Genomic DNA, 245,799 nt, shown 5'->3' on the forward strand with positions numbered 1-245,799 from the left:
GAAACGTGAGTCAGGGAACGAATGTGCCTTTACACTGACTCACGAACCTGCTGTGCAAGAGGAGCTAAAAAGCAGTGCAGAACACCCTGGCACTTGGCTCCCTTGGCCCCATCCAAACACATTTGAGGATGGCTGCTGGGGCACCCACCTGTGCAGGCTCTGCTGGATGCTACCGCAGGTTCTCAAATGACCTCTGAGCAGGGCACTCATCCCTCAGACTTTGTAAAGCCTCTTTTAGATTGCCTCTTTTCTGTTCTGTTTTGTGGCGCAAAACACGCTATTCAATTTCCTAACCAAACATGTGACCACATTTTAACATTGTCAATATAATATGAAGAGTACGAGCAAGATGGTCCTTTACGTTGTAACCACTCAAGAGCATTCCTAGAATGCTTGAAATTTTCGCTTTTCCATCAGCAGTAACCTTTGCCTAAAAAAACTTGATTTATATAAGAAAATAACGCAGGACAAAGAAACAGAGCAAACAGATACATCCAAAACTAAGATTAATTATCAATGCCTTGTAGAATAGATGTGCGTGTATGGTCATGGAGGTTGGTCTTCAGCTCCTGCAAGCTTCCTGGAGATCTCAATTGTTTATGTAATTTTATCCCTTTTAGTGAAATGACAATAAGGTCCTCCTCATCTTTTGTCTTGCCTATTTCAACTGTGAACTCTTTGGACCCAATGCCTCTTATTTCATGCAAGTACAGTAGGACTCCAATGCTCACTGATGTTTTTTGAACTTCTATAGCTTTATCATTTTCTAGCTTTTACCATAGATCCTTATTCAACGTGAACCTTAGCTCATACATAAACCCATCGTTCTTCAAGTGCTTCCTAAAAATACTGAACACCGCTTTTAAAATTTTTTAAGACTGTGAATTTTGTACAGGTATTTAATTTTCTGAAGGTCATAAAAGAACCAAATGTGGTCTAAAACATCAGCATAAATTGGCCTGGATCTGCATTTCCTTGAACTGTGTGTTTTGAGCAGAGCTAAGTAAATGTGATCATTTAACATTCAGGGTATTTGTTTTTTTCATCACCGTTGCTTTAGCTCATATCTGGGAAGGAAATAATAAGAGATGGGTTACAGCAAGTGAAATTGTGGAAACATAATGATAAAAAACCTGTTGACAATAAAATTCAAGTTAGAAAAAGGCTCTTTCAAAGAAAGGATGTCTACTTGCAGATACTTTCAGACGTTTAAACTGTACTTTCTCCAGTCCCTGACTCACTTTCAAATAGTTTTAAAAAAATTCTCGAAGGAAGCTAAGATGTGTTTTTCATGGAATTTGACATTGTATGTCCAGTACGTGGTAAAGGAAAAATGTCTGCTATCTACGTGAACCTTTTTCCTGCCATGTCAGTCTGATGAGAAAAACTGCATCTTGAAGACAAAAAGAATAGGGAGTTAAGAACAACACAAGAGATTGATTAACCCTGTGTTGTTATCTAGCAAGTGTCAATAACAAAATGCTACTGGGCTCCTGCATTGTTTCCTTCTAAATTTCCAGTCTCACACCTGTCACATCTCAAGATAACTATCCATCACGGAGTCAAAGTGGCAAACAACTGTGTGGTCCCTTGATAAGGAATAGTGACACAATTTGTCTCCTTCTCCTCCCACAGATTGCAACTAATGGGCTAACAGCAGGTTACAATAGCACAAGATGGATTTGAATGACTGTCAGTGGTAGAAAGCAAGCACAGCTGCAGAATAGCCTAAAGAAACGCTTCAGTTTAGATGAAAATCTGAAGCAACGTACAAAATTGAAACCTAATCAATCCGCTTTAAAAGGATTTAATGGTAGTCTTAAAAGTTAATTATTGCACATATTGGAGGGTTATTTATGACATGCTCTACCCTGTTAATGACAAACTATTGCAGAAGCCAAGACACAGCTCCTGCACAGCAAATAATATTACAGTGGAAGCAAACACAATAAGATAGAGAGTATTAAAGACTACAAAATGCCTGTCTGGGATCACATGGCATTTTCCAAATGGATTCCATGGCAAGACATTTAGAAATGTTGAGTCTGTAACATGAAAATATGAAATCAAGTGTACAAATAACAAAGCCAGGAACTTGGAACAAATTCAGCTCTGATTCAACAAAGTTTCATCGGAGCTCATTTTATTTAACATTAGAACATACATTTTTACAACAACTTCTTGAAATTTATTCAAGCCCTCCTCTTTCCCGCACTCCCTCTGCTAAAAATCTATGCATATAAATCTATATTCATCATGGGGAGTGGTGTTTCAGTCAGACAGGCCCAAATAACAGCATTAAAGGGGATTGAGAGGTAAAGCACATAGCAGTGATTTAAAAGGAAAACAGCTGTTATGATAGTTATCCACAAGCCAGAAATTACAGATACAGTAAATTCAGCCTCATGGTTATTCTGAAAAGAAAGCCTAGTACGTTAAGATATGATAAATACAGACTATAACTCACCACCATAGCAGACCATGAGAAAAACCCTAAAACCCAGTCTACCTTCACATGACTTTTTTCTTCAAGCTTGCTCCAGGATCTGGAGAAGGAGCTGGAGCAACTGTCCTGGTTTTCAGGTCCTGAGCTGAAGCAAGCTGCCTCAGCTCCATTAACACCAGCACATCCATGACTTTGCTCAAGCAAGGATGTGCACCTCTGTAAAGGAGGCGGGAAGGGGTTAACTTTGAGGAAGAAAGCATGACCTCTGTTAATATGGGAACCTGGTGCTGCTGCTGGATCTGCCTCTGATCCTTCTGTTCTCCGTTGCCAGAGTCCTGTTCACCTCTCTTTTCAGCCTGACTTCAATTTAACACCTTCCATTTCAGACGAGGGCCACGTTGAACAGAAGCCAACAACATCTGGATTGCATGATACTGACATCCATGTAGGAAGGTAGGAGGCTTTAAAAAAAAAATCCCCAGGATGGCTTCACACCTGAAAATGATTGTCCTCCATTTACTAGTCACTCTCTTGCTCGGATGCCTTTTGTTCTCAAACTACCAAAAACTGCAAATGAAAAAGGGTTTCCTCGGGGAAAACAATGTAGTACAGTTCCCAGAAGTATTCTGCTCATGGAGCATGGACTGAGGCAGAATATTACCAGGCTGCAGTGAGCTATAAGATAAGCAGATGATTTGGGCAGAGCGTTCAACAGCTTGTAACCTGTTGTGAGGAAAAAAACACAGCCCTGCTTATTTTAACAGTAAGTAGTGCAGTAAACCAGCACTTTTGCAATGCATCATTGCAGAGAAGGAACTGGATGACCTTGAGGAGGGAAGATAGAGAGATGTGATGAAATTTAATAGTACGAAGTGCAACAGCATGAACTTGGGGGCTAATAGCAGGAATGCCTGCTATCAGCTGGAGTTCATCAGCTGGAAATAATACAGGAGGAGAAAGACTTTGGTATACTAATTACGCATTGTAGGATTATCAGTTAGCAATACTGCAGCCATAAAAAATGCTGGAGTGAGATATGCCTGTAGAAATGCAGAAGTATTCATTCCGTCGTGCAAAGCACCTGTGAAACTACATTTGGACTGTTGTGCACAGCTATGACCAGCCAGGTAAAAGGTTCAGTGGGACTGGCACATGAAGAGGGACAGCCTGCTAAGAGAGACAGGGTAGCCAAGAGCCTGGCTCATGAGCAGGAATGAAAAGGGTCTGGCTTCTTTTAGTGTGCAAAATCGGGACTGGGGAGGGATATGACTACAGTCTATAAATACATTAGTAGTAAAGAACAACTGCTAGTGAAGGACAGTGTTGGCACAAGAACAAATGTGTATAAACTGCAGTGTGTATGCTTGTAATCAGAGGACTATTCCCAACCATTAGAGGATTCTGCAAACTCTTTCAGTACGAGTAGAGAAGTCTGCAAACCGAACTGCTTTCCAGACAGATATTTTTACCCGTTTCCTAAAGTGACTGCATGACCTAACCATATAATTAGGTCTAGGACAGCAGGTCCTAGACCTGATGGTCCGGGAAGTACTTTTCCAGGGATAAATCCAGTAACCCCATGAATGGGGGACTGAACCGTTACCCCTCCTGCGATCACAAACCTGAGGATCACACCTTTGCCAAGTCACATACTGGGAGCATACGGTCACCAATCAAGTTGCATCCAGCTATGTTTCACTGGGCAGCCAAGGCTGAAGCTGCCCTCCAGGAAGCTTACGAGTTGAGCTGGTAAGGGAAGTAAAGACAACATATTGGTTTCCTTTTTCCAGCAAATCCCTTCCCATTTTCCAGCCGTATTGACCCTATTCTAAGTTTATTGGACTTCCCTATAGTCTGGAATTACAGCTAAAATCTAAGCTCAATTCAGCTTTAACCAAGTCAAAAACAAAATTCTGGGAGATGATAAATTTTTTTTTCTTTTCCTCTGTCTCACTTACTACATTACTACCTCAATTCACTTAAGGGTGCTTTATTTAAGATTTCCTCGGTACTTGCACTCAAAAGTAACAGTAAATTCAAGCTCTTGCTTTCCTTTCTACACCTACTCAAGGAAGGACAAAAATGTGACCCTGACAAAACAGGAGAGGAAGAAGTGCCTTGTTGAATTAACACAAATCTACAGCCCTGACATAAAATTAACAATCACTTTTCTGTGAACCCTTGCAGCACTATGCAGAACAAGATTCTACTTTGTCTGGGTAATGTGATAATATAAGCAGATTGTGTAAAAGCAACCAACCCTTGCTGGGACAAATGAAATAAACAGTAACTATGATTTAACTCTCAAAACCAGTATTAATGCTTTGTGTAAACTGTGATGATATCTTTCTGATAAATGGCAGAACCATGTGATTAAAAAAATGCATCACATAATTTTGGCCAATTTGACCACCTGACTTTGTTGGAATTATTTTTACCATTCCTGATCACAGAGCCACTTCAGACAGACACCACTTTTAGATTATATGCAGAAGTCATAAACATCTTTTTCCCCCTTTCAAATGTCCATTTTTTTTCCCCAAAGCTGGCAATAATTATTAACTGGCACTGAAAAACTACCTGTTTTGAAATCTGATTTATCTTAACTTTGCATAGTTCAAAAAGGTATTTTACATCACTAAGGAAGAGAAACATGGTGTCCTCCTATAAATCAGTCTTGACTTACATCTTTTGAGGGACCCAGGACACAAGACCTTAAAATTATATTTTCTGTTGTATTTGAGCTATTCTGTTGGAGTTTCTCAGGGAAGCAAAAATTTTAAGGTGCTGTTTCCAAGGCAGAAATCCCTGTCAAAGAGGAGAATTCATGTTTTATTCTATGTCCCAGACTCTCAGCTGAGACAGGAGGAAGGACATAAAACATACGAGGCCTGTGCAAAATACATAGTATGAATGTGTAAAGATAACCTGCATAAGTCAATTATATCTTTGCTATGCATGACTAATGTGGCTATCTATCATACCTTCTTTCTGACAAACCTTCACATTGCACCCGCTATCATTTTCTTTATTTTCAGATATTTATGCCTGTAGTGATAAGCCAGGTGAACAGCACAGTACAACAATTACAGATACATGAGTTATGTTTTGCACTTTGTTTGATCAACTACCTGTTTTATAGACAGGATTAGAAAATTTATATTACGGTCTTAGGATCCCATTTTATGTTCCACTTCTCTGGACAGATGTTGAAAAACCATAAAAAGGGTTTTTTTTTTTTAAGTGTTATTACCAGTAAGCTATTGCAGTGTTAACATCGTCTGTATTGTAGCAACGGAAACTCCAGGAAAGCATCTTCTCTTTCTGTCTCTTTCTCTCTTTAAATTTTATTTATAGCCTTCCAAAACACTTGCATCCACATAACCCGCCCTTGCCGACTTGCCAGAAGATTAATGATATCATGGTGTTCTTGAGAACAGAAATGTGTCTACCACCCTGGTGAATAATCTCTCCTTTCGCACGTTAAAAGTGAGATGGGAACCGTGCTGGAGAGAAAGGACGGCGTGCCGCCCAGAATTGGCACGCGAGCAGCTGTCCCCCCGCTTGTTAATTGCGACACGCCGGTCCTACGATGTTAATCAGCACTTCCACTTTTGTGCCTCCCTGATTGTTTGGGACAGAGTCTGGCTCCCCGTCGGCAGCAGGGAGGATACTAAACAAATCCTCCCCTGCATCGTGCAGGGGAGGATGCACCAGCAAGAAAAGGCCCCGAAGGGACAACCACCCTGAAAATAAGTTTGGTGCTAGCAGCGTGCCCACCGAGCAAAATCTGAGATTGGGTCCCTGCATGGTTTTTTTTCCCCGGGGGTCATGTTGTCTAATCCTTTCCTACAACTTCCCTGTAATAATATACCTGAAAAGTGAATTTTAAGTTGATTTTTTTAAATTTTTTTAATCCCTTGTAGCCTTTGCAGTAATGTGATTGGTAGGGGCTGTAGCTTTTGCTTGTCTGAGAATGGAAGGAGAATATTCTTGTCTCTTTTCCATGTTCTTGTCCCTTTTCCATGTTCTTGTCCCTTTTCCATGCTCTTGTCCCTTTTCCATGTTAATAGTCCCTACTTTTTGCTTGTGGGTGATTTCATTTTTAAAAAAAAAAGACCTTTTTCCTGTCCTTTTCTTTGTTGTGAACCTGGTTCCAGTTTCTGTCTATCTCTCTCTCTCACTTCCTTTGACCTTTCCCTCTCTGTTTCTCTCTCTCTTCTTTGTCCACGTTGGCAATAGTCTTCAGCTTATGCTCTTTTATGAACCTTATGCTTCTTCTCATTTCAACTCTCTGGACCTGATTTGCAGCTGCTGTGTTCTTCCTACAGTCGTTTACACATGTGTGACACAGGTGTAAAATACTACCATTTTCATTTATGCTGCTTGTAAATGTCAGCAGAAGAGAAAGGAGAACCTGTCCTTCCCAGAGTGAATCAGCAGACTTTCAGGAGTGTCAGATACATATGAGCAAAATCTGTGTGAGTCACCAATCACTCCTAATCCATGCCTGATCTCTCACAAACCATCTCATGCTATTGCTTAACCTTCCAGCTCTCCATTGTTCCCAAGGGCTCCTTTAATCCAGATTTTTCTTTAAATGAGAGGATGTTTCACTTTGATTGTGGGGAATCTTTTTTTTTCTTTTTTTTTCTTTTTTTTTTTTTTACAGCTTCCAGACCCCGGGAGAACTGAGCTAAAAATACACACATGGAGTCAGGTATCCACGTGTCGTGTTTACCCTCTCGAGCAGCAAGCAGTGCACGAGCGACTGGAGATGGAAAGAGAAAACTTACACGTATATTTCCATTTAACAAAAGAAGCTACATCACATTTTGCTTACTCTAGAGATTCTCTGAATTCATTGAAACACCAGATGACCTCACACGATCAGTGGTTTTGGTGAAATTCTGACTACTTTGAGGTCAGACGCACTCTGAGAAACCTCCCACTTTTTTTAGGCTAAGTTCAGAAATCACTTTTAAAAAAATAAATAAATGCAGGAGGAAGGAGGTGACCTGTTGAGTGATGAAAATCCAGCATCAGATTGCCTCGAGTGCTGGTACCAGCCCTACTCTTGCTCATGGTGTGCCACAGACACAGCAGGAAAGCAAGATAATTGGGGGGGTTCAAGTAAAAACACTCTGTCCTCTGCTCCAGGTCTGGGGACTAAACAGGGGTGCAGAGCTCTGTAAATAAACCCAACAGCCCACAGGAGAAGGTTACCTACCATACAAGCCCTTGTTATTAACTCTTTTTGCCACCGTTTTGTTGTCAAGCTACAGCATCCCTTTAGATATTTAGCTGTTGCACGTTTCACCACAGGCTGCTTTGCTAAGCTGCTTAGCCCTGTATGTGCCCCTGTGATAAATTTTATCAGTGCTCAGCTGGAGGGTTTTCCACGAGGCAACTGCACAGTGGCTTTTTATCTGTCGTGGCACCTCCCAACCAAAACGCATCAATTTTTTTATTTTTTTTTTTTAAACTTAATTTATGTTGTGGCGTTTCTGTCTGTAGATGTGGAGTCAGCAGTTTGTGCTCCCGGAGGAAGCTTACGTGGAAACAGGGAGCCTAGCCACAAAGTAAAATATGACTGGGATAAAAGCAAAACAAATCATAATTAAAAATTATTAGCGGCTGTCTGCTTCTGAACAGCAAAGATTTGATATCTGCTTTCTCACTTGTGTCACCAGTTGCACTCATGGTATATACATCTGTCTTAAGTGGCAATTGGATCATTTTCTCTACATTTTAATTCATTCATTTTATGTAAAAACTGCTCTATAACAACTTCATTTAAAAGGACTTCTGACCAGAGATGGTGTGGAAACTCAAAACTTAAAGGCATTTTGCCTGTGACCAGTGATGGCTTAATAACTATCTTCCTGTCCTATATTTACCATTTTTTAAAATCTTTATTTGAATTTGATTTTTAATGCTATTCTAGAAGCTCTCCCTCAATGGCACTTGTCAGAACATTTATTTAGTGTTTATTTCTTTAATCATTCTGGGTTTTTAAATTAAAATATCTTTCTGCAAAGTTCCTTTTGCAGGTTTTTCTGGCAGCATAGGTATGTTAAATGGGATGAATAATATAGTAAGTTGAGAATTTTAAAGATTATCTGCAGGATTAATTTCACTTTTTTGAGCTACTTCAGTTTTCTTCTAAACGGAAAAATTTTACTTACAAGTGATTTTTTTCAAGTTTCCTTTCTTAAACTTTATCATCCAAGAAAGTATATGGCAAGTAAAATTTTGCCAGCCATTTATCTGTTCTCTGGATTTTAAGACAATGGCTATATAATATGCTCATTACAAAGGAAACAGCTGTTTAAATAACACCAATTTATTTCTATATGCATCATCCAAATGAACAACAGTCGGTAATGTTATTTTGAGATTCCATCAAATTTATGAGGCCTTATATCACTGAACTGAGAAAATATTACCATCCATGTACTGAAACTCTGTAATTTTATATAAATTTTTTGTTATGATTTACTCAATATTGATTTTTAAATTGGATTCCTTCAACTGCCAAATTTGTACACCTAAGAGTTGTTATGGCTCTGAGGTAATATACCAAATTATATATTCTTCAGGTACCAATATGTATGTGTGTGTATACATAAATATATTTAACTCAATAAATATTCCTCTAAAATACCTCAATATTTAGCCTATCCTGGATATGTATTTACCCAGTCTACCTCCCATGTTTACCTAAGTGATTAGAAAAGTCTCTCGGGCAAAGAGTGTAGGTTTTATAACCTTCCATGGAAGTTTTTGTAAATTTGCTTTTTGAAGAAAAAGATCACTTTGGCTTCTCACTCTGTTAATTTCCTTTATTTTTTTTCATATATAAAATTTTCCTCCTTGTCCTTCAAGGGAAACTGGATAAATAAATGTAAAAGTATTCCCAGTGTCCGGATGGCTTTGGACCAGGACTCAACAAGGGATTTAAACTTTAAAAAACTGGCCCCACTGGCTGCACGGGGAATTACCATGTGCTCAGAGGAGGGCTTGTACTTCAATTCCTTGCTGAAACAGAAGTGGCAGTGATCTCTTTTGCTGGTGGACAGCAAATAACTTAAAAGCATTATATTAATAGCAATGGAAGAAAATTAAAAGTTAGGAACATTGCTGGAAAGTACAAAAAGGATGCCCTTATTTAAGATTCCCCTTGTTTAGGGATAGATGTTTTAAACACAGAGCCTTAGCTGATTTGGTCAACCTTTGATGCACGACATCCTGGAGCCATCCTTACTTTCCTATCTAGTGAAAGTAAGGCCATACCCCATGGGGAAGAACGAAACCTAAACAAAACAAAATGTCTCTAAACTAACACCAGATTGAACAAATGAAACATGGGGGCTTGCTGTTCAAAATATGTTTAAGCAGGAATTGTGGGGAAATGTGAACATATATAGTAATGAACTCACGGTACAAAAGCGGGGCTTACCGCAATTCAGTCTCCAAACAATAGCATTTTTTGTGGGCTTGATCCTCAGAACTGCTGGGCACTTTAAACGATTTCCATTGACTTCTAGGGGAGAAGAAAACAGTCAGTACTTCACAGGACTGAGCCACATGTTCAGAGTCGAGTACGCGAGAGCCAGCCAGGAGCTCCAGCCAGAAACGCTGCCTGCATCTTGTTAGCTGCAGCAAGAGCTTGGATATTAGACCTTGAGTGCCGGTCTATTGTGAGTGTGGAAAAGTTACAGCATTTGTGGAAATCAGCCTGGAAACCTTCCCTGAGTTCACCTTCAAGCCCTACCAGCTTAGATTATGCAAGTCCTTTAAGATACTTGGAATAATTATGGACAATTAAGGGATATGAGCCAAATCTGAAACCTTTGCTTATTCCTTTCATCAATAAAATGCTCAACATGGCTCAGATGGAAAACAACAGGGGGGAATCTGCATCTTACAACAGCCTTGTTTGTTAGTACCCCTTGGCAATGGATTTTTTAATAAGCTTGAGCCTATCAACCTCTGCAAGTTGTAGCAGAAAAGGATTAAATGTCCCTGAAAACTGACCTTAGGGGATAAAACAAAATTTTGAAAGACGTAATTTGTAGAGGCCTTGAAGTAGGTACTAAGAACTGGGTTCTTTTTTTCGTATTCAGCACCTACAAGGTGCAGTACCTATGAGTAGTGAAGAAGCAGTTTGTGAATTCAGGAACCCATGGCCAAACCTCTCCCTCAGTTATGCTCTCTCTCCTCTAGAAATCAATAGGAACTCTGCAACTCCTGAAATCAGATCATGGCCTTGTGAATAGTATCATTATTATTATAATTTTTGTGAAGCTAATCCATAATCTTGTTGAGGAAAGGCAACAAGATTTTTTCTTTTAGTCAACGATGAAATCCATAAAATATGAAAAACACATATAGTTCCAAGCAGAACCTTCCACCTGAGAGCAGAAAGGTCCACTAGTAACCCTGCTAAGATAATTATGTTTAACTCAGAAAACAGTAGGATAATGGGAATGGTAAGAAACTTATGAACTGTAGAAATAAACGTCAGGCACGTACAAGTCATATTTTCAGAAATGTTTTGAGACTTAGCCCACTGATGTTTGTAAAGCATTTGTGTGATCCTTGAACATCAGAGATAAAAGAATGCAAAATATTGCAGTTAAATGTCAGATACGGCTGAAATGCAGAACAAACAAAACACAGAAGATTTGCCCTATACTTGCCCCTCAATAAGCAGTCATCTATTTGTGGAATATTTATATTATTCTTATTAATATACATGTGGAAGCTTTCTTCTAGAGTGGTTATTTGCAAACCATCTACAGGCTATGATTTCTAATGCTTAGAAAAGCGTAAGAGAGCAAAATTGCAATACATTGAATTCATGGCTTTTGATAAAATTCTTCTAGCTATGCAGCACAAGGTCTTCAAGTACATACAGTATCTCAGATGCATCCTCTTAAAAAATAGCAGTATATTATAAACAAATGCAGCTGTGTTTGGAGCCCCTTCTGAGCTGCATATGAAGTCTATAAAGCAACCATCTTTCACTTCTTGAAAATTACAATGCTAATTAAAAACTGCCTTGTTGATTCCTGGTTATATTAATAAATGAGGAAGACTTTATTCCACTGAAATGGTTTTCTGAGAGATGGCATATATGTTTTTGCACAACAGGATCCAGATAGAAGACTCTGAAGTTATTGTCTGTCTTTCCAATACTTCTTTGTTGTTACTTCCAAGATTTTCTTTCCAGTTCAGGACCTTGCAACTTCTAAAACTTTTCAGCAGCATTTTAAAGATAAACAGATTGATTCCAGATTGTCTGCCAGTCATGCTATATCCTGTGTTAAAACTGATGATATATGGATGAGAAGAGATTCAGGTAGGACCTAAAGCACATATGGTCAACATATCTTGTATTCAAAGGAAATAAGAATTCAAAATTCAGTAAAACACTTTTGTCTTTTGAATCTTTTGGCTTAAACTGCACACTCTCCCTCCTTGAAGTATATAACATAATTCTTTTTACCTGTAACTTTCTATCTTTGCAAACACTGAAAAAGAAAAACCATTTTAAATGACCGAACTTGGGAACCGATGCTTGGCGGTATTATTGTTGCAAGTATTTATTAGGTGTCTCATCGCTCAGTCCTAACCAGACAGATCCAATCCTCAGAAAGTTACCTGCAATCATCAGCACTGCCTATTGGACATGGGATGTTACAGTTTTGCCAAAGCATCTGATCTTGTGACCTCGGTCCTGGAAACAGCCATCACAGGTCTTCTCCGTTAGCGCTGACTGCTGTCCATTCAGTTTGCAGCATCCCCAACTCTGTCATGTAAACCCTGTAATTGCTTTTCATAAACTGGTGTATATTTTTAAATGACTGCTGGTATACTAGTTATAAGGTAATTCTGAATTTTTAAAATAGTCTTTTACCCAAAGCTGCAGTATTTGAAAGAATACATTTCGAATAACTCCTCTGGTTTTGAGCACTCTGAAAAACACAGCAAGTAGCAGTGGTAATATGTTTACTCATCTTTCACTGATACATAGGAATAATGGAGTACGGGTATAAGGAAATCTAACTTTTGTACAAAAAGCAGCTGCGGAGCAACTATTTTCCCCTATTAAAGTACCAATACATCTTCTGCCTGATACTTGGGGCCACAATCATACTTTTTGAAGTAAAAATCATCCACTGTGACCATCTGAGCTCATCTTTGAGAATCTAAACCGTGACCACACATGTGTAAACCACCATCAGGCTGATGGTGTAGGTAACAAATATTATGACTGTAATGTCTGCAATAATTGATATTTAGGGGGGATAAAGAAAAACTTTGTTTCTAAGCAAGAGTTCACAAAGTTCACTCCAGAAAATGTGTATAACACTAAACTGCTTCATCACGTGGAAAAGGTTCACTCATATTTTGCACATATGTTTGCACATTTGTTTTGTTAAAACAAATGATGATATCATTCACCTATAGCAAGATGAAGCTCTGCTGTATGACAAACAGCTGCTTTTGTGTTAAATCATCCCCGGCCTCTCTGAATTTATTCCTCTTGTTTCAAGGCTGTTCTCTCTTCAGAGCCATAGCTGCAGTGTTTCATTCATGAATTTAACCTCTCCAGTACAGCGACAAGGCTGGATTTCATTCTCCTTGCCTTAACTTACACGAAAGGAGTTTATGGTGTTTCAAATAGATGTGCATTTCTACGTCCACAGCACTTGCTGAGGCGATGGAGCCTCCACTCAGACCTCATGGGGTCTTTCCAGTTGTTGCACATCACATCTTAGCCCAGGAGAATTTAAACAATCCCAAAGCAAAAAGCCTCATCACCACCATAACTAGGTAGGTACGTATGTACCTCCAAACATACTAATTAGGAGGGACAGTTCTTCAGCTACCAGACACCAGGCTGGCTTCTCCAAAGTGACAGCAGAAGGGGTATTTTCAGTGTATCTTGGGATGGCTGGTTGCAACTCACAGAAGAGCTCAGCCTGTCCACTTTAGGACTGAAGGAGTGCAGATGAGGAATAGAGCTCTGGAAAACAGAGTGAATACTTAGAGTGGCATACAGATGACAGACAGCTCATAGGTGATAACTGAAACTTTATAACAATAATATTTTTCCTGTGTTTGTAGCAAGCACGCTAAGAATTTTGGTGATAATTTCCTTCTTTCAGTTTTTACAGAGAGCTAATACAGCTCTCTGTACAGAAATCCTTGGCTGCAAGGATTTTGTCAGCAAAGGTTTTGAGTGCCACAGTTCAAAATAACCACTGTCTCCCTAAGAAGGCTGGAGGTACATAGCAAAACCACATGGAAAATGTTTTTGGAGCTAACTCTTGCCTTTTCATTAAACTCATACCTGTATATGGTAAAGGCAGTCACACAGACAATGCGTTTCTGGTGATGTTTTCTCATAGGGTTGTTTAGGATTTCAGGTCCCTGCTGTGATCACTACATTTGCCTACCACTGGCTAATGAGAAGATTTTTGCCAGTCAGTTCACTTCAACCTGAAGAACACTCTTTTGGGTTGTTGATTTTTTTTTTTTCCTTCTGTTTCAAAGGGAGCTAAAGTTAACATGGCCACCTTTGTTTAACTGCTTCTGTTTGCCAAGGGAAGATATTTCAGCGCACCAAATTCCCAGTACTTTCATATCAGAATCTGTGAATACATCACTGAAACTGTGAGGGTAGCATTAAAAAACTGGATATCACTGCAAAAACATGGATTTCACCAGTCATGTTTTTTATAGGTCTTACACAATGACATATTTTTATAAATATGGTTGAATAACAATGAAATTGTTATTCAAGTATTTTGTTATTTAGACTGTCAGAGACTTCCCATAACATTACTAAAAGTAGACCAAGATGTAGGCCTTCTCACTACTGAGTAATATTTCCAGGATTCCCACTACTACTGTGCACCGACTGTGTATCATTGCAATATTCATTTTCATTTTCCAAGGCTGAAAATTGAATACAGAGTTCCCAAATGCCAACTTTTTGAACTCTGAACTGTATGACCCAAGCAAAATATCTGACACACAGAGCCAAGACAACATTTCTTTTTTCCTTTTCTCTTAATTGTCAATCATTCTGTTCACCAGAAATTTCCAAATATAGAATTATTTTGTCTAGTACCCACCACCTTTTGGCCAGCAAGACAAATTCCTGTCCCTGTAGCAACATTAATGAAAAATGCAATCTTGGCATTGATGTCAACTCCCTACCTCATTCTTATTCTCTTTTAAGTTACCCTCCATACACACTCCAGTATTCAACTAAGTCATTGATAGAGCAATTAAAACCTTTTCAGATAGGCTGAAAGATATCCCATATGGGTGAATGCTTGAAAACACATGCTCTTTGGTGCAGTACCTCTGCCTGATGTTTGCTCTCTGCAAGCATATGTATGAAATGAAGCCAAATTCTTCTACACTTACTAATCATCTCAAGGGCTCCAGTTTTCAGATGCCCAACTTGAGGCAATTAAAGGTGAGCAATTCCTTGGTCTAAGAAAGCAAATATCTTGAGCTCATCTCCTGGAAAATAAGACCACTAATGTCATTTTAGTTCCTTGCAACTACTGAGCGCTTGGTTGTACCTGATGTGGAACTTTGGGGACCCTTCTACAGAGAGAAAAAATGGAAAAGAGGGAAATATCTCTCTTTTTAAGAAACGAAAGATTAAGCATGTATCCATTCCCTTTAATGTCACTACTATGCCTCCCTGTTTCTCTTAACATGCTGTTTTCATCCACAAGCTGCATGTCTCCCATCTATCACAGGATGCCAAGAGAGCTTTCCTCTCTACCCAGGCTATGAAGAGAGGTGAGGTTCTTCAACAGCATCTTTAACAGAGCCCTTCTGTGTCTTTCTCACCCCTTACCTTCTGCTGAGGCTTAGAGTGTCTTCCACTCCCCACAAACTTACACAGAAGCACCAAGGAAGGGAGGTTATACAGGGAATATTTAATTTTTATTGCAGGTATCTAAATGAAAAATTACTTTGGCAATTAGTTGTGTATTTAAAACCAAAAGAAAATGTAATGTTTGGGCTGATCCATTTTAATTTGTTATTTAATGATCTTTGTAGCTGTCCTTTAACAATGACAACTGTAGTACAATAGAGAAAAATGACATGTTTTGTTGAAGTATAAAAATATCAGAGAAAACAAAATTGTCTTAAGCCAACTACTCACTTCAAAAAGATATGAACTAGTGTAACAGTTTGGGGGGAAAAAAAATAAAACCCAGGCTTTTTTTCTAGTGTGATCACTTTTGTCAGCAAGTCTAGACTGGGTATTTCCTCCATCCCCTTTTCCTGGCAGGGTTAAGCTCTAGTAAAATATGATTCTCCTGTACCTCAGTAGAGAAGATTCAGTTATTGGTCTTGCCATGCTCTAAGAGATTCTCTGAGGCCAGAAAAAAAAAAAAAAAAAAAAAAAAGTGTGGGTTTTTTTTTTAAATCATATCATTGCACGGACCTAATTTGGAGCACAGGCGCTGAAACAGCCAAATCAGCACAACCTCTTCTAGAAGGGGTGGGTAGAGAGCCCTTATGAGTAGTGGTGGGTTTGTGAGAGACTCCTCATCCTCCAGCAAATATCTGCCCCAGCGTCAACTTACCACCCAAGTTGTTGCTTCTGTGCTTTAAGGTCAGGAAGGATTTTTAATTCAAAGGTTTATAACAACAATGCAAGTTGTTATAAAGTAACAGAAAAACCGAATTGATAAGGAAGAAGGAAACTGAGGAGAAGGACCAGGGTATCAGAGGTGTGCCAGGCTGCTAGTAGCAATGAAACACCAATATTTCAGACCAGAAGCTTTAGGTCTCTTGCACAGCCATTTTCACTCTCCACTACAGTGGCTAATGTGCTATTCCTGACATTATAAGATGTTTAACAAAAAAAAAAAGAAAAAGATCCAATATTCTTTGAAAGTTAAGTGTTGCTGGTTATTCTTTATCATTGAAAATAATCCTGGCTGGTAAATGGCTTGACAATTTTTGGCTGTTTCTGCTACAGGTCACTGCTAATGGATCGTGCTGGTGGGAAGAGCACTTTTCTTAAATGTCAGATTTCTTGACAGTGACGCTTTTGGTTATGAAAATCTCTTCCTTGCCCAGAAATTTGCATACTACTGGAAAATAAAATAGAGAGAAGACTTGGAGCAACTTTGCTTTGTTAACTGCCATGAAAGTTGGCAAGTAGTACAGATTCTAATATAAGAGAACATAAGAAGAGTTTTAAATATGTCCTTTAAAAAAACAAAGAAAACCTTAAGTGTGAAAATGACAAATACGTGTCTTGAAGCCTATCCAGTGAGTTCAAAACTTTATCTTTTTTCTAGAAAGGTGGTTACTGGACTCTCATACTCAAGAGAAGTCCCAAAGGGCCTTTCTACAAATAAGTTACTTTTGCATTAACAATTTATTGAGTCAAGACCTTTCCATCACAAACAAGTGTCTATTTGCTGTACCTGTTGGAATCCGAAAGAATAATGCGGGTGATGCCTTTGAAACTGAAATGTGCTTATTAACACTGTCTCACAAAGCCAGTGAGTGTTGTTAGTAAGAAATGACAGTGTATGGCTCAACGGCACATACTCCACCGCTGTCAAATTACTCAGTATAAATATATCAGGTAAAATGGGCACCCAGCTAAGTGAATTCTTTGCAGATAGGAGTTTCACTGCCTGTTATTTCTGTATTTTTTGCAACATGATTCAAAGCTCATTAAAATCAGCAGAAATGCACCCCTCGATTTCCATCCAACCTCAAGAGCCAATAAAAATGGAGGGCATCAAATGCATATATAGGATCAGGTCCTGACAGCAGTAAAGCAAATTATACTAATTAATCTTTTCAATCACTTACCTAATATGGCAAGAAGCGTGTGATTCATTACTATTTGCTTTTAAGATTAAATCTCCAGTGCAAATGGTCGGCATCTTTTTCGTTGATCCTTTTCTGAGGAAAAAAAAATGTTATACCTTTTCACAACTACAATTACTCAAAAATCCGGGCACTTGCAAATTGTTCCAGCTTGGAGAAGAATAACTGTGCTTCTTTGCAAACAATGCACATGAGGGAGTCCTCCTAGATTAAAGGAAGCGAAACAAGAGACAAGGACGTTGCTCAAAAGCATAAGCTCCATCTTAAGGCAGAAGATAGCCCAAAACCTTGCTCTGCACCTGGAATGATACAATACTGCCATAACCAGGACACAGAATAACTTTTTGGTAGTTCTTAGTGTTTCAGTAGTCATGATGTTGAGGATCAACCAAAGTAGACCATTTTCCCCACCAGGTTCAGAGAATTAAATCATAACCTCACAAATCCGTCAATTTTGAAACTCAAAAAATTATGTTTACTCTGGCAAAAATGTCCTTACAGTAGCTTCTTGGGTCTGATGGGCCATTCTGGAGCTGTGAAGTTTCTTCATTCATTCTCTTTGTCTCATTGAAATGATTTGCTTTGCTTTCATACAAAATAAAAGAAACTCCACACCTGGAAATATTGACATTTTTGCACAACGTACATCTTATTCTCTGTCAAGCCCCTGTTCTCTGTCACTCTATACCCAAATCAGTGATATTGCCTCTAAGTAAAGGAAACTGGAATAAGGTCTTTTAGAACCATATACTGAATAATATTCTAGTCTTAAAGAACTTTTGATAAGACTGCATTGGCTACCACCTTGTTGAAGAACAGAGCAGAAAAAGCTTTAAAGAACAATAAAAGAACAATTTGTAGGTGTTGTTTTGAAACATGTAAATAGTGCTGTCAGTCGGTGAGGGTTTTTTTTTTTTTTCATTTTGTACATTTACATTTTCCAACTGCAGTTTTAGAACATTTCACTGCATGCTGCTATCAATCATCCTTAGCCTAGAAATGTACTGTACATTAGTAATGCTTAATTGGCATATTTAAAGTAAATAGCTACTTAGTTTTGCTGCAAAATCTTTGGGAACAATTTTATGATACCACACAGCATTGTTTGTTCCAAGAGTAAATATTCAAGTCTTGAATGTTAACTCTGATAGGAGACAATTAGAAGTATTGAAATACTCAGCTTGCCAGGCTACCATACAACTAAATATAGGTCATTGGGATATTGCCTGCCAATGAAATGAACGGGTCTTGTACTCCATGCCTGAAAATTATTTGGGATGTAAGAGGGAAAGGTTAGATGTAAAAGAAAAATAATAATTGATCAATCTTTGACATGACCGGTGAAAATGTAAAATAAACATTTATAAAAAATCAGGAAAAAAAAAAGGGGAAAAAAAAAAAAAAGCTGAAAAGAGAGGCTTTGAGAACAGCAAGCTGGAGAGCAGGAGGAGGAGAACAATGGCACAAGGCCAGATCCTGCTCTCAGTTACACCCAGGCAACATCGCAGCCTGAAACTGCATGGGTGTAACTGAGAGCAGAATGTGCTTCCCGGTCTGCTGCTTGTTTATACCAACTCCCAAGGATCTATTTTCACATCAGGTATAAACATCATTCTCTCCACATGCAATTTCTACATTTTCTTCTGCGTAACTGTAGAGGAGGGAGTTTGCTATAAACAAGCAATGTGGAATGAATTTTTGGGAGCGTATAGCCAGTCCACCATCTTTTACTAGACAGATCTTGGCCTGATTCTCCCGTAAGATGTCTTGTAACCGTGCCACGGACTTTCTCTCTCCCTAACAGATTTCCCCGCCACTCTCATACGTGCTCTCAGATAAAGGAGTAGACGTGCGGCACATGCTGCGATGTGCACTGGCAGTCAGACCGCTGCACGACTGGCAAAACGCGGATGGCACTCTCCGTACTAAGTGGTATGTGATGTTTCATTTATATTTGCCAGCTGGCTAATAGTAGCCAAATGTTTGTTGCAAAGAGCGAGTGAGAGAGAAAAATAGCCATATCCTTTGGCACACAGAATAATAATAATCCTCCTCCAGAACAGGCTGGCAGTGCTCGAGCCAGAGCCATCTTTCCGACTCTGAGACACTATTAGATTCTCCACCCTTCTCTTCTAAATTCTGCAGCAGATTGTTTGGGCTGGAGAGAGATGGAGACAAGAGGTCCCATCTGGTACCAGTTCCTTATTTCTTTGTAGCTCTATAATAGCTCCAGGTCTTTTCACAGTTCATTCAGGAGAGGAGGGGAAGAGGTGGGTGAGGGGAGGCTGTGGCCCTGGGTATTCTACAGGCCAATCATCTTTTTATTTTTCTTTTGTATTTCCTTTCTTCTCTTCCCCTCCAGATTGACAGGAGTTAACAGGCATCTGCTCTCCTGCATTCACGGCTCTATAATGCAGACCTGTCAATAGTTTCCACACTTGATGAGATTATTTTATGGGTAAGACATTATACAGGGCTAGACAGAGCTAGTGTGAAAAATAACTTTTACATTACTTTTTTTCCACACACCCCCCTATGACTATGTGCCTTATTTTTTCACAAGACCTGGAACAAAAGTTTTGCTCTTTTATATTTTTCAGCCTGCCTTTTCCAACAACTTTCCCCCACAGAGGACTAACTGCATGTCTCCACCACCTTAATTTCAGACCCAGGTTCTGCCAAATGACAGTTTCTCCTGCTTTGTTGCAGAAGAATGATTTTTGTTCTGTAGGTCTCTGTTTTAATATTAAGTATTACCCCGCAGGCAGAGATGATGGAGTAGACTCACAAGGTGTCCATGTAAATACTCAGCAGCTTTTTCATCCCTCTGTGTTCAAGCGCTGATATTCATCAATCCTGGGTGAATCCGGAGTTTCAGTAACACAGAATCCTGTCACCGCAATAAGACAAGAAATGTCAGCAAAGGAAAAAACCCTTCCTGAGAAATACTCCAGTTATGACAGAAAGATGTGGGCTTCCAGGTTGTGCTGGAAAGGCGAGAGCCAAGCACCACTGCCATCCTGCACAGAGCAGACACATTGGTGAGAAAATCTCAGATTTCTGTCTCAGCTTTCACAGATGAACCTACGGACACTGTTAGATACAGACCAGTTTCTAGGCTCAGCACTCTTTTCTTTCATTTTCCCCATTTCAGTGAGATAAGGTGGCTTTGCTGTTCAGAGGAAAAGGCTAGGCATAAACAGGGAATTAACAAAATTGAATGACAGATGACTTGTTGGGCTAGAGATGTTGTTATCCTGCGTGTGGTACCCTCTTCAGACCAGAGAGCAGAAAGGGAGAAAGGCTGGACTGTTCCTTAATCTCCTTCTTCATTTTTGTTTCTGTTCAAAATTGCTTTGTGTGGTGGGAAAAAAAAAAAAAAAATGGTCAGAACCTATTTAATGCAGCAGTATTTAATTACAGCAAGGGGTAGTTTCAGTATGATTTCTTTGTCAGTTAATATTGTGCACTAATTATTCATAAAGGACCTGAGACATCACTTAGATACATTTAAATTAAAAGATGAAAGGCTGAGAACATGTTTTATGAACAGGAAATCTAAAACTTTATCCTTCTCTCACAATTTTATCCTTGAGAAGTAGAGGTTCAATTATGTATAAGCTCTATAACAAATATTTTGAAGAACAAACCACTGCTGCAGTAAGAAAGGAAACAGAAGCAAAATAAACACAATTACGTTACAATTCAAGGAACTAATCTGAAAGATGCTGGGTGCATTCTGAGTAAAACCGAATGTCCTAAGGATTTATCGGATTGGGCAGACCTTGAATTTATTTACCACACTGAAAGTTCAAACTCCAAAAACATACTAAACCAATTTGGTTTTTTAACCTGAATTGGCAAAACTTTTACATTGAACCCATGATAGTTTCCCTTTAATCAAGTGTTCAGCTGCATGTACGATTGCCTGAAAGGGGGAGTTCAAAAGTTACTCAGAATTCTGATTTTTAAGTCCATGTTTCACTGTGTTCTTGACTATTAAAGATATGGAGAAAAAACAGGCCTTTTATTGTGGTCTTAACGTGCAACATGCAACTGATTATACCTTATTGAGATGTTGGAGGGAGGTGCAAGAAACAACAGATCTACTGACAAGATTTAGGACATGCGTATGCCTTTTGATTCACATCCAGCTTTGCCCTGTTTAGTGACTAGCATTGATTAGCACGTGGTTTAAGTGCTGATATTTAATTTCAAACTTAAACTTCAATTAAACAATCACTGACAATCCACTAGTGATATTTTGGTTATTAAATTGAAATATATTGTGAGTAATAAGAAACTAGGAACATAAATATCATATATAGTATGTAAGAGAAAGGAATGAATCTACATTTGTCCTCCAAGCCAGTTGCTCTCTGATTTGTAGGCACTTTTCCAATATGCCTAATATTGCATCAAACATATCCAATCTAATACAGCTGAGAATATTTTTGAAGTGAGAAGACTAGCTATTGATTATTAAGTCTGCTGTAATGCTGTAACCCACTGAGACAAAACATTGCTGGGAAACAATAAGAGCTGGAGGGCACCTGGCTTGTGCAGGGAAGGGAGGAGAAGCACGCCTTCTGCTGCTATCTGATTTAGATTGACCGCTTAAAAGCAGTGTTTTGAATGTGCTTTTTTGGGAGGAAGTGTGAAAGAGCTCTGGGGAGAGTAGGGAAGGCGGAAAGCAAGAATAAATGTCTCTAATGCTCAAAGAGACTGAATGTGTTGTAACTGGTGTAGTAAATATAAATAATTCGAAAGTATTTCATTATATCTGAGGGACGAGCTTCTATAAATATATACAGGATCAGATAAAACTACACTAAAATGTCACACTCCAAATAAAACTTAATAATAAGAAGCTTGTTGGAGAAAATAATTCTTGTTTTGAACAAACCAAATTCATACATCCCTTCTGATGCTCCCTACAACTGGGAAAGAGTAGAAATTATTCTTTCTTTATATGCAATATATTTTATTCTGGAAAGATGCATGTTTGTATAAATTGACATAAAATACTGATGCCAAAGCAAATAGTTAAAAATGAGTGTTTTCATGCAGCTTTTAGAAATTTTCAATATCTATTCAGATCAAAATAAGCTTTTTTTCTGCCCCAGAAGTTTGTTACCATGGAGCTGATGTTTTTAATAATATTTAAAATCTACAGTCTTTTTTTTTTTCCTTTTCACTGCTCACCCTGGACAGTACATGTTCAATGCCCTGAAATTCCCACCGATGTGAAGTGTGACAGAGTAGGCTAAATGGCAGAAAAGGACACTCACAGGAGGGGCAGAAGACGGGAGTACAATTGTCTAAACTGCTCCTAATTGCTCAGCAGATAGAGCGGAGCTATCTTTCAGTGCACACAAACACATTTTAGCTCTAGCACATCTGATCTCTTCTTGCCTCTAGCCTCTGTCAGGGAGATTTGCTAACTATATCCCATGGGAGAAGTCACATGAGTTTGACTCAACTCCAGCTCTGACAACTGGGATTCCCTGCAGTAGCAATTGCTGTCGCTCAAGTCCAGCGCTCTGTCTGCCCTGAAGAAAAGATTCACATCTTGCAGGAGAAGTATGAAAATTGCTGACTGATTAAGTCCGAACCTTAAATGGTATCCAGAGAGCCAGTTAGCAATGCAAAGTGAGTGATAATGCACACATCAAATGCATGTGCATTTAGCCTTTTATTTCAGATGGACAACTAAAGGTAGAATGGAAAAACAGGTTTCCAACAATGGAGAATCAGCGCCTCCAAATTTTAATTGCCTTTTCTAGACAACATTTTATTTAGGTCCTTGTTTAGAATAGCTAATAATACAGTTGTGCTGGTGAAACACCATAGAGATCTGCTGGACTAAGCTAAGCCTAAAAGTTGTCACTCATTGTGTAATGATGCATTGAAAAATGAAAGTTAACAATTGAAATTAAAAGAAAAGTTTGTGTTGTACTTTGGGTCCATGAAGTAGGTTTCAGAAAGATAATCTCTGCCTTTCTATGAATTTCCCTCTATTTCTCTGAAATACTATGTTTTGTTCAGACACAGTAGTCACCAGGAGCTCCCTAACCAGCAGTTCACAGATTTAATATTTTCCTTACTTATTTTTTTGTACAGCACGTCTTTTAATCCTTTTCAAGTAACCAGGTAACCGTACGTTCCTTTTCTAGAACCAACAAGATTATGGTGTGTTTTGGGGGGGGTTTAAAACTGAATAATAGTAGTGTGCTCAGAATTTTGCTGCAGCTGTAACCAGGTACTTCTATTAACTGTGTGTTTCAGAGCCTTATTTGTATAACGTATAGGTTTTCAGATCTTTCCAGATTTCAGTTGTGTAACATCAGACCTTAAGTGACTCTACAGTAGTGTCTGGTGCAGCTGTTAGGATCACTGGGATTTCAAATATCTTTCCATATTAAAGTAAGGAAAAGATTTAAAGGGAAAAAAAATCTTGGCCTAATTAAGAAGAGTGAACTAGATTTAACGATGAACAATTTATTGGCAGTTAATAGAGCTCATACATGGTAGCCAGGAGCTAGATAATTTATCATTAAAAAGAATCTCCATTACATGTAAAATCCCTTTTCTCTTGATACAGTTAGTAACTGCACTTCACAATTACCATTTTTATAAGCCTGATTCACTGGCAAATGAAGCTGTATTTCAGAGAGCAGCAGCAAAACTTGTAGGTGCTGTGAATATTTAAATATGCAGGATCCAAGTTCTTTGTCAAGCAGTTTATGTACTCCTCTTCAGTCGACACTTCTGTGCAATCATGACCTTGATTCTCAAGGCTTCATAGTTCAGCCTCCAGTAACTTCGTTATCCATCTGGAAAGCTCCTTAAAATGCTTCTGGTTAATGCAGTCAATAAAGTACATGGTAGGAAAGCACTCTGTGAACACCCAAGTATGCCCCAGATGCTTCAGCATCCTGCGCTTGCACAAGAGGCAAACTGCTGTTCCCATGATCGAAGTGGCAACCTCCAGCAAGCCACTGGGAACTGTGCTTGTGTGATTCAGGGTGGTTATGACAAGAATTAATTTGGCTTCTTGTTTTGCCTTTGTGATTCAGAAGTGGAGAATTTTGCGCCCTACAAGTTGGTTGTCAAGATGTACGAGTGCAGATGTGTCAATGTCACCAAGTCCGAAACTGTGAGGCTGCCTGTTGGTAACCATGCAGATCCAGACCTGAGCCTTTCTTTTTGGCAAGCAGGAGCTGGAAATGTGATTTCCAACTACCACAGAGGACAGAATCACAAAGACTTTTTGGTGATTCATCAGATGGCACATTTCCCAGTAAGTTGTACTCAGCTAATGCCCCAGCATGGTGTTTTGACTTGAATTCCAGTTTGAACAGTTGTATTCATTTTCACGTATCACAGCCTAGCATTCCCCATGCTTTTCTTCCATCCCAGAAGTGGCTGCATTTCAGTTGTCAAAAGTTTTGGATGAGCTTCTCAAAACATCTTTGGATCTTTCAGTATCAGAGAAATTACATACGTAAGGGCATGGAGGAAATTTCCCACTGAAATATCTGCTCTTGCAGAACTGACACCTTCCTGACACCCAAAGGAGCAGAACTACTCCCCTGGCTGTAGCTTATGGCTTTATTTTCATAAAGTGAAGACTGTTGAAACTGGAAAACCGAAGCATTAGCTCACTGTACCATCTACTGTCCTCATGAATGGATAACATAAGCATAAACAGGGTGGTTTCTCTGGGGAAGGGAAAGATGAAGAGAAATCGCTCTCTTGGCCCTTCTTCAGATGAGCAGAAGAAAACTGGAGTAATTCCTAGTTTTCCTAGTTGGGAAATCTAAAAAATCTTTGGGATTTCTGGAGGCAGGGATATACCTCTTCACAGAAACTTGCAACTCCAACACATTTTCCAGCATGGTTTCTCCAGACATCGTCCTCCTCCAGTTAAGGAAGAAGGTAATTTCACTCTGCAGTAAGGTAACCTATGTAAAGCAGTGCTGAAAGCAGCAACTTTGTCTTATCTGGACATTTGGAGCCAATGCTGAGGACAGCAGCATAACCTGTGAGCTTGATGAATAGAGGTCTTCTCTGCTCACAGAGAACAGAAGATGGGCTACCTTCCAGAAAACTGCATCTGCTGATAAACACATTACTTCCTTTTGGACGTTGCTTCATCATTTCTTGAAGGGGATTTGAGGAACCTTGCAGTCCATTCAGCTGGAGGGTCCTGGTGATCAAGACACATGAGTCCTATTGTCTGACTCTTTCTGTGCTTCTTTTCTTTCAAGCAGATCTTTGAGGTCTCTAAGTGTGAATGTGCAATGCCACTGTTCAGCACTATTATCCAGTGGTGAGAAAGCTATGAAAGCTAGGATCAGAGCAAAGCAGTGGGTGGCTTGAGACATTTTTTAAGAGCGAGGTCCAAAATCGTAAAAAGGCTTTCATAAGATCATTTAAAAGCAATCCTGCTGCTAGCTGGCTTCTCGCTTGCCTAGAGAAGGCCACGGTCCAGCAACTTCAGCAAAGGTAACGTGGTGCCACCATAGGACAATGAGAACATTTGCAGAACTACTGGTTCTGCTTGCTGACAGAAGGTGGGAAGAAAGTCCCATGCAGAGAGAAACAGCCAGATAAAGGCAGCTTTTTAATCCCATCTGATGGAAAGAGTGAAACGTGTGCCCGCTGCTGGTTTTTGGTCCTCAATATGAATGGAGGGGCATGGATGCAACAAGGTTTTTCTTTGTGGAGATCTCCAGGTTCAGGACACCTGCACTAGCACCCTTTTTTTACAGAGTGCAAGACAAGGGCAAGAGCAGAAGCTCCTTGGGCCATCTGAGTGCACAAGGCACCAACACCAAGTGGCACATTTCACAATTTGTACGAACTCGGGTTAGCATCCCCATAAAGAAACTGTTCACTGTCAAAGATCAGGATGACTCAGTCTCTGGTGGGACATATCTTTGACCTACAGTCCTGTGACAATTCTCTGAGTATGGCGAGAGGTGTGAACCGTGCTGTTACTTTTACAAAATCCCCTTTTAGACACATTAGATTCATTTGATTTACTGCTTGCTAGCTGCTGTGGTACAGCATGGTGGATATGGGCCTGCCGTACAGTACAAAATGGGGTCCTTCAGGCTGTCTTTGTGGTCAGCTCCAGAGCTTTTCTGGCTCATAACCCCTGTCACAGCTGCAGTACAAAAAATAGACTTCTGGGAGGAGAGCTTAGGTGTTCAGACTCCTAAGCATCCAAAATGTCACATTTCTATCAGCTGTTTGGTATTTATAAGGATGTTTGCAAGATTAAATTATATTTTAAACACATTTTCCATCACAATACTTAACTGAGGGGAAAAAAAATGTTCTTCAAATAAAAAAATTACTATTTTTCTTCATTTAAGTCTTACCTTTAAAAAATGAGTATCTGTCAACAGGCTGCAAGGTTGTTTTCAAAGGGTAACAATTCTAACTTTCTTGTTATACAATACTGGCAGAATACGTATTTTAGAGGTCTAACATAATCAGAGATAATTAATATCATCAAGGTAATATGAGACAAACAGCTGCATCAATCTACGCAGAGATGACTGATGCAACAAATGAGGTGAACACAGGTCAGCCACAAAAACAGTCACTGGCAACAGTGGCCCATGGAAATTCAGATCTTGAAAGACTATCTGAATCTAAATTTCCAACCAGACTGCATTTTCCCCTTTGCTCTGCATTTAAAGATCTCACTCTTTTAATATATAATTTTACAATAATTTATGAAAATGGAAAGCAATGTAGAATGCAATCAATCATTCATACTTCTGAATGAAAACCCAGAAATAGCAATGCTGTTCTGCAACTCTGTCAAGAACTGCTGCTGACATCATATTCGTCCTGCCATCCTGATGAACTTTTTGCCTCATCAGCAACTAAAATAAGCTTTTACTTCACAAAAGCTTTACATTTAATTGTGGGTTTCAGACATTTATAGGAAGGGAGGGAGGAAATATGATTTGTAAACATATTACAAGTCTGTGTTAATTCTTTCCTTTGATCCAGCTCAACATTGCTTTCCATGGTAATGGGACAAGGAAAAAGATTATAATATTAATAATAATAACAGAAAAAAAATGTAAATGCTCAAAAATTCAGAATTCCTTGTCAAAAATGAGAGATTAGAGTTTCAAAGAAAGTCATTTCAGCATTTTCCCAACCTAGAGTTATTGTTTTGGAAAAGTCCAGCATGTTCTGTTCTGACATTCTTAAACTGGAATGTTTCACTGTGACTTCAAAAAAGGCTAAGGAGAATTACTGCACATTAAACTATTAAACATTAGAACAAACAACTCATGAGGGTACCCCATAAATTAAAATTTTCTCTGAAATAAAACAAAATCCCTCATTTTGTTTTCACTCAGTTCTTGAGTTTTTTCCTAGTTCTGTTACCAGCCAGAAATTATTTACCCAGTTTCATAGTTAATGGAGCAGCATAGATGCTTTAATCCTACTAAGCTCCCCAGCACAAGGAGAAGATGCCATGGTGAATCCCTAAGTGAGCAAAATCTACAGGAAGCGTAGGACAAGCTATGGCCCTGCCAAGTGTGAGACAGGAACATCACCTGGACAGCATCAGGTAGATAAGACAATCCAGGATATTTCCTGATCTGTCATGCCAAGGAGGGGTATAATTTGCAGACAGCCTGTACTAGGGTTCCTTTTAAGTGCTTTTAAGGAGATTTTAGTTAAGCAAGAGATACCGTCTATCCAGTGTGAATGCATGGACCAAGTCTCAAAATAAAGCAAACTTTTTAAACAATAGTGCTCTCTCCTTTAGCGTATCCTGTGAGTCTGAAGCTAATAAAGATTTTCCACTGGCAGGGAGGTGTTTTGAATCAGGCCCTGCATGTGAGACAAAATCAGAGCCTGAGCAGTTCAGGAAAAAGCAGTCTGCCTGAAAAGTAGTGCACTCACATATTGAGAAGCACTTTAATCCTTTCACAGTTTCCTTGGACTCACTCCATTTCATTTCACTTAAGAAAATCTACCATTGGATAGATGGTGCTCATATAAACAAAAGTTTTTTTGTTTTGTTTTCCTTCATATTACTATTGATCCTTTTCATTCACAATTTTCAAATCCTTTTAGTTGAGTAAATTGCTTTCAACAGTCTAAATTTTCCTGATATTTCTTCTACTCTACAGAGATTTGGCAGATCAATTCTTCATAAGATCAGTGTCTTGCCCTAACTGATTTCCAACTCTATATATTAGGTTAGTGAACGCCAAAAAAAGAAACATTCACAGAACTGCTTTGTTGATGCTCTCGGTTCAGGAAGTTGATAGAATGAAGATGTGATACAAGCCTCCAGTCTTACTCTATCAAAGTAAGCAAATGTATCTGCTTTTGATGAACAGTTTGACAATGCGATTGCAAAGCAAATGTCATTATTTTCAGATAATTCTTACATAAACGAAGCCCTGTCTCCCTGGGAAAGGAGAAAATGATGGGAATCTTATTTTAAAAAAAACATTAAATATTAGCTAGCTATAACTTTAAATACTAAGCCTAGGTATATAAATAGAACTAGCAGAAAATTTTCCATTAAATATATCAACTTCCTTCTAAAATTGTTCAGTTTGCAAAGCCTTGGTCAAAAATTCTTAAGTTATCTAAACATATGTGAAGTCAAGGAGAGAGCAAAGAAGTAAGCGATCGTATTTATAGCAGGATCACTGGAAAATTATAGAAAGAAAAAGAAAATATGTTTTGCCAGATTTTGAAAGGAAATTTTCTATCTTCTCCCATTTTCCAAAGGAGAAAAAAATAACCCTCTGACCAACTGTAATTACTGTAATATCTCCACTGTAAGGAATCCTCATAAGATCGGGAAGAAGTGTAATGATTTGGAGGCAAAAGAGTATAATCAGTCTTTTAAAAAAAAAAAAAAAACTGTAAAAGAAAAGTTCTTTGCCACAGAGCAGAGCAACTGAAGGTGGGGTCTGGGCACTATGACTTGCTAGGCACTGTTTCTTCTCTAACACTATCATTAGACGTGTGACACACATGTGACATACTGGCCCTGGAGAAAATACATTTTGCAACACTCCATGATGACAGAGAAAATCAGACTGCAAGATGGAAAAAGCCATGAAGTGAATAGCCACGCACGAAGTTTGAATATTCACCCCCAGAAGAGCTATATATTGGAAGCAGGGAGATACTGTCATATCCGAATGAGCATCTGGTCTGCTTCCTCCATCCTCTTTGTGAGAGTCTGGAAATCAAACATGCTGAGACAATAAAACCTCTCATTCTATCAGCTTCTGTATAGGAAAGCTGAAACCTTTCAGCATGAAGGAGAATAATGAGCAGATCAAAGGGTGACCTGTTATGAACAGGATGGAAATACAAGACACGTATCACACAGATGAAGTCTTGCTATGTAAACTTTCACTGTACTTCGCTGTCATGAACTGGCCTGCTGCATAGCACGGGTTCCAGGGAAATCTTTTGATGTGAATCATTTCTCTGAGACTTGTACACAGTGGCCATCTGCTGAAAAAAAAAAAAAAAAAAAAAAAAAAGGAATTATATTCGTTTATGCATGTGCATCGAGGATCTGCAAAGCTCAGGCTTGGCAAGCACCTATTGCTGAATTCACCCAAATGTCGGTGAGTGGATCTGCAGAGAGCTGTGCATTCCCTGTTAACGGTGAATTAATGCTTCAAGCTAATGCCTTTTGGACAGTGTCTTGCACAGTAAACAGCCAGGGATGAAACAGATATCTGTGCCTGTGTAGGGTCATAATAAAGGGAAAAGCAAGCAACTGTGGTTATCACAGAGTAATTGGAGCATTTACCAAGGATGATGCATCGTGCCACTCAGTTTTATTCTCAGACTTTTCAGCAGCAACTCATGGTCAGTAGCATGAAAGACTGAACGTAAAAGAAATATTATGTCTTACTCCATGGCCAAAATGATAAGTCAGCAGAATGAGCCCAGTCCTGCACTCCAGCCTGTGCATAAATGAATGTGGATATTGCAAAGGACATCTGTCAAAACTTCTTCAGTCTTCTTTTGAAAAAACAGCTCAAAATAAGTGGCACCTGGAAGCTTCAAGAGATCATTTCTTGTGCAGGCCACTAGTAATCACTTTCCTTATGGAAGCCATTCTATGCTGACATGATATTTTAATGCCAGAAGGAGTCAGTAATGATGCCAGTGTTTGCTCTATGGATGGAACCAGGAGACAGCGATTCCTGACTCCATCAGTCTTCAAGGGGTCTGTAGACAACACTGGCTAAAGCTCCTGCTGAGAAACTGGTCACCAGCAGAAACGTCTCGGCTACCACAGAGGTGCAATTCCAGACTGTCATTCTCTATGTATATCAGAAACACAAGGAAAACAACATACTTAATTATATTAGCTTTGTTTATTGCCTGTTTGTCTACCTGTTACTCCAGCTGGAGAAAACTGATGTATAAGGAACCTCCTTTTATGACTGACTAGCAGTTAGTTTTGTATGTGCCTTCTTGGGAGCATCACTGAACTGCATTTCAACTTCTTTCAGCTCTCCACCCGAGTCAGCTGTAACAGCTGCAAAAACCAGCTTTTTGTGCTTTCCAAATACTGACCTTGGATTATTGACACTGCTGAAAACTTTTGCCAGTTTTCTGTAGATCTTGGGGTTCTTTCACCTTATGTTCATTCAAATTGTAAATAACACAGATACAATATCTTGCTTTGAATACTGTGGATGCTCAAGATGTTCAGGTCATGACTGACTGAGATTATACAGCTTCTTCAGTATAGCTCAGTAAGCCTTCCAACGGAGACCAAACATAGCCATGACTCCTCAGTACAGCCTGATAGTCTTGCAGCTGCATTCTGTTTCTCAGTTTTAATACACATTGTGCACCAGAAAAATGAAAACAATTATGCAGCTAATTCCCAAACTAGCCAATTTCTTGGTCTGCTGTTTGGGCGTCTAATGCCTGGCTCTTTTACTCCTTCTGAAGTTATCTGTAAAAACATGCAAAATAATCCTAACTCTGACACTACCATCCACATCTGCTTCCACTAGAATGAAAACCTCTCTAGGAATCAATGAGGCGCACACAGAGGGTCTAATTAAACCCCTATGCCATTTCCTTTGAAACTGTCAAACTGCAGTTCTTATCTTGTATTCATTCACCCCCAGTGGTGGTGCGGTAATTTTAGCAGGGGTGTACTTAAGCAATAAGACAGGGCAGCATGACAGTCATGCTGAGATTGCACCATACGTTGAATTGTTAGATTGAAAACTGAAGACCAGGGACCCCAGACACTCAAGAAGTTCTCATGCATGTATAAGAAATACTGGTGTGCCTGAAGGATGTTGTAAACTAGTCCTGTGTGTCTGGGAAGAAGTCGTGGAGAAAAATGAAATCGAATAACATGGGGTTAATATATTTTATACCAACATAAGCACTTCAGACTACAAGAGTGGCCACCCTGGCTCAGAAGAGAGGTGCGTCCAGCCTGTTACCTGCTGTCACTGGTGGTGGGAAATTGGTGTCTGCTGGTGGTGGTTCAGAGATAATGTCCTTGTCATTAGTAACCCTGATCCTAAAATCCCTTACAATGCATGAATGTAATAGAAATGCTCTTAAACAATCATTTGAGGTTAAGAAATCACCAATTTAAGATGATTCAGGTTTTATTTTACTATTTATCTAGAAAAGGGGCATAGAACCACATGCCCACTTCTTCATTTGAGCTTTTGAGGAACTTCTCTGTGCTGACTGGGCTCAATGAGTTTACCACTAATGTATACTCATGCCACCACAACCACATTACTTCTTTAATTAATGTTACAGTGACAGAAGTATTCACTTCATTTTTTTTTTCCTTTTCAGGATTGTTTATCATTTTCCTGTGTGATATAAACACTGACAATGTGTCTTTTACTATCTTCCCCCAGTAAGCAGATGTGGACAGTCGACTTCTGTAACATCAGAAGCATATCTGTGGCTATTCTTTTATCTGTTTCTCATGAATCCAGGTGCCTCTTGAGGACAACCTGCTTCTGTTGATTGCCTTGCTTTGCATTACTTCTTTTACAGTTGTTACTGTGAACTTTCACGGGGATCTATACACAGCTGTGAACTGCTTTCTTACAACATCAAGAGTCCATGAATTGAAATGTATTAAATACCATTCATAAGCTGCTGTCACCTGGTTTGAATGCTCTTAGGACACCAAATAAAGTAACCAATAAATTATCTAACCATATGCATAACCTGTAAAGCAAATACCATGTGTTAAGGACTCAGAGATTTATTTCTGTGTACTTTACTGTGAAGGCCAAAAACTAGGAAATCAGTTTTAGAGAAACAACCTATGCTACAAAATTCCTAGGATCAGCAAGCTTGAAATTTTCTATTTTGCAATGCTTTTTCAAATCATTTCATAATTTTTGCCTCAGTTTCCTGCTGTGTAAAATGAAGTTATTATTTTCTACCAAACTTACAAAAATGATGTATGGATTCTTTATTGTATGTATGGTGCTTTGAAAACCTAATTTAAGACTATTTAGATATTATATGGATGTGGCTAAATAGATTTTCCTCAGAAAACATTAGTAGACATCCGTGGAAATTCTGACAGAGTGAAGGAAAAGGATTAAAAAAAAAAAAAATCCCTACTATTTCAGCAGCGAAAAACATTTTATTTGTGTATACAGGGACTTTCTAGAAGCACTAGACCACAACTGTTTAAAGTTTTGAGTCTTGCTCTGCTTCCAGTAAAGTCGATGACTGATTCCAGTGTGAACATATTGCTGAGGATTTTTGAGTATTCAGCTTTGAAAAATAGAAACTAATTGAAATCCTTATAAGGAGAAAATAATAACTCTGCAGTTGTGCAGCCATCTCACATAAGGATCGGTTATTACAGTTCGCGGCATCGTGTGGAATCCCACTGCAAGGAGACATTTGTCAACAGACTCTACTGCACATTGGCCATATCCGAGGTATTTTACATCAATATTCATGGATAACTATGGAGTCCAACTCACTGCCGCCACTATGCAACAGCCTGACTGTACCCAGCTGAATTTGGCGAACAGAGTATCTGTAATGTCTTAAAAACAAATGAGCTTACTAGGATGTAAGCTGGTTAATGATTAAAAATAATTGGTTATGCAATTAGTCTGTGTTTGCATGAAATGCATGCAAAATATATGCAGATCTCAAGATAACACCTGAATTACCTAGAGAGAGACAAAATAATGCAAAACTTGTTAAGAGCTCTGTTCTTTTAATAAGAATGCTGTTGAGTACTGAAATATTCTTGGTGTGTTATTCTACTTCTGGCAGAAAAACACAGTTTCTTGGCTGAATTCCCAAATATTAAGTTAGAAAACACTTGACATTGTGTGTGACTGGACTCAATTTCAGCACAGTATAAAAGTATTCAAGTACTTATTTTTAGGTTTGCCATATTAATAAAGTAATAAGATTTTTCAGCATGGACAGCAAATACCTGGGGCATCTGGAAGGACTTCTGTATCAGTATCTAGACTGCATAGGGAAGGTACGGTCTGATAAATTGACAGTTTTAATAAATAAATTGGGTAATTATTAATTAATCTATTTGACACTGTTTCAAAAGGTCAAATACTGACTGAGCTATGAGCTTTCAAGAGCAGAGTTTAATCTTCAGAATAATTATAAGGATTCCCAATATCCATTCTGTTAAAAATGAATTAAAGAAATATTCTACAAAAAGACAATAAGAGCCCACAACAATTACTGTGATAACTTTGTTCCAGTTGATATCTCATTCCTTCAGTAACCCACTACCCTCAGACACTGAATAGTTTTACAAAGAAGGGTCAAACCAACAGCCATTTCAGAGGTACTGCGAGGTGCAAAGCAAACAGTAGGGAAAGCTGGGTCAGCTAAAAGCTCTAAGTTTAATTCCAGGTGCTGGGGAAGTTTATTGTCCTTCTTTACACCCTCATTCTGGTATCCTAAGGGACTGAAAATGGTGTGGCAACGTCCGCTTAGGACCTGGAAGTTAGAGTTTCATGATATTCAACAGCAAACTCTGGGGACAACTGAACAACATTATGCTTAGCTGCCCCTCACTGAGGAGATGTGGGGTGAGTGTAGGAGCATGAGGAAAGCAGGTTAAAGTTAGGAAAGGATGTGGAATTTTCCTATCTCTGTAGGGCTCAATGTCAATGAGCCACAAGGCACACTCAGTTCCTAGAGATGTTGCTAAAAGCCAGAAGTGCGCAGCACCTCCCAGGGAAGCTTAACACCACAGATTTTATCTTTTCAAGTCAGTTGTAGGTTGTTTCACTGTGCGTTGATTTAAAGTATAAATATCTATGAGCTCTAACTCCTAATCATGTAAATGAATCAATGTCCTGGGGAATACAGGCTTCCTTCTTTCCACTTACGTTGTTTTTTTACTGCTGTACATCTATTATCTGTCTTTAAATGCATATAATGATAATAGGGGCAAAGCATGAAGTATTGAGCCACGGCCACTCAAACAAAAGGTATATCTTCTCTCACAGGATAAGAAATATTTACCTCAGCTATTTTACAACACACCTCTCTGCTTTATTCAATCACTTTGAAATAATTCCTTTCAAACAAAATCAATTTCTAATCTCTGCTGTTGCCTACTAGCTGGCTCCAGGTCTAAGAGGCCTTGGGATGCTGACATTCTACAGGCACTTCTCTGTTTTCACTTTAGATAGTAACAGCACTTCGAAAGTACTACATGCCCTGTTCCTAAAAAAATAAGATATGTATGCAGCCCTGATGGGTAGAGTATTTTTTTTACTTTCAAGTTTCTGTAGCCCCACAGAATTCTTCTAATGGTAATATAATGACTAAAAAAAAAAAAACAAAACCAACCACCAAACCCCCGACACATGCACATTTCTTTCAGTGGGAAAAAAGTGTGTGTTTTTCCATTTACAAGGAACACCCAGGAATGAAGACGCTGATGAGCCAGTTACATCTACCCATGTCAGGTACCCTTCAAACATAAAGTCTGAGTCCTACAGCTTTGCACATTCATGTGCAAGGATTTATGGACATGTCCTATTGTTTCCTGTGTTTCAGAGAAACTCTGGAAGAACAATGATGCTGGCTCTCAGATGTTTGGAGGAAACACTGCATGCATGGCATCTGAGTCCCCCAGGGATCTGACGCACATTTGTTTTAATGTTGCTAGTGTGTTCCCCATTATTTCAGACACTCCGCACTGAAAGGAAAAACTCGGTCCACATCTTTCAGGGAACACATAAATCTTGTGTCTCCACAGAACATCATCAGCTGAGAAGATTAACTCGAAGGGAGGAGGGAAGAGCAGAAGGGGTAGTATGGTGGGGAAGCAAACATACCCAGATGGAGACAGACTCCAGCGGGTCCCCTTCACCCATGGAGCTGCAGGGAGACACAAACCCACAGCCTTGAAAAGGCAGAAGGAAAGAGCATCCATCCTCCCTTTTTCCTCCTCTAACAATATTCAAACTTTAATTCTGAAATTGTTGAGGTGTTTATCCACTGGGGGGAAAGCGTAAAAAAATAATGCAAAAAAAAGGAAAACCAGCAGAGTCTCCAGCTCGCTGTCGGCCGTCCTTGGCTGGAGGCCTGGAGCTTCGCTGCGAGCCGGCGCGTGATGCTCTGTGCAGAGCACAGCAGCCGCCACTGCGTATAGCAACAGCTGGGCTGTAACATCCGCCTCTCATTGTAGTAACACTTCATTAAAAAACATAGAAAATGCTCAAAATATTTCCATGCCTCACAGCCTGTATCTGGTAAACTGATTAGAAAATTAAATGATCTGTTTTCTTCAGGTTTTCTGGATTAAATATCCATCATAAAGTGTGCAAGAACCACTTGAGTGACATTCAGATCCCAAATTCAACGCATGAAGCATAATTAAGTGTGATAGTTATGAGCAGTGATAACGCTGCATGTTACAGCCTGCGTTTGAACAGATAGGAAATAAAAAGAAAAATGTGGCTCGTGTCTTCATTTTTTAAAGATATGTACAACATCAGATTACACACCAGGCAGCAATGGGAACCGTGCAAGGGCACGAAATCCCAATCACGGCTTCACTCCACAGGATAAATTATGCCTCCTAATGAGCTGCTACTTAACTCACCACCAGCTGAGACTATAGGGTTAAATATCAACATACGGATATTTCATCCTGACTCAAATCCTAACCTGGAGCTGGTGGCAAAGTCCTCTCTGGCATTCACGGAGCTTGCTGTGGACAAGGGGCCTCCGCCCCAATTTGTCCCAAAACAGCTGTTTCTTAGAGCCATTTAAAACATTATCTTGCAATGCAGCAGGTTGGACTCCTAAATGAACTCATTCACTTAATATTCCCCAACCACTTGAAAAATAGTTTAGAAGAACTTGTGGAAATATTTTTATTTGGTACTTTAGCTAAATAAGATATAAAAACCAAGTGCATCTTCAACTCACTGTCAAGGGCTAAAGAAAACTGTGATAGGGACAGATCGCTTAAAATGACTAAATCAAAAGTGACTTTAATATGCAGTTCAGCTTGCCAAACAGACTGTAGCTGATCTTTCCAATTTAAATCAGAAAGTCTTTTCTTGGTTATTGCTGAGATCTGCACATAAAAGATGTGCCGTTTTCTGAGGGAATAGAGATGCATGTACCTAAAGGTTGAAATAATGGCAGACTTGAAAACTAAAATCTCCTGTTTCTAATGGCAGAGTTACAATATTAGCTCATGATGGCCCCGTTACTTGGTCAGTATCCACCTTTATGGTTAACATAATACAATGCCTACGCAAAATCAGCCCAGTGGCTGGCGTTGAGCAGGGTGAGATAGATTACTACTGAGTGCAGAGTCCTCTTGCTCACAAACCAGATATGGAAAGTCACTGCAATTTGAATCACTTCAATTTCTGTATCTCTGACATTTGTTTAATTGTCCGCATTTCAGTCAGTGATATAAAGTTGACTTAATATTACACTAGCTGTTTGAGCAAGAGTTATATAAATTAAAACAGACTACCCAATACTTTTTTTTTCCCCTCCCTAAATGTGATATCCAATTTGAAGAGGAAATCAGCATCACAAGATTTTGCAGCAGATTATCTGGCCCCCATTTTGGTGTGGCCATGGACCTCATCTGTCCATCTATTCTCAAGCATAATAGAGGCAGCAGAGTCTGGTCTTGCACCACTGTATGCTCCAGCAGAGACGGTGTCATTGGATGGATGGGGACAAGGGGAAATGGGTGCAGCTCTCCCCATACAGTTGTGGTGCTTTCGTGGCAGAGGCATCTCCTGACTCTGGACCCTTATCTAGCTACTTGGCAGCCTGTTCCCCCTGAGAATCTGAGCCTGATTATTTTGGGGTACGTATCTGACATTTTGCATTCAAGGGGTTTCACATGCAGAGCATTAACATATCTCATTAACTATAAAATGCCCTGGAAGACTGAATAATTTTTGGATATTTACATTTTTGACCCTCAGATCTTTATAGGTAGAGCCCATAAAGTCTACATTGCAATAACAGCTCCTTCTAGCACTAGCAGTGCCTTATATTTAAGTACCATAAACAGACTATGACTGGGACACACTGGGACTGAGTCCAGTCTCCCTCGAAAAAGTCATATGCTATCGAGGTGTTGCAGGGTTAAATGAGAGCAGGATGGATCCCATACCCTACATTCTATTTATGATATATCTGCGTTGAATACAAATTGGCACAAGTATGAGGAAATATGAATATCTCAGCATCCTTCAGTGCCAAATACAGACATGATGCAACATAGTCATTTTCTCAATTCAACGTAACATACAATATGCCACTCTCCATTATGCTACAGCAACTGAAATGTGCTGCAGGCCAATGGAAAATATCCCTAAAAATAGCTATGCTGTTTCTGGGCAAAAGGAGAAGTATTCGACATTTCCTTGAAAATGTTCCCACCTGGATTTGCTGGAACAGCAACATGATCGTTCAGTGACAGGAAGCTCGTTGGTAAGGAGCTTTCTCCTCAATATTACCCTGCTTTCCCGAAAGCACTGCAAACATGGCTTGTAGCAGTTCTTTAAAATACTGTACATGAAAGCTGCACTAAACTGTTTAAGTGCTCCATTGTGAAGCACTGTATTAGGGGCTTTCTGCTGCTCAAGCAACTTCAGATTGTAATATATTATAATAGTGTGCTATTCTCATAGAGATCGTTTTACAAATACAACACAAAAGATTGTCACATGAGAATCTTCTAAATCATATCAAGGAAAATAAACACCCACTGTGGAGGGACTTGCTTATTTTGCTAAGACATTTTACAGCATATTAGCATAAAAATACTACTTCTGCCTTTCAGGTTCACCCACAGCACTGCTTAAGAGCATTAGATGTGTTACAAATACAAATTATTTTGGCAGCATGATAATTTGTTAATGCATATTTGCAAACTTTATATGCCCCTATTCAGCCCTGACATACAACCTGTGTAAATTACAGAATTTTGCATAACTGAAAGAGGGGGGAGGGAAGGTCCCATTGGTTCTTCCACTCGCCATGCATGACACTGGCACCCAGGCTCCAGTCAATAATAGCAAAGCATACCCGGACAGGTCTTGGCTCCTCAGAAGCTGCTGGAGGTCCTGAAGAAGCATATCCAGGAGATGCCTAGTTTTTCTGATGGATCTGTGCAGGACTTGAGGGTTGATCATGTCTACCCTCCCTGGGAACCCTGTTATCTGGTATGGGGTAGACTTATCCCACACCTCCTTCCTTCTTTTGTTTTGGGAATGCCCTTGTTGTTGTTCTTTCTGGGGCTACTCTTTCCCATTATGTGGTCAACCACCTGCAACACAGAGTAAAAGATATGCCCAGGGCTTCGCCAGAAACCAGCAGTCGGAGAGGAACTACAACCCAGATTGCCCGAATTTTAAACTGTTGCCTTTATCTATTGAGCCATTCTTGCCCTCATCCTCCTTGGTGCCTCTAACCCTCTGTCCTTTTCCTTCAATACAGAGCCACCCTGTCATGAAAGCTTCTGCAGGCTTTTTGATAGGTCCTCAGATGGAGCAAGGTCTCTTCACAAAGACCCTTTCATGAATGGGACCCACAAGTACAGCCTGGGTGGATGAGAGGAGCTACAAATAACTGCAAAGATCCTCGATTTTCAGTCAGAGTCTCTTTCAGGTTCAGATAGCTTCACTACAGAATGCAAAAGCCTTACATGAGATTAACGCTAAAAATTTCCATTTTTATGGTATTTTTAGATTATATTTCATTTTCCAGGCTGCAGTTGGCTTGAACCGGAGCCACAACGCTTGTGACGCTCCAAACACAAAAAGGAATTACAAAATGTGACAATTCTTAAAATGTGTTTCTTGTTGTATAACAAATTCCCAGTGTTGTAGATTAAACTAGAGAGAACAGGAGCCATAACATGGGGATTATACAGAATTTCACTTTGTTCTGTGGCAAAAAGTTAATGCCTGCCTTGTTCTAGTAGGTAAGTAGAAAAGATACTTTACAATGGCATAACACACAGCTTAGCTGATTGGGAACTGCAGACATATGTAAATCAAAGATTTTCCTGCACAGTTTAGTGAAAACTATTTACAGAAAAGTGTGAGGTACTCCTGACCCTTATCTGCACTGGAGAATTTAGGGCAGAACTACCGGCACAATTCCTTGTAATTTTATCAACTTTTCTACCCAGTGTCCCTCCTGATGGCTCATCCTAAGAAACCTGCCTGCACACCTCAAACACACACAAATGAATATCTTGGTTATTAGCACATTTCTTGTGCTGGTTCCTTAAAACCACACCTTGTCCAAGTTCCTACATGTGTCTTATAGTCAAAATTCTGTTAACAAGAAATTGGATCAAGAGCTGGAAATCACACTTTTTCTTATTACAAACCCAGTCATTTCTGTTTAGCAGACAGAAGCATAAGTAGGTAGGAAAGCTGAAAATGAAGGGAAATAGACCAGGTACATTTAGCTTGGGCTTTTGGGTTTTTTACTGGAATTCTCTTTAAAGCACAGACCGAAGTTGGCAATAGCTGAAAATCTAAAACAGGAGTTGAACCCAAACCTTGCCATGGAATCCTTCAACCTCCTTCATCCATATTTACACATGGATAGATTAGTCTGCCCACTGAGACTCTCACCAGCTGTCCTTTGGTTGCCTGCTTAAGACAGTCTTCAGAGCCTAAACTGAATGAATCAAACAATCGATGCTAACATTTGTATTAAATCAACATGGGTGCATTGTCTATTGTCTCAGACTGCAGGATCTTTGGGGCTGGGGCAGTGCTTTTTCTGTTTAACCATCATTTTGGTTCAAGGGGATCTCTAGCTTGTGAGTGTGTGCATTCATAAGAAATATAATAGAGCTCACCACCTGCCAAAAGTACCTGGATCCTCAGTCAAACACCAGTAATATGAAATGAAGAACAAACAGTTTTTTAACTGCAGGAAGCAAACCTCAAAAAGTAATGTCTTGGCAGCTGAATGGGTTGGGACTGAGTTACCAGAACCCCACCTGAGCTAGTTTACATAGGAAAATAAACTGTTATGATCTTTTTTTTTAATTTTTTTCTCCTTAAGTCTAGGAAAATTCAGGGTGATGTGAAATGAGGCGGAAGACCAATTCTCATTTCCCCGCAAGTATACAATCAACAATGTAGGTCTGATTTGCTTTTTTTTCTTTAAGTCTTTCATTAGGTGGCACACGTGTGCGTTTTCTCTAGGAGACTGGCTTCCCCGTCCCTCTTTAAAGGCAATCCCTGTGGAGGAAATTCCTTGGGCAGAAATATCTGGCTTCTTGGTGAATGCCAGAGGACAGCATGAGCAACGTTGGAGTTGGTCTGACCTGTGGTTAGGCTGTTGATGGACTGTCTGGGATAAAGCTGGCCACCCATCTAGTTGTGGATCCAAATGCTAGTTTTGTGGGTGCCTTACTGCCCTTGTGTTTTTGAAGGTTTGTTTGATTTCCACTGCCCTCCTATCGTGCTGATCTCTGAAGTTAAAAGGCAGCTCCACCTCGCATGTGCAGCGTGTGGTGATAGAAAAGCAAATCAAGTCGTGGGAGGGAAGGGAAAGGGGTTTAGCCTTTGAGGTGTCAGCGTAAACTGGCCTACAGAAAAAACGGAATTATACAGAGAAGCCTCACTAGGACAGAGAAAACACAAAACCTCCAAGGTAGGCAGTCACAGTCAGTGATACTTGGCCTTCTAAGAAGCTGCATTTAAGTGTTTGTTTTTGCAAAGGTCACTCAAGTATTTCTTCCACATGCAGAGTGGCGGTGTCTTTTACTGTAGGCAGGATGGGTCTTTGTAGCCTCCACAGAATAAAGAGGCTTTGATGGCTTTATTCTGCGGGATCATCTCAAAGCTGTGTTCTTTAAGTAGAGTCAGTCACTTATTCAATATATAATTTTAATAATACAGACTATGATGCAATTCATTACATCTCCCTAATATTCATAAAGGGTACGAAGTAGTTGCTATTTGATAGAAATATTTAGGCACATATTTATGTTACTATTATTCCTCTTGAAAGTCCATCTACTCTCTTATTTTCTAATACTAAAAAAGCCCAAAGACCAGATCTGAAGGCTGCATTTTTGAAAACAGTTAAGGAACTTAACTCCAGCTGTTAGAAGTTATTGAGTTACCTCAGATGTGTCTACACATATTTAAAAGGTGGACGTGTAGGTTTGATGTCTGCCAACAGCAGTAAGAGTCAGTCTATGGTTGCTGCATTATGCCATCCAAGTTTCCTTGACTCTGATTTCATTCACTATCCCCAAATCTAAGAAATATGTATGTTTTTCAAGGATTTCTGGATGCTGGGATTTCTGGATGTCTGGCAGCCCGGTTGGAGCAGAGCTGTAGCAATAGCTCCAGCAGGATTACTGGACATGGACATGCAGAAATTGTAAGCAAATGGGCAAAGTGCAGAGGCACACAATTTATGCTGTATCTGTGGAGCAAACCATCGTCCCAGGAGTGGATTTGCTACACCTGCACAGAGACAAGATAGAATTAAATTAGTGCTACACAGTTGTAGGATGACACAGATGATGCTATTCCTATGGGCATGTATGCGTAGCTTGTTTTAGGAGTGACCTTTAAGAGTTTCATAGGAAAGTTTCCAAAATGCTCTTCCAAAATAAGGGTAACAATGTACAAAACTTTGAACAGAAATTGTTATGCATGTATGCTTATTACAATCTGGTCAAAATAGAGGTTACTTTGTGTATTGCATAATGAGAGGTTATTTCTTCAGGAGAAGGCCCAGTTCTTGTTGTACATTAGCAGGTTTTCCATTGAAGAACAGTCAGAGTGTTCCTACAGCTAAACAATTTCCTGTACATTGCAAGATTTTTGTACTTACTGTACATGTAAAAGTATTGGACAACAGAATATGTTACTTTGCATATAGTAAAGCATTAACCAAGAACTTGCTGACACCATCTTGTGATCTATATGGCACTCCCAGCCTTTAGCTGATTTACGAAGTTCAACCAACAACAAAAAATTACCCTTGCTCAGACAACCAACATGCTACATAAACTGACCACTGTGGCTGTCAAGGCTACGTAAAGAACTTGGCTATGGGAATTGAGTTTACCAAAACAAAGCAAGTGAAAACACAATCAAACCAAAGCTAAATACTCTTCCTTGTGTCTTGCCCTGAAGGCCTTCAGACATCAACATCGATGAGCTCCAATGAAGGAGCTTTGTACTATTTATGGCTGACAGTGTTCCTGGAGAAGTCTGTCCCAAAAAACACTCCTGTTGACAATTGCCCTTAACATGTCAATAACATTGTCAAAGGAGCCTTTACAACACATTTGATGATTAGCTTCTAAAAACCCGAACCTCTCTAGTCAGACATTTGCTAAAGGAGTTTGGAGAACTCCTTAAGAGATGTGATACCATTAATTAGCTATTATTTCTTACCTGGAACTACTGAAAAAGACAAAATTCAGTCCCTTTGCTTTTAATCAGGTATGTCAGGATGTGATCAAGGTCTTATTGAAATCAAGAGATTTCAAGAGCTGCAAAAGTTAAGGAGTCATTGAGTTAGATAATGAATCTCAGTGGATGAGCTGTGTCCAATACAGAATCACTTCACGTCTCACACATATCACTGTTTTTCTCCATGAGATCATCAGTCTGCCAGTCTCTCCTAGGTCTTAGAGACTGCTTTTGTTCTTTAAAGCAAATGACATGGTGTACTGACATGGCAGACTAATATCAATGGTCACTATTTGTCCAAATATTTGTGGGACCTGTCCTGTTTATCATCTTTATCAGTGTCCTGGAGGAGTTGCTGGAGTGCTCTACCAACAAGTTTGCAGATGACACTGAATGGGGGTGACCGCTAGGCCCAGGGGCCCCTTAAGGAGATGGAGACGGGTTCTTCACAATCACACATGATGGGAAGACAAGAGATAATGGGAGACATTCGTGCTGGGTACAGGTAGAGACTCTTTTCCCGTGAGGACACCGGACAGTGGGGTAGGTAGCCCAAGGAGGCTGTCTGGTATCCAGTCTCAGAGGTTTGCAAGATGAGGCTGGAAAAAGCCCTGAACACCTCCCTCTGCTCTCCAAGCTGGCCCTGCTTTGAGGAGGTGGGACAGGAGACCTTCTGAGGTCCCTTCAAACATGACTTACGCTGTGACTGTATGCTCAGTATTTTAAAACTCCCAGACAATTCTGATGAATCTTCTGCTGATAGTTTGTTTTGATGTTGCATTTCATATGTCTTTATGAGATATAAGTTGGTTTCATTCTACTGCAAAGTACACTAAGAGCTTTGGGATGCAGAGAATAACAGGTCTGACTGATCTTGACAGTTGTTGAACCTGTTGTTACCCTTAGTCCTGGCTATGTGCTTGGTATCTCTGATGTACATAGAGAACATCACTGGATCTTACTCATCGCAGTAAGTCGTACTCTTCACGGACAAAACCTATTTTCAGCAGTTTTCCAGTTTTTGAAGATTGAACACAAAAATATTACTATTTCCAGTAGCAGATTAATGTGAAAATATCACAAAAATAAAAGTTCATGTTACACATGGATCCCACCATTGGAGACAGCCATTTATTTCTACCTTCAAATGGCCCAAAACCCTTTCTCATTTGAGAAAATGAAACTCCTTAGAATAGTGATCTGCCTTGTGAAAATCTTAACACCCACACAGCTTTTGAAAAACCTTTGCTCCTCACAAAGTTATTTCTTACCACCCATCTCCGGGACCCAGCGGCTGCACTGGGAAGACAGTGACTTCTGTGTGGTCCTGTCCCACCTCTCCCGCGGTATCTGGACGTTGCTCAGAGAGGCAGCTGTCCACGATTACAGATCTCCCTCATGTCATGGGTCACATCACTGGGAAATTGGGAAGGTTCAGGATGACAAACTGAAAGTAATCTGTCACTGTCAACTCCATGGGATCAAAGGAAAACAAACTGTATCTGTTTTGGCAAATGGTGAAGGGAAGAGGAAAAGCACAGGCTGTTAGGTTAACGTAGACAGACAGGACTGACCTCTGCTATCTAGATTAGTTTATTTTGCTGCAGTATTTTGCATGCTGAAATGACTTTTGTCAGAGAACCTCTAAGCACTTTGCAGAAGATGTAATTAAGAGCTGTGACACCTCTGTGAGATATGATTGCGGTCCTCCCTCAATGGGGTGACCCTCAGAGAGATGCCAAGTCACTCAGGTGAATACTTGAGAAGTAGCCAAAGTGTTGTAGTTTCAGTAACCACCAGATGTAAGGGTGACAATGATATGGACAGCGTAGTGGCATGGTGAAAGCACTGTTGATGGAAAGGGCCTGAGATCCCATCTCTGGGCTGTGAGCACACAAGTCAGAACTGGGAAGAAGAAAGTTCAATATTGGCAATAAGTCTGGAGGACAATGATCTCAGTCCAAGGGTGGAAAGGAGCTTCGGTTAAGGCAAGGAACTCCTGGCATCCGTTTTCAAGCAACTGACAGACTTTTAAAGTGGTGTTTGTGGTATTCTTAAAATATCAAATAGAAAACTGAAATAAATGTTTTCTTTTTGTCTCTTCTAACCTGCATGAGTAGTACACGAGCTACATCTGCTTCAGCAATCTCATGCATGCGATCACCATTGCCCAGCATTAACCAAGACCAGTGAATTCAGCTTCCACAATACAATCAGTTCTTGTTCTCAACTTCTGAGAGTTCATAATTCAGTCTTACTGTCATTTCTTTCCTCTTCCATGTTCTTTCATGAAAGGTAAGCCTGCACAGAAAGAAACCAGAGTCATTAACTGTTGGAAACTTTAATGTGCTACAAAACCAGAATTAGAAGTGATAATGAAATTTCCACTGCTGAAAGCAGACTTTGCTAACTGATGTATGTAGTGAGAAAGGTGGCCATATAACCAATAAAAATAAGAACTGTGTTCATTTTTAATATGCCTCATTCATCTTTGCTTGCATTGGCAGAACACCAAATTAGAGTTTAAGTTAAGATGTTCCTTTTAATTTTCAGTAATTAAAATAGATCTATGTTTAACTATTTCCGTTAGACTCTATTAAATCGAGTATATTTGACAACATATCTTTTAGAACAATGTCTACCAAACTGAATGCACTTTGGAGTGAATAAAATGAATTAGTCCTAAAAACTCGGGTTCTATTCTGCAAAAGCAGCTCACCACTAAATTACTTTCACTTCCATGGATAGACACTGCTGTTACTAAATGAGATTTTTTTTTCCCATAGGAGATAAGTAACGATGAGCAGCAATGACTTAAACCAGGAAGGCTGATAAGATTAGCATCCCTGACTAACTGTCCCATTCCCACTCCACAATCAGCTGGACTGGGAATCAAGTAGCTCCAAGCTTCACAAAGCAGCCTCAATTTGCAGGCCAGCAGCACAGGTTCTTGCAGCTATGAACTCTTGCAGTTTATAAAAAGCTTGTAAGTCCAGTATTGAAAACTGTTTTCCAGGTCCTATGCCATGGACCCAACACTGCTCCTTTTCAATCAATGAGAGGTCAATAGCTGAGTTCAGAGGAAAAAGCAGTGAGCCCAGAAAAACTATTTCCACAGAGGTCTTCAACATAACACTAAGTAGTTGTGTCATAACTTATCTACCGTCAAAACAGCAAATTCTTTCTTTTGGTCCAAAATTCCTTTTTCAGTGACCAAAAACTTTGAACTGAAAATATATGTTTCATTGCATTGAGACTGAAAGATATTGTTGCCACTTACAGTTCCATCAAAAACTCAGGCAGTGTTCTCTAGACCAGTAGCAAGTTGAGAAGGCAGTCTTGATTTCAACATGGATTCCAAAATGTCTAATGAAATCAAATGTTGGAATTTGTTACGGAAACACAAAAGTAAATAGCAATAATTGCACCAAGAACAGAATTATTAATAACAGTAAAAGGCAAAAAAGCCAGGAGAAAAGAAAAAACAAAAAAAAAACAAAAAAAAAAAAAAAAAAAGAAAGAGATTCACTTGGAGGAGGACAGCTTCCCCAAAAGCAGCATTAGAAGCAAGGAGTGACAGAGTTAAGGGGGAAAAAACGGAAATTGGTAAAGAGATAGACAGAAAAGATGGACAAAGCAGCAGAGGTGGGTTATACAGAGTCTCGTCCTGAGGAATGGACACTGAGGAAGCAAGGTAGCCAAACTGTACAGAAAAGAGGGCATTTAATAGTCAAGTAGATGAAGTATCTTGAAAAGGAAAAGGAACTGGCAACTGAGACAAAAGCTAGCAGATAAACATAAATAGTGCTATGAAATCAAAGAAAATGAGGCATACACACACAATACTAAGAGAAGAGAGAAAGCCAAACCACAGAGCTCTGCCAAGGGATCAAACCCTGGAAGATTCATCTCGCCAAGAATTGTGAGGGCTTGTTTTATTTTTGCTTTCTTATTCCTGCCAGAAGATATAAACTATATCTATTTACTTAGGGGGAAAAAAATTGCATTGCAATACAGCCAATTTCTCTTGGGGAAAAAAGGATGCTGTAACAAAAATGCCTGAACAGTTTTTCACAGTATATCCAGGGATGCTGGAAGTGCTTGGTAAAGCTAAAAGTGTACAAGGTCTCTCTACAAGGCTGATCTACAGAAAAAGGGTGGAATCATCATGGGCCAGATTAAGATATGCTTGTGAAGGCTGAATAGCCTGTCAGACTCAATTCCACTGAAATCATTGACACTATTCCCAATAATCAATTTTAATCAGGAAATCAGGGTCTGGTCCCAAGAAGGGCTGTGTGATTGATAATATAGCTCTTGCTTTTTAATAACAGTCTTAAGTTATCTTTGCAAATGTGGACCTTTTACAGACCCTCACAAAAGGTAAAGCAAGGAAAATGAATATCCCATTTTGGGGAAAGAAAACAGTTGGTTGCTGATTGTCAGGATCTAAGCGAGCATCTGTTTGCAGATCTGCTAGCTTTAACAAAATACTGGAGAAATTCATTTACCTCTATAATTTAAAAAAATAAATAAATAAAAGAAAAGAAAACCCACCCCCCATCATCTGCACGCTGCTCCTGTGCAAACACCGGCTGTACATGATCTGAGCTTTGAGCGCACACAGAGGTTGGCAAGTTCAGCTGACGGCTGTGCAGAATTTAGGCCAAACGGCACACAGAGTACAGCTCCTCTCTCAGCTTCAACCCTTCTGCGAGATTTTATCTGACAATGTTTTCTCTTGCCCGCACCTTCCTTCATGTCCTCAAAGTGCAAGAGGAAGCAGGAGGCATTGCACCAAATCTCATACAGCCTAAGCAAAACGCTGGCAGGCCACGAGAGCTGCTTGTCAGGGCTTGGAGCTCTGCTGAAGTTTTTTAAGCAGTCTCTTTCTCTTCCTTTTCTGCCCTTCTCATTCGCTTTTTAAGCGTTGACTGATCTTTGACTGGTCACAAGACCTTTGAAACTGGCACCGAGGCTTTTCCTTATGCTTTATTTTGACTACCCAGATTTGTGAACCCATTTAATCTATATTTATCACAAACTAACTCCATTGACATAACTAAACCCTTCAGTTGAGGTAGCTGTAGATTTTCCAAAAGCAAGTGACACCACACTTTTTCCCCATTGTAGCCCTCTCTTTTGTAACCTGCTCTCTTTTCCTATGACCACACAACACAGGTGTGAATTTTAGCTTCACGTCATGCCATACAACATTGCCACAGTGCACAGAGGTATTTTCTGCACAGAACTGTGCTTTAATCCAGCTATCCTTTTCCAGCTACCTATTAAACTACATCATTATTGTGTTACTGACTGATCTTGAATAAAGTGATGCTGAAGTATCTAGAAATACAGGTAAGGTACGCACTGCCTTTAGGCAGAGTCTCCAGAAGAAGTGAAAGCAAATCCAACTATTCTCAAATTGCTTTTGCAAGCAAATCACCACAAAGAAATCACAGCATTTTAATGAAATACTTCCTTAATATACTTTAAAGAGATGGAAGCCCAAAGGAGATTGACCATGACAGAAAACCGACAGCTGAGAGGAGGAGGGCATTCCTGAACACAAGCTGGCACTTAACCTTTGCATACTCTTCCTTGTATAGTGGAAGAGCTCGTCTTAGGGTAAGGACAGGATCAGCTGGAAGTGAAGTCTGAGCAGGAGCAGTACAAGGTACCATATCTCAAATTGTGCCTGTAGTTATCATAGATATGTGCTGCCTGTTGCTTCCTGTAAGTGCACATAGAGAGCAGCACAATTTTATGGACCTGCAAATGCAAAACCCTGACACACTGCTTGATTTCCTGACGTCTCAGAGACAAATATCTGCATTAAAACCTTTGCTACTTTTAGGTTTTTATTAGCCCTACTCCAAAACTTGAAGTCAAACATGACACTATAATTGTACGGGCATGTGGACAAAGGACAGCTCTGAAATTTGGCTGCATCTCATGGCCATAGATGTGGTATATATGTCAGAGCCAATGTACAGGATACAGGAGGGGTATATACTCAGATGTAGAAGAGGGAAGTAGAGAACAGTCTGTTACTTTCTCAGACCAGTGAAACCTGCTCCCAAGAGAAATTTAAATTTGTGCAAAGTGAAGCTCTGCCAACATATGTTGGCATATCAGGAATCAAGGGCTGGGAACTGCTTGCACTGCCGTTGCTTTGGGGCAGGGGGAGGGGACGGAGGCTTAGGAGGTATGCAGTTGTTGTGTGCACAGGGACAGATATCTGAGAGCTGCGAGCTCAATCTTTTTCCATGACCTAAGCAATGGTTAAAGATTTCCATTCCTGCTGGATTCAAGTCTCACCCTAAGGCTAGCCTTCCTTGGGTCAGTGGCTTCGGGTACACCCCAGTACTCCTCAAATCCCTGTAATTTTAAGGGAGATGTAGATGAGGTTATCCATGCGAGGTGGGAGTGGAGAAGTCCCCTCATTTATCAGAGCAGGACTGATTTCCATTGGTGTAGTACATCTCCCCTTTTAACCTAGATAATAAATTAAATATATTAACTACTGACTAATAAATTAAGTAGTATTAAACTATATAACAGCAACTAGGTTTTTGCCTCACAACAGCAAATTATAGACTCAGGAAGGGAACAGCAGAGTATTACATTACACAGCACGTGTTTCTGTGGAATTCTTATGGGAAAAGAGAGCCACATCACCTGCCAGGAGATCTGCTGGGGGCCAGCAGACACATGCAGCACCCAAGTCACCCAGACTGTATTAACTAAGGACTGCACAAATTTTGATTAATGCATGTTTGCAGCCCAAGTAACATGCATCTTTTTTCATATAAAAAGCAATGGCAATCAGTGAAGAGGTACATAGTGATACATACTGGTCTGTTACAGTAGACTTACGATGGGGACTCGCAATACGCTAAAGGCTTGCAATATCCTCATTTAATACCCTCATCAGTGAGGGAATGAGGGAATGCCTCACCTGCTGACGGCAATTTTGGGAGCTCGCATGCCGGGGAGGGACAGGGTCTCTGGTAGAAGGTGGCAGTCAGTTCCAGCACACGGCCTGTGACCGAAAGCCATGAAGGCTGAACAGGTCTAACCACCAAACAAAGGACTGTTCTCACCGTTGTCCTGCCTAGCCTGCCAGGAACAAGCCAAGCTCAGGCCATCAACCTCTGAGCAGAGGAGGGGGGCTCAAATCCCAAACCTGCAGGAATACTGCGGCAGCCGCATGCAGCAACCAGCAGTGTATTGGAAGATAAGGTACTTGCAGGCATGATAAACAAAGCCCTGACTCTCCCAGCTCTGCCTGGGGCAGAGTTAAATTGCTTTAGGGATCATGTTATTCCAGCACAGCTTTTTCAGAACCAGGGTAATATCACCTATGGTGGTTTAGCCAGGTTGTATGTGTATGGTCTGAGATGAAAGCAAGATTCTGTGTTAAGACATCATTGAGCTGCATTAGTCTCAGAAAGGATAAGGCTTAATGAACGGGGAGCCTCCCTGAGAGATGAGCAGAGACCTGGAGATGCTCTGAAAGGAGAACAGAGGAGGCAGCACTCCAGGAGCACATCCGCTTGTTTAAAGAATGCAAGCTGACTCTTGTTTTTCCTCTAAATTAAGCTATAGTTAATTTTAAGGTAAAACTAAGTCTAAGATACTTGTTTTACAGAGACCTACTGTCATGTAGTAGCACCAGTCACTCTTTCTCAAAGGACTGAAGGCAAAAGGGCAGCTTATGAGGTACAGAAGAAATGTTTAGGGGTATTACACTCCAAGCCTGATCACAATATGGGAGATCTGTAAAATTCTTCCCCAAGAGACCTAATGCCACTCATTCAGGGACAGCAGCGTTTTTTAACCTTAGGAAGGTCTGTGCGTTGTGTTTGTCCTGTCAAGCAGATGAAATCTGCTAATGACAGATATCTCTGGTATTCCTTTCTGGGGGTTCACTGTACTGATATCAGCCACCTTGTTAACAATGTAAGAGCAGTGTGAGGGATAAACCTGGCTCCTTCTCTTTCAAAATGCATGAAGAGAAAAATTGTAAGAGGATTTTTCCTCCCTAAATTGGTTGACTGCTTCTGTGCACCCCTTACATAGCCTCTGCTCAGGCTCACATATCCCTGCCAGTGCCAGAGTCACCAAGCAAGCCCTAACAAAAAACAACAAAGCATACTTCTTCATACTGACTCCAAGACTCCCCCAATTCGGGTTGGCACTGCATGAAAGAGGAACCCCATCACACCTCATGACAAAACGATGAGGAAACATGCCTATCCTCTTCGCAGCAGTCCTCAGAAATGCCCAAAGACTCATTTCTCCCAGCATGATGAAATGCAGATGAAACACCAGTGAAAATGGACTGTGCATCAGTGCTAAAGTATTCACACCTCATTGGAGAGCTAAATGGGGAGAGTAAGCTAATCGTTGTGACACTGTATAACTCAGTTCATGGGGGAACCCAACAAAAAAAATAGAAATACACCATGTGAAGCTTCATTTGCAGCCCATGGCAGGCTTCATGCTTGTCTTCTGGACATATGTGTTTACAGAGATTTCTTTTTGCTTGTGATGTTCAGTATTGCTACAGCTCAACACCTTTATTTAGAAGGGATTTGGTAGGTATTATTCCCTAGCCATTTATACCAGCCTTGTTCTGTGAGGAGGCATGTGCTGCTCAGTCATATTGTCTCGCCACGTAACACTGAATTCTCCTGCTTCTTCCAAAAGGACATAGTTGACCTTATACAACCATACATGTTGGTGTGTCCTTCTGTGTGACTAGTGATTCATTTTCTGCCAAGCCCACAACGATTACCAAGAAGTGGCAAATGACACATTTTCCACTGCCCAAGGAGGTGAGATCTAGCTCACAACTGGCTTCAGAGTAGACATCCCACCCAAACACCTGCCTGCAGATGAGAACATAACCAATCCACAGCGGTGCAAGAGCCCCAAGGTGATTCCATGGTTTTGAGCCACTCCAGCCGGCAGTGTCCAGCTTGAGAAGAATTCTTCTAAAACTAGACAGTAAGAGCCAGTGCCTGGTTAAAGGTGCTTCAGCCCCAGGTGAAACATGCTGCCCTCACTTGATCCTGTCCAGCTTGTACTTCTGCACAGGGTCGCCTGCTTCAAAAGCTTTTTGTGATGGGCCATAACCCGCTATCGCCTCATTTTCATGTAATGATGGAGCTGCACAACTTTCTATTGTGTAGGCTTGGAATATGAAGATAGCCATTTCTTTTCAAGGCTTTTAAAAGTGTGGGATGAGTTGTCAAAGTGGCAAGTTTCCCTTTCCTTTGGCACTAATGTTTCTAACCAAGAAAATGGCTGGAAATTTTCCTTTTTTTCCATCTTGTATGGTTGCCACTCCCTCAGACTCAAATGACTCAAACCATTTCTCTGTCTGCTGAACAATGATGATTTTGTGGTGAAAGTGCTGACATCGTCCTGCCCCTGGTAAGTTTTTGCTGCCCAGAAATTACTAATTCCCTGTGTATGATGCTGGAAAATTGCACGGGGTACTTAGTTGTATGTACTGAAGATGTGTCTCAAAATAACATTACTGTCTGAGCTCACATGAGGTATTACAACAACACCTTTATTTGTGTCAAGGACTAAAAATGGAATTAAGAGCAAAGAATTGTGACTTTGGGCAATTCCACATCTTGCTATTATTTCTTTTTCCTCATTTAATTTGTTTCACAGTATTTTCTGCACTGAATTATGGTAAAGTTCTGAATTTCTTATTAAAACAACTTGAGTGTTGTGAGATCTCCAGATGAGAGGGACTGCAAAATTATATCCTGAAAAATCATATTTAATAATTGGAAAATATCACTGTTGTGTCAATTAGAGGCCAGTCTTGAGCTGCTGGTAAAACTGTTGTTATGCATTAGGCTTTTTACTTAATTATGTCAGTATCTCACCAGATATAGCTTATATCTTCAAGTGTAGTACAGAAATGTTAAGTATTAATAGACCTTTCTTTATAGGAGGTTATATGGAGACTAAGTTACAAGAAGGTTTAAAATGCAGATCTTACTCTTCACTGCTCCAACCAACATAAAATAGTGTTAAAATAAAATTGTGTGTGGCATCTATAACTTCCCTTTAATGTAATTTCCTAGATTCTAAATTTTGTATACACTCATTTTAAAACCCTTGCAGTCATTTTAAAGGTTTTCTCATCTTTCAGAATATCTCTCCACCCCTTCAAGGGGACTGAGTAACCTGTCTTTTCTAACTCTCTTCACTTATGCTTCCTTCTTGCCTCACAAAAGCACCTTTCTGCTTCCTCCTGCCTCTCCCATCCTCCTTGCACACACACCCCACATACCCTCACCTTTACTCAAATCCCTCCACAGAAGCCAATATTTCCTGCAGTCCTTCAGGGGATAATCATCTCGACATTATTCTTCAATTCCTAAAACAATGAATTAGACAAAATGCACTTCACATTGATTTTATAATCATCTTCTACTTCTTTGTTTTATCAGTCTTTCACTTGACCGCAGATTCAGTAGAGCAAGGACCATTGACTCTGCAGGGGGCCGAGCACCTCCCAGGCACAAGCACCCTGAAACACGTACAGCACCCTTGGGTTTAGGCACCATGCTGCTAAAAACAGTTAATGTATCCACAACCCAAACCTCCTTCAATCTGCAGCCACCAGGTATGTAGGGTTTTACCATAACACTGGATACCAGCTTGTCCTTGGCATCGTTATTTCACTTGCACAACTATTCCACAGAGCTTGGATGAGTTAGTGGAGTATTTTGTACGAGCAGGTGTGGCAGAGGGCATAGTTAGGCACAGTGCCATTTTCTCTAACAACAAAGCCAGACTTAGAGACTCCTGTCCCAAAACCCTGTACCCTGTGCTCCATCTCCCTGGAGTTGTGTTGATATCTGTTTTTGAAGCTTGCTATACACTGGAAATCTTATTTCTTTATGCCAGATTTAGGTAAATTTCAGGAAAGATAATATCTGCTTTGGCAGAAATGTAGAGTACTTTGGCAGGTGATACTTAGGCTTGCAAAGTTAACCTGTAAACAGTTTTTGGACAAACGTGAGCAGGTTTGTGCTCTGTGATGCCTCAGAGCCAGCTCTCACAGCTCCCCAGCTATCCCGCCAAGCTGTGGCCTGGGGCCAGAGCAGGCACGTGGATTTCACACGCAGGGATACAAAGGACTCTGCTGTTCTCCCCCTGAAGACAGTTGTACTTCCAGAAACAATTGCACCAGGATTTCAGCGAGCTGGCTGCCCGCAGCTGGAAAGCAGCACTCTCCATGCATCCCAAGGCAGTGGTGCCCATCTTAGCAGGGCTTCTCCCAGCTCCAGACACCACAGCTTCAAGCTCTTTATTAAGCAGAGTTCATCAAGAAGACCATATCTCATTCTCCCTTCAGCCAAAACAGTGCTAAAAAGTGAATCAAAGATAAATTTGGAGAAAGTGAGATCAGTGACAACCATCCCTTTCCTTCTTTCTGCAGATCTGACGTCAGAAGTGCTGACACCACCACTGAAATTGTGTCCTGGATATGGGATGTGCACACAGGCTGAGATGTGTTACTGAGCACCTACCCCCCAGACAACTTGGAGGTTGGCAGGCCTTTTCTGGCCATCATTCTGGACTAAGTGTACACGGCAGGATGAAAGGCCACATCTTAAAGTCACAAAAGATGGCGAGTGAATGTTTTCTTTTCATAAAACATTTCTTTTTTTTTTTTTTGTCCGTCACAATCGCACTCGGGGGTAGCAGCACCCAGAAATGCTATTCGGTGTGAGCTGTTTCCTAAAGGAAAAATGTGTGTGAGAATTCAGATTATTTTGTGTAGTAGAGCTGCTGCTTGTACTGCAAAAGGAGAGCTGCAGCTGACAACAAGGTAGTATGGAGCATGACACCACCAAGCCGGTCTGTGGCACACAATATGTTTCTTAATTGTTGACAGTTTGTAATAAGGACAACCTAAGCCTCGTTTAATGAATGCAAGAAGTTAAAAGCTCAGGTAGCCTTTATTGGTGTTGGAGCAGGAGGCATCAGCCATGCAAAATGGAGTCTCTCCTTGGTAGACTGTGGGGCTAGAGCTACAGCTGGACTTCTGCTCAGCATGCTGCCTTCATCACCATAACCTTCAGGCTTTTTGGGGAGAGGTAAATGATATTCTGATTCACCCCTCAACACAGATTCGAGGCTACAAGTAAAATGCACATCAGACAGACATGTTTGAACTATAAATGATTTGCAAAGATGTCATCAATATCTTCATTACTTTGACCTTCTCATAGTCTACTTTGTAAATACTAGTAGCTCAGTAGCTTAAATACTTATGTACCTTAAATACTTGCATAATTCAGAGTGAATTACTTCAGCCCCAGCTTTACAAAAGCTTTCGAAGGAATGAAAATCTGTTAACATTTTCAACCCAAAAGTATTTGTTTACAGCACAACAAAGAAGAAAAGAGGTGAAAAAGATTACACAGGGAATAAAGATCTCCCTATTTATTCATCACATACTTTCTAGGGCTTTTTGCTCTTTAAATTTGTTCTAATATTATCAGAATTGATTTTTAGTCTCTCTGATCCCAGAGGAAATGTCTTCAGTGAAGCTCTCGGTGGATAACTGTAATGAAGAATCAGCTTGCAGAGCTGTTACTATGGTGCTCTTAAGTGTAGAGCTTCTAAAAAATTAACTGATAAGAAAATTCCAATGCACTATATATAGAAGTATTTCATTTCCTAGCTTTTGACATAAAATAATTTAACAATTGAAAGTCTACATGGAAATTGTTTATTTTTTATTGCAGCATGGTATCTTTTAAAATGTGTTTTTGTTGGCTTTTAAATAAACCCTGAATTTAGTAAAAAGCTTGCTTACAAAATTCTCCAAAAATAAAATTGGAAGCAAGAATTATACAGTTCATTTCTCTGGGTTTTGTTTCGGTTTGTTTTTGGTGTTTTTCTTTGTCATTCTGAGACCCAAATCCCTTATACTCTACTAGAAAATATTTATGTACAAAGAGGTCTACTTGAATGTTTACCTTTACTTTATACTCTAGAAAGGCATTTTAACAGGGGTACTACTTTCTGACTCTCTTGGAAAAAGCCCAGGTCTATTTTTAGATGCCAGCGTCCTAAATTGTGTACTATATCACACAGGGCAATGCAAGCAAAAACGGCAAATTCAGCTTCCTATTATTTTTGAGCATGAGCCAACAGTGGCCCATTTCTGTAGGACAGCCCAGCTTAAAGCCCTCTATAGTCACCACTGAAATCATTATGAGGAATACGGGATTATTACAGGCAAAACTGTATTTCACATACACAGTTTATACCACCTGAAGAAGAGTGCAAAATAACTGAAAATAACACCAAATTGCACGTACATATTTGCAGAAATCCCTGTATTGCTATTACAAACTAGTTTACACTAACACCTTCATTTGAATCATTCCTATTTAAAGAGAAAAAAAAGAAAAAAAAGGAAAAAAACACCCCTCTCCACACTGCTTATAACAAATTGCCTGCTAAGGCACAATTAATTTCCTGCAAACCAGCTCGGCAGTGCCCTCCCCACCTCGTGGCCATAAGGGCTGAGGGATTCATTGCCGTAATGGCTTTCTTGTACCACTTATAAATGAGGCAAAATGCTTGACAATGACACTTTTCCGGTGTTGACCACCTGCACTTGTCTGCAACCACTTGAAACTCCACTCACAGCTCTGGCAATCGGATTCCACCCCACTGATGTTTCATAAATGGCTCACACAGCATCGCAGGCACGGCCTTGATGAAGCGCAAGGAAACAAATAGGAATGTAGCTACTTTTAATAATTAGACAGATAAAGGTAATTTGAAAAAAAAATGCTACCATCCAAATTACACTCTGCATCATCTTTGCATCTTTGCATTCTTGCACTTTTGCATCTTTGCAATACGTCTGGCAACAAATTTACCTTTGGTGGTGTCACAGAAAGAGGAGGGCTCGTTGTAAATGATGATGAACTAATAGCAGCGAGGTTTTGCGCTTCTGTAAAGGCTTTGTATTCTCAAAGTCGTGTGGAAACAAAAATTAACTGCATGACTTTGTAACACCCAAGCGAGGTAAGCACTAGCTCTGAGACAGGAACATCGGGTAAATAGCTCCTGAAAGGCATCTGATTATGTGGTTAGGATCATACTGCCTTCCTCCTCTGCAGAGACCTCGAAAACAACTAATGAAAAGTCCTATATAGATAAATTATCAATTGATTATATTACCACCATTAGTATTATAATATTATGAATTATTTCATGATGTTTTCCCATTACTAACGTTTCAATAAGAGAACTGTACTGACATTTGTAATTATGTAATCATATTCACCTATTCTCCCCACTGCCTACCCGGAAAGAGATGCCATTGTTGGGGTGCATCGGGGCAATAAGTCATGACTGCATCTATACACATGCACGCTGCCTGCCGCAGCGCCGAGCAGGTCGCTGGGGACCCTACTTCAGCCCTCTCCATAATCTCAGTCTGGATAAAGCAATATTCCTGTGTTACAGAGCATCTTGCAAGGCTCAGAAACACTGTGTGACCACCCCACTCAAGAACCTATGCTTTAAAGATCATACTGCATTTTCCAAGCTCACTCCCCATTTCTACTCGCTAGCCTAAAATATCGGGCCCTTTGAAAAGACAGCTTTGACTATCCATATTTTTTTGTGTCCAGTTTCTATCACTTTACATAAAGAGAAGATATCAAGGACAGTTATTTGAATGTGGAAAATATAGTGGAGTTATAGACTGGAGATTATTGTGAGGTTTAAAGTCTAACACTCTTTTATACATATACATGCATATATATGTTGGCATGCACGTATTAATTTTCTATCACTTTTTATTAATTTATTTAAATATTTCTTCACATTTAGTACCAGGGAAGAGAGACAAGAGGTTGACATGGCTTCTTCCGACTTTCACTCAAGTTTTAAACTGTTCTCACACTACAAATAATCCAATTTACACAGAACTGCTTGTAGTAAATATCATTAAGAGTGTAAGCTTTTTAAATGCTAGAGCCTTAGAAGTTACAGCTTGGGATGGAGAGTCAAGAGTGCTGAAAACCACTGTCGATTTCCTCACTGAATTCCTGAGTAAAGAGTGGTTATGTCATTTCACCTGTTTCCCTGTTATTTCACAGGGATGTTGTAAAAACTGAAGTTTTAATTTTGGAATCTCAGGAGAAAGAGCGGGATATGAGTTTGCCAAGTGATTTTATGGTTGTTGCTGTAACTTACAAGAAGCCTGAAAAACCACATCCTTAACAAGTATTTTTCCTTCATTATTTTTTCACATTGTTTAATTATTGCAAGGAGTGCTGAGATGTATACACCAGTGGCTTTCTAAACTAAAGCTTTGAGATACTGCTTTTGCAAGGGGGAAGACAAAAGAAATTAGGCTTATAAAAAAGTTGAACCAAACCTTTTAGGCCAAGTTTTGCCTTCATTAAATGTAACTTTTGTTCCTGTAGACATAAAGTATTCTGTGTGCCCCACACGTATTGCCATTCATTCTTCTGCTAGCCATGGACAACCGGAGCACCAAGAGCAAATGTTCCGCTCATAATATCCATTTTTATGAAGATTTTTTTCTATTTATTGACCAAATAATGCTTCCCCCTGCCCTACAACAAGCCTGAAAGCTCTTAGTGAAAAGTGGAAGATGGTTTTCTCCTGCTGGTTTTCAAGAAAGATTTTTTGAAAGCCATTTTTGGATTAACCCTGTTTTCAATGGCTGAACAAGAACCATTTTCTCTTTTTTTTTGTGCACCACATTTGTTCACTTCATTTCTCTCTGAGGTCAACACCAGATCTGAGCCTACCCACAGGCAGTGGAGTATCCCATCAGATCCGCCTCTGTCATGGCAGCACAGTGATCCATGATTCAAAATCTACTTTACCTCAGCAGCCTGTTGGTTTTATGTTAAGCCTGAAAACTGCACGTGATCTCGATGGCTTTTGATCAAGCACAATTGTATAAACACAGTTGCATACACTCTGCTTCACGGGGCCGACTCCCTCATCAGCAGCATGCACAGCTCCCATCACATCCAGACAGAGAATAGACTCCCAAGTGTATAAGTTCATTGTCTGCTTCCTCCTCTTTGAAATATTACATTTTTAGAACCTTGGTTTTAAACATGCACTATAAATCTGACAGCAAGTGTTACTGAAGTCCCAACTCTAAATAAATAGTTTAAAATAAAAGTTGTATAAATACCCATCTGTGCCAACAATACAGTTTGAAAGGGAGCGCTGTAAACACTAAGTAAATTAAATGGGATCCACTTTTGTGGGGTGGATGGCTACTTAAACCAGTTATTATAGAGAAGATTTTGTTGTGTGGTGCGACAGCACGTACCCATGTGGCTAACCAAGAGCTGGTTGAAGAAACAAACCCCACCCATACCTAGGAGCAGTGCCACGACCAGACCACAATTCCTGCGAGGCATAAATTTAATTTGCTGAAAATGAAGCACAGGCACTGTCGCAGCTCATTAGCCAGCAACAGACATATTGCAAGAGAAGAAAGTGGAATTTGGTGGATGGTCCAACTTCTACATGTGCTGTGAATAAAACAGACTATTGTTTTTTGATAAAGGAGTATTGTTTTGAATGTGCCGGGTAACTAAGTAAAGCCAGCAGAATTTTTTGGCCAAATATAGTCTCTTGCTCACTGCTAAAAATCCTAGCTTTTAAATTAGGAGCTGAAGTCATTGAAAAAAAAGTTTACATTCCTGCAGCCGGCTGCAGCAAAGCCAAACAAATGTTTGGCTTAATATTCATCTCTTTCATGAACCTTTCTTAAACATCTAAGTCAGAAAATACTATTTCTATTATTTAGTAATTTGATGCTTAAAGCATTGGTTTTCTTCCCTTCTTTTTCCCCCCTCTTATTTCTTTTTTAACTTGTTCAGAAAAGACCCAGTAGGGTCACTGCTGTGGTATTGGTATTAGGCTATGTGAAGCATTTCATAACTTAAAGAAATCATGGTTTCAGCTTCTGGCACCAGCTCCAGTTGTAGGTCACAGTTACTAGCAGTATGTTTTTTGTTAGGTTTTTGTTTGGGGGGGGGGGGGGGGCACGGTGTCATATCCCAAACCACTGGAAAAGAGGAAAAGAAGGTGTTGTTTTTCACAGTAGCTAGCTGCAGTTGTGATATGGGTCTAGAAAACTAGCAGGGCTTAGGAGACCTGACTGTAAAAAACAGTGAGAACTGCTACATTTCTTTAGGGCAATGCTGTGCGAACGACACGCCGTGAAATTATTAAAATGAGTAGGGTAACTGCTGGAAGTCTGAATTGTCTTCCACATCCTTTGATATATTTGGTGCTCGCTGCTTTGAGCCGTTCCATCAGATTTTTTCAGTTCCAGGATCTGGGTCTGAATCAGCCAGCCCTACTCCTGCCCCAGCAGCAATGCCAGGACCGAGAGGGAAGGATGCAGCCCATGCATCGTGCCTTCAGGAGACATCGGGAGCACTTGGCCCCATAAGGTGTTTGGCCACTGGTTCAGAGCTGCCACAACTGCGGCCCCTCGTTTCTCCCTCTTTCCCACCCACGGGTCAAGGGTATCACCCAGGAAAGTGATCCCCCTAACAAGCTAGGGTTTGGGTACATTTCTATCCAAGTAAACAAAAATCAATTTCTCTAATCACTATTTCATCTACATTCTCTATTTGTTATTTCACATCTCTATCTCCTTAATAGCTATTTCTTCTGCCACTGTTTCTCCAGAAACAAGCTGTTCTGGGGACATTCAGGATCCACCCAATGAGGATCATCAGTGCAAGCACAAAGGCAAAACTGAGGCTATGGCAGGGTCCCTCCGCTGGGGTGCTGAGTGCAGCTCCCCTAAACTGCCAGAAGTATGACTGCCATGTGGAGGAAGAGATTAGTTAAAAGTAACCAACTTTTCTCCTTTTCACACTTCTTGGAACCTGTATTAAGACAATATTCAGACCAACATGTCAGTCCTCTCTAATATAATGGGATAAAGAGTGTGTATTTGATTGGTGTCTGTTCTTTGCCTCTTTCTTAACCATACCAGGACGATATGATTTTCAGGTAATGGATATCTCTGAGCACAGAGCGATGGCGTGGAAAGGGAAGAGAGAAGGTGGGCGTATATGACCTAGCCCACTGGTAGGGTCCAGTTTAGTAGGGCACACAGGGATTGCCCTGGGAGATTAACCGAGCCATGGCAGCAGGCAGACTAGTTTTCTAAGAATTAACAGGCACATGCAATCAGAGAATTGTCTTTTTGCAACTTTTTTTGGCTTTTTCTGCACACCAGTGTGGCCATAAACACACCATACTTCAAAAGGGTGGACTCTAAGCAAAGCCCCCAGGACCCCATCTCACCACCCCTTGCCCACTGTGAGATGGGATAAATTTTCTTCTCATGCCTGTCGATTAATTTGTCTGGGTTACTGATTAAGATGCACAAGTATGATAGACTCTAACAATGCTCATTATCATGTTAATAACACAGGAATTATTTTCATTTTTATTTTCCCACGTATTTGCTAGGAGGTGCCTTAGCTACGTGTGTATTGTGAGAAGGGAAACTACTTCAGCAGGGAAACCTACTACCTGAAGAGTGCAAAGTTAGGATATCATTTTATTTACATAAATTTCAAAAAAGTGTACCTTTGACTTACCTTTGTTCCCTTTCCTCCCAGTTTACTTCCCTTTTCAAGATGTAGGAAGTACAAAAAGATATGTTTGAAAATATTGTTTAAAAATCCCACATTGTAGGCTAATGTCTTCTAAAGCACCTTTTACCCCAGACTTGGCATGTGTTCTTGAGATTTTGAACCTCTCAGGTTTTGAAGATGACCCTCAACATACTAAAGTTTAGATAATTTAAATGGAATTACTTTAGGATATAAAGACAAGCATCTGCATAAAACATTTCAAAATTACAATTTTTAATAGATATCACATAAGAGTTACCACACACACTGAATAGTTTAATTTTATTCTGCTGTAGGTAATACAATTTTTTTTTTCTGCCTGCTTCATTTCATCTTGTAACACTTGGTATTTCCCCCTCTTCAACGCTTGAATGATTCAAGAAGTTGCTAATCACAGCTTTGGCTGAGAACCACATTGAGGCTAAAAAATTTTCCTTCCAATCATGTACAATACTAATCAAAGAAAACAAAATACTTGATTTATTGATTTAACTGAGCTAATATAATAATAAGCTATCCTAATCAGTATTGCCAGCACTTGCAATTTTATCACCAGTCACAGGATATTTGGTGGTTTCCATAAAATCCTCACTCTTTTTCTCAGGCAATTAGATCCTGTATTTTCAAGTCTCTGTCCCTTATAACTCCTGAAAAAATCATGAGTTCTAAAAAGTGAAAAACCAGAAGACAAATGAAAAAATGATGAATGGATGGAATGAAACACTGGCAATTCTGGGTTTGACTTGCACGTGATAGGGTTTCTCTCTTTTTTTGTTTGGTCGTTGTTCTTTTATTCTGAAGTCAACCTCACTTTTGAGAATCTGGTTCATGATTTCTGGGGACTGCTGATTTAATAACATTTCACTGGGTTCAGGTCTCCTTTTCTTTCTCTTCTTTTATTTTCCCCCTTTTTCCCTTCTCTCCCCCACTGCCTGTCCCATGTCCAGGACCAGCATTGGAGCTTCCCCGTTATTCCTGGAATGTCTGACCAAAGCCCCAGTGAAAGGCACCAACGTCTTAAAAGCTCAAGTCTTCTCAGATTACAAGTAACACTGGGGTAACACCAAATGCAGGCTGTGCCACCCACGGCCACTGTCATCCATGTCAAACTTTCACTGACAACAGCTGATCTCTGACAGACAATGGAAAATCTGGAGGATGTAAAAAAAAAAAAAAAAAAAACAAACAGAAAACAAAAAACCACCCAACCTAAAAAAACCCAACACAGTGTTAAAAAGAGCAAACAAATTGATAACAACATGGATCACTCCTGTTGACTTAATAGATTGCCCTAGTTCTTCAGCATGGATGACTTTATGGCCGCTGCTATCCCAGCATAACTATGGCTGGTCATGCTGCTGTGCACTTTAAGAAAAGTAGGACTTCAGAAGGAAGTGTGGTGGAAATTTCCAAAATATAGATGGTCTGTTTGGATAAAGACAGGCTTTTTATACTTAATTGCTAGGCCCAGGAAACTTGGCTGCCCTGACCACTGGCTCTGTCTGGGTACACTCAGATGGATTCACACTGGTGGGATCCCCCGTGAATAGGGGCGTAACCTTCCCCTAACATCACTTGCTTCTTTCTTCAGGCTGTACGAGGCAGACTATTGAAAGGGAAAAATATTTCCATCAGCTTTATTGCAAACACTTCTGGTTTTCCTAATTCTGGCTGAGGAATGATTTTGCTGTGTTTTGAGGCAGCGGGGACAAAAGAGGATCAGCAAAATCAACACATCTCCCATCAGTTAAAAAATGAGCTATATTAAATATTTAGGTACTCTTCAAGTGTTGTCTGAAAAAATAATTTCTGTGGCATAAACAGGGCTTGTCTTAAAGCTTCTGCAGAGAGAAAGGACCTTCATCCATCAGCAATTAGATACGACAGTAGACACACTCCTGAAGGCTGTGGCATATTTGCATGTAAAGAAGGCTTCCAAACTGTATTAAAATTAATCATGTATTTTGAAACATGCTTGAGCTTTTTCATGAAGACACCAGAGTAGGTAACACAGTTGCAAGGTTTCAATGTATAACAGCTCTGGGTTATCTAAAAATAGACCGTCATATTCTATTTTTAGCAACAGTGATATAAATCTGAAGAAACCTCACTAACTTCAGAGTAGTTGCCTTGTATTTACATGTGAATTAAAGATGTCAAATCAGTCTCTATTTTATTGCTGCACACTACTAAATGCAAATCTCTGATTCTGCAAACAAAAGCCGTACTAATGCATACGACTGGAAATGTCCACATTAATTCTGTGTGACAGCCATTGAATGAGAGTTAATATTCTCAGGTAGAAAAAGTCTGTGAGTGTTTTTTTTTACTGCAGGTCTGTTTTAATACCAGCTTGTGGATTGGGACAGCTGAAACAGCAATTGCTCAGAAAGTTTTTTAAGCCACAATTTTTTGGTTACCTCACTTATCACCATGTCAGAATATTTTCTTCAGCAAATTAGAAACTGACTTTTTCCTTACGTACTTTTCAAGTATTCCAAAGATTCATTCCCAATGCCAAACTGCATAAAATCCAGTGTAATGTAAATCACTCTCTGATACTGCTTTTTCTTTCTCTTTCTGGATAAAGTTAACAATGCAATGAAAAATAAATGATTTTGAATGGCATCAGTGGAGAAATTGGTATCATGGATGGAGTTTAAAAGTCAGATCATCTTGCTAATAGTTAAATAATGTATTTCCTAAGTTGGATTTTGGCTACACAAGTTTGAATGTTCAAACATTTTTTATTTTAATAAGGAGAACATTTTAAAGTGCTGAAACCGGGGATAAGGTAACATTATCCTCTTGGCACATTTAATAATATGTACTAATGCAGCCCATATTTCCAACCCCTCTTCCCTGTCTAGCATTAATGCTGCAAATTGATGTATTTTTCTGAACAGCAAACCCAAGCAGTAATGTGGTCATGGGAAACTGGAACAAATGACCACTTGCTCTGGAAAGCAGCACACTGTGAGTTTGAAGTCCTTCATGTTTACATAGTGGCTTGACTCTCAGCAACAGGTCATAGCCGCAGAAACAAGAGCTGCCTGAAATATCATGTAGGGCCTGTAAACCCAGGAATGTGCTGTGAGCTGCCAGCAGTGCCCTATAGGATCTCTAGCAGCCTGTCTTCCCGAGGCCTGGGAGGACTGCAGACGTTTCTGACCAGACCTGTCGGGTTAAGGTGACTTTGACAGAAGTCAGCTCATTCAGCTAACAGTGAAGCTTGTCTTCCAGTCCTTCAACTGCTAAATATTGTAACTCCAAGACAAAGACGTTGCTTACAACAGAGAACGCCACTAAGTGCGTTTCCGAGGTAAAAATTAATTAAAAATTAATGCTTTTTGCTTTGATATCTTTTTTGGAAAGGAAAAAAAATAAAAATCCAAACCTCAGCTAAGTTGGTCCTTAAATAAAACACGATACCAGTCTGTGTTTCCTCTCCAAATGGAAAGACAAAAATCCACCAAGTTTTATTCAGTGAGCTATGTTATGCATAGCTGATTCAAAGACAGTAGTCTTTTCTCGGTCTCTTACACCATGGGAATGAGTACTTTGAGGGGGGTGTTATATGGAGTCTCTGAATTAAGATTCTCCTTTTCCAGACTTCCCATGCACCTTTCTTTCCTGTTTAGAAAGCAAAAGGATGACAGGCAATTCGATACTGTCATGGAGAGCGATTCCCTTACAATAAGTGGGCCCCCAACACAGCATCACTGCAGGGCTGGTTTTCCTGCAGATTTAGCCAACCAGCTCATCCATCCCTATGGCTGCTCCCCAAAAGGCCCACCACAAACCTTGTCAATGGCCTCAAAACCAGGTCTTGGCAGATTTGCAAAACATGCTTTCTAGTTTCATGGTTCCTTCTAGGCATCTCAGCAGATCCATTTTACTTTACATAGATGTTTCTACCTTCTAAACTCACACATAACTCTGACTTGTTATGGTTAGCTATCAATTGGCATTTCCAAAAGCACCCATCTCCACCCACCCATCAAGTAGTCCAGGATAGCAGGGTACCTATTACACAAGCCAAACCAGTCAATCTGTTCAAGGGTGTGAAATTCTGAGCTGGCACTGACTAGTAGCAAAGAATTATTCAGAAGCACCACAGTGTACACATTTTAAAATACATTTAACTTCTCAGTTCTTAGACTGCCTGTAAACTTTTTGAGTTGCAGAGGCTACACTGGGATGTAATTAAATAACAAGGCTGCTGTCTATAATTATAATGACTCTTTTAAAGGTCTTCATTTACAGGCATAAGTGTGGTGGCCTTAAAACAACTGGCAATAGTGTGCATGGCTTAATTTCAAATTTCTATACTTACACAAGCAGAGATCAGGAGAAACAAGGAATCTTGCCACTTTTTTGTGCCAGATGAAGACCGTCCAATCTAATTTCCATAATAAAATCAAAAAGGCTCAATAAATTGTTTTTCATACTTGGGATTGCAAGAACAAGCTAAATGCCAAGGGCCAGTCCTGAACATGCCTATCTTCTCCAGTAATGTAATTGAAGGAAGCAGTGCTCCTGATCCACTGGAACTACTTGTGCTGCCACACGTGTTTGAAGAACTAGGCCATTAGGGTTTAGTTCTTGGTGCCTGATCCTTTCAGAAAAAATGCTTTAACAAAGTACTTTCAAATGGTTGATGCCACCCCAGTTTTCTGTCAAACAGCTGATTATCTTACATGAAAATAAACAGCATTGCCATGCAAAAAAATGCAGGTTTTGCTGTTGTTACAGAATCCTTTTTCCTCTATTGAGTGCTACCTACCACAGTTCAAGGTATACTTTTTAGATTTAACAGACAGGCTAAATTGCATTCTCATTAACAAAATGCATTAGGCTGCAGACTAATAAAAACACCTTACTTTGGGCCAGCAAAACTTCCATTAAAATTAAAGGATATTTGTGTTGCAGAGCCATAAAATATGCTCTTTGCACAGGATTCTTTCAAACCACAGTCTAGTGAAATGCATGGATATACTTCCATTGGCTTTAGCAACTTTTACATCAGGCACTAAGACAGTGCATGCATTACATCTTCTTAATGGAGATTCACAGGGGAAGAAAAAGACAGATTTATTATAAATGGAGATGTCCTGAAAGGTTTTTTTACCTATGCTAAAAAATTAGTGAGTGGAAAGTAGGTTCAGTATGACGTGTGATTCTTTATCTTACCCAAATCAGCAGTGTTAAGTCTGATTCTCCACAGTTTTGTCAAAGTCGCCCGAAGATTTGAAATCTTAAGTGAGGGCACAAGGTCTTGAATTGCCAACAAAGACAAATTTGTAGCATGCCATTTTTAACAAAGAAAAAAGTCATTATCAAACCTTTCAGACAATTGAAATAAAAAATCATTTCCATTTCAATTAGTAGTATTTCAGTTCTTTGTAAGGCAAGTCTTTGAAGGCAGATAATGCTAAGTTTCCCTATCAAAACTGGGTGCACTGGGACCCACCACTTCACGTCATGTTCTGCGTACAGGTCGTGACAATGGAATGTAACAGCAGCATTCAAGACAAAGCACATCATCAGCGCACACTGATCCCCAGCTGCAAAATGAATACAACAGGGTAAAAGCCTAGACAGGGCTTGAAGCCTCAGAAAATGTCTGTTCCAACTTGTTACACTAGGGGAAAAAAGGGAGTTAAAAAAAAATATATATATGTATAATACCCCTTTCTGAAGTTGCAGGCAGATGATTAAAGTTTGGTCTCCCACCATGATCCTTCCAGTACTTTTTACCCATTCATCTATTAACTTATAAAAACCGCTCATGTTGTTGATGTTACTTCAGGCATCTCTAAGGCACTTTGCTGTTTGCCGCTGAAGAATGATTTACATAGATCAGGAAAGTTCCAAATAACTGCATGAAAGGCAAAACACATGCTCTGTGATATTGACCCCCGTCAGCTCTGTTGCCTGCAGAGGAGGCCAGTATCAGATGTAGCGACAAGACAAGAGATGCAGCAAAGGTCAAGAGACTCAATACGGCACTTCCCTTAATCTCCCATCATCTGGAAGTCAGCTAAATGACTTGTCTCTGGTCCTAAAATGGTCTGAATTCTGGCTTGGGTGTAGTTTCCTGAAACCACGCACCAGAGCCAAGACAGTGTCACTGAAATTATCCTCTACACCATCATTATTGGTCCCATTCCTGGGGCTGAAGTGTTTTTCCCTGACAAAGCTGATACTGCAGGGCATAAGTGGATAGATGGTCTGGAAAACAGCCCAAGGCGATGAGGTGGTGGCTGGGCTGGCGAGGCACACAGCAGCCTTTTTGCCACCACCAGTCCCCAGTCAGAGGGGAGTCGCAGCATCCGTGCTGTCACCGCTCGGGGATCAGCTGTGCCAAAGAGGGACAGCCAGGCAGGAGTACAGCGGCTACCTCTCCTCCTTTCACATCAGCCAGCAAAACTGGGGTACATGCACACTTCTTTCCCAAGAATTCATATATCGCACACCCCCACCATTAAACAGATGAGCTTGGACGTGCCGGTACGGAGCCTGGAGTTTCTCTGATGAACACCATCATCACGGAGCAGAATGCTCCACAGCTCTGCCCCCAAAACCCTCCTCCAAGCATCCCTGCACGGCTGGACGCCCCCCGTGTCCCACAAACACAGACCTTCCCTCACAGTCTGAGGCACAGAGGTGTTTTTACCACCTCTCAGGAGATGTGCTGCAGGTTAAATCACCACCAGCTTCAGCTCAGGCGCTCTCTCCAATTGCAGCCAAGGGGTATCGCCTTTTTTTGTGTACCATCGAGATATTTAGAGGACCTGGCACCAGCACAGCCTACCCATTCTACTAGGCTGTGTAAAAGGTCTGCAGTCGCTCTATAAATCTGGAGAGCAGCATGCAAAAATGAAGATACTTGAGGAAGAAATCTTTGGAAGATGTTCTTGTGAATAAGCTCCCATTTCAAGTACAATTAGATTTCTGAGGCACCAGAGACCAAATTAATTATGCAACTATCTAAATACAGATAAAACAAATATATCAAATGCACACGCATGCACAAAAGTCATGTTTTCTCTGCAAAACATATATTTTAGTATTTGGTTTCTAATTCATATATTTTGGCTTGATCACAGACACAGTTCTTCAGGTGGAGGGCAGATATATATTCTTCAAGGAATGAGACACTGCTTTCCATTATAAATAATTTTCAGATATGGATCACAACTGTGTTATTTCAACATTTAAATTAATCAAGCAAGAGAAGGAAAATCTTGAAACTTTGCCTAAAACTTGATACTTTCAAGCTTCTAAAGAATTTGGAAAAACAAGCCTCACATCCAGCTTCTTCTTAAAAATATAAAGGAATTTTCAGCAATTACCTTGTTATTTTCACTGCCAGCACATAAACACAAACTCCTGATATTGTTCTGAAAAGACCATTTTCTTATACCCTACCAAACAATACATTCCTTGATCCTGAAAGCCTACTGCATTTTCCCTGATCACTTTGGGAAAGATGAGAAGTCCAGGGCTCTCAAAATCCATACAGTAGTAAATCAATATATGACATGTCTGCAAGACATTGATTTAGTGGTCACATAATTCATTGATTTTTGACACTAAACCCGAATCTAGTTTATCAGTGTTTTAAATATTCCTTGAATGTGTGCAAAAATTTTCCGCAATGTCCAAAAGAACATCCTCAGATCCTCCTTTTTTCCACGTTGGACAACCCAATTAGCAGCTGCTAAGTCTGAAAAATTCCACCTTTCCCAATCATTTTGTAAATAATCATTATTAAGTCTATATTGTTGAAATATATATTTACAGGGAGTTCTGGTCCACAGGAGGTGTTTAGTCCGGCCTCATTTTTCTTGGGTGGATACCACTGAGTGGAAACAACATGTTCTGGAAACAGATTTACAAAGATGTCTTGAATAAATCATGTAGTATATCTGATGGACAGTCCATATCTGATATAAGCTCAGAGGTTGGCTGTCCTATACATTTGTAATTGGTAAGACAGTCATGCTGCAGGAATTCAGGTTGTCTTTAACCCTGCATTAGTTGTTTGCACGTGTTTGTTTGTGTGCAGGGTAGGAAGAAGGGGCACACGATTAGTTGACTGATTTCATTTACTGTGCGTGCATTGCACCATCTGCATGAAAAAAAAACCTAAAATGTAGTTCAAAATATGTCATGCATTTTCTATACTTATGATTAAGTCTTAAAGTAAGAGCAGCACTGATGGAAAAGTGTAGTGGGTGTAGAAATGCATGGTAGGCTTAATTACAGAAGTCCTAAAGCACTCAAGCATTGTAAAGGGGAGGTAACGGAGAGCATCTATATGGCACACCCAGGCAGACACACTCAGCAGTGGCATGTTACTCCTAAAATTCAGATGCTATTTCTCCTCAGCTCCTGAAGGCTGAGGAGGGAGAATGACCTGAGGCTGCTCACTTAATGGATGGTCCATCACTGGAAGTGTCCAAGGCCAGGTTGGACGGGGCTTTGAGCAACACGATCTAGTGAAAGATGTCCCTGCCCATGGCAGGGGGGTTGGACTACATGCTCTTCAGAGGTCCCTTCCAGCCCAAAACTTTCTATGATTCTGTGAACTGACAGCAGCAAGAAATAATACTGGCTAGTGCTTAGATCCTTTTCATCTGGTTCCTGCCTGGTGGCACACTGTACACTTCAAGACATGAAGCAAGCTCTCTGGATTTGCTGCACAGTCATAGGACTGGTGGGCACCAGCAGGGTAGAGGGTTCATCAGTTCTAAACAGGAATTGTGACGAGATGTCCACCTCTTGCCTCTGACTATGAAAGGAACTTAAATGACAATCTTGGACCCAAAACTTCATCTGGTGAGAAGAATCCCACCCATTGGGCTCAAAATGCCAGCAGTGGCCTGGCTCCTTTTCCACTATCCCTGTGGCTTCTGCAGTGGAAATGAACCATAGAGGTGCAACATCTAAGCAAGCCTTATGCAGATATCCCGAGGGACTTCTCTCCTTCACTCTGTATTGCAGGGTACATGTTCATCCAAAACAGGTTAAAAGATTTGTCCTGAAGCTTGTGAAACCTAGCTTATTCAGTGATAAGCAGGTAATCAGAGGGAAGTTTGGCTCTTTCAGTTATCAGTCATGGCTAGAAATTTTTGAATGTTTTGGTTTTCACTACTTTCAGATATGGCTAGGAAAGAAATATTTCCTTTTTTTCTTTGCACACTATTTCTCCATTATCGAGTGCTATCAATGTTATGTCTGCTAGCCACTTGCCCTTGAGTATTGCAGAAGTTAAGTCCATGATAATACTGAAATTGAAGACAAAAAAATGTAGGCTGACTGTGATAGAGCAGAGATCTGGAGGGGAGCTGAAATGACAAGGCCGCTTACAGGATCAGGGCCTTACTTATCGTAACGTACGTTTGTATCTACAGTTGCTGTGTGTCAATCTTCAGTCCTCATCTTCCTGGTAGTATCTAGGCACAATGTTCTGAGTGAGAACAAAACGAGGTTGTGAGCCAAAGTTCACTCATATTGCTGGAAAGGGGACAGTGGCACAGGTGGACTTCATGTCATGTCACTTAAAGCTATTTTTTTCCTTCATCTTGTTGAGAGAAGAAGGCAAAAAAAAAAATTTTGTGTAAAACTTCAGTTCTTTAAAATGTTTAATTGACAATCAAAAGCAAACAATGCATTTAAAGGTTATTGTAATTACATCTACTTACATTTTTGTTCCATAAACAACGTTTTGTTAACTTTCCAAATTACGTGGTGTTGCTTTGACCTATTTTTTTAGATGCTTGAAAGGATAATAAAGGATCTGAAAGGCAGTAATTTTGGACTTAAAGTTTGAACCTTGAAAGCATTTATTTTTAGTGTATAACATAAAGGATGCTTAAAGAAGGGGAAAAAAGTAAACCTAGGTCAGGAATGAAAAAGTGCTGTTTTGAGAAAGGTAACAAGCTCTTTTGTTTTAGTTTATTGCTCATCTTTTATTTTTTCAAGGTGCATTATTGCTTTTTCAAATGAATCACCATGCAATATCATTTACAGTCTGACCAACAAAAGCTGTTATTAGTGCTAGAATTAGCGGGATTTCATAGTCTCTTCAGATCTTGTGACTGCTCTGATTGTAATAATGAAAGCACACGTGTATTAAAGACACCAAGCTAATGTAAAATGAAATAATTACTTTAAAATTCTTTTTCAGAGCCATCTGGCTTTCTTCTCAAAGCTTGTATCACCAGGCTGAAGATTATCTGGATATTCTTTTGCTAGCCACTTGAGAAATATTTGGGATTCAGGAGACGATTCAGGAGACAGAAGACATGCTGAAGTTCTTGGAAACTATGTGTCAGCGTCGGTGGCTCCAAATGGAAAAAAGGACTGCAGAGAAATCCGACCAACACCAAGCATCTGTTCTGAAGAATGTGGCTTAAGGTTTTCAATGTGGAGTCAGCCTGCTAATGCATGCAGCTGTAGTAGAGGAACACACAAAAGCAGAGAGTAGATGGGTACAGGGACAAGCACTCCCGTTTCATCAATTCTGCATGAAAGATTTTCCTTCATGATATGTCCGGATTGAAATGTTCTTCACTCTAATTGACCTTAAAGAATAACCACGGATAGAAAGATTTACTAGCAGATAATTACAGACCTTCATTTATGAGATTTAGGTTTTCAACCAGAGAGCCTGAGAACGAAATATGAGTCAAACTGCTACTCTCTGAGTCCAGAGAACTGGGGTACAAGACTTTATCTGACACTGTGGGAGGAAAAAAGTGTATTGTCTCCTTGAACCTCACAAGGTGACATAAAAATGAACACATCTTCCTGCAATATAGCTTTTATTGTAGCACCTAATTTTACCCTAATGACGCAAAATGCTCAACTAATATTGGTTTCTGTTAAGAGCAAGGCCCTGTTTGTTACGCTTGCTGTAACTTTTATTTTAAACCCGGTAATTATAGGAGGCACAGGTGGTGGTGCCCATAGCTAAGGCTGCCCATGATTTCCTGTAATAAGAATCTTTTTTATATAGATGTTTACATTATAGCATCAAGTCTTAAAATACAGAGAAATACCAGGATTTAGGTGAGGAGTGCATCTTTAAAATATCTCCTTCCCCCCCTGGGTTGCATGTATTATGTCATGCTCTTCGAACACCTTATCATAAACTTCTTTTTCTATCAGACTCCGGCCTCATTTAGTGCAGAGAGTGTACTATTTTCTGGGCTTGAATTGGGCTTGTTTAATGAAGAAGACTTTTGTCTGAGTCATTTGTTTCTGAATTTGGTTGGAGAACAGGGAACGTGTCAGTGGGTTGCAAGATGGTTTCATAACTAAAGACTATCGAATGCTGCTCTTTAGTACCACACTCTCACCGTACAAGCTTGTCAGAAAAAGCCATTGATAGATAGTGTCAAATCACAGATTTTCCCATAACATCTCATAGAGGCATAGTCCCATCTATGATATTCCAAGATGTGCAGAGCATCCCGCTGAATGTTTGGAGAAACACACAGCTGGTCACCCTGAGTCAATCTGAAATCCGCGCCCTCCTCCCCCTTAGGCTCTTGTCAGAAACCCAGGCTTTTCAAATGAGTTTTTAGTAGATACAAAGTGGAAATCTGAGTATGTTTAGACTAACAAAGTCTACACTAATTTATATGAGAAAATCCCCATGGGTTTGTTATAAGATTATGTTGTTGAAATTGGCTTCTTCCCACTATTTCCACACCCAGACATGACAACAAATCTGCTGAGTCCCATGGCTTTGATTTCTTACATAAAGAATTCAGGGTCAATAGGATGGAAGATATGACTGTGTTAACTCAGGCCTGTTTCCCTTGACAAAATTTTGGCTAGAGACCTGAGTTTTCCATTCCTTTCATCTAGTTGATAGTGAGGAAAAAAAAAAAAAAATGAAAAGATGACTGATGTTCTAGGTAGGGTATATGCATTGATTTTCATACATAAAAATGAAATATTCTCAGAACAGAAGACAATATAGATTATTTGTCCGAATTAAATTCAACATAAGGTGGACATATAATGCAGTGGTAAGTGGCACTGGAGGAATGGTGATAATTCACTACTGCACCACTTTACAAAAGTATATCATGTTTTAGACTGCTGTCTAGACAAATCTCTTCTTACAAAGATACTTCAGTAATCTCCTTGGAAGTGCAGCGTCTAAACCAAGTAATATCAATTTGAGTTACAAATACGAGCTGTTCTTATCTAGAACTTAAGGTCAGTAGCAGATGTTACAAATTCCTATAGACGCATGCCCAAAGACAAGGTTTTTTGTTTTTTTTAATGGCAGAAATCTGCTAGCTATTCTTGCCTTATCTGCAACAGCTGAGCAATCTTTCAGTGCCATGAGGAGATTGAAAACTTGGCTCATATCTAGCATGGACAAGCTTGCCTTAATCACATTGCTCTTTTACATGTGCACAAGGACATCAACATTGACAGTGCTACAGTAAAGCAGCCATTTGCTGAAAACAACTGTCAACATTGTCAAGTTTTTTGGAACCTTTTATAATGTGATTTGTGTGACAAAGCTTGTATAATTCTGTTTATCAGCTGCAGTTACAAATTTCCGTGAGGGGGATATACGGAGAAACATACTGGAGCTGGATTTTCTATCACCAGCTCCTACCTGACACTCTAAAGCGAGTGGATTAGAAAACATTGCAAGACAAATGAACAGCAGCCGCCAGAGCTTCCAGTCCCGTTTAAACCAATTTTGAGAGTTTTCACAAAAAGTTGCAAAAATTGAAGTAAAAAGATTTTGTCCTTCATTTAAAAGTCAGGCTTTTTCTAAATTCTTCATGCATTTTTCCTTCTGTACTAATCTTGACATTGAACCTGTAAAGATATGCTTGAAAAAAGAATCATAATTAAGTTATATGTGGTGCTAGTTGATACCTGGGATTTTTTAAAACCCAACATGAAAGGCTCAGAATAGGCAGAAAATAGGTAAATACTACAAAGCACATGGTAAAATGTTGCAAATGAGACAGAAACCTTATTTAGAATTAGACTAATTTAGACTCGGGACTGGTGCCTAACCTGTGCCTACACCAGCTATTGGCAATTCTCAGCTCTTCCAGCACATCTCAAGACCAGTCTCTTAGCATCTGCCACTCTTCAAGTTACTGGACCACCAACACAAATCTGCAAATGGCTCTTGGCATCCTTGGCACCACAACACTTCCAGCTCATTTTATTCTGCTCTCATATTTTCCTAGGTATAAGTATTTTAAAAAATCACAAAAATCTAACAGTATTAAACAGTTGGCATTTTGTTACTAGCAATCTGAAAGTATATGAATTTATCCCCAACCAAATTTCATCCCACCGACTTAGTGCTGCTTCTGATTACCTGAAGTCCTAATTCCTCCAGCTTGCTTTACAGAAGCGGTTTTTCTCCCTTTCAATCAACTATTCTTCCTATTGATCCATAAAAAAGCTTGTAAAGAAGAATCGGGCACATTTGCCCAAAGAGATCCCGTCTCCCATCCCAGATACATTGTGAGGAGCACTTCGCGTTTACTCCTGCGGTTCTCTTCAGACTGTGCATTAACGCTGTGGGAGCTACCGGCCCCGAACTCCTGCACTGTCCCCGTGGAATGCTAATGAGTGCTCTAAACTGAGCCGTTAACAACAAACTTTCTCTGTATCACCTTAATCACAATTTCTAAAGATGCGTTTTATGTATGTATCAGCTGTAGCCCTGTTGATGCTCTGAGCAGTTTCAATTGATTTTTCTAACACATACTTGCAATGCCTGGGAGATATCTCAGCACAAGCTGTACAATTACTGGTATTTATCTTGAATTAAAGAGGAGGGTGGGGGGGAGGAGAGAAGGGAGAGGAGCGATTGTGGGCACAGTACACATTAGGCCCAGAGAGTTTCATAACTCCCAAGAGAATCTAGTGCACACTGTCAAAGTGAATGGTGTCTCACAGTTAATTTGGTTGGTGGCCAGGGGCTACAAATAATTCTCTTGCCCATAGCCAAGGTTACTCAGCTGTATAATAAGGATGAAAGCCCTGACTTCTGCAAAGACTCAGAATCATGGACGTGGTTTTGCCATGCAGGGGAAGCGTTAAGTTATACAGAATTGTATAGATGTTTCTCTGAGCTTACAGTGTAACACATTTCTAATTGTTCCTAAAGTTTAGGAAGAATAAAACAGTTAATCTTCATGATGACAAAAGGAAGCAGGAAAATAAAGTGACACACTTGAATGAACTGTGAGGAAATAAAGTGCACAACATGTGATAATGCCATGACTCTATGTTACTGTGCATTTCTGGGCTGAAAAGATATGGCTTGATGGGTAATTTGTCATGCTGTGCAATAGAGAGCAACAGTAAAGAGACTTCAGACAGAAGAAAATTACACAAATAGTAGGGTGGAAAGGTATAATTGAAGATGGCAAAAGACTGAAAGAAAGACATTTAAAATTACTGTACTGACCTACTAAATGCACTTGGGCGTGGAATCCTGGCCCCACAAGAAGAGGCATTAAATGACTGCAGGCTGTGTCACTACTACAGGATAATGCCAATTTAATGGAGCTCTTAATGGATAAAAAAACATCCAGTGTTAGCTGAAAAAAGTCAGACCTTTGTTTTTTGCATGCATGCACAGCCTGAACAAATAGTGAATTTACAACAAGGGAAAAGCTACCTATGGCCAAGCTGGTACCTGGTATCTGGACCCATGGAACCAAGACGTCGCTTTCTTCTTGTAAACTGCACGAGGACATGTGGTGCACTGTGTCTGTAGACAGCCCTAGCAAGCTAAGTGAGTATCTGCTGCTACTTTAGCTGATTTGTCCTCTTGCCACTGAAGAGAGAAATTGTACCCAGAGATACTGTGCTCACTTCAGAGAAGCTAGCAGAGACAAAGGTCATCATACATGTCAGCATGTCCACTGTTGCTCAAACTCTTGGTTCCTTAGCAAAAGTTCTTGCAAGGAGTTTGAGTCTCTCCCTAGGACATGGAATCTTGTGCTATAGAGAGAAAATGAGGTGCCTTCCAATAAGTTATCTACAAATAACCTTTCTTTCATCCTTCTTCCTGCTCTTCTTCCCATACTCTCCTAGCACATCAGTGAAAGTGCACTAATGGAAGCAGAGGGAGGCCTTATTTTTCCTTTTGATTTATTACATATTAATTACTAGTCTCAGAAAGATGTTGTGAGTGCACATGAAAAATATCTGAGCCCTTCATAACCACTAGGATGAGGGCTACCAAAGATAAGGTCTATTACTGACTGCCCCAAGTCGCCATGAATGTGAAAAGTTCGTATTACTAGCTAACTTCCGACATTCACTGATGCACTTCTGTATAACACAAAGAGGAATATCACCAGCACGTTAATAGCTTTGTCTTTTCTTTGCTTTAGGAGCCTTTTGAATTCTACCTCCATATATGTGTGCTCTTTTATTCAAGAGAAATCAGAATGCATCTCTTTCTCCCCTCAGGGCTACCTGAAATACCAGAAAATCATACTGAAATGAGCTTCCTGAGGTTTTCTGATTGTGGGTACAGTATACTGGCACAACAGGGAAAGCATTGCTGATTTAACAGTTTGCCAGGTTCCTGAAGCACCCACTCTGTGTGAAGCCTGAACTAAAGAAAGCCAGAGCAGCTGCAGAATGAGGACTACCCCATTGCAGAGATACACTAAACCATTTTGCTACTGTACAAATATTTTGACCATAAAAATAAATTATCTAAATTGTGAAACTGTAGCTAGCCTGCTGTCAAGTTAGATAAACAATGAAGCAATCCAGAGACTCCAATAGCAATTGTTGTTCCATGACCTATGCTTTTCAAAAGGCCACTTCTAGTGTCTTTAAGTACTAAATGAAGAGAATACTTTAGTAAAATAAGTTTCTGTGTTTGTTTATCACACACCATTTGGTAATAGTCAGGGCCTTGTGTGATTCTGTGGCAATTAAATTTGCCAGGGAATCCACCCACTGCTGCAGACACACACTGCAGGATGCAGACTGTCATTTTTAAAACTAAAATAGGGAATTTTTTTTGCCTTTAGTGGTAAAGAAAATCTTCCAGATGTTAACTGAAAATAAAGTCATGCAGAGATCCATGCCCAAGTTTGCAGACAGCCTAACACAATAGTTCTAACAGGCATGAATTACCCCTTGATTTTTTTAGTTAAGCCAGAAAAGTTGATAACCATTATTTAAATGGTCAGTGATCCTAAGTATTTCACAGCTACTTGTTATCCTAATCTCTGCTTCCCAGACCATCTTCATATTCTTGCCAAATTTGATAAATTTCAACTTCCCCACATCTACTCCCCAAACCTTCTGTTTATTGTGCTGACAACTCTTGGTCTCAATATTGCAGTCTACAGCTCACTTAAAAATGAAAAATTAAGTCTGGCATAAAATCAATAGGATGCAATATAAGATTAAATGCCATACAATGCTGAATTCATCGGATCATTCTGGTAAAGACTTCCATTTTTTTTAATTTACTTGCAGCAGTGCCTAAAATCTCAATCTTTTGCTAGAGAAAACTGCAGCAGAATTTAGGTCAAGTGAGCTGCAGCATAAGATAGGGTCATAAAGAAAGCGTATCACAGTATGCCAGCCATAAGTAACAGTTCCGATTCAAGTCCCTATGTAAAAAAGTTATGGTGCGCTCATGTATCTTATCCATCTCAAAACCTGCGTGCCTTATTGACGTTTCCCAGACTATAGGATATGAATATAAAAGTAACATAAGATCCAGGACCTCAGCTGGTGTAAATTAGTGTCTGTTCAGTGGGAGTGATGCCAGTTGTGTTGGCTGAGGACTGGTGCATGGAAAATGACTGGGAAAATATAGATGGAATTGTGTATAATGTTTCCTATTAGTAATCTTATGTTCAAGCTTTCCCAAAGAGATCAGAGGCTGTCTCCTTGTCCTCACAAAAAAAAAAAAAAAAAAAAAAAAAAAAGAAAAAAAAGAAAAAATCCACCTTTCCTTGAGGTTTACTTCTCAGTCAGCTACAAAAATCACGGTTGATCAGCCAGGGGCATTGCTCCATTTTCTGCTCTTAGGACACAAATTATTACTCACCAACCTTGAGAAAGAAGTTAGGAATGAGAGAGTGAGTTGATCCTTGCCAGGGTGCAATCCTTCCCTTGGCAAGGTGAAGTTCCTGCGCTGTTCCCCTGGCACAGCTGTGTAAACAGGTATGCTTCTGGCCTGATTTATGCAGCCGTAGCTTTAGGAAGAAGTCATGGCATGAAACCTTGGACAACTCTCAAAAGAAAAACTTCAGCTTAAAAAATTGTTCTTAGCGTTTAAGACTGAATAATTTATTCACTGCAAAGTAGTCCTTCATGCTGGCTTTAATACCAGAAAACAAATTCATGTAATTGACAAAAGTGGTAAGAACACATTAGTGTTCATAGAACAGCTCTGCTTTGCTTCCTTATGGAGATTTTGGCTTTTCTGTTATTCGGGGCTTTTATACATAGTGAGTAAAAACTCATTCAAGGCAACCTAGAGAAAATACAGGACCTGAGCTCATTTCACACTATTTTGACTATACTTATGGGCTAAACAGTGGTATTATACCCCTACCAGAATGGTGGAATTTTCAAGACTATTAGTTTTCATTTGAAAATGGACAAGAGCTATCCCTCACTAGAGGGTCATAAATTGATCTCATGGATTTATACTATAAGTAAGCTGGCTTAATTTGGCAGAATCACCCAGCAAAATAATTGCATTAACCTGCAAATTCTTCCTCAAAAACCAACATTTACAAAGCATATTCTGTAGCCTGAGGTTTTAGCCTCATCTTTTATTTTCCCAACAGCATTCCAACTCCCTTTCTCAAGCAGCTACACCCATAGCCTGTGCCCAGAACATTTACAGGAGGAAGCTAAGCTGGAGTTATTTCTTTCCTGAAAAGGATTTCCTATTATATTTCATAACCTGTGATTTCAAGGATAGAGAATGGAGCCCTGAGGCTCTCATAACTATGCTTACATATCTTTGGTAGCTCTAGGCTTGCATTTGCTGGACCAAGTGGGTCAAATCCATCACCCTATCCTCCCTAATTCATTTGTGACAGAAGCGAATATGTCCAAGCCATACTTCAGCAGATCTAATTTGTACTTCATAGTTTTCCTCTCACCCCACTGCCTGTCACTGTTCTATAGTAGGAATCAAGTGATTGGCTTGGCCAAGATACAGCAGTTGTGACTGTTTTCCCACCTACCATGCTGAGGAGTAAGACGACCAGGAGCAGAAGGTCCACTTCAGGCATAGCTGTCTACTCCTGTCACTGTAGGCTAGAAGCCTGCCAGCCACACAGCAGACTACATGTTTTATCCAGGTCACGAAATACCTGGATTTCCGTGACAACGGAATTACACCACTCTCCACATGGATGAACATCTGCAGGTACAGAAGCTTCCAATGTGGGCAATCACATTTTCATCCTCTGTCCTGGGAGGTGTCACCCTCTTTCCACCATCACTGAAGTTAGAAACACACATCCACTGTTTTTCTTCTTCTTTTTGTCATGCAACTGTTGTTTTATCTATGCTATGACCAAAAAATTTTCCACCTGCACTCATGTGCTGGGAGAGGATGAAGTGGCTAGTGCTGGCTGTCCTCTGCATGGTTCCCAGTTTTTCATTCTGACAACACCTTCACCTTGTTGAAGAAAACTCCCTCTGGCTCAATGAAGCTGTGCAGCTATGACATCAACGCACATCTACTTTTCTCCTAATTTGTTGATGATGGTTGCAGTCATGCTTGAAACAAGATGAACTGAGGACTCCATCAAACGCGCATCATTCCTCCCCCAAAAATACAAAGCCAGTGCATTCTTCCCGAGAGCCTGTACGTATACTCTGTACTGCATTTCTACGAACACACCTGCAAGACAAGGACATGTTTTCCACTCCCTTTCCACAATCTCAACCTGACCTCATCCAAAACACATTGATTAGGACCATCATGAAGAAAGACGACCTAGGCAGATGCATTTTGTGAACCCTATGACCGCAAGCATTGATAAGGGAAAGAGAAAAGAAGAAGCTGTCAAGGCTCGGGTTGCCCTAACAGGCTGTCATGGCCCTGATAAGCCTTCCCCAGGGCCTCTCCTCCCCCACACCCATGCCCCCAGACCCAGGAGCTCCAGTTAAGCTCAGCCCAGGGCCTTAATTAGCCAGAGTTATGTTTTAGGTGTAGTAGTCTGTGGATGGACACTGGACCTTTGCTGTGGGTAGCTGTCTCCTGGTAGGCCCTTCCTTTGTCATAGCTTTGTCACTAGTCCCATCTTTGTCCTGTCCAGCTGTGTTGTAGCCCCATCTCCAGCTCTGTCCCTGGTTCACTGCTCCTGGCTTCGCTCTCCAGGTGATCCCTGACTGATTACTTCACCCTGTGCAGACTGTCTGGACTAATTACAGTCTTCAACCTGGACCATACGACATTCCCTGAAAATTTAATTAGAGCAGCTCAGTATGTACCTACCTCATCAGAAAGCTGGACACATTAATGGCCAAGCAATATCTGCCCAAAGTCAAGTCATTAAATGACCAAGTGAGATGATCACAGTAAGCACCCTAAGTTTCCATTTTACACATCTTATCTGATGTATTTCAATTGTTATAAATACTATTATAATCACTCCAGCTTGATGGCAGCTGATGTGCTATACATGTCTGAGAGAGCGGTATCAACTAACTACGTTATCTATAATGCCATGCCTGCAATTACTACTACTTCACAACTTATCATTAATGCATTTGACAGGGTTTTTCCAAAGTAACATTTATTTAGAGGTTAATCAAAATTCCTAAGACTGCCATTTATTATAATCTGATTTTGGATAATTGTCCAAATCAGTGGCTCTTAGAGGCAGCAGTTTTGTCTCAGTCTCAATGAATATGGTACATTAATGCCAAAAAATAACAGACGATTAGAATTACATTTTTGTAGATAAAAGTGGCTATTGCAAAACTCAGTTCTTCAGAATGTATGAATTCTACTAGGAATTTTTTTGTCTACTAGTTTGAAGGCTGGACAATGCTTGCAGCCATACTAAGAGCTGGGAGAGTGGGACAAAGAGAGGAAGTCAAGGTGAGGTTAGTTCCTGTGGCATTCCAAGGAGCAGGAAAAAGGAGTAAAGAGAGAAAGAACAAGCTATCTATTCATCCTTTTGCACTAGAAATTGAGACCACGCAGGTCAGGAGCAAACAGCAGCTGACACATCTGTCCATACACAATGCAAAACACACACTGTTTAGTGTGCACCTTAGTAAGCCCTCAGATTCTGTGATAATATTAACTCCAGTGCTTAAAATATCACAAATATCAGAATTAGTTGCCATGCAGCTCTAAGCTGGCTCTATGCACACAGGCATGCCAACAGCTTTCAATCACTTCCTCCCCCTCTTTGGTGCCAGATTCCCAACCGAAGCCTCAAACAAGCATGCACGACCTGGTATCTTCCTGGCGAATTTCTCTTTGGCAGATACACCATTTGAGCGGGCAGCAGGTACGTTCCTAAGACTGTCCCTGAATTTCTTCCATTATTCCAAAATCTGTAGGTGTTAAAATATTCCCAGTGAAAAAACTTTATGTGTCTTCTTAACATATGTAATCTAGAATACCATTCCTCCTGTTCATTTCAAGTAACTGCTGAATCATTCTAGAAAATCCCGGATAAAGCACATACCTAAAAAGGATAACTTTAAACCTTAATGGTTGAAATTTGGCAACTCACAAACAACGAAACATCTCAACATGAGATCTTAGGCAACCTTGTGTATGGCTGTGGTACCAGATCCACACAAAATAATAGCTTTCAACTCAACTCTTCATATAGTATGAAAGGCTTAAAACAAGAAGGAGGCCCACTTGTTTATCAGTAAGCATCTTTTGTAGACATCAGGACAAATGCAAAATAAATGTCTTATCTACTGAACAGAACATTTTATAAAACTGGAGCTTGCGGGAGTTTGGGAGACAATAGCAAGATATGAAAAATGGTTTGCAGGAACAGGAGTTGAATCATTTTTATATGAGACTGGGAATCTTTAGCAAAACCCTTTATTCCACTGATCCTTTCCAATGTTTATTATAAATGCTCCTTTTCAAATAATTAATTTGACAATACACCATATTGCCGATTTGCACTAAAATGTTTTAGTTCTAAAAGCTTGTAACATTTTGAGGTTTTCAGTTTTGCTTTTAGATATTGTCTGTGAATCACTCCGTATCATATTTATATTTCAGTTCTTGGGCAACTATACTGGCAATTAGTATGTAAAACAGTTACACAAAACAGCAGATCAGTCTGTAATAAATCATACTTTGGCAGAGAAGGTCACTATTAATTTATTACTTTAAAGTAACTTATAATCGGTGTAACTGTTCTGCAGTAAACATTCCTGAGGAAGCTCTCTTCTCTTTCCTCTGTTGACAGAATCCTGGAGCGCGTTTAAATTAATGGCGTACACGTACCTGAGTTCCCACAGACTGCAGCTGCTCACACTGCTTCCACTCCTTCAGCGCAATGCTATAGATCTATTCACATGTATCCCAGAACCGTTTTTCGGGTTTTTTAACTCCGACAAAATCTAACAAATTCTGGTTTGTTGCAAGTTGGGTATTTGTAGCCCCTGGAACAGGCATTTGTATGGCAGCAGGCTGCCATCTAACCCTTGGAGGTGAACCCGCTGTGACAGAGGCCGTGACACGGCCTGCGCCGAGCTGCACAGAGCCTGCTCTGGTTGAAACGCCAAGTTTGGGCCCTACCACAACATCTCATCGCTTCCTGCCTGTGTGCTCCACATATTATGTTACACAAGCACAATGGCTATCCAGCGTTCTTGCATGTGTCAGAAATTACTTCCTCTGCCTACATTAGTAACTTCTCCCCACAGTTTCTTTTAAACCTCTTAAAAAAAACCTGGAGGTAGGGGCATTGGAAGTGCTCGTATAGGTGTGTACACAGCTCTCTCAAGTATTTCAGCAGAACCAGTAACTCACTGCAAGGTCAGATTCTTCTCTCTCATTCACCTGTCTACCCTTCCACTTCAAGGGGTTTACTTTTCCTTTTTGAAAGTTGTTTTCATTTCAGGACATAAAAAAATGGAAAAGTAGAGAAGCGTATTCCAAAGTTTTCTCTTTTTCCCACTCTCAGAGATGTGCTTTTGCCAAGAAAGGTTGGACCAGATGATCCTTGAGGTCCCTTCCAACCTGGTATTCTATGATTCTGTCATTCTCTTCTTGCCTGCCTTCAGCTGCATTTATGACAAATCTGACTGTTTCTGCAACACAGCATGCATCTCCCTCTGGCTACAAACAGCCACTGCCATGAACAGAATTATTCCTTCTTAAACACCATCTCTTCCTTCTGACTCAGTGTCTACCTCCTATCTCACTCTGTGTTTAACCATTCTCTTTTAACTTATGGAACTTATTTCTGAATATTTATTGTGTAACTTGTTTCCTAAAGTTCTTCTGCTTTGAAATGTTGCTCCCCACCACTAACAGCCACTTAAATGGACAGATATCTCACCTTATCTACCTTAACCCTGCCCTGAAAACTGTTCAGAATGCTGCAGCTAAACTCACCTTTTTTCCTGCTGCACTTCTACTGTCTATATAACTCAAAATTTACTTTCTCTTCAGGAACAGAATCCCAGCTCCGCTTCTGTATTAGGAAAACCTACCTAACATTGCCCTCCCTCTCGCTTGCCAAGTGTATGTTTACATTCTTTCTGCTTTTCAGACTCTGCACAATGATATAGGGAAGGCCACATTCAACTTCACGTTAGTATGTTTAGTGCTGTAAGCACGTTTTTGAGTATGTTTATGAACGGGGTGTTTCACACTATCATATTGCTATTGTAACTGTGTATTTCCCTCCTGGCAACTATCTGCTCCTACCCGTGGAAGCAGATTCTGCGTTTTCAGCTTTCCCACCCCTTTTCAAGCCCAAATTTGGGCCATCTTTGTTGTGTAGAAGTTCCTCAAATGCAGCTGCCTTTTAGTCAGCCAGGTTTCTTTCTCAGTCCTTTTCAGCTGGGCATGTTTCAAGCACGGAAGGGTCAGAATTTAGGGCCCGTTTCCACTCTGATGACTCCAAAATAACAGGAGGTGCTCCTTGGAGAATTTCTTGTCTACATTTTAGTCTGCTGATCATCTTTAAAAGCCTTCAAACAACTCAGCTCACTTTTATTTTCACAGCAATACTCCTTACACCTTTGCCATATTCTTAAATGTTTTCCATTTTTTTTCCCTGCGTATTTGTATTTGATCTATAAATTCAAAATGTGTGCAATGAGACTTTATGTTTGTGAAGTACTTGTAAGTTGATGGTGCTATAAAAGTGGTCTGTGGAAAACTAAAATAGTAATAATAAGTTGGGCATATGATGATCTAGAGTTGTATAATATGCCCATTATCATACGATCTGTGCAGTTTTGTCATAGCTTTTTAGCACCTGAAAAACTGAATATAGGCCAAATGTTGTATCTCTATTTTACGTGATGGAGAAGGGAGACAGATTTTATCTGCAATATGCTCAGGCTGACTTTCTAGCATTTTGGAAGTGATTCTTTAACAAATGCTAGAAAAAAAGACATCTTGGATTAAAAAGCTAAAAATCATAAAGCTGAGAACATATTACTTAGATGAAGATTTATGTGCCCAAGTGATACCACTAGCAATTTTCCTCATCCCTTTCCTTTCCTGAGATCTGTGGCTAGGAAGAATCAGATTTTTGCCCGTTACGTAGTGGCAACAGGGCAAATCTTGTTTCCCCCATTTCAGTGCGGTAGGGTCAAGGCCAGCCTTCACTATATTTTGCAGTGCACCTGAGTAATCCTGCCATTCAAGTACATAACTGAAATTGTATTTGTTCAGGATGATGAACAAGGTCAGAGCTTCCTTGTCCACGTCAGACTAAATGTGCAGAAAGCTGAACTGAGACTAGTCTCTCTTTCCACTTCCCCAGTTAGTAATCCAGCAACCTTGACCTTGTAGCAAGGACAGGCACATGATAGAAGGGAAACGTACAAAATTGTCATGTGTGCTGCATCCTTCCCTGGGGGCTGAAAGCTTCACCTCTCTGATATGCTTAGTTGGCTCAGAGTGAAAGTTCTTGAGAGCAATCACAATCCTAGGTCTCATGTGGCAATCTGCAGAACGAATGGGCCTGCCCACAGGCAGATTACCCACCAAAGCTTTCACAGAGAGTCAGGCAGGTTCAGCTGGCCCACACCACGACCATACTTCTTAAATAAAATCTTTACACATTTGTAAATGCACATACATAAATAAAAGCCTGGTATGGAGAACCTAGCATGTGAAAAGGTAGCAACTTTCATTAGACAGCAAAGTTTTACAGCATTTTTACAAAGGCTGTTCCAGCCACATCAGTGGAGAGATCATTTCTGCCATCTGCACTCAGCAGGGACTGGGGTGTCGAGACAAGGTGGCAAATAAAAACAGTAACAGCAGTAAATTAAAATAATGTGCAGAGATACAAACTTAGCAAACCAAGACTCTAAACCAGTTGGATTTCAGTGAGAACTACTGGATCTTTCCAGACAGAAATGTGTTTTCTTGATAGCAGTTGCAATTAGCAAGGCATTTTAGTGTTACAACCTGGCCCAGGTGGAGAAAATGTTTCCCATCGACAAAATTAAGACAGGATTTTTAAAAAATGCATACAGGATGTTAACTAATGGGTAGAAATCACTCATTTTCATACTTTGTAAATGAAACTACATTAAAAGTGTGCATCAGTTGTACCAGTTAATAGGTGGAATTCCAAAAGAGTTTTGAATGTGAGCCAAGGCAACTTTGAAATAACTATATTTGATCTGCAAGGATATTCTTCAGAATGAGAGTTTTGAAAATAAATGTGGTTCATGCCTATGCTTCTTTCTCTGCATGGAAATATGGACACAGAAAAACCCTTATTTCTGTTAGCTCTTTGCTTTGATATTTTAACTAAGTAGTGGGGCAGACACATCTTAATAGGAAAATTATTATTTTGTATTTGACTTATTTTTATGCTAAAGCACCTCCTTTATTTTCAGTCTTTTGGTTCAGTTTCAAGACAATTGTTAAGCTCTTAACTTCTGTGACCCGCTAAACAGAGATACAGGCAGGTATGGCTGTTTCCAAATTAAAATAGTCTGACTTCTTAGTATTTTTTCTGATTTCTTTTCCAGAAAGACAGAAAAATAAAACCAGACTCGTTTAATGCAATTAGAGCAGTGCCTAAGTCTGATGGCAATATGAACTGTGATCATTGTTTTTCAAACAGTAATGGATCATCAAAAATTTGAGAATTTTCATTTATTAGGACTTTTTGAGTCTTTGTTTTTAATCTTGTAATCTAAGAATGAGAGCTGATAGGAGGCTTGAAATAAAACACACGATTTTATCAAATATGATGAAAACATAAGATCTTTACTACGACAGATATAAACCCCAAGAACCAAGCTTCCACAAAGTACCTCCTGTATAATTATTAATTAAAAACACTTACTTATTCAGTGCTCAGCTTTGAAACCCTGAATAAGAGAAGTACATATTGCAAGAGAGGTACTTAAAACGTTTCCATGGATACCGGATGATGCCAATCAAGTCCATGTTTTTATCTGAAAGGGTGCCCCTGCAGAGACATACAGCTTGGTGAGTGGTTGTTTATACAAGTAAGTAAATAAGAACCTTGTTTATTTTACAAAAAGCTCCTGACCCACACTTTTTCTCATCACTTTTTCAGAAGAAACATTTTGCTCCTCTTAAATGGCATATTGTAGTAAAATACATATTTCTGACATTTTTCCTTAAAGTTGTTTGAGTTTATGACATAGTTTTCAAACAGAAAGTGGAGCATCGAGGTATGCTACTACCAATCCCAGCAAAACTATGTTGGTGACTCTTTTAACTCTGTGAGAAGGCATACTGATGCAAATTACATCTTTCTATTTCAATCACCAGAAGTCACTTCCAGGAAGGAAAAAAAAAAAAAAAAGGCAAGGGGCAGATATAAATGATAAATACCCTTACCTTAATCCAATAAGGACACACCAAGTTTTGATTGCTTCTCGCAGAAGAGTCTCCATTTACTTTAGCTCCTGTTTTAAAAGTGGTTGGTTGCTAGATTCCCACCGCATAAGTGCTACGAACATGCAATTTTGACATCCAGTCTCTCAACACTGCGTGCTTTCTAATTTTGGGAATGAGATTAATACCTCCTATTTGAGAGGTTTTAGTCTTCTAATATTTCTTTGGATAAAAAAGCACAATGATTTAGTGAAAAGAAAGGCAATCAACTTTAATACTTAACACAGTTTAATAACCTGAATTGAAATATGTGTGTGCTGTATTTCCATTAAAAAAAGTTTCCTTCCAGCCACAATTAATAGAACAAAACCCCGTCTTGTTCAGTGATTATTCTTGGAATACTGTAATTTTAACATCTATGTAAAGGAGGAAAGTTTTTTGCCACGTGCAAGCAATTTGGCCTTCCTTCTCCTCGAAGAAGAAGCGATTCCCGGGTAAGACGACCGATTTGCTATTTTCCATTGGAACTCGCAGCACACTCTGAAGGGGGGGATGGCAGCGCCGGGCCCGTTTGCCAGCGCTGACAAAGGTCTGCTTGTCAGTGATACCTTTTACAGCTAAATTTACTCGGGACTGACAGAAGCAGGTGGCACCTTGGCCTGCCAGACACTTGTGCGCCCGCATCACCCAGCCCACAGGTCAACATCCGAAGGAGAAAAAGCCCCGGGCTGCCGAGGAGAGGGTGAGTGAGGCAAACACAACCCAAACTGGGGGGTTTCTCTTCAAAGCCAGCTGGTCTGGCTTTATTCTACAGGAATTTTTTTACCTGCCAGTTTGATCAACGTAGCCCTCAGCAGGTGCTGACGGGTACAACTTCCTGGAGAAGCAGAAGAAGGGCGCTGGTGAGTTTTAATAGAGAAAACTATGAAAAAAATTATTCTTAAGTCTTTGGAGTCGTTCTGCTTGCTGCAGCACTGGGCGATTCAGCTCCAGGCTTGTGGCTACGCTCGCAAAGCTTTCTTCAAGGGAAAGCAGATAAGCTTTGTAGAATGCCTCACATTTTATTTGATACGGTGCTTGATTTTAGCTTCTGTTGCCAAGAAAAGTTTCTTGAAAGTGACTGGGTATTTATAGTCAGTTTCTTTTAAACTGTTTCTATGAATCTGACTGGAAAGAACACAGAGGATTAGATACAGGAACATCAGAAGCTAGACAGCACTGGGGGTGTACTCTGTGCCCCCCATCTGCCTCTTTTAAAATAAATGAGTTATCCTGGTAATTTCCAAATAAATAGAAAGGACGTGTTGTCTGCAGATTGTTCCTGGTATTTGGAGCTTCAGCAGACATTCCAGAGCCTTAGAAACTCCTTCTGAACATCAGCATAAGATTGCTTTGTGATAAATACAGGAGTGAAATTAACAATGTCTAGAACATTTTACAAGACTCCCTAATCAAAGGATTATCACACAAAACTGTTGCCTTTCACTAAAGTGAAAAGGTAAATTACAAAACAGAGGCTACATGAGAGCACTGCTTGGCATAAGGCTTTTTAAAGACATAATGAATTTACCCAATTTTCCTTATTTTATAACCACAAATTATGCCCGTGTGTGTATACTTTAATTTGCGTAAGAGCTGGGAAACTCGATGAAGGGGGAAAAAAGATTTATTTTTCTAGAACAATAAGATTTCAATTAATGTGAAAATGTAGGAAAATGTGACCACATGTTAAAATAAATATTTTGGAGGGGAGAAAAGCATTTTTATTATGATTTCTATTTCAAGAACTCATTCTTTTAACTTTGTTTCACAGTATTCATTACAAATTGTTGTGTTAAATTGAAAACATTTATTTAAGCAAGTAAACAGACAGAAAACTTGACCATATGAATCTTTTTGAGTAAACAGATTCCATATTCACAATTCACATGCACACCACAGAAGACACTAAAGGGACAAAGAAAGGAATCATACGTCAATATACAGTTAGACTATTTCTGTAGAGGATATTCCCCGTATGTCAAAATAAATGATTTATCAGCAATGGATAGCCTAAGATTAGGCTGAATGATAATACCCGAGGCCCTTTTAAACATTCCCGATCCATGATTTTTTTTCAGCCAGGCTGCTTGTGGGACCAGTACAGTTGACAGGGAACTCCAACCTCAGGAGAGGTAGATCAGGCCTTAATCCTCATCCATTTTCTTCATTTTGGGAGACAGGACAAGCGCAGCAGAGATTATTTTTTTTTCTGGAACATGCTATATGAAAATACTCTCAGTTTTGTTTGCTGCAAGGATACCCTACTGTATGTGAGAATAAAAGACCAGTAGGATAAAACATTACTAGCCAAAGCATAAAGTAGACCTCTAAATATGAAATATATTTTCTCAGATGAAGTATGAAACGTAAAACAAAACAAAAACCCCAAAACTAGAGCTGCCTTTAAACTAAGCAATGTCTGTAAAACATCGCTGTTTCATGCATAACATTTGTAATGTATGGAAACCAAATCCCCTAAACAGTCATTAAAACCAAGCACTGTTAAATCCAAAGACAGTAAATAGTAACAGCAGTTCCTAAGAGTTAACTAGACATTGTATGTGCTACACTAACCGAAAAAACACATAGCTTTTGGTTTGGAGCCTTCAATTCTGTATACTGTAAGTTCATCAGCATTTTATTGTATTGATTTTAAAGGCTCAGAAACAGTAACTAATGTGACAAACTCCTAAATAATTTCACTAAGTTCCTATTAAATTATTTTATATCTCACTGCATTTGGGGAAAAGAGTATTTTGTAAAATAAAACTTCAGTACAGAATGTTTTGCTTTTCTAGAAAAAGATTGTTTAATGTTGCAAAAGGTGGAGAATACACACTAGATAATTTATACCATTAAACTTAAATGAGTGCCCTTTACTGGTCTTTTCTCCTTCTTATTTTTCTCATCATCAGCGATAAGCACATTAAGTGAAATTCTAAAGTATTTCTATTATTAATGAAATACTGAGAGATTAAGAAATAGAAAAACTTATTTAATACACTGAAAATTTACTGCTATTTCAGCCAGAAACAGAATCAGCCCTAAAATACCTGGCACGTTCATTTATTTTTGTAACAACTATTCCCCATCAACTAAGAGCTCTGTTGTCTTTTTTGCAAACTGGAGCAGTTTATTCTACAACTATCTTTTTATCTCTTTTATTTTGAAAAGCTACAGCCTGGCTCAGCTTTCAACCACATGTTTGTCTTTTCCAATAAATCCAAGCTTTAGTGTCAGGAAGACATCTATATTACTTATTCCATAGTGCGTGTAAATATAAAATGGGATTTAACCACAAAGCTTTGGCAAAAATCGCAATTTAGAGTCTCTATGTTGTGTTCTTCAAAAGTTAATTCAAGGCTTTTCATACAGTGTTACATGGTATTCTCAAAGCATATCATGCCTTCTTCCCCTTTCACTTACGCTGGTGAAAAGTGGACACTTTCCACTGAAGGCAATGAAGTTGCATTTAAAAGTTAGATAAGAAGACGAACTGCATGATAAAAATTAGGGGGGGAAAGTTGGATGAATTGCCTTAATTACTGCTTCATATATGAGCATTTAAAACATGCAAATTTTCCATTTTATATTTCTATTATAAATTTAAAGTGTGTGTGTATATATACACCTGCGTATATAAAGTGTGAGTGCACATGCATATATATATATGTATATAGACACTTTAAATTTATTTTTCCCTTGGTACGCTAAGCAAAATATTATGCTACAAAATATATATAACTTTCTTCATGGACTTTTATTAATCTTTTTTTTTTTCGTTCAAAAATTCGTTGGTTGTTGGTCTGACTCTGTCTCCCTGAAAATCCAAGGGACACATGCAGGTTAGGAAGCAGTGGAGGACTGTCCTCCTCGCCAGCCTGCTGGCAACACAGGGAGCCGCTGCCTCGCCTGGGGGCTTCACACCCCCTCCCCGAGCTGCTGCTGTGGCTGCAGATGGATGGCTCTGCCACCACTCCCCGCCCCTGCACCCCACTGTGGCCCATTCCCATGTGGAGACACCCTCAGCATTCCCACACCACTCCCCACGGCTGCTCGCAGCTCCTCCCTGCTATCCCGTTTCAAAAAATGCGGTTGCACTGTACAGTTCACCATAAACAAGGTAGCATGGACAGGCCCGGCAGCGCACCCCTCGTCTCAATGTACAAATTCGTGCAGATTCAATGTACAGATTTCATCTTCTCCGACGAAAGTGCAAACAATACGTAGCATAGCCAAATTGGGTTTTGTTCCTTTGAAAGCAACGAGCATTATGAGGCAAGTTCTGAAAGCACCTCTTAAGAAACTTTCAATAAAAACGAAAGCAACCATGCATTCTGTGCACAACTCTACAGGCACTGGATTCTAAATCAAGTTCAATAAATAACAGCTTAAAAGGATTTAAGCTAAGGTATACTATTTTGCTGGAAGCATGTAAAATAACTCCACAGAATGAATGAAACAGCAATTACTGCTTCGTTCACCAACATATATATATAATAGTGCTGGTTCATACATATATACTTAAAAGTCGTGCTCAGAGCATACGCTGCTCAATCTAACATTGATGTAGCCAATGCACTGTACCCTCTAACATGACAGAATCTGTCAGGGCAAAACATTAAAAATTGAATAGTACAATACCCAGATGCTAAGAATTAATTCTGCAAAACAAACCTGTTTGTATCTGGGTTTGGTTTGTTTGAAAACCAAAAAAGCTCTCCCCCAATAATTTTCACCTCCCTCCACTTTCTTTTATTGCAATAATGATACCAAAGTACACAAAATCGATGGTTCCTACAGTTTTTGCTGTAGATATCTGCAGCATTCATTCTTTTTGCTCTCTTAAATGGTAGCAGGATATGCTTTATCCAGTATAACTATATGCAAATGGCCCTTTCCCCAGCATCAATCCATTTCCTGAGTTTGAAATTATTGTAGAAGAATGCTCGGTAATAACAAATTAATATCGTGTGCAATAATTATAAAAGTTAATGAAGAGTCTACTAATGTTGAGAAAAATAGAAGAGACTGTGAAATAATCTATTTGTGTATCAGGAGATAGTTCCTACCGTTGGAAAGATATGACCGTCTGCTTAATTATGTGTCTTTGCACTAACTGACTTCATTAACCATTCAATCCTCAGTCACTATGTTTTTGATAGCACTTTAGATCCTAGGCACATACAACCCCACTGAAATGAGATTTTGGGTTGTATTCTTCCTCAAAAATATGAGGGGACTGGCTCCCACTTAAGGCAAAGAAGCACTTGTTTCTTTGTTCCTGGGAGAAACTATTCTTTAAATAGTTTCAGAACTGCTGGGTTTAATCTGCAAAAGGGGTGCAGGAACTCCTCACTGAATCTCACTTTAATCCAGAAATTCTCAACCTGTTAGCAACAGTCCTTAAATTATTTCTGCCCATACGCCTTTTGCCCCATCTTCACCCTACCTGAATATCTAGACCCCAAAAGACCCTTCGGTCTCATTTAAGAGCTAGAAAATCTCATAACTCCCTTCCAAACACGTGCCTGTTCTCCAGCCCTTGCTCCTTTATCTGAGTCCCAGACAGAGGACAAGTAAGTCACGTCCAGAGATACTGGTGGAAAGGGGCTTTACAGCACAGACCCTCAGACTGCTGTAGATCTAAAAGGTAAAGACAAACGCTAGTGCCACCGCAACTTAGTTATTCGAGTGTTACTGAGGGTTTGAAAACGGAGAGGGTAACGACATAGTTAGTGGGTCAGCTCAAGGGGTTTCAATACGTATTTGATTGGCGATTAACTCAATAATAAAAAAAGAACTGAAGTTGTCTCTCTACGGTCCTTACTTGCCTGACAATAGAAAAATAACGCTCAGTTTCAGAAAATTCTTTGATTTGGTAACCAGGTTTCTTCTCCTTTAGCAGTGTCAGTGTAGTTATCTGTAAAGTCACTGCTCAAACCAGACCTTGCTGGTCTGATTGGTGCAGGTTTGCAGAACATAACAGAAGAGAAATGGGAACTTAAATCTGTCCATATCGTACAGGAGCTGTGCAAAGAAGCTCAAACTAGATCATACAACAAGCAACAGTAACTTCAGATGAAATACATCTAAACCAAAGTACAAATCCAAACATGACCTCTGAGGCTTAGTTTCCTTTTAACCTTGGTAATATCAACTTTTTAAAGTGCTTCCATGGGAAGAGTTATGGCCAATGACATCACAGCTGGAGGCTCATGGAAGTTTTAATATAGATGAACATAAGTGGCACAAGCACATCTAAGAGCTGACCCAACTATTGTGCAATTACATTTTATGGCCACAGAGGTTACAAGGTCTTCTTCACTTATCAACAAGAGCTGTCAACATTCAAAAGGACTCTCTAAAACATCTCATGAAAGTTTTATATTAATTATTGTTCTGATAATAGAAATATTAGTATTACAGCAACACTTAGAAGACACATTTATGGATCAATGCTTGTGTTTAGAACCATTGAAATGCAAACAAAAAACATGAATTTAGTGCTGAAGAGTTTACAAACACTTAAAACCAGTGCATTTTCTCAAGATGTCCAGAAAATAAGCTATTACTTCTAGATATCTGCATGCAAGCATATCTATATAAAAGTTTGCCAACAGTACCTTCCTCCCTTCATTCCATGTACTAATCTATTGCTATTGTATGCTATACTCAATTTATGCTGCAAATATCATACAGCATATTCTGTTACAACAGGCAGGATGATTGACCTTTAAAATTTGCATATCATTTACTCCAACTTTGATTCCAGAAAGTGGTATGTAATTTGAAATAGAGGCAAATTGTCAGAGAAACAGACAAAAATCTGGATGCTCATCTAAAATATATCTCAATGCCTAGTCTGGAAAACTCCTGGGAATTAGATTTCTTGAAAAAAGGGGGGAAAAAAAAAAAAAAAGGCATTTCCGCTTCTAGTTGAGAACACCATAACAGCAGCCTTTCATGTGGTACATTGGAATCTGTATCTGTAGCCAGGACGGGGAACCATAGTGGCCTTCAGCAACAGGAGATGAAGTTGACCAACGTTTTTCTACCCTTAGAACAGGTTTGATTTGAATTTTGTTTGAATTGTGGCTAGGGGTCTATCCAAAACAAATCACTACTTTGCTTGGCCCTCAAAATTACCATGAATTTCATTGTCTACACAGATGCAGATGCTGATCTAATTTGTAGCAGCTGCAGAATACTTAATTAAGCCTTTTCTGGCCATCTATGGCTGTCTGCTTCTGTATCGCATCATCATGCAGTGCAAGATAGACAAATGCTTGAGTGTCACACAATTAGCATGGGGGTGCAATCATATTTTTTGTTTTGGGTTGTGCGCTTTTTGGCAAAATATCTGAAAATATCACAGTACCTTAGTCAGGCAATTCCATTTCAGGAAAAGAAAAGGAATGCACAGTCTAAAAAAATCCTTTTCCCCTCCCCTTCCCCAACCTTTCCCAAAATGAAAGGGGATGACAGGAAGATTTCCTTTATTCAGCTGGGGGCAACCACATCAACAAGCAAATGTGGTAAAAGGAATGAGAAAGGTAGTCTTAAAACGATAGTTCTGAAACTTAACGTCTGGGAGCTTTTCTTCTTGGAGGGAAATAGGGGGAACTGTCCTAGCAGAAACTTCTTTTGAAACGACAAGGTAATGGTAAAAAAAGGTTTAAAACCTTCTAAAGCTGCATAAATTAAATACAAAGTTATCTTCCTCTGGACCAACTCTAAAGGTTGTGCGAGATATCGGAAGACAAACATTTTAAAGACAGGGACATCCAGTGCTGTACTCTGCAGTTGGCAGGATCTTACCTGATCCCTTCTGCAAATTCAAGCAGCCCCCCAGCTGCTCTGATGTAGTCTCTGTTTGGATACAGGCCCTTCAGAACAAAGAGTCACCAAAGTACAGCACGTCTCCCTCCAGCATGCTCTTCTGTACTAGCGACCGAGCTGAACAGTAAAGATTGTATTTCTTGGGTGAAGGACGTTTAATAATCTAGGTAGAGTTTAATCACAGTTGTATTAAACTGTACGATAAATTACACTGCCACCAAATGCCTTGCTTTTTTAAAAAAACCCTAATGTTTCTGAGGCATATGAAGATGCAGAATAATCAGACTGATGAAAATGACAACATTTCCAAAATTATTCCTCAAATACATTCCTGTACTTAAATGCTATTAAGATGGGGAATTGATTCCAAATTTCCACTCTAAACTCATATTTGATCTATTTTTATATTTTTGCATAGGAAAAAAGCCCATTTAGCTTGAAATTTCACCTAATTAACTTTATGTCAGAAGAGATGGGGAGGGGGGTGCAGAACTGAAACTAGTTACTGAGCTTTTGAGTTTGTCTGAGACAAACTTTTGCCTGCTGATTTCTGGCTAGCACTGAAGAACTTCAAAACCCTTGATACATTTCTTCCATGCAAGTCTAGACTCACACTTTTGGAGCCCCCAAATCTCAATGGGGGAAAGGTTAGCAGTCAGATTCTTCCTTTAGTTACACTTAAGTGTTGTCCCCCTACAATACATATGTGTATATATAAACTATATACATTCGGTGGAATGTTGTCACAGGATGATGAGAACATTTGAGTATCTTACAGAGAGACAGTGGCTGCTAGAGGAACTGGAGATACAGCACATTCAAAGATTCAATTCTGAGGCAGGAATAGGATCTGGGTAGTCACTGACGTAGGGCCAAGCTTCCATTTTAGGGTCTCATTTGAAAGCTAGCAGAGTGCATTGACTTTCAGCAGAATTCAGGGGGCTTTGGATGCGGTGCATGAGTTCGACAGCATCCCTGTTCAACTCCAAGCTCGAGATTCAACATTTCTATAGCTGTTAACTCCTTCAGATGCAAATTCAGCCTCATTTTCAAACAAATGACAGACCTTAAATATTAGCCTGTTTCTAAAAAGTATGTGTGGCAAACAAAAAAAGTGGTTATCACTAGGTCCAGATCTGATTCTAGTACTAGTCTGTTGTCATTCACAAACTAATAAATACTATTTTTACACTTTTAGAACAATTTTAGTAATATTAAATCTTTGAAAGAAAACATATTTGTCTATGAAGAAGTTACTTCCTACCTCCACTTTTAAAACACTTAAAAAAGAAACAAAGCAAACATTGCAGTAAAAAAATTCTTAGATAAAAATTATGTTTGGATAACATGTTTATGAGATATTTAGAGGACAATATCAACTTGCAAACTAGTTTCAGAAACTGCCTTTTGTAACAATGAAACACTTCAGATTACTAGATCAATTTAGCAAAACAAACAAACCCCCTTTTCATTGTTGACTTAGTGCATTTGGCAGCCTTCCTCCCTCTACAATCGGCCTCTTCCCTTCAAAGGCCATTGAGAAAACTAGTCAGGGAGCACGCAAAAAATCTCGCTTTTTTTTTTTTAAAAAAAAAGGGGGGGGGGGGCATTGAACAAACAACTTTCCGGAAGCCTGGGAAGTGAAGAGATAACGCCCCTGATTAGTCTACCTCCAAGCTCTCCGTCAAGGCCAGACACACGACGGACGGCTTGCCACCCCCGCTGCCGCCATGGCCCCCCACACACCCCTGTGGGCTGCTTCAGTGTTACCGGCCTGAGCCCAGCTGGGGGCTGCGTGTCCCCGCAGACCCCTGCACCCCTGGCCACCCACCACCCAACCCCAGGGGGCTGGTGGGCAGCGGTGTGTCCCCCTCACCCAGCCTGGCCCTCAGCCGCCACGGTCAAGCCCAGCCGTGCTCCAGCCTCCCCCACCAGTAAGGTGCCATCACCGCCGAGGCCGCAGAGGTGGGCAAAGGCCACGAAAGGCCTCGGAGGGGCCCCGTGGGGACGGAGCTGTGGGGGGATGCAGAGTTGGGTTGAGGCTGCTGCTCGCCTCCAGCCTTCTCCCACAGCCAACTGACTTCCGACCCCTTTGGCTACTCCCGGCCTGTTTTAACTAGCCACCGCCTGTTTTAACTAGCCACGGCCTCATCGGGCTTTGGCGGCTGCTCTCCAACCCCAGCGGGGCCGCTACCGCTTCCCTCCCTCCCTCCTTCCCCGGGACCACTTGCTCTCGCCTTAGCCGGTGCCCGGCACAACCCGCACCGACCCCCCGCCCGCCTCAGCGCCTTCCCGCGGAAACGGGGAGGAGGAGGAGGAGGAGGAGGTTGCAATAGCAGCAGCACTGCTGGCGCAGCCCCGGTGGCCCCGCACCGGTTGTCCCCCCACACACCGGGGCTGAGGGGGCCGGGTCGGGGTGTCAGGCCGTGGTGCCTGAGGAGATGGCGGCCGGTGGCCTACCCGCGTCAGCGGTGCTTTCCCCTGCCACCCACGCCGAGCAGGAGACCCCAGCCCCTCAGAATAAGTGAGAAAATAAACAAAAGCCCAATTTTTGGGGAGGTGTCAGCACGGAGGTAACGTGTGTCTGGGGTGCAAGGGGTCGGCCCCTCCAGACCAAGGTGCTCATCGGGGGTCTCTGTGGGGACCCCCTCACCACAGCCACAGGCGCACAGAAAATCGGGCGTTTGGGTTTTAACCAGAAAAACAGTCCTCCTGGTGTTACCCCAGGGGTTGCCATCCTCGAGGCAGGCCCGAGGAGATGTGTCCCTGGGCAGAGGCACAGCATACATCTGTCCTTAAACGGAAGAAGAAATTAATATGCCAAGATTTAACATTTTAGCATTTGGCCCGGACTTTTAAATTGGCATTTCTTAAACAATGAGGCAGCCGTGTTTTCCAAAATGCACGTAAAGGCATAAATAATTTTCTAAGTACCTATTGGAGGATGAGTACAGTCCAAGATCAATAGTTTTGTAATTTTATTGATAGTGTAGCATCCCTAAGGTAGAATTCAGATGGAGTTTATTACAGCTTCTGAAAACGTCAAGTTACTTACAAGTGATATTCCTTTTAGGCCTAAGTGCACATCAGTAAAGACTCTTATTCTTTTTATAGAAATTGTTTCATAAATCTCTTTAAATATATTTAAGTACTATAGGTTTGCATTTTAATAATACACTACTTTTGTGCTTTTAAACATCTAAGGTGCCGAACAAGAATTGTAAACTGTGAAGTAACTACTATGGGAAAGATTAAGTAAAGCATTGGAGGCGGATGATTTTGACAATAAAGAGGGTGTATGTGGTGAGTGTTCAATATTTATTGCATTTAATATTACAAAGTACTATTTATTGTTTTCAGATTTAATGTTAAAAGCAAAGCCTGGAGAGCAGGCTCTGCTGTATTATGTACTTACAGGTACACCTGCGACAAAGGCTCTCTGTAATCATCGCTTGATGTGTATAACACCATGTTAGTAATGGCATGCCATTTTATTTAAAGTTCATCTGTCAGCTGTGCCTACCTTGCAAATATTTTTTTGCAATTAAATGATTTTGCAAAGAATCATGGACATTTCAGCTCTTTGCAGTGGTTTACAAAGCGTTTAAATTGTGCTCCTGGAATATATATCCTATTATCTTTGAAATTATCTGAGTTTACATCTTTTGTTCATTATAAAAGCATATGGATTGAGGGAATATTCTGAATGAATGAAGAACAAATACAGTACTGTTGAATAATCTTGTGGGGTAGATTAATCTATAGCCTCGATTTCTCTCAGGGTGGGTTGCTGTGGCAACCGCCCCAGCTCACTTTAAAATAATTTTGTAAAGCTCACTTCAAGCGCTGCACCCAGCGTGGGCCAAGTTTAAAAGCAGCCAGACATGGGAAGAAGTGTTATACTGTGTTGCTCTTACAAATAGGGAGGTGGTTGAAGAGAGCGAGGCGTGGAGTGGAGTGGGGTTGAGCAGAACTTTAAACAGAAACCAAGCCACCCCAGGGTTAAGATGCAAAGGAGGTGGATCATTTCATAGTAACCTTACTGCTTTTCAGTTTAAACGCCATTAAAAGACATAAGCTGGCAATCTCATTTCTCCTAAGGGAAAGATATGTTCTGCATCCACAAAAGAACAAAAACGGACTTTGATAATCGTCTTCAAAGGAAATGTTACCTTGAGATAATCACACTTGTAAGGGAAAGAGATACTTGGATACACACTTTGCTTTTTGATAAAACTTTGGAGATCTGATTTTATAATTATTACATTTTGACTGATGTCTCATTTAAAACATTGCATGCCTCAGGTGGTGGATTAAGAAAAAAATAATTTTGTCAGCAGACCTACACATGACCTATGGACAGCAAAAAAGAGTAGATCTGAGTCTCCTGCCAGAAATTTGAAAAGGGTGCATTTGTGGAGCATCAGTACAAGTACAGACACCAGAACAAAGGTTTTTTTACTGTTTGAAATTATTCCAGATTTTAAAATTAAATGCAGCAAAAGGGAGAAAAAAATCCTAAACACTTCAAAAGATACCACATAAATTCATGCCTTATCTAACCCTGAGATAAGCAGGAAAGCCTGATTCCTCCCCTTATATCTGTTTGTCCATCTAGCATCTGAACCCTGTTTTAAAAATTGAGGTGTCCTTTACATGGGTTTGATGAATTGTCCTCATGACAAAAACTTGGCATGGCTTTAAGGTACTCCAGTACGTGAAGGTCACCACTATTTAAAGATTAGGCCACAAGTGCCCACACGGAGGTATAGTAGATGTGCTAAGCTGCTGTATACTTTTATTTTCTGAAATACTTGCCTGCTCTAACAATTGCTTTCAAGATACGACGGTGCTCGTGTTCTGTCTTGACAGTTGAAGGTCTGTGTTACCAACTAGCCAGAAGCCTGAAAACTTACATATCCTGCACAAAATAAAGCAGATGACAGTCATTTTCAATTAGAGCACAGAAGTGTGAAGTCCTAACACCGTTTTCTATTTTTGCCACTAAGAAAATACAAATGTTACTGGGTAGTTGGGTGCCGTGCTGGGAGCCCAGAATTGTCTGCAGAAGAGGCACAGCGAGGGTACAACCTGTGTAACTGTTCCATATTTCTTTCCTGCTGCGCTTCATGCCAAACCTGAGGCTGAGAAAGTATTTCTTCCCCAACGTTACTCGGGCTCTGCTGCTGACACTGCTGAGCATATGTGCCTCTCACCACCCGTATACAATGTGCTTGGCTCGTGTCAGGCTGCCGGGTGGCTCCGGGCACATCAGTATTACTGTTATTGTTGTGGTTGTGGGTGCGTTTACAGCATCTAACTGTCTGTCCATTGAGAGTCCGTCCACCCTCTGTCTGAATCTCACCCAGACAGGGCAGGGCATGATGAGACCCGAAGTCAGGGAGGGGTGTTATTCTCTAGGGATCTGCGCTGAGAGCAGTCGCAGGGTGCTTGTTAGAGCTGCCTTAGCTTCGTTGTGCTCTGACCGGTGCTTTGAGCATCCATGTTTTTAACAAGTACAGTTGGATTGAAAAGGCATTTATTCACTGTCAAATACGGAACTTCAGAAGTAGGTCAGTGGCCCAATGAGATGTTTATAGGGGAAAAGACTGTGAGACCAAGGGCTTGTATTAAAATAAACCGAATATATATTTATCACTGTTGTTTGAATTCAGTCGTTTGGTTTTATCACGCGTGCTTTTCCTATTTCCAGTGCCTTAATCTATCATAAAAATAATGGTCTGTGCCTTTATAAACTCCCCTGCTGCTCTCGAAAGATCGTAAAAGTTGTCTATCTACATAGAAATTAAAACAAGTATCTGCAAACTCCAGTTTTACTCACAGATTATTGCATGTGCTTAATTTGGATTCAAGCTCCCATACAGTGCCGTCCTTTCAGTCCGGTTTTAAAAGCAAATGAACCTATTAAAAAAAAAAAAAAAAAAAAAAAAAAAAAAAAAAAAAGTCCTGTCCTTTCGCACAGCGTGCTGGTAAAGGCTGCATTTCTGTGGGTAAGTCTGACAAGAGACCGTCTCCGGCAGCCGGCCGTGAGTGGGACCGTGCGAGGAGGCGAGCGGGGTTTCGTCTTCTCTCGGGGGAAGGTGGTGCTGCCCCAAACTTTGCCCTCGGGCGGGGAGGGGGGGGCGCCTGGGGGGAGGCTGTTGGCCACCCGCGGCGGGATGGGAAGCCTGATGAGTTTGGGAAGTTGGCGAAGGGCTGCGGAGAAGGAGCGCGGGAAAGGTGCAAGGAGCTGGGCAGGAAATCTGCGGGGGGGGGGGGGGCAGGAATGCTGAAGGTTCGCGGCCGCGCTCCGCTCCGCGGACGGGGCGCGGGGGTCGGCGGTCCCCGCTCTGGGGGGTGACAGGGGCGATGGCCGCCGGTCCCCGGAGCCGCCCCGGAGGTTGGGGGAGCGACGCGGGGTCGGGGTGGCGGCACGGAGCGGGGTCTGCGGCACCCCAATAACACCCCCCCCCCACACACACACACACACACACCGCCACCACCACCCCGCGCCCCGCTGCCGGCTCGGTCCCGGCCGCCGCTGCCGCCAACCGAGCTCGCCGGCCGCAGAGCCCAGCCCAGCCGAGCCCAGCTCAGCCGAGCCGATCCCAGCCGGGCTGCGCCGTCCGCGTAGCCCCTTGCAGCCATCCTGCCGTCCTCACGCTACTGTACCTCGCCGGGAGCGGGGAAGGGAGGTGGGGGGGGATGATACCCACCGGCTCGCCGCGCTGTCTTCGCTCGGTATAATAAAGGATTGTCATTAGGTTTGCGTGTGGCATATGCCATTACCCCCACCGTAAAACTAAAATTAGCAAAATGTCAGGAATGGAAAGATTGATTCGCCCAAGATGCAATTATCATTTAAAAAGTGCTTGATTGAGGTGCTGATGTTCAGTGATTTATTCTGCATACCATATACATAATTAAAGTAGTGTAGCGGAGTAATTTATCAATCTAGTTTAGACTAGAGGGGCAAGGAAGGGAGCTGCTGCCGCTGCTGCTGCTCTATGTTTGTTTTATTAAAACGCTTTCGGGATCTGATCCCGCCCCCTTTTTGCAAGAGTGAAACTGATTATTTCTCCAGCTCGGGAGGAGAGAGTCATTCGTTTGGGATTGTGGGAGAGAGAGAGAGAGAGAAATAGAGACGCGGAGAAGGAGAAGAAAAGGGAGGAAGAGGGAGCGGAGCAGAAAAGGACACCTCATCAGGCGTGAGGTCCGAGCCCCCTCCTCGCCTCCCCCCTTCCCCTCCGCGATGCTACAAAGGCTGTGAGCTGCTCGCCTTTTCCCATTCGCCTGCTGTCACTTCCTTCCTGGACGCTTTCAGGACGAGTCCGGTTACTTTTAATCCGACCAGCAGCTCAGCCACTTTCTCCTCCTCCACGCTGCACACACGCACACACACACACACCCCAGACATCTTCTGGCTGCTTATTGGATTGACTTTGAAGGTTGTGTGTGTGATTCAAGGAGGCTGCATGTTGAACCAGGTGGCGAATATTTAAGGCTGGAAGAAGTAAAGGGATTTTTTCTTTTTCCTGTGAAAGGAAAATATCTCAAGGACTAGTCTGATCATCCAAACAGCTAAATGTTTATAATGTAAGTATTTGTGAAATTCAGCATCGGAATAAAATACAGAGGGCATGATACAAAAGCCCTACGTACATTTCCTACTGCATTTGAAGAATGTATCAGTCATTGTATGTGGTCTGGGATTGAGGTTGCTTGCAGACTTTTTAAGGGTATGATTGTGCAATTGCTTAAAAGTAACTTTTTAGACAAGTAACATAGTTAAATCACTGTCTAGTAAATTATTCCTGACTTGTCTCTATCAGTGTGGTAAGTGATTAAACTTTGATGAAGTTAGTTTACAGCATTTGTGTGCTTGATATTGTGAAGTGTTCAAAGCTTATTTGATTTGAATAGTTCACCAAATGCTATGACCTTGTAGTGCTTGCACCCTGATTTATCAGACTAAGGAAGCAATCCAGTCTGAGTGAAATGCTCTTAAACTTCATTGTATCATCGGCTCTTCAGTTCTTGAGTTTAGGTAATGCATGCTTGCAAGTGTTTAACTTTGTGCGTCTTTCTTTTGAATACTTACGTTTGAGGGGGAAAGACCCCTTGCATCGATGTGGGAATTTAAGTCATGGGCTGCAGACCTCTCCTGGAATAGTATGCTTTGGTCTGTACATGGTACTTTGAGTAATCTTTACATTTTTTAACACAGGGGAGTAGAGCTAATCAGCCTTACAAAACTGGCTCGTTTAGTTGCAGTACAGTTACCTACAGGATAAGAGAAAGTTTCATGTAAATGTGAGACTTATAAGACTATTGGTGCATTATGTAACTGTAATACTTAGCATTTCCCATAAAACTTAGTGTGACCTTCTGTCAGCCTGAAAAACAAAACAGGTATAACGACAAGCTAATAATTCCTTTTATTAAACAAAACAAAACAAAAAAACAGGCAGCACAATGCAAAACAAAACTTAATGAATCACTGTGGGAACCTCAGCATTGTCTTTTATAGAAAAGTTCTATTTTGTTTGAGGCATATAATTATTGTTATTAGCAAATACCTGTATCCAGAAATTAAATACTGTAATACACAACTTAAGACTAAAGATTTAAGAGAATTAAGCAGAGAAAGTCGCTTTGCCAGTATTTTACTGGTGATGAAAAAAGAACTGTCTTGACACAAAATGCATTTTCCTAGCATGTATCTGACAATCAGCTTAATGGCAAATGTCCTAGTTTCATATCTTTACTTTAAAAGAACTACAAGATGGATGATAAACCAATTATATTAGATGCAAATGTGACTAGATTTCTTTTATTGGCACTTTCCTGGGTATTGTGGTTGAAAAGTAAAGATGTTTATATGGAGTATAATAACTCAGATCCCTAGAGGCTTGGCAGGGCATGGAAATATAACCACCTGTGAACCAGTTCTAACCTCTGTATTACATACATACTGATTTCCAGTTAAAACGCCCAGGCAAACAGCCACTTTAGGGATTTGTTATTTTGTGAACTGTTTTTGTTACGGGATTTTAGATACCTCGCATGAAGTTAAAAAACCCTTGAGACTGTCTTACTTTAACAGTTTTATTAAAATGCCTGTTGTGTTATTCTTTCTGTATTAATGAATACATAATTCATACCGGGTCTGACAGTGAAGTCTCTGCTCACACTTAAGTCCCTTTGGAAGTAATGGGAAAATTCTTTGAAGAAGAATTTAAGAGAATGGCCCTTAATTCAGGGTATCTATGTTCCTTGTAGCACACATCCTTTTATTTTAAAAACTTGCTGTTTATGTATTTATCTTCACTAATATGCCCTACATAGCTAGTATGAGAAGATGGGTCTGGGACCCGAATGTGAAAACCTTCTTTCATGCAAACAGTACTTAAACAACTAGTCCCACTGACAACGCTGAGACTACTTGTGTGAAAATGAACAAGTCATAGGAATAATGATTTACAGGATCAGGCCCTGAGGAGACCGAAACCTCCTGCCTGTCCCAATAGCTTTCTATAGGACAGAGATGTAAAGAATGTCACTTTTGATGTCCTGTAAATGGATGCAGGAATCAGGTATGTCTGTATCCTCTTAAGATTACTTGACCAAGAAAAAAGGAAATTTAGGCTTAAGAGCCTGATAGAAATTGGTACTAAATGATGAATTGTGAGATTAAGTCGTTTAGAGTTACGTTCCTGAGCTGCTAGTTTTGGAGCGTCATAAGAAAATTCATACAAATACTTGCTCACTGTGAATTTTCTTTCAATATAGGATCAGAAAATTCTCCTTATTTTTTTATAAACACTCTTAATTTGTTTACCTGCAATGTATATTCAAAACCAGAGAGATGCCTCTCTTAAATGGTTCTGGTTTTTAAAAGATCTAAAGTATTACAAAGGGAAATGAAGCTTTCTGAAGCTTTTTCCAAAAGTTTACCTCTGAAAGATTTTGATAGCTCACTATTTAGTACATAAATGTAACTACATAGAAACTTAGAGACTGCACAGGAGTTGTGAATAGAGTACTTTTGCCAACTTCATTTCTTTTAATTTTACTTTTCTCTGTAACAGGTTAATTTATTGTTCACCAGAATAGTTCAGTTCATCTTCAGAGACAGCTAAGGATATTTCTCCATCTCATTGAGCAAGAAGTCATTAACTGCTATTAGGTGCTTGAAAGAATAAGCATTTGGGTTTTGAGATACAGACTCCGTTTTTACCTGTTGGACATCATTATTCTAAATTACATGATGATTTATCTGAAAATCAAGTAAGGTGTAGTGGTGTTCTTTTGAAAACACTGATTATGAAGATGAACATAAATGATGCCATATAATTTCAAGGAGTTTATAGTCTCTGCTTCAGCATTTTGAAGAATAACCAAAGCAGTTTTAAGATTTTTAAATTTTGCTGTATGATATCAGCAGAGATATTATGCTACATCCTCATTTAGCCTCTATACCGACTTAGGTATAAAATACAAAAAAGCTATATATGTAATTCTGAGCAGCTAGAACACTTCAAGCTTAAGAGTAGGGTCAGTATTCTGGTATTTGAAAAGGATGGAAATACAGCACTGCCTCTTATTTCAGAAACAAAATGGGCTTGAAAGAACTCTGGTCAGCAAACACAACTGATGGTGCAAGTGAAAAATTGAAAAATTTAATTTTTTCATTTTCTGTTTTTAAAAGGAACTATTTGGGTCCTCTGACCAGCTTTAAGGTAATATTCTCAGAACTGATGGTCAATGTTGCATGCGGACAGGTGATTAAAAGCTAGTGTCTTCAGTCCTCCACTTTAATCTCACTGTCTCATTGACTGCAGTGCAGTAGAGCTTGTCTATTCACTAGGATGTGTCATCTTTAGGAAATCAGACCAGCTTATAGAGGCGATTCACAAAACCAACAGTGACAACAAAGTCTTATGTGCCTTACAAAAGAAGGATTAGGCAGTTCACATGTCATTTTGATTGGGCAGAGATAAAAGCTGATTGCTGCAGCATGGCAAGGCACACTTCAATTTCAATTGATTATTTTATGAGACAACTATAACTCTGTTGCTTAGTCATTGTTAAATGCAATTTGAAGGAAGGAAAACTCAATTTTGACATTACTGGTTTCATATGACTTTATAGTAAAAGGTAGAGCCACTTGTAGCATTGTTATACAAATTTTAAGAACACTGTTTAATTCACTGCTTTTGGGAAATATATTTAAAATGTAATAGATGATTGTCCTGGGATTCTTTAAAAACATTTTTGCCTAGATGATATCCTGTAACAGCAATTAAAAGTTCTTAAAAGTGACTAGGACTATACTAAATTCACTGCACTTACCCTATTAAGAGCTTACGTGCAGAGGAGAGTGCATAAAACATGTCAGGGCTTCACAGATTTATCAAAAAGGATATATTGAGGGACAAGTAAGTCATCTTAGTTTACCTCTGTTCTGTTACTTTTAACAGTGTATATGATGTAAAACTATATTTTGTGTTGTGTATGTGAACATAGTAGTCTGGTTTGAAAATAGGAAATTAAATGTCCCTATATTATTAAATATGTCATTTATCAGTGAGAATAGAGAGTTTCAGCTATTTGCATAATTTAGTTATAATGTAGAGCCTTTAACATTTGGAAGTATGAAACTTCCAAGCTGATAACTTCTATGCTAATTTCTTACCATTTTTCAAAGGAAGAACTCTTTTTTTTTTCACCCAACTGATGCCTCCTAGTGTTTCACATAATAAAACACTAATGAGTCAACCATAAATGTAAACGTTCTTTTCATTGTCTGCATCTTATGTGATACATAAAATTAATATTTATGTATTTAATTTTGTGTGTGTTATTATAATCAAACAGGAAACTCCTGTAAATTCAGATGTTTCATCTTAATGGACACTGAAAGCACATTTTGATTTTCTTTCATTCTAGCTTTGCCTAGCTGTATTTTGAAAGTTTGTTACATGTAAAATACATTTTCTTTTTCTCCTTTTGTCTCCTATGTGCATTACACTAACTTCTCAACAATGTATTGTGAGGCTCAACTGGGAATTTTAAAAATTTTGGTAGGATAATGTTTTGAAAAGTAAGCCCTTGGAAACAGGCAATAAATGCAGTTACAGAAATGCTTGAAATATCCTAAAGTACCTCACGGCCAAGTAAGATGAAAAAGACTAGTCTGAGACATGCTCACCCGCTACAGTCCTTAAAGAATAGTTAAATTATCACATTTTGCAATTGTTCCTGGTTATTTTACTGCTGTATAAGCAACAAAACTGTATTAGGACAGTCTTCAAATGTGCAAAACATGCACCTTACACTTTTGATTGCAGATGTGAATGATCAGTACTTTTGAAAAGGAATTTATGTGCGTAACATATTGAAACGGAGCTTGGAGTGGTGAAGACTGAAATATAGTGTCCTTTTTTTACAAGTTAAGTCTGGCCATATAACTCATGAATACCTGAAAAAGCATTCAGTTAAATTAGATTTATATTATACAACAGTAGAATATTTTATTTTTTTGATGGGAGGGTGTAATTTTGAAAAAGTTACCTAGCATCGGTGTGACAAAATACAACTTATGGGTCCCAGCTGTATATTTGAACTGTCAGGTACGGTCTTACACTGATAATGAAGCAGCCAAGGCTGAGTGCACTTTTGCACATTTTAATGTCACACAGTTTTATGTAAAGTATGAGATCAATTTAATGATGACATTGGAAATATAGCCTGTTATTCTAAGACTTTCAAGAAAAGCAGTGAAATTCCTAGATATTTGTTCTGCTAAGGAAGTTTTAAAGATAAATAAAACTATTCTGCAATTAAAAAATCCTAAATTTACCGGTTAATGTGGGTAATAAAAATTTGTGTCTTCTCAATGCAGATATGGTAAATTTAGGTGCCTTCTTACAGATAAAATAATTTTTTCCTACTGAATACAGACAGTTAAATCTATACATGCAGATCTCAGTCATGGGAATTAGTGTTTGATTTCAGAATATATAAAAAATGCAGTTTTTAGGATTGTGTTCTGCCATCAGCCCTGTTAGTATCACATTTTTCTCCCATTAGTTTTAAACTGCAAAGGGACCTTTCCAAGATCTGCAATTTATTTAAGGCACTAAACATCGGATAGTATCCTGGCCTTTAAACTTCCTTGCATCTTGAAAGTATTTCAAAGTATGCAAATGGCACCCCTTATTTAGCCAGGAAAGCTAACATGCAGAAGTGATAGAATTTTCTCATATAGTCACATTGCTGCTTCCCTTGAAAAGAGAAAGTAAATTTGCAGGAGAAGTAGAGGGAAGCACAGAGAAAAAGAATCTTTAAGGCAGTTAAATTGTAGGACTATTACTCTGAAATACTGCTAAACAGAACTCCACTAAGCATTTTTCCGGTTTGGTTGTTTTTTTTTTTTTTAAACAGCTGAATACATTTAGATTGCAGGGATATGTCCTAGGAAATTCTAGAAGTACGTTATCTGACTTACTTAGAACCAGGTCTGGATAAGTTATCTGAGAATTGTTTATTTTAGTATTGTATGGAATACACTCTTGTGCAAGATGGATTCAGTAATCACACCAGTGAGGTTTGTAGCCTAGGCCCCTTTTGTAATTCCCTGAACAGGTGACTTAGCAGTCACCTGCTTCAGCAGGGTAGATGTACTTATCTCTGCCTTCTGCCACCTTCCCTGACATTGGAGAGCTGCAAGAGTTCGAGCAGGGAGAGCTTCAAAGATCCTGGCCAATACAGCAGGTCCTGCAAAGTCAGTATCTGCTGCCTCCATTTAAATTAACTGTAAGGCAGCCCACAGATTAGGGTCGGAATGGAACAGATGGCATAAAGCTCTTCTGCCTCCTTTTCCCAGGCTATAAAGCACTGCTGATACAAAACTCAGAATCCAACCTAACAGGTCTTCTCTGGCTCTTATTTCTTCAACTGTATAATTGATTAAGTGAAGTTTATCATGAAAATTATTATTAACCAAATGCCAGTGCAGGAATTCACCTTAGACATTACTGTCATCTGTCTCTCATCCCATAATCACAAGATGTACAGTTAAGTAAACTGAATTGGAAATAACATTATTTATGTTTGCTTTTATAGATACAGGACAAATGCCATTTGTGGAACCCATGCTCAGTTAAATTTCACTATTTACTTTTAAGCAGTCAATCAATAGCCGTTAGCAAAGTATGTACAAAGGACAAGGAGGGAGGATTGTGAAATTGTTTATAAAACACATATGCAAAAGTAAACATAATGCAGAACATTGTCCACGTGAAACATTACTTTTAGTAATGTAAGTAACAACATAGTAGCATGTGCTATTTATTTGATTTCTAATAAATTCTTCCCCCTACGGACAAATGTATCGTGATATGATGTTATATTCAAGATAATGGTGCATTATTTTAATCAAAATAATTCAGTTATTGTTGGATCATTACAGAAATTGAAATGTTCCAGAACATATCCACGAGTGTAAGAAGCTAGACTACGGCACTTTTCATTTAAAAATTCCATATGGACTTCTCAGTGGAGATTGTTTTCAATCATTTCATTGGATTTGGGTGGGAAAGCTGTCCCTAAAGATGGGGGGTGGGGGGGTGTGGGGGGCATGTTGTAGAGAAACAACAGGACACAGAGGTGCTGGGACCATCCTGTAGCACTGGCCCATGCATCCCCTTCAGCCTGGCATTTTAGCTTCAGATCCATGCTGCCAGGAGCTCCCCTCTGATTGCCGTAACCCTTGGGAGTGCCTGGGCAGTTTGTAGAAAAAGTTTGAGGATATTCTGTGAAACCAGCAGGAGACAGTATGTTCTCTACGCTTATCCTCAGGCCTGCTTTATCTCTCTCCATCTGTGTCCAGAATGTTGCTTCTGCCTATACTGAATACGAAAAGTGGGAGAAACAGCAAAAAAGGAGGAAGGCTTTTAGGAAGGTTAGGAAGAATGTGGCTGCGGAACGTTTGGTAAGATGGTATGCAAATGGGGGAGAGTGGACAGTACATGGCAGTCCAATTTAAAATCTTAATCTTGCAGTTTTTTCAAACAAATTTCCTGTTGAAGTGTAAAGAATTTGTCTTGCTATGAATAATCCTTAATTGTTGCAGACGTAGGGCAACGGTCTTAACAAAATAATAACAATGATTGTTTAAATGTGTTCTATACCTATAAGGAACTGATCTTTGAAGCAGTATTTGATGAGAACCTGTTTTGCCTACAGAATCCTGGAGAAATGGTCAGTTTTTCCTTTATCTTGCTTATGTATATGAGATGCAGACAAGGAATTGACATAGCAGCAGAATGAGAAAAAATCCAGCCTATTACCTCACTGCAAGATATGAAATAAGTGTGAAACTGCACACTTACCAAACTTCTACGTGACACATTTTTTATGTCAGAATACTGAGCCAGGGAATGCATCCTTGCAGTGGCATACAAAAAGTACCACTTTATCCAAAACACACATACATAAATTTTAGAAATCAGAAATATGACCATAAATGTTAGTAAGACCCTATGGACTGGTACGCTCATTTAAAACTAAATAGGATGAAGCAAAATTTCATTAATTTTCTTGGGAGCATGCATTAAAAAAATATAACCCAGTCCTGCTGGATTACTAGTACTCTTATTTATGTGATGTGTTGTTAGCAATCGAAAATAATTTAAAATAACATTTTAAAATGTGTATTAATTGGAAGAAAATATTCCAGTTTTTTCTTAAAAGGAAACATGATAGAATGATTGGCAAGCTACCTAATTAAAGCAGAACTGCCCATAATTACATGTACAGAAATGGAGAATGCCTACCTATATGCTTGGTAGGTTGAAATCTGCATATCTTCACTGGAATAGCAATAGGATCTGGCATTTCTGCTTTATTGTTGATGCTGCAATAAAAAAGATTATGCACATGACAGAAACAGAAAAATATTCTTCTACGTTTCCTATGATATTCTTGGCATACAAGTTAAAAATTGAACTAATATTTTTGTGGGTTTTCCAAAACTTAATATTGACAGAGCAAAATGAGAATTTATCTTCAGTACAAGTTCCACTACTTAAATCCCCATCCAGAACATTACATTTGGTTCAATTATGCTTCCAGTAGATATTGTCACAAGTTCAGTGTTACATTCTGTGGTGATCAGCAGAATAGTCATCTTGAAGGCATCCATACTGAGTGCTTTCTTTTCTGGAATTCCATGTTTTTAAAAAAATGTGTCAGGGATAAGACATAGTGATGATAAACATAATGCAAATCCTTATGACAGATACAAAGAAAGCAATAGAAGAAGTGGTATTTTTGCATGGTGTTTTAATGCTATTGGGATTTTTTTTTTTCCCTGCTGCTAATCCTTAGAAAAATCCTTAATTGGGAGCACAAGGATTTCTCAATGGAGGCAAAGTGTGTTCTTTATTTAACTTTTTTCCTTTTTTTTTTTGTCACTTAATAACAATGTGAAGCAATACCTGATGCAGCAAAGAGGCATGACACAAAAGAAAGATATTCTGGTCTGTTTTGAAGAGCAGTACTTGTCATCTGGACAAGTGGTGATTTTCTGGTGCTGCCTTCTGTTACAAGTTGCTAAATGTCGTCTGTAAAGCAGTAGCACTATGTTCTACCACATTTTTCTGTAGAAGATTAAAGGCAAACCTGTCGTGAGACCATCACTACTTTGACTACCCCAAACAGGACATGGAATAGCACTTCTACAGATTTCTGATAAAAAGTAATTTTGAGGATGGTCAGGAAGAAAGTATTTGTTCTCTCCTTTCAGTCTACTGTTTTCCAGATGTGATTGGAAAGAGGAAGCTGTTCCAGTAATGGATTAGAAGATTGCTCTGTGAATTAAACATCATCCTAAAAATACAGCTTCCAAGTTTGATAGATATACGTTCAAAATACAATGTAGATATATCAAAAAGACCTCTTTAAAATCACAAGGAATCTACAGACATATCATTTTGTGAGATTCCCCTACTGATACTTGTGAAAAAAAGAATCATCAGCATTCTATTTTCATATGTTGGTCGAAATGCTAATCTTAAATGCAGAGCAGTTAAATAAATACTATTGTGTCTGTACACAGAGCACATTTTGAATATATCATGATCTAAACTAGATCTCTTAAGCTTAAAATACAGATTTTCTGTTGAAAAAGTGTACCTACAGCACATTCAGTTAGAAAGCATGCTCCAAATTTTAAACAATTTTCTTGAATATAATAATCTCCAGCGCCACCTGCAACCGATCAGTGACAATTTCCAAGAAGATCAGGTAGTGCAATCCTGCAATATGAATTCCAAAACTTAAAGGGGGAATTTTAAAAATATGTTGTATATCTAAAAAGATACATGAACTTTATTTGAGGCAACAGATGCAAGTAAAAAAGTCTGCAAATGAAGTGCAGAAGCTGCAGAACACTCGATGCATATAATATAAGAAGGGGACCCAGAACCCCTAAATATAATTTTAAATGCAGCTGCAAACTTTTTTTTTTTTTTTTGGTGCAAGTCTGTTATGCAATGTCTCAGTTCTCCAAGGGCAAAACACAGATGAAAATTGGCAACTTTACTGAGATACTGTAAAAGCTAAAATCTATTCAGCATGCCAGGATGTATCCACATAATTAGAAAGGACTTAGGGCAACATGAAAAAGGGGAATTTAAGTTCTACTTTGCTGTGTCCTGTTGTCTACTGGAATTCACATCCCCAGATTAAGTCTATAAATTCTTTATAAACACTGGTTTAACTTTTATAGCAGAAATTCAGGATTTGAGAACCTTGATTTGAAATACTTCCTACCCTTAATTTAGAGCAGTTCACAGAAAAGACAATTCTCTCTTTCTGGAAAGGTCCTTAATCAGTTGGCTATAGAATACATTCTGGGAGAAAGCTACTCTCAGTTTCCAAACGTGAGGCCATCCCATTTTTGTATAGATAATTAAATATTCACCAAATGAAGGGCTATCACTGAGTAATGTTTCACTGGAATGACATAGTTCCTTAGTATTGAGTTGGTCTCTTGTGCTCTTTTACCTCTCTTACTCAAAAAATACAAGCCTTTCTGTGTTTCTAGTCTGTAATATAGCTTAAAACTAGCTTAAACAACCAACTCTATGCCATCTTCCTATTGCATTGTCTGAAAAGTTGGATTTGGCTTTATAAAATATAATGTATAAGAAGAAAGTGCCTTTTGTTTTATCTTTACAAGTGTATTAATGTGTGAAACTAGACCTTTTATAAACACCTCTGCCAGCCTTTCATAATTTTTAGTGGCCTCATTCTTTCGTTTGAGTTTGTTGCTTGAATTGAGACATGCCATGCCTACCAAAGCTCTGAAATCTAGGATGGGAGTTAGAAACACGAAGACGTGTTTGAATACAAGGACAACGAGCATGCTGTAAATGAGTAATGGATTGCTTATAGGTTGGTTGAGACAGGAAGTAAAGCTTCAGGGTGCGATAAATTGCTCAGGCTACCTAAGAGTGTTTAATAAACCTTTATGAGAACAAATAGTTCAAAAATAGCCATTATGTGCATGTTCTCAGTCATCTTCAGTAGAGCTTGGGTGGTCCTTTAGGAAAGACCTTGTGGCCTAGCATGCATGCCTCTTCAGCCAGTTTCTTGTACAGTTAATGTGTCTGTTGAATATGTGGGTGTGAATCCAAACCTGATTTCCTGACCACATTATTATGCTTGAATTAATGAAGAAGAATAACAGCTCTGGTTAAAATGTTGTGCCGATATTCAGCCTTGACTAGTATTTATCCAAGAGCTTGAAACAGCTTGTAAGTTGTAAAAATGTGCTGCTTTTTTCTTTTGACTATAACTGGGAAATTCCGATTTGACAAATACAAAGAGAACTTACATCCACAGATATTAATATGCTTATTTAACAGTATTTCAGATGTAAGTGAATATATGAAACTATGTCTTTTGCTCGTGTATTCTAGCATAACTCCACTGACTTGATGACCTACTAAAAACTGCTTTATATACAGAATTATCATTCATGCTGTTAATTAACATCCACCTCTTTTTCTCAGTTCCACTCTGACTCTTTTTCCAGACTCATTAGAAACAAAGGTACCATTTGAATAGAACATTTCAAAAGAAGATCTCCTTATCTTCTCTTCCGGACCACACTGGGAAGAATATGTAGAGATCTACCACTTCTTTGATCAAGAACATTATAAGCAGACTTAAGCAGTTTTCAAAGTCCCTCTTGGGGGGTTAAAGTCTGTACATGTGCGGCTGCCATTCACACATCCTGAAATGAAATGGAACATGAAGGTGCATTATACGCTGCTCTAGAGCTTTTCTCAGACTAGGCGAGTATACGTCAGCTTCTGTCTGCTGGATGTTAATTGTACTATGTAATGATATATATGATCTTCATAAACAAATCATTCCATTTTACTAATGTGATTCTGAAGTACCATGATAGTCACTGCATATGGAATATATAACAGGCTGAGACCGCTGGCCTCATGAGGCTTCCAGATGCTCTAAACAGATTACTTGAGCTGCTCGGACCATTAGGTGCTATACTAATCTTTACTCAGCTGGCAGTCACATCTTATTCTTGATATGTAAGGCAAACAGTGCGTAAAACATCAGAGCAAAATTCAAAAGACTTTGTATGTTCTTGTAATCAGAACACTGTTTTCTTTAAAAAAAAAAAAAAAACCCCACACAAAAAAGGAATGCCCTTCCCTGTCTGTTTGGTCTATCTTTAAGTGATTAACCAAAAAGGAAACAATGTAAGTTACTTTGCACCTAAATTAAAGATTTCTTTTAGAGACTCAGCAGAATTTCTGAATTCGTTCCTGAGCATAAGCATGCAGTTCTGCTGCCATGATGAGTCAATATATGGGAGTGCTTTTTCACTATTTGTGAAGATTAGGTGCTCCTTTTATATGAGAATACACAGCTACCACTATTTGTGGTAGCGATTCTGTGCTGAAGAGTGTAACTCACTGATCATTTTTAGAGCCATCTTGGGCTCTCAATCCATATATTCAACAGTAAAACTTAAGAAGATAGAAGCAGCAATAGCAAAACTGACTCAGTCACCATTTGTGCTAATTTGTCAGGCTCACTAGTCCTGTAATGCTAGAGTACTAGCAGGTTATTTGTTTAATGTCAGTTTTAGGTATAACATTATTTTTGTCTGAAGGCACAGCTAAGGACAGGAAGGATATTCTAGAGTTTAGGATGGCAGCCTGTATTCAGGCAGTGTGAATTTAACTCTTTCTTCCAGAACCTATTTCAGATGACTGTGAGGATTTCACTTTGTTGGTGCATCAATTCCCTGTCTGTAGAATGAGGATGGTATTTCCCTGAGGCGAATTCTGTGGGACCCAGACACAGTGGGAATGGTGGCCATATGAGTACCATAGGGAATAAACAAGACAATGTAGACCATAAATATGTAGTTTCTTTTGGAAAGTTGCAGTCTAAAGCAAAGCATACAGTCTTTAACAGACTCTTAGATAACTTCACTTTTGTTAGAGAGCCATTTTAATTAAAGTTTAGAACTTTCTGCTTCTTTCTGTCCATTTTGCTTCTACTTCTTTAGTTGTTGTGCCAAGGTATCCATGTGTGTTTCTTCCACTGTCATCTGGCTCATTCCCAGCAGATGCACACAATCTGTTTTGCTGTCACTGACAGGGCTCAGTTTATGGAAAGAATGTGACAGAACATGCTGCTGTAGTCACTTATACAGGATTCTCTTTTCTAAAGAGTAACTGAGAATAAATTCGTTCTTTTTAATTTTTTTATATGTTATTCAGTCATAGGGTTTTATCCAGGCTACTCTGCATCAGGTTAAACAGGGTATTTGTTTAACACCTTAGCTTTCTTTTTAATTTCTAGTTCATAAAATACACATTTGCTAATAACGTGTACAAGAAATCGTCACAATACATCGACAGACCTCAAGTGGTGACAGCTATCCTGGCCATTCTGGAATAAGTGTAATATTCCCAACTCTTTTGTAGAAAATATTGTGATATTTCTTTTAAATTTTACATTCCGATTTATAAATATTGCAGATCATCCAAAAATGTGGAGTCTTAAGCATGCTGCATGCCTAACAAGCATACAAAAGGCTATGTAAGGGGTTATATGTCCCTTCTAGAGCAAAGTAGTTGTCCAGTAAGAGACTGAGTAGATACAAATAGAAAAATTAAATTTAACTATTTTAGACTTTGTTGCCTACAGAAAAAAAAAAAAAGTTAAACCTTAATGTTACCCCTTAATTTGTTGTGTCGTGGTAACAACTACAGGTCCTAACAGAGATTAGGGCCTATAGTGCATGATGCTGGGCAAACACGCACTAACAGACAGCCTCTACCTCAAGGCATTAACGTGAACAAACACGGTAAACAGAGGAGGTAGAAGGAAAAGAAATGCAGATAATTTTACTATTAAGAGTGTTCCGCAATTTTTCTCAGTGCTCAGTAAGAAGAGCTGGTGTGTTAATTAAAGTTTATGGAAGGTGTCTAACCAGCATAATGCTGTTTATGAAGCAATGGGGTGTTCCCATTATGTCCTTGCCAGAAGGAAATTAATCAACAGCTCAAATTTGGTAAATATAACTTTTGAGTTACTTCTTTGCTCCTTTCTACCTCTATCCCGATGCGGGCAGGGATGACAATAGCAAATTCCACACTGGGCTACTAAGGTTACAGCCTAAGCCGTTAAAAAACTGTTAACATTAAATATGTATGGGCACACTAGATGTTTATTAAAGAACAGAATTTGTTTTACAAGCTAATGTTGACTGTAATCCTATTATTTTCATCCTTAATGATTTAACTTCTATCTTTGAATTGTACTTTGTTCAGAGGGGTTGATGCCTCTAGGTTCTTTTTTATCTATAGCTAAAAAAAAAATAATCTTCAGCAGCTGAAATCTCCATTAATTCCCAAAATCAAAAAAATAATTTAATGAGCTTAGTGACTTGGCTGCATGTGAAATAGCTGTATATACACATTAACATAAATTAAATATATTTAAAGAAATTTGTTCTGTATTTTTAAGATGTATTTTTAAACACTATTTCATTTTGTGGAGTGCCTTTATATACTTAAAACTGAATTAATATTTTTGTAGCTCAAATAATCACAGATTTTATGTTATTGATAGGGTGTATATATATATATATGTTGAAAAGGCTATCTAGAAATATGCTACAGTGGTAGACTGCCATGTTAGCTAGGCTTGTGGTTTTTCTGTAAAATCACTTCCTATGATCATGTACATATATTTATACATATGTACATATATATATATCTGTGTGCTTTATATACAAATATATATGGTTTTCAAACTATGCTTGCATGCCTCTGGGTATGCCTTACACTGTAAATAAAACTGTCAAAATGTCTCTTCACAGTTAGACCTCATAAAAATAATCAGTCCATAAACACGTGGTGCTCTTTATTCACATATATACAGTTACTATATAAAATGAAAGTCTTTCTCCTGTTGTTCTAGACTTACAGTCCTTCTATATTACAGGTTAGAAATATAGTAATTTTTAGTGGTTTTTTGTATGTACTTTTATATTTGTTTGTGCATGCGGGTATGGGAATGATATATATAAGCATCCCAAACATAATTTTTTCTTGGTTTTATAGACAGGTTGGCTTAGAAGATGACCATAACCCCTAGTTTCCATTACTAGATTTTTAATATTTTTTGTTACAAGATAGAACTTTCTAGGGTTACTGCAAATAATACTGACTTCTTTAATTAGTCCTAAAATTACTTTTGTGGGAGAATCATTAATATGTATATCTCTAAGAGACAAATATTTTCAGTTTATCAGTTATCACACATAATGTAAAAATAAGGCTAAGAGGAAATAGGGTCCTCAAATTATTTCTTTTGCTACCTCTCTGCCTTGATTGCTAGGCTCAGTTCAACCCCACAAATATTGTTACCACTTAACTATTGCACTTTTAAGACCAAGATTACAACAGGACCAGCACACCTATTAGTAAATCAGACAGCGAGAAGTGAATGGAGTAATTTAATACATTTCTAAAAGGGTAGGTTTAATATCCTGATACATGTCACAACAGTTGATACTTTCACAAAGTGTCATGAAAGAGGCCAAAGATCAAATGAAAGACTATGGAATATAACACCTTCCCATTATGTCAACCTGTATTTATCTTGATTTTTTTAATGCACTTTCTTTTAAACTTAAGCATATTAATTATACTTCCTTCGTAAAAAAACAACCTGTAAACTGAGCTGCAGATCAAAATAGTAATATGTTGCTTTTAGATCCAAATGCTAAGCACAAGAATATCAAATCTGTTTGCCTGGTACTTCAGAATCCTACTTGGAACCTGGTATGGTAAAAAAGATGAAATTTATACACATCCAGATTGGACAAATCAGATGATAAATTCCAAAGTTGAAGACTTATTAAATAGAGCTCTATTCCGTAAGTTTACCAGTTTCAGAGTCTGTTTCAGACATCAGTGCTGATCTTAGCTGTACATATATCACAAGTGAGAAGATGTAAAGTCAAGATTTTTTTTTTCATTTTATACAGAGCTGATAACTTCCATCTGAAAAAAATCTGTAAGAAAAGCTGATCAAGTGATTAGCAGAAAAACAATAGGTTGCTTTTCCATAGACACTGCTGGGTTTAGTTTACACAGAGTAGGGCACTTAGCTTTGTATTCCCCTTACTTTCATGTCTGCTGAATAGGGACTAGTATTTTCAGTCTCCCAGTAATGTTTCAGGAATAAATATTGGTAGTTACTTAACTGATAGTATGAAGATATCTGTGTATCTTCAGATAAATAATATATAGAATCGTTCAGTAAGTCCTGTGTATGTTTGCATTTTATTCTTTCTAGCACTGTTAACAGTAACTTAAAAAACTAGAATATCTCATGAAAGGGATTAGTTGGATGTATGATTATACACTGGAAAATTAAGGTAAAATCAGTACTAACATTTTCTTGCTGTTCACAAGGTGGAACAGTACGGGCTTTTTCACTTGAAAATACTTTCTAGTGCCTTGCCAGTAGCCTGTTTCTGATGGGGGAAGCACCCTCCATAATGGTTTGAAGCAGACTTTTTCCCTGTATCAGCCTAGATGTGGACCATTCATGAGCAGAGACAACGTATTTTTGTGATGTGGGCTGGCCCCAGAAATGTATTATTCATGGAGCAGGGCTCTTCACCAGTAATAACAGCTTGGATTTCTTGGGCTAGTACTGCCCCTAGTGAAAGCACTGTTTGTTTGGGGAATTTTTTCTTTTTAAAAATATACTTATCCTTTTTTATCTGTTTGCCCCAGGATGCGGGACCAACACATTACTCAAGAAGAAACTATACTTATCCACAATCTAAGAGAGAAGGGGACTGTCTGGTTGGAGTCAGAGTTGACCACTGACTCTTAAACAGCACACAGATTTGGCTGTGGTATGCAGTCATGCTCCACCTGCATAAATCTTATAAGTAGAAGTTGCATGTATTTATACAGTGCAGGAGATACCTGACAAATTATTCATTTTTAATCCAATCACTATATTCAACAAACAAAAATGTCACTAATCAGTTCTATGGTCAATCCAGTTATGACTTTCCATTTCTGTTACAATTTGTCCTTGGCAAAAATACAGACAGTGCTTTAACTAGGAATTTATTATTTTGAGAAAAATACTGTATTTTTGAATGTACTTTTCACAGTATTCAGAAGAATTAACCATGTTAACTGTGTTAAGATGGCTGAGGCTGGAGCAGCCCTTTGGTAGTAGCACTTCTAAGTTATCTTGAAAACAGCTCAACTGACAAAGCTATCTAATACCATATTAACTTTTTTTTTTTTTAATCGTCAGTGTTATTAAGCTTTCAAATACACTATCTCAATAACTGTTCCAATTTTTCATTTCTGTTAGCTAAAAAATGTGAAAATAAGAACAGACAGATAGCTTTGTTGTTTCCAAAGTCTTATAATTCTGTTTGAGTTTGTTTGAAAACTTATCTGTTAAAATATGAAATGTAAGCAGCTGAAAATATAATGTGCATTATAGCTGTCTGATTGTGCAGATTCCTACTATATAGAAAACGTCCATTTGATGGGATAAAATGAAACCTCTCTCCTCAGTATTTTGTATTAGAATTAGCAGTATAAATTGCAATCCATCATACAAATTTACTTTGTTTATGTTTCTATGACAAGGCAGCAGTAGGAGATAGAACTCCAATTCTGAAAAAATGTAAGTGCAAGAAAGCTCTTATTCAAATGGTCAGTTAAATAATTTGCATTCCAATTGAAGTCATACCTAGACCAGACCTATTGGGCAACTCAAGCACTGAAGGATCTTGCTGTTACGGTGAACAAGAAGAGCCAGGGCATTTCTGGAGCTGAGAAGAGAAACAGTACATTACAAGAAGGTAAAGCAGATGTTTAAGAAACATTTCAGCTTATCTCTTGGCAACAAGATCACCTTCAAATCTGAAATATTTGCTTAATTTTATGGCATATATCCATATAGGGTATCCAAGGCAAAGAGTTTTTCTTCTCTTATGCATAGAGCACACCTCCTGTAAACAGAAGCTGGCTCATGGACAAAAAGATTATATAGTTATATTTAAAAAAAAAAAAAAAAAAAGGCAAAGCGGCAAGCTGATCTCTCAGTCTGTATCATCGAAAAGATTTTGTCCACTACTGCTTTCAGTCAGAAGTGCTGCACACAGTAGCTTCTCAGTAAATCAGGAAACAGCTACGTCTGTAGCTATTTCAGCATTACATTAAGCTAATGTTTTCCTTCCCTAAATACCCACTGTTACATAATGCTACTGAAAAATATTTTCACAAAACTGAGAAATACTCAGATTGTTTAAACAAACTTATCTGAGAGATCCCTTCCTTTAAGCAGAAAGGCCTGGTGACAGTTGAAGGTCTTTTTCTGAGTGATTAGAGTTTGCCTAGTTTTGGTTTCTTTGCCTACCTTGCTTAATAAAAAAACATGTAAGCAGATTTGTACAGTTTCTATTCCGAATTGTTAGAGTATGAGAAGACATTCTGTGAAAGCCATTTGTCCTCCTAAATTGGACTGATGGTACAGGCCGTTGCACTGTCATTAAGGAAACCTGTGTTACTATCTCCTTAGCTTCTCTCCCCTTTTACTGAGGCCTTGTTAGCTCACGAGAAACTCTGTTCCACATCAGAATATTCACCAAACACGTTCCGTCAGTTTCCTGACATCCTGAAATGCCAAATTTTCACTATGAAGTAAGAAACATTACAGAAAATGTTCGATACAAAAACCTCAGACCAGAATGTTTCTTCCTGTCTGCATGAAGCCACGCTAAAGATCCATGTCATGAAAGTGTAATTTTGTAGCTTTTATGTACGAAGCTACTCTGAATGAGGTTTTGGGGACACAGTAATCTGGGCGAATTTTGTGGTCGTGTTAAGATAAAGCACCAAATCTTTAGTAGAGGGCCTGAATTCTTTTCCCAACTGCTTCTGTAGACCTGCTGCATAACTCAAAAAAAGTCCGTTTGAAAATTCCTCCTTTTGCTGTAAAACTTCACTCGTTACTGTAAGTCAGAAGTGAAAAGCGGGGAGGGAAAACTTTATTTTATTATATACATTATTTTATAATCAGTATACTATTTTCAGAAGCTTCTGAAAAAATAACACTTGTCATTTGAGAGCTGCAGCTGTTAGTCTGTTGAGACATAGAGGGGATGGGGCATATATTGAATTATTCATGAAGGCTACTGCTATAGTTGACAGAAGTTCATCAGCTAATTCCCCCACTCCATTCTGAACTTTCTTTCAAACTCGGTCAGGCTGTAGGGCTACAAGCTGTTACTTTTAATAATCATGCTACTAGAAGTTTCCTATACTGTATACATCACATAAGCTTTCTCTTTTAAGAAAGTTATTTATTGTTCATTGGGGGCCGATAAGTGCTTAATTTTGCACACTTTAATTCACAGATAATGTGAATAATTTGACATGCTTTCAAGATGTAACTGTTACATAAATGTATTAGAAAATGTATGTAATGATGTTTTATTACCTTAATTCAATTTGATGAACCAAAAACCCCGGACATTTTAATTGTATACATATTTAATATTTTCATTATTTAAGAACACAAGGAGGTTTTGTGTGCTATTACTTGCAGTACATTTTCAGTTGATAGGCCAATTCAACATGGACAAATGCAAGGAAATCTTAGTTTGCACAAGCATGGGAAGATCAAGTACTTTATATTCCAAGTGCTAAACCTCATGCCTGCATTAGCCAACTATTTTGCTGTGCAGGCTATCAGATTAATGATAAAAATATTTTATGGTTCTTCAAAGCAGTGCTGAAGCTCAAGGTTAGTTTGGCAGACACCAGAATCATGTCATGAGGTGCGTGGGTACTGTAGGAATGCTAAATATCAAAAACTTCGTCCCAGTTTGAGCGATAAGGAGCTGTGTGCCTCTCACTCCAGGGATTCCACAAGTGTAGCTCTGTTTTCACACAGGCAGGATTGCCAGCTACCTCTGCCTCAGCCACAGAGAAAGCACAAATCTTACCAGTGTGTATTTGTTATCTTTAGGAGACTGCTCTCTCTTTTTACATGTCACTACGGACTGATTTGAAGGATTTGAGTGCAGTAGGAAATTGTAGTAAAAATTCTGATGTCCAGTTCATTCCCTTCTCCTCTGTGGAGATTTCCGCAGTGAATGAGATTGAAAAATGTCTTTTTAGTGGTGTGCTTGATGCAGACAGTGCCCTTATTTATCCTGTGATGACCTCATAGCAGCAGCACATGCCCTCTTGATGGAGAGGATTATTGTAATTCCCTCCTAGAAAGGCTTCCAGCAGCTCAGCTCTGTCACTTGCAGCCTGTTCAGAATGCAGTGACACACTCCCGTCCTGTCTTGAGCAAATATGATCATCCCCCTTGTACCTTAACTCATTTACTTTGTCTGCTGTGAAGTAGTTGTTTGATTTTAAAGTTTGCTCTCTTAGTTTTCAAATCCTTAATGGTTTAGATCCTGGCTATTTTCAAGAACTCCTCCACAAATATCATCTTGACAGATATCACCACCCCCATAGCACATTTTAGGAATCTCAGCATCACATCTTAGGTTGGCAAGTTATGTCCTTTGCTGTGATAGGCCTTCAGTTAAGGAACTCCCCCAGGAAATCTGTCTTGAACCATATATCCTTATCAGAAAACATTAAAATTAAATTTACATTTTTGGCTACTTATTTTTTCTCCACTATTATTTTTCAGCATAATTCCCATTAAGACCATATTTATTATGGTTGCTCTCAATAATTCTTGTTGGAGTTGTCATTTCAAATTTTCTTATTTTCTTAATTGTAGAGTAACAATAGCATGTTAGTGGTGTATTGATAGTCACTTCTTCATGATGAGTTTCATGCTGCATGGTAAGGGTACAAGCTTTTCCATGCTAACATACACAGTTTGTCAATATAATTGCTTACTAAATAGGACATATGGGCCATTATTACATTTAATAGGTATTTTTTAAAAGTGTTTGAATCTTTATTGCTCTTTCTTGGAAGGAATTATTCCTTTCTTGTTCTCACTGTGCAATCTTAGTCACTAGACTTCATCTGTACAAAGCTTCAGATGCAAAGGAATCTTCTTTATTTGCTTGTCTTGCTGTCTGTTTGTCTTTGTACTTCTATTATAGTCCCTGTAGTTACGTTGAGATGTCTATAGCTGTGATTATATGGTCCCTAATTTTCTCCATTGGTGATAAAGTAAGCCTATATTTGAAGAAGCTTAGACTAGATGCCAGATGTTGGTGGTTTCAGTGAGGTCAGATGGATCCTACACTTCTGGGCATTCATAAATTACTTGTGCAATACATAAGGCTTTCTTCTTCAGTGCCATGTCTGCATTTTCAGTCTAATAATTAATTGGATTTTTCACACCTGAATTCAGTTGTGGAATCAGTTGGGACACCATTTACCAAATTGCTTTAAATACTGTTCCATGCCCTGATAGTACCACCTTTCACCTGTATACAGTGCCTGTATTTAGATGCACACAACTTGTATCCACCAAAGGTTTATGAATGGCATCCAGGATTTGCTTTTGCATCTCTAATGTACTCATTGATTTCAGATATTCAATGGCTTGCTTCACTCATTGGGATGCACTAACAATGCCTGTGATTTCATTCATATTAACCATTACATATGTACTTAATTTTAGGTGCATGAACAGCTCTGCAGCCTTCAGTGAACTAGTCGAGTGTTTCAAATTAGGTATATACATTCATGTTTGTGGGTTTGGGGCTACAAGCCATAGTACTGCAGACTTACACATTTGTTCAAGTTTACTATTTTTGGATGTTGTACCAATGTCACAATTATTTTCGTCAAGTAAAATGTCACCCCATTAAGCCTTCACTTGACTGGTTGGTGTGATTGTAAATTTTTTTAAATCCTTTGAATTTCAAAGTAGTCCGTGGTTGATAGTTGCTTAAATAGTCTGATTAAAATGACCAGAATTCAGAACATAGAATTCAGAACATTTTCTAGACTGTATGTATTGTTACAAAGTGAAAGATACTCTTAAGGGGGAAAAAAAAAAAAAAAAAGGTTGTTGGTGTGGGGGTTTTTTTCTTAAATCAAATTTTACAATTTAATTATTTCCGGAAAAAAGAAGGAAATGGAGGAAGTTGACATACGTGAAGCTAGCTTCATTATATTCAGATCTTTCTAAATTTAACTTCAGTGCAAACTCCTTGTTCTGCTAGGTCAGCTAAATAGATGATTTTTTAACATGTTTTTCTGTCTTTTTAGTAGTCTTCTGATAGATTATAGACAGTGAGAACAGCAAGGAACTTTTTAGCCCAAATTCTTGAACAATCCAAAACTATTGCATATTATTAAGATGGGAATTTACAAATCCTCATTACTGAGTAGTCTTTAGGGTAACTTACTCTTAATCATTAGGCCTTGAACCACAATCCCAGCAGAATGTGGTGGTTTTAATAGCACTGGTTCCTATGAGCAAATTTTATTGTGGCATCGTGGAATACCATGCATTCTTTTGCTTTATGATTTATTCTCCCTAGATACAAAACTGTAAAAGAGATGTGTTAATCTATTTTTATTCAAAGTACAGAAATAGCTCTGTTACAGTTCAGGGATTGAATAACCAATATGAACACACTACTTGTTCTTAGTCATGCTATACCTGATGCTCACAGTAAGAATATTGATCAATTACAGGTACAGATATGCAGCACATTTTACAGATCATTGCTAAATAATACATTCTTCTGTTTCAGAGTGTTTACCCAAAACACTGTTGTAAATCAAAAGCATAAAATTGCTACATTAAATAATAGATAATGTGCTTCAGTGCTGGTTGCAAATACATGCTAGAGAAATACCTACAGTGAGCTGACTCAAAATTCTCCTTAAAGAATGGCAATATTTTATGTGATTTTTGCCTCTTGATTGGATACTTAGGACACTGTTCTTCAGGGATTTATGCCCTACATATGTCTGAATTTATACAACTAAAAAAGAAGTGTGTCAGAATGCAACATTTATCTCTAAATTGAGGGAAACAGCTATTCACATACCTGTTTCTCAGCATGCAATTAGAAACTGGCTGTTATGCAGTGCAGAAATGAGAACTGAGGCAGCTTAGCTTGTTTGTCTGGCACTTACTAGTCCACAGCTGATAACCCAGGCTGACCCTGACCTTGGCATCATTGCACAAGTAATCTTTGTGTGAGGATGAACTGTTCTTGAACAATCTCTCTAATATATTAGACACAAAAACCTTTCCCTTTAACAAAGGAATGCATATTTTCTTTTTCCTTCTTATCTTGAACAAAAGTATTTAAACAGGCTGCTGCCCAGGACCTTCAATTCTGTTTCTCATTTGATCTCAGTCCTTTCTGTAGTACCCTGGGACTTGATGGAATGCATAAGTGAAGGTTACTTCTTTTTCTATCATTAATTTTGACAAGTTCAGATGGTGTTGTATAGTGACCTAAAGCTGGAATATTACATTAAAATGACCTAGGTGTCAGCGGGGACATAATTTTAGTCTATTGGCATAAGAACTAAAAAGATGAACTTTTCCCCATCATCAAAGGAGAAGCACTACTGCAAATGGACAAGGTAGAGTCATGCCATGGGCATTACCATGAGTTCAGATACTAAGATGGATGACTGAACAAATCAGAGCTCTTCTGTTACTTAAATTTCTGTGTGTTTGGTTCTAATGGAAGCTTCATCTCTTCAGGGTATTGCATATAACATTCATTTAAACTGCAGTTTGCCTTAAAATATAGGTGAAAGTTGGGACATTATTAAACATTTTCAGTGTTATCCTTTTCTCTTACATTTTATATAACTAATGCATTTACCTTTAGTGGATGGAAAAAGGGAAATAAGATACATGTGCAAGGATGCAAGAAGTCAGAACAGAGACTTCAGGCTATAATACAGTCAAGGGAACCTGCTTCATAATCTCAGATTGAATCACTGATAAACAGCAAGAGATTAAAAATTAATTGAAGTTGTAGAACATATTTTCTGAAGGGCTGTGCTACAGCCCATCTTTAAAAATAATTTTAGATTTACTGAAGACAGCAAGGGTAACTTGTTATACTACAGTATTACCAGATTTTCAGTTATAGGGAATACACAGTCATTTCTAAAATGCAAACTAGGAATTTTTTCATTATTGTCAAGCTGTCAGAATAGAGGAAGAATGTAGAACTAAATTACTTATCGTTACTGACCATTATTCCATGAATGGGGAAGAATTTAAAGGAGTCACAGCACCCTGAAACAGGTGCACAGCATTGCTGAGATGAGCCACCATTTCCACGTGTCGTGGTTTAAACCTGGCCGGCAGCCAAACACCATGCAGCCGCTCACTCACCTTCCCCTGCCAGGGGATGGGGAAGTGAATTGGAAGTGTGAAAGGAGACTCATAGGTTCAGATAAAAACAGTTTAGTAACTGTAATAAAATAAAACAATAACAATAATAGAAAGTACAAACAGGTAACGCACAATGCAATTGCTCACCACCCACCAACCAATACCCAACCCGTTCCCGGCCATTGATCCCAAAATACCAAGATCCCACAATCCCACAGAAGTGAGAGAGAACCCCCTCCTTCCCCTCCTCTATATCCTGAGCATGACGTTACGTGATATGGAATATTCCATTGGCTAATTTGGGTCCAGTGCTCTGGCCGTGCTCCCTCCCAGCTTCTTGTGCACCCGCACACGGGCAGGACACGGGGAGTTGGAGAGATGTTGATCTCTGAGCAACTGAAACCATCAGTGTATTACCAGCACTCTTCTCATACCAAATCCCATACTGAATCCAAAACACAGCACTAGTCTACCTACTAAGGAGAAAAATTAATTCTGTCCCAGCCGAAACCAGGACACCATGCAATGTATATATTTACCCTTCATACTTCTTGGTTTCATAATGTGCATGACATGAAATCCCACTGCACAGATACAAACCCCACAGCCACACAGTCAGCCCATTTTCTGCAGTAAGATGTAAAAAGTCATGCAGTTAGCCAAAAACATTGTGGCAGTTTACATTAATATTCATTTTGTAGTTCACAAAGGATTCAGGTTTATAATGCTTATAAAAAAATCAATCTCATAATAGATATTGATTAAAATATATGTAATTACTTGCTAATGATCTTAATGTACTGAGTATATTGTATCGTATTTTTCACAAGGTCCTCTCAGTGAGACTAGGCCCAAATTATACCTTGTTAACACCAAATTTTAGTTCTTAGTATATTCCACAATGATTTTTTACCCTGTCAAGCGGAAAGCTCCACGCATTTCAGTTGAAATATGGCCAAAATTTAGGGGGTGAACCTCATAAAAATATAACTAAATGTATCACTATATTCTTTCATGCAGATTTAACAGCAGACTGGAATCTAAAATGTCCTTCCAAAATTTAATGATAAATTATTTTATATGAGTGAATCTTGCCGTCTGTACCTTGGAAAATGTAAGATTAATTTGTTTAATTATAGGCTATTATTTCAGGCTTCAGTATGTTATTGCCAGTAGCAAACACTAAACAATCTATTTCAAGTCAGTGTTTGGCAAAAGTGGACTGAAACTCAGCCTTGGAAATAGGATTTGCCCTTGGAACTGTTGTAAACAGAATGCTAGGAAATTCAAGTTTGTGCTGCAGCACCACCTTTATCTTAACTACTTTTTTTCCTTAAATGCATTTGAAAGACAGTTGAATTCGATCAGCCAAAGAAAAGCAATGCATTAAAATACAGTTTGCTTTAAAATTGAAGGTTTTTCTTTTTTTTGTATGGTTCGATAGAAATTAAAATGGTGCATATGCTGTAATTTTTCCTCAGATTAGCCTCAACTAATCTCAACATCTGTACCCATTGAGAGTCACTATTTCTGACTGATATGTCTGTCCCAGAACTGCCAATTCTAACCTATGGCATTTTTGAGGTTCTTCAACCCTTTTAGTCCAATTCCAGGCAGAATTTGACCACATCCAAACATGGTGGTGTCGTCTAGTTTTGGGGCAGACATTTAGACATCTTGTCAGATTTGTTCAGAGTTGTTTCATACATTGAAGATACTGCCTTCTAAAACCTGACTTTAGGCTAAAGCATTGCCTATCCAGAATTTAAGGAAATGTTCAGAGTTGCTGATGGCTATCATTCTGCCTCATGTAAACTTAGTTTCTGATGTTTTCTGTCCATTCATGTGTCAGTGTGTTCCCTCGCATAGATTGCCTTAACGCAATACATAGTAAGAAGGAACAAATAATTCTTCTGTGGTTTTGTTTTTTCTTTTTTGTGTTAGTATTCAAATCAACAAGGCTAAAAGCCATTAACCCATGCATTATTCCAGGACAGCAGGCAAGCAAATTTAATACCCACAGAGGTTTGCCTAACTTCAGTAAGAAGCTATGCATGTATAGAAGAAAATTCCTTCTGTCATTTTCAAATGATAGAATTTGTAGTTTTCAGAAATAGGAATTTCTCAACCTATGTAATCAAATGGACAATACTTAAATCACCTTATCCCCTAACACACACACACACATATATATATATGTGATATCATATTATAGCACATTATAGAGTATCTATCTCCTGCTAGTTAGCAACATTTTTGTGGATCACTGATTTCTGATTTATCACAATGTGAAAACTTCTTGTAGGAAGAATTGATAACAGAGATAGTTTCTTACTTAGCAGTAATTTTTTGTCTCTTCATCTCAAAAGAGTATAGAGAACTTGGATTTCACCTATAAAACGTAATAACTGGGTAGCATAAAAAAATTATATACAATACAGAAAACTCCGTTGCTGACTGGGTTAAACTGTAAACGTATCTGAGGAGAAACAGGCTTGTTCCTCTCTTCCTACATAGTATTTTTTGTGTGAAGAACTTTCTGTTCTGTCTTTTGCATGATGACAAGTCAGCAGTGTAGAGTGGACTTTCACGTTCTCTGTGTGTGCTTCTTGTTAATGCATTCTTATATTACCAGGAATCTGTTTTCATGAGACTGTCACTCCCTATTTCTGAGCAGTAGATCTGGTATTATGGTCAAAAAATTGTATTTCTTGGTAAATTTTGGTGATCCAACTTACCAGTCACACAATCAAGCCCCTCACATTCCCCACCCCCCCACCCCCTTTCTGCCACTGGAATTTGGCCATTCTAACAATTTTCCACCAAGTACTGAGATTTGAGATCTCCAAGGTTAATATGAAATTGGAGCATCACTTTGTTAAGAATCAAGATCTGTGTTTGCCATGAAATATAATCACTGACATAACCCTAATAAAATTAAATAAAAAACCAGGCTACTGCACAAAAAGTCTATCAAATTTTCCACAGATCTGGCTGAAAATACCACCACTAATACAATTTTTCTTAAGATATTTGTTTTCTGTGACAACTGTAACACACTTAGAAATGGGTTACTGAAAACAGTGAATACTAAAACTAGTTTCCAAAAAGGGCAAGTTGACCTTATTTAAAAATAATAATAATAATTTTATTAAAAATTATATGAAGAAGGATCTCCCCACCCCAAGGACTCTGTCACAATTCACCCCTTGGCCTGTTTAAGACTGATTTATGTCCACCAGTTTGATCTCTATCTCTCTGTATCTAAACTAATGCAGGGAAAAATATAGGTAGGCTATTACAACTTTTACAGGAACGTGTGTTTCTGCTGTTGTGATGAGAAGAGCTTCCCTGAGTGATATGAAGCTGTTCTTTGTCTGATTTATTAGTTGTATCCACATATACCATATGATTGTTAAGAAAAGATTATCAGTTAGGTGAGGTATATTCAGACAACATTCAAGAATTAAGTGTTATCAGTCCTTTAGGTTTAGTCCGTTGTTTGCTTTCATGGCATTGCTACAGTAGTCCATAAGATGGTATTTCCAAAAACTCCATGTTGCAATCAATTATATTTGAGAGGATGAAATGTAGATATTAATTTCATTGGGGTTTTTTGGATGCAAAATATCCATGTCTTCATTAATTTTCACTAATTTGAAAGGAAGTTCTTCTATGTATTTTTCTTTCTGCGTTACTTTTGTGGAAAACGTGGTAAGAGAAAAAGACTTTGCTCACTTCAGACATGATGAAATTCCTATTAATAAAAAAGCTTTCAATTGTATAGTGTGAAATAGGCCTCTATACAACCCATTGAAGGCAAAATGTAAGCAAGGAACATGATTAGTTCACCTGATTCTGAAAGCAGAGCCACGGTGAAAAACAAAACATCACCAAATCTGTCCAAACCAAGAAGCAAAGAAAGCCTTCTTCAACTGCATTAGAATTTATATGGGCAGAATAACAATCCAAGATGGAATGTGGCCGGGAATTAGACATAATTCATTCTGTAAAGATTGTCGTGAAATCTTTAATGTTCTCAGTGATCAGGATCTTGATTTTGCAATTCATTTGTAACACACTCTTTTCTGTTAGCATAGTGCCTTCAAAACACCATTGGTTGAAATCTCTCTAACCGTGTATTACCTGCACATGTTTGGAGGTCTTTTGTTAACTACAGTTAAATACGTAAAAGAGTTCAGTAATATCCTGATGTTCCAGTTTTGAATGGAGGCCCATTATCTTACCTGTTACTTTTTGTACCATAGATGCTTATAGGAGGAGACTGTCCCTGTCCTAAAGAATTTGCAGTACATAGATCTGACCCAGCTTGACCCTGATTAGCTTGTGAGAATCAACAGGATCACATCACATGCTGGTTTGACTGCAGCGACTCAGGGAAGTGTCTCTTGCCATACAGGTTAGGAGTAGATGACACCTCTTTAATTGAAGGCGACAAGTCTTTAAAAAGATGAACGTCTAATCTCAGCCTCTTAAGGGCAGAAGAGCATGGCACTGATTTACGGACTGAGGAAGGAGGGGCAAATATTACTACTCTCCTGTATGCGTATCTACCTTGATATGGAATATGCTTTCTCTGTGGCAGGTGCAAAGCCTGCTTAATTTTGAAGGAACCCTTAAGGTCTGCTCCAGGTAGTGTCAAACACTTTACTCTTGCTGCTCTTGTTTTTTGTCAGACAAGCCAGGTTGAGCAGAGTGGCCTGTGGTCCTAAAACCCTGTACCTGAAATCCTCTAACACCTGCCTACCATGGACGTGACGCTGAACGTCACGATCAGCATATTTTTTGATCAGTGAAGGAAAACGAGTGATGCACTGGCTTAACCAAAATAGCAAAAGAGTGCAGGATGTCATGTTTCCATGTTTTTTTATCAGACAAGGTACTGTACTGTATGACTGACAACTACCAGTCTGTACACACCTGAATCCATACCACAAACAGTTTCTTCCCTGTGTCTTGGCAGTGGTTATTTCAACAGAACCGTGCAGCCCTGGGGTTTCCAGAAACAAGCTCATGTAGATTTGCTATAGGCTCTGTTTATCCCTGCAAGAGTTTTCAGCAGGAGCTACAAACTTACTAACGCATGGCTCTCATCTGAAGAAACTGCTCTGGGAACTGGAACAAATTATCTGGGAATCTAACATCAAAGGATCAACAGACAACAAAATAAATATAAAAATAAAGATTTTGGCCTAAAAAGCAGCCCCAAAACCACACTAAACTTAAAACCCAGCAAGAGAGTTGCTTCCATCTACTGGAGCCAAGAAAAAAAATGACAACTGAGCAGCAAGCTCCTCTAACAGGGGCTATAAATCAGTTTGTTCTTGTCTTAGGCTGCTGGTGTTGAAAAGCAAATCCATGAGCTGGTATGGGAAAATGTTGGATGATTAAAATGACTTGAAAGTATCCCTTAAGTTTTCAGTAACTTAGAAATTTTAACAGCGAAAACTGTAGTTGCTGCTAAAGTTCCTAATTTATACTTGGACATATTCAACATGTTCTATGGTTTTACACAAAATTGCAAAATGGATCCTTTGATTCCTCAGTGGTGATCTCTGGGTAACATACAGGACTCACACCTTTGTATTAACATGGCTTGTACAGAGTCTTTATTAATAATAATTATTATTAACAATAATATTATTATTTTGCTTTGAAAGTTTTATGCTTCATTGTTATGATGCTCTGTTACTGTATAGCACTGCAGTAGCCTGTGAGGATTTAGAGCCTTCCACATCGTGGTAACTCATCTCTCCTCTCCAGAACCACCCACTGGACCCATCAGAGAGACTGAGAAGCATCAGCATATTTTTCCTTTATTTAAACAGGATAATGCCATAGAGATGTGTGGGTAAGACCATATAGAGGTACAGCCTTGATACTAGAGTGGTCTTGGAAATTTAATACCATATCCTCAACTTTTTTTCCAAAGTCTCAGTGCTACTATTAAAGTAAACAGAAAAATTGCTTCTAACTTCCATATGCACAGAAGCAATCAGAAAGTGGGATACTGTTTTCAGGAACTCTGTTTCCAAGCTCTACAATCAGATTTTTTAAATAATTGTAAAAAACCCTGTAACATTTAGAATTAGGTTATGCCATACCATTGACATTTCCATTTAGTAGAAGCTGTTACTGACTCAGATGGTTTTCACTTTTGCAGCACAACATGGATAGATATGAGGAAGAACATCTTTAAAGTATTTCATCGTGCATAATTTGTTAAATCTGAAGTTTATAAAAAGGATGCTGGAGATTTCTTACCTAGAGATATTGTGATAAGTAAACAGCAGACCAATTTGATAATTATGCTTGGAAAATAGCAGTGGACTGATACTTGTCATTATGCATGATCTAATTGTAAAATTATCAGATTTTACCTATGAAGAGAGGAAATTTAAGTTTACAGAATAGGAAATCACTCTGACACAATATTTCCTTACAATGAAGAACTTGCTTTCTGCTTTTACTCTTAGCAGCAGTATTTTAAAGAAGATTTATTATCAGGAATACATACTAAATGTTGAAGCTGGCTTATCCAAAACATGTAGTCTTATTCTAAAAAAAAAAAAAAAAAACAACCCTATAAGAAAAAAAAATACAGTTCTCATCTGAATATTCTCTTAAGTAATACTTGTTTTGCACCTTGAATTTTATTATTCCCATCTCAATCTGCCTCTAGGGCCAAAAGTGTATTTTCTGTAAGACATAACGACGTAGTTGATTTGGAACGGATTTTGTCCAGTCTTTTTGTCTATTCACTGCAAAATGGAAATTAATCTCTTTAGCTTGAGGCTGCATAGTTTACTGTCATTAGTTGGGGACAGTCAAAGACATGTGAAGTTTCAGTAGTAGGGAAGCCTTGGGATTTTCAGCTATTTCTGAGATCTTAATCAAAAATGTTACTGATTGCTTGGGAATCAATGAACACACTCCTGAGGAAAAAAAAACGCAGCATAACCTTAACATTATTCACAGTGTTTTGTTAAAAGGGACAGTGATTCATAATTATTATTTTTTAATCTCAGTATAACATAGTGAAGAATATTAAAGAACATTAGGAATTTTTGCTCCATGTAAATGGGCCAGCAATGTTCAGCTCTTTTGATCTTTTTGAGACAGTCTTACCCACATGAGTAGCTTTAAACACTTAAGTTTTCATTTTGACCTCTCGGCATATTAAGTTTTAGCATGTTCAAAAGTCTGTGCTTTCCCAGGGCTTTTGAAACCATAGCTTTAAAGTCGGCAGATACTTCAGTACCAATATTATAAGTGCTGTTTTAAGAGAATTAACTTTGTGCTGATGACACAAACTGCAGCTTCTAGCATTAATGGAAAAAGCATTTCTCAATTATTGAAGGACTTTAAAGGGGAGCAAAGACCCTTTAAAATCATCACATACCACTTCTGGAGAATACCAGTTCCATTATATTATTCTCTGTTAACACTGATTAAAATTTGCCGCTGCTTTTATCCATCAACATGAGATTATATTTGACTGAATAGATGTTAAAGCATTTTTAAAAATACGTTGACTAATGTCCAGTCAGACTACTGCATTTCAAAACTTTGTTTTTCTTGGGTCTCTTTCAAACAGAAAAGAGGAAGCACTTCCTTTTACAACACGATGTCAAGACAAGGACACACACGCTCACACATGCACACACACACAAACAAGGTGCTATTCAAATCACTTCAGTTTACTGATCCTAAATGATAGCAGGAAGAAAAATGCATAATGCTTGTAAAAAATAGCAGCTTAATTATGCAGTGTTTCAGTAATTAAAATATTGCTGTGCAAAATATAAGGAGTAAAGATTATTGTACAGAATAATCATCACAGTCAGGGTTCTGTGTTAATAAAGCAACAGGCTTAATTTTCCATACATGTATATGTGAAAACTATTTTTAATCAATGTATTTATTTAAAGGATGGTTGCAGGCTACGTTCAGATCTCATTTTCACTAATGTAAATGTGAAATAATGGAACTGGCTGCGGTGCAGTTTTACTTAGGGCCCTGCATTTGAATTGCCGGGATCACAGCGCTGGCCCTGGGGCTATAGTGCACAGTTCTACAGTACTGTATTTTTTGTAGCAATAAGGACATGCTGTGTTTTCAGAGGAATGTCTTGACAACAAAGTGCATCAATGAAGGCCACCTCACTCACAATGAAGGTCTGTCTTTTAAAATAGCACTAAAACAAAATAACAGTTGTGTTTTGGCAAGGGTCTTAACTATTTACAGCACAACAGTCAGAACAGTAAATAGTGCTTTAGTACCCAGATCTCCCTAAGCTGTAACTCCAAACCTGGAGGAAATACAACTCCAAACCTGGAGGAAATACTACAGTTAGGGGCTTTTTTTTCTGTAGTTTTTAAAAATATAGTATCCATTATCAATGTAAACATGCAGAAACCCAGACTGATATTTCTTTTTAAAATGCAGAATTTTGATTTGTGACAGCTGCATTGGATCTTTAATCATATATTATCTTTATGGGAGCCTTTTTCTAACATATGTTAATTGGCTGTTTTCTGTGACAAATTATGAGCTCTTACTTTGATGAGGTTCAATTGCAATCATGTTGGAGTTGAGTATGTAGAGTTTCCAGCCCCCGCTGGCTCCTTAAACCACTACAAACATCTGCACGTCACTGCAGTGCTGAGTAATGGCAGGATTTGGGTTGATCTGATTTCTGTACAGATTTTTTTCCAGAGGATATTTTCAGCTCTTTGCACTAAATCTGTTACAGCGTTTGCTGTTTTTAGCAAAAGAATGATCTAAAATTAACATTTTGTATGGGATTATTAGAATACAGTGAGAGATAATTTGCAGCACAGTACACTGAAATCTTCTGTAATCTTCAGAAATTTCATTGTGCTATTAGAAATTCTCTGTTGACTGTTATTGCATGTTACAGTTCAAATTTACCATAGTCATATAGCATTTCTGGGATTAAAACTGTTGCCTGCCTTTTGAAGTCAATATTTTTTTAATTCCTAAATGTAGCATTTCAAGTTCTTTAAAAAGAAATTTAGTTTACTTTTTGAGAAGTGGTTGGCATAACTTTAATTTTTTTAAATTTTTACAAAGACAAGTATGTTTCCCAGCTGGACAGGAAATGTGTCTAATTATGTTTTACATAAACTTGCACATCTTCCTGCTAGTCAAGAAAATGTTGCACTGAAATTTAGTGTCTTTCTATCTTTTTTTGTGTTTAAGGAATATCATGCTTACAGTTTTTCAGTATGTAAATTAAAGAAATATAGGAAACATTCACCACAACGGAAGTAGTATTGCTTTGAGCTGTTTTTACTTGTTACTTACTCTCTTGATGATGGTTGTGCACATAATCTTATTTTGTACAGCAATTCATTAGAAATATGGAGATAGAAAATATGTGCTGTATTTTAATGTTTTTACTCAAAGCTGTACTCAGGGTGAATGTGCAGAAATATGAAATCTTATGTATTTTAATATAGAGAGAGCAGTCTGATCTTAAAATGGGTGGAGCATCATCTTTTCAAAAACTGTGTCAAACAATATCAATTACATCGCAATTAATTTAGCAGAACACCACACAGCTCAGCGTTGACCTAAACCAAATGGCAGTAGATAAATCTGTCCCATTTGTTCTTCAGAGAAAAGATGGGGGGTTAAATTTCCAGGCAGGTGTTAGAGTTTAGAATAAGAAGAGCCAGATGTGTATGGAAGCTACTTCAGTCTCATGAGGCTGGTTTTAATTCAGCTGTTTCCCTGGAGTACCACACAATCAATGAGTTCCAAATCCTGGGGCTACCTGCCTTTACATGAAATCATGTGAACATTTCTTCACAGCATACTACTGAACATGTGTGGAAAAATTAGAGCAGAAGTTAAAGGTAAAAAAAAGGTTAACCTCAGAAGTTACACAAGTGGCACATCTCTCTGAGCTTCTGAAATGGAGAGATGATAACTAAGTGGAAATGTTTGAAGAAGAGATGTATTACTGTAAGGAGGATTGTAAGCAGTGCAAAACTCATACCACAGATATTTAATATATTTCTCCAATCACTGCTCATTGTAGGCAGTGTTTTAAAAGTAAGCATATGTAGGTCATGTGCAGCACAGTGAGAGGCATTAAAGCTAGGTGAATTGAATCAGGGAGGGGTTTCAAAAGGGTGATTTTGTGCATGTTGTCCCTACTTCGGTATGTCTGTAAAAGTAAATTGATGCATTGTATCTGGAATTAGTCCACACAACAACATTCAGTTCCACTTCATAAAATGAGCTTAATTAGCTTTAAGAAAATAAAGCAAGGTAAAGGAAGATGTACTAGTGAAAGAGAGGGCTTGGCACTTTATTGGATTTTGAGGCCTGTGAGCCATGTGTCTTAATTGGGGCCAGTTGGGATCATTTAATAATTGCTGTCAGAAGATCAAATTTAATTCTCTTTATAAAAAGACCACAGTGGGATAGAGTTAAACAAATTGTCATCTGAGGTTTCAAATGAACGAAGCTTTAATTAGGTTGATTAGGATGCTGTAAGAGAGCGAGGGTAAGAAACAGGAAATTGATGAATCTGCTGTGTACCATGTTGGACCTTATATGACAGTACTGTCAAATATCTTTATTTCAAGAAGATATACATTAACATACAGGGCTATAGTGCTAGAACAACGTGTATATAAATGCTTTAGATATACAAGATAATTATAAACTTCTGAAATCAGTTATTTTAAACACAGATATTAATATTTTATGATCATAATCTTCTCATAACATTATTTTCATACTTTTTAAAATCTGCTAAATTATCTTCTCTATTTGTTTACATACTCACTCACTGTGCCAGGTGAGAATTACAGCATATTTACCAAAAGCCTTCAGAATTTCTCAGTTGTGTAATAAATATTCACCATACTTACTTCACAGAACATTTGCATGCACAAATCCCCAGGTTTCTTATCCCCAGGTTTCCAACAGTGAGACTGAGTAAAAAATGAAAGTGGCATGAAATATTTTTGGCAGAAAAGGAACCAGAAGTCAGCCATATTTGCATCCCAACCTTAGATTCAATTCCTTTCACTATGCTGACTGCGACTTTTGCCGCAGCTGTTTCTGAGAATGTTTTTTGTCAGAAATCACCTTACATATCAATAGAGCTCGAAAAGTGCCACTTCTGAGAAAACATAATGTACGTTCAAGGCCACAAAAAGATTTAGCTAATGTATCTTTGTATTGATTATGTTTTGTTTTTTCAGCATGCTTCTAGGACAATAATAAAATGAGCAATGCTGGCAATGATCTGTTTAGGAAAAAAAAATGCTCATTCAAGATAGAATGGAAAGTATCAAGCAAATTGCATTGTATTTCCATCTGCAGATTAAGCACATTTTATATGTCTGTTTTCTTCTGATATTTGTCAAGGATGTGGACTTTTTGTATTGGCTACTGCCAAATGCAATGTCTTTTGTATGTGTAAGAAATAAAATAAATAAATCCAGCTGCATGTGCTAATGGAGTGGTTACAGCTGAGGTTCAGTAGGCAGAGTGTGATGCTCACTTGTGGCTTTTGTAGATATAGACAGTGGTAGGTGCACCTCTGTGGTAAACACTTTCCGTTTCAGTAGAAAATTTGCTTTTACAGGTCTTGAGGTGAGAGCTGTTAGACTCCAATTCTGTGAAAAATTAGAAGAACAAATCCTCATGTGGAAAGTATGAATTAGTTACCTAATACAGTTTTCAAAAACTGTGAACTATGATGTGGTTGAAGAGCACACTAAATTAGATGGGGCTATTTATGTCTTTGTAACTGATTCAAGATAGATCTTTAGTATCTAAAGTGCAGCTCTTTTAGCTCTGTATCATATCAAAGCATAACTCCTCGGTGTGCTGTATATCTTACGTTTCTCCATTCTCTTTCTCTTTTTTCATTTGAATATTGTTAACAGAAATATATCTATTGCTTGCCCCTTTGTCCACCACCAAGGAGAAGAAAAATCTGTAGAATATCCCAGCTAAGCCAGAACAACAGAAAATTCCTTCCTCAACAGTCAGTTGTTTCAGGCACCTTGCCTGTTTCTTCTCCCACAAGGCATCTTTTTGTATTTTCTCCCTCATAGATAATTCCATGTTATCTTTCCTTTCTTACAGACTTGTCCATTTATGCATTTTTTCTAGTTCCAAACCAGTGGGAATCCAGTTTGGATCTTCCAGCGTAGAGAGATGCCTCTTGTCAAGATACAGCCAGGAGGTAGAAAGCAGGTAGCTTCAGCAAATGAGTGATGGTGAGCTAGCACTAGCAGATATGGCCCTGTACTTTATTTCTTGGTAGTCAGAACCGTCCATTTTTCTAACAGATGCCTCATCCTGACCATGCAAAATTCCAGACACGAGGCACCAGACAATATATGTGCAAGGTTTATTCCCTATCATGTGGCTTATAAGAGGTATCAGATCTCTGTAATCACAGTGTAAGTGCTTCTTTGCTATACTGCCACTGTACTTTTTTCCTTTTTTTAGAGCAGATGTATTGTGAGTTCATGTGTTTCCACTTAAATTATGTGTATTTTCTATATTTAAAAGCAACAACTTGTCCTAATTTATGAGCTTTGCCATTAGAAAAAGACATATATTTCACAGACAGAGGCAGTTCCTCACCCCTATTCAGTGAAATGCAGGTGGGGTTTTTTTATTAGCCTTATTATGTACCTGACATACATTTCATCTCCTTTTGTCCTTGGGAAAAAAAATGTCTGAGTGGGATTGGAAACATTAATGTAGACTTTTCAGCTGTCATGGTCATTGGGAAGATTGATATATTTCCCTTACCTTCCCCCCCCCCCCCCCCCCCCTCCTTCTTCCTCCTCATTTTAAGCCTGCAGCTGTCCCTGGGCAAGCAGTTGAGTTTAGGGAGTGTTATAGTTTTTATACTCATATTTATATTAACATTTGCACAGAATGAATGAACAATTAGCGGCTCAGCAGCTCTCCAGCATGTTGTGCAGTCTATTTTACAGTTCAGAAGACTGTATTTAATTCTTGACATTTCTGGGAAAGTCAGGAATTAAAGGGGAAAGGGTGTGTTTCTAGAACTGGGTGTACAAAAGTCAGAAGCAGAACATCTCTATATCTAATCATTCCTCTAAGAAATGAAGGATGCCAGATGAAGAATGTACTGATCTGAGGTTGCTGTAGAAAACTAACAAAGGTACTTAAATATGAAAGTTATATGATTAGGTCTATGTTGTAGGAGAAGCAACTTTCTGTGGTAGTATAGTTGTAGCTGAGATGGTCTAACACCACAAATAACAGTTTCTAGGCAGAGGTAATATATCTCACTAGACCAGCTTCTAGAGCTGGTAAAAAGGATGAGTTTTGGGTACCCTGAGCATCCAAGGAAGGGCTTGTACCCCATAAAGGCAATTTATTTTTTCCAACTTGGTTAATCTACATTAGATACTAACTCTGCTTACAAAGCTTGTCTGACTTCTTTTTCAGTAATAATGACAGATCTGTTCTCATGTTTACATTAGTAGAAAGGAATAGCTACACAGAAATCAGTGGTATTCCCTGGATTTAAAATCATATCTGCCTGAGACTCAGTCCATCTTTGACAAGTCAGTGATTGCTTTGGGTGACTGGTTGCATCATATAAAGAGATCTTGGTGGAAAATAAATAAATAAATAGATCTCATATTAGTCGATCCATACAGAATCAAAATTTTCAAGCCTGAGTAGAATAGCAAACTACTCAGCAAGCTACTCAAATATAGCTTGAGAGACTGGCACACACAGCTTCCATCTCATCTATCTCCCAAGATTTGGTCAGGTTTTGAGGAATTTCTGTGGCTCAGGGACACCTGCCTGAAGTCTTTCAAGTCTGATTTCTTCAGTTCTGTGGTAGGGAGCTGAACCATGTCAGAGGATATGCTTAAGAGATATTGCCACCTTTTGGCTTGAATAGCTAGTCAAATTCAGGGTATTACAGAATGTTTCCATTAGGGCAGGGAAACTGACAAGTGACTCAAATATTGCCTTGATACTGTTTGTTTACAAAGATTTCTTGTATCTCTAAATGTAGCAAGACTCGAAATTTATGTCCATTATCAAGTATTAATGTTTTAAGCTCCTTCTCCCATCAGCAGTAACTCCAAAGCCAAGTCTCTGTGTGGGTTTTACTTCAGGGGTCTGCTCCCTGTGTTTTCTATAACTGAGCTCTCTCCCAGTGTCTCTCCACTTTCAGCTTCTCTTCATGGTCACAAATCATAAAATAATACCTCACAAAGTTCTTTGCTGTCTTCTGACGTTCCTGGGTCAGAATGTATAAAATTCCTCTGGAGCTTGTTGGATGGAGATGAAGGAGACCAGATCTGTGTAGATCTGAACAAGTCCATGCATTTTACCCAAAATTTAATCCTCTTCTCCATCTACTCTCCCTATTGCTTCAAGACTGATCATTGACCATGGTTCAGACATTGCTGTCTCCAGCTCTCTTGTCTAAGTGCATGTACCAAGCTTCCTTCCATTTCTTTAATTCAGCAAATTATAAGCAGAAAGTAATCAAATGTCTTTCCTGGTAACAAAGAATCCTGAGAATCAATCCTTACTTTCTTCAATAGAGAACAATCTAAAATTGTCTGCCACTGGTATTGGCATTACCAAGCATTTGTGCCCAGGTTCAGACTATGATTTGATATTGCAGTACATTTCCAATAATACCTGGAATTGTCCCCTGAATCTTAAAAAACAGTGTGGGGATTTATGTTCCTCACCACAGACTTCCTCACATACAAGCACTAGTAACAAGTCTGTAAATCTAGATCTAACCACAGCCAGAGACTGCTTTCAAGTGATGCAATGACTTAACTCTAGAGATCTTAGACTTTTCCTGTAATAAGCCAACACTCTCCAAAGTCCTTTGTGCATAAGACCAGTATCATCTTAGCTGGTATGAAAGATGTCTTCAAATACAGGTAGACCAAGATCAGAGTAGTTCCAAGACAGCTTTTCAACACACAGGCTGTTGACCACTGAAATGCCTCCTCTTCTCCTTCAGCTCAGTGAGTGGCAGACTGAATTTGTAAAACACTTTTTCTGATACTTATTGCACATCTATTAACTATAATGCAATCCAATCAAATTATTAGCTCAAAATGATTGAGACTCCTAGCTGAAATTGCAGTGGTCCAATTTTCCTACTCCATTTTCAGACAGGTTCCTGTTCGTAGTCACTGTCTCCATTTCAGACCAATTAGGTGATTCAGTTTTCAGTCCTTTATTTTTTCCCTTGTATCATTAGTTTGTCTGATTCAATAAACCGTTATGCTTGAGCCAGTCTACCAAGCACTTCAAGGATCCTATTCCATATTTATTGGTCAAACTCCCATTATGTCTGTCTAGCTGCCAAAGATACATCATGAACCTAATTACCAACCTGTAAACTTTTTCTTCAAACTTTTTGCTTTCCATTTTTTTTACTGGGTGATGGGTAGATACTGAAGTATCACCTGCTAGTCATTGTAGATTTAAAATAAACCTGTTCATGGGCATTTTTTAGTCTACTAGCATTTCACTTAATTGCTTTCCTTAAAATATGCATTAGTGTCTGCATTCTTTGCTTTGCAAATCATTTATTCTCCTACATCTATTCTTCAAAAATGTTGTAAATTAGCCAAGTCTTCATTTCTTCATCAAGCGTAGCAGGCACATATCTCTTCTTAGTGGGCTGCAGGCAATCAGTTTTCATCTAGATTGCCGGCGGTTGCTTCCTCTTTTGGTGCACCGCTGCAAGGAATGACTCACCATCTGTGGCAAATTCCATAATCTATTGGAAGGCCTTTGGCCTCCTGTTGTGGATCTTTATCAGCATGTCCAGGTTTGCTATAACATGTATGTACTATTCAGAAAGGCCTCCTTCACCGCGCCTGGTAGACAACACTCAGCACATCCTCTGTAAGGTAAGCTGAAGTCAGTCCTTTCCTTTTCGTATAGGCATGGATCAGATTAAATTCATAGGTGCTATGGACTAGATACTCAGTGTCTGGATAACTCAGCCTTTTGAACAGCAGGGTCTGTGGCGTAATGAAGTGGGACTACTATCAGGAAGTTCCGTCTCCTCCACTATTTTGGCAATGATGCTTAGTTTGCCCAAAAAAACCTCTTCAGGGGAACTTTGCAAAACAATAGCTCTTCCACCCGCATTGCATAAGTTCTTACTCTGTGAGATAACCTGGTACTGTATCTGAGTTGTAAGCTACAGTGACCACAGTGCTCTGGTTCAAGGGAGATGAAGTCTTTTTACAACTGGCCTTCAGAATTGTTTAACTCCAAATTCCAAAAAAATCGTAGTGCTAGATATTCTCATGCCTCTTTCTCCTAGGCATACAAATAATGGTATTACCAGACAGTAACTTGGCTGAAAGAGAGGAATTTTCTGCAAATCACTGCTACATTGTTAGTGTAATAGGAATATGTTCAAATATAAATGTGAAAAGCAAATAAGGTATATCTCCTGAAGTTCAGACTTAAAACTAAATACATTCTGCTATCCTTTACAAAGAAACAAACAATTAAATAAATAAGTGGATTATCAGTTGGAATAGAGACTCTTACAAATTCAGCAGCTGCTTTCAAAATCAGTAGTAAAATTAGTGAAATATTAATTCAGTTCAAATGATTCACGCTTTCTCTAAAACTTTTAATAACAACTTACATATAGGGTATGATTTTGCAGTTTGCAAGTTTATGAACATTCTACTCCTGCCTTGATGCAGAATTTCATTGCCCTTGAATTGTTCTCCATTATAAATTAAATTTATGCCATAAATCAGGAATCAGGTTAGATAAATGAGAAGATTAATAAGCTTTGGTAGTTAAAGATTACAAATATTTTCTTTATGTACAGACTTTTTCAGTTTGAAGCACTCTCTCTCTAGTAGTCTGTAGTATTTCATCTGTTACATTATATCCATTATGGCTTAAATGTTTGTTTTATACTTCCTGTAGCAAAATGCATGATCTCTTGAGAGTTAAATTTAGTAGATTAAAATGAACTCCCTTCCAATCTTTCCTTGTGGCAGCCTTCCCATAAGATCAAAACACATAAATGTAGGTTATGTTTAATTTCTAAATCAAAGTGTTGTGGACAGATGTTTGAAACCTTAAGATGACTCAGATTCAGTTGTTGCATGGCTTTCTGCCTGGATAACCATACTGTAGACTGTGCCATATCTGCTTTACTGATGTATTGCCGTGGTGATGACATACGTAATTTTATCATAACCTTTCTGTTAATGGCCCAAACTGTGCCTCTGTAATGACCATGCAACCAAACCATGTTGAATGTGGACTAATTCTATCTTTAATGTCAGCTGATCTCAGTCAGATAACATGAGAGATGATCATTACTTTCACCCTTTTCTGTATTTCTTTCAACTTCATCCAGCTCAAGGTGACAGACCCAAAATGATCAGTGTCTTTATTGATGCACTAAGCCCAGCTGTTTCTTCACTGTCTTTGTCGGTACATGGAGCATAGTCAGCTAGGGCTTTTACAGAAAACGTTTGAGTGACCATTTTATTTGAAGATGTGTTCCCCTCTGTGGATTTTCATGGTTATGTTGCAGTTTTTGCAGTTAATTTTTCATCAGAAAAGTAGCTGATGTCTTCTTACCCAGTACATTTAGATTTTTATTTGGAATCTGATTCAAAACTCTTTTGAGTAAACAGAAAGGCTTGCATGAAAAGATTTCATATAACTTTGAAGTTACTTTTATTTATCAAGATAAGAGTGGTAAGAGAATGGGGACAGCATTTTTTGTTTGCTTTCTTACATCAGGCTAATAAAAATAAATTGGTTTGGTTCTTTAGTTTTAAGCTAATTAATCCACGTAGAATGCAAGCTGCTTAATGGAACAGGAACATCTTTATGGCAAGTTTGTTTCTTTTGTAAAGCAACCATGAAAATGCCAAACCCTAGCACATTTTAACTTAGTTTTTCTCTGGCTGGCTTCTTGTTTATAAATTAAATATTTTGACTCTCCTGTTTTGATACTCCGCATTGCCCCTGGTGTGACTGTTCAAAGAACTCTCTGTCTGGGGTGTTGCAGCAGAGCAGATTCAGACAGTTCTGCTCGGAGAAGGAAGTGGAGAGTTTTGGTTCCCATTTTGCACTTCTGGAACAGTTTAGGGAAGGAAGCACCTTTACACCTTTTATTGTTCGTGGTTGCTGACATCATATCCTTCCCTGACCGCTCTGTGCGTGTTTCCTGCCATTCTATCAAGATTCTTCTGTGTTGCAGAGAAGGGATAGTGGGTGTGCATGTGTGTGTGTGTGTGTGTGTGTGTGTGTGTGTGTGTGTGCACGTGTGTATATGTCCGTGTGTGAATGTGCAAAAGAGAGACAGCAGCGGTCAAGTGGTCTGCTGCATTTGTCCATTAGCTCTTTTCCCTTCTCAAGGCTCAGATCAATCTTCTGTCAGCTACCACTGCCTCTGCCAAATCATATAGTGAACAGAAGCCCACCAAAAATGAAGTTCCTCTTTTTGTAAGCAGTCTGATTTATCTTTTTTTTTATGTTTGGGTTTGCAAAAAGAAAAAATGCTGAAGACTGTAACACCATAGCGTGTAACTGTGTGTTTCTTTAAGTGCAATTTGTTTGCATGTAACCATGTCATTAAGTTGGAAGGTTTCTTTTATGTGGACAGTTACTTCAGCAAAGCTTCTGGAGTTATTTTATGTTCCATTTTAGATTCTCTTGGATAATGAAAGTCTGTAGTACTATTTGACTTTTGTAGTACCTTCAACTTTTCTAGCTAGTGTGATTTGTGTTAGGGAAATACAATTTATCAGTTACAGGAACTTTAAAGACTTAATACTGTAAACCTTAATCCTGCAAGAACTTTCAAAAATTATTGAGAACACTGGTGAAGTCCTAAAGCACATGGGTATTTGTTGGTCTCCAGAGTCCTTTACATTCTGTTTGACTCAGAAGTCACCAGCCTTTGAAGGTTATAGCCCTTGAATCAGATGTCTTGGTTACTCATCTGGATCTAATTCATTTGTAATCAGTCCAGCTATCTGCTTTATATATGTGCTAATGAAATGAACAGAACTATAGGCAAACACATAGTAAGAATAGCACGTGAAGCAGTATGTGTTGATACATGTATATGCGTAAAAGAGTAAGACAGATATAGAGAATACCACAGCATTCCCAATTTGTTTCTAGTAGCAGTAAAAATAACAGAAATTATTTTTAAAAAGGAAATAAATTCTCTAGAAAAACTGAAAAGCTTTTATTTGAAATTAGACTAGTAAGCAAAAAGCAATTGGGAGAGAGATGTTTTTCATCTGTGCAAGAAAACTTAACCCGCTGCCTATTGAAGCAAATTTATGTTTCTTTGCGAATTGTACATTGGATAAATATGACCTAACACATTTTGTCTTCTCCTTCAGGTTCTCTCAGGTTGTATGATAATATTTAGCAACCAAGTCATCCTGGCTCCCTTTCAATTTTATTTTCCTGAACATCTATTTTTCCACTTAAAACTAATGTAGTTAGTGGATTAGTACAGGTAATGAAGAACAAAATTCTGCTCATCAAGTGTTGCATAAATTACTGTAAAATAATTTTGTGTGGATTATGGGAATTTTAAGTGTCTGACTTTAAACAGTCTATAAAAGCTGTTGTTGTTTGAAGACTGGTCTTGAATGTGGAACTGATAAGTGTGTGGGAAGGACTCAGTTGCTCCTCCACTAAGATTTTTGTCCTTCCTGGTAGATTTTCTTGGTATTCAGTGATTTTTCTGAACCCACTCAACATCAGCATCTTGATCTGCAGAGCAGCTCTCATCCTTGCTACCCTGTCGCCACTGCTCTAATCTCTCCACCCTGACCTTCCACCTTGCAGTGAATAGGAGCTTAGGCAGGCGTAGTGCTGTAAGCCGATCGTGCCACTGGCTTCGGCTGAATGAAAGGGAAGGAAGTTGTTCCATATGCATTTGCTGTGGATTAGCGTATTGGCTTACTGCTACAGAGAAAGCCTGTTAGAGCCCTTTGGGTCTGCATGTGCATGGAAAACACCATTCTAATTTGCTCTTTGTATCAGAGGTAAAGCTATAGGAAAAACAGGAAAGAAACACAGTCCAAGGAAATTTAAAACCATTTCTAAAAATAGAGTGGGTTTGTTTGTCAACACCGAGTGTCAGATAAGACTGTCCCCTACCTTTGTTTGGGGAAAAAAAAAAAAAGTTTTATAAATACATTTAATCCATTTATTTCAAAGTTTTGGACTTCTGATTTTTGTTGTAAATCTGATCAAGCACCCTTGTGTCCTCTTAAGCAGTGAGAAGTCAAACTGTTTTCAAACAAGTAAAAAAGCAGCAAAAAAAATTTGCAGCCTTTACACTGTTAAATTGGCGATATGAATTGTTCCATGTTCTGCATTATGGTAATGATTTAGGCATATATAAATATGCCTAGCAAATAACATAAAAAGACTTTCATGTGCAGAAAGGTAATACGTATTATACTTTAAAATTTGTTTTGTCCAGCAGATTAATTATATCGTAGTGGCTAGTTAGAAAACTCAGACTGACTGCTTATTTGTTAACTTATTTTTTTCTTAGAGCAATAAAACACTTGAGCAGCTTAAAGTTTAATGTATGCAAAGAAAATCAAGACAGAATTGAAGACAGAATGAGTGAGGTCTAGCTTTTCTACCTCAGTAGCTTTGAATCAGAGCCAAATAATGGATTAAATGGCCAGGACATCAGCTTAGTGTTACGTAACATATTGTGAGAATTTATCAGGTTGGCAGCGAGACTACAAGCTTAAAATAACTAAGGAAACACCAGCCTCTGTTTTAAAATTACTAAGTTTTTATTTCCAAGGCAATATTTTTAATACACTATGGATCTAACATAAAAACTTTGAAAAATCATTTTAAATTAATCTTGTTCAGATCTTTTTTTCTCTTCTGTATTTAAAAGAACTCTGCTGCTCTGTTCAAAATATGTAAATATAAAAATATCTTAAACTAAGGTTAAAAAGGAAAAAAAAATTGCATCTTTTACTTTAGCACTAGACAACATAATTTGTATATTTTCTTCTATTTCTGTCGAGTCTTTTATTGCTCAAAATGCTTTGCATATGATAGAAATTGACTTTGTGATTTATGACATTTTGTGAAATATGGAATGTGTACTGCATCATATATTTTCATATATTGCATCTAACTGTCCTTAGCTTTGCGATGGAACCAGTATTGTAAAGTTCAGGGAGGTAGTATCAGTGCATTACTAAAACTGTGAAAATATTTTTCAAGACATTCTTAAATTATCATCTGTCCCTATTTTTCTGTGCTATTAGCTTGTGTTTTGGTGCAAGAATTTTTATAAGGAAAGATATACATGTTTGCTCGTTATAAATCATTCATCAGAACATTTTAGAATTTACATGAAATGAGGGAGAATTCACCAGTGTTTTCTTCAGGTATCTTGAGTAATACTTGCGCCAGTCTATATTCTTAAAGAATAAGGTTAAAAATTTTGGATTTAAAGTAGCTGACACCTCTCATATATCAAGTAACACTTTAATAAAGGTCCATCCTATTTGCATAATGAGGGACATTATCACCTCTGCTGTCAAAACACAAGATTGTTTTCCCTTCAGAAATGAATTAGCTGGCCTACTTAGCATACATAGGTACAGAAAGGTTCATTAACTCTCTGATTTAGGTAATTTTTCATATTAGAGCAGTGAGTGATATTTAAAACTAGAGACACCTAATTCCATTCAAGTTTTGGCAATGTGTATTTCAGTCCTTTTCTTCATTTCTTGATATATTGGTGCGTTTGTTCATAAAAAGAAGACTTTGAATTAAATTATTATTTCTCTATGTATTACTTTTTTTATAGATGCAGTAAATTTTTATTATAATTTCCTTGTACACTAAATTATAATGAGGATGCTTGGTCAGCTCCATATAATAGCTCTCATCTAGCTATCAATTTTGTAATAACATTTGATTTCATTTCTGTGTTTAGCAGGAACGGATGCAGGGGACTGTGAACTGAGTAGTGCAAGTGCTGAAGAAGGAGGTTTGTTTTGAGGAAACGGGAAAGAGGAAGAAAAGAGAAGGGAAAAATACATAATTTTAAGGAAGAAGGAGAGAAAAAAAAACGGGGACTATGGGGAGAAAAAAGATTCAGATTACAAGGATTATGGATGAACGTAACAGACAGGTGAGTAGCAAAAATACCGTATTTGAACATATTATATTTCTAAGGTGACTTATTCTCAAAGGTGATTAAAAAGTTGATAACTTTGTATATATATACATATACCTACATATATGTATACATATACACAATGTATGGAAGACTATCAAAGAAAATGTACTTTTGGAAACAACCAGAAATCTCATACACAGTTTTTTCAAGTTTAGTAACATGCATAGTTAGGAATTTATTACTTGAGGCCTTGATCTACAAAGACTGATGTGTATGCTCTACTTGGGGTCCCCTCTGCACTTGCTTTCACTTCAGTGTGTGCCATACATGGTTAAGTGCATCTGCAAGTTGTAACAGGACACAGGCTTTTAGAACTGTGTTTTGTGAACTATTAGAATATGAGTTTATTTGCAGGAGGACTTCCATTTAAATTCATAGATGCAAATTATTTATGTTTCTACATGTTTGAAGTGTTCTTATTTTTACGTCCTCATATAAAAGTGACACTACTTCATAAAAAATCTCATCTTTTCCTGTCTGAATTTTAAAAATAATTTGAGTAGCCTAACACATTCTAAAACCCACATACAATAATATTGTCATGTTGTAGTTATGAAACAACTGGTGATGTTGTGGCTAAATAGGTCCAGCAGGACTGCTTAATTAATTTTTACCACTGCTTTAGATAAAATGGCTGAGTAGCTGTCACATATTATCAACACTGTCTCTGCTAGTTAAAATATGGTCATAAATTAGAGAAACTGCTTTCCTGTTTTCAGAAAAATAAAATTCAACAATTGGCATCTTAACATAAAATCAGTGAAAAGCTGCTTCTGTTTACATTTGATGTAAAAGGATGGATGTTTTGTTGAAACTGGAGATTCACAAGTGTGAGAAACTCTCCATAAAATTATTTAACACTATGATTAGTGTTCTTGATACATGTGGCTGCAATTTAGGAGTAATCTTCAGTAGCTGTTTTTTAAGAACTTGATACTGTGTTATTGTTAATATATTAGTTCTATTCATTTGATCTACAAATTTCTTCATATATTCAGATTGGTTTTTAAGAAGTTATGTTGTTAGTCTTCAAAGATTTTATAAGGCCATAAAAAAGTCAGCCTAGGCATAACAACAAATAATAATCTTTAAATATGCTTTCCAAGAATTTTTTAATTTTCTGGAATTAGTAGTCACTTTTGTTCTCCATGGCAGAAAATCATGTATAAAAGCAAAATTATATATATGATGGATACATTTTGTGTTTTTCCTAAAGGTTGCCTATTGCTATGGGCCAGGCCAAAAAGCAATAATTCTATCAATATAAAACCATCACCATATTTATTTTAATTGGTTTATAGCTTGGAATCGAAATTGAATTTGAAATATTGAACTGAATATATCATTAAACATTAAGACACTGGTTGTCTGGAACTTTCCCATACTACTATTGTTTCTTTTTGAAGTGAACCTGAATTATTTTGGAAATGATACTACAAAATTTCGCCATTAGTAACATTAGTTCATACAATAGCTTCAGTGTCAACTTGCTTACTCAAATACAGGATTTATGGAGAACTTAATACCCAGTTTTGTCAAAGAGGTATCTTTCAGGAGGCTACATTTACTTTACAAAATGAAGACACCTAGTCTTTCAAGTCATTCACAGTAGACTTTCAAGACCTCTATCACCAGCTTCCAAAACTAACAATTATGAATAAAACTACAGAATACTAACAACTGTAGTGTTAGTGCAGAAAGTGTTTATCTTGCTAGTATTTGATAATATCCATCATGTTGATTAGTCACTCTGAGGCAGAAGGTATAGATTTACATTACTTTACCCCTGACATAGTATAATTGGCTTGATTCAGCTTCTTATTTCCACTAATATATTGAAACATAATTTAGAAAGTGTTTCTACTGGTTTTATCTTTTTTCCATTTAGTGCCTTGATTTAAACCTCAGTGAAGCCAATGAAAAGATTTCCATTGATTCCTTTGGACTGTGGGATCCAGGTTTTTCAGTTGTAGCAATATGTATGTGATTAAATACAACTGGATTTTCATTAATAGCTGATTGATCTTTTAACCATTTGTATGAGATGTTCTCTTTCACAAGCCTTACTGATTCTTAAAATATAATGTATGCCATGAGGTATTGCTGCTTCAGTGAAGCTGCCCCAGTTTATTTATTTTGTAACTTACACAATTCCAGTAATCTTAAAATAGTAATTGGTTTATATTCCTTTTTTTTGTTTTTGATGACATAAATATGTTTGAATGCACAGAGAAGTTGAAAAGGTTGCACCAGAAAAAAAAAGTTTGAAAGTTTTTGATTAATAAAATTAAGATCCCAGCTGAAGCACAGTTCCACAAAGCTTATTTGTAGCTCCATTTACCATGATATGGACAGAGACTGTTTTCTTTTCCTTCTTACTACCTCACCAAAAGATGTTTGCAAGAACAGCAGCAAATCTGTTGACTTGAAACCGCCTTATTGTTGCTTATACTCAAACTCAGTGTGGTTTCACAATACAAGGCGTGCTAGATGTGAATGGGATATACACAGATAGTGTATTCACTCAGCTGTTTTCAAGCACATAAATTCTCTGCAGGACACCATATGCAGGGAAAAATAGGTGGAACGCGTATCAAACAAGGGGATATAGCAATAGTTTAATTCTGCCCTCTCCCGATGCAAAGGTGAATCTCTTTGGATAACAGAGTTTTTGTGAAAGGGTTTAAGTTGTTACAAGGCCTATGGAAGGTGATTTCTGTCCTTGCTTTTCCACTCATTTGTCCAGTGTCCTGACTAGCTATTTACATTAAACAATGAATGGAGTATTTGTTTCATCAGCATAACAGCTGTTTTCTTCCACACTACTGTCTGCTATGGTGGGAGACTCCCCTACTGTTCAAAGTGCTTGCATGAGTGGCTTGGGAAGGACAAAAATAGTTGCTGACCTCCCTTCAAGAGGATTTCTTCTGAGCAAGTCTAGTCAGTTGGATATGTGTACTTTAGTGACCATACTGGTAATTTGAATACGGTAGTGACCGTACTGGTAAATTGAAACTGTCCCGAGTCAGATGTCTGGCTGCAAATCTCATAGAAATGTGCAATATGATGACATAATCTGCACTTTTCCAAAGCCTATTTGAAACTTTGTCATTTTGGGACAAGTTAAAGGAAAACTACTGCAACTTAGACATTAGAGACCCAGTCCTTTTACCCTCGACTGCATAAGAGATCTGTCATTGACTTCGGTGAGTGCAGAATGCAGGCTTTTAACTAGGAGGAGCCATTATTGTAATGTTTCATGTGGGCTGCCAGTTGGCTGTATTTTCCTGGCCCTCATAGTTACCATGTGGTGACAAAGGTGACAAGGATGTTTGAATCTTCTGTGAGTGATCACAAATTCTCTTTGGTTGTGAAAGTTTCAGAAAAGCCCATCTGAAAAAATTCCTTTCACTCTGCTTTTAGCCACAGGGAGAAGGAGTATGAATAATTGCCAAGACTAGAATAAGTGTGTATTGACCTGTACAGTTTAGTTACCATCATGATATTAAATGGAAATGAAAACTTTCAAAGAGAATCCTGTTATAAGCAGCCAGTGTGACCAGAGATTTTTTTATTATTGCAACACTGGATAATATAGCCTTCATAAACGTGGAATGAATCTCTGGTGGTGGTGCTCAGGCTCATGAGATGGTGGTAGCCTTGTCAACAGCCCATTTGGGTAGACTGCATACATGATATTAGTTGCAGCACCAACAGAACTGATTGCCAAAAATATTAGCACTCACATCTGATGTTGGAAGCTCCTGACTGCTACGAGTCCTTTGTGCAGAAATTTCAGTCAGGCAGATTGGGGAAGGCTGCTATGAAGAATTCTGGGTTGTTTAAAAAGAAAAAGGAAAAGAGGAAGGGCATTTGCAAAAACATGGGTGAACTTTATTTTCATGTGTTTTCTTAATTGAAAGAAATAATGCAGCTAGCTCTGTTATGGTCAACACATGAAGGAAGAATTGTATTCATCTGCCTTGCTTTTTATCTATTTGTTTTTCATCAGTTTGAAATATTTTGTTAGTTTTGATGAGGGCCTTTTGTGCTCTGCTGTAGACTGAAACTCTCTTTGCAACAGTCCAGGCAGGGCTGCCCAGGCCTAAAATAAATAGGTGCAGTGACGTAAATGATATTGTATTACTGTTGTACAAGGTCACTTACAAAATATCTCATGAAATCCACGGTCTGTGAGCTAAATCCAGGAAAGAGGGCAAATTGACCTGATGACATTCTGGTATCAGGTCTGGAACACACTCTTTCTTTTAATCCACTAGTTCTTCTAGTTAATATTAAGAAATATCTTAACGGTCTTATATGGCAATCCACCATTTTTTATCCCTCTGATCATCTTGCTCCTTAGTTCCGCATTTTTTTTGCTGCTTGTGAAGCATGCAGTTGTCAGAGTCACCATTAAAACTGAGTTGAGCTTAGCTAATGATTTTGCACACTGTTTAAAATATCTCTCAATTTGTAATGAGCTGCTGGGAGCTTAAGTGTTACTAAATACCATAGGAAGTGTACACTTCTATATTAAGGTGCTTAAATAGTAAAATACCCTTTTTAAAGTATTATGTCTGTGTGATTCTATGGGGCATGACAGTAAAAAAAACTTGCTGCTTAACTTTTTCATGCATAGACCTTTTATCATTCTTTGATTCCAGCAAATCTGTAAAGCTATAAACCAAGACTTACTGCAGTTATCAGCTCAACAGAGAATAAATTAAAGCAGATAAGTAAAGTGAGGTTATGGGGCAGGGGAAGAATATCCTGGAGGGAAGTGACCGTTTGCAGGAAGACCTAGATTTGGTCTACTGACTTCGATACCTAATGCTGCTAGTTTCAAAACTAATTTCAGCCTCCTGTATCTATTTTTATCTGTGTTTCAGCTCTATTTAAAAGGAAAGAGTAAGAGACTATCGGCTGAATCAGAAGCTCCCCTGTAGAAAGAGAAAAGAGCCTTGCATATTAATGCTAACATGAGCACAAGTTAGATAGAAAACTTTTTTCCACCAATTTCCTGATAATTTCAGTCTTCTCTCATGGGGTGTCTTAATTTTATTCAAGATCTGAGATTTTATGATTTTTTTCCCCCAGGGAGATGTTTTCCTATGAAAACATCCCTGCTTAACTATGCAAATAAGCATCATTCTGATCAATGAACCTTTGTCTTAAACATCACACGGTTTTTACCTTTTACATATTTGAATTCCTTCTCTTGCTTACATTAAATTTCCCCAAATGACATATACTTGGAATATAGCATTACATTTAGGCCTTGGTCCTGTTTTTTTCAGAGGGAAAGTTATGTTTCTGTAAGCAAAGGATACACCTTAGGTTTTCATGACTCCTAAATTGTAGTGATCTGTACAACGCTGGCTGCACTTTTCACGTTAATGCCACACTACCTGAGAAGTGAAGTTTTAAGAGAGCTGCTGAACTGAACCGTGAATTTCTAGAATGTATTATATTTAAGATAAAGTGTGCTTGTATTTCAAATATATGTTCTGAGCATAATTTAGAGTGAATTAGCATAAGGTAAATATTTAGGTCAAATTACTTTTAATTTGAAGTGTGAGCAAGAAGCCTAAGTAAAGAGAATGCAGTAGTGAATGAGGCACCTGCATGAGCAGAGCTGAAAACCAGTGCAGACACAGGCACAGCCTTGCTGTCTTGCAAGGAATGGTTTGGAAAGCCCTGGGGGAGAAAGAGCTGGAGGTGGGAAGCAGAACTGAAGCCATTGTGGAGAGGAAGAAGTTACACTCTTCCTGTTATGACAGGAAATGCAGACAAATGTGCTTCCTGACCATTTGCTCAGCAGGGAATGAAATATTCTTTGACCTTTACCTTATGAACATTTTAGTAGCACAGAACTAGTAAACATGTTTTTTACCCTAAACATCTATTTGTACCTACCAGAACTGGCAATAGCATACCGAAAAAAAAAAGTCAGCTTTCTCATATATTGTATTAGGTACTGTGGTTTTGATAGAGGTGATGCTTTTTGCCTAAAATACATATGTATCTGTACATCCATATATAATGGACTTAATGTTATCTCTCTGATTCAACAGAAGGAAATGAAGTATCAGAGATTAACCATTATTATTCTTCCATCCCTGTCTGTTTTTAGATCTTAATTTGTAAATTAAAGTGGGAAGCATATTGATACTGCCTAACCTACTAATTTCTGACTTGCCATATCATCTGTTAATTAACACATCTTTCAATTATCCCTCCTCTCTTTACTTACAAAGAAAAAATTCGTATGAGAGATCCACCATCATGCGTTGGATCTGAGCAGACTGAATAATATCACTATTTTAAGTATTTGATCTGTTATTTATGTACTAACATACTAAAAATGGGGCGTAACACACAAGTACAAAACCTTCTTTTTTATACGCATTAATCATGAACATTTTATTTGTTATAGCTATAATTTTAGGGCATCCTGCTTAGAACTCCTCTTTATCTGGACTATTCAGCGAGTCGTAGCTCAATATGCTTGAGGCTTTCTGGGACAATAGCTCTTTTACCAGCATAAATCACTGCTGTCTCATCCCTATAAGTTACGCTGGAGGGTTATAAGAACATGGAAGCAGGCTGCTGAAGGTCCTTCACTGCTCTTTAAAGGGTCTTTCATTTAATATGGCATGCCCAGCTTTTGCATAAAGGAGGGTTTGTCTAGAGGAAACCCTGCACTGGTGCTGCTTCCCAGTCCCACTGAGGGTTACTGTAAAGATTGTTGCAGCCAGGCCTCTTCATATGACAAACAAATCTAAGTGAAAATCAAATAGGAGCAAGGGGAAGAGAGAATATGACAAGAGCTGTTGCCTCTCCAGTAGTTTGGGGTTTCAACATATGATAGGATTATGACATTTTAATCAAGAGCCCCTTGGTTTACATATCGCCAACTTGACTTTATTATGTTTGAAGTTAGGCAAGTTGCTCGTGTAGTACCTCCTATTTGTCACAGACATCGTATCTACCATGCTTGCTCTAGTCCCTGTGTCAGAAATGTAGACACTCCAGATGAAATAAGGACAAACAGAACGAAACTATTTCCTGACCAGTCAGTGTCTGTATCAGATACTTCTGTGCACCAGTGGTCCCTGGTTTTCACTAGTCACTCATACAGGTTTAATGGCAGGAAATGTATATGGGAAGGATTATGTGCAAATTCCCTGTTTCCCTCATTTTCCTATGTCAGCAGCTATATATTTTTATAATCAGGATAGGAAGAAGTAAGGGGAATGCTGATATTTTGCCACTGGCTGGACTGAATTGCTTTAAAGATCCCAGGACTGATACTTTGAAAACATAAAATGTTAGCACATATGCTGTGAGTGTTAGTGACAAATGCAGAGTCTGTTACGGCTCAGCCTCTTGGGGTATGTGAGATTTCAGAAAGAGTACTAGAAGGGCCTGAATTAAAAACAAAAATAAAATAAAATAATCCCAAACCAACTCCCACCAAAAAATACAGAAAGAAACAAAGACAACATTGCGACAGAGATAAATGAAGTATCCTGAAGGCTGTATTCATTATATGGGAGTATTTTTGACTGCTTCTGTTCCTCTAGATGCATTAACATCTATAAGAAACATATAATTGTTACAAATTTAGCTAAATAAAGACTATTACCAGTGGCCAGTATCACCATTTACACACACACATTTAAATTTCAGCATATGAAAGAATTTATACTCGCAACCAAGAAACATTACCTTCTAGTTTATTTAGTTTAAATAAATTTTAATTACTAGCAAGTAAACAAGAAAGTCTGCTCTGGGCCAAATTGCCTTCTAAAGGGAGCATATCACAGTGTGTGATATGCAGACTTGAATTCAGGCTGCCTGCGGCCCCACTTACAGATATTGCAATGACTAGTCCATGACCCGTCTCTCAGAAGACTCTTGCAGCATTATGCATGAAGCGCTAGTTGAGAGGTGTTTCCATGGTATTGAACAAGAGACAGAGTTGAAGTGGAAAAACGTCCTTTTTAACAGTCCTCTTTTGTCAATGCCTTTAACACATAAAGTGGGTTTCACCTTTAGTTAGAATTTTATCCAAAATGCATAAAAAGTTTGCCTTGATTTATGTCAAGACAGTTGGAAGCTGACTACTTCACCTGGGTTTTTTTTAGTTTTCCCAGTACTTGAAAGCAGCTTCTGATTTGCTCAGAGCCTTTAAAGTCATCAGCATTTATACTTCTTCATATACAAAAATGCTGCAGGCTTTAGTAACCTACCTTCTTGGTATCGCTGTTCCTGTTATGAGGGCAGTTTGGCTCTTGGATTTTTAAAAATAACTTTTAAATAAGTAAAATAACCATAAGGCTAAGACAAACGTAATAGAGTTTCAGTTAATATGAAAGGATGGAATCAGGTTAATTTTTGGTATGTTTTAGAGGTAAATGTAGTACTCCCTGCACACTGCTCTTTTTGCAATACATATAAAACTATGAATAAAAGCACCTCATAACAGTATTTAGAAATTGTGTTGGTGTTTCAAACCTTGTGTTTTATATATACATGCTTAAAAAGGGTTTAAAGACAGTTGAATGCTGACTGCCCTCTTATCTGTTGCACTTCCTCCCTCCACTCCACTTTCATTCTCCCCAGTTCTCACACTGTCATTATAAAATATTATATCCCCAAAAGAAAAGAACTTTCTAAATTGGCTAACATTCTCCTAAAGAGGAGAAAAGTTGTGAACTGAAAAACACCTACAGATTAGCAGTGGTTTAGACAGCAGGGATAATTAATCATATCTTGCCTAATATTGTCAGGAAAGAACATGTAGTGATTTCATTCTTGCTGCTGAAAAGAAGTTAAATATTAAACAGATATTGAAATGCATGTACTTTTGAATGTCCTTTTTTAAATATTTTGATGAATTGTCTCACTGTATGTGTGTTTCCTTCCAGTCTCACTAACATTCTTTATGCCAAATGTCAAAGTGACGTTTTCCATTGTTATATGATGCTATCATGACTGACAACTTTAAACACAGTATATAATAATAAGACTATGTGACCACATGGATTTTTTTGATACTGCAGCTACAGCTACTCAAAAACTTGTGTTCATGCGGATTGTGTGTGTCTTGTTCATTCTCAGCACTGTCAGTACAACTGTAGTCAGAGCTTCTTAAGTGTAGGTTGCACACTCCTTCCACCTAGACAAAAGAGACCAAATGTTTTAAATAATTTATGCTAATTTTTACCTCTCAGCAAAATTTCTGCAATACTAGAATATTTTCTGTTACCTTAGACAATATTTATTAGATACTTTTAGTTTGGGTGAATATAGTTAACAGAACAAATGGTTAACAAATTGAGACCCGAAAAAGGTTCAGTAATAAAGATGCTGTCTCCTTACATTGCTCACAAAAATACTTTGGAAGATAAGCATATTCATCTTCCTTATGTAGCCACATAGCAAAAAACTATGCAAAAAGATCATTTCTTTTTAAATGGCTTGAAGAGTATTCTTAATCTTTTCAGAGGTTGACCTTTCACTGTACATTTGAAAATACTAGCTCACCCCTACTATAAACTGTTGTAAAAGCATAATAAATTTACATATATATATGTTTTATTTATATATATATAAAAAAAGATAAGCCACAATGCATATTTAAAAAGAAAAGTAATATTCCAGGTCACCATAGAAACAGTAGTAAATACAATTGCTTTTAATGCATTTATCAGCAGCAACAGCGTTATCTGATAAATTTAGAAATTGTTAGAAAGATCAAGGAGTTAAAAACAAATCAAATTCAGAGCAATTAAGATTATATTTTAAAGAAAGCAAAATAAGATCTAGCTGGTTTGTTGTTCTTTTTTTCACTTTCCACAAAAAGGAACTCTAACCAGTATCATTCTGGTGATAAGTATTATGAAATAAGTATGTGCTGTGCAGCATAGCTGTGTGGTTATTCTAAATGTTCAGGAGCACCTAACAGTAAACACAAACAGTGGCTTTAAAGATATTTCTGTACTGGGGTGTACTTTGATGGTAAGAAGCTGTAACATGCTAAATTCTGAGGTTTCTGTGCAACAGAAACCATACTGTATAGAGACACTCCACCTACAGCACTGTGGTCAAAAAGTTGATTGAAAGGCATTTTAGATGCAGAAAAATATGTTGAGTTAGTACATTTTATTTTCTGTGTGTTTAGCTTTTTCTAAAACATGCGCTTATATACATATATATATATATGTTTTAACAAATGCATTGCAATTTTCTGTAATCAGAGAATACATTAAAGGAGTATTTGAAAGACTAGGTTTTTTCCCGAATTTGGATGAAGTTTTGTTACCTATCTCATTATTCATTCCAAATATCAAAAGCCATTGAGACAGAGAAATTTAGAAAGAATTTACTATCAATTATGCATACCTGGGACCAGTGCTGTGGAAAGTGTGTTTTTAAAATGCTTGAATAATTGTATTTAAAGGCAATCCATCTTTTCTTAACAGTATGTTGACAGAGGCTAAAGAGATTGAAATGACAAGAGGAGTAACATTCAGTATATATTTGGGAGAATAAAAGTATTGGCACAGAGCCTCCTCATCCTTCTGAGATGGACTAGCAAATAGGGATTAGCAATACTTAAAGGTCACGTTTTCCACGGCCTGATGTGCTGGGATTTTAAGGTAGTCTGGGGTCGCAGTTAGCATTAACTTGCATTAGGAATATGACAAGATAGAACAGCAGCCATATGAACCACGTACAGATGAATCTTCTTGCCTCAGCATTAAAGTGCAGAGGTGCTGCTGCTTATGGGTATTAAGGAATGGCAGCAACAAGTGCAGGATTAGGCAGACCTATACACTTGGTTGCGTGGCTGTCCTTAACATATCAAATACCTTGACTACATGTTACATTTGATTAATAATAGACTTAGCAAAACTGTATTTTCATCTTAAAAATTCTTGTAACTGAAAGTTATCAGAGAAGAAACCATGTAAAAAAAATCAGTCGTATACACTTAATGGAAATCGCATATATGAAGAAACTGAAGAAGGAGAAAAATTCGACCATACAATTAGCTTAAACAGCCCATGGTAGTTTCTTATTCTGAGTCACATGTCTTACTGGAACTTGTAAGCTAGTGCAGAAAAGAAGAGAAAAAAAAAAAAAAACCAAACCAGGTATGATATGCAGGTCTTTCATTGTCAAAACAGTCCCTGTGGAAAATTATGGTTTTGTACAGAGTAAAGATATTTTTCATATTTAAGATATTTTTCATATATTTTTCCTAGGTTTTGCATGATGTCAGGACATTAGCTGGCCCCCTGAGAACTTATAAGCACATCCCTATTTTTCCTATATAATGTGACCCAAAGTCCTTTGTACTAAAAAATTCCAGTTTGTATTTCTAAGCATGTCATTTGAAATAAAATAAAGTATGCTACTTCTGTGTTTAGAAAAGACATTGTGTCAAAGGTGGTATATGTTGCTGGTCAGCTATTGTTTGTTCTTTGTGCTTTATAATTCTCATTTCTCAAAAAGTATTTGAATTTTTAACACTAGATATTTCTTCAGAACCATTGTGAGTGTGTTTATATGAACAATGTACCTCTTTTGCACAACTTAGATGCTGTATGAAATAATCACTAAAAATCTAGCACAAGCTGGGGCATGGAATCAAAGTCAATCACTATTAAAAATAAGAATTGACTGCACATGTTCAAACTATTTACAAGTGAAAATCTGAGGTGCGGTTTGAAAATATTGATGGGAAAGATGTATGCAGTATAAAAATATATTCATTAAACAGTTACAGAGAAAGATGCAGTATCAAGACGTCATAGTGCTACTTAATGAAAATGTCCCATGCTCTTTACCTGTACCTCAAGTTTTTTGCAGTGAGAATTAGGTGTATTTTCTCACGTAAAATATACATATAGTCTATTTTGGAGCTATATTTGTATTTATGCCTTTGCCTTCTGCATGCGTTCAATTCAAAGGCTACAGCAGTCACACATCATATTTCCAAAAGAAAGAAGGAGGACTACAAAGACCAGCTTGGGGATTTTTGACGGGTCTTTCTTTCTTTTTCCAGGTGACATTTACAAAGAGGAAATTTGGGTTAATGAAGAAGGCTTATGAGCTGAGTGTTCTGTGTGACTGTGAGATTGCTCTGATCATCTTCAACAGCACCAACAAACTGTTCCAGTATGCCAGCACCGATATGGACAAAGTGTTGCTGAAATATACCGAGTACAATGAGCCGCATGAGAGTCGAACGAATTCGGATATTGTTGAGGTAAGATTTTGTTTTTCTGTGAGGATTTTTTTTTTTTTACTTTGCTCTGAGACAGAGGCACTCAAAGCGAGAGGCCTGATCCCCTTTCCCGAGGGTTGTAGAACATATGCTGGAGGTGATACAGTGATGGGAGAGCAGAACAGGGACCACAGAGTATTGGTTTGGGGCTGGAGATGGCGCAGCAGAGACTGGAGGGAATCCATGTGTGAGCTCGTAGTTTTATCCTGCTGAGTCCTGCATGCTCAGCAGAAACTCCTGCGATGGGATCTCTGGCTCCCTGTCATCCAGCTTTCTGTGTTGCTTTGTCCCTTTGTCCTGTCGGTCCTCTCCACGCCTTGACCACTACCTCCCAGCTGAACCTCCCACTTGTCTCCTAGTCACTCCTGGTGACCTGCTCTCCAGCAAACACTGTGTGCCTTGGCTCCTAACTCCAAAAGTCATAATGTCCTCCGTCCAGAAGGAACTGAAAAATACATTGCAAAAGATGTGGAAGAAAAAGATTTTAAATTACTACTTTAAGGCATTCGATTGACTTGTTTAGCTTTTTGGTTATTTACAGAGGAAGCTGCACAATAACAAATGTGTCAGCTACCTCACACAGAATGCTGTTACCGTAATATAATAATAACAGCATCAAAGCAGTACTATCAGAATGCTAGTAATTATTTTTAAAAGCTTGTAATTATTTTTAAAAAAACACTGGTTAGGTCAAGTTTTATTTACAATACTGAAAATTGTTAACTAAACTGAGAATTGTTAACTAAAAATTAAGATTTTCGATTTTAAGCTGCTAATATTTGCAGAAAAGTCAGTTTACTTTATAATCACATTAGGATTCAAGCCATGCAAAATAAATGAATCTTTCATTTTTTGTTGTGATAGCAAAACACTCTGAGTGATATCAAAAGAATTAGTTACGTGACTTATGCAACTCCTGTTTTCAAAACACCTAAGTGATTCGGTATCTAACGGTATAATTCTAAAAAGTATTGGATGGATGAGGTTCTGTCTTAAAGATCAGTGACAGTTTATTCATAAATGCTACTGAATACCTTGGCCTGTACACTTAGATTACTTCAGATCTTTTTAAAGGTGTTAGTTTCAGATTTTAAAATAATCTGGATGTTGTCAAAAATGAGACTTTGGTGCTTTTTGGAGTCTTCATCTGGGCTAGTCACGTATTTAGGACTAGCAATGGAAGAAAGTAAGTGTGTGAATTACATATAAAATGTTTTTGATGGAGAAAAAGTACTGTATAATAGACGTCATTACACTTGTTACAAGATGCCACAGTCACACCACCATAGATTGGCAAAGACTGCAACCCAGGAATATATATCGCTTTTCTGTCTATCCTTATGTCAACATACAGGATGACACTGTTTTGCTTCCTTCATGATCTCGCAGCAGATTTTCTCCCTCATTAGGAGAGGATGAGGTTCTGACAGCAGAACAAAAATTTATGTGAGTTAAGACTAAGGGGAAAGTACATAATTTCTTCCTCCTCTCCATCACCTCTTTTCCTCTCTTCCTTCAAATCTCCTATATAGACATGAAGCCTTTCCTGTCACCTAGCTCTGGGAAGCCCATGTCCTGTCCAGCAGAATTGAAATCCTATCCCTAAAATATAATGCCCTGTCCTCTGCTAGTGGCAAAAAGCCAGAATATTCTTAGCAGGACAAGTTTCCTGTGATATCTTTACTTCTTCCTGCAGGATTTCTTGTGGGAATAGGTGAGTAAGCCAGTAGTTAGGGATTTATTACTTGTTTCACAATGAATGAATACTTTTGATCATGAAGACTATGGGTTTTCAAGAAACTTGAGTGAAAATGTAAAATTTAAAATAATGTTTATTCTGTTGTAACTTTGAGATTAACAGAAAAAGCAGTCTCTGCACCAGCAAAGTCCCGTTCCTGCAAAAATAGTGGAGCGGTTTGGATAGGCTGATAGGCAATTTTGCATTCAGACATGTAATTTTCTGGCTATACCCAAAATCTGGTGGGCAACCCTCTTCACTCCTCTAAAAGAAGCCAAATAAAAGTAGGTAATTGAAATAAAACTTATTTAAATTGAGTAATCTAAGAATAGGCAGAAAAGGCCAAATTAAGTGAATGTTTATAGTTTTTCCATATGTTCTGTCAGCTCTCAATTCAGTCTTTTGATCGTTTTGCTGTTATGTTTTTCAGTGTTCTGCCTGTAATGCAAAATACTGAAGCCACACCAATGCCAGTACTGTTTCAGGATCAAAGGAGTACTTTTGCAGGGTGTAGGTTTTGAACAAGGGTTTCATATTATCGTACCTTTACTTGATAATTAACATCACAGTTATGAGTACAATAGAGGGATAGAGCCCATGAAAGTATGCAATCTGAGAAATGGCTTGACTCTCAGTGTAGTCTGGATATATTTTTAGGTACAGGATATAAATCTGCCACACATTTAAATATTTAAATTGATCAATTAAACTGACTACATTACACATATTTTCCTCGTAAGGAGTCCATTTTTTTTTTCACTTTCAGACAGCTAGATTTCACACTTAGAAGTTTTCAATCTTGTTCTTCCAGAGCAATCAACAGCAGCTGAGAATCAGACAGTATTATTAAAGCTGATCATTTTCATCTAAATGACTATTCAGTAACTGTATTTCAGTGGAAGAAAAGGGCGTAGCTGTGCTCACAGATTTCTGCACAGTACTAGAGAAAGAAAACTTTTTTAGGTAGACTTACAAAAATTTGAAATATAACTGTCAACCCTATTAAGGTCTTTAATTTAGGATCCAATTTCTGTTCTCATTCAGCATAATATTAACTATATAGTTACTTTTTGGTTGTGATAGAACTGTGTTATCAGTCATTAGAATGTGGTATAACTTCTTTGAACAATCTATATTCAATGAAAATCAAAAGAGTAGGTCTCTAATATGTAGTTAATTACTTTTAAGTTAAAGCACTGCTATTCAAATTGAAAAATTACATGAATTTTCATGTAGGTCTGGCTAAAGCTGTTAATTTTATTAATCAAATGTTTTCAGTTTAATTACTGGTATTAATTATATTTAGCTTTTCTGAATTAGTCTTCAGGCCATAATTTGTTATTTGAAGTATCATAAGACACCAAGTATCACACATCTAACAAACATTACACTGTTTTTCAAGGGAAAAATTATTTGACATTCATTTTAATACTTGTATTACTGCAAATCAAGCAATTTGATCCTACCCAAGTTATAGGTATGTGATCTGATTACATCTGTCATGATGTAAAATGGAGTGGCTAATATTAAGAGAACTGTAAAGTTCAGTTACTGTTATTCTTTGAGCTCTTTTGGTTTAATGCTTTAAGCAAATAGCTTATACTTTCTTTACGCATGTAAATTTTATTTTATTTTATTTACGTTTATTTACATGTAATGAATATAACTGAGATGGTCTTTTCCAGTTGCCTCATTCAAAATGGAGTTGATTAACATGCAATTTGGTATATCTGAGTTCTTTAGATCACAAAAATTATCTACCAGCTGAATGTGTTTTAGTTATTACACAGCAAATATACTTACAACATCCACAGGTAACTAAAAGTCAGTGTGTACTCATGAAGGAGAAGGTATTTGCATTCAACACACAAGCCTATCCATTTTAAGCAACACTGACAATTATTGTGATTCTTACCAAAACCTACGTGGAGGTTTTATGATACGTATTAGTTCTGCAAAAAAAATGTTCATTCCGAGACTTCAGTTTAGAGTTAAATGGATTCTTAAAACTGAAGCCTTTATGTCCTCACCCACCAAACCACTCACACCACAGCCGTTCACTCAATTTTGCTTCAGTTAAAAAGTGCATGTTTGTTGCTGGGTATAGTAACTTATTTTAAGGAATAGGAGAACCTGTGCAGAGTTCCCTCAACACCAAGGAAAGAAAAGATTAATTTCATCTTTATGCTAAATTCCAAGTGGTGTATGTAAATACCAACAACAATATATTCAGGAGCTGTCATTTAAAATTCCATGATATAATTACTAGAAGATTTGTCATTCTTTACTTTAAAATGGGATTACATTTTCTCTCATTACAAAATCCTGTGGCATTTGGTACACAATCTTTGGTACAGAAGTAGTGTTTTTAGAACTAGAGTTCCATCTGTCCTTAGAAGCTTGTCAATACAACTGGTTCCTATATGCTCTATCAGAAAAAACTTACCTTATGAGCTTGTTGTTGAACATTATCAGCACAATTGTATAGGACTAGGCAATAATTTTCTTATGGCAATGAGAAAATGGGGAAGAGTAAATGTCAGAGTTTTACAACAAGCAAGTATGTCCATTATGCATTTTTTGCATTTATTTAAAATGGGGCCAGACCCTTTCCTTGTTTCTGTAAAACAGGATTGGATGTAACACCACTCATTACAGTGCTATTTCACTGCCACGCTACTGCGAGTAATGAGAACCCAGTGCCAAAAGCACTGTAAGCCCACAGCTTAGGAGCTCAGAAAGGACATCGCCCTTAGACTGTAGGGGACATATTTCAGAGCAGGAATACAGGGAGATGTTTTGCATCTTGGCTGCAAATGTAATTACAACCCTAACCATATTACAGAAATCTGCTGTGGTTCTTCAGCTAAGCCATCAAGCCTTTGCTGATTTAAGATGAAACTTCCTGCCTGTTTTTTCTCTCACTGTCCCTTCCGTGTCACTTCTTTCATGTCAGATCATCAGCTACTGTCTCAGCTTCAGCAGACCTCTAGTGAGTTTTCACTAAGTCCTGGTTTTGATTCTGTTTCTGAGTCTAATACACTGATCCTTGCTCTGTGTGCACATAAATCATTCCTCCACCAATCACTAACCACTTCATCTTTCAGCTCTTTTTAAGCCCCCAATCCATCAATTTTGTTGACCCTGCTGCTCTTATTGTCCCTCTTTCTCCAGCTGGCTTCTATTCCTCTGCTGATTCAGTGGCCACTACCTTTAACTCAAGATCTCCTAGTAGGTCAGCCCTTTCAAATTCATCCCATTAAACATACCTTCCGTTTTCTGACCAACATACATCCACCTCAGTTCCCCTCTGCCATACCGCTAATCACTGGTAGAGAGGAAAGAGGAACAACGCAAACTTCCTCCATTTTTCTCTTTGCTAACAGAGGTTCTCTGTTATCAGTGCTGATTACCCACCAAATCTCTGAATTTTGTAAAGTTCACTACTTAAAACTGCTACTTTGCATGCATGCACACACATCTGTCTGATCTTTGCAGCTGTCTTTTATCTTACAAGAAACTCTTCCATGACCTCAGTGCCTTTTCCTTTTCTGAAATATCTCTCTTGCTATCTTCCTTTGGCTCTATCTTTTACTGGCATCTGGCTTTAACTACTCCTTTTTTTTCTCTCTCCTTTTATTTTTTTCTTTTTTCTACACTTAGAAAGATTTAAGGGTCCTCGACATAGACTTTTACATATAGGAAGATGTCAGCTCCTGCAATACACTGTCATATCTTTCTGCTTCAATGAAACCTTATCCTCATTTCACTTCTCAGCTATTCTTTGTCTTACTCTGTGAGGGGTTTTTTCACTGGAATATTTATCAAGCATACTATGCCCTTTCACCCACCTCTCCACTCTTGCAATTCTGCTGTATTCTAATGCACACTAACAGATCCTACCTTGAAGTGTTTATCGCCAGAATTCAGACATGGCACAGTAAGAACAGGTAGCAAAATAAGGTGATGATGATACGGTAACATGATTCTCCGTGTAAGATACATCAATCCTGTTTCCATCAAACAATGTTTATACCTCTCATACTAAGGACCATCTTTTGACCATCTCTGAGAGTCTCCTCATCTTCAACTCATCCTCAGTTTCATCCTTCTTAATCTCTCGCCAGTTGCACTCCAGTACATACTTCTTTTCCTGTCTTCCTGTCCCTGAGAGTGTCATTAAGTTGTGCTTTCCTTTGTTCCTTGTCTCATCAGCTGCTCCTTCAGTCTGCCTGTTAGGGATCGCTCTTCCATTACACTTGATGCCCCTCGATCCTCTTTTCCCTCTTTCTCACTGAAATTAGGTGTGTTTGGAGAAACTCACATTGGGTGAACTCCTGCTTTTAGTGATACTGAAGCCTTCGTCAAGAATTAGTCTGGGCTACTCTAGGAGACATTAATTATCCTAGCACCATTGTGGTGGGGTTTCTGGTTGGCCATGGGGAAAAACAGTAGTTCTAATCTGCAATAATATGTCAGATTTTTAAATAATTTACAAATTATAGATTCTTTTTCATAGATAATCAGCATCTAGCATCGTATTTTTAACTTGTTTTGCACAGGGTCATACATCTTCATTCCTCTACTAACTGCTGATGAATTGACCTTTTGCAGAGTATTTTCCCTTCCCCGGTGGACTCCTGTATTTAGTGAGGGAGAATGAACCGAACGTAGCAAGAGAGATGAGGGCCATTTGCAGCAGCATTTTCCCCCAAGGGGAAGTGAGCTGGTGGACATGTGAAATCCTCCCTGCAGATTGCACATCCTTTGTGTTTTACAACACACAGAGACATCTTTACAGACCTTAATGTTAAGATGGCAGGGAACAAAGTAATACCAAGACCTGCAGAGTGGTGGAATTCAGAATTTTGCTTTTGTGTGTATGTGTTACCGCTTGTTAAAAAGGCATTTTGCTCTGAAAAAATGTGGATAATGAAAACATGCAAGTAATGATAGATAATACTTCCACAGGTTAGAAGAACTAACTTGAATTGAAAATCCAATCGCTTTTAGTATGACCAGAAACAGTGTTAATAGGCATGAAATACTACTAAATCTCCTACAGGCATGAGGGACTTGAGACTTAAAAGCACAGCTTTAAGACACTGGAAGGCTGGAGTTGGTGAGGATGGCACTCAGGCAGAAAAAGGTGCACGCATGTGATGTGCTGCTTGGGCAGTATATTGTCTGGTTTTGCTGATGGACTTACTGTGCATCATCCCATCAGTACTTACAGGTGTGCTGTGGGTCCTATAGCAGATGTAGAATTAGTCACTTGGTTTGGAAGTTCTGAATGAGATGAAGAGGAAAAAAAATTCCTTCTGTCAATTATTTCTAAAGGTCACAGAGCTAATGACTAGCTGGGAGGTTAATTAGATTCTGAAAGCCTCTTCATATCAATTAAGACTCTTATCTGTATATTTGTAGTAAATAAGCCCATATAACTCTCTAAATGTGCTCTTTTTAGGAAAAGTAAGGCAACCGTTGGAGCTTGTTTAATGTAATAAGTGTATTTTCTTTTCTTGTCATCATAACATAATACTGCATATAAACAATCTGTGAAATACACATCAATTCAGCTCTTCAGCTGTGGAAATCAGGGGAATTATTTCAGCTACCATGGGCTGAAGATCTGGGACAGTATAGAAAGTAAGCCTCTATGTAAGAAAGGTTATTCAGGGTGATCTAAAGACAGTGCAGTCTATTGGATACTGCCCTGGACTAGGACTCATGAGACTTGGATTTTATTAATAGCTTTGCCAAATACTGTTGTGTGACCTTGGACAAGTCACATTTCCTCCTAATGCTTCAGTTTCCCGATCTGTAAAATGGGGATAGTATTATTGATTTCCTTTGTAAATTGGTTGAAGACCAGCTTGTTAAAAAAACGGCTACTTTTACCAGTTTACACAGGCCAGGAGATGATTGGACAGGGTCAACTGGCCAAAGAATTTCCTTTGGATGATGATTTCAGCTTTTTAAATGCTTACTTCTTGTTTCATTTTTAGTAAATATGAGCCAAATCATTATTGCTAACCTCATGTATGACAAAATCATGGGATTGACTTCAAGATCTTCAGCATTTTTGTAATATTCCTTTGGTCTTTGTTTGCCTTCTGAGTTTTGAGCCTTTGGAAAATGTGTTTTTAACCTAATATCCTCATATGAGTTTTTTCTATGTTTTTCCTAACCATGATTACTACAAAAAGATCTTAGAGGGGAAAATATCTCATTTTCAAAAATACTAAAAAACTCTGCTCTTTATCAATCTTAATTTCATTTTTTCAAGCAATTAATTTAGAAATATTTTTTTTTCAGTCAAGAGCTGATATTCTTACCTGATCTTATTACTCTATCAATTTGGGCTTCAGGTAAATATTAGCTATTGCAAGACCAGAAGAAAAACTTCAAAGCTGGAAAACTGTGGAAGGCAATTCTATTCTGTCCGAAGTAGTCCCTCAATGGGACTGCTCATCCAGTCAATGGGCCTGTCCAAATTAGTCCCTCTACTACATCCAATAGATAGCAATTTATTCTCTTCCTTCCACATGAGACTTTTGACTCTTTTTCTTTCCATCACAGGCTATTGTTTAAGCTCTCCTTGATAACTCCACAGCATCCTGTTGATGTGCATCTAATAAGTGATAGATCTTTGATGCTTTTCAGCCTAGAAGAAGAAAGGTAGAGGGTCAAGTGTTGAAACTATTTTTTTTTTCTATCATAGTTCAAATTAATCCACTATGTGAAAAATGCGGCTAAGGGAAATTCGCATAATGAGTTGTTCTGTTTGGCTTTCTCTGAAAAGAAAAAAAAAAACTTTTCCACTATGATTTATTTGCAATGAGGATTTGGTTGACATGAAACATAGTTTGTAATCCTAATGTATCTCAAATGAAAGTGAAGTAGCTCACCTGATAGCTTGTTTTTCCATACCTGGAAGAAGAGAATTGGGATAGAGAAAAGTAAAATGGGTACAAGGTTAGTTACTCTGAAGCACATGGCAGAGCAAAAGCCACTTTTGAGTATATTTTGAGGGAGCCCTGGTTCTCCTGATTTCTACTTACTGAGGATCAGTCCTTGTTATTGGTCATGTCTCTACATTATTTTCCTTTTATTCTTTTGTTCTTAGTAATGATTTTTAAAATATTTTAATAATTTAGGAAATGTTTTGGACAGATTGTTGTAAAAATGCTGTGATGACAAAGGTGAAAAATACGTGCAGAACATAAATGTCTTTCAAACTCTGTTCATAGTTCCTTTCTTTGTCAAACTGAGAACTTAAATCTGTATTTCTCAGAGCAAGGTCTATTTCACAGATCACTGTTTCTTTCTCCAAAACATGATATATCTGGCTGAGAAGCTGGAAAAATCTTACATGTCTGTGTAACATTCTTATAACTTAATAGCTCCAAAGTTTTATCCCAATCTAGTCATTGGAGAATGTTCTTTGTTTTTGTAGTCACTGTTTCACATAGTAACAGCTTGTTGTATTTTGGTCTGTTTGCCAGAGGGTAGGTTTATTTTTAAATCCCTGAACTCTGAATTTTCTTTATTTTTCCAAGATTGGAAGCAGCTGAAACGCCTGGAGTTACAGGTTGAAGGGCTTGCTTCACAATATGAGATGGGAAGCCTCATCCCCTCCCCCTTTTGTGTTTTTCTTTTTTTAAATTTTTCCTAACAATGTCTCTTAACTGATATTTGTCTAAAAATAGAAAACTGCCTGACTAAAAATAGCTTGGCTCTCAGCCTTGCCAAGGAAAATGGAGAGGAATAGGCGTGGAATAGAAGGCTGAGTAATCCAGCTCTATTCATTCACAGATCCCTTTGAGAATGCAGGCGATGATAAAGTGCCCTCAAAAAACCACAGGCCTGACTTGCTCTCTTCAGACTCCTAGGTGCCAATAAACATTTTAGCCCAAGGATATATTTTTTTTTTCCTCATAGATCGTAAACACTTTCTGAAAGACAAGGCTTTGTTTCACAGAAGCTAACTTACTGTCAAAAATAGCTGACTTTCCTAAGGTCCTTTTTTTTTGACTTTCCACATGTTTTTTAATTTATTTTCAGATGAGCAATGACTGCAATGTTCTGTCAAGAATTACCATGAAATGTCACATATCTAGCGTGAATGAATGAAAAAAATAGATGCTTTTCATTGATTTCATACTTAAAATTGTGCCCTCAAAACTTCACATATCAATAAGAAAGAAAAATTTATTACTCTGATTCTGAGCAGTAAAAGTGAATGAGTAGACAGCTGATTTATTTCACTGAGAAATCAAAATTTAGCTGCAGAGCACTTTTGCATATATGTAAGCTAAATTTTTTATTTGTAATTCTTCATTTATCTGAAACTCAGATTTTACCAAGAGGGTGGAGGAGATGGGAATGCCAAGGGGCAGGATCTAATTAACTTAAAAATAGACGTGTTGAGAACCTCACAAAGCAGGAACTTTTAATCTGAAAAGCTGTCGTATTAGAGAAAGCCAATCTTGTTTTGTGTTACAGAGGTTTATATATCACATCACCACTGTGGTATTGCAGTGCAAGATATCAGTAATACTAAATGGCAGAAAAGACACCAGGAAGTGTAGAGCATGTTATTTAAAACAGGAATATTTGTTGTTGTTCCGTATGGACTGTTTTGGGATTTGGGTTTTTTTTTTAAATCTGAGTAACCTGGTCAAACACAGCAACAGGGTGTGGAAATGTCAGCACAGTTCACAGGGTTATTCGAGCCTGAGTATTGTTTTGTGTTCAGTTCCTGTAATGCTGCTTGTGATAAGACTCTGAAGACAAAGGACGATAATTGATGGAAAGGGACTTAAATCACTCCAAAAAGAATCAAGGTCCTTGTATTTGGGTACATCAACTCTTCTGGTCTCCTTCCTCCTTGTAAAGCATTTTGTCTTCTTGCATGTTGGCCCCCTACTGCTCTTTGTAATGGAGGCAGACCACAAGTGATTCCTTTATGCAGTACACAGGGTGTAATTGTGTCTGTGTGGTGTATTAGTAATTGCCAAGACTGAATTCCCGTATTGTATCTTCACTGCAAGCATGGAAAAATAGGACACACTACCCTGCATTACCATTTTCAACCTAGATAGTGAGCTACTTATAGCTGTGTTCCAGACACAAAGGCTTTTATGAGCAAACCCATTTTTCATTTTCATCATTGAGACATCCCTGCTTTGTAAGGTAAATACAAAATGTGGCTATTTACCTGGATTCTTACACCGTAGTAGTAATCACAAGTGTAGAAATACCACATCTTCCCATACCTCACAACTATCTTTAATGCAAACTACTGATCTTGCCCTCTTTTCCCTCAAGACTTTTTGTTTTATTGGACTCCCATAAGCTGTCAACTGTTCTCTGTCAAACCAATGTTGAAGATTATGCAGTACTGAGCTTCTAGCGAAATCAGCAAGTGATGTACAGTTCTTCATATGCTTACACATGAGCAAAGGTTTTTTAGTGCATAAGTGTTTCCAGATGTGGGCCTTTAGCCTCGGCTCAGAGTCGTATTAGGTAAAAAGAGCCCTACACTATCAAAAACCAAAAAACTCTGATATATAAAGTCCATCATTCAGGTTTAATTAGACCCCTGATTTAAAGCCTAGAATTGTCAATGAGAGCCTTCTGACTAACTTCAAAACTGTCTGGTAATGGTTCCCAGCACAGACACGAATTTCTACAGACTCTGATGCCTTTTGTAGTAAGCAATACTAGAATAGGTCTTATTTCTACAAAGATTCATAGAAGTCTTGTTTCAGACAGTGAAACTACCCACAAGAGGTTCAATGCTCCTGAAAATATCTGCAGAATCATGGATTTATTTCTGAAGCAGTTCTAGTGTCAGTAAGGGTGGCAGAATTGGGACATAAATAGTTCATACCAGGAGTAGCATCTATATCTCTATACTGAGAAGTAAAAACGTCCACTTCTCTTCCACGCCACAGATGAGTTGGCAATAAGTGAACCCCACTGCCTGAGTAACAAAGGCAATGGGAGCTTCACCACCAGAGAGGATGGGGATACAAAAAGTCAGTCTAATCCTGGCTTTTTGCCTACTTCACTCCACCTGCTAGGGAGCTGGCATTTTAAATGCTCTGCTCAGGCCAGAGCACCTTACCCTTCTCTTTAGCATGAAGCAAAATATCTCCATACCTTTCCTTCCCTGCACTGCACACAGATAACACTCCCTGTTCTTGAGATGCCTTTCCAAGAGTTTTCATAGTTCTGGCAAAAGTTCTGTTAAACTTCAAAATCTGCTGACTATTCTTCCTTGTTACAGTAAGAAGGTACAAATTAATTATTTATTTGTGTACTATAAAATTTGCATCCATCCTTTATGTATTATGTAGTTCATATTGATTAGACTCCATTTGCCCTGAATTCAGGGAGGCCCCTATGTGTTTGTTTATATAAAAGACGATTGAAATTAATGTAACTTACCAAATTTGCAGGGCTATAAAACCTCAAACACATATGCTTTATTGTTCTACATTTTTAATAATCACAAGTCTAGTGGTCAGCTGTGAATTAATGTCCATATATTCCAGAACTGTTGAATGTAGTTAAATCTTAAATAGCCATTGTTCTTGGAATTAAGAAAGAGCCCTTAAAACAAAGTTTCAATCAACATTTTATTTATGTGGTAATTTATAAATCCACAACTTTAGGTTGTTGTGTTTTCCTTACTTAATTTTGCTCCGAGTGTTTTTATATATGGCTACCAGTTAACAGAGGAGTAAAAACTTATATTAAAAGAAGTTGCATCCTCTGTATTCTAAACAGTTCATTAATGCTTTTGCATGATAGGCAGTGGTGTTAAAGGGAAGAGTCCATGATACATTGGATAGACTTTCATTAAAAAAAATCTCAAACCCATTTATTTATATCATCCTGTGTGATCTACAGACAACTATAATTACATTTTATAGTGCAGAGTTATAAAAATGTGCATGCACTTCCCTTTGGGTTGTTAAAGTATACATTTATTTCTTTGATCAAATGTTACAGCACATGGGCTGTTCAAAGAAAGCAAATTATAGAAGAGTCAATAAGAGTACTTTAAACAACACACAGCTGCTATAGATTGATTCAAAAGAAATCAAAATCTTGACAGAGAAGCAGTTCTTAATGGAGAGTATGGTGTTAAAAGTATAAAAGCTTACTACAACAGAGTCATGACTATAACATGAAAAACAGAAAAACACATAATTTTTCCTTTCATTGTTATAATCCAAGGCCTGGTTATCGCATACTTCTAGCATGTTCAAACATATATCAGTAAAATGGAAGCTTTACACTTTTGTCTCCAGGAGTTACCAGCATGTGCCTTAGCATTTAATCTGTATTTTTGTAACCTGTGTGAAAAGAAGCTTGCCTTCTCAGATGTAAATTTTGGCACAACCCACATATATTGTTTAACTCATGAATAAAAATTCATAATTATGCTCAGTACTTTCTGTCCTATATCGAAAGTGTTTCACAGAAGTGACTAAACATAAACTATAAAATATGGCAACTAAGGTCGTTTATCCAAAAGCCAAATCTGGAGGTACATGAACTTTGTGAGAGATCTTATTATTTGATCTTGAAGATTCATGGGGGCCTGTACTATGCTTACTGAGTATTAATCCGGGCCAAAATGGAGAGTCTTTTCCCAGTTTAAACCCCAAAAGATCGAGGAACTCTCAGTCCTCCAAAAACAAAATATCCCTGGCAAGCAATTCTTAATGTGATGCGCAAGTATAGGATCAAGCTTTTCACAAAAGAGAATCAGAAATATTGCTGGTGTTTGTGTGCTATCAAAGGGACAGAGACTGCAGTTTAATTCCTTTCTTAAAGGATTCTTTCTGCCTTTTACTGAGAGTCTATTCAACGTAAAATGCAAACACCAGCTCTGGAGCAGAATTCAGATTTCAACAGACTCGTCCCTCAAACAAAAGTGCTGTAACAAGCCCCCGAGCTCTGTCCCCTGTTGAGTTCGGTTTCTCTGACCCAACAAATGTTGCATTTGTTAATGCACAAAAGCAAAATATTACAGGCAGGTGCAGAGGTTTAACCTATCTAGAACTGCATAGAGCATGGGAAGCTGGGTAAACCCCATCCCTTATAGCAATATAGGGGACAACAGATCTGAGCCCATTCAGATCAAAGAAGAAACAGAACCTGTGTTTCCAGTTTTGTAGCAGGTTTCTAACTGCTAGTTGTTATACAGAAAATCTGCAACAGCAGCCTTCTCTTAAAAGGGAAGAGTGACTCTTCCTCAAGTCTTTGAAAGATTATCTGTAGGAGGGGACAATATACCCGACTCAATGCCTGAATGCTCAGTAAAGCTTCGTGGGTGACGGTGTCTCTGCAGCCCTGGGTAAGCAGTGTAACTTCTGATGAGGGATAGGATTTCTGAACCCCCATTTGCTTGGTCAGGGTCACTCACAACTGCACAAATGCTGCTAGGTTTGGATCCTGTTCTGTAGCACCAAACTCTTCCGGTGCCCTGCATAGGAAAGCCTCAGATCCCAACACAGTGTGAATTCCACTCTGGAGGTCAGGTGCCTAAATAGCAAGTATTGCCACATCGAGCTTTCTATGTCCCTAAATCCTTTATTGGACCTATTCCATAGCTCTTTCCTGTCACAAGGCCCTTCCTTGCAGTAAGGGAATTGCAGCAGGGTGTGGAGTGCTCTTTATGGATTCAGTGTAAGCTCAAAGCAATGTGGCTAAAAGGGAACACTCCTCATTGACTATTTTCCTACCCTGTCACTTTAGAAAATGCTTCTATTCCAAAGGATTCTTAGAAAGGTGTGCTCTCGTTTCTCTGTCCTGGAGATGTCTTCATTTATAGCTTTAAAACACTAACAGGTATAGGGGGTTCTGCCTAATTGGCTTCCTTAGCAGAACCCTAGAACTCTTAAGACCCTGGTAAATAACTATATTTGACAATTCTGACTTGATCTGCATCAATAGTGATGAGTTTGTTTAGTAGGACAAAACTCACCTAACAGTAATGCCCATGAGGGATTCACAACTATAGCCTGAACAGAAGTTGCTTCTAGGCTTGGACTTGAGGTGAAACGCTGCATCTCCAAGGGCTATAGAAACCTCTCTTGTCTCTCCCACAGACTAAATTTTTCATTCCCTTCCCATTAAGGAGTCTGAGAAATCCTCCTACTCCTTCTGTAAAGTCTTTTTCATGGGAGAAATGTTCTTAATTCCACCTCCTCCTTCACGAAGAGTGATGGAGCAAAAGAGCTGACTAAACGTTCTGCAGTATAGTCTGCTTCCTACTGATCTCCATGACCAATTCAGTGGCAGGAATAAAAGAAGTACTCATCCATTCCTGCTAACACTATTTTATTCTGGGGTCTTGTGATCTAGCATACCCCAGGCAGAAACAGGAATCCTGCCAAACTTTGGAATCAGTGTAAGTAAGCTTTGCTGCAGTTTATTTGAAAGTTTCACATTGCTGAGAAACTCCAGGCAAGCCTCAGAACTGTGAACCTCTCTGCAGATTCCAGGAACGAAATTGTGCACTTCTGAACTGGAGAAATTCTTAAATACTCATTGCTTATATGCTCATTGGCCTCTTCATGGAAAGGATCTTGTAGCGTTACTGATTTTCATTGAAATTTTGGTTATTTAGGACATTGCTGGTCCCTTTTGCTACTGTAAGTGCTGTGTGAAAGCCTGGGGCCATTGAAATCAGTCATGATCTCTTTTCCAGATCTTTGATTTTAATATATCAATTTTAAGAGGCAAAGGCACATGTATTCTGAGGTAATCTGATCTTCAGTCTTATCAGAGTCTCTGATTTCTTTGGCACAGGCAGCTCCTGATTGATTTTAAAATTGCATTTTCATATTCAAACATAAAATAAATGTTAGAGAACCTGGAGTATTCCTTTATCATTACATGTAATACTCTCTGCCTTTCCTCTAGATTGTCTTATTGCATTGTAAATGCTCTGCAGAGCTCAGGAAAGAGCTCTTGCTACCGTGGCAGCAGGCTGATGGCTGCAAACAGCTTAGAAGATAGCCAAGATAATGGAATAAGTAAATGAGGTCGGTTATCTTGCCACAGTAATGTCGATAGGGAATACTATTGTTCCATCTCTCAGCATAATGGTTTTCAGGTTCAGTCTGTAGTTGGTCCAAGTATCTCCAGCATGGCTAGATTTTGGGACTAGGAGTAGTGGTTGTGCACCTGCGGATTTCAGCTCCTTGTTAGGTAGGGATTCAGTATGTCTCTTCCTTGTACTCAAGCTGAGTGTGCTAGAAACAAGTCAGAATGTTCCTGACTTCTGAACATTTTTCTTGGACGGCCAGAAGATTTACCTTTTTCTCAGGAACACAGTCCCCAAAACACTACCTGTGTCCATGTTGCAAAACACTCCAAAGTGATAAATCACGAAGGAAGTCAGTTCTTCAAAATAACCATAGCCCTTCGGGCTGTTCTGGGTTTGGGATTCCCAATTAGAGAATTCTTCTTTCTTATATGTAACACGTCTGTGTGAGATTCTGACTGAGGCTGTCCGAGGAAACAGCTGTGGTGTCTGGAGATGTGAGTACCCCCAAGCTATTTATTGCCTTTTTTCCCTGCTGGAGGTTACCACCTTCGCAGTAGAGTCAGAGGAAGGGAATGCGAGCCCACCCCTCGGCCGTTCCACCTCCGCAGCTCTGGTATGGGGTGAGTAATCTCAGACGGCAGGGCAGAGCAGGCAGCCCTACTGCAGCGGCCAGAGCCACCAAAGCTGGTCAGAGCCCACAGCTAAGCCTTCACGGAGTGAGACAGTACCGGTCATGCACATGTTCACAGCATCCTTCATTCCACCTCTACCAAGTCTTGGAAGAAATGAAATAGGCTGGAATCTTGCTCCATTTGTCCAACTCTCCTGCAGAATTACCCAAGCAGAAATGTCTTTTGTAGCCCACAGGATTCTCTGTGTGGGAATACCATATGATTAAAGGTTTGAAGATTTCAGACAGTAGGGCTTTGGCAGGCCAATATACCAATTCTTCATTACAAAACTATAATTTTGTCCAAAAAAAGAAATCCAGTTTTACAATGAAAAACCCTAACATTTAAAGTATGTTTTAGCTGGTTCTGGAGGAAGCTGAAATTTTCACAAAAAGATGCTTAGTTTCTGAATGAAGATTTTCTCTTTTCTCTTTTATTTTCTCTTTTCTCTTCTTCTTTTCTTTTCTTTTCTTTTCTTTTCTTTTCTTTTCTTTTCTTTTCTTTTCTTTTCTTTTCTTTTCTTTTCTTTTCTTTTCTTTTCTTTTCTTTTCTTTTCTTTTCTTTTCTTTTCTCTTCTTTTCTTTTTTCTTTTCTTTTTACTTTTCTTTTCCCTTTTCAACCACAAATTTTCTAGTATCTCTGTAAACTCTGTGCTCAATTCTGGTCAAACTTTTCCAACTAGATCTTGAGTCTGCTTCTGACACTTCTGCTTTTTCAAGCAGTGGTAAAACTATAAGCTGCTCTGTTTCTCAAGTTTACTTCCTTCCCAAACAGAGCACTGAAACTGACCATTTTGCTGTTAATTTAACATACAGAGGGCAGCATGTAAGCCATTTTTTTGCAGGTGTATCTGAGAGTCTGTCTGTCTATATTTTTGCTTGTGTTTTTCCTTCTTATAGCACCCCAATTACACTTGTAGTTACTATCATTCAATTTTTTATACAGGAAGAACTATAGAAAAGTGAATTAACAAATCCCATGCAGGAAGTTAACAACAGAAGTGGGACCTAACTGCAGCTTCTTGGGCTATGTGGTAGCTACTTAACCCTTGGATAATCTTATGTGAAGGGGCTAATCTTTTGTCTCCATGATGGCACAATTTGCAGTAATGGAAATTTAGAATTCCCTTGCCTGGAAAGCTTCCTAAGTTCTCATAAATCTTTCCAAATCTAACCAGTTTTTGCTAATTCTGTCATGTCTGATTCTTTCCTTTTGAGAGAAGTGCTTATTCCTCTCAAGGGAAGAGCAGTGATAAGAGCAGTATGACTTTTGAAGAAGTTACAGTTCAGAAAAATAAGAGTTGCTTGAAGGACCAGCTTTCTAGGATAATCATGCAGTTCTGGAGTTTCATCCAGCTCCTTCATCCAGCTCCTTCATACAACTCCCGACTGTACTTTCTCACTCCTTTTTTGGCTAGTGTTTTGTTGAGTTATCTGCAAGTTTCAACTTGCAAAGTTTCTGTCTGAAGCTTGCCGCTCCTGTAGGGTTTTCCATGGGAAAACAAATCCCAGTTCTTTGTTTCTAGCAGATGACACTTCGGTAAGCAGACAAATGCATATCATAGTCTAGAGATTTTAGCAGCTGTTTACAGATAGATACAGTTTGCACAAATGTTTCTGGTAAATAACAGAACTTATATAAATTGTTGGTCTAACAGAAAAAACAAAGCCATCTTAAATCAAGTATGAAAGTCTGCATCATTTGAGTCATCTGTTTTCATAGTTAAAATCATGGGCCAATTTTTCTTCTCAAATAGTGCTTGCTCACTCCAAACTTAGCGGAGAGACTTCCTTCTCTTTCTCCTTGGTGAAAACTTGACTCTATCAGCAGAACAGTGAGTTGATGGTTATTGCTTTGTTGCTATTTAAGGCCTCTGTCCTGCAAAGAAACAGGAGGCTAGAGTTTCAGAGATCTAACCTCTATTATAATTCACCATTTTTTAAAAATATATTGATTTGGGCATTTTTACCAATGGATAAAACAATTATGGTACTACAAAAATAAAAGGGAATGTTCTTTTTCCTTTAAAAGGAACTGCTATTCAGCAACATTTGCTCATTGTCATATTGGTACCATTTTTTGTAATACCCTGTAATTTGATCTGCTGTAAAATAAATGTTTAAATTCTAAAAAAAAAAAAAAAAAAAAAAATCTGTTCAGAACATTGATACATTCAAGATTTTTATGGGAGACCTCCAAAGAAAACCCAGGTGCTGAAGGAAGTGGTGTTCTTGTCTCAGTGGGTGGCATTTTCACTGCTGAGTCAGTACTGCACCAGTTCAGTGCTGCTGGAGGTGCTGTTTCAGATGAAATGGAAAAGCAAAATGTTGTGGTCATCAGAGATTCCCTGGCCCCATGGGTAAGGGTGAAGGTGTTTGCCCCATGGTCTAGGAAATGTTCCATCCCAAGTAACTTATATCGTATGTTACCATTTTATTTGTCTGAGGTATATATAATTTCTGCTCCTGAAAACTTCCTTGGCTAGCATAGCTACACAAGTTGACGATATATTCACCCCAGCATGGCTGCATTTTAATGATGTGTGAAGCAGCCCTTAAACATATAATTTCAGAATCTTTTTTGGATCTTTTAGAACATAGATAATGCTCAAAATATATGCAAAGTATCATTCCTGTCAGCTGCCATTCTTTCTGTAATACATTTTTGTGACAAAAGATTCTGTAAAATATATGTGTTACTCTGTATGTCACATTTCTCAAGTATTTTGAATATGGCATTTAGTATTAAAGATTCCCATTTATATCATGGAAAAACACCAGCTGCCTTTGAAATAGTTAATTGTTTCTGCAGTCATTTATATTAAGCCCTGCATATTTCAAATACTGTATGTTTGAAGAGATAGTAACACTGATGTAACAGACTTGGTAACACCACTGTACATCTAGAATAACTCAACTGGTGTCTTTACAGCTGTTCCAAATCCAGCTACAGATTTACGCTAGTGTAAATGAGATCTGACTTCAGCCTTGTATTTGTATATATGTCTGACTAAATTAGACACAAATGAAAATGCTGAGGGCAGTGCTCCATCTGGAAGGGCAGGAGTCAGTGGAGAAGGATTATAGATAGACGAACATAAAAAGAAGGAGGGAAATAACAACCTGTTGCTGATTACAGTGTTTATTTTTAAGTGGCCTCATATTCCCTAAAGAAGCTGAGATGATTCTGCTGAACTACTGTAAAGTTTATTTTTCCATTCATATACTTTCTGTGTCTGGCAGCAAAACCTAGTACAATTCAAATACGCTGTGTCTCACCAATATCTTCTTCTCTTTTAAATATGGTCAATAAAGCTTAGAGAAAACCTGGCCATTTAAATGCCTCACACACTTTAACGGTTTTGAAAAATCAGTAAAGGATGTAATGGAATGATATTGCACTGTGGACAAGGGACAAAAGGCAGGTCAAAGATGCACCTACTCTGGCTTTAGGCCATCTTTGCACCCCTTGGCAGACCGGGTCTGCTTGCAGACTGGTGGTGCTCCTGCCAGTGAACTAGTGGAAGTAGCCAGAATATCGAAGTTTTGTCTTCATGGAGTCGTTCCACAAATACTGAACCATGAAAAATAGTGGAAGTCTATCTTCTGTAATTCCACCTTCCAAGATAAAGGATGGAAAATGGGGTATTTGCCACTAGGCTCTGGCACTAGCCTTCATTCTGTAGGAGAAGGCACATATTTGTGGGCAGGGCAGCATGTATAAAGAGTGGTGGTAAAAACAGGGCAGCAAGCTGAAGTTTTCTGCCCTTACCTACATCTTCTGTATTCCCATTACTCAAAAACAGTGCCTGTGACAGGCCTTTGAACCCTCAGTAAGGAGTTATAATCACTGGAGTGCTCCAAGAGGGGTGATAACTATCCCATCCCTAAAACACAAATATCCTGAGAATACCTCTGATCTAAGTAAATAATCTGCGAATTTTGTGCATGAATCACTGACAGACAGTCTCTGGAAAGTTGTCAGTTTTATTTAACACAACAGAGGAGAATTTGACTGTCTTTTCAAAGTACAGGTTTAAAGAACAGCTGCAGAAAAGTTTCATTTTAGCAGAGTGGGTGTAAAGGGGGCATTTGACAGTAGAATCAACTTTGGCTAACGTTTAAAAGGAATTTTGTTTGTCCAAGGCTGATTTCTCTTTTCTTTTTAAAACTCAAATATCTGTAGAGGTGATTTTATCAGAAGCAGTAATCACAACTAGGTCAGCATTGCATTTATGTCACTAATCTTAACACCTCCAGTTAATCTCACATGTGAATTCATTATTTAGGAAATGCCAATCTTGTCTGGAAAAGCACATCCCTTTTTTTATCTCTGCTAATCCAACACACCAGCAATATTAAGCCGTTATTATGCATCATAGCAAACGGAGGCTGGTCATGCGTATGTGTGAAGACTTCTAAAAAATTCCTCTAGATTTGAATAAAAACACGCTGAGAAGCGATCTCGTAGAGGGTGTGTATGCATATATAAAAATATGTGTATAGATATATATACACATGTATTTATGTATATATATCTGTGAAGCGCAAATGCTGCGTTCCTGTAGGCTGCGACCACATGAGAGCCGAGAAATGTGACAGCAGCACGGGTGAAGAAAAACCAATAAAAAAAAAAAAAACACCAAACCCAAGCTGGTCTGTGGTGGGGGCCGGGAGCAGCAGAGCGTCCCCAATCAGCGCCGCGGCCCCAGGGACAGCCATCTATGGCCATGGGGCAGCAGGCGCCGGCGCTGACAGGTGGGGATGGCGGGGATGCGTGGCATTGCTGCGGCCGGGACAGCGACCCGCTCCCCGACAGGCTGTGGCCACATCGCGACGGCCAGCGCCGACGGACACTTGATGCTCTGCTCCCCCCCGCCGCAGATTCCCGGGCGGCTGGGCTCAGCCGGTGCTGCCGACCGTCTCCTCTGTCAAGGCCGGGGGAAACGCGATCCCCTCCATTGAGGGTTGGCGTAGGAATCCTACGTCAGCTGCCGAGGGGGATTTGTGGGGGTTTGAGACCTTTTGCACCACGACGACGGATGGCAGTAAGCCTGAAGGATGAGTAAACATCCGTACTTAGAACCTTGGGAATTACTCAGATCTAAGTTCTTTTAAAAAAAACAGTTTACAAGTGTAGTGATAGACAGAAGTCTTTTGCGTGTCCCATGAAATAATTGTGAACATAGGAGGGTGTAAAGTTAGTTGCATGCATTAATAGAAATTTTAATACAAAGCTTTAATGCTGGACTCTTCATATGATTTGCTTTTGTTTCTTTCTGAGAAAATCCGGACAGGTACATGGTTTAGATTAACTGCTATGAGATCTCTGAATCTGACATATCCTTCTTCTATTTATACTTACAAAGCCAAAGTTGCCCTGTGTAATTTAAGTCAACACTAAATAGGAAATCAGTGGCAAGTGGGTAAAATTGAACATTAAAGAAAGGGGGGATTGTGCTTGGCGTCTTTTAAAGAGCAAACCTCTGCCATGTCCCCACCATCTCTCCTCTCCAGAGGGGTAACCCAGCACAGCAGCGACGGCAAGGTGTGCTCTCTCGTATGGAAGCAGGAGATGTGCTGCAGAGAGGCAGCTGGAGATGGGGCCGGGCTGACCAGTCTGCCACAGGCTGCAAGGTCAGAGGGAACAGGCTGTACCTCCTGAGAGCTGTGCGTTACCCTGGCTCTGGGGTGCACCGGCTGCCCTGCCTTGCAAAGCTCCCCCGTGCCCACAGCCACAGGGAACAAAGCAGCAAAAATCCCAGTGCCCTTTCAAAAAAAAAAACCACCGACTCTTTTGGTTTTATACCAGTATTACAAAACATTGTAGATATGCGTTGGCACATGTCAAGAGCATGAGTGGAAGAGAACAGGCTGAACTCTGTAAGCAGGTAGAAACCTCGTGCCCTGATGAGCTTGCAGCACACGCACATAAACATTCATACCACGCTGGTCGATCCTTCGTAAGCAGAGAAGCAGATGTTAACTGGCAAAGGGTGTCGGCATTGTTTGGTTTCACAAGAGGTATGATTAGAGAAGGTACTTGAAGGAGGAGAGAATAATCAGTTGGCATGCAAAAATGAGAGGCAAATGCAAGCAGAGGGTTTGGTGTATTGTTGTGAAAAGCACGCTTATGCGTATTCATTTGAAGAAGAGAGACCAGACAATGGAAATTTTTTTTTTCTTTGAAAGTTCGGTGAAAATAAAATAGTAACAAGAAGGTTAACATGTGGTTATAGAAGTTCAGCTATTATATAAGCCCTGTAGCTATTTTCAAAAGGGTATAAACCACAAAAGCATTTTATGATTTATACAAAAGAGGTAAGAAATGTTCCATTTTTCTGTGACACTGGTATACATTTTTTTTTGTCTGGCGCTTGTTAGATAATGGTAAGTATAATAATGTTTTATCTGATTCTCCTAAACATGCAATTAAAGTACATTAGTACCAGCATACTAGTTTATGTTCATTATTAAATGTAAAAATCTAAGAACTCTACATTAATGGAACATAAAATTTGAGATTTTAGTTACACAGAAGTCACGGAATTCAGATGGATGGTTCCCATAGCAACCTATCTCTTCCTCTTTGTGTTTTTCATTTCACTAGAACCTTTCATTACTTGATTGCACCATACATTGTATCGTGCAACTTCATCATAAAATTTCATCATTATATAACTGTGCAAGAGAAGAAAGTGAAGGTTGTCTTCACTCAACACTTTCTAACTTTAATGTTTCTGTTGCACAGGGAGGAAACTGATGCTTAAATGAACCAGGCCTATGATCTAAATTTTTCTGCTTTTTGGGGGGACCTCCACAGTTTGGCCAGGTTCTTTGGAATGTCTATAAATAATAAAGCAGTTGAACACAATAGCATATCATTCCTTTGTAATTGGCTATTGTCTGTCTTGCCACGTAGATATGGGCCTCCAGTGAGCAAAAAAGAGACCAAATCATTTTTCATTTGTGGCTAAGAGATTTATCCCATCCAGATACAGGAAAGAAAGTGATAGTGGAAAATGGAAGGCACTTGTGGTTTTTGTCTTCTGACAGTGGAATATAATTTACCAAATTACAACTCTCTGGATTGTCATGGTCGCTAGTGGGGTTATCAGTTAGAGATCATTGTGGTGGCTCCTAGACAACATAACAGATACGGGAATTTGTAGAAGTAGACCTGTAATTCTGAATTTTTCCATACTGTAAATTTTGATTGTGGATGAAGAGCCAGTGAGAACACACTTTTTGTTACACAAATGAAGATAGTGATTAACCTTGCAGTAGTTAGGTCTTTGTTGCAGAGGATATCAGAATGGAACAGACAGAGTGGGCTGGTCTGAACCTTTTGGGGACCTTATCGACCAACCTGGTCTTTTTAATTTGGCAGCTGTACTGTGAGCATTTCCAAGCCAAATATCTGTGGCTTCTCAAGCCGTGGAGTGCTGTGGGGAGCAGTTCCACGTCAGATAAAAAGAAAGGAGATACCCCTCTACAAAGATGAGCAAACTGAAGGATAGGATGAAAAAAAAAGTTAATTTCTAACCTTTTCCACTCTTTCTGTTAAAGAAATGCTAAAAGAAGAGGATAATACTGCAGAAACAGAGACTGGATTAGGAAAATAAAAGGCTTTTCCTCCTCAAAAGCCTTCAAATTGCGATGATTTCCACTGCCTTGATAAAATCAGACCTGGCTGTTAGTGCCATATTTTCTTTTGTGCTTTTGTAGTGATGATAAATTTTGCATGAAATGAAAGTAAATAGTTGTTTATACTTCATTTTACAGCAGCCAGTATGTCACTAAGTCAGCACTTCTCCTCTGAGATTTATAGAGCAGGATTTAGGCTAAATTGCTGGCATATGAGATTTCAGCCAAAGGTTGTTTTCCTTTAACCATTTTGTTTTTCAAATGCCTTGGCTGATTTTAGGTTATTGGAGTCCAATATAATTACTTGTTTAATTGCTTGGAAGAAGTGGAGCTTCCGTAGTTCAAAAATGGCTTATTTTCTTTAAAAATAACTGAAATCTGGCTTGGGGTTCTCTAGAATGCAATGCACTATACAATTGTGTAATTTTATCCTCTTAAAAATTCCCTGAATAGTCATTACATCTTTGGAAACTAGCTAATCTCCAGGAGGATGCGATAGGTCTGGCTATTTTCCAGGGTTTGCAAGAGGCTGTGACAGCTTAACATGGTAAGAAAAATGGTTTCTAAATCACTGCAAGACTGGGTCAAAGACTGTAGCCTGCTGAAACCCAGTTGGTCTTCTTAATGACTCCAGCCTTCCCTGATGTCCAGAACCAGCCTCTGCTTTCAGGAGGTGACACAGAGCAGAGAAGAGGAAAAAATGGCATGGAGTCCAGAGGGCTTGTGAATAAGGATGGATCAGCTAGATACTGATCAGTGCCATTTTCAGTTGTGCCGTGCCAACTTCAGTTGTGCTGTACTGAAGCACAACAATAAAGGACCTTTATGAAAGGTATGCTGTAGCAGGCAATGGTGTGGAGGAGAGTAAAGTAACAAACAAGGCAATAGAACAGGCAAAACCATAGCCTGCGTGTTGAGAAGCCAGAGATCAGTATATTTGTCCTGAATGCTACTCAGTACCTTAGTGCAGAGGATAAGTATGTCACTTTCAGCCTGCTCTCCTCTCCAGAGGAAGGCTCTGTGTCCGTGTGGTGTGTGTGTTCATATGCCTGTGCAGCCTATCAGTCTGTTCTTCTGTCTTTTCCCTTATAGCTTTTTCATTTTTTATTCAGTGCCAAGCAAATCTGGCACAAAAGGGTCTCATAGAGAATGAAATTCCAGCAAGTTTCATGAAAATTCTATGTTCTTGTGAAGAAAAAGAGAACCAGAAATTACTCCCAGAAAGGCTCCCAGCTGCGAAGGCAGCATTGCAGCATGAGTTCTTACACACTGAAGCCACAAAGAATCAGCAGAAGGATGGGTAGGGGACAAGAGAAGTCCCAAGACCCAGCCACAGAAAAGCTCCTCTGGATATTGCACTTTACCCCAAAATGCAATTCACAGGGAACCAGGCATTTGTTCCAGTACTCACAAAGCTAGGAGCTGTGCCTCTGACTGCATCACACTTGTAGAAATTTCTGTTGCCTGAACTCACCCCAAGTCATTGAAGCATGTTCTTTTTTTCTTTTCTTTTTTTTTTTTGGAGGGGTGGCAGGGGTGGTGGTGGGTGGGGTGCCCAGGGAAGAAGCGCACTGCATTAGTGAGCTTGATTAGCCATGTCAGCCAGGGTTCCAGCCAAACACACTAATTGATGGGGTTTGCAAGGGAAAGGTTTGCCTCTACTCTTTAGGGCTAAAGTTAATTTTGGGTGGAATACCAACATGATTTTACTAAATTTGGTCTTTGGCTTTTCTGGTGAAAACAGAGATTGCTTCTTCTCTGTGGCAGCAACCTGCTTTCTAAGGATATGGAAATAAAAATAAATATGTGTGAAAATAAAAACATTACCATGTTGGGAGGGAATCTGGTCTCTTTGGAGACTGCTGCAAGGCATTCATTGGGTTACATTGCCTTTCCTCCTCTGAACATCTGAAAGATGGCAGTGCATTCTCGAACCTCTACAAACCACAGAAGTGACTGCTTCACATGGGTGCTAAGCAGACAGTTGCAGAGCTTTAGGGCATTGTGAGTGTGCTGAGTACAAGATGGGTCTTCTTTCACCCAGACGCAGTCTTGTGAATGCAGCAGACAAGGATTTGGGAATGCTGGGAGAGGAAGACGGTCAAAGAGGCTGCAAAACATCTTCCCTCTTGTCTTTTCATATTGCTCTTTGTCTGGGTTTTCTGGTAGGATAACAATTGGGCAGCTCCCTGCCCTCACCTATGCCCATTCAGTTGTAGCTGTGTTGACCTCTGGGGAAAAAGGATGTCATTGCCATTTGTAAATAGAGGAGCTGGACTGTAACCTCAAAGCTTGAAGTTGAGGATGGCATCCAATCCAACTCCCATCAGCGTCATTCCTCAGACACTCCATGCGAATCAGCAGGACTCCATCGGTGACTCACGTGGGCTCAAGAAGAGTTCCCAAGAGTGCTGATGTGGGTTTCATGTCTGGACAGCTTGATCTAATGGATCTCGAAAACAGAATATTTTATTTATTCAGAGGGCAACTCTTTTGTACTTATGAGAAGAGAACTTTAGTTGACACTAGTTATTCAGATGTAAAAGAGAAATTTCACATTTAATATATTGTATTGTACCTATTAAATCTATCAAACAAAGCTGATTGCAAAAGCCCTCTTTATAATTGGCTTGTTTCAAGCAGTAGCAGTAGAAATCATACATGGCTACGTCTGTTCTGCTACTTAACATTTAAAAGATAAAAGAGAGATAAGAGGGAGTGGAGAGGAAGTGTAGAGAATCATTCGGGTTGTTTTAGCTTCTTAAGGTTTGATTCCAATGGTTTTATAATTTTGTCTGTGAGTCAGTAGTCGCTCATGGGATTAGACGTGAAGTCTGTATAGATATGAAGTCTGAAAAGAAAGATCTACACTGAGGCAGCCTTCAGAGGTCCAGAACATGAGTTTGGAAGGCTCAGATCTCTTAGGGCAGATCATTTTGCCGACTAGATGAAAATGTGAGGTTCAGGGGGTGTGTCTCCACAAGGAGAACAGTTTTATAGTTCTTTCAGGAATAAGAGGGCTCTGTTCTTAAGTCCCAGGTAAAATGCAGAAAATGAAGTCTAATTTGTAATAAATAAATACAATAGCACAGAAGCAAGGTATGACATTATAATACTTGAGGGGATTAACGGTGGTAAACTGGGCATTGCCATAAAGAAAATAATTAGGAAATGTACTTTTCTAAAAGGAACAAAAAGCTCAGACGAGAGGCAGCCGTTCTGAGAAGGCGAAAAGAAACCAGTTAGAGCATCCCACACTAATACACAGCACAAGCGTAGCCACTTATTAACACAAGAGTGCTATGTGATCTGTATGGTGTAACTGAGATTGCTTAGCCGGGTTTCAACTCAGAATTAACTGCAGGCTGTCTAATAAAGTTTGTAGGCAGCCAAATGGACTCTTTGAAGAATTTTTGACTGAGACATTCCTGAAGCTAAATTTGAGATATCTTACAAATATTGACTTTGTGTACTGTTGCTTGTACTTGGGGAGTCCACAAAGACTTGCTTCTCATATTCTTTTACCTTAATGAAGCCCATGACTGTTCTTTGGTGATCTGTCAAGGTAGATCAGTTAAAACCTATGTGAGGCCAGGCAACCATTCTGAATTGTTAGCTACTGATTTCATTCTGGTTTTAAGCTTTTTCATCTCCGCTATTTATCTCAGTGATGATGATCATGGTTGTGAGGGTTGATTTGAGCTGCTGAACCTGAAATTCATCTGTTTTGACTTTTCACTAAGCATCTGTTTTAGCAGCGCTTTTTCCTGTACATTAAGCTTCAGCACTGTGCATTTGTAGCACTGTAACTGGAGTCAATAAAAAGTAAACACCATGTCTAGAAGCTCTTAATCAGTATTTCACAGCCACATTAGCAACTCTGTCCTCCTCCTTGTGCTGTCAAAAGCATATGCTTAGGAATGGCAGGGCATTGCTAATGTCATCCCTGACATCCCATTCAAAGGAAGACTTCCATTTAGGTATTCCCCCTTCTTCTTCTGTGAAGAACATGAATTCCCAAATTTGTTGCAGGTTTTTTTTTCCTGTGTTCCCCCTGTATCTTTCTTTAGAGGAAAGAAAAACACCAGGGTATTCCACTGTAAACAGTATGCACCCTTTGCTTTTAACGTTCATTCATTTCAAATGGATAAATATGTTAAAATAAATTGCATTGTGGGTGGGTATCTTAACCCCTTGATGCTATCAGATATGGGAGGGGGAGGGGGGTACTAGCACAGGCACTTTGCCAGATTGCCAGCTTAATTCTTTATTGACTGATTCCAGTTTCAGAAGAAAGAGGTCTGTATTGTCCTCTCTTGCCACTCGTAATTGGAGACCTACAGCATCAGCGTGATGGATCTCTAGTCACTTTCTTTCCCTAAAGCATAATGTAAAACCTTCCACTGCTGGGCAGTTTGTAATACTGTAACACTGCTGAGTCTTTCTTGCAGCCTGTGTCAAGGATTGAACTTTCCAAATTATGTATTTCAGACATTGAGAAAGAAAGGACTTAATGGCTGTGACAGTCCAGACCCCGATGCAGACGATTCAGTAGGTCACAGCCCTGAGTCTGAGGACAAGTACAGAAAAATTAATGAAGATATTGATCTAATGATCAGCAGGCAAAGATTATGTGTAAGTACTCTGAGCTCCCTTTCATTTTTTTTACTCTTTGATATTTCTCTGAACCTGGCAGGCATTGAACAAGAAAGAAAACAAAGGTTGTGAAAGCCCCGATCCTGACTCCTCTTACGCTCTCACCCCACGCACTGAAGAAAAATACAAAAAAATTAATGAAGAATTTGATAATATGATCAAGAGCCATAAAATACCTGTAAGTACCAAAGGTTAGATGGCTGTCTGCTGATAACTGCTGCAGTAACAAACCATAACCCTTTCAGTTCTGGCTTCTTAAGGAAAACATTTCAGCTGGAAACAGGCTTTAATAGCCCAATATATAATTAAACACTGTGGTCAGAAAAGTTCACACGACATATTTTTTTTCCAAGTCTCTACCTCTGACACACAGACAAAGCCTACTATAGGTGAAACCTACAGAAGGAAGTGAAATATACATATATACATTATATTCACTTGATTTACAGAACTGTTTTACCACACCACTCACCCAAATTGTATCTAAAAAATAACGATGGAAATCTTTCTTTGTGGACAGGCTAACAAACCCACAGAATACTTTCTGTGGTGGTATAGAAAAAATTATGTAGAACTGAAATTCCTTTATATATAGTAATTAGTGCATTCTGTGCGTGTCACTTCAGTTCTCAAGTGTCTCTGCTAAACTCAGTTGCAGCACTGAAGGGTTACAGCTACTTGCTCGCTGCAGAGAAACAGACTGCATGAGAGCCTAATGGCAGGATTCAGACATGTTTGTGTGTTGGGGTGATTTTACAGCTTTATCAGAGAATTTGCTTTGACCTCATCAGCATTTCTTTAATGCTTTAACATGAGCTAAATTTTGTTTTAACCAAGTCAAAATTTCTAACCATCAGTGATATGCCTTGCCAGATATCTAAGAGAAATAACTCTGCATGTGCTGTTTTGTTTGCACAAGACATACAAGGGGAGAATAATTTGTCATTATGTTTAATATTCTGTTTATAAAGCCGACAAAAAGAACGTGGAGGTTTGCAGGTTATAATTGGCCCTTCCTCTAAATGTGTGTGGAGGAGAAAGTAGCAAACCAAAGATTTGCCCAGGTCCACAGAAGCATCCAAATTTGCATAAGTGACTGCTTGCCTCTAAAAGAGATCATTTGGATGTGTTCGTTCCTCATTCCCACATGTAGGTTGGATGGTTACCTGCCAAAAAGAATGTCTGTATACCCAGAATGAGCAAAGTCTCTTCTGTACTGCTAGTCAATTGTGCATACAAGATCTGATACCTAAGCTGAGGATACCTCTTAAGGATGCTCAGATTACTGTCTCATGCAGTGTGAGTGTTCTTTCCATTAATTCTCAGCAGAAAGATTTTCACACAGGTTAATTAAAATTTGAAGAAGTTCTCACATCATGGCAAATGTGTTTCTGAAAAAAAAAAAAAAAAAAAAAAAATTTCCCAGAAACTAGCATGGCACCAAATTTTATAAATTAGTATTTGGAATGGCTGGTTAAGGATGCCCAACATGTAGATAAAATACCAGGGAGGAATACATATATATTCTATCTTTTTTTTACCTCCCTTTTTATTTGCTTCTTTTGCATGGCTGTTTTTCTCAGAGGAAAAAGCTCTGAAGCTGTCACCATTAATTTGGTTTCTCAGGATGTAACTCAGTTTGACAAACGATGACTGCAACATTTAGGCTGACTGTTACAAGCTGGAATGCTTAACCCTTTTTCACATCAAAATGTTACCAATTGCCATTCCTTTCCGCTTTTTAGGATGACCTTTGGCTTGTTCAAATCAAAGTGACGGAATTTTCAATCAGATAGTATTTAACTGAGCTACTTTTTCACCTTAAAAATTGTGTTTGGGATGGTCCTTCAGATCCTCTGTTTCTCTCATGCTACCTGTTTTTGTTCCAACAAATCAGCACATGCTATAACCTTTTGAAATCTTAAGACATTAAAAAAAAAAACCTTGAAAAAAAACTCGTTCCTGTGGTAGTGAGTTCTATCACTTTCTTTACCTCCATAAGCATTTGGGAAAATCATCTTTTCTATAAAACTAGGAAAGTTCTAGGAATTAGAGACAACACAGTCTGAACACGGTACACCACTCTGTCCTCCCAAAAATTAATGGACTTTCCCTCTGGTTGCTTTCATTAAATTTAATCTTTTGATGTCAAATATAGTCCTACTTCAGCTATTAACGTGGTGATTAACTCGGTTTCCTGAGCTGTATTTTGGGTGTAATGTAACTTGCTACCTTGCAGGGATGTTACAAGGTACGGTGTATTATCTTTTTGTGAAATTACTTCAGAGATGCTTCAGAGATACAGAATTGCAAAACTTTAGCGTTTCTTTTCACATAAGACAGGATATCCTTCTTTGAATACCTCACACACAGGAAGAATCAGTATATGTTCTCCCCTAATGCAACAGGAGCTCCTTCTCTTGGCATAAGCCAAGATGTAACGGCCAAAACGAAGCTCAAAGCTAGTACAAAATGGAAATTTGTAAATATAATATATATTTTTATATATACATGTGATATATTGTATACAATAATAGCCTTAACTGCACAAATCAGTATAACTTCAGGGAAGTTATATTCACTTATTTGTGATTATCAAAAGTAGCCAAGAAAGTTGGGGGGAAGAAAACAAAATTGAACAAAAAGTCACCAAGTCAAGTCATTAAATCACTACTTACAAAATATATAAAACAATGCAACGCCTGTGCCTGGTCTTGTAACAGAATAAAGCTGCTGCCAAATGAAAACAAAATTGGCTTTTGCTCCTAACAGCTAAGGCCAATAATGTTTCCTCAGATAATTTTCTGGGGATAAGTATTTACATTGTTCTAAAACATCTGATAATAATTAGACATTTATTTGTAGTTTTCATAAGAGTGATGAAAGCAGAGGAGACAGAAATAGTCCACTAGAAGGGAGCTATAAGTATCTCTGTCTCTAAATAAATGAAGGCCTGGTTGAACATGGGAGGGATAAAAACAATATTTAACACAGAATGTTTGGTCCATTAATTTCCAAGGGTTTTGAGTCCCCACCATTTTGCTTTGCCCAATGTACCACAGCCTGTGGAGTGCACAAATAACACAGTGTGTGCTGCACACTGGCGGTACCCTCTCAGGTGAGCCATCTGCCCTCGTTGGCAATTGTCTCCAAAGGAGAAAAGACAGAGGGGAAAAAAAAGGCAAAATGTGGCAAGCTGCATAGAGGTTAGAATAAGGCTCGGTCTATGCTAGTAAATTAGCAAATGGCAAAGAACATACCGAGGCAGCGGGAGGTGCTTATCTCTGCCCTGAATTGTTTGAACAGTCTCTGGCATGCTTTTGGCACCAGCCAAATAACACTCTCCCAGACATTTTCTTAGCTCTGCTTGGTAGTTAGCCCAGGCCAGGAACAATTCCCAATTGTCAGTTTATATGTAGTCATGATGGTTCTGAGGTTGAGAAAGCTTAATAGTATGGACATGGACTGCTCTGTGGCCTCAGATGGCCTCAGCTCCTAGGCAAGTTTAATTTACTAATATATATATTACACAAGTGCATCATAAGCTTTAATGTCCATCAGGCCTAGATGGAATAGATACGCCCCGTGACTTACCACCAAGAATGACTTGCAGGGGGTTGCAGTTCTTGGTGAAGGACATACAAGACTGTAACAAAATTTGGGCAACCAGAGCAAAACTGTAGCTAGGGACTTGCTGTTTAATACTGGTAGTAATCCAGACAAACTTCTCCCTCTAACTTTTGACTACTAAGGAGAAGAAATAAAAACCACACATTCCAGATATAGCGTGTATTGTGCTGCAAAGCAGAGAGTAAACTGACTTTGCCCTGATAAAATTGCCTGTGAAGTACTCTGCGAATAGATATAAGTATATCCAGACACTAGGTAAAATGGTAAAAATGGAACTGTTACTACAGAAATTAAGAAAATAGTTTCAATAGTTTTTAAAAATATTTTTTAAATTACAACATTAACTCTTTCAGCAATGTTTGTATGTTTCAGTGATGACTAGTGAGACTGAGAGCCGCAAGAGCAACCAAGACTGGAGCTCTTTTGTGCTGTTCTAATGTAGAAAAAGAAGATTCCAGCCCTTGAAGGGTTTGGTTTGTACATGGAAGAAATACAAAACATAATGATGAAAGCAGACAGGCCTGCTGATGATTGGCAAAACCTTCAGATTTGAATTCGTACCCATGTTTTAGTTCAGATAACTCAACAGAAATTGGGATTAGGAAAATAAGTTAAAAGATAGAGGCAATACTGGTATCTACTCAGGCTCAGAGGGCAGATTTCACAGATCTCATGACAGAGGTGAAGGAGACATTGTGCAAAGTCCTCCCCAGTGGGTGACACTCAATCTGACATGGGCTGACACACAAGCAGGCAGGATCACGTGCTGGAAGCTACCAAGCAGAGAGACCTCCACCACAGCCCCGAATGTTGCAGTAACAAGAGAGTTCGTGCTGGCTAATTCCTGTCTCAAGTCAGGCTGGAGGTGGAGCTAAGACATCTATCTTCATGTGAATTCACTGGCTAAAACCTTTGGAAAAGTCAGAAACCAGCAGCAGCAGCTGACATTGAGCACAAGGTGCAGCCACGCACTTCTGATTTACAGGGGATTTGGGAACCTCTTGAGCCCTTCTGTGGCCAGTGAAGAGACTACCTTGCTTCAGAACATACCTTCAGGCTGACAAAATATTTCAGATTATGCTGTGTGAACCAGTTTCCAAGGAGCCTAGACCTCAGCTGTGACATACACTGGTACTCCTTGTGCTATGTACTTTGCAAATTTTCCTTGGAAAGGCAGGTCACACATGCAGCTAGCAAGATGGACTTTAGCTGTAAGAACAATGGCAGGCCAAAAATAAAGGTTGGTCCTGAAAGAAATAAAGAACATACTTCAGCAATTACATTTTTCATCATGTAATAAATTATTCTCTTTTTTCTGTTTGGGAGACACAAACATTAGCATGTTTCAGGATCCCTGCCCAGATGTAGTAACATGTGTAGTTTTGCTCCTTACGCACTGGACACGTAGATTTCCCCGGACACCTCTCCTCCCCTTCCCACCTCTACTTAAGCCAATCAGCTCTATGGCAAACACGGCCCTTGGGGTGCACTTCAGCTTCTTGGCAAAGGGAAGTGAGCCCCAGCGTGCAGCTCCCCGACTGGGGAGCGATGCCAGCAGGTCCATCTGCTCGAGTGCCCTACCTGATCTCAACCGTTATGCTATGGCCATCTCTCACAAAACCAGGCCACAGGCTACGTAGAGGGTTTCAGTGCTAAATTAACACCTTGAAATAAGTCCCAAAGCGTTTGTGTAATGTATCCTTCACATCATACCCTGAACTAAAACCTTGCTGTGTGTTTCAGTGGTTAAGCAAAATGATTCCTCTATATTTAGAGCAAAATTATGTCTGCCCCTAGAAAGGGGAGAGGACAAAAAAAAAGAAAAAAATTAAGGGATAACTGTAATTTGATGGCCAGTGCTGTAATACACAGGGCACAGCCAACACTCTGGCCAGACAGAGAAGAGACATGTGGGAGGCACAAGGTCAGGCTGCCTCCATTGCCTGACACAGCAGATTATGTGTCCAGCTCTCAATGTACTCCCTCTAGGTCCTTGAAGACTTACCAGTACTATCAGCTGCCAACCACAAAATTAAAATCCGTGATTTCCTCCCTCTGAAGATGTTACAAGGCTGGTTTAAATAATTTTTTGATGGATTTAGACTCTTGAAGCTTGTAAGATTTTTAAATGGCAAATTAAGGGGTATTTCATTTGCATGTAGATGTTTCAATATTTAAAATGCTGTCAGGTAACTCTGAAAAAGTTTTCTTTCTGCTCATAAAGTCAAGAAATTATTTTTTAAAAAGTAAATTAAATATGGAGTTCTATTGCATTTGAATGCCATGAGCGTCATAAATTTTAAAGAAATTCAGGCAACAGCTGCCCAGGAAAACCCCAATCAACAAATCCACCAACCAAGCAAGAAAATCTGAGATGGGCTTTCTAAGAGCATAATGAGAATCAGGTACTGCATCTCCTCACACCCTCTGTCAGAGCGGTCCATAATTTTTTCACACACTCACACCCTCTTTCAGAGTGGTCCCCTTCTTTTTTTGAAAGGGATTCTTACAAAGGACAGTGGCTCAGGAGAGGATCCTGCCTTAAGTATGAAAACAGTATATTGAAAAGTCATCACCAAACACCACCACACCCCCAAAAAAACCAAAACAAAACAAAACAAGACAAAAAACAAAACAAAACAAAACACAGAGAACCCAAAGACTAGTGTGTATCTAAGTTTCTTGTACATTTGTCCCTGAGTAGAACTTTGTTTCTTTTAAGCCTCTCCAAGCTAAGATAGAAACTTTAAAAAAAGTAATGTAGTCTGTTGGTGCCTTTAACATGATTTGGGATCATTCTGGTTGCTAAAGCAACATAAGCTGAAATTAAAGCTTTCCCTTTTGCATTCCACCCCTTCTAATTTTTCTCCATGCGATGAAGTCATCATAATCGTACCTTTGATCTTGCAGTCATCTGTGACACTAGATTAAGGTATCACAAGTGAACAATTACGACTTCACAGAATGAAAGAAAAAGAAAATTAAGCTTCATGAAGCAGGCTTTTGTTTTTAAAAAAGAAAAAAAGGAAAAAAAAATCTTTCCTGTTCTTACAAAGTAAACGTGCAAGCTGCATTAAAGGAAGATGGAATCATGATTTGGAAAATCATGTTTAAAAACCTTGATAACTCTTTTGAAACTCTTGACTCTTGGGGGAGGGGGGTGAGTGTAAATATTTTAACCACCAACTACAAAATATTTGAACTAAATATAGAGTAACTGTACTTGAAGGCTGTTGTGCTTCTGTACTATTCTCGTCTTTGTTTCCCTTTTTTGCTTGTACAGGCTGTTCCACCACCAAACTTTGAGATGCCAGTTTCTATCCCAGTGTCCAACCACAACAGTTTGGTATACAGTAACCCAGTCAGCTCACTGGGAAACCCCAATCTTTTGCCGCTGGCTCATCCTTCTTTGCAAAGAAATAGCATGTCTCCTGGAGTGACACATCGGCCTCCAAGTGCAGGTAACACAGGTAGGCTCTGTTCAATCCCATCCCTTTAAATGCTTTTTTATCAGCTGCTTGTGTGCCTTAGGTCACTTTAAACTGTAGTCTGAGAAACAAGAAGTCTGTTTTTACCAGTCATAACAGTTTGTCCAAAATTGCTGTGTTGAAAAATCAAAAGAAGAGCCAAAGGGGTTTCTATTCCCAATTTAGAAAAAAAAAAAAAAAAAAAAAAAAAAAAGTTCTAGAAAAAGCTGAATATTGACTAAGATTAAAGGAAATCAATAAAGGATAAAAGGGCAGACAATTTGCTGTTTCATAAAAAGGCAGCTTGTCTGCTTAATTCATGCAAGAACTGACGATACCATAAAGCTTAAGGGGGCCAGGGAGAAAATGTAGCCAACACAAACAAGTTGAAGCAAGTAAAATAGGACACTCGTTACTTAAATCATCAGTCTAGAGGCTAAATGCAGAATTTATTATTATTTATGCATTCACAAGTTCCTTGATGAGTAAATGTTAGTTGAGCTCTCTACTTGAGTGCCTTGTCTAGCTTTGCTCTGGTGATGATGAGGGCTCACCTCTGGATAGGATAAATAGGGATTAAGTTTGTTCAGTCTGTCTGGCTGAAGCAACATCAAGATCCTTGAGGATACTGGGTTTAAAGAGCCATTTGAGGTCCCCAAGTGCAAAGAGAAGTTTTAAAAATCTTTAGAGTGAATGTCTATGAAAGGCTGAGAAAATTAAAATAAAAAGCTATGTAAATATGTATTATAGCTTCTGAGTTATATTCTCATCCAGAAGCTTTCAGTCTCTTCCTCCCAATCCTATGTGGAAGCCTTTGCTTTTCTGACTAGTGCTGAACTAAAGACAGCTTTCAACTGAAGAACTATGATACAAAACTTACAAATATAATTGATTTTTCATATGTTGTGAAAGTATAAAACATCGTGTACTACATATTTTTGTTTGTCCTTGAAAGACAAATATCCTGTATGGGTAACATTAAACATTACAATTTTATGACTGTGGGTCTGATCCAATGCCTGTTGAAGTCAGAGGAGAACTGTGGTGGGTACTGGAGCAGCCCATCTGAAGTCAGAGAAACTGTTTTGAATGTTTGCCTGTTATAAATTATTGTCCTCATTTGTAGTATTTCATTTCAACCCCCTAGGTGGCCTGATGGGTGGGGACCTCACAACCGGTGCAGGCACCAGTGCAGGTAAAGAGAAAAGAATTTATTTTTATAAGTGAACAAAGGACTTCCTTCAAAGGCTGAGTCCTAAAATAGCTCCGTATTGGAGGTGGGATATTAGAAAGTGATCGGCATCGGGTTTTTTCCTCCAGCTGAGGGAAGGGTAGTTGATACTTGTGCTTCTCTTATTAGTAGGAAGAGGCTTGTTTTCAGCAATGCCAAAAATCTTGCACCTCAACAAATTCCACAGGCACAAATGTCTGTTTTCCTTCACATTAGCCTTTCCGGGTCCATTGCATAGCCCTGTTCAGGCAAAACTCCTACTGAGGCCAGTGTCAGAAACCCCAATCCTTTTTAAGTCACAGGAAGTTTTTCCACTGACTTTAGTGGAATTGGGGTTTTGTTTTACGAATTTAAGCTCGAGCAAAGATTTCAATATTGAGTTGCTCATTAGACTTCAATCTACTGAGTACAGATTTGATTTCAAGCCCCTGCTCTAAGACCATTGTAGTCAGCAAAATCTGTTAGCATTTACTTAAATAATCAGTAATTAACTTAAGCTTAGTTTTATGTATTTGCTTAAGTGCTTTGGTACACAACAGGGAAAGGATTTTCAAAATACCCATGCAGAGAAAAAGATTAGCCCCTTTAGTCCTGCTCCCATAGAACTAATGAGAACTGTACTCGCTAAGGTCTGTGTTATCAAAGCAATGTTGTCAGAGTAGTCCCCTTTGCTCAGTAAACTCAGTGGTTTGTTAGCAATGTCAGCAATGTTGCATTATTACAAATACGGATTACAAAAGACAATGGCAAGATTACTGTTTCAGTTTGAGAAGTAAACACATATGTTCGAAGAAAATAAGCTGAGTGGTAAAACATGGAGCACATCCAATTTTACTGGGTTAACTGCTCTCAGAAAGAACTGTATGGAAAAATAGTTGGAAGATCCATTTTGTGCACTATAAACTAAGGCTGATATACATGCCAATTCTGACGTTGTCTCGTAAAATTACTTATAAAGAAATTCTGGATGTAGTGATCTTTCCTTTCTTGGCTCTTCTCAGCCTGTGTTAGACCACCCCCCCCTTTTATCTTCATGCATAGATGAGTCACAGATGTTTGTGTGATGCATTTGTAGTAAAATTGAAACTGCACAGCATTGTATCAGAAAGGCACTTCAAACGCATGCTGAAGCTTTGAGGGGTCATTTTGTATTAATTTAGGAGTAGGGAAGGCAGACCACGGGAACTTAGCTATTAGTCTCCTTTGTTCTCAAAAAAAGAAAGCATGATAGAAAATTATAGTTTTGTTAATTATCTCTTGTAAGCCTGCGAAACACAGCTAAAGAAAGATTCATTCTGGCGATGTTAGCATTTCATCTTTTAACCTCGTGAATAGTAGAAACTTCAGGAACGGCAACGGAGAGACGCGGATGGGAAATTGATTGCCCTATTAAGGGGCTCCCTCTTCTGGCTTTTTAGGAAATTTCATTGCCTCGTTACTGGTTTCCCGGTTCCTTTAAAAATACGCTGGAAAGCAATTAGTAAAGAAGGCAATGTTTTCTTTTAAAAGGGGTGCATAGTAAAATAAAAGTTCGTCTACACACGAATTTGGCTTAATAATCCTTGTGCTTAATAAAATCTGTATGTCAATACGCCAGTTGAAAATTTATATTCTTTCTAAATACACTTTTTTTTTCTTGGAAATATGTTAAAAGCATATATATAAGCATAGGAAGAGGAACAGCTTGATTATTTACACACAAATTAAGAATCTGTATTTCCTGCACGCAGTGTTATGCATTAAGCTCTCAAGCAATGTAACTTTGGAGTAGGCAATTGATTTGAGGAGCATATATATGAGGGACATTGCTAGGAATGCATCATAAATATTTAATCGTATGAATAGTCTTTGTTCTTTATCTGGCAATAATAGCTTTAAACACCATTAAAGAAGTGTTTTCTAAATCTCTTAAATGCAGAGCAGTAGGAAGAATTTGATACAGGGCTGAAGGAAGATTAAAAGGTCACTATAAGGTTGAATCTTCTGTCTTGGTTGCATCATTCCACAATGGCACTATTTTGGACAGTCCTCTTTCTTTAGGGTGCAGAAGAATAAACATCAAAAGTTCTCTTTGTCCATCATTCTTCACAAGAAACAGAGACTTCTGTGTTTCCTTCTATTTGGCATCTTAGAAGCTGGTAGCATGATCATGTGGTTTAATCTGTTGGGGTTCATATTTCTGGCCAAATTAGAACATTATGAATTTGCATTTTTCTGCAGTGTCCAAAAATAGCATATATTCAAAATAACATGCTTCGAGAAGAAGAGTCTAAAGAGTTTCATTTCTGCCATTATAAAATGAAACTACTTTTAATCACTAACACCAGGCCTCAGTTTCTGCATGGCTTTAACAAATTACATTATAACAAATTGCATTATAACTGCAATATCAGAAATGGAAAAAGATTAGTTAAGCCTGTGTTTTGAGAAGTATGTTATTTTGTTGGTCTTCATTATTTCAAGCAATAACCCTGAAATCATCCACAATTTACCTTGGGAGTCAACCCAAAACATAAATAGAACTTAAAAAAGCTGACTACTTCTTTATTATCCTACACAACTAAATACCATCAGTGGTATTTTTAAGTTAAACCAAGGTTATCTCAGGTTTGTTAAAGTAAATTTGTTCTTAGCCAAACACTGAATAGTTTCTATCATGTGATAGTAGCAACTGCCAACAAAATTGGAGTGAACTTCACATTTAGTATAGTTGCTAAATTAGAAATACAGCAATGTCTTTGGCACTATTTTCTCAAACTAGAGGCTTTTGATTGAAAGAGAGAACAGGAAATTTTTGGACCCAAATTGGTATGCTCTGAAACCATTCTAGCTTACCCTATAACTAATACGAAGACTAAGTGACATTACCTGTTTATATAACAGACTGTGTGAAGATCCTTTAATTTTTAGGGAGCATAGTCTTTAACAAAACAGCTTAACAGTATCTTCACCAGAAATAAATAGTATCTATGAATTTTTAGTACAGTAAGTTATCTGAACTCAAGTTTTATTCAGCGGCTCAACATATATGTTGAAAGCCTGATAAAAGATTAAAACTTTAAAAATATTTTAATAGTTTTAAAATGACAATATAACAGTATTGGGGGACATGTATCTTTACATCTGTACTTTAAACTTGGTTTTCAAACTGAGTTATACTTTGAGTTATTTTTTCATTTTTTTATATGGTTTTCAGATTATGACATTTTGTATTTTATAATTAAGTTTTCTTTTGACTGGAATAAGCCCATCTAAAAAAAATATAATTTGTTTATATTTTAAACCACTTTAAATAACAAAATCAAAGGAAAAATTCAATCTCACATTTTAAATCCAGGATGGGTATAATAAAAAATACAGTTGCTCTAATTGTTTACTCACTTTCTGTAATTTGTTTGTTTTGATATTTGATTTCCGTACTGCCTCTATCTTGACATTAACATTAAACTAAAGGAGCAAGTTATTCAAAAGTACTTGGGACTCTGCAGATGCTGTCAGAGGGACTAATTGCTTGTTCTTGTTAAATCAGCCATCCTCAAGCTACCTTTAAACCTGTTCTTTAAAATCATTAGAAACTGAAAAGATCAGTAGTGCATTTTGAAAAATTCATCCCATGTCTTTTTAATAACTGAATCCCGTATTTACCTATAAATCAGCAGCTAGTCATTTCCTACTGGAAATTAACCACAAGCTAGCAGTTGCCTTCTCATCTTCTGAGGGCTGAGGTCCCGGATCTGCCAGCCAGTATCATAATTTGCTAGTGCTTTCCTGCTCCTTTTTCTTTTCTTGGTCATGTACTGACTGTGGGTGAATGTATTTTATATTCTACTAGTATTTCAAGCCACATGGGAGTATATGTAATAGTAGGGTTTTTTAATTTATAAGCCCTCAGGGTAGAGGCAATCTGGATTGTATCTTCTCAAAAAAAAAAGAGTTATTTACTAAAAAGAAGCAATCTGCCTAAATAAGCCTACAAGCAGTACCAAAAATAAGCAAGGATTTCAAAGGCACCTGGTTGCATTAGTGTCTTTTGAAATGATAAATATAAATAAGCAAATACTAAAAGTAAAAAATAAAGAATTAAAAGGCTACATAAATATTCTCCACTGTGCCCTGAAATGATGCTTGGCATAGTCAAGAGAAGATAATTCTTAGGCTACAAGTGAAGAATATGTTAAATAAACAAGTGAGCTTGGAACAATGATTCCCAAACCACAGTTTATGGGCAACCTGTTAGAACTGGGTTTGCCAGGGAGAGCATGGTAAGTCATTGCCCTTCCCTTATTACTTGATGAGTGCAGTCGCCCACAGACCTCTGATCCAAAGATTGGGCAAGATGTGGTACAAAAGTATAGTAAACAATAATTCCTGTCCAATGAAGTTTACAGTCCAAAAGAAAGAACAGGCAGTCATTCATAACAGAGTTCGTGATGCAACAGTGCCAAATCCAAACAATAAGAATTCATAAATTGGCAGGTTGGCTTAAAACCATGGAGGGGGATAAGAAATTAAAAACATAACAGCTTTCCTTTTCTTTTCTCTTTTTCCACCCATGTTATGCCATTAAGTGTTCCTTTTCCAAGCTTTCCTCCATGTAAGGAGGGTATATACTTTTTTTTTTTCAAATGTTTTAAGGGAAATACCTACAGGTAGGAGATTTGTGATAAAACAGGAGAAACACTAGAACTTGTTTGGCAGCTCTCATGCATAGTGTGAAGGAAATAGTCTATGTAACAGTACCTGAATTTCATACCTATGTAGGCAGTCATCACAGGCCTTTTCAAAATTAAGTCCTCTTTCTGCCCTCAGCAATCCATCTGTTTTATACAGCTTATTCAGGCTCTTTTCATACAGGTAAAAATCACATCAGTGAAACTTTGAGAATAAGTTTGAAAGGATAGATGTTGCTGTCCATGTAAAAATCAAGTCTTGCAATGGGTGACATAAGCAAAGGCTGGATGCATGTATTTTCAGCTAACTCACATGACCTCTTACCTTAATGAAAATCTCTGAAAATTTGGCCTTTATTAGGTTTCCATCAGTTGTGTAAGTGTTGACTTAGTAATTTATTTAGTTATTCTCTGTGTCATCCTCTCTCTAATCAACAGTGGCTCAATATTTGTATTTATAAAAAGACAGCTTGAAAGGGAGAAAGCCCTAAGTTCACATGTAATGAACAATTAAGTGAGTCATACAAACTGTGGTTCTTTGTAAGTGGGATTTTAAAGACAGGCATGATTGACTTCTTTTCCTTTATGACAAGCAGTTTCAAATGTTCCTCAAGAACAATTTGGATGTTTTGGATAAAATACTTTTCCTAGTGAAGTCGGGGGGAATTTTATGCTTTACTTCAGTGAGACAGGGATTTCACTGTTTTTTTTGTCTGCACATTCTTGACACTGTCTTCTGTTGCACACTGCAATCCATATTCTTGTTCAAATTCAGAAAATAGAAGAAGGCATTGCAAATTAGCAAACATCTGGATTTCATGCCTATCCTGAGTCCTGAAAGAGATGGTTGATCTGGAATGCAGCAATGACTTTGCTCTGAGAAAGAAAGCAAAAAATTATTTTAACCTCTTGAAGCTGGGACTGCAGCTACATGTAGAAGCTCCTGGCAGTATTAAGTTAATGCAAACCCTGCCCTTTAACTTTTAATATGATTCCCCAGTTAAGATATTCAATCTATAAGTTCCCTGTTTTCCAAATTTCTTGCAAGCTGATTCTTCCTTTGATAACAGTTCGAACAGTCTCCCAGAAGTAAAAGCCAGAAGAGACAGGGATTGGTTAGTTACTGATCTTTTCTTTGCATCTGCTTAAATTTCAGAACAAATCTAAGTAGTATTATCTATGTGCAAAACACTTTTCTCTTGTGTGTATCTCTGTTCTAATAACATTGGTAAGTTAAAAATATAAATATATATCATTTGTGTTTAGTATATGTAGTCGTGAACATATACTTTCCTGACATTGAATTTTAAGTGATGCATTCTTCATTTTTCAGTAATTGCGCATTTAACAAAATCAACATTTTCACTTTAGCTATATGTTTATGAAAAAAAAAAATGTTAGCAGTTATTTCCAAAATTTTTTGCGGGAGGCAAGAAAGTACATTTTCAAATAACGTGTTACGTCTATAATTGGAATTACTTCTTGTCTTGTAATATTTTTCATTAAAAAAACATTTTTCCCCAAAATGATAATTGATTTCAAGCACCCAAAAAAAGGAAATTATTTGTCATCAGCAAATAATTTGTTAAAAGCAGATGATTTGTCAAAGGTTCTCACTCAGGCAGTGAGGAGAATTGATAAGTCCTCTACTCTTCCCAGGCTTATATCTCCTACATACCTTCAGAAAAGATTGTATTTTTCAGTAGTATAGTTTTCTCTGTGACATAAGTCAGGTTTTTTCCTTTCTTCTGACTCTACAGAAGCTCATATAAAAAAAGAAAAAATACTATTCGTTTTTTGCATAAACAGGACTAGAATGGAGCACATTTTCAGCTAGCATACAAGAGGAAGGAAGATACGTGCTCCAAATATACATTATTTAATTGCTGTACTGGAATACGAATTAACTTATAATCGTAAGAGGTCCACTAAGTCCTGAAAACATATTTTGGAGAGGGGACTGTCTCTGGACCAGACATGGTTTGTACATCCTGCACATGTTAAGAGATCAGGTGTATGCCAGTTACCGGAAAAGCTGTTATGCAATCCAAATTTCAGCTGAGCACCACTGAAAACCACCCTTGATTTTTGGTGTTGATTTCTCCAACTAAACTAAACCTTATTGTGGAAGATCACCGCATTCCTAGTGCAGAGCGTGGACTAACCTCTGCAAAAGTGAACGGTGAGTGAGGAGGGAGCGCTATGCAAGGTCGGGGACATTGCACCGTGCCTGCTCCTCGTGGTAGCAGCTGCAATGCCAGTGGCGGGGTAGCTCTTTTGCCACGGTAAGACACTTTTAAATAACTCTCTGAACCCTGGCACTTGCTTTGAACTACAGACATGTAATATTTATAAAGCACATAGCTAAAGACTGCCGTGTAATTTTCCTAAGTGATTTTTCTCAATAATTACAACTTAGTTACTGTGATGATTAGGTGAAGCTTCAAGCCAAACAAGATAACTTGAAATATATGGGTTCTGAGATGAGCATGGCTATTGATAAATAACCATGTTAGAACAAAATAGTGTTGTGGAAGTGGAAATAAATTAATCAATACAATCAGAACTAAAGATATAGGAAGGATAGTGTTTCTGCATTAAATCTATGTGCTCTGAGATTCCTGAAATGAGGTACCATTGAAGAATTATGAAAATAAATAGTAAGATGCTATGATCAGACAATATAAGAATATAAGCATACTGACAAGAGTAACTGTACCGCAAAATTAAAAAACCACAAACAGGACCTGGACTTGGATCTTCTATTGCTCTGTTCCTTTGCTGAGCAAAAAACGGGGGGAATAAGGATGATCATCCCTGAAGAAGGAAGAGCACTCCCCCTTCTCTCAGTGTATAATTTGCAACAGACCCTCACTGCCTATGTGATATATCCCTGTTCCAAAGGTTGCAAAGGAGGGAGTCCAGAGGTGTGCTGAAATATCTGCCTGCAGCTTGGGAAACCTAATTGCAATCAGAAACGTTTTGAAGTGTTGCTCACAGTTCCTTATGTGGGTAGCCACAGGCTAATTCTGTAGACAGTCAGGTGCCACCTTTACATTTATCTTATCAAGGTGTGAACTCCTAGGCTAAAGTGGTAGAATACTTAGTTCAAGAACTACTTTAGAAACATCTAAATACAGATCTTATTATAGCAACAAAATATAACCATGGTGTTGGTGATCAGGTTAGTTTGCCATGTACTTAGTTACGCACTTGACTCAGCAGTAAGGTATTTGCATGAAGTGTAATGGTCTGTGATACACAGGTCAGGTTTCTGTTCTCATGGTCTTTCATTCTACATCTAAATAAACTCATCTATTTCTCCATTTGGCTGAAAAAGCATCTCAGATTTCTAGCCGCCTTGATTCATGGTTTCTCCTTAGATTTCCAGAAACGTGTTTTGCAATGTGTTCTGCATTGTCAAGTGGCCAAAGAGCCACTTCTTTACTTTCAGCTTCTGCCTGAGAAGCATCATCTCTGTCCTGAAGGAAATCTGAGCCCAGTTGCTGCAATATGGGATACACATGCCCTTTTTCAGCAATAGTTATGTGCACCTGCAAATACTCCACGTAGAGTAGATCATAAGGATGTTCCGAATCTTATATGGTACTAGCCCAAGGGTTAGAAATAATTTTGACTGCTTCATCATGTAAACAGTTCAATAAGGTAGCTGGCGGTACTCGAATTAAAGATTCCAGGAGGAAGAATTGGATTTTAATTCTTTCATGATGAGGAACATGCTGCCAGGACACCCTGGAGGCAGCTGAGGGCTGGGAAGAGCAGAGGTTCCTGGGGGTGGCAGGGCAGGGTTTTGCAGCCAGATCCCATCCCACTGCCCCAGCCACCCACTGCCAGCCGCAGCGGGGCCATCCCACAGCCCCAGAGGGACAGCGAGGGGGCAGCCAGGGACAGAGCCAGCCCCAGGCATCAGGCACCTCCATGGGGATGGGCATGGGCCGGGATGTCAGCCCACGGGTGGGGGTCTGGATCAGGCCCGGTGAGGGGAACTATAGGACTGGTTAGAAGACTGTTAATGACACTAAAGACAAGACTGAGCAGTAGGGCCCATACTGTCTGAGTATGTGAGATCTGAGCCTAAGTGCTTGAACCAACCCAGGGACATAGCAGAGCTGAAAAACATGGGCCACAAAACAGAGAAGTCACTTTCTTCATAATATGCTACACATATAAGTAGATCGTACACACAGTTTTCCCTGAGAAATTTGATGAGACCATTTACCTCTGCTGCAGTGGAAGCAGTGGAGATTTGCCTGGTTTCCAAAATGGGATCTCACTAACACCCGGAATCGTGAAACAGGGTGCACAGTGTAACCTCTTGCTTTGGGCAGTCCCTGTGCAGGTGGCCCTCCATGTGCCCCTCAATTGTCTACAGTATTAGCAGTATTTTAGTGATTCCCAAATACTGGGTTTTTTCCCAGCATAGGACAACTGTAGTACCATTAGAGACCTTTACACAGCTTCAGACCTAAAGAGCAAGGATTTCCCATTAACAGAGAGAGACCTGGATATCAACTTAGTCTTATATTGTTGTGTGAATCTCTACCTTTTCATTTATATTATTTCTAAATGGTTGGTTTCTAAAACTATAACAAAGAGTTGTTGAGATAGTTTCTCCTCATTCTCTTCCCATTTTTACAAATGTCTATGTGTTCACAGCAATTTCATCCAATTTCAGCCCAAAATGCAGCTGACATTTCACAAGATACTTGAGAATTCTTTCACACAAAATCAGTAGGTTTTATGTACCACATCTGTCTGAGTTGGCAACCAGTAATTCAGTAAAGGTCCATTAGTGCATTGTTGTGGGACTAATGGACAGCTACTTTAACATAAAGATTTTCTTTTTTTGGGTGAGCATATCTGCAGATTGGTTTCCTTCTACCGCTTGCAGTTAGCAGAGGTCACATACTGTGAAATGACTAGCATGCAACATGTGAGTAAGAACCTTCAATTATCTTGAAGGTATTTTTAAAATTACGTTTAGGTGAACACCAACCAGTACAGCTTCCTGTCATTAGTGCTTTATTGTCGGTATCTATTTTGTTTGGGTAGTAAAACATAGCCTGTTCCAACACTGTGTATGCATTAAAAAAAAAAAAAAAAATTACACATAAGATAGAAAAGGAACCCTTTCACTGACTTTTAATTACTATTAGGAACAATTACCATTCCTTCAGAAAGTGGGGAAAATGAAATGAGTGAAGAGTGAAAAACTGGGTGTAAATTTAACAAAATTTCTATTACTGTATGCCTTCTTTTCTATATACATATATTTTGAAGTGGAGGTAAATTGTAGCATCGTTGGTTCTCATGTTTATATAGATTCATTCTAAATTTAACATTCTTTTTGAGAGGCTTGGTGGTCAGTCATGATGTCATATATATGGGATGTGCATTTAACATAACCCAGTAAGAAGCAGGAATCCTCCATGAAATGAAATGTACATATTCTTCTTGGAAGAATTATGATAATTTCCAAAAGGAAGAGCATGCATTTGTTGGAAACTTGAAATGACCGTTAATATTTATTGAAACTTCTTTGAGAATTTGAAAGTTCTTTTCCTATTAAAATTAATGGGAGGTAGATATCCTAAGTTCCTAAAGATCTTGTAAATTCTCAACCCATATGGTCAGTGAAAAGCATTAGAGTAAATGACAGAGAGGTCAAAGAAAGGACATATAAATTATGTGTCTTGTTCTTCATTCTTCTAGGACTACCATAGAGGTTTTTTCGTTCAGTATGTTTTTGTATCTTTGAAATCACAAGTTAACAAGAAACAAGCAGGAACATGACAGGTTTAAAACTTCAAGAGATCACACTACAAACATTTTCCAATTTTTCAAGACTTAAAAACTTTTTATCATGACAATGCTGTTCAAGAATGCTGAGAGATAGGGAAATAAGTTATTCTTTCCTCATTTGTTTTACCTTAACGTGTGGAAAGTTTCCTGGCATAAATGCTCAGTACAGAATTATTGTCCTAACTCTGAGAATATAATGAATTGCAGCCACTTTGCAACCACTGTAACACCAATGACCAAAACTGCATATAAGGTACAGGTGTTACTAATGGAGGGTGAAAGAAGAGATGTAAACTTTGCTCTCTGTTCTGTCCTAAATAAACTTGCGCCCTACTAGTACCCTTAAATTCTTAAAACATGGAAGTGACTATTTAAGATATTAAGTACGTGAATTTGTAACATAGTTCAAATTGTAGTTTTCCGTGAGTAACTGAAATTTTTTTTAATAGTTCTTCTTGACTGACTAACTACTGGTGCACAAAAATAGCTTTTCTGGATGTTTTTAAAAAGTGATATTGCAGGGATTAATCATGCGGTCTGCACTTGGACAGAATTCCTTCTAAAGTCAATGGCGCTTGTGCCTAAATGCAGAATGTGGGAGCATGCCCAAGAAGAGCATTCAATGCTCAGAAAGCATTCATCTTTATATTCTGCCATTAGTCCAAATACAAAGTCTGGAACTGCATTTCATGACACATGCCACTCCACTAGTTCTGTCTAGAAACAAGCTCTTTTCTGTGTAAAATATTTTTACCCTTCAAGTCAGTATAACAAACAACATGAGGAAAAATAATTTTCTCCGAAAACTTCTTGAATTGAAAATGCTGTAAATTTACAAATTCTGACATATGCCCTTTAAAACTTGTGCATCTACTGTTTTTATTTTCATTATACATTACAAGTTATATCCGTAATGTTTAAAAATGTTCTATTCCAGCAAAAATATGGCTTTTAACCAAATAAAAATGTAAAGCCAACTTGCTCTAAAATCCATCTGTTTTTCATTTTCTTATAATCTATAATCAGGAAATCCATTCATACATGACATATAATTTTTGCGCTTTCAAGTGGATAGTGGAATGCGATGTTCTGCATACAGTCACATCTAAATTGATAATTGTCCAGGCAGAGTGTAATTTTAAAGTATAGGATGAAGGAAGGTTTAATTTGTATATTAGAAGTCTTATACATTTTTTTTCCTCTGAATATAAATGAGGCCATTCTCTTCGGTGGATTTATCTGAAGGTGGGACAGCTGCCTCAGAGCAGGCCACAGCTTTCTGAGTAAAGAGGATACGGTCTAAGAGCTGGTTTAAATGCAGACTTTTCTTAACTGTAAACCGCATGCATGCATTCATCATTGATTTTCAAATGATGGGTTTCTGTATCATTGGTTTAAGGTCCACAGTCTTACATTCCTGAATCCACATTATACCAAAAGAATAACAATTTGGTGGCTGGAAAGAGGAATGGTTATTATATGGCTCCAAAATGCTAGCTGGCATAATATGCCATGAACAGCAGAAATCTACTGGTAAAGAGAAGATTGCAGTAGTTCTTAAAAATAATTTGATGTTCTAAAAATATAAATGTAAGAAGTGTTATCACTCTTCAAAATATCTTACATCAGTGGGTAAATAATATAAATGTCTGATGAAAGTTTTTTAAGAGTAAAGTTTTATACAGATGCATTCCTTCTCTTGATTTTTAATAGTATATTACATTAAGTAAATCTTACGTAGAAAATGGGAGTTCTTTCTTACAAGGGTTTCTATTCTCCAAAAATCACAACTATAGAAACAAACATATAGATTACAGTTCATGCTGTTTTGTTAAATATCTTAGGTTGTACATTGTAGAACCAAAAAAAAAAAAAAGATACACTGCTTCTTCAAACAGCTTCATTTTCACTCTCTGAACAAATGCTTGTCATGCAGCAGATTTCACAAGGCAGTTTTACTTCCTGTTGGTAAAATAGCGCCTGCATGAAACCAGCATCAGAGAAACTCTACTTTTGCTTCAGTTTCTTCTGTTGATCACTTCTCCACATCATTAGTTTTTCAGCAGTCAGTTTGTAAAAGATCAACTTTTAAAAGGCACTGCAGTTTCTAGAAAAAATATCGTGGTGTATTCAAAATGCCACTTCTGACTTCTCCGCCTCTATTAACACATAGCATTAATTAGAGCATAATATGTAGCAAAGCCGTGTTGAGAGCAATTGTTCATTTTTTTAAAAGCCTGCTGACACAAAATAGAAAATTCTTGACAGTGTTGTGCTATTTTAGCTCAATAAAGTGTAAAATACACTTTTATTCATTAACTCATTTTATCTTACTAACTGTAAGATATTATTAAGGAAATAAACAACAAGATTAACTATGAAAAATATTTTAATACAAAATCTCTGAGTGATCTGAATGCTTATAAACTTCCATCTTAATTCCTTTTTGCAAAGGCTTGGGAGATCATGATAATAAAAAGCACAAGAATAAACAAGCCAGGCCAGACCAGTGGCTAAAGGTACCTCGCGAATATGGAAGTCAAGCACTTTGTGATACTTTTCCTGTGTACTAAAGCCTAATGTTCACAGTTTAGGGTCTTCCAGGGCCTGGAGTGGTGTTTTTATATTTAATAGCCTTTGACAAAGGTTATTTCCATGGATTTGCTGATCTGATAAATACAATTAGCTGATGTGCTTGCGGATTAAAAACATGATTTAATGTTAGTGATGCTTGGACACACTTCATTATCTTAAATGGAAGACAGATTCACTCACATGTACTGTAGTTTTTATGCCCACCTCATAGACTTTATCAATTTAGTTCCATAATCCATTTATGTCCCTTAGGACTGTAAACCCCATTTCACGTGTGGAAAAAAGTGAGATACGGAGTTTGTCACTGACTTTGGGACTACAATGGAAATTTGAAGGTCCAGGGCTTCGAACTCACAGAGCTCTTCCACACTCACTAGCTCATCCTCCCACACTATTTCTAGGTTGTGTGTCACAGCTTATGAGCTGTGAACAAAAGATGAGCACAGAACAGAAAGTCTTCCCTAGCATATGTTTTCTTGGTATTTATCCGTGAAAGTTTTCTCTTTGTGTACTAGTTTTCATGCTATTCACTCTATCTGAGTGGGAAGTTTCTGTATCTCTCTTGAGCCTGTGCAGGCAGAATTTCAAGGCTACACTAAAAAGTCACCTCTTTCCCCAGACTTTGTGTGAGTGAGAGGTGAAACTAGGTGGATGAAAAAGGAAGGTCTCAGTTTTAGTGGAATGACAGGTCAGTAACCTTATGGACATATGTTGTCAGTACTACACGGTGAAGGAAAGAAACATTTTTCTGAAAAAGGCAAATGAAGCATTTGCCTGTCAGAATTGTTCCTGGGGCCTGCAGAAAGCAACAGAGAGATGAAGATGAAAGATACGGTGATATTTTCCAAATAAGGTTATGCTCTTGCTCCCATTGACTTTAGTGATGACAGAATCAGGTCCAGAAAGTGTGGTGAACAAGAGCCAAAAACATTTAAGAATCTTCCTAGCCCTCCCCCTGCCTTTTCTGGAAATTATAGCCTTGCTATACTCATCCTTTGTTTAAAAACAAAACAAAATCATGACCTGGAAAGGGCTGAGTAAGGCCAGGCGGAATCCTCTATAGTTGTCAAGAAAACACAGCATCGCTTTGACATTTTTTTAAGCCATAGGATTGCCTGGCTTTCCCGATTCTCTTGTAAGGCAAACGTTGGATCTTGGCTGCTTTGAGTGCACAGTATATTGTGCAGTATAACATAGTTCTGTAAGCAGAGTCATATAATCAAGTTAATTTCAGCACATCACTGAAATGTCAGCTGCTATGAGAGAAAGCATTTAAGACCAGTTGTTCCAAATAGGGCATTTGTTGTATTTTCCTGTAAAGATACATTACATGACACAGGTATTTACCTTGGTTTTTTTTATTTGACATTTTTAGTATTCAATCTTAAGAAATACATTGGAGTTTATAATGCTTCTCTCTTTTTTTTTTTTCCTTTTTTCTTTTTTTTTTACCTAAAAAGGAAATGGATATGGCAACCCCCGCAACTCACCAGGTCTGCTGGTCTCACCTGGCAACTTGAACAAGAACATGCAAGCAAAATCTCCGCCTCCAATGAATTTGGGAATGAACAACCGTAAACCAGATCTCCGTGTGCTTATTCCACCTGGCAGCAAGAATACAATGCCATCAGTGGTAATGCATTTTCAAAGTTTTTTTTTTATCTCCTTCACATAAGAGGTATTTAGGAATTTCAAGGTCTGCTCAAGCAACTAAAATCAGCAGAATAACATTTCACATTCTTGCTTGTTTGGTCTTTCTGTCTAACTTTAAGGCTTGACATCAAGCTGAGGATGTAGGCAGAGCCTGTTCGATTGCTTTTATGAACTCATATTTACTTCCTCCCTTTTTTCTATTGAGTTGCAAAATAGGAACTGTGCTCTGCACAGTCTAAACTTCTGCACTCTCTCTCCTAGTAGCTAGAAGAGCCTTTCCTGGATTTGTTATAAAGGCTGAATTTAACCCTGAGTATTCCTAACCGACTGTTTTTCTTAAATATTTAACCACACAGACTCTCAGCAGATGGCAGATTAACTACAAATAAATTAATCTGAACTCTAGCTCTTGAGCTCCAAAGGCCAAATTTTATAATGATAAGAGGTGGTAAATAGATAGAACAGGATAGAAAGGAGCATGAAAATGCTCTATCTCCTGCCAGGATTAACGAAATTTAGGCAGGCTGTTATGCTAGAAGGCTGAATCATGAAGGCGTTGTGTGCGTACCGTGTAGTTCCCTTCTGAAAGTCGGTTAGTGGTTGCAAGTAAATCTTTCATGAGTGATTTAACTTTAAAAGTGAGCTTGATTTAAAAAGGATCTTGATGGTAAATTTAAGTGACACTATAAACACATTTTTCCATTATGTAACAGACATTATTAAAACAACTTCCAAGTTGGCTACTTCAGCTTGATGCATAATAAATTAACTTTGAACATCAAACTAAAACCCCCCATGTATGTGATGCTGCCTTCTGAGAGGATAAGTAACAAATAGTCTCCTACAGGGCTGTGCTCAAAGTCGACCACGGCAGTGACAAGCTGTCTGCATCAAATGATTTATTCCAAGGTCCTTAAAACTGATACTTTCCAAGGGATTCTGTGAATGGTCAGGTCTCCTGAAACCAGGTATAGCAACACAGTCTGCAGCCACTGGGGCTGCGGAAGAAATAATGAATTCTTAGAGGAAGTCTTGTGCTGAAAACTGGATAGATTGTCCTCACAACTGAGACAAACATCCCATTAGAAGGACAAAGAAGAGATCTATGAAGTGATATTTTTCCAAACTGTGCTCAGAAAGTGTTTCATTTGCTGCCCTTATCAGATGAAGCTGTTCCCTAGGCTAGAAATCTGCATCCTGGTAAATATTTATATTCACTAATTTTTAATGCTCCTTTCCTATGCACTCAGTCTGAGGATGTTGATCTGCTTCTGGTAAGTGGTAGTGATGTTCATCTTAATAATGAGGAAAAGAAAGTCAGTTCTTTTGTATGACTGATACTTGTGTAGGTGAAGTGTTGGTTGAAATAAAACAGAAAACATTGCCATAACTGTTTTGTGAATAAAAAGTTCATCATAATTTTTGAAATACAGCAATATGGAAGGCCAGGTGCAGTTGTTGCACATATTCAAATTATGCGTGCTAGAATCAAGCCTTCTTGATGCTGGTGCTTTGAGAGTGTTAAACTTGTGTTGTTGAAGAAAGTGCAGCCTTATGAGATTTTTTTGGTGGCTCTCTGGTCATTTTATCCTGCCACTCACAGGATTCGAGTTCTCTAGTGCAATTTTTACAGTGCAACATCTAGCGCCCTGGAGTTAAAGATAAGCGTGTAACTGCTGTGCTACCTAACACTCGAAGTTTGTTTTATTGCACAAAAACGAAGTAGTCAGAGCACCATCTGCTGGTAAGAGTTCAGTGTTCAGCAATCTCGGGGTGCCCCTCACTTTCAAAGCATAAAATCCAGTAGGGCTGGGTTTGGGGTTTTTAATTTCACCTTTTTTTTTTTTTTTTTTTTTTTTCCAAGTGAAAAGGAAGACAATGGGAATAGAGTTTACATATTTCATTACTTTTTCACACGATCTGTTCTCCTACCCACAATAAAAGCAATCTTACTTGTTACTAGTTCAGTTACCTAGGAGATACTGATGTAATGGGTTACTATGGTGACAACTGGTCTCTTGAAGGCTTGTAAATGATAGGGTTGGCAGAGTTCATAAAAGCCACATGTTAAATGATTAATTTCTAGAAATTTGTATCAGCCTGTATTTCTCACTCACAGAACATACCCAGAAAGCTAATACACACAACTGACTTAAAACTAGTCAATAATATGTTTATTTTACTTACTTTAAAAGAATCAGAGGATAAATAACTCCCAGTCTGCTCAGTCATTGGCTACTCCAGTGGTTTCCGTAGCAACTCCTACTCTACCAGGGCAAGGGATGGGAGGATACCCATCAGCCATCTCAACAACATATGGTACTGGTAAGTATGGGTGCAAGATGTAAAGGGTGGGGGAGGGAGCAAGATGCTGACAAATGTCTATCTCAGTACTAATGAATTAGCTAATGTTTGTTGGGAGAAATGAAAAATTCATAGCTGATATGCTTTTGCACGGCATTTACTTATTCTGTATCTGTCACTAACTTGAGATGTATCTATTTAAAAGTTAGCTGTTTTGTTCGAATGGAAAACTACTTTGATAGCTTTCTTTCATTGGCTTTAATAAAAAGTGTAACTTAAAAGACATTTCTTAATACCACAGGTAATTTCATGTAGTTGAGTGCACCTGTAGTGGGAGCAAACAGCTTCCCTGGCTTCGAACTGGAGTTCAGTAACTTTATGGGCTGTCACACAGTAACCTGGGAGAGACCAGAAATGAAGCCTCAAGAGATCCCTTCCAGTTCCCATCGCACGGTGCTGCTGTACAGAGCGTGCTGCCATGCAGATCCAATGCTCTGAGAGAAGACGTGCCTTGTTCAGGCACAGGCTGCCTGCTGGGTTCTGCAAGGAAGTCTGTAACCAAAATATTATTGTTTTTCAAGCCTTTGACTCTGTGAGAACGCATCTGTAGTAATGGTGGATACACAGGCTAAGAATGCTTTGGATCTTCCAGATGCAGAAAAGCCCTCCTAAATTACAGAATAATTACTAGTGCATTATTTGCTCCCAAGTTAATGAGTTGAGGGAAGAGGAAGGTCTACTTTTTCTGCTGCAACTTAATGTGATTGATGTAATTAAAATTAAAAAGCTTATAAAGTGACATGTGAAAATTACGATGCTAGTTATTGTTTAATTGCTTCCTCTTTAATTCTCTTTTAATTATTGTCTTTTCTGTTTTCAAATCTAGAATATTCTCTGAGTAGTGCAGACATATCATCTCTCTCTGGGTTTAATACAGCCAGTGCTCTTCATCTTGGTTCTGTGACTGGCTGGCAACAGCAACACCTACATAACATGCCACCATCTGCCCTCAGTCAATTGGGGTAAGCAGTGTTTTCTTTATTTTATTGTTCTACAGTGACTTCAGTCTCCCCAGTAATCCCAAATCTGAAATATATCAGCACATATTTACTATATGTAAGAGCTCCATTTCCCAAAACTGGAACTACGTATTTCATTAAAAGTTTGCTAGGTAGCTACAATGAAATATTCTCTGTCCGTGACATTTTCTCAGTAGTGTAGTATACTGTTTATGTTTTACTCTTTTATTTCTTTAAAGAGCATTTTATTTCACTACTACAGAACAAACTAAACACTTACATTGTGCTGTTGCTGTATTTTGCCATTTATGCTTTTTATTTCCAGTTACTATAGCACAAACATTTACAGTAAACTTGAAAATTTTCTAAATATTTTTAATCAAGTAAGAGTGACATAATGATTTGACTTGAGATTAAGCCTTACCCTTATATAATAATCACATACTCTCTTCTGCTCAGCTCTGACATTCAAGTTGCATTTCTTTGGAAATGTTTTCTACAAGCAAACAACATAATTAGGCCTAAGAACTGTAAGCCCAGAAAACTCGCTGTGATTTGCCTGTGTTGAGGATAGGTATTCGTGCCCTCTAGTGGCTAATTTCAAGACATTTATTCAATATTGTTGAAGCACACTGCTAAATCATTTCAGGATATTTAAAAGTGTGAAAATTCACACAGGGAAGTCACCTAATGCATTCTGGAAAAAGCAACCTATTGGCTCATTGACGTGAACTTTGAGAGTATTATTTTCAAAAATCCTGGTATCTGCAGTTTCTATTGAGTAAGACCATAGGCACTCACCAGCACACCACACATAGCCCAAGGTATGGCTAGACACGTTTGAATTTTAAAAGATTTCATTGTAAAAATAGAAGCTGAAAACAGCTGGAGTGTATTTATGAGGAGAAATTTAATTCACATGCATTTGAAAAGTAAACTCCTTTTTTTTTTTTTCCAGAAAGAGGTGCTACACATATGCATTAAGTTTTTTTCAAGATGGTTGCCATAATATGAAACTATTTAATACTATAAATGTGGCTTAAACTTCAAAATTCTCCTTCTAATTTATCTGACCACTTTTTGTAACTTACTGTAATTTCTTTACTATGCACAGATGGTTTGGGTTTTTAAAGGACAGCTATACAAATGTTTCAGAGGAAACAAACATTTTTAAACCTCATTTCTATATAAATAAGCATATATAGATACTAACTACATAAAAACATACAACTGAAATAGTTGCTGTGCTAGAAAAAATAGTCTTAATACCTTTCTCTTAACGCTTATTCTATTTTCTTTTTGAGTTTGCACTCTTTCTGGGACAACATTCAACTTTAACTGTACAGCTAAAGACATAAAGTCTCAAATAAATTGAAAACTCTCATGTTAGGTATCAATGTATAACCTTACAATAAGCTGATTGTTTTCAGTGGTGTACCAAAGAATGTAATAAGGCTATTTGGTTAACCAAAAAAGTATAAATTAAATCCTAAACTAACTACATGCCTTTTCAGATATGTCACACATCGTCATCTGTTTCTAATTCATATCACAGAATGTCAAAGTGTAATGGCTGTGGCTGGTGGAATACATTCTGAGTTGCTACTTTTATTATTATTCTTTCAGTGATTTGTAAATGAATTCAGCTATGAAAGCTGCTTCACTGACAGTTCTGGAGAAGTCTTCTATCTCTGTAGAAAATCATTAGCACTTCTTTATTTTATTTTAGTCTCTGAGTCCTACACACAAAAGCACCTGTGCTAACTTTTGGATTATTTGAAAAACTTGAAATTATACAGAACATATTCAGTCCATGTCAACCTGAGCTAGAATTTACAGGGAGATTAAAACTATCACGCAAAATTATAGTCATCCCTATGTATTTGAGAAAATACGCCTAGAAATGGTTTGACAACCCAAATCCCTGTGCTGAGTACTGGAAAGATTTGGCAACTGTGAGATGTTTGTTGGTAACAGTAGGCTGTAAAGACAGAGTTACTTCAAGAGACATCCTAGTTCTCCAGCAGGTTTTGTTTTTCACTGAAGCCTAAAGGTGAAAACCAGCTCTGCTTCCTCAGTGCATGGCAGAAGAATATGGTTAGTAATAGAACAGGCTATGGCTACATGTATTAACTTGCTCCAGATAAGCCCCCAACAATTTCAGCAGCACTGTCAGAAACATCTTTAAGATAATTGGAGAAGATCTCTGCAACCTAACTCTTAACTCTTCATGTTGCCTCTGCAATTAGTGACCATAGTAGCACCAGTGGGCTTGGGGGCAAATACCTGAAGACATGGGAGTAGTTCACTTTCCCTGTCTGTGCAGCTTTTGGCCTTTTACTGAGGCTGGTGAATAGAATAACGATGTAGAGCCTGTTTTGACATGACTGGGACATTAAAACAAGTCAGACTTTTCAACTTTTTAGGTTAAAAAGCAAAATAGTACTTTCACGGTCTACATCTGGAAAAAATACACATTCTATTGAAAATCAATCCCTTCCAAAACCTTGAGATTTTGTCCGAATATTGCTGCAATGTCTCGTACAGAGAGGGTTACTGCTTATTTAACATGGACCAAAGAGTCTACCAGAAGTTAATTGCTGCTAACCAGAAGGGAAGTTGATTCCAAACTTCAAAATAAATTATCTAAATTTTTTAGGTACAAGTACATTATACGGCAAATGTTCTCTTTCATCCATATTTCCCAGTCTAAGAGAGAATCTTTTCTTCCTTAAGTATCATCCACAGTGAAATTTTGGCTTTCCTAAAATTTAAGTGCAAACAGAAACAGTATTTTGTCTGAAGAATCTTCAGTATAGATTTGTTTACATAAAAGAAGTTTCTCCAAATTTCTACCCACCTGAACAAAAAATTGTCCAAATTTATGCATACTGTTGACTTGTTCTGTGACTCTTACATAGCAAGCTTATTGTTTAGCAACAATTAATTTTCATTAGGTAATAGCCATAGCTAGCTATGGGCAAATATTCTCCATTGATCATTTTTAATGAAAAATTTAGATGCAGTGACATCATGTTTTGTGACTTTGTATCAGTTCTGCCAACTTCCTTGTTTTCAATAAAAGCCTTATATATTTAGGATTGAGCCTTTTTTCTTATGCCACCATTGTAAATAAGATGTTCCAGTGATTCAGTTTCATATTATTCTTTGCTTAGAAATTTATTTTTAAAGTGTAGACTTTAAGGTGGGAGAGCTAATCAAAATATCTTGACGCAGAAATTTTTATTCTGCTTTTACATTGATCAAAAAATATGAAAAAACAACTTTGCCTTTACCTAAAAGAAAAACAGAGGGGAGGGAGGTAGGTTTCATTGCTAGCAAGTCAAAAATATCCTCTGTTCTCCTAGTTGCAGATTAACATATAACTAAAGTTACATGACTAAATTTTGCGGTGAATTTTCAGTGGTTCCTTATATATATTTATGGGGGAAAATTATATGAAGTGAGGAAGTAAACTAATTTAGAGAAGCAAGTGTGGGCATAAAAGAAAAGGTATGTGAGGCTCTTTCTTCCTTCAACAGACCACTTTTTCCCTCTGTAAAAACCTCTCTGGTGCATGTTCATGTCCTCACTCATCCCCTACTCAGACCTGCACTTCTGCCTGTGCATGCTGAGCTTCGTACCAGTTGGAGGCTGGAATAGATGGAGACACACACAGAACTGATCTCACTGGCATCAGCAAGGACCAAACCCACTTGCAAGCTCATTGCATCCCGACTTGCTTCCCACCTCTTACACAGCAGAGCTGTGTGGTTGTTCAGTGTTGAACCCAGATAGGAACCAGCATTTCTGCCATGTGGCTGTTGTTTTCTAAATAAACATCACATTTTGACTATACTGGTCTCAATAGGAACTGCTGTATAAAATTAAAACATTAATTTACTTCATTGTCCCCATGAAATGAAATGTTTTCATACAATATATGGAAAAAGGCGGTTACGTCAACATGAGTGGACTGCATGGCAGTTATTGAGTGCTTATAATTACACACAATCCTTTGAAGTCATTTGCTTTATTTTCTCTGTGGATTTTCCGTATTCAAAACATGTTTGTCTTCCAGTGAACTTAGTGTAAGTTTCAAATGATGAAAATAGGGCATGCCTGGACCAAAATTACATAATTATATGAAGAAACAGTGCAAAATATACAATGATAGATATAGATACAAACAGCTGTTTCTACACTCACACACATGCATGCACGAAAATAAATCATTTTGTAGCAGACAGAATTCTTATTTTTTATAATACAGCTTCTATTCTAAATAGAGATCAATCCTCTGTTTAGAATATGGGTCTAAAGACTGCACCTAAGTATGTACCATTTCACCATTCACATCTATGTGTAACAGTAGGTTTCCCTTGTAATTGGCCATTTTAGCTTACATGAGATTCTCATTAAAATGTTTCAGAAAATTTTAATGAAATAATGTAAATTGTAGTCACCAAAAACCAGCTATTAAAATTCAGAAATAGGTTAGCAGAAAAACACTATATGTAGAAAGAAAAAATTGTTGAATGATTACTCACAATAATTCATTTATTTATAGTTTTAAACCTCAAAAATTTAGTCCTGAGCTGCCAAAATTACTTCTTAACCTTTTTTCAATTTACAGAAAAGTGTTCAAAATACAGATCAACCATTTTTTAAACTGCCACAAATTTGTATGCCAAGTATTTACATAACCCTGCTGATGATTCACAAGGAATCTAAAGAGAAGTCTATAGAGATGCATTCTTATACTCACTTCTGAAACACTATTAAAAAAGCAACATTGCAGTATAGCAATCCCAGCTCTTTTTCACTGAAAATGCAGCTTATTCCTCTAGATATTTTCCTTTCTGGGCTGTCACACAATAGAATGCAGGTATGTTCCATGTGAACAAATTGGACTGAATATGGTTGTTTTTAACTAACATGGGTTTTTTAGCTGTCCCCAGCTTTGCAAAGTGACATATCATCTGCTCATATCAAACACTTCTAAATCAAATCCCCAGGCTCCATCATCTTTTATTATGGGACTTTCAGGTTTAGCTGTAAGCTGTAAGCTTGGCATCTAAAATCATATGTAATTTTATTATACATGCTAAACTGACAGCCTGTTTTCCCAGGTGAAGTCCTAGCGCCTCCTAAGCAACAGAAAAATAAAGTCACTGGAAATGAAAAGCAAAACAAAACAACAACAACAAAAAAGGAATGTATTTTTGATTCTTGTTGGATTCATTTCAACAAGTTTTCAGGAAAAGAGTGAAATATTTCACTAAATTGGAATGACAGAGTCTTTTAGAGTTTCTTGTATGTGTTAATTTAATAGTGACAAAAGCAAAGAAAATGTCCTCTTTGCCAAAAAAAAGCCACATTTGCTGCTGTGAGGGCTGTTACTCATGAACTGTGACTTATGAAAGGGATCGCTGCAAATTTGGCACATTCATCTGTATAGGAATGAAGTGTAGATAAAAGCAATTGGAGGTAGAACACCCTGTTTTCTCTGTTTTCTAACAAGATCCACCTGTTATTAAAGATTGCAATAATTCCTGATGAAAGCAGCTGATATCATCCAATATTGAAGCCATATTAAAAAAAAAAAAATTCTATTTTAAATCTGTCAGAAGAAAAGAAAACAACATTTTATCTTTCATCAAAGTTGTAGTAAATGTTGCTGCAGTAAAGCTCAGTTCCCAGTTGATGAGATATCAGGAAAAGTGGAATATTTCAAGAAATGAAAAGACCACATCTAAACTTAATTGTTTCTTCTACATGCTTAAAAATTACTTCCAAATCCCAGTATTTCTTCTGCTTGCAGTAAAAATGCCTGCATATCACTTAGGGTTTAAAATCTTGTGAGGCCAAGTGGTCGTTGCCCCCATGCCTTCAGTCTCTCCCTGTATAAATAAATACGAGTAGAAACCTTGAAACTGTGTTTCTGGGGTTAAACACCAGCTTCAGACTAGCAAATGGTCCCTGAAGTGGAACATAGTGGGAACTGCATGTTGAGAACTCTATTTTAATAACGACGAGAAAAGCCAGGTTTTACCAGGAGGTGGTGCTTTTGTACAAAACATCCTGCAGATGCAAGTGATCTCATTTCTCCCGTAGAGATAAAACGCATTCTCAGTATTCACTCTCCTCCCTGCTTGTTTCAGCTTTCCTCTGCCACTGCCTGCCCACAAAAATGCACGGAAAGAAAGTGAACTTAGAATATATATAGCTTGCCTTTGACAGAGTTTTAGCGTAGCAGTTTCTCTTGATGCTAGGAGCATCCTCTGAGCTGGGCTCTCCTACAGGCAAACACTACAATCCTCTGACATCTTCCACTACTCTTCAGCTTCTCTTTGGTAGTTTATTCAAAAGCATTCTGAACTGAGCTATGAAGTTATAGATTTAAGGCATAAAATCATATCTAAATCCTCGCCTGCCTGTGCTGTTTTATTAATGTCAATCCTAGGACCGGTAATTTCAACCCTGTTCTGAAAGGTATAAAATGTACCTGGCCCTAAGTTTTGTTTCTGTTTTGCATCTGAAGTCGCATGTCAAACTGAACAGCGATAAAATAGTTGAGTGCCTTGAAACTAATTGGATTAATCCCAGCAGAAAGTCCGTGCCTCCCCTGTCTCAGCCGGTGCATACACACACACAAGCATTAGTTATAAAGAAACCTGCAGGTGGTTCCAACAGTGCAAAGGCTCGCCTTCCAAAATTTGTTGTGACACTTGAGTCAAAAAAAGGAGAGAGAGAGAGAGATTGAAAGCGAGACCTCCTTTCAAACCCAGGGCATGTCCCGCCCAAGCCGACCACGTTTGTTGTGATGCTTTCATCTCTTTGAATTTGTGAATCCTGCCCTGAAAGCAGTCCTTGTGCTCTCTGCATGCGCTGGTCCTGCGCGAGCCTTTACACTGGTGTTTTGTGTGAGTGTTTGTGCATATCTGGGGGCTCCATGCCTCCTCCGTCTGTAACTGGGTTTCCTTTCCTCCTACAGAGCTTGCACTAGCACTCATTTATCTCAGAGTACAAATCTCTCCCTGCCTTCTACTCAAAGCCTCAACATCAAGTCAGAACCTGTTTCTCCTCCTAGAGACCGTACCACCACACCCTCGAGATACCCACAGCACACGCGCCATGAGGCGGGGAGATCTCCTGTTGACAGTTTGAGCAGCTGTAGCAGTTCCTACGATGGAAGTGACCGAGAAGATCACCGGAACGAATTCCACTCCCCCATTGGACTCACCAGACCTTCGCCGGACGAAAGGGAAAGCCCCTCTGTCAAGCGCATGCGGCTCTCTGAAGGATGGGCGACATGATAACATTATTACCTATTAGTTTTTTTTCTTGCAGTGTGTGTGTGCTATACCTTAATGGGGGAGGGGGGGTCGATATGCATTATATGTGCTGTGTGTGGAAAAAAAAAAAAAGTCAGGTACTCTGTTTTGTAAAAGTACTTTTAAATTGCCTCAGTGATACAGTATAAGGATAAACAGAAATGCTGAGATAAGCTTAGCACTTGAGTTGTACAACAGAACACTTGTACAAAATAGATTTTAAGGCTAACTTCTTTTCACTGTTGTGCTCCCTTGCAAAATGTATGTTACAATAGATAGTGTCATGTTGCAGGTTCAACGTTATTTACATGTAAATAGACAAAAGGAAAACATTTGCCAGAAGCGGCAGATCTTTACTGAGAGAGAAAGCAGCTGTTATGCAACATATAGAAAGTGTACAGATGTTTTGACAGACCCAGCGGTTGGGTGGCCCTGAATTGATGCTAGAAAGAGACTGGGTCACCTACCATACCGAAAATGCTCACAGACATGCAGGCGTATCATCAGAGTATGGCACTCAGTTAAGAAGGATCAAAACATTTAAAGAGGACCATACTAGTAAAATTGTTGAGTTCGAGGGCTGACATATTTAATTTTAAAAATTCTGGGTCTGCATCACTTATTAAATAAAAAAAAAATATAAAAATATGTACATTACATTTTGCTTATTTTCATATTAAAAAGTAAGACAGAGTTTGCAAAGCATTTGTGGCTTTTGTAGTTTCCTTAAGCCAAAATGTGTTCTTTTTTCCTTGATAGCTTCGCTAATCTTTTAAACAGTCCTGATGAAACAAACAAAAAGGACTTTTTGTATAGAAAGCACTACCCTAAGCCATGAAGAACTCCATGCTTTGCTAACCAACATAACTGTTTTCTCTTTGCAGAAGTTTTGTTTTTGAAATGTGTATTTCTAATTATATAAAATATTAAGAATCTTTTAAAAAAATCTGTGAAATTAACATGCTTGTGTATAGCTTTCTAATATATATAATAATTATGGTAATAGCAAAAGTTTTTGTTATCTTAATAGTGGGGAATTATATTTGTGCAGTTGCACATTTAACTATTTTCTTTCAGTTTTCTTTTACTGGGTATACATTTTACAGATCGAAGTCAGCTGTTGAAAGACTGATCTGTAAAAAGTTAGAATTTACCCATGGTGTAACAACTTAAATCATTTTAATACAGCATTTTACAATCAGTTGGGTGAACTGCGAACCATTGTATATACTGATTAGTTCTTTCATGCTGTTTTGTGCATTGTAACAAGATAAGGGCCCTTCTATTACTTCATGTCCTGCGTATCTTGTAGTTTTCCATGGGTTAAGTGACAAAGTGGCATAACTTGGCCCTTTCTCATTAATGAAGCTGGTATTCTGCCTGTCAGAATTGGATGTACAGCTCTAACGGCTGTCAGTTACGTGAGTGCAGGTGAATATTTGCGGAAGCAGTAGGGAGAGTTAAAGGGAGGGATTGGCACAAACATGCCTCTTGTAAAGATTACTCCCTTCTCTCACAGATTTAAAACTCTTAGAGAGATCATCCATTAAAGGACTGTTCAGAAGTCGACTGATCTTACGCAGCCAATATTGGCCATCAGGTCCCTGGTTCTCACGGACCTCTGCGGTTACGACATCTCACAGCGGGCACGTTGTTGAACGCTCCCTGTGTATTTGCAGCCAAGCAGGATTTGCTTCAGCATATGACATCCACATTTTCTCCTGCCTCGGACTGTTCCTTTGACTAAAGTAGCTTGACCAGAGGGAATGTATCACTTCTTTAAGTAAGTCCCTCTTTGTCCCTCTTGTTTATTAGAAGAAAACAGCATACTCAAATGTTTCAGTTTAGTCTTTCTGTTGGAAGGAAAAAGTGTTTAAGCAAAATGTCAGTGCCATAGTAAAACTGTAACATTCTCCTTTTTCCAAGAGTCCTTCCAACTCTCACCTACATAGACACTATGATGAAGGATATAGCTGCGACAGCTAAATATCAACACAGAATATTTTGTTAAGGGAAATCCACACTCTGTTTCCCACCTACACACGCAGTTGCTGTGCACTGCGCAATGATAGAGTGTACCTCTCTGTAATAGAGAATGATGAAGAGACTACAGTGTGCATTAGGACATACGCTTTTCACTTATCATGACTTTATAGAAGCCTGCCTTACAGGCACTCTCAGCTGTGCAGGGGCTAGTGCATAATCTGGAAACTCTTTAAGCAGAATACTGTGCTACTAATGCATCCATCTTCTCTCGTGTAGCAATCCGCAGGGTAAAGAAAAAGATACGCATGTTTTAAAAAAAAAAAACACCAAAAAAAAAACAAAAAAGCAAACAAAACCAACCAAAAAAAAAAGGTAAAATGGGGCCCATAATTAATTTTAAAACACAAAAAAACTGTTTTTGAAACCACTTTCTTCACCTTCAGATGAACCTATACTCATATTCTCTTCTGAGAATTTTAAACTTTGGTGTGTCAAAAATATGCAAATATATCACAAATGTACCTTGTCATTTCAAAAAAAAATACAACTTTACCAGTATTTAGTAGAAACTTGTCAGTGGGGAAGGGGATTTGGTCTATTGATATATGAAGAATAGCCATATTAATAGTTTACCTTGCGATTTGCCTCAGCAACGCATGAAAATGGAAAGATATCGTATTTAACGAAGATGCAGTGTAATATATTACTGCAAGTAACTAAGCAGAAAGTAGCGTGAAAAGTATTGCCTGGGCAATTTATATTAACTCTGACAGTGATTTTTTTGTATAAACACAAGTAGAACAGAATCACGTGAAAATAAATGCCAGTCACCCCTCTTGTTCCTGCTGCAGAGGGCGACTAACCTATACTGGCAAAATTGTGGGGGATAATGCATATTTGCAAACTGATCTAATGATAAGAAGCACAACTTTGATTGTGAAGTCACTTTCTGTAAACTATAACTGTCTACCTTTCTTGTTCCTTTATCTGTACCTTACCATTTATTGTATTTGCAAAGCTAATTTGGGTTTATTGTGTGATTCCTTTGTATTTAAGGAGTTTGGGGCAGAGCCCTGAAAGAGTATTAACATTTACTTTACCTTAACCCATGCTATATGATGTTTTAGGCAACATTCTTAATTGTAAGTTGAAACACCTGAAGTGGCATTCTAGACATCTGCAAGTATTGTTATAGCTAAGCTAACCTCTATTAAAAGGTGTTGTCAGTTAGTGTTTAATTGCTGGTGACAATTATATGATATACCCTACCTGCACAACCTGTATATTGTATGCATTGAGCCATTCGCAGTAAAGCTTTTGTCATTTCAGTGTTTTTCAAAAGTTGTGTTTTATAACAAAATGGCTTATATTTTTCCCAGAAGAGGAATTTAGCAGTTTTTAATGAATAATATAAAAATATCTGTTGTCCTCAGATCTTTTTCAGGTAAAGCTAGCGTAAGAATAAAAGAACTCATAGACTGTTTTCAAGGATGTCAACCCTTTTGTATTGTATGTGTTATCCTATATACCCTCTTTTATCTATAGTCCTAACAGAGCTGTTTTGTTTTCCTTCTTCCTTCGCCTTGAAGGTAAATGCTTTGTAATTTTTTAAAAGCCACTTGAAACCTCAATAAAGGCTGTTGCCTAAACATGGCATACTTCATCTGTTCCTGTTTGTGCCATCTGCTGTGATGTCGTCAGTTATATGGCATTAATTTCCTGCCACTACAGGTCTCTTGAAGGACTGATGGAACATTGGTATCTGTTAGAATGCTTCAGACTGTAGATGTAAAAAAGGCTTTTGTTAATATATTTTAACCAAAGATGTGGAGCAATCCAAGCTTTGAGCCACAGACCTTCTGCATCAAAAGTATCCGTTTGATTATTTTCATAATCAGGTGTTGCATTTCTACCTTCCCTTCTCATACCTCAGACTGATCCGTACCTCAGTTTGATTCAAAAAAGGTCAGTTAAGTAACTCATTTTAAAAAAAAAAAAAATGCAGTACCAGAGTCTTTTGTGGAGTAATTAATATCAGACCTGGGTTACCGCAGGCGTTACACTTGGATTGCTTCAGATGGTTTGTTGTATCCTTTTTTTCTTTTTTTCTTCTCTTTCATGGGGATTTGCTTCCATAAAACAATGGTGATAACAAAATAGCTTGTAAATGGGAGCATACAAGCATTTGCAACAAATATTAAAGTAGAGGCTCACAGCGGCATAAGCTGGACTTTGTCGCCACTAGATGACAAGATGTTATAACTAAGTTAAACCACATCTGTGTATCTCAAGGGACTTAATTCAGCTGTCTGTAGTGAACAAAAATGGGAAAATTTCAAAAGATTCTCCTGCTGGAAATAAGGTATAATTTGTATTTTGCAGACAAATCAGTAAAGTTACTGGCTTTCTTAGTGATATGGTGTCTGTGGTGCATTTTTTTATTAAGTAATGTTCCATTTTCACTGTTTTGCACTGTAACACATGAAAGAATCAGCACTTTAACAACCGGCAGCTGCCTCCAGGTCCCTCTGCCTGTCACTTGTGCTTGCTTAGAAAGTTAAGCACCTTTTTATGGTGCCCTGAACATCTGGGTGCCTCACAAACGTTAATGCCCCACCACACATCATCCCACCAAGTTAGAGAAACTCTGTGACTGCTCTGGAAGTTGGTGTCACTTTGAATGAGGCCATCTGAATCTGGCCCTGACTGAGCTAGCAGAGGGGCTAGGAATCCAGACTCCCGTGTATACATCTCCTGTAAATTCTACCTGTGGGGAGAACTGTGCAAAAACCCTGCAGAAAAAAGCATGTTCTGTGTCAAAATCATGTATTGTTGGGTCTATGCTTTATATATATCCTTTAACATGATATCTTCATAGGGGCTGCGTCAGAATTAATCTATTCCCTTTTGTGTACCTTTTTTGTTGTTGTTTTTTTTCCTGCTAACATTTATAGTTTTGGAGTCTCAGAGTACAAAGATCACTTTATTTCAACAAGGTGTTTTTTCATGCCAGAGGCAGACAAGCTATTAATAACTTAAGGTGCTTGGTGAATGTGGCATTTTCAAAAATAACATTACAAGGCCTAGTTTCTAAATATGTTTATGAAAGAAAACAGCCGTGCTTTTATTTACCTGTTGCTTTTAATGACAATTTTTTTAAAGAGAAGCATTTCAAGTATTGCAGTGTTGGACACAACATAATAATTAGATGCTAAAACTAAGATTAAATGTCATTGGTTTTACTACATAATACACTTTTCTCAAGTAAATCACTTTTTGTCATCATTGGTAAGGATAAGCAAAATATTTCTGGAAATGCAGTTGAAGTGTAATACTCTCTGAAATCTTGGACAATTCATATCTGGGAGTCCTTGCTTTTGCAATCAGTCACCTGTGTGATTAATACTGATAATGTTATACCTGCACTGGAAAAGGAATTACTTAGCAAATAGTCTGTTTTATACTCTGTATTGTTATTTATCACTCCAGAAAAATAACCATGCATATACTGACTACTTTGCTCTAGATTCTATGAACTATATGCATAGTTTTTTTAATTGTGTGTTGCAGTAGAAGTGGGGTGGTCACCAGTTCTTTAAATACACTTTCTCACTTTAGATTCACGTACGTCATTCTAAAGAGCGATTGTAAAGTGTATGGTCTGAGATAACTAAGCTGCATACCTTCTCCATCCAAAGTGTTTGCTTTCCTTCTAAAGTTTCTTCTTCTTTTCTTTAGCAAAAATCGACATAACATCTTTTTAGAACTGGGAAACTACGCTGAGGCAGTTGCTGCATATGTCTCACAAAAGAGAGCACAGACTGTTGGTTCTGTTTATACCTCTGCTTGTGGTCAGTGTGACCCATTCACACCTTTCTCAAACGAAATGCTTACATTTCCACCGGTAAAACTGTGGTCAAGAGAGGGTCCAAGGAGCAGCAAGGAGGAATGATTTTAAAACAATCAGATCATTAATGTATAAACAAGCAAAAAAACATTGTTCGTGCCTCTGTTGACAAGCATAGCCTATTCCTCATTAATTCAGTGGAAATTTACCAATGCAGACCAATGCAGCAAGGCTCTACCTGCTCCATGAATGTTCCCACCTACACATATAAATGAACTCCATTTTTCTGGAGTCCCTGATTTTGGGAAGCTCAGACTGCGTAGCTGAGGCAAACTGGGGCTACATTTATTTTGTGTTCATGTGCTGCACTTGACACTTTACACTGAGTATTCAGAGCACCTGCAATAAGTAAATCTGCACTGCATTCTCTGCAGTTCATGTAAACACATCCAAGGTAACTTTAACTGTTGTTAACAGGCATTATGGCTAACAGTACTAATGAAGGTATTTCCTCCTCCTCTTCCAGCAGATTTTAGAGCATGCTTTGGTTCCCTTCTGCATCACCTTAATTGCTAGAGATAGCTTGAAGCTAACATGAGGATGCTTGTGCAAATGATGCGTTTGAAATGAGTACCTTGGTTCCAAAAGCCTTAAAGTGTGGTGTTCTAATTGTCCTTTCTACCCTCTTCTTTGTGCTTCTGTCTGTGATTCATTCGTAGCCTGCCCAGATTTTTCAGTTTCAAATATCTGTTTGTGTTTGTCTGGACAATGATCCATAAGTTGGTTTAGGCTACAAAACATATTGCCTCATTCTGGGGGTCGGTGATTGATCACTAATAGCTGTGATGGTTTCACTTCTTTGAAGACAAGAAGTGATGCAATAGAACATTTCACTGTGTGGGAAATAAAGGTGATAAAACTTAAAGGTAGTATATTTGCATGATAAACAAAATTGGTGTGAACCACAATTTTATAATGACAGCACATTACATATCTAATTATTTTCTGCATTTAGAAATGCAGAATTGCTCGGGACAGGTTGTGCACTCTCATACTAAAAACACAGCATCCTGTGACAAGTGTGTACAAAGGTGTGTTGTATCATCAAAACTCAAAAGGAGGAAACAAGGAAGAAGCATCTGGAATCTGACTACAGAGAGCTGACAAGCCAAGGTACAGCACTCCGACCACCAAAATGGCCAGCAGAAATGCAACTGATTGCGTTGACCAGGTTGCATTTTGAACCACTGAGAAAATCATCACGAAGGAATTAATTTCATGTAAAAGAAAAAAAAAAAAACAACAAAAAACAAAAACAAAACAAAACACCACATATATTTCTGCCTTTCTGTGCCTGTATATCTGAATACATGTCAAAAGAATGGTGCTTGAAATCCAACCCTTTTGTTTTCCTCTGACACTTATTTATCGGGGAATACATCACTTTCTGTGATTATATTTTACTGTATTACATGACTGGAAAAGCTGAAAACAGGTTCCTGGCCTAGGTGTGTTTAGTTCATAGTAGTCAAGGAAAAGCAGCCTGTTTACAGCGGTACTCTCAGACTACGGAGACTGAACTTTCACTCAGCAAAGTTTAAGACATAAACTTGGAGGAGATTGCACTGCAGCCGCCGCCTCACAGCAACACTTTACACCTTCAGAGACAGACTTGTGAAAATACAATGCATGTGGCACTTAGTCATCTGAAGTAAATTTATCTCTCCTTGGCAGAGGCCTAAGTCACTTTTTTGCAACTTTTTACACTATGTTAGAAATTTTTTGGAAAGGAACTGAGAGCTAGAAAATATCGTTGTGACATCCTTTGCAGATGTGTTGTTACAGTGGGAAACCCTGATCTAATACACCAAAAAAAAGTGTATAGAATAAGATGAGCTGGGGACAAATCTGCTTGAAAGGAGAAATTACATAAAATATGAGTTTTCAACTTGGAAAAATAAGTGAATGAGAGAGTATATCCTTATGTGAATGGTATGGAGACAGCAGATCTGCAGGAAACTACTACGTGCTCTCTCAAAAACAGTGAAAGCAAGGGACATCCAAAGAAGCCATCAGACAGCAGGTTGACAAGGACATATGATGACCACATTACATGTAATTAAGTAGTGGGACTTGCGGCCATAAAACACAGTGGAAGCCAAAAGCCAGGGTGAGTTCATAAGGGGTTAGATAAGTTAAATGGACGTAGCTCCATTTGTCCTGTTAAGCGTGATGATACACCTGGAGTAAACAAAGATTTGACACAACTTATTTCTGGAAAATGAGAGGGAGGGGAGAATTCATATATATGCCTTTTTTTTTTTTTTTTATGTTCTTCCCCCTGAAAATCCCCTACAGACCACTCTCAGGGAGAAGATAATGACATAAATGGACTTTTGATCTCATCCCATATGGCAGTTCTTGTGTCTGGATATCACAGAATACAACCACCCTTCTCTTCCCAGCAAACCCTTTTTTTTTCAGACTATGCGTATTGATTTTACAGTGCTGGAAATTAATACAGTACAAATGAGGCAGCCAGCATGCATAATACACCAAGAGTGTTTTTTCAATATTGTGAGGCACACCCACTTAAGTGTAAACATGCACCTGTTTATTTATTCCACCACAGCCAGGAAAAATGAATAACTGCATAAATTACAGATGCACAAGTGCAGTTAAGGATATGTGTTTGATAGAATTAATGTGCACATACAGGAATGAGACAATATCGGTGTGTGAGTGTGGGGGTGGGAAATGAAAACAGAGAAGTGGTACAAATACAGACCCGGGCGTGTAATTTCACTTACCTGCTGTTCAACCAAGCATCAGAACTTTGCTCAAAAGGCGGATTTGTAGTTGTCTGCAAAGTGCCAGCTAATGCACTGGGACTGCTTCCACCATGAAAAAAATGCTTGCGTATGTAAATATGCCAGTATTAGGCATCAAACTTTAATTAATAAAACACATACACGTGCAGGATAAATAATGAAATCTTTGTTCACTGTCGGAGTACCCAGCTATACAGGAAATTCCACGGAACAGCATTATTGGGAAATGTATTCCGTGTGCTCATGCCAGGGCTTAAGGTTGCTTTTACAAGGAGCCCATTGGACCAGCGTGCAAACGGATATGCGATCTTTGTTTTCTATATCTAGACTGACTAATTTAACAGAGGATATGCTGTAGTTTAATCAAAATTACAGGGCTAAGTGCAGAAACTTCTGAGAGAAATTCCATGGAGATGTCACACAGGTCAAACTCAAGGCTGCTGGATGATTATTTCCTCTGCCTCTAATATCTTTGAGTGTAGACTGAGGTATCTTTGGAGTTTCTAGAAATGTTTCTGATCTCTGAGACAGTGAACTAAGCAAGTTTATTAATAGTTTAAACATTAAATCATTTAGTGAGAGTAATTTAGCAACTCATGAGAAATGTTCATGACAGATGCAGAGTAAATATAACAATCATTTTAAAAAAACCTGTCTTGTATAACCTTAGCACATAGCATCAAAGGCTGAGTCCTTGTCAAACACAGCCTCCTGCAATGACTTCTTCTCCATTTATACCCTTTGAATATTAGCTGAACAATTCAATGTATCAAGACATTTGATTCTTGCAGAAAAACAGACTTTGTCCCAAGATAGAAGATAGCTAGAAGACAACAGTTGGTCAAATTAAAAAGCATACAAGGGTAAACAGTCTGCAAACATCATTTCAGTGCCATCTTTTTGAAATCTCAGCTGTTCTAAATGAGAATGGTTAAGAAATAGAAGTTACATTTAAATAGTTGCAAAGCTAATCCTGATCTAGCTTTTCATATGTCTGTGTCAGTGACATTCACAAGTGTAAATAGCAATTGTTTGGGATTTTGCAGAACTAGAATCAATCTACAGGTCAAGCAATGGAATTCACAAGTGCAATAGCTTCTAATCCCCTTTAAAAGTAAAGGACCTTGAAAAGAGGAAGAACAGCATGGCTTTCGTCCAGGTTTTCAGAAAAAAGATGGCTCATCGCAAACACAGGACTATGATACAGGCAAGAAATTCTGAAGCATTAGGCTACTATTTTCCTAACTTTGGAATTAGCAGAGGAAATGCACACCCTGCCTCCTGAAAACGTTGGAGAGGTTTTTCCAAGCGTTTGTGGCGGATTCACTCTATTTCTGCAGGATGAAATGTAGATATACATGAAGTATATTGTGGTTTGGTAAAATTTGGAGGACTTTTCTCCTTCCAACATGCCACAGATACCTGCTAATCACCTCCTGAGTTTTTCATTGAAATTTCTTTCCACTGCTGTCCTTTCTGAGCCTCTGACTTGTTAAATACTAGCTGCATATTGCAACTAAACTCACGAATCAATGCATTAGAGAGCTAGCATTTCCTCTCTCCTGTTCTTATTATTGCTTTCAGGACACTGTGAAGACACACACAAAACCCCATCATTGTGTCAGTATGGCTCAGAAAAAACAAAATTCTTTCTGCTTCAGAAAACTCTGAGACAAGCAGCAGCTTTGAAACACAGCGCCAGCTGAAATGTTGTTTCAGGGAAAGGTAGTCACAGGAAAGCCACAGAAAAATAGGTGATCCAACAACTTGCATAGTCAGTGAAGGCAACTCCATGACAAACATTCAGCTGTCCCGCTCTCCCCTTGCTGATGGATAACAGGAAAAAGAGAAAAATCTCTTTTCTTCTCTCAGCCCCCTTCTGCTGTACTACCTTAGATGTGCTCCGGCTAGAAGGAAGGCTATGAAACACATTTCTTTTACACCGGACCTCAGGGGTTGCTTATCTCCTTCTGACACATTTTAATACGGGGGACAGAAAAGAGAGATGATTTAATGTAATAGCATATCTATATGGATTTATTTTCCAGAAGATTTCCTTATGCAAAGTGATATCCCAAATTTCTCCTGACTTGTCATGATTTCTTCCTTTTTTTAATATGCAACATATACAAGGTGACAATTAGTTTCTTTTTAATTTTTCTAGTGCTATTTCTATATAACTTAGAAGAATTTAGGTCAGAAAGTTATCATATTAGAAAGAGAGAGTTAATCATATCTTTCTAGTGAGAGAAATCAATTTAATCAGAAAATGTAAGCTGAGAATTAGTGGTCAGTCTACATGTTGCTGTTTAAATGTGTGTCTACACATGCAGGAGGGCTTCACCATGAAGAAATGGTTTGTGAAAATGCACCCTAGTTTGAAGATGTATTTGCATAAGTGAGAGTTTTGTTGCTCCTCTATGTAGCTGCTCAGCAGCATTTGGATCACACTTTTCACTTTGTGTTCCGCACTTTTGGCTTGTCCCTTTCTGAGTGATTAATAATAATTAGAATCACTAATCTCCTCTGTCCCTCTCCCATCCACTTGGTCATGCTGGGGAGCACCAGTCAGACCAGTGTAGTCTCCCCTCCTGGGATCAGATCAAGGGTCTCCTTCCAGCCAGGATAATGAGGGAGGTGTTCACCTCCTCAGAGATAACAATTTGCCTGATTTTACTTACACTCTGCATAAGAAGACCCTAATTGAAAAACACAGGCTGAGTAACAGCTGAATGAGGGTCTGGAAGGAAGAAACATGGAAACTATAATCAACTGCTTATAATTCTGAGACTTTGCAAGTTTTTTATATAATGAACTCACTTTCTTGAATGATTTTTTTTTTTTTTTGACTGGGCTCTCTCTTCTGCTGCTGCATCATATGTCCTACGGGTGATACACCTTGTGAAGGGGGAGTTTTACCTGTTTGCAGTTTCTGTATGCATGCAGTATGCTTTGTTTGAAAGACTGTGTCTGGGAAACCAACCAGTTTGCTTTACCATGGCTCTTACTATTTTAGGCAGGCAAAGCCCTCTGGAAAAACAGGGAGATGGAGCCTGCCCTGGGAGAAACAGACCAGGAAGTTTCTGGAGTGATGTCTAATTGCAGGCTGAGCAGGGGTGGGGTACTGATCATGGCAAGAAATCTCCCCCCTCCCACGAAAAGACTAAAAAGAGAGAGGGAAGGAACATTTCCTAGGAGGCGGAGGGGAATTGTCTGAAGACTGTGCAGTGCAAGAGGCCATAAAAGGCTGATTGAGTGGAGTACAAGACCAGTGATGAAGACTACAAGGTAGAAGAAGGGATTTAGTTCCCCTACTGTCATGTAGTATCTCTTCCTCCAGACCTGATATTCTGCTATTTCATGTTTTCTTGTGTTTAGGAATTAACATTTTAGGAAAACCTTGCTTGAGGGAGAACACTAGTGAGGATGATCACAGTAAGAGAAAGTCAGATGCCATCACCTGAAGGCTTATCTCAGCCGAGGCTCTCATCACCCACTTCTTTAAGGATAGCAGGGCTCAGCTTCTAGGCCACTGTGGCTTCACAAACAAGCATCAACTAGGCTGTACCAAAAGAATCACAGAATCACAGAATCACCTAGGTAGAAAAGGACCTTGAAGATCATACAGTCCAACCATTAACCTAGCACTGACAGATCCCAACTACACCAGATCCCTCAGCGCTATGTCAACCCGACTCTTAAACCCCTCCAGGGATGGGGACTCCACCACCTCCCTGGGCAGCCCATTCCAATGCCTGACTACCCATTCTGTGAAGAAATACTTCCTAATATCTAACCTAAACCTTCCCTGGTGCAATTTGAGGCCATTACCTCTTGTCCTATCACTTATTACTTGGTTAAAGAGACTCATCCCCCCTCTCTGCACCCTCCTTTCAGGGAGTTGTAGAGGGCAATGAGGTCTCCCCTCAGCCTCCCCTTCTCCAGACTAAACCCCCCAGTTTCCTCAGCCTCTCCTCGTACGACATGTGCTCCAGACCCTTCACCAGCTTCGTTGCCCTTCTCTGGACACACTCGAGTAATTCAATGTCCTTTTTGTAGTGAGGGGCCCAAAACTGAACACAGTAATCGAGGTGCGGCCTCACCAGTGCCGAGCACAGGGGTAAGATCCCTTCCCTGTCCCTGCTGGCCATGCTATTGCTGATACAAGCCAGGATGCCATTGGCCTTCTTGGCCACCTGGGCACACTGCTGGCTCATGTTTGTTTGTTCTGTGTTAAGTTGTAAAATCCCCTTCTGGTTCCATACTAACTGAAAAATTACTTTTTCCCTAGTCATAAGCTGGAAGAAAGAACATGATATGTTTGTCCTGTGGAGAACCAGTTTGCATCATAATTATTTGGCCTGTTTGCCAAGCACGGAAAGATAATGCTTTATAAAAGACAGTAAAACTTCCTTAAATTCGGGATGATTTTTCAGTAGAGAGTATAGGCCTATAGATCTTTTTTATCCAATATAGTCTCTTATCATAAAAGTTTTTATAGCTGTGAGACTGTGAGCTGCCCACTTGCACTGATTTCCTCTGACAAAGCTAAACAGACCTACTGCTGTTTCTGAGAAACTTCTGTAGTTAGGCTGCCAGCTGGGGTCAGGCCACGCAGCGAAGCTTGGATAGTTTTTCTGCTAACGCTCACATCAGTCTCCTTCAAACAATCTATGAATAGCTGCTGAAGAGAGCATTAGCCAGACCTTTTCTCTTCCCACCTTCTGAATAGCAGCAGATTTCTCCAGCCTACTAGATTATAAGGAAGCTAATTTTGCCAGTAGAGAGAAGTACCAGTCTCTCCTATACAGTTTTTCTGGCCTATTTTTTGGAGATGCTTCAGGAAGACCCTTCTTTCCATTTTCCAGGCATCTGGATTTCCTCTGATCTCACTCTTTGGTAGCCAGTGACCCCAGGCAGTTACTCCCATTCCTTTCCGAAAAAGCCAGTTCTGCTTATTGGACTAGATCCAGTTTTACTTTAAAGGAACCTTATACTTCAGCACTGCCTTCCTGAATTTCCTCTGATTTTTGGAGAGCAGTGCAGCCATGCTCTCCATCAGTAGGTGGTCCCACTCCTATGCTTTGCTCACTATACCAGGTTTAGCAACCCTTTAGCTGGTAAATGCAAACAGTCAGGCAGAATACAAGATACAGAGGTCATGCTGCTTTTGCATAGCATCACCTGGGCTCAGCTTCACTCCTGGGAGACTTTTACTTCTCAGCATTAACGCTCTTTTACCCCAGAGTATAGGCTAAGCAGGACTGGATTTAATTTACTGTGTAAAGCTGTTCTCTGTGGCTACAATATGCAGAAAAATCTCACCCTGGTCCTCACATTGCCCAAAGCAGAAGAAAGAAACTTGCCCTGCTCTGTAGGGTACCCAGGTGATGGAGGCACACGTAGCGTTTACCACATAGTGTTCCTGGAGGGCAGCTCGTATATAAAGTGGTGACAATATTAAAGCACGTGGCTCAGTCTTCATAGTGCACACGGGCTGTGCACTGACACAGAGGGTTGAGCAGCTGATGATGGGGTAAGCATGCTCAGACACCTCTGCTGAAAGGCAGGGCTTTTAGAAGAGACCAAGAATGGGTCAAGCAGGGGAGATTTTTCAAAGATTGTCCAGATACCTTGTGTAAGGGCTGTGATTCTTAGGCTTTACACAGGGACTTAGTATCCAGGTCTCCTTACTGTGCCAGACCAGTCTGTCCCAGTGGATGGGTCACCTCCAAAGTGTTGGTGTCTACGCGACAGTTAATGAAGTCCTTTGGATCTTGGTTTTGCACCATCTAACTACCTGTGTGGTACAGAAGAGAAAAAACTGTCTACCAAACTCTTGACTTTTGCCTTTTTATAAAAAAAAAAAAAAAGGATAAAAACTAAAAAGCTTCCTGTCCCCAAACTTAGGCTCAAAAGAGCTTTGCAATGCTTTTAAAGACAAAATTCATTTTTTTGCCACTCATTCCCAATACCCTGTCTCCCTTTAATTCCAAAGTGGGTTTTTTATGACTGCTAGGAGATTAAAATTTTAATTTTCATAACAGATTTAGTGCATAGACAGACAACAAGACAGAAATACTTTTAAAAGTCTTCATTAAAAGACTGTGGGTTTGCAAAGGCATGCCAAGCTAGGGCATGTGGGTGTTATGTCGAAATTAAGGTTGCACAGATAATCTTAACCTCCTCTCTGTTGTGTCATGTTCATGATTTAGGACTGCCGGTCTTCTGGGTACACTGCAAAAGACATCTGCTCACTAAGGATTTTTGGAGAGCAATGGGAATATTCTTCCTGGAGTGATGCAGGACTGCAACAAAGCTTTTGTAGCTGTCTGGCTAAGATTATTTCTGCTGCTGGGGAATTTTTGCTATTATTAACTATGTATTAGATGCCTAGAACTTTGTCTAGGCAATTTTTTCACCTTAATTACCATTTAAATGTAAATGAATAAATATTCCAGAATTCCTCCCAGGCAAGCCATTCCGTCTACATCTCAGCATTCTCCTATGTCAGAGAGACTCCAGATCCATTCAAGACCTTTTCAACTGCAAATCCCTAAATAAACAAAAGACAAATGTAAACGTACACGCTGTATTCATGGTGAGGGAGGATGTCAGACTTGCCTTGGCTTGTGTGCTGGGATGGAGAAACCTCTCTGTCTGATGGAATTAGTTTCCTCCATCTCCACAAAGGGGCAGAGAGACTCTGTGGCTTGGCACCACTTGTGTGACTATCAATGCAGCTTCGTAGGCAAAGAAATATGAAATACAAGTCTGATCAAAGTGTTTTGTCAAGACACCCCTGCACAGCTATATAACCAGTTTGCCTGAAGTGGTCAGGCAGGTCCACAGCACATGTTTCAAGCTGAAGGTGTTGGAAGGGCTTCACTTGCCTTCTGCCAGCTATGGAGCAGGACCTGCCTGTCCAAAGGCACTTCCAGAGGTAATTCCCAAAGGCTCAGCAGGGGCCTCGGGAGCTGCCTGACCTTTTCCGCAGGCAGATAAAATGCTCTCTGCATAGCAGCACCCATGCATCTCCCTTGGGCGCATGCCAGTTTTGCCGCACGGACCCCGTTAGTCTAAGCTGTGCCATAAAGCCAGATCTGCCCCTTCGTCTGCTAATCCCTGCTCCTGATGCACAGGTTTCACAAAGGAAAAGCAGCAAAGCAGTTTAAGAGTGATTTTAAAGCTTCTTGTCCCTGGTGGGAGCTTAACTCTGCGTCCCTCCTTAGCACTCCCATTCCTGGGTGAGCAGCAGGAGCTCCTTTTCTTCTTCAGGAGCAGGTACTTGTTGAAGAGGGGGAGATGAGGACAGGTGTTGTGACACTACCCTGCTGTTTGTGTGATCTACGGTCCCTAAGCTTAGCGTTGCTGGAAGCAATCATGCACTCTTCTCTCTGTGTGTGGTTGTGTTAATAACTCTATGTTTTGACAGATCTGTAGGTAAAACCCCAACTTGTTAACAGTCCCTGTGGGCCCAGCTCTGCCCTCAGACACACGACAGCAGCTCCTGTTGGGCAGAGGGGCTATAGAAACTGCTAGTGCTGCTGCTTTGCTGCTCTCAGCTGGCGAGCTTTTGGTAAAAATATCTCTCACATTATCTTCCTGCAGAAAATTCTGTAGCTTGGAATTAGAGACCTCTGACTATGTGATACAAATGGTCTTTTCTGACCTTAAATCTCTGAATGTAGAGATGGAAACTATTTTTTTTAATGAGTTGCCATTGTCTTCTCTCTTCAGAGAAGCTTGTGATGTATTTGGAAAGACTTTGAGGCTCACTCATAATTCTATCCAGGTTTGCAATTAAACACTATATGGTCAATATTTTCCATAATTTACAAAGCTTGAATAGGACAAATTAAGTATATAGTTATGCTTAAGTACATGGTTACATTATAGTTAAATTTATGGCTCATAATACACAATAATGGAACTTAAATGCAAACATTTAGAAGACTTCATGAGCTTAATACCAAAGCCCTACTTTGTGTAAAATCAGTAGCAGGTAAAAGTTTATGATCAGTGTCTGTTCTTTTACCACTATAGTGTTAGTGAGGGCACAGTTTTAAGATAACACAGTAGATGAACCATTTCTAAAAAAGCTAGCCACAGGGTAAAACCTATGAGGATGTTCACCTGCTTGTATTATTTTATGTTGTGAAATAAAACAATCAACTAACAACCTGAATTACCATCTCTGTAAGAAAAACCTGAGAGCATATGGCTGTGTGCATTTCCTCAGGGCAAAGCTGGGTCCCAGCACAGCACTAGTTTGAATTACAGGCACTGCAGTGGCATTTTTCCACTCTCCTCTGATGTGGAGGGAGAGGTGACAAGTTTTGACACGTTTCTATATGAGAAGAAAAGAGGACAGCGGTGACCCCCAAAAAATAAATCCAAGTTGGGAAGTCTGAGTCACCTGGAAGATGTCAATAAAGATGAAGTAAAGAGAGCAAAGAAGGTCTAAAAGAAGATTACAAGACTATCCTCTTCAAATATGTCCAATTTCAGAAAGCAGTAATGTATACTGAAGACAGATCTTGAGGGAGATGGTCTAGTGGAAATCCAAAGGGGTGATTTCTTTCCACTGCCACCTTCCTTCAGCATTTTCATCACTGCCTTGTGGACCACTGTTGAACCTGGGACCTGATATGTGGGTCTCAGGCAGAGCAGGATGGGATCTGGTGTTGCTGGGTCACTGACGAGCTCTGGTGTGGCCACGGGCAGTACTTCCAGTGGGTCACTGGCACTGGGGTGGTCATCAGGCTGCCCAAGGCACTGCACAGGCAAACTATGGACCCCAGTTTGGACATCATGTTTTGAATGTGGATGATTCAGTGAAGAGGAAGGGGACAGCTCCTGGCGATCCTGGTTTCACCTTTACACAAAATAAAGGGTGCTCAGAGAGGGAGAGCATGCTTCTTTATGGGATGTTTCTACACTGAAAACACAGGGATTTTTCTCCATAAGTGTGCGCGTGTTTTGATTTTCCTTGCTGTATAGAGGAGCGTGTGGTTTGGCAGCTGGAATTTTTGCTTTTACAGGAACATAATTTTACATCTTGGTTTTGAATGAGGAAAAGCTGGGTTCTTGCTGTGCTGCCAGCTTTTGTCCCCTCCTTTGGCTCCCGCCGCCTGCAGCAGAATGCCGCCTCTCCCTCCCAAACAACAGAGACAGATGAAACTGAGCCTCACAGGCCGGCTGTCTGACACTCCTGTTCCAGAAATTTATGCTGTGGAGCTGGTATCCAAATAACCAGGCACACCATTCTGCCGCTGTTCCAGAGCAAGTTTAGCCCTTTAATTACACTGTCTTCGCTTGCTTCTACACAGACACTGCACCTGAACTACTACATCCTCTTTGTTGTCACGTTCTGCTCAGATGAGGGAGACAAGTGGCTCAGATTCATAAAGCCCCAGTGGAGTGGTCAATGGTGAGACAAGTCTCAAAGTCCAGACATTTATTAACTTCCCAGAATGTACTAATTGGGTACATGATAATTGGCTAAGTATATAATAAGTATATTATTAACAGTCAGTGTGAGTTTAATGGTTGGACTAGATGATCTTCAAGGTCTTTTCCAACCGAAATGATTCTGTGATTCTGTGATTCTGTGATAATGAGTTATGGTAAGCAATATGGTGTGCCTTGCATTGCTTAATGGTAGTGATGGAAAAGGGGAAAAAGGAAAGGAGGGAAATAGAGAGAGAGAACAGAGAAGTAGAGATCACCGGTCTGGGTTCTTGCGTTGGTCCTGTCCAAGTTCATCAGGGATGCATCTGTCTTCTTCACTTCTTCATGCCTTCTTTTCTTTCTTTCTCTATTTCACTCCTCCCCCTCCCCCTGCCCCTCAATTTATACACTTTCCTTGGGTCTATCCCCTAGGTCGACCCAAATACCTACATATCCCATGTATGGGGAGGGGTAAGGCTCTTCATGGGATGATGTATTTAGCATGATCTTGTTAATCTTTATTAGCGTATGCAGGAGTGTCAACTTTAATATGCATTTCACAGGCAGTGAAGCAAAGGTCATTCACCAGACAGATAGCCCTTGAAACTTTATGAGATGTATCAGAGCAGCAGAACCATCCTGCCTTCACAGGGCTCCCCCCTCCAGCCCATCCTGTGCTATCCAGGCAGCCTTATCAGCTCCAAACTCCACACCATCCACCCTGTGACTATAGTTTCATTACTTGCAAGTGTTTGAGACATTCCTCAGCTCGGAGGGCCTCCACTTTCCCCCCCATCCCTTATCTACCACAGGCTGGTTTTTCTCAGTCTTTGTTTCTTGCAGGCCTGTGTCTTCCAGGCCCTGTTTCAATAAGCTACAAATCATCTCTCACACTCTTGGAGACCTCTCTGCCTCCTGGGACACTTGGGACAACACTTTTGGGGTGTCCTGTTCCCCTCCTGCCTGCGTAAGTACAGCTTTCCAGGTGGCTCCAGCTGCTGAGAAGCACAAGACAGAGGGGTAATGTACGTCCATCAGCACCATGCCACCCCTGCCGTACCACCAGCACCAGGAAATTGTCCTCTTTCTGGACACCCCATTAAAAAAAAAAAAACAGTAAAAAAAGGCTCCTCCTGAGAACAGTCCCTAAATGCTTTCACGGAGGACTCTGTCTCCCTCCAGTGACTATTGACAACCTACAGGGAATAATTTCCTAAATTAAGTCTTTAAGGTCAGATGGTTTAAGTGATGCTTTCAGGTTGGAAAATCAGGCTGAACCTGAGATCATCTCCTCTGACTCCTCGTGTCTTGTGGGCTGCAGATTTTCACATGACACCCTACACTGAGCTTACTAACATTCTAAAATACATCTTTGAGACAGGACAGCAAGGCTTGCTGAGCTCTTTTCTTTTTTAGATTTCCCGGAACTGATTACAATATCTGCATCCTAATTACGCATGCGCTTTCTCACTGGGTAGGGGTCTCCGGTGTCTGCTGGTTGACCTCCGTGCTCACGCAGGAGGTGTTGTGCAGCTGTGTTGTGTCTTGAGCTGGTTCGTTTTAATTTGTCCTGACCTTGTTCCTGTTATCTTCAAGAATAGGCCCTGACTGTCTTATTTATTACTGTCTTATCTTCAAACCCCTTTCTTCTTCACAAAAGCACCAACCTTCAGCTGTGTCTGCACATACGAGAAGCTACATTGACATTGACCTACTTTATTCTCAGTAAAAAAGTGTTAGCAATACATAAAAAAAACCTTAGCAAGACTTTTTGGCTTACATTTCCCCCCCCCCCTTTGAGATTTATAGGATAATGTAATATCCTGTAAATTTCATTCCATATTAGTTTCCATATTTCATCCTAACAAGAGTTACAACACTGAGTTTACATACTAAAACACAGGCACAGATTATCACTATGATCGTTATGAACAAGTTTTTCAGCCATGTCCAATTTGGTAGCCAAGAGTTAGATTTTCTTACTACTTCCAAATATTTTTCTCAATGATTACCAGCAATGATACTTCTGACATATTGTAAGCAAAAACAGTCTCTTTACTATGCTGTCTCAGATTGATGTTAAATTTATTTTTTAATTTGTCCTGAGTAACACAATGTTCTAAAAAAAATTAGGACTATACAGAAAGATAGAAACTTTATTATGAGCAATTCAGAACTGTTCTTGGTACTTTGTTTCATACAAACAAGGGTTGTTACTGGCAGTAATGTACACCTTTCAAGAAATGAAAATTAATTGTCATTCACAACAACTCAAGATCTTGCTGAAAAATAGTCCTGAATAGCTTCAATCACACACCTGATATACTTTAAAAAAAAAAAATCAGAGGAGGAGCACTGAGTTTTGCAACAGCCACTCTTCTGCTATTTGCAGTCAGTGTCATCCTTGTTTTGAGGCTGAAAAGACCTGAAAGTCTGTATATAAAATCAGGTAGTTTTCACAACAAAGCATCAATTTTTGGTCATGGAGAACATGATGCTGTCCTAGAAAATTACTCATTTCAAAATGTATCATGAGTGAGAT

The 245,799-nt window shown here is 38.7% G+C and overlaps 1 protein-coding gene and 1 long non-coding RNA gene across 14 annotated transcripts; one reads left to right on the forward strand and one right to left on the reverse strand.

The window, feature by feature from the left end:
- Window positions 1-71,786: 71,786 nt before the first annotated feature.
- On the reverse strand, window positions 71,787-88,279 carry LOC141938002 (uncharacterized). Of its 2 annotated transcripts, none has more exons than XR_012627134.1 (3): window positions 88,159-88,279; window positions 87,635-87,760; window positions 71,787-72,539 (listed from the first exon to the last, which is right to left on the reverse strand). It is a non-coding gene; the product is annotated as an uncharacterized LOC141938002 (long non-coding RNA). The 2 variants fall into 2 exon arrangements; XR_012627133.1 differs by having other exon boundaries at window positions 71,787-72,670.
- A 624-nt stretch (window positions 88,280-88,903) lies between these two features.
- Window positions 88,904-229,541, forward strand: MEF2C (myocyte enhancer factor 2C). Of its 12 annotated transcripts, none has more exons than XM_074855300.1 (12): window positions 88,904-89,057; window positions 99,244-99,342; window positions 150,074-150,271; window positions 162,402-162,605; window positions 191,247-191,390; window positions 198,325-198,511; window positions 199,656-199,703; window positions 214,288-214,460; window positions 215,731-215,754; window positions 216,676-216,805; window positions 217,671-217,806; window positions 224,801-229,541. In XM_074855300.1, exons 3-12 carry the CDS (start codon window positions 150,218-150,220, stop codon window positions 225,120-225,122), a joined length of 1,422 nt encoding a protein of 473 aa, XP_074711401.1. In that variant the 5' UTR covers window positions 88,904-89,057; window positions 99,244-99,342; window positions 150,074-150,217; the 3' UTR covers window positions 225,123-229,541. The 12 variants fall into 12 exon arrangements, with proteins under 12 accessions (XP_074711401.1, XP_074711412.1, XP_074711400.1 ...); XM_074855311.1 differs by lacking the exons at window positions 88,904-89,057; window positions 99,244-99,342 and adding exons at window positions 103,163-103,635; window positions 191,452-191,589; XM_074855299.1 differs by lacking the exons at window positions 88,904-89,057; window positions 99,244-99,342 and adding an exon at window positions 103,163-103,635.
- The last annotated feature ends 16,258 nt before the right edge of the window (window positions 229,542-245,799 follow it).

The sequence above is a fragment of the Strix uralensis genome, chromosome Z, assembly GCF_047716275.1.
Source record: "Strix uralensis isolate ZFMK-TIS-50842 chromosome Z, bStrUra1, whole genome shotgun sequence".
Lineage (NCBI taxonomy): Eukaryota > Metazoa > Chordata > Aves > Strigiformes > Strigidae > Strix > Strix uralensis.

Excerpts from the sequence above, each read along its gene's own strand:
- MEF2C (XM_074855311.1), top strand. The coding sequence starts at position 150,218 with ATGGGGAGAAAAAAGATTCAGATTACAAGGATTATGGATGAACGTAAC. Across the intron at positions 150,272-162,401 it reads TGGATGAACGTAACAGACAG|GTGACATTTACAAAGAGGAA; the intron begins GTGAGTAGCAAA and ends TTCTTTTTCCAG. Across the intron at positions 199,704-214,287 it reads CGGTGCAGGCACCAGTGCAG|GAAATGGATATGGCAACCCC; the intron begins GTAAAGAGAAAA and ends TTACCTAAAAAG.